Below are 284110 nucleotides of genomic sequence, written 5' to 3'. Positions count from 1 at the left end.
TGAAATTGCCAATAATAATAATAATAAGATTACAGATATGTACAAAAATAATAGCTTCATTTTAAAATCTTCTTTTCTAGGAAGCTTAATTATATCTTCAATTGATGAAGAAGGGGTGGCATTATGTAAGAATATCTAAAACCGTTCAAGAACCAGAATGTAAAACAGAAATCAGCTATCTTATATGTAAATCCCTACTGAAGCAACATAGTACATTCTCCATTTACATTAATGTAGTTGGGTCACATTCACAGCTAGAAAAGCAAACCCAAACACTTCACAAAGCAGGCTGACAAGTCCTAGATTCTGAATTCCCCCAGAAATCTGAGTCTGGCCCTAGAACTTGAATCTCCAAAATCATACATGAGTTGCACTTGCAGGCTAGTTGGAGAGGAGTGCCTCTGAACCTCTGGAGCAGGACCAGCCCAAAACATTTTGCTGTCTGAGGTGAAGGGCAAGTGGCACTTCCCCTTCTACACGGGCAGAGGTGGGAAATTTGAGGTCCTCTAGATGTTGTTTCACTGCATGTCTCACCATTGACTTTGTTGCCTATGGCTTTGTTGCCTATGGCTGATGAAAACTGCAAGCCAAAACATCTGGAGAGCCATAAATTGCCCACCCGACATACAAATCAGACCAGATTGCTGGTTGAATTTTACTTCAACAGTAGCAACAGATCACCCCTTCCAAGGGCACAGAACAGGTTACAAGGGCTAAAATCCAATTACGTTTTTCCTCTGACAGAACTGTTTTCATCAGCGTAACCAGGAAAGAGATCCCCACTGCAGTCCTCTGTGCAAACCCTACTTCAGAAAGTTATGGAGACATTCTAGAGTAGATTTGCGGGGGGCTGTAGGAATGAGGGAAAATGTCCTGTTGTACAGCTTCATTGCACTCCTGTGCCGCCCCATAGCTGAAGCTTTCTGGGCAGTTCACAGAAATTGCAAACCATTAAAACAAATTACAAGTACAAAAAGAAAAGCATTTACATAAAATCATATAAACAGATAACAGAGAGATACAACATATATCTAAAAACAATTTGTTAACCCATCAGCCAAAGACAATCCTAGACTTAATTTATAACTTATTGTATGCTGCCAAATGCCTGAGAAAAGAGGGCAATTTTAACCTGGCACCAAAAAGATAACAATGTTGGTGCCAGGTGAGCCTTGTCAGGAAGATAATTCCATAATTGGGCAACACCACTGAGAAGGCTCTCTCTCTCTTGTTGCCACCCTCTAAGCTTCCCTTCGAGGAGGCACCCAGAGGAGGACCTTGGATGCTGAGCACAATGTATTGGCCGGTTCATGCCAGGAGAGGCCATCCATCAGATATGGTGCTCCCAAGCTATGTAAGGCTTCATACGTCAAAACCAGCACCTAGAATTTGGCTTGGAAACACCCAGACAACCAGTGCAAGCAGGCCAAAGTCAGTCTTACATGTTCAGACCTTCTGGTCCCCCATTATTGATCTGGTTGCCACATTTTGCACAAGCTGCAGCTTCTGAACCGTCTTCTAAGGCAGCCCCACTTGGCGGTTTCCAGAACATAGACAATTGAAGCCAGGCTATCCTGTGGCATAGCTCGGCCACCAACCAAAGTTGATAGAAGGCACTCTGTGCCACTGAGGCTACTTGAGCCTCAAGTGACAAAGATAACTCTAGGAGCCAAGCACCAATTTAGCACATCTACAGCCTCACCTCAGGAAACTGAAAAGAAGAAATAGAACTGTGTGCCATCAGCATACTGAAGACAATGCACTCCAAAACTCCAGGTGACCACACTCAACTGTTTCATGTAGATGTTTGGGGATAAAGTTTGGGGATAAAACCAACCCCGTTGCAGAAACCATACTGGGCCAAGCAATATTCCCCAAGTACCACCTTCTGGAGCCCGTTGGAAATGGGCAATGACACTTGTTAGTTGTTTGGATGGAGTTAACCTGATTAACTTTCCTCTATTTGTCTTTATTGGTTTAATTGGTTCTGCCCCTTCTTCCACTCCTATATCTTGACCACTTCCCTTCCAATCTGGCTCTACTCCCTTTCTTATCTCTCTCCTTTTTGCTCTGCAATGAGGTTTTGTCTTTTTTCATCTCTAGTAGTAGAAGTGACTATGTATGTTTTTTAGTTAGAATAAAGCTATTATCATTGTTGTTTTTACCTTGACCATAAGTCTTAAGAGACTGTTTATTACAACTCCCATCTGCGCACTCATCAAACTATTCTCATATTACCTACAGGTTATGAGCCCAGACTAATTGATATGCAGATTGAGCAAGTTTGCAATTAAACAAAAGGTGGAGAAAGAAATGTTTTTAGAATGGCTTTACAAGTAAATGGTTTTGTGGTTCCAAAACTGGCCCCCAGTGATTTTGACCATTTGCTTTTTCATCTGGAAATACTTTTAAAGCAACAAGGACTTTTACAAGTGACAAAAGAAGATGGCCCCTTTGGACAAGTTGCTACAGAGGATTTTGTGGCAAGAACTCCAAACGATAGAGAAGATAGCCTAACAGCTTCCAGCTCAATAGATGCAACTAAAAGTGAGTGGTACCAAAAGGACTTGAAAGCACAGCTTTATATATTGCAAACTCTACAACCAAAATTAGAGGGAAGCAATCTGCAAGTAGAATGCTTAAAGGGTTAAAGACTCTTTATGGTCAGTCCTCACTTCAAGACAAAATATTGCTTTATAAAAAGCTCTATAGAAAAGACCTTGATGAGATATTGGAAACAATACAGAAGCTTGAAGCATTAGGAGATAAAATCGGTAAGGTGCAAAAATTACCAATTTTATTGTCTTCACTACCACATTCTAGGTCTCCTTTTGTCTCGGCCAAGAGTACCATAGAAAATCCGAGTTTTAATGTTCTGTTGTCATCTTACCATTCTGAGGCAGAAAGAAAGAGAAATGAGTCTGAACTGGAATCTTTTACACAAAGCTCAGGATCAAGTTCAGGAGAAGGCACTGTAGAATCTACATATGGCCAATCAGAAAGATGCAAATTGAATGTTTTGGATGTGGTAGGCATGGCCATCTAAAGCAAGACTGCAGAGAGAGTAATTTGAGTTCTGTTAATTTACAAAAGGCTGGAAAGCCAGAAAGATAGAGAGAGAATCATTTTAAAGGGAACAATTCAAGTTGATCTAAATATAAGGGTATTCTCAGAGCACATAAGGATTTTACTGCTGCACAGGCTAGTCAAAAGTATAATAGTTGGATTGTTGATTCAGGAGCGAGTACTCATACTTCCAGGGATAAGATGATTTTTTTATAACATTGATGAAAATGACAAAGGCCAGATATTTGTGGCAGATGGAAGTTCAGTACAGATTAAAGGATGTGGCAAAGGCAAACTGCAATTTGATGACTATTCTATTGATGTCACAAATGTGAAGTATGTTCCACAGATGGATGGCAATGTGTTAAGTATGTTCAGTTTAAACAAGGGATTTGATGTGTTATTTCATAAGAATGGTGTACTATAACTGCAGATGGACAGACTTATGCAAAAGCCACTGAGAAAGATGGTGTGTTTGTACTGAATAACATAGAACAGCAAGTAAATTCAATTAGATGCTGTGAATCTACTGAATTGTGGCATAGACGTTTGTTGAGTCCGTACTTGACTTGGAAAGGAAAGATCTTGTGAGAAACATTTCTATAAAGCTGTGTAATAACAATACAGACAAATGTGGATGTTGCATTAAAGGAAAAGGCACAAGGCCTTCAGTCCCAAAACAGAAACTACAACTGGTCCACTCTGATCTGTGTGGCCTAATTCAAATGGCAACTAAAGCAGGATACTTGTATTTTTTTTTTACCTTTATTGACGACTATAGCAGGTATGTGGAAATCTATTTGCTTAAGGAAAACAGCCAAACTCTGCAACTATTAAAGCAATATGTGGCAGCTGTAACAAGTTTAATCAAAATATGAAAGTCTAGCAAACAAATAATGGGGTGAATTAATACCCAGTGCTGTTCAAGATTTTTTGAAAGAACAAGGCATAGAGCACAGGAGAACAACACCTTTTTCCAGAACATAATGGGGCAAGTGAGAGGTTTAATAAAACCATCATGCAAATGACTAGATGTTTGCTTTTGGACTCGAATCTTCCCAACAAATACTGGGGAGAAGCTGTGATGACTGCAACTTATTTGCATAATAGATTGCCCACTAAAGACACCCCTTGAACTTTGGCATTTGAGAAAGCCCAACATGGGGCCTGTCAGAGTGTTTATGCTCCTATACCAAAAGAGAAGTGATTGAAACTTGATGATAGAACAGAAGAAGGAATTCTGATTGGGTATGAACCCAGAACCCAAGGTTATAGGATTTTAAATTCTATTACAAGCAAGGTTACAGTGAAGTGTGTTGTCTATTTTGATGAAAGGGAAATAGTCAATTCAATAGGCAATACTGAGTCAGAGCTGTTTACCAATAGATATGAATGCTAAAAGTAAAGAACTACAACCATCTGTAGAGGATCAGAAGGTGATGTGCAGCCAATAAAGGAAAGTTCAGAGCTAAAAGTTGATACACCAGCAGATGGTGCTACTGAACAGGAACCTAGACGTTCAGTTCAAACTAATAAAGGTGACAGTCCATACGACTGTCCTACCTTACAAGAAAGGCAGAAGTGCATAAGCCCTCAACTTGGAGAGAAGTTGAGAACATGCCACCAGTGGAAGCATGTAAATGGAAAGAAGTGATGCAACAAGAGATGGGTGCATTATATCAGAATAAGACATGGACTCTTGCAGTGCTGCCAGAAGGCAAGAATGTTATAGGATGTAAATGGGTCTTTAAGGTCAAGCCAAATGCAGAAGGCAAAATTCAACATTACAAGGCCAGATTAGTTGCCAGAGGGTTCTCCCAGATTCCAGAACAAGATTACAATCAGACTTTTTCGTTAGTAGTGTAACATAATACAATTAAATTATTTCTCAGTATTACTGCATCACGTCAGCTATATGTGGAACATCTGGATGTAAATACTGCCCTTCTTTATGGAGATCTTGAGGAAGAAATATATATGGAACAGCCTCCTGGATTTATAAAACCAGAGAATAAGGGGCTTGTATGCAAGCTGCAGAAGAACTTGTATGGATTGAAGCAAGCTTCCAGAGTGTGGAATGAAAAGTTGAACCAGCTACTTACCAGAGAAGTTTTCACACCAAGCAAACTTGATTCCTGTCTGTACACCTGATGCAAAGATGGAAAATGGACATATATTGTGATTTACGTTGATGACTTGCTTTTGAGTTGTGAGAACAAGGCTGATTGTGAGGAAATTGTGTGTCATTTGAACCAGGAAGTGGAGATAAAGGGACTAGGAGAAGTCACCCGCTACCTTGGAATTCAGATAGAAAGAGAGGAAGAGAGAAGCTATCTCCTCAATCAAAGGCATAAGGTCCAGGAAGTTATTGAATACCTAAAGCTTCAGGAAGCTAAAGAAGTGGCAGCACCTATGAATACAAACTATTTAAAGGAAGATGAGAACAGTGAACCTTTCCCTCATATTGAGCAGTACAAAATAGCTATTGGAAAACTGCTGTATCTAATGTAAGCAGACCAGATATATCTGTTGCAGTTGAAATTTTGAGTGGAAGTATTAATTCGCCCACACAGCGAGATTGCAGTGCTGAGAAAAGAGTGGTCAGATATTTAAAAGGGACTGCACATTTGAAACTAAGATTACAAGCCACTGACTAACCCACTAGTTGCTTATACAGATAGAGTCTGGGCAGGAGATTCGAAAGACAGAAAATCTACTACTGGGAATTTGTTCTTTTATGGAAATGCAGTAATTGGTTGGCTTAGTAAGAAGCAAGATACAGTTGCAGCTTCATCCACTGAAGCAGAGTATGTATCAGCTGCATATGTGTGAAGAAGCAGAATGGCTGTATAAGTCCTTAAAAGATTTTGGAATAGGTGAGCCAACACCAAAACAAGTCATGGAAGACAATCAAAGTTGCATAAAGCAAACAAAGAATTAATGCACACACTAAGTACAGTGCTGTGACCTATCATGTATCGAGAGATCTATATATGAGAGGGCTTATTGAGATGTAGTACTGACCAACAAAAGAGATGATTGCAGATATTCTCACTAAGCCACCTCCTAGAGACCAGATTCAACTTTTACAAGAGAATATTAATCTTGTGGGCTTAACCAAACGTGGTTGAGAAGGGTTGTTGGAAATGGTCAACGACACTTGTTAGGTTTTTGGAAGAGGTTAACCTGATTAACCTTTCTTTATTGGTTTAATAGGTTCTGCCCTTTCTTCCGCTCCTATATCTTGACCACTTCCCTTCCAATCTGGCTCCACTCGTCCCTTTTCTTATCTCTCTCCTTCTTGCTCTGCAATGAGGTTTTGTCTTTTTTCATCTCTAGTAGTAGAAGTGACTATGTATGTTTTTTACTTAGAATAAAGCTATTATCGTTTTCTTTTTTTTTACCTTTGACCATAAGTCTTAAGAGGCTGTTTATTGCAACTCATCAAGCTATTCTCATATTACCTACAGAGCCGACCATCCAAACAGGAGCAAAATCACACCCAGCTTAGGCCACGAAAGGTGCTAAGAGATCAAGGAGAATCAACAAGTTCACACTCCCTGTTTCTCTCCCAACATAAGTCATCATACAGGGTGACCAAGGCTGTTTCTGTGCTAAAACCAGTCCTAATCCCCGACTGAAATGGATCTAGATAATTAGTCTCATCTAAGGGCACATCTACACCAAGCAGGATATTCCACTATGAAAGTGGTATATAAAAGGCAGGAGGCACACTACTGCTTTATAGCGGTATTGAAGTGCACTGACAACTGTTGGGACCCATTGACACAGACTATATACCCCTTTCATACCGCTATATCCTGCTTGGTGTGGCTCCTGCCTTTTATATACTGCTTCCATAGTGCAATATCCTGCATGGTGTAGATGAGCCCTAAGAGTGCCTAGAGTTGGTTGGCCACCACCTGCTTAAGAACCTTGCCCAGGAAAGGAATATTTGCCACTGGCCTAAAATTATTAAGATTTTCTGGGTCCAGGAAGGGTTTCTGCAAAAGCGGTCTCACCACTGCCACTTTGAAGCAGCCCAGGACTATTGACTGGGGCATGATGGGAGTTGTAGCCCATTTTTTCTGTCTAAGCATGCATAGAATTGTGCCCTTGCTCTGTCAACTCCTTAACTGTCGACTATCATTTCCCAGCTGCTCTTTTCCACCTAGCTAGACCCTCTGCTAATCAGTCCAGTGTTTCCCAGACCAATCAAAATTGAATTTACCTGACCCAGGCCTCATCTATAAACATTAAAAGCGATAGTCTCTCCCCCCCCCCCCATTCAGAACTTGTTATCAAAACACTCCTAGGCCTTTGACATATTAACAACGCTACGCTTCAGGCCTACATAGATACATTATAGCCTCAGAGGCCACACAAAGGATCTGAACATTACAAAACATCAACAGTTATTTACGTGGCATTTCTTCACATCCACAAATTGATGTAAAAATAAAAATTAATACACAATAAAGCAGTAACTAACTTTTAAAAAAAAAGCAGCAGCAGCAAAACAGCTACGAGAAAGAGGCAGACGGAAAACCACACATCAATTTAATCACTCCATATAAAATCACTCCATACTGAAGACCTCTCTAAAAACCAAGTGGAAAAGGGCTAGGAATTCCACAGTCTGGTTCCCAGAACCAAGAAAGCCCTGTTCTCCCTATACTTCAGGCAGTGATGGGAAACAGAGCAGGTTCTCCTTGGCACATCTCAATGGGCAAGCAGGAGACTGCAGGAGCAGGCAGGCAGGAGTAGTCAGTCCTTTAAGTCGAAATGTACAAAAAGTAGATCTTCAGATGTTTTTGAACTTCAACTCCCAGCACTCTTGACCATTAGACATGCTGGAAAGGACTTCTAGGAGTTGAAGCCCAAAACACCTGGGGATTTACCATCTGCCCTCCCCCCCGCTTTGACTATCTTGGGCCAAACTTTTTTAAGGCTATAAAAACAGAGACATGCATGATGAATAACAGGCCCTTGGCAGCAGCAGCTGTAGTTTCCAAAAACTTTTTAATAGCTGGCCCATATAGAGCAAGTTGCAGTAATCTAAATGGGGGATTACCAAGCATCATCCAATCAAACAATGGTGGGAGATTGAGGACATATTTCTTCACAAGCGCATAGTTAAAACTATGGAATTTGCTTCAAGATGTAGTGACCAACTTATGCAGCTTTAAGAGGTGATTAGATAAATCCATGGAGAATATGGTTATTAATGACTACCAGTCAACATGGCTATATATTACCTCCAGGAAGAAAGGCCTTTTGAGTGGCAGTTCCTGAGGAACATGAGTTGGAGGATACTATTGCTTGTCGAGTTCCCATAGGCATCTGGTTGGCCTCTGTGGAATACAGGAACCTGGACCTTTTGTTTGACACAGTAGGGCTCTTCTTATGTTCTTCTTAGGGTAAGGCAAGAGTGATGGTAGCCAGTTCTCCAGGCCTAAGCACAGCTGATGCCCCATCTGAAACTGAACAAAGGTATTTCTAACCACCTGAGAATCTAGAATCAAAGCTGGGGAGCACCTCCCAGCTGCAAACCTCATTCTTAAGAGGAAGTTAGTGCCACCTAGAAATATAAAATTTCTGGAAATTTTGAAGACAGTGAGAAAGAAAAGGATTTTGTGGGAAAAGAAGCAATTCTTTTTTTTAGTGCTCTAAAAATCTAAAGTCACTTTGTTGCTTTAGGGCCTTCCCCAACCTGGTGCCCTCCTGATGTTTTAGACTTCAGCTCCCATCAGTCCCAGGCAGCATGGCCAATGGTCAGGAATGCTGGGCGTTGTAGTCTAAAACATTTGAGAATGCTGCTTTAGAAACATAAATTATATCGGTGTACTCATAAAATTATCATTAAAAGCTTTAAAAGTAAACTCAGTAAATTTGTAAGCATTGCCTGAATACTTTTAAATTTAATATACCAAGCATGATAACATTTTGAGCAAAGCAAGTTATGCATATTACATTTGAGGTTACTATTTTATGTCTGACCAGGGTGAACTTCACCAAACTGTTGCTGAAACATATGAATCACCCTAGAAAACAGAAGAAGCAGGGAGAACTGGAGGCAGAGGAAGACATATAGCACCTTTTTCTGTTTCTCAGATGGAATTTAGGGAAAGCTGCAGGTACCTTTCACAATGTTTTTTAACTAAAGATGAGATTTAATTTAGGAGTCACCCATTGTTCGTCAGCCACTAATGGGCTATGAAATAATTAGAAAAAGAAAACTATCTCTCTTCACTTGAAAGAATCATATGGTCCATAAGAGCTGATTTTCATGTACAGAAATTAAGAAGAAATCAAGTAGTGGTATGTTTATCTATAGATCTGCCCCCCTCCTCCATTGTGCACTGCACCATACAGAGCCATATCCGGCATGCCATCAAGAACGAATCTGACCTGCATTTGAAATTCGACTGTGCCCTTAACAATGCTTCCCCTTTTTTTCCTTTGGTGCTATAATCATCCAGCTGGATTGGGCATGCTTATATCATTCTCACAGATGCACAATTAAAAACCCTGGTGTTTGCAACTGAAAAGATGGACCTACAGTAAATTAAAATAAATGCGCACAAGGCTGCACGCATATGTTCAATTTGCTCTTTACTGTGAGAATCTTCATGGCTATATTTAGCATGAATCTTGTCTCATGTGAATTCTGAGATACTGTGATTGGAGCCATGCCCCAGGGTCGTTTCAACCCCAGAGAGAGGAGGTACAGGATGCAGTGTTTGCTCTTCGTTCAACATGCAATAATATGTAGTTTTGTTGATACCATGTGAGAAGACGGAAGATGTTCATCGCACACAAACGTACAGTTTTTAGCCCGCTCGATTGCAGATCAAAAGGTTAAAGAGAGGATTTATTAAGAATGAGTAGTGACAATTTAAATAAATCAGATGTTTTTGCCGAAGATTACGCTGTGATTTTCTCCAATTATTCCTGACATTTCACCCATTCATATCGTGATGAGAGTTAATAATGCAAAGAGGGAAAAAAGACTCTTGTCTCCTTGTTTATTCATTGTTCTCAAGGAGCTAAGCTGTTTATAAAGAGAAGTTATTTGTTATTTAAATCATTTTTACTGAAGTTGTTTATTTCCTTGTTCAAGTTTCTAAAAATATTGTTTCTAACAATTGCAATGCCTTTTTTGAGATGTCTGTTCAATTCATAGTGATTTACACTGGAATTCTTTGTTAAATGGGCCCAGGTGTTGATGCATTCAGCAACCTAGAACGAGTTGAAACCCATAGCAGCTCAAAAAAGGACAGGCAGAAAAAAGGAAATCAATTCTTAAATATCATAAAGAAGTTACTGATATCGTAAAGTGCAATCCTATAGACAGTTACCTGGAATTAAGTCCCATTGAACTCAGAGGGGCTTACTTCTGACTAAACATCCCTAGAATTTTCTGTACATTAAATACATAAAGCACAGCATTTTAAAATGTTTTGAAAGTCACATAGAACAGAATCTCTCCACTCTAAAATATCATTTATATTTTAATGTTTTCAACTATACTTTTTTTTCATTTCCAGGTAAATAAATATTACCAAAAAAACCACAAAGGAAACAACTAAAATCACAAAATTAAGCATTTAAATCCCATTGATTTCAGTGCAATTCTATACATGTCTACACAGAAGTAACTTTCATTGAGTTCAATGGGATTTACTCCCAGATAAACATGTATAGGATTGCAGCCTAAAGAGCTTAATTTTGGAATCATTCCCAGAGAATGCAGTCAAAATGTTTGTCATAAATATTACTTAAATATATATTTATTGATGCAAGGATATTACTTCCTAGTAAAATAATGACACTCAAATGCTACTTGTGTGAGCAGTCTCAATAAAGGAAACAGGTGCACAATACAAAGCAAAGAATAATTTCTTCCCATGCTATGCAGAAATTTACTTCTGAGTTTAAGGGCACAGACCTAAAGGTTTATAACTTCCAGCAAACCCCAGCCAGCTCTACTGATTTTCGCATGCTGGGAGTTGTCAGTCTTCGCTGTCTAAACATGCATAGGATTGCACCTTAAGGATCTTTGGAGCAACAGAAAGAGAGAGGGGAAAGCACTATACTAGCTCTGTCCCAATCTATGCTACAACTTCCAGAGAGATAATCTTGTTAGTCTGTTGCAGTTAAAACAAGTGTTTTGTGTTATCATGACTATTAACAAATCTATGGCAGTAACATAAACTCTTTGCATTTGCTGAAGTGGATTCTAATCCATGAAAGTTTCTGCTACAATAAATTTGGCAGTCTTTAAGATGCCCTAAGACTCTTTGTTGTCTTGCCCCCATCTAATATCTATGACGCAAGATCCCATTGCCACATAATGCACAGTAGAGCACTCGAAAGGGACAGTACAGAGTTTCCAAAGAAGGAAAGAAAGAAAGAACCTGTTCAGACAACATGCTAAGCCATAGTGGTTAAGCATATTGAGCTAAACATTATGGCTTAGCGTGTCATGCGAACCATGACTTAGCTTGTTGTGTGAACCATTCCTAACCATGGTGGCTACCCAACCATGGTTTAAACACAATCTCTAACCATTTGCTGCAAAAGGGTTAGCAGCCTAACCATGGCTTAGCGTGTTGTCTGAACAGGCCCTGTGAAAGGATTCATAGATGAAAAACATACTGTCCTGTCTTATTACAATTTATTTATTTATTTATTTTATTTATTACATTTCTATGCCACCCAATAGCCGGAGCTCTCTGGGCAGTTAACAAAAATTAAAAACATTCAAAGTATAAAACAACAGTATAAAACCATAATATAAAATACAGTATAAAAGCTCAACCAGATAAAAACAGCTCATTCCACAGCCAGAGTGTCACAGCAGAGAAGGCCCTCATCCTGGTAGCCACCTGCCTCACTTCCTTTGGCAGAAGCTCGCAGAGAAGTACCCCTGAAGATGACCTTAGGGTCCGGGCAGGTACATACGGGAGGAGGCGTTCCTTCAGATAGCCTGGCCCCCAAGCCGTTTAGGGCTTTAAATGTTAATACCAGCACTTTGAATCGGGCCCGGACCTGGACTGGCAGCCAATGAAGCTGGAGAAGGACTGGCGTGATGTGGTCTCGCCAGTCCTCTCTCTCTTCAAAAGCCATATTTCCAGAAGACATTCAGGAAAAGTCCATAGCAAAGTGGTCGAGCACATGCAATTACATGCAAAAGGACATTCCCTGGCATCTCCAGGTAGGACTAGGAAATACCTTTGCCTGGAACCCTGGGGAGCTGCTACCAATTAGTATAGGAAAAACTGAGCTAGATGGACCAATGGTCAAACTCAATATAAGGGAAATTCCTGTATTCCTAAGACAAGAGTGCATAACCTGCTCCCTATGCACGCACAAGGCCTTTACCATTGCTGCCCACAGGTTCCCTGACACCCACTGCCATTGAATTCCCTAGCACCACTAATTTCCCTGCCAACTGTACTCTCTTCTGCCTTCCCAAGATCCCCATGCAGACCACTCTTTTCTTGCCGCAGAAAGGACCAATCTATATCAGGACTGCTGGGTTGTGTGGGTGCGCGTGCATGAGCATGTGACTATATATGTGTGTATGTGCTTGTATGTGTGCTGCTATGTGCCCCCTCCCCCTCAGCCCTGCATCACATGTGACTGTAGGCACCAAAGAGGTTCACCCCATCTTAAGGGAATGACATAAAGGAGCCCTCATCAAATTATTCCGCAGTTACCCAGAAAAGTTATTACCACTGAAAAGTCCTGCTTTTAGTGCAAAGTCCGTGGAGTTAAGCATGCTTACGCCCATTGGTTTTAGATCTAGTTAAATTTTGGAAACCACATGCACATAAGGTGGCTTAGGATGACCTAAGGGCCTAGCTGCATATAAGTTGAACTCAGTGGCAAAGAGCACCTTTTATCAGCTTAGGCTGATATACCAACTGCGCCCTTATCTGGACAGAGATAGCCTAGCTACAGTTATCCATGCTCTGATAACCTCTCGTTTGGATTACTGCAATGCGTTATACGTGGGGCTGCCTTTGAAAACAGTCCGGAAACTTCAACTGGTACAAAACAGGGCAGCACGGTTACTAACGCACTGGCCGACGAGACCACATCACGCCAGTCCTTTTCCAGCTTTTTTGGCTGCCAGTCCAGGTCCGGGCCCGATTCAAAGTGCTGGTATTAACATTTAAAGCCCTAAACGGCTTGGGGCCAGGCTATCTGAAGGAACGCCTCCTCCCGTATGTACCTGCCTGGACCCTAAGGTCATCCTCAGGGGTCCTTCTCCGTGAGCCCCTGCCAAAGGAAGTGAGGCAGGTGGCTACCAGGAGGAGGGCCTTCTCTGCTATGGCACCCCGGCTGTGGAATGAGTTCCCTAAGGAGGTTTGCTTGGCACCTACATTACATGCTTTTAGACGCCAGGTGAAGACCTTTTTATTCTCCCAGCATTTTAACAGTCTATAAATAAATTTTAACTTGGTGTTTTAAATTTGTAATTTTGCATTGCTGCTGTTTTTATCTGGTTGAGCTTTTATATTGTATTTTATATTATGGTTTTATACTGTTGTTTTATACTTTGAATGTTTTTCATTTTTGTGAACCGCCCAGAGAGTTCCGGCTATTGGGCGGTATAGAAATGTAATAAATAAATAAAAATAAATAAATAAATGGCTCAGGTCTTAGCAAATTATCAACTAAATATTATCATTGAGTCTGCAATATATCAGCAAACTCTCCATATATCTCTAGTGACTAAGGATGGTCCCTATTTTCTGGTAACACTATTTTTGTCAATGTTTTTTTGAGAATATTGGGGATACCTTTTTTTACGAAAAGTATTCCTCAGGTTTCAGTCCTTCTATAGGTCTGTAGAAATTAAATATTGGAAGCTGGAACTAAAATGCGAACAGCTACTATTCTAGGCAAGCTGAGCACATATCTGCTGCATACATGCAAATGATATGCAAAATACATTGTCTGTAGGCTACTTAAATAATCACATTGCCACTGTTCTGGGCAAAGCAGCTTTAACAGGAGATGCTTCGCAGCAGAAAAGTGAGGACGGAAGGGGATGCTTAGCTTAATCTTTCCCCACTGGTTTACAGGGATAATGGTTGGGTGGGTGGGGACCATGTTTAGAGTTTTCAGCTATGTCTTTCAGGCGGATTTCAGAAAGTACTGCTGGGAGACATCTGCTATACATCATGGCTATTGACCTAACGGACATCCATAGGGTTCCATCTTGTACACTATGCTTTCAAACATCTTCATCAGAGGTGCTGAATCTCTTTCAGTGGAATTCTGTCAAAGCAAATTTGCATAGGATCAGGCTGCACATACTCTTAAATGATGGCATACATACAGGAGTTGTATGTTGTTAATCATTGTATTGTTGTGAGACAAGTGCAAGGTCCAGTCTCTTACATGAAATCTGATGGACATGTTCAATTTACATGGCCTGTTCGAAAAGAACTGGCTTTTTAGTATTTTTACAGTGCAATCTCTTAGTTTACTCAAAAGTAAGTCCCATTAAATTCAATCAGACTTACTTCCAATTAAGTGAGTACAGAAGTGCAGACTAAGGCTGCAATCCTATACCCATTTCCCTGGGAGTAAGCCCCATTAAACTCAATGTTATTTGTTTCTGGGTAGACACGTATATGATTGCACTGTAAGGTTGCAATTCTAAATAGTTAGCTGCGATTAAGCCCCATTGAACTCAGTGGGACTAAGTTTTGAATAGATATGTGTAAGATTGCCGTATTTGATTCTGCTGTTAATGTTTTAAAGTTTTCAACTTGTTTCTAACGTTTTTAAAATTATTTTAAGTTTTAATTGTAAGTCGCCTTGGGGTCCCTATTTGGGCTGGAAGGCGATTCATACATGTAGGGGGGAAATACTTTTAGTACCAACTTTAGTTAGTTTAGTACATCTAACTAAACTTCTACCGCTGACCCTTCGGTTCGGTTCAGCATAGTATAGAAACAGCACTTCCCGGCATGCCTTTACATCCGGCTGCTTTCCATCTACGCGAGTGGAGCGGCGCATTGCATTCTGGACTTCGTAGTCTTTACAAGGGGCGCCTTGCTCAGACTCCGGGTGAAGGTGACTGGGGCTGCCTTGGCTTCGGCGGGAGTCGTTCTTGTAGTGGTCGCTTCGTTTCAATAAGCTATTCTTCAATTACGGGGAGGAGAAGCCCAGGCAAGATGGCGGCGCCCGTGTCGCCCTTGGTTACTGGGCGCTGCTTTTTAAAGGCTGCTGCTCGACACGCCACTCTCCTATTAACCGGCTGGGCTGAGGCCGGCGCCCCGCGGAAAGGTTAGTGGCACTTGGGTTTCGGACCGCGTGGCGCCAGTCAAAAGTCTTTAGGAGGGGTTAGCGGCCACACTGAAGTCTGTGGCTCCCTCTCAAAGTCAGTTGAGGAAAGGCCAGCCTGTCAAAAGTGGGAGTTCCCACGGCTCAGCTCAGGTTCGTGAGGGGCGAGAGCCCCAGCAGCGACTCTTGTTTGGAAACGTTCATTCACTGGGAGCGAAAGATCCTTCACTACTTTCAACCTGAGGAAGGTGTTCTTAAAGGTGTCATGGGGCCCTTTTTGGGGAACTGATGTGTACTCTCCGGGGCTTTTAAGGGTACTTAAAGAAAGTGTTGAAATTGTTTTAGGCGGGCTGTGATGTTTCAGAGTAAAGGGTAATTGATTTAATATGAACAGATTCTGCTGCCCCCCCCCTTTATTTTAAAGGATTCAACCTACAGTGTTGAGGCTTCATGCAACATTGTACCTGATGTTCTAAACCGAAATTATTTGTCATTTGTAACATGACTAAATTTTGACGAAGGGCTATACACAGATTGATCGTCTCAGCCAGAAGGTTTACAAGCGTGCTGTATTCAGGCACAGTGAATTAACTGTGCAGTGTCTCCTTAAATACAGCCCAGTTTTAAGACTCCCTTTCTTTCCTCCTTGCCCTGCCACCCTACCTCTACCCTTCAACTAGGAGAAACCCTGTTTCAGGCCTATCTTTAAGAGCCCTGACAAGGAGCTGCCTATTTGGCTATTGGGCAATATAAAAATGCAATAAATAAATGAATTGCCCTTTTTAAAAATCCAGTTACGTTATCAATATCTGTGTGGAATGACTAATCAGAAGTTTGGTTTTTTTTTAGCACTCTTCAAGTGGCAGTCAGTGGTGGGCAAAAGTTTGTTTTTTTATTTATTTATTTCATTTCATTTCTATACCGCCCAATAGCCGAAGTTCTCTGGGCGGTTCACAAAAATTAAAACCATGAAGAGCATAATAAAACAACCAACAAAGCATGACCAGGATAAAACCACACAGCAAAAAATTGATATAGGTTAAAATATGAAATTAAAACAGCAGAGTTTAAATTTAAGTTAAATTAGGTGTTAAAATACTGAGAAAATAAAAAGGTCTTCAGCTGGCAACGAAAGGAAAACAATGTAGGCGCCAAGCGAACCTCTCTGGGGAGCTCATTCCACAGCCGTGGTGCCACAGCAGAGAAAGCCCTCCTCCTAGCAGCCACCTGCCTCGCTTCCTTCGGCAGGGGCTCACAGAGAAGGACCCCTGTGGATGATCTTAAGGTCCAGGCAGTTTTGGACTTCAACTCCCAGAAGCCCTCCCAGCATTGCCAGAGTGCAGGAATAATTGATGCCCAAAACATCTGGAGAGCACCAGGTTGAGGAAGGATGATCTAGAAATGCATTAAATATACAGTGCATTTTAAAAAAGTGACTTAACCTTATCACTTGGAAATGGCTTCCACTCAGCCCAGTAGCTTTTGTTTTAGTAATATCTCAAGTGATGTGGGTATATTGGAGCAGTTTATGTTGGAGAAGAATGCAAGCTTACAATCCTAAAATGACTCTTCTTGGATGGTCTTCTTGAAGATAAGTGACATCAACTTTTACATGTAGAAGAACAAATTCTTTGTTGATCTAGTCATATAAGATGTTCAAGCCATGTAAAGTTTATGAAATCAATTAAAATCAAATCAATTATTTTCATAGTATGGATGCATCCTGCTGCTATTCTGGTGAACTGTCAAGATGACAATTGTTAGTTTACATTTTATTTATTTATTTATTTATTACATATCTATACCGCCCAATAGCCGGAGCTCTCTGGGCGGTTCACAAAAATTAAAACCATTCAAAATATAAAACAACAGTATAAAACCATAATATAAAATACAATGTAAAAGCTCAACCAGATAAAAACAGCAGCAATGCAAAATTACAAATTTAAAACCATGTTATTTAAAATTTATAGATTGTTAAAATGTTGGGAGAATAAAAAGGTCTTCACCTGGCGTCTAAAAGCATATAATGTAGGTGCCAAGCGAACCTCCTTAGGGAGCTCATTCCACAGCCGGGGTGCCACAGCGGAGAAGGCCCTCCTCCTGGTAGCCACCTGCCTCACTTCCTTTGGCAGGGGCTCACGGAGAAGGACCCCTGAAGATGACCTTAGGGTCCGGGCAGGTACATATGGGAGGAGGCGTTCCTTCAGATAACCTGGCCCCAAGCCGTTTAGGGCTTTAAATGTTAATACCAGCACTTTGAATCGGGCCCGGACCTGGACTGGCAGCCAATGAAGCTGGAAAAGGACTGGCGTAATGTGATCTCACCAGCCAGTCCCTGTTAGTAAGCGTGCTGCCCTGTTTTGCACCAGTTGAAGTTTCCGGACCGTTTTCAAAGGCAGCCCCACGTATAACGCATTGCAGTAATCCAAACGAGAGGTTATCAGAGCATGGATAACTGTAGCTAAGCTATCTCTGTCCAGATAAGGGCGCAGCTGGTATATCAGCCTGAGCTGATAAAAGGTGCTCTTTGCCACTGAGTTCACCTGTGCCTCAAGTGACAGTTCTGGATCCAAAAGCACCCCCAAACTACAGACCTGATCCTTTAGGAGGAGTGCAACCCCGTCCAGGACAGGGCGAACATCACCTCGCCGGACAGAAGAACCACCTGCTAACAATACCTCCGTCTTGTCTGGATTGAGTCTCAGTTAGTTAGTCCTCATCCAGTCCATTACCGTGCCCAGGCACTGGTTCAGAACAGCCACTGCCTCACCTGGGTTTGATGAAAAGGAAAGGTAAAGCTGGGTATCATCCGCATATTGATGACACCTCAGTCCACATCTCCGGATAACCTCCCCCAGCGGCTTCATGTATATGTTGAACAGCATAGGGGATAAGATAGAGCCCTGTGGAACCCCATGGCTTAGGAGCCATGGCACAGAGCAATAATCCCCCAGCACCACCTTCTGGAATCGGCCATCCAAGTAGGAGCGGAACCACTGCAACGCAGTACCTCCAACTCCCAGCTCAGACAACCTATCCAGAAGGATACCATGGTCGATGGTATCGAAGGCCGCTGAGAGGTCTAGGAGAACCAACAGGGTCACACTCCCCCTGTCTCTCTCCCGACAGAGGTCATCCCACAGGACGACCAAGGCAGTTTCCGTTCCAAAACCAGGCCTGAAACCTGAAGATATATGACTGCATCTCCAATATTCTTTGTGTGTGCATTCACACATCTGTGTTATTATTAACATTATTATAAATATTTATATAACCCTTCTCATTATATAACCGCTTTTAAAGAATAAAAACAAACCAGACACACACATTCACCATAACAGTACCATCAGGCTGGTTCAAAGATAGCTCATCGCATCTAGAGTGTCATGTATTGAAGCCTTTTAATTAATTAATCAATTTCTGTTTACTGTAACCTAGCTTCAAGTAGATTAACTTAAGTCTAACATAGTCTGGTTCTTTCTTTTTTAAACTAAGATCCATACACTGATATGTATTAAATTTTGTAGAATTTGTAAAATTTGGTAAGCAAGTGTGTGTTCTCAGGAATTCTTAATACCTAAGGATTAAGAAATCTGTGCTAGTTAATGCAGAATATGCGCTCTTTCCTATGAACATAAGAAATTCCTAAACATTGGTGAACCCCTTTTCTATCAAGGGCTGTATTCCCTCGAGAATAATCCATTGGGGGCCACATGTTGGCCGTAGGTGGGGCCAGAGCCGAGCATGGACACAAGAGCTAAAAGTGGGTGTGGCTACCCATTCTCTCTCTTTCTGCCAATCCCTTCTCTTTCTGCCATCCCCTTTTCTTTCTTTCCCTCTTTCTGCCCATCCAGCAGCCTGCCTTGGAAAGGACAGATTGCTCTTGCCAGAAGTCTGAATGATCACTTGCAGAGGTCGTCTCCATTTCCATGGCTCTGTCCATTTCCCCCTCTTACCTTCCTTCTCTCCCTCTGGGTTCCCTACCAGACTGAGTGGTGCATGTGGTCCTCAGGCCATAGGTTGCCCTCCCCTGATCTACCTAGGCCAACATTTCTTTTTGCCTTTGATCCACTTTCTCCTCAGCCTGACCTAACACACCAATTCTAGTATTCAACATTTTTGCGTGCTTGGCAACTAGGATATGAATCTATCCTATTATAAATTGTTGCTGATTCAGCTATAATGGCAAAGCTTTTCCTTCTGAACATAGGTGTATACATAATACACACAGGCACCATAGCAATTAACTGGGTTAACTACACAATCCTATACATGTCTACTCAGAAGTAAGACACAATGAGTCCCATGTAGCTTATTTTTAGGTAAATGAGTATAGAATTGTGTCCTAATACTGTTGCACTCATATTTGACGTAGTTTAGTTTAGGAACATGGTATAAAATTAAGTGATGAAAATATATCTACTTGAATTGCTAAAAAAGGAAAAGCTAAAAGCTTGAACTTTTCCTAATTCTTGGACTTTTCATAGTGTGAATAGTCAATTGACATGGGATTTGTGAAACCGTAAACATTCAAAAGTTGAGCTGTTTGATGGAAGAGCAGGAAGTATCAACTCAGAAAATTACAGAGCTATTATTTTATCTTCTATCCTAAGCTGTATTATAAAGCAGCTAACAGTGCGGTCCTATATGTCTATTCAGAAGTAAGTCTAATTGTTAATTAGCAGATACTCTTACATAAGTGTTTAGCAGTTACTCTTACATAAATGTGTATGGATTGCAGCAGAGTTTTAGTATGCACATCCTAGATTAAAGAAAATGGTTTTGCTTAGTTTAAAGAGGAAATAAATATAGAGATGGGGAATGTGCTTACAGATCTAAGATATTTTAAAGGGCTTTGGAAAACTGAGAGACAACAGTTGTGTATCTTTACTCTTGAGGAATAGACAGCCTTTCTTAAGCATTCAGGAAGGAAATTTATCTTAAATCTAGGAAGATCTTCCTAACCATAAGAGCTGCTCATCACTAGAACATGATGCTTAGGAAGGTTATAGAGAGCAATTATTATCTCTCATCCTATAATTACAGCTAATTTACACCTTACTCTCCACCTCTTGTTGCCACCAGAAGTGTCTTTTCCATGTGGATGATCCAGTGAAACAGAGCAGTGTTTAAATGCCTTTATTGTATGTGTCAGTCTAAACTCTAAATGAGATCTGCATAACGTTTGACCCACCAAGCTGAATGTAGCATGCCAGCTATGGAATGCAGGGTGCTTGACAACCTCGCTGTTTTGCAGGCCTGTGTAGCAAATAAATAAATTTAAAAAAATGCATGCATGGGTGATTGGCTTCATCCAGTTTGGTGGGTCACCCAAATGTCTGTATTGTATAGCCTGGGGCAACAAAAGCTAATGTGCAATTAAAGCACAGAAACCATGTCTAAGTTATCTCTCTGGCTGCATTCGTATGTCACTTTAAGCCATGATGGGTAAATAAGCTAAGCTACTGTTATCCCCCACACAATCAGACAAATAAGCTACTGTGCATAATCAGAGTCACACACACCCTGCCCTCTGTCCTGCTCCAGTCTTCCCTCCCAAGCAGTGGCACTGTTTCACCGATTGACAACTTCGCAGCAGCCTGTTTTAACCTTCTACAATATCCCAATGAGAGGGGAGAGGTTAATTCAGCACTCCCAGCCTCACCCTCAGAATGGGATGGTGGCTCTAAAGCACTGGAAGTATGCAGGATTGGGACCAAACTTATACACAGCCTCCCCTAGTCAAGAGGCACCCAATGCACCTTCAAAACCCTGCATGATAACACACAAATGAGCGAAAATCCTGGGTGCACCAAAAAGAGGGTGGCACAAATAAACCCTTGGATGTTTGCAGGATCAAGACTAAATTTCATACACAGCCTCCACAGTTTCCTCTAGCAGGGATGCTCACGAGGCCCATTGAAAACCCTGCACATTGACAAAGCCACACAAGCCAAAGTACATTTTCGCCCAAAGGGGGTGGCAGCTATAACTCCATGGAAGTTTGCAGAACCAGGACAAAACTTCATACATAGCATCCTCTGGCAAGGATACACACAAGGAAAAAAGACAGCCTTGCGCAGTTGCTGCCATCTGACCAAGACAGTGTTTGACACTTGGGGAGGTTGCAGAGTGCATTGCCAAGGGAAGGCTTACGGTGGGGTTGGGCTATGAGCACATTCAGTTGCTAAGCAGGTCATGGGAACAGAGATTTGCCAGCTGGAAGAGCACAGTGGCAGCGGTTTTGACATCTCTTTCCACACAACTCAACAGGCAACCAAAATAACCTGCTGTGAGTGCTGCACAACACAATAACCCATGATGGGTGAAATTACCCACTCTGCAGACCATGAGTTATCAGAGTAGGTTATTTTGGCTAAATAACCCGTCGTGGGTTTAAAAAACACCTGACAGATGACACCATGACCCATTGTGGGTTATCGTGACAACTGAATACAGCCTCTCAGTAATAGCAAGGCTTATAAATAAAGCTAGTCTGTTAAGTACATGTTATGGATGAATATGGATGATTCATTGATTTTTTCCCCTCACTGACAGCAAAATAAATGTGTGTGTCCTTTTTTTCAGCTTACACAGTTCAGGCAGCTGAGAAAGCAGCCAGTGGCAGTCTAGGAGATGCTAATTCCAAAGCCTTGTTGGTGTGCAATGGACCTTTAGAACATTATGAGTTTCTAATCAAAACGGAGGATCTGAAAAATGACGAGCAACAGCGAAAAGTCATACAATGCCTGCAGAAACTACATGAAAACCTTAAAGGATACAATATCAGTCCAAAACACATCTTATCAAAGGTGAGTTCCTGTCATCAGGCATTTCTGTAGAATCTTGAATGTTCAACTTGGGTTTCTTTTCCGATTGCAACAATTATGTAAACTGTGTCATTTAATAATCCCAGTTTACATGTAAGAAACTTGGCTTGAAAATAGCACACCCAAAACCACCCAAAAAGGTTGAGCTTGGGTTTCAGACCCTGGTCTCATGAAACAGTAGTGATTACATTCTCTGGCTAAATGAGACTCTTTTTAAAGTTGATTTCCCCACAAATGTAATTTTATAACAGATTTAGATTACCAGTTCAGATACTTATGTCGAAAAGGGTTCTGATCCAAAATCCTCTGCTCTGATGCACACATATACCCCAGGAATGAATGATTTCAGTAGTTGGGACACTCCACAAGTTCACTGTACTTCCTGAAGTTAATGTGGAAGCTCTGGTCAGTATCCTATTCGGCACTATCACTAGCACAATGCCAATAGCATTTGTTGTCACAATAGGTTTTCCTGGTTAACCTGTCACGCCAGCAAATACTATTGGCTTTGCACTAAAGGTAGCTTACATTAGCACAATGTAATTTACATTAGAGCTAGTGCTGAATAGAATACTATACAAAATGTGCTCAATATTGCAACTCTTATGTGCATTGAGCTTTGGTGAAGTTTACCAAAAAGTCTATCCCTCCTCCTTTACTAAGCTTATTCTACCTTTGACTAATCTCATTTTCTTTCTGGTGCATTATGTTGTATTGCTTGGTTTATCCAGGCTGCCAGGATGGCTACCCACCTTGCTTTAAAACATTGAAAAGTACTATCAAGTGACTTACCCCATCCTTAAGTTTAAGCTGAAGGACCAGTGGCAAAAACTGTGGGTAGGCCAGACAAATAATAGGTTTCATGAGTTGAAACTAGTACTTTGATTGTGGTTAGATGTGTCTCTTAGGGCTTAATCCTATGCATGTTTTAGACAGAAAAAAGCCTTAACACCCAGCATGAATCAACCAATCCTACAACTCCTAGCATGCCCTTGCTGGGGAGTTGTAGGACTTTCTTCTGTCTAAACGTGCATAGGATTGCTCCCTGAAAAACCAAGGAATTTGTCTTGACTTGGTTAAGGTTTGCACAGAGTCCCTACCCATTAGCATTTATTGAAAGGTGTATCCCCACTTAGGAACATGTCTTTTAGTTTTTCGTTGTCAAACTTGTCTTGCTGGAGAGTCTGCAATTCTGAAGTGTGTATTTATTTATTTATTTATTTATTACATTTCTATACCGCCCAATAGTCTCAGTTCTGGGTGGTGAAATTGATCTACAAGTTTTATTCAGGCTCCTGAGCTCTAATGGCTAGCTTTCCTGTTTTCATAGTGTTTGAGTTGCTAATGATGAAACAAGTTGCTGCTGATGAAAGAAGACTAGTGTGAGGCGTAATATGACCTAGCTGCCATTGTGTCATAACCTTCAGTACGCATACCTATCTGCTTGGTTTATAAGTGCTTACTGGAATGTGATATTCATCTCTTTATTTCCATGAATGGACAGATTCATCAGAATTGTTGTAGTGCTACATCTTTAATACTGTTAGAAGGTAGTGCCCTCATCCTACAAAGAACTTTTTGCCAGAAGGTGGCGGAGTAGGATTGTAAACAGAAACAAATTATAGATAATTTATATTCTGTTACATCATACTTGTTCTCAGTAGCCTTTGGTACTTCTTCCTGGGACTCTGGAGAGCTTCTTCCAGGTTTTTCAGTACTGGGCTAGAGAGAGGAAAACACCAGGGGCCCTGTGGAAACTAATAGCTAAGTACTGGAAATTAACCATCAGACATGAGTATGGAGTATATGGGAACACTGGGCAAAGTGGTTGACATGAATTGAGTAGACCACAGGGGTTAGGTAGTCAAGGGGCGGTTCAGTGCAAGCCAGATCAATGACCCAAGCCTCCTGGGAATGCAGTTTTGCTCCCCACGCACCTTGTTTCCTTCTCAAATAGCAGGGTTTTTTTTCTGCTGCCACCAATAAATTTGCAAATTCGGTGGTGGTGGCGGCAGTTTCGGTGGTGAATGAGGGATTTGGCCTCCAGTAGGTTTGAGGGGAGGGGGAGCAATGTGGACCTTCGGAAGTTGCCCATCCCTGATTTAGACCAGCAGTGCCCAGCCGCAGCAGCTCTTCAAAATCCCAGGCAGAAGTCTTTCTTATTCGTTACTTTATAGACTGTAATATATATTGCTTTTAAAAAAAAAATGGCAAAAAAGGAGATTTATCGCTACTACTACAAGGGAGCTGTTTGGAGACATTAACTTCAGGAAGCCAACTTCGCTGACATATAGTATATATTTAATACATTGTACTCTATTCGGTTGATCTGCAGTCCAAATAGTATTTGCTAGAAATACAGTAAGATAAGAAGAGCTATGCTGGATCAGATCAAGGGTCCATCCAGTCCAGCACTCTGTTCACACAGTGGCCAACCAGCTATTGACCAGGACATTAATGCAACAGCACCCTCCCACCCATTTTCCCCAGCAACTAGTGTACATAGGCTCACTGCCTATGGTATACGATTAAGTTACCAGTTACCAGATAGGTTTCTTGATCGGTAGTGTGTCTGATTTGCCCAGGATGGAGACAGTTCTGAGTTAACAGCTGGATTTTATATTCTTAGAACCTCCTTGTTTCCAGTGAGCCCAGGGCCACTGAAACCACCACAGCACCATTTAGAGCACAAATTTATGTCTGCAAACTCTCCTCCATCATATCATCTTAAGACTCAGACTTTGCAGATATGATGACTTCAGCATCAAGCCAGCATTTTTTCCTTTCCCCTACACTCATCTCTGTGTCACCAACATACTTTTTGTAATATCTTTCCTGATGAAGAGAACTTGAGATCTAAAAATCTTGCACATTTTTGTGACATTTCAGTTGGCCTAATAAAGGTATTGTACTTATATGGATATCTTTTGTGAACCACATAGAGAGTTTCGGCTATTGGGCGGTATAGAAATGCAATAAATAAATATGGATTATAGTTATCTGTAAACTAGCCTACTCGGAACTGTCGGATTGGGACTACTAGTTGAAAATACAAAATGTAATCTTTGCATTACCCTCTATTACTGTGTGTTCTAGTGCAGATATACTACCTTTATTTTCTTCTTTCATTGTTCAGTGCTGAATGTTAGTAAGCAAGCTGAAACAGACACACTGGAAAAGCAATCCTCAGGTTTATTTTCCTTGCTGTATTTTCAAAGCTTTATTTAATAGCTGCAGCTCACTCTATTACTGGAACAGTTTCAGAACATTTTGAGCCACATTTTAATATAACTCTAAATTAAAGCGTCAAGTGATTTTGCTATAATAATTACCCCATATGGCTTGTTGAATATATTGATATTTTAAGGGCAAAGAAACCTGATATGGGAAAATAGTATTCTTTAATGTATTTTATAATGCAGTTCTTATTTGAAATGCAGTTTAGAAATTGCTCTTCTCCATATGAAAAGAGAAAAGTGTAACTTTAATTTGTTTCTTTTCTTGTTTTGCATTTAAACAATTGTACAAAGACAATATTTCAAAATAACCAAATTATTTTTTTTTAATATTACAAATATTGCATGGATGTCTATGCAATTGCATAAACTGATCAGACCTGGCTTGATACTTTATTTTGATATCCACTTTTTTCCTGCTTGGAATAACATACATACTTAAAAAATAATCCTCCCTAGTTGCTTAGTAAAAAAAATAATGTAAAGGTTGAAAATCTAAAACAGAAATATTTATAAGCATGGATGAGATCCAAAGAGCTACAAAGTGAAACCAAAGGCTTTTACTAACTGGCTTTTGCTTCTTCTTCTTTTTTACTTTGAACAGTGGACTCCCCAGATTCAAAAGTTATTTCTTGTGCAGCTTCTGTTGAAGAAGTGGAGGTCTAAAGCACAAAGATGGTTGTTTGGATACTGGCCCATATGTATCCAAATGAGTCTGTCTGTCTTCTCAGTAGAACAGACCCGACTGGCAGAGCAGATTCCTTCTCCCTCCTGCAGCCCCCTGAGTTCCCCCAAATCTGCTCCAGAAGGTTAGAGGACTCTCTGGAGAAGATTGTGGGAGAGCATGTGCATGGGGGGTGGGGGAGGAAGAGCAAGTGCCATTACACAAGCAGAAGCCTGTTCATGCAAAGTTAGATAGAAGACTATATCTGATTATGAACAGATCTCCTCTACTGACTACATAAGTACATCAGAACAATTTCTGCCCCCAAATATCAGGGTTATAACCTTGTGTTAGAATAGACATATGTATTTTGATGCATTTAAATGTTTTATTTCATCCTGTTCCAAAGGCTCAGGTTGCTTCATTCAAGCCATAAATATAGGGAGACATATTATTTATGTAGTGCCATCCAGAAATATCACCACTACTAAACCTCACCGTCTTAGGAATTATAGATAGATCCCTCATTCACTGATGTTGTTGCTGCTAAGTGAGATTTTTGCTGAACAGATTGGAACAATCAGTTCTGATATCATTGATCATCTGTTAGTGAGGGAAGCAAGTAATCAGATCAGATAGTATAATCCATTTGTTTGCTTCCCCCACCCCCGCAATTTGGCAAGTGTCTGATTAGATGCAGAAGTGCAATTCACATGTAGATGCCCATTTCTATCCATCGACATTCCTTATGTAAACCTTCCCCAACCTGGTGCACTTCAGATGTTTTAGACCAACTCCCATCAGCCTCAGCCAACATAGCCAGTGGTCCGGAATGAATGGAGTTGTAGTCCAAAACATCTGGATGCCACCAATTTGGGGAAAGTTGCCTTATGTGATCTGAGACCTGAATCCATTAATGTCAAAAATAGATTGAAAACTTTGAGAAAATCTGGAGAGGAATTACCTAATTTTCTTTATGTAATTTTAAACAATGCACATGCAGTAAAATCAGGGGCCCTCAACGTATATAAAGAACAGTTACTTTTTGGCTTTCTCATTTCCCTTTACTGTGCATTGTTTCTACCAGAACAGTGTTGTTGGGTTATTTTTCCTGTTTTTCTTATTAAGCTTTTATCGGAGCAGAATAAAATGTAATTATTTTCTTAATTCACAGTTGTTTACAAGACATAAACCTCCACAAGGACTGTATGTCTATGGAGATGTTGGTAAGTTTGAAAGTTTTAACTTAAGTATATCTGAAGGTTTTCCTAGCATGTTTGCTGCTAATCACTTGTATTTGATTGCAAGTCAAATCTAAGTGTTGAGAGACATCGAATAACAAATGGATCAGCGCATATTAACATGCTTGCTTTTGTGATCTTCCATAATTTTCCAAGCTTATGTTAGTTCAGTGGAGCCTCCAAGTTCAAAGGCAATTTCTCGGTTTCATACTGTTGAAACAGCTATTGCCTTGATGCCGTGCTTCCGTGGGCTTTTCAGGAGCATCTGGAAGGCCACTGAAACAAGATCCTAGCCTAGATATACCCAATCATATCTATCCAATTAGTCTAATCAAGCAGGGAGGCACTTATGGTGGATGTATATAAAAAGAAAATAAGAGAAGCATTCACATTTGTTCGTAGTGCACAATGTTGGAGGTATTTCAAATGGAAGCAATAATTGCATTTGCTAGTTCTGATGTTCAGATTCTGGTAATACAAATGATCCTATCCATGTAAGCTGGTCTTGCTTCCCAAAGATAATGATTTTGTACTGTTCAGATCACGATTATGATTTCATTAGCTCAATGCTAATGAACAGTCATTACTGTAATCAGTACATAGTGTTTTAAATTAACAACCTGTTGGGTATGTGTGTTTTTATTTGAAGGCACAGGAAAGACAATGGTGATGGACATATTTTATTCCCATATAGAAGTAGAAAGAAAAAAGAGAGTTCATTTTCATGGCTTCATGCTTGATGTGCACAAAAGTAAGTTTAAATCTCTCTTATACAACACAATATGGTGTAGATCTCTCCAGTGTTCTCTTTGTCATTCCTCTTCTCCTGAAACATTTATCTTGCACTGGTGGGAGAGCTATCGTCTGAAAGCTGAAGGGAAGGGAATTATAATAGGCTGTTTTTGATGAACTTGTGATATTTCAATGGAAATGCTCCTTTTCCCTAGGAACAGATGTGGGTTAAATCACTGTAATTCTTGTTTATGTAGACTTTGCTTTCTCTGTGACATCAGCAGGCAGTAGACCAACTGTCTAACTCTTTCTATATTTTTGCATGGTTAGAAACTCGTAACTTTCACTAGGAAGTGGTGCTGTACATTGCAGTTACATTAATATTCAGAGATGGAGATGTACCCTAAAATGTGTAACATTTTAAGGTAATAATTCAATTCACTTGCAATCTCCTTCTCTGTGAGTATAGTGTCCCTTTGAGTTGTAGATGTTGTTACACTGATTTAGACATTGTGCATTTAAGAACCTGCAACTACTATTTGGTCAACTATTTTGAACCAAAACGTGGACCCCTTACTACTTCACCCCACAGGCTCCTTTTGCCTCCCAGCCTGAAAACATATAGCCCCTACAGGCCCTTGGCCTTATGAAGGTTTCTCCACAGCTCTTCCTTGGCCCTTTCTCCGTGCCTGCACCATTTTGTGAACTTCTTAGAAGTTTATTTTATGACTGTCTTCAAATACTTTTGAGGTTGCCTCTACCCCCAACATGATACAATTTCAAAGCAAAAGCACGGTTTTTTTCTTTATGGTATTTGTGCAGGAAGATCTTGCTGAGTTCTAGGGAGAAGGAATACTGAAGAAAAATAAGATGGACACTAGTTACATCCTTCCGTGCCAGAACCTGCTTTTGAGATAGCCCGCAGATACTCCAAAGCAGCAAAAAGCCACGGAGGAAGGATCTTACATAATCAATTAGCACATGTAGTGAAGGGTATTTTCTTAAAATATAAATAGTAGGATAGCCAGCTATTCACTTAAATTCACATTTGCTTTAATTGTGTTAGTGCTGATTCTACTAATGTGTAAATGTATTGTTATTTTTAGCACTCAAACTAAGTGTCTGTGCATTATGTTCGCTTCAGGAATACATCGCCTTAAACAGAGTTTACCAAAGAGGAAACCTGGATTAATGGCTAAATCATATGATCCAATAGCTCCAATAGCTGCCGAAATAAGTGAAGAGGCTTGTCTCCTGTGTTTTGATGAATTTCAGGTAAGTAACAATACAACGTAAGAGGCATACATTCATCTCTTCTTCTGGAAAAGTGATGGCAACTAGTAAAATAGCTTCCACTAAGCCACCTGAAGGCTTTTCTTTTGATGATATTAACTATCATCAAAAAATATCCAAGGTATTTGGGTGTTGTGTTATTCAGCCCTTTACTTAAAGACAATGGCCTGGTTCAGACAACACGTTAAACCACGCTGCTTAACCACAAAATGGTTAATGGAATGTGTTAAGGTCAATGCATTCCGTTAACCATTTTGTGATTAAGCAGCATGGTTTAGCGTGTTGTCTGAACCAGGCCATTGAAAATCCATACCAATAGGTACTATCGACTTCTATAAAAGATATAAATAGGTGTGAAAGTACAGTCTTTTACTATAAACTATGTCAAACTTTGAATGATATTCTAAGATACAACTAATCACTAAAGATCGATTTATAGTAAAATAGTTGACTTTAATAATTTTTGAAACCTCCATTTTAGTAGTTTGCCATGACACATGATTTTGAAAGCACTTCATAGGATATTTGTCCCACCACCACCATTTCTGCCAAGGCCTGAAGCTGTGAGCTACCTTGTTCCAGATCTAAACTTGCAGTGTAGACAGAGGTGCAAAATGGCATCAAAGCACAGTAGATACACATGTGATAGACCCAGCCTAATCAATCCTTGCTTCCAAGGCCTCAGACTTATATTTATGTGCCTAGATTTGGAATAGTAGGAAGAGAAGTCCCACTGCTAAAGAATCACTCTTACACCTAGAAAGGAGGGTAACCTGATCATCTTTTTCGATTTGTGGGTAGAACTACATGACCTTCATTTATGGGCATTTTATCTTCAGATCCTCATTTTCTGGGTAACAAATGGGATGATGAAGGAAAGCATTGTAGAGATAAGCTGTTGGGTGGGTAGTGATCAGCCTGTCTTGTGCCCCCTCAATTCTTCACTGCCAGTGCTGTTCCAGACCATCCCGCCTCCAGGCTGGGTTTATTTCCAATCTGAGTCCAGGTGAGAAAATAATGGGATTTGTTGGGAAGAATGTATGGGAAGAGTTAAGCATGGAGGTTGACAAAATTTTGTGCTCACTATAAACTCTGCCCCAGGCAAAAGAACTTGCCAGATTTTTAAAAATGTACTCACTAATGGAGAGTACATTTTGTGGGGCCCTACACCAAATTCTTCCATGTAAATTCCACTACCCAGCGCGTTATGAGGACAGCCCAGGGTCCTCTGTTCGTCTCATGTATTGTTAAGTATAGTTTCATTATGAGGTACCCTGGGAATGAGTAAAACAGTCCACTGAACTTCTGGTTGTTCGTAATAACACAGTCAGTGCTGGTGCAATTTTCTGGCCAGTACAATCACTTAATAATGTAGATTACTGTGTTTGCAACAGGACAAAACAAAGAAATAGAGCTGTGGATGCATCTCTAAATTGAATTGGTGTCTTCAATAGGGTATTCTATTCCACTGCAATATTTAGTTGGTTTATTCACCAGAATCCTGTCCTACAATTAGTGCCTTTGGATACCTCTTCATGCTTTAATATTTAAAGCAAGATTATCTGGAGTTTCCTTTTAACAAAGGACCTTATAGAATTGTAGTACAAATTTATTCCAGCTCTATAGTTCAAGAAGCCCAGATCAGAGCTGTCCTTCCTGTTAGTTAGTCCTCGTTGTATGGAATCTTGCCACTCCTTTTTTGCAATATACTAGTATTTTTTTCTCGTTGGCATGTGAAAATTCACAGCTGAGTTAATAGTAATCAAGGTGGCACAAGGCAATCAAGTGTGTTTGTTTCCTGACAGGTGATAAATCTGTTGAGGAGTTCATCATTAAAATACTTGTAATCTCATTGTGTCCCTACCATATCCAGCTACTGAGCTACAGACCATTTGTAAATGACCAGTGGAGAATAGGGAATATGATAAATAGCATGACTTAGCCAAATGCAAATTATACTGGTCTAGCCTAATTTCCTCCTTTGATAGGAAACTGGCATTGTAGACTATGGAGATGTAGTGTATATAATATACCTTGACTTTAAGCCTTAGATACTGCTAAATGAGTGACTGAGGTAAGTGTTGGCTCTGGAGTCATTAGAATATGTATATTAATGGATTCTCCTAAAGATGAAATACAGTGAGATACGGTGTTATGGGGAAATATAGCTGGGCAATAGGTATATGGATAGTGGTGGCAGCTTTGAATTTTGGGTACTAGAACAATAGTTTTGTCAATAGAGAAAAACAGAGAATTACAAAAAGACATCCATGGAAAGGGAACTTATGAGCAAGATACTTAAGCACCATGCACTTACAAGGATACAATTTAATATATTTCAAAGTGCTAAACAAGATACATTGTCTGATTAAAATACCAAGTTCTCCCTTATTTTTGGCTCCCACAACAACTCTGTGGTGTTGATTGCAATTATTCCCATCTGCAAGTGGATACTTGAAATCGGAGATAGTGATTTGCCCAGGGGTCGCCCATTGGAATCTATAGCTTCAGGGAGTTGAGCCCAAATCAAAAGTTCAACGCTGTCCGCTGGACCAGACTGGATCCTGACCTCCAATTTCTTGGCTGCTCAAAGGTGTTTGAACAAAATGCCTATTAATTTGATTTGCATTTCTAAGTGCTAGGGAGGATTTGAAAGAAAGCTAGAAGCTGAGGTTTCTAGAAGACGTCCTTATTTCGTTGTGTCCCTGGGCAGTAGCCTCTCAGACTGAGCTCATAGAAAGTGATAGTAAGGCAGGAATGGCCAGTCTGCTGGGCTTGATCAATGGCACTGTTTGAATTTTCAGGATGCTGATAGAGTAGACCTATAACAAAAAGAGTTATACAGTAATTATACAGTAATTACCCATCCAGTTATAAAAGAATGTAATTAATTGAATTCTAAATGGTTTATTCAATTATTTATTAATTTCATAGCTAAGGATATTAAGCAAATGTAGTACTAACAGTTATAATATATGCTGACAATATTCCAGTGATTGAAGAGTTCCTCTTGGATTTTATTTGGAATCCCAGGATCAGCTCAAACAATTACAAATCATGTTTCAAACCGAATTAAACAAAACTCATGTAGTAACTACAATAAAGGTATTTTAAATATCTTTGTTGCTGTAATATATAAGGCAGTGGTGTGCTTACTCCTTAATGAATGTAAGGATGTGATGCTAAAATCACTGCTAGGATAAGACATTACATTGCTGTTCCTCCATTCCACTCATGCCACACTCCCTGCTTCTCTGCTGAACAGATGCATGGAACAGTACTGCTAATCTTACAGCAGATTAGTCCTTGTGGCACTGTTCTGGCAACTTTTGCTACAGGGCTTCGGCTGTTGGGCAGTGTAAAAATGCAATAAATAAATAAATAAATACATTAGCAAATACAGCAGCTTAGGAGCGAAACAGCCTTTTCTCTTGATTCAGAGGTTGCTGAGTTGCATTCTGGTTTAAGATGAAGCTTTTAAAAGACATTGGTGTATGATGTTGCCAAAAGCTTTCTGAAAATGCATACAAATCATATTGAAAGAACAATCCTTGTTTGCATGCTTTGTCACCATTCCAGAGAATATTGTTAGCTTCCTCTTTATGATGGTGGTTGCTCAAGCAGGGGTTATTTATGCCAGGTTAGATGAGAAAAACCAGGAAGCCAACTGTTTGGACATGCCATGGTTTTGTCTGGTTATGGCGTTCTCTTTAAACCCAAGGGATCTGCCTCACCTTTGCTGAGTCTGGGACCTGATGTTTGCTTGGGGTGAAGACAGATGTGAAACCTCTAGAGCACGGTGGAAGTGCCGCTGCTAATTTTAGTCCAAATATACATGTTGCCCTCTAGGTTCAAGGGGGAAAAGCAGCCCTGCAATTTTGCATCAGAAGTCTTCTGTGCACATAGTTGATTGACTGGTGCTCATGACATCACCAGTTGCCACCAGTTCCCAGAACAGTTATATACTCTTAAAAAACCACTCTTTTTGTCTTTAAAGAATCACACAATCGCATGGATAAATGCATGAACCTTCAGTGGGCACTTTTAAAAATAAGGAAGGTGGACAGCTTATCCTAAGCGGGTGGAGAACAAGTCTGACCGCTGAGCCAGCGTTCAGTTCACTGGTGTGCGCGTCTGTCATTTCAGTTGTGAAGCTATGAGGAAGCCGGGCTCATCCTGTGGCTCATGGACCAGCTGTGAGTGCTTTTTATATTACATCTGTCTTCACCCTTAGTCTTATGTCATGCTCTTAGAAACAAAGCAACAATTAGGTTTTTCAGAAATGAAGTATTCTGAAGTTGATATGAATGGTAAGAAAACATTAGAATGCTTAACTTGTCGAACTCAGAATAACTGAGAAGCAGTAGGTGATACTTTTAATATCATGTGTTTGGTCAAAGGGGGTATATTTTAGACAGTGCTTGTAAACCAACAAAGCTATTAAAAGCATGCAATAAAACCAACTTAGGCTACAATCCTAAATATGTGTCTGGGGTGTAAGCTTCACTAATATACAGTGGGACTTCCTAAGCATGCACTATTAAGCTCTTGTTTTTGTGCTAACACTAATTATTGCCTATACATGCTTATGTTTGTCATTCATTATAAGAAACTGTACCAATCAGAGGATAACTGAGCTTCAAGTACTTAGGAACATACATTATTTAGTGTTTTTTTTACTTAAGGAAAATAAAGCAACTCTAGGTCATAAAAAACCTTTTCTCTTAAATGCTAATGAAATTTCTCCATTCTCTCCATTAGCAGATCCCTCTTATTGGTAATTTGTATCCTTTTCTTTTGTTTCTCTCTATAATGAATACTGGGCTCAGAAAGAACCTGAGCTTTCAGAATGCTTTCACTTTTGTCTTCCCTTCCAAAGCTATACAGGATCAAAAGGACATAAATTGGCACCCAAGTATGCAGAATGACTCTTGCTTTTTAAATTATGTAGCTTAAAAAATAAATCTATTTTGGTAGGCAAATAGATTCAGATTCTGCAACATCAAAACACCAACTGAGAAGGCCTCATTGCATTTTCCCCTGCTCATAAATATTTTATAGTCTAATGTGCCAAAGTGTTATGCCTTGTCAAAGTCTTCTTCTTGTAAATCTAGGTTGTCCTACTCTGTGATACCTTCTGCTTCTAAACTAAAGGAGGACGTCAATTTCTTCTTTTGCTTTCAGTCATCTTATTCTGCCCATATCAATGGTCTTGCTAAGACTGGTAGAGATTTTAGCTGCTCTGTTTTTGTTTGTTTCTTAATGGCAAATCTGAAGAAACCAATTTTCACTTGCTTGTGTATCAGAACTGAATGTCTGCCTTCAGTGCCTCTCCACACGTGCAGCTATCTGCCCTTATTCTATGTGAAAATAAATAATTTGCATCCTGAGAAGTTTCTCCTTTTTTCTGACCTGGCTTGGATGCTCTCCTCCTTTTGTTTTTGGTTTTATCAACTGGTTTAGGCAGAAGTAGAACTGAAAGTTCATGTGTGTGTCACAAGTGATTTTAGAGGAGCCATAGAAGGGCATTATGGGAAAAAGTTACCCTGGTTTCAGAAGTACTACAGTTATTACTATTTTTTAACCCTACTTTCAGTTGTCCTCTTTCTCATGCCCTCTTTTATACTGGTTCTCCTCCATTGTAAGTTTACATATTTAAATGAAATTCTACATATAATGAACTTACTATTTTATGCACAGCTGTAACAATGATGAATAATAAGTAGGGAAGTGAAAATCCTCAGACAAAAGTTTCTTTTCATTATTAATTGGTGCCCCCATTTTTATTGACGAGAGATAATGTGTATAATATATATATATATGAGAGAAAGAAAGAGAGAGAGAATGATTTGTGTCTGTGAAGGTTAGAAGAGGCTGACTGTGCTGGAACTGACTGCAGTGCCTTTTTGATTATTCATGGACAGTAATAGAAGGCACTTAAAAAGAACAATGAAATTGCTTATTTTTTGTGATGGGCCATCTGTTGAATTGTTTTGTGCAACAATCGCACAATAGTGTCTATGTCATATCGTTCTATTTTCAACAGCAGCTGATTATGTATACTTGGCTACTTGTCCTTTTTTCTAAAAGTTCTATGACCATTTAAAGTCACCTCTGTGAACCTTTGCTGGAAAGGTAATAGAAATGTAAAGCAGCTGGTGTATTTTTTCTCTCCTTGATCTTCGGGGGTGGGGTGGGGGTTATGCGTGTGCGTTGGTTCAAATTGATGAGGACTCTTAAATATTTAGATCTGTCTTTCTGTGTTTTCCACCTGTATTTTAAGAATGGAAGTTAACACAGAATTGTTCAACTTTGTTTTTAAAAAATGGGGCTTTAATAAAGAACCAACATGTTTTGAAACGATTGCCACACACTTACTGCTTATTAATTATCCCTTCCTGGAAGTGTTTATTTAGAACCTCCTGCCATTTAACTGAGAAGCCACTTTTCTGACTGTAAAACCCTTTGCACATCTGTTAATGGTGCAAGTTAAACCCAGGCTTTGACAATGGTGGTATTGTCTTAAACAGGTCACGGATATTGCTGATGCCATGATTCTCAAGCAGCTTTTTGAAAACCTGTTCCAAAATGGTGTTGTTGTTGTGGCAACATCCAACAGGCCACCAGAAGGTAAAAACAAACAATATGTTGGTATTGGTCTTTTTAGTAAGTCATAAGTTCCTTAAGCTAGTTTTACATGCATTCATTTTCTAATTAAGATCAATCTCTTTTGCTAAAATTTTGCTCTTTGTGGAATGTTTCCTTGGTGTCCACAAAAAGACATGGAAGTGAGCGACATAGTTATGCTAAGAAGGCTGCATAGTGTATATTGGGTGGGATCCAATGTAGTCATTCCATGAAGGGAAGGAGAGTTGCACTCATGGAAGGGCCCCATGTGTGAGTGCAACTCCTCTGTTAATGGAAACTCCTTCAACTCAGAGTGACTATATTGAATCCCACCCATTCTTTGACTGGATTCAGGAGACGCATAACCAACTGTGTGTTAAATAGTCAACAATGGAATGGTTGGTCATTTGTTGGGGCTTTTTCACACCACAGTTGTTTATTTGGCTGAAATAACCAACTCTGTGCAGAATTAATTATTTGAACAACCATTGGTTATTGTGTCAGCTGTTGGGCACTGTTGACTATTTCGTCACACACAGATGCTTATTTTCTGCAACTATAAAGTTCCCTGGCAAGAGCGACCAAAGTGGCGGCGGCGGCTCTAGTCCAGCTGGCAGAACTCACAATGGCCAATGGGATACCAGCAGGAAGACTGACGGGAGGAGAGAGGGTGGGGGATGTGTCAATCAAACACACTGTTGACTAATAGTCACCTCAACACTGTGCTTAATCCACACCACGGTTGATTATAATTATGTCGTGTGGGGAGTACCCCCTCAATAATCAACCATGGAGTTAACTATTAACCCAGCATTGACTATTGTGTAGAGTTGAAGAGCCAATAACTCTTTCAGGCTAGAACTTAGGAAATAGAATCAGCAGGAGAAAGGATGAGGAAAGCAGGTGACCAGAGTTATGTGTATATAATTGTCCCTGGGTAGTTATATGGTTGGTGTTATTGCTGATATTTGAGAGGGAAAATGGACTGAAAAAAACGAATGCTCACATAAATGTGGTGTCGCAATCGAGTGTCACACTAGATCTGGGGAAAACCCAGGCTCAAATCCCCACTCAGCCATGAAGCTCATTATTTCTCTGCCTAACACATTTCAGATGGCGGTTGTGAGGATAAAACAGGAGTCTGGGAGAACATATGCATTGTCCTGGGCTGCTTTCGTGGGAGTTTGGCATAAAAATGTAATCTAATAACAAATAAATGATAAGAGTAGAAAAAGATAGGTAGTGATGTACACTCTACGTTTTCTCAGCCATAAACCCTTTCTTCAAAGCAAATGTGTAGAGTAATACAGCCAGTATGGCTGCACCAAGAAATGTAATAATGAGTCAGTGTACTGAACTAGAAAAATGGCTGAAGGCTACTGAAAAAAGAAAGAAAATGTTTGAATGGTTTCAAAAAACTTTGAATGAAACCATTAAAATGTGCAAACATTTTTAATATACTGAGATCTGAAAACAAAACTTTTCATATCTTTGTTGCTAAATAAAAGCCTAAAAGGAAGTGAAAGTATTCTTGGAAGTACTTTTTTAAAATTGTTTCTTTTAAAACATTGCTGTGGGGGACAAAAAAAAATCTGCCAGCTGTAGTATTACAGAAACACAATAAAAATGTACACAGCCTTTTGTGTGTGAGAGTGGTGGTTAACTGTAAATATGATACGTCAGTACTGAAATTGCACTTAAATCTGTTTGTATTTGCTCAATACTCTTGCTTTCTACTGCAGTTTTCTACATTATAGTATGGTGATGGTATTTTTGTATCTTTGAGTTTTTGTGGGCAACATTAAATGGCACATGAGCAGACTTCTACTCATGCAAAAGGGTCTTCCTCCCCTCTCCCCTGCATGCCCCAAAAATCTGCTCCAGAGCATCTCCCAATCTTTCAGAGCAGACTTTAGGGGATGCAGGGAACTTCAGGAGGAGGGAGAAATCTGTTCTGCCATTGGTGGTCTTTCTGCTGACTGATGGACACCATTGGATTTCACTCTGAATAATAAACATGTAACGTACATTTATAGTTGTGGGTTCTGTTTAGATACTATGATAAGGCCCTTAACCAGGCTTCCATAGACTTGATTCAAAGCTTATGTGAAATAGCAGGTATGGCACATTTGAGGAAAATTAGGTTTGGGATAAAACTTTTCCTCATAGTCTGCAAAAGGATTCTTAAGTTCAAGCAACTGCCACAGCTCTGGATTCAATCTATTGAAATGATCATGTGCAAACCCTATGCTTGCCCACTTGAAGGAAATCTGGAGAATTCCCTGGTGTAGCCAGGAATTAGTTAGAATGGTGACAATTAAGATTGTCAATTGACTCCTGGCTAGGATCCACTACAAGTAAAGTCTGATGGGAGGAGTGCTGTATATGGTCTGTTATCAGGTTCGCAACCCTGCGACACAGGTGACTGAACAAAGGAGGAACTGGGAACACAAGCAAGATAAACCTCATTGGTAATGTGAAGCTGGGTCTGTGTCTAGTGTTGACCTGAATGACGATAGGGGGCACTTTATGACTCAGCAGCTTAAAGCAGTGTCCTATCTAACAACTGGTTGTTGGAACCAGCTAGCTCCTTTAAACTATCTAAAACTGTCTAGAAGTGGGCTCTTCACTTTGACTGACAGTTTTATGGATCCCTATGGGAACCAACTCCTGCTATTAGATGGGTTTGTGCAGGAAACTCCAGCAACTTCATAGGGATTTCAACAGACCACTGATCAAAAGCAAGTCTTTTTGTTCATAGATAGTCCTCCTGATTTTTGTTTTGATTCTTTCATGTAGTTTTAATATACATTTGTAGTCTGCTCCATCTGAAATTCTTGGGTATATCAATCCAATTTAAAATATATACTCTTAAGACATACAAATAATTTATCATGGGAATCCTGCACATGCCAGGAAACTAGTATAAGAGGAGAGGGAAAGAGTTTGCAACAGTTCTGTGAAAGAAGTTCAGATTTCAGATCTTGCATGTCTCTAGAAAAAAGATCTTACACAGTTTTGGTTCAGTCATTGAAAAACGCTCTCTGCATACACTTAATGAGCAGGTAAAGGATTTTTTTTATTGAGAGTAGATCTTATGATGGGTTGCAGAAAAGGAACATTTCCTCTTAATTGGATGTGTACTACTAAAGAGTTGTAGAGGTAAACACCTACACACTGAATTATGAACTGAAGGTAATGGGGAGTTGAGATAGATACTGAAAAACTGGCAATTCACTTCCAGCAGTCCAGCCATGCCAAGAGGCATGCTGCCAGTTTCTGTGCCAGCTAAAGTTTCTGTACATTAATGAATGCTGCCCTGCATAAAGTACCTTATGGTAAATTTCATTCTGAGCTTATGAAGGTATGAATAATTGTTGGCAGCCTGATAAAAGGGTCCATTCTTCTTCCCAGATGGCATTGGTGAAAGACATTCTTGGATATTGCCAAAACCTGCAGTTATAAGGCATAGCAATAGATCCAGGAAGCATCTGATGACTGCAGTTCTGAATGGGCAGGAAAGGCTGAACCCCAGTGTAATAGGAATTACTGTCTTACGTTCCCGCCCATCACATAGCCAGCCACTCATCACTTCAGTCTACCCTAGGCTCAGAATCAGAATCCGTAGATTTGCCTGCAATGCATTCTCTCCCAACTGTGTCGAGATCAACCTTCCTCAACCTGGTGCCCTCTAGATGTTTTGGATATCAACTCCCATCTGCCCTAGCCAACATGGCCAATGGTCAGGAATACTGGGAGTTGTAGTCCCAAACATTTGGCGGACGTGGGTTGGGGAAGGCTGGTCTAAATGTTGGGTAAGCACTGAGACAGTGAATTTGGGGGCAGAGAAAACGAGGCATCACAATCACCTCCCAGTTCTCTAATTTTTTCCAGCAATCTCACATGCATACTAGTAAAAGAGAGTTTCATTCTGTAATTGTTGGTTTAGGGTATTGGCTTCTGGTGGAAGCATCTGTTCTCCATGTACAAGCATTAGGAAGAACATGAATGCAAAAGCTGCCCCACATGTGACTTGTCTTGCTCTGCACTTTATTATGAGGTAAACATCATGCCTCATGTTTGGACCTTGTTGTAAAAACATCGTATTTTCAGATATTACTGGCAATCAGTATGTTGTGTAACAAATTTCAGGTTTGTCTGTGCTTGGAAGTACTGTAACTATTTAGGACTGAAACCCCTCATTTTGAGGAAAGTGCATTAGAAAAGTAGCATAACAGCTTTGATAGCTGCCATGACTGAGGCACAAAGTGTTTTATAATAAAACATGAAAAGGAACAGACCATTATGAAACTATACAAAAATGGACCCTTAGGAAAGATGAGCAGTCTCCGTTAATACAATTTGCAATCAGTTTCTCAAGAATAAGCAGAACCGTTCAAGAGTGATCACCAAGGTATTTGTCTGGACTGGTAACTTGTCACTAATAGTTCATGATTGATAGTGTCAAAGGTCCCAAATTGTGCCACAAACAGGATTGGGTCGACTCTCAGGAGGATTCCTAGCAATACAGTAAGATTCAGATGCTTTATCAAGCAATATAGGACCAGGACAATGTGGGGCATCTTTGCTGGTCCCAGGCACTACATCTTCCCCATCTGGATTAGGGCCTGAAAAACCAAGGAAATGTGTGGGTGCATGGAGGATAAGTTTGTAACATTGCACAAAATGTCTAACATTGCTCAAAATGATTACTGATCACAGGGCGTGTCTGCTAAGGAAACAGCCTAAGATTCCAATTTTGTGGCTTTGTGGAGCTTAAGCCAACATGAGATAACCTTAATTTTGGTCTTAAAGCACCAGGTTTTTTATTATTAAATTATACTACACTTGAACTAATTTGGTCAGGTTGACTTCTGGAGCATATGCCAGTGCTTAACTATCTTAAAAATTACTTCAAATACTGAGTTTACATTCCTGAGTAATAATGTAGATTGAATATAAATACCTAAAATAAAAACCTTTGCTAGCCATAGAGTCTGGTTTCCATTGAGAACATCTTATTCAGTAAAGTTGTTCAAGATCAGGAATTACTTTAGGTTTTTAAGGATGTTTCCAGACAGCAGTTCCCCATGCTCTATTTGAGCCTTATAGTATACCAATGGGAAGTGTACTAAGTGCCCCAAGAAAAGGCATGTCAATACACCTTTTCTCTGAGATAGTGGGCCCATTCAGAAGACACCTTAAAACATGGCTTTAAAAACAAGCCTTTTTGCTTTATTCACCATGGTTAAAGCCATGGTTTAAGGTGTTTTCTGAACATAGCCTGGCTTTCTGTCTTAACCGCCATGGTTAAAGCCATGGTTTAAGGTGTCTTCTGAATGGGGCCTGTATCTCATATACTGCAGTAGGCCAGCCATGCATGCTGCATGCCTTCCTGTACAGGCAGCCAATGCAAGCAGGCCAGAGTCGTTCTTATATGATCGAACCTTCTTGTTCTGGTTATCAATCTGGCCACTGCATTTTGCACAAGCTGCAGCTTCTGAACCGTCTTCAAAGGCAGCCCCACGTAGAGCATATTGCAGTAATCTAATTTGGAGGTTACCAGAGCGTAGATAATTGAAGCCAGGTTATCCTGTCCAGATAGGGGCGTAGCTGGGCCAACAACCGCAGCTGGTAAAAGGCACTCCTTGCCACAGAGGCCACCTGGGCCTCAAGTGACAGAGATGGTTCTAGGAGAACCCCCAAGCTACGAACCTGCTCCAGGGGGAGTGCAACCCCATCCAGAACAGGTTGAACACCCACTATCCAGTCAGAAGAACCCCCCACTAACAGCATCTCAGTCTTGTCTGGATTGAGTTTCAGTTTAATAGCCCTCATCCAGTCCATTGTCGCAGCCAGGCACTGGTTCAGCACATCCACAGCCTCACCAGTTGAAGATGAAAAGAAGAAATAGAGCTGTGTGTCATCAGCGTACTGATGACAACGCACTCCAAAGCTCCGGATGACCGCACCCAATGGTTTCATGTAAATGTTAAACAGCATGGGGGACAAGACTGACCCTTGCAGAACCCCATACTGGAGAATCCACAGAGCTGAGCAATGTTCCCCAAGCACCACCTTCTGGAGCTGACCAGCCAAGTAGGAGTGGAACCACTGCAATGCAGTACCTCCCACTCCTAACTCAGCCAGACGTTCCAGAAGGATACCATGGTCAATGGTATCAAAAGCCACTGAGAAATCAAGGAGAATCAACAGAGTCACACTCCCTCTGTCTTTCTCCCAACATAGGTCATTATACAGGGCGACCAAGGCTGTTTCCGTGCCAAAACCAGGCCTGAAACTCGACTGAAAGGGATCCAGATAATTGGTCTCATCCAAGAGGGTCTTGAAAGAGTTTTACAAAGTGCTACTATTAGGCGATCATTAGCAAATAAAAGTGAATTTATTAAAATGGTCTTACTCTATCTGCCTTTAGTTCAGTTTAGAAGTTACATGTCAAAATACTTATTAAATATAAAATAAATTGTATGCCGTAGCTTCTTATTTGAAATATGTAACTAGATTTGTATTGGTACATAGTTTTGATACAGTACAGGAGATATCTGATACCAAGGAATTTTAATGGACACTTTTAATAGTGGCTGTTTTTGTAGTTGGTCCATGCTGTGGTAAATGCTGGCATCCCATAGGGAAATGGCGAGAAGCCCTAATGAAGTGAAACTGCCCATCATAAGTAGTACATGATAATTAAGAATTTAAGGAGGAAGTTTCCACAGCAGTGAAAATATTAATGATCTGCCTCTATTACAAAAGACATAAATATAAAATTCAACATTATTGAGAAATTATTCACAAACGTGGCCTTCATTGGCCTAAATATATAGATTTTTAATTTAAATGTTTAGGGTACCTAACCCCAAGGTCTTGGTAGAGATGATAATAATTTCCCATTTAAGTCTTACTAAAATACAAACCTAACATTCATGCTAATATCCATTACCCCTCCAGCTTTCACTCTGACCCCCAAATGCCTAAGCATGCATTACAGTGACTAGGTTGGTGTACTAGCAAAGTGCTCATGCATGCTGCCCAGTTTGTTTAGCATAAGGTGTGAACCCAGGCCTCTGGCTTGTCTCTTGCTTGACAAGCAAAAGAAATAACCCATGGTTTGTGGTTGGGTTATTTCTCCAGCTTGTCAGGGGAGATATAAGCCAGAATTTCAAAGTCATGCTAAACAAACTACTTGCAGCAGGAGCAATTGGGCAGGAATCATCAGCATCCTCTGAACGGGGCCAATCTCTTCCTAGCCATGCCGGTTGAGAGGCAGAGGGAGCATGCAAACCAGAGTGAGACTAGGCTTGCATCCAAATACTGCCTGTATCTCCCTTGCTAAATTCACTTGCTTTTATCAAAGACTCAAATATAACTTGTGATACTTTCCTTTTGTGATACTTTCTGGGGCTGTTTCATTATTTTATTTTCTTATTCATATAATACTGCAACAAAAAGATTATTTCTTCCTTCTTCGTTCCCATTTCTTGATTTGTATAATACCTTCTTAGCAGAAGGATGTGGCAAAGATAATAACAATGTGTTCTTTTTCAGACCTCTATAAAAATGGGCTCCAGAGAGCTAACTTTGTGCCATTCATTGCTATACTTAAGGTAAGGAAAGACATGGTTTGGGGGAAATCCTTTAACTTATAAGGATTAACCTAACTGAGAGGGAGCAGGAGTTAATGTTTCCTTTTCATTAGTAATATGTATGAATCGGGAAGTTCTGCTTTGGGGTTCAGAACAATGGAATAAAAGGGGAATGTTATCAAAATAGAAGGAAATGTTAATTCTAGTCAGCTTGCTGCACACTTCCTGAAGACACAGAAAGTCCCTAGGGAAGTTGAGAAGACCAGTAGCCCACAATTACCTGTTGCTGTCTTTTTCTCTTAGAAAAACAAACAGTTTACAAGATCTACCTGCCCCTGTGATTACGGGATTGTTCATGCCAAAAAATCAAAGTCAAATGTTGTGATCTTTGTTAGATTGAGTTACTATTATTTGGTTCCATAAATGCTGGCTTCCCACTGCTTAGGTACAAGGGGCAAGAAAAATATTCATTTAAGTGAAGCATTTGGATTTGGATCTTAATCTTAAGTGGAGAAGGATTGATTGCATGGTTTGGTGCTGTGGATTGCCAACTTGCATGGGCTACTTATACTTTAAAAGAGTCAGAGAGAGAAAGAGAGCAGGCCCACATGTGAAGTGTGACAAGCACTGCAGCTGCTTAGGCCTAATTCATTCCAGTGGGACTTGCATGGGAGCCCAATGCAAAGAACTGCAGCTGGGTCTAATGGTGGCTGCATAGCGGCTGCACTTCGTTCTTTTAACCATTTTTCTGATTGCTTGTTCCCTTTACGGTAAACTAGTATTTCATTACTTATCAACATTTTAATGGGATAGAGCAGGGCAAAGGGTTCCTTTTTATCTCTGACATTCTAGAACACATATCCCGATACATATTTTGGTTCAGCTTTGATGGAATAGGAGTCGTTAGCTTATCTTTGAAGTAATCCAAATAACTAAACCACTTTGTTGACCAATACCCAATATACCAAAAAAATACTGCTGTATATACATTGGGCACAATCCATCTGAGTTTGTATATAAATCTCTCCCTTTGAAATGAATGGGATTTAAAAGTACTTTACTTTGCTGGATTGTGCCCATATAAAATCAGTATTATGTGAAAGATAATAGTATCGTATTTAAAATAGTATAGGAACTATTTCTGACCTCCATAGGTAGAAATAAATCAGAAGCAAAAATATTCATTGTGGAAGTTATACATGCTTACATTTCTCATTTATTTGTTTTTATATTCTGCTTTTTTTCCTGTTGCAAGGTGCTCAAGGTAGCTTAGAATCCCAAAAGTGCAATCCACAAACTTTTAAGCATTCTTGTATCACTGAAATCAATGGGGACATATCATTAAGACATATCTTAATGATTTTAGTGGAAAGTAAGCACACAACTTTCTCTGTATTAAGTCTGAGTTAACATTTTACTTTTGTTTCTTCCTTCCGTGTGTGTGCAAAGCAGCCAGCCCTGATCATTTGAAATTTTTTTGATTAATTTCATGCTCTTTATCTGACACAACAACCTAATTTCACATGAACAACAGTGTCTACTATTATGTCTCTCTTATAGCAACTTGTTGAGATTTATATTGTGATACAATTGCACATTTCCTTACACATTTCCCTGTATAGTTTGGAGGAAATTGCTTCTAAGTAAGCATGCATAATATTAGGTTATTAGGTTGTTTACAACTGTTCTTTTACCTCCCCGCCCCCAAGAAAGGTCCATTACTTAAACTCACACAGTACTAAAGGTGGTAAGAATGTTCAACTGCCTACTACTACTATATTGAGTCAAGGGGACTTGGCTGCCAGCAGTCAAGAAAATTCAAAGCAATTTTGGAAGGGAAATGTGCATCTTATAGCACTACTTATAGCACTACTTAGGAGATATAAAATGTCTTTGATTATAAGTTCTGCCTTTGTCAAGCCACCTGTGTTAGGGGCACACAGATTTGTCAATTGACAATTTCTTTTTTTAAAAAAAAGTCATCTGGGTGATTAAATTGATTTGTCAGTTAGTTCTATTCTAATGCTGCGATAGCCTCATAGCTTTCAGTACACTGAATAGTTGAAACTTGCTTTTGTGGTCAGTGTCAGCACCCTGACCTCTGCTGAGCTGTCACCTGAGTCAGAATTGCTAGGATTAAGTCTTTGATATTGTGATGTCTTCACTTATCAATTGACTTTTTCATTACTGAAGATGTTAGGGCTTTTGTTTCCCTTCTTAGTAAGTACCCAAGCAAGTCTTAAAAAGAAGACTCTTTCTTTCCCAAGCTGTAGAAGTTGTAGGCTGCCTTTCTCTTTTTTTCTGTATTAATTAAATGGATTACTTTTGGAATTTACAATACAGTTCAGTTTTGAACCAGTGTGCTTAGCATAAGAAAAAGAGGGTGAGTGTGTACATATACACATTAATATAATGCAAGGGTAGACTTTGGCTCATATTCATGTTCACTTTGTGTTTTATGGATGTTTTAATGTGACTGCATCTCAGTCACATTGCATCTCAATTTGAGTTAGAAAGTACCTATGCTTTGATCCACAGAATTAGAACTCTAATACTCAAGACTTCTGTCTGATCCTATGCAAAGGGTCCTATGGTAAGGGGAATCAGTAGCACACTGAACATATGTATATGTTTTGTGTCTTCTATAACAAAAAAATTAAATGTTCAAAAATCAGGCAAGGATTTTAAAAATATTTGGTTTAATAAAGTGCTTTTAAACTATAGCAAGGTGATGAGGAGTGCATATAATAGTACCAATTATTATTTTTAAGAAAAAAATGTCACCTGATGGTAAAATAATTATAGCTAACTCTTCCATTTTCTTCCATCTTGATCTTAATAATAATGGTTCGCTTCTCTTTTTCAGCAAATTAACTCTTTGGTTCAAACAAGTGACTCAAATTCTGTGACAGATATGCAATATTGTCTTCCTCGTGTAATGGATTTGATCATTTAATTAACACATGACAGTTTTCTTTGCTTGTGGTATAATGTGAAATAAGGTTTATCTCTATCTTCATCCATCCCCCACCCCAAAAGTCCAAGCCAATTAATAAAGCTTGTAAGTGCTTTGTCACAGGCCACCATGAAGGTCTGCAGAGAAGAACTTTAATCCAATAAACATTTCATTTAGATCATGAAAAGAAAGCATGAGGAGAAGCTCCGGTAGACGAGGGTGTTACTGGCAATTCTCTCCATGCGGAGATGTTAGGAATTTGCCAAACTAAGCAAAAGGCCTTCATATTTAACACACAAAACGTGTCAAAACTAATAATGGGAATAGTTTAATTTGAGTTGAACCTTACATTGTGAATATTCTAAAAAGCCACAACTGTTTTCTTCAAAGACTCACTGTTGAGCTGGATGGACAGGGCAAGAGGAGGTTGTGAGAAACCCAAATAGCAAATAACGCTGGCCGAAAGTTGGGGTGGGGGGAGGAATAGATAATTAGGTGTAATTAGCGTGTATGAATTGTTGTCTCCCTGCCCTTGGCTTGAATAAATTTGGAAGAAAAAAGCCCAAGTGGCGAAACTGCTTTGATGTAAGAGGAGTCATTGTGGCTTGGCAGCATAAAGGCAGTGTTTTATACTTCTTACATAATGGTTGTGATACAGAAAGACTGAATGGACTCTGCACCCCCCAGTCTGCTTTACAGCAAGGACTTTTGGATTCTCTTGAAACAAAATGCAGCAGAAGTTTTCAGTTGTTGATAATGAGGTGGTGGACCTCATCAGAGTTAGGCGTAAGCCATCCTTAGCTTTTGCTTAGATCTTAATCACATTTTTTTTTAATTCTGAGAATTCTAGTTTCTTAAATCAACACTTCTATCTTTTCTTTCTTTCTTCCCTATTTGGTGCTCTGATAGTAGCGAAGGCAAATGTCGAGGAAAGAAGTACAAATTAGATTTTAAAGAAAGGGAATTTAGTACGCACAAACTTCATCCCAGGTAGAATGGCTTTAAAATAATTTTGTTTATCCTATATATTTGACCCATTGTTGAATAACTGCCACTCTTAGTCTAGCATGTTTCTTTTTTCTGTTTTGCAGAAAGTCAGATATTACTTACTTGTTTAGAATCAGGTGTACATCTATTCTTTAAGTGAAAAATATTTGTTGTGATCCACCCAGAGAGCTTTGGTATTGGGCAGTATGGAAATGTAATAAATAAAAAATATTGTTAGGGATTAATGCAAGGTATCTCATCAAAGACCAAGCTGATGGTTTACATGTAACTTCTGTTTGGGGGTGAGGGGAATTATTATTTTCAAAGTTCTTGAAAAGGGAAGTCTTCGTATATTGCTTTGTTTTATTTTTTCATCAAAAAGTTTATAGTCTTTGTCAGTAGAACTTAATATTTATTATTGCTGGAGGCCGAGATGAGTTAAATGGCTACAACCATGGACTATGTAGATGCAACTGTAATTTGAATTAAGGGACCAAGATATATATTTTCTTTGCTGAAGCTGAAAAACTAAATGTATTATTCTAGCTGACATTCTGAACAATGATACAATACTCGACAATTATTTTATGCATATCTGGAATGTTTTAACAAACATAAGAAAAAATAATAATATTGCAAACTATTTGTGAGACTTTAAGAGTATTAAAGTAAATATTAGTTGATTAATTCACAAGTAACTTAATTGTTAAGTTGCAGTTGTCACCAGTTATGCATTTTAACAGAGGCAGCTATGGTGCATTGTGCATATTTTATATATTTTATTCAACTATAGGATCTGATATACAAATTCCGATGTTAAAATCTGTTTATTTTTTATTGACATTTTTATTTTTAAAAACTTTAAGTATCAGTTTTCATGTATAGGCATACCACTTGCAATTTTGCAGCATGAACAGCAAAGCTTCAAAGATATGCTTGGGAAAAAGAAACTAGCATTTCATTTAACCCTTTGAGGTTTTATTATGTAGAACAAGTAGCCTTTTGTACTTGAAGTTGTACACTCTGAAAAAAGCAACACCTGAATATCTCAGGAGCTTGAATAATTATGCCCGATTGTGTTTTGCTGGTGTAGGTCACAGAAAATTCACTTAGGGTAGAGTCTCTACAAAGCTAAGATATATGCAGATTTTCTGTTGTTGGATTGTGTAAAAATTATTTACTGTTAATACTTGCATAAAGGTTAGAAAGGTTGATGAAGTGATATTTAGTATTGCTTTACTATTCACTGCGTGTCAGGATGTAATTATGACTGATTCATGGAACTGTCTTAGGAACGAACCATCTTTATTAAAATGCTGATCAAGATAAGAGCTGACAGTAATAAAGAATAGAACATTTTAGTCTTGTTGCTTTTCAATGATTGCTAATTACCCCAGAGGTCATGTATAGTGCTTGGGAGGATTCATTGACATTATTTTCTTTTAAGTCTGCTGTTTGAACAACATCTGAACATGAAGACAAAGACTAAGTGCATTCTGAACAATAGTTTGACCAAGTTTTTTTAATTCCACAAAATGCTAGATAATTCCTCTTTTTTCTGTTTTGTTATATAAATGTATGTTCATATGAGAAGGCAAAGATCTTTGTTTTAAGGACCCCTACCCTAATCATATCTATCACTGTCTCCAGAAGGTCAAACGCACAAAGTGGAAACAATATACTGCTATCTCTCGTATTGTTTGTTGTATGTAGAACATAACCCAAGGTAGAGGTAATTAAAAGTCCAATCTCCTTCCTGTGACTTTGCTTATCTCACATATCAGAATCTTAAGTTTCTTTATTAGGTCACAAGATGCATTTAACCTATAGCATACGCTCTTTGCACAATAGGTGCTATGTGTGGATGGTGTTTACAGGCGTAGATGGTGGTTACAGGTCATGATCCAGGAGAAGTTAGTATCCAGAGAGAAGATGAAAGAATCATTCTCGGAGCCTTGAGCAGGGATTTAGATTAATGAACTATGTAAATTGAGGGAGGCAAGTGATGAGTATAAACACTAAGTAGGAGAAGGACTAGCACTTAATTGGAAGGGAAATAGAAGCAAAGGGTTGGTTTCAGTGTTTTATTCAGCCGGTGAGAGCATCCTCAAGCGAAAGGGGGGGGGGGAGGTGATTTTTGCCAGTTCCTCATCCTTCTGCAAACCCCAGTGCCGCCTTCCTCCTACTGCTCCCCAAACATCTAGAACAGATGGGGATGTGCATAGAGGAGTGAAGGAGCAAATCAGCAAAGATCAACTCTGTTCAACCAATGGAGTTCTGCTGGATCAAAAGCCTCCCTTCATTCTGTAGGAGATTTATGTTTGATCCAACCAGTGAGTTCTGGCACAAGTGCATGATGGCACAGAATTCTGGAACTATAATGAGGGATAGCATGACTACGTATAAGTAGGGTGATGAATAATAAGAATCAGTTTATTTATATGGTGCTTTTCTAGACTAAAGCACGCCCACATCACTTCAAAATAACATGAGAATAGAATAACAGTAATACGTTTTGTCCCCTAACAGCCAACCACTCCCAGATGTTTTCAACCAATTGAGAGTGACTGATCGTTGGGACCAATGAGCTTTTGGCAATGTTATGGCCTCAGCCACTTTCCAGGACAAGTAGCATAACTCAAGGCTGATTTGTGCAGGGATCCCTCCTGCCCTAGATGATTAGCTGCTAAAGTATTGCATTTTTTCATAGTCCTGGGTTTTTTTAATTGTTCCCTTGTTTGTTCTGGAATTTCTTGAATGTATGCATTTTTATCTGCATCAAATTCTGCATTTTAGGAGTGCATATTGGCCTATGTAGATATACTTTTCCAGAATAATAGTAAAAGTAAACCACACACAAAAAGTAGCCATTTAGATGTTTACAATTGGGATTTTAATTCAGCTAGAATAAACTAGAAAGAAACAGCCAAGTTCTAAACAGATAATGGAAATTTTGCAAAGAGAGACATCTGTAGAGAGTGTATATCAAGTAAAGATGTACATTTTCTATAAGTTTTAAGACATCTTGTACTCTTTGACAAAAGGAAGAGATGTCCCCACTTCAAATGCTGTTTTTCTATGTGGTCACTACAAAGCAGTGACTATTATCATATCTCTGAGCTTCCTTATCCACTATTACATATTTCTAAGTGTGCCTCATGGCTAGCACAGCACATAGAGCTAATGTAGGATCATCGAGAAGACTAAGATAAGAACAATTTGACTCATGACAGTACCATGAGCACAATCTATATGACTAAGGCTATAGTCTAGAGCAGGAAAGGAACCACTTTCAGCCCAAGGACTGAATTCCACTTTGGAGAACCTCTCAGGGCCCACATTCAAGTTGTGCCCAAGTCCAAAGGGGCAGACCAAAGGCAAAGGGGGGGGCTCCAACTACCAGTAGCTAAGCCTTTAGAGAAGCATTTTAACCTTTTAGATTGGAGAAAACACTGTTCAAAAGCTAGGAAACAACTAAATGGTTAGTGGTTGGGGGAAGGGTTGGGGCCTGGGGGAAGGACGTGTGGTATTCTAGGGTCCACCAGAAGGCCAGATTGGACTCCCCAGGCCTGAGGTTTTCCACTCCTGATCTAGATGATCTTGGGACTTGAAGTAGAGCAGGGGTGCAGAACCTCAAGCCCAGGGGCCAAGTCCAGCGCTCCTTGGGTACCAATCCAGCCCTCTAGGAACATAGGAACCTGCCTTATACTAATCAGACCCTTGGTCCATCTAGCCCAGTAAATGGCTCCCCAGAGTTTCAGGCAGGAGTTACTCCAGCCTTACCTAGACATGTTGAACCTGGGACCTTTAGTCCACAAAGCAGATACTCTACCACCGAGCTACATCCCCTCCCTCTGAGGTCCCACCAAAGGCCCCACCCCTTTTCCCCAACCACCAGCCATTTGGAGGTTTCCTGTTTTTTATACAGTGCCCCCCTCCTAAAAGGTTGAAATGCCTCTCCTAAGGTTTAGTTACTGGCAGTAACAGCTTAAGCTGAAATATGCTGGTATTTTTGCTTTCTCCCCCCACCCAAATACAGCCCCTAGAAGCTTCTCCAAAATTGAATTTGGCCCTCAGGCTGAAAGAAGTTCAATACCCCTTAACAAGGATTTCTCAAACATCAGTCCTTATAGCACAAACTGCATTTAAAACTCCAAGGAGACTGGAATGGTGACAGAGTACTATGATCTTGGGGCGGCAGTGATGTCCAGTGTTTTCTTAGGTTTAGGCAAGCTTCTGGGCGTTAGGCTTTTGCTATCTCTTCAGATTCAAGCAAATTAGCTTTTTTCACTTTCCCCTTCTACATCCCCAAGATATCATGCTATCTGAATGTTTATGTTTTGTATTAACTACTGTAACCATGGTGGTATTCAGTTAATCCCTATCAACGGTGGAACAGCTTCTGTCGACAGAACAGGGAGGGGTGATTCCCCCTCCCAACTGCAGCCCCTGGAGCAGATTTTGGTGGAGGGAGAGGGGAGGACCAATGGGGACAGGCCTGTTGCGAGACCAGCCATCCACTTGCACAATATTGAATTTTATCCATTGTCCTTTCTGTAAATTTGTTTCCCAATATACTACATAAAATGCACTCATCAAACTGATCCAGACATTCTGAATATGTTGAAGAATATGTACCTGCTGTTGTCTATTAGTTTGTTTAACATAACCCCAAAGCTTCATGCTTTATTACTCTGGCCCGTGAAACCAAAATTCAAACAACTCTTGTTGACTTAATGGCCTGGTTTGCATGCATTGACAACCCATGGGTTATTAGGACCTCAAGCAAGGGAACAATCCATGGTTTGTTGTTCTATTAAACTCCAGGTTGTTTAACCTCATAACAACCCAGAATTTCATTCCTGGGTCGTTAATTAAAGCTGATTGGAAGAGGAAGTGCCAGGTGTGTGGCAAGCGTCATGCTCCCTTGTTTGTAGTCTTGTTTGACTTAACCCATGAATTGGCATTAACCAGGTCAATAGGTTTCAGTAACTCCTACTTGTTCCTTGTTCTCACTCTTCTGAATTCCAGGGTTCACCACCTTAGCTAGTGAAATCATGACAAATTTTGTAGCTCATTAATGTAAGAGCAAAGGTCTCCAGAAATATGTGCTGTTCTTACTTCATTTGTTGCTTTACCTGATTTTTTACTACCTTATTCAGAAATCCAGCCTAATTGACAACCAGGTTTTCTCTCTCTCCCTGCCCCCCAATCTTTGTACTGGTTTAGGATTTAAGGTTGTCTGAAAAGCCCTTGAATACATTCTTGGCATTCTGCTCACACTGTGCAAGTGATGTCCTCCCACACTTCAATTTGGAGTGTCCGGTGACCTATTTATCCCCAGGCCCCTGGTATACAGGCTAGTTACAGAAGGAGTATGACTGCACATCATGGCTTGAGAAGGAGTGGGCTACTGTATGCTTTAAACTAAAGTCAGAAGACTTGCTGTGCACAGCCTTGGAGCATCATAGCATTCTAAGATAGCACTGGTATACCTGGTACAGGGACAGAGTTATGCTGCAGTCTGTGAGGAGTGTCTCTGCACCCTGTCGTGTGGCCTTTGTGCCTATATTTACTAGATTATTGTATACTAATATCCCAAAGTACTTAAAATCTGTAATACTTTGAGTTCAAATGTTTCAGCTGATTTATAATGGTTATATGGAGAAAACCGTGCTTGTCCAGTGGCTATATCATTTTAGATGGCATTAGAATTCCGTTCATACATATTTTTTTTTGTTTCTGCCTTATCTAGGCTAAGTTGAAAAGCTTTCTGAGTCTAAAGTTGTTTTCTTTTATGGTAATGTGTGTGTGATAAGTCTGGTGTCATTGTTTTTTACCTTCTTAATTACATTTTCAGAGTGTAATTGTGTTTGTCCTTTGCTATACATAAATACGTAAGTCAATACATAATAATTTGAGTAACTGAATAATTTGAAGCATTAAAATTGAATAGGGTAAAAAGTCACAGTCCTTATGCTGTGTTATTGAATTGTTCCTTTGCCACTACACATAGCTACATTGTTGAACTAGCTTTTACTACTTCAGGGAGAAGGATAGCAGACTTTTAACACTGTCAGATAGAATATGAATAGATAAAGGTTTTAAATGTAAACCAACTGTTAGGATTGTAGCTTTGAAAATTAAGGGCTAAAATTTAAAGACTCCAACTAAAAGTTCTTTAGCTGCTGATTAGATTCCCTGATGGTGATTAGAGAGTGTGGAATGCAATCATGCCTGTAGGCTTTAATCAATCTTATGATGGAGAAGTCAATTCCCAAAGAGAGACCAAATTAATATATGTATTGTTTCCATTGGGATTATTATTATTATTATTATTATTATTATTATTATTATTATTAGGTTAGAAGGTAGTCAAATTTGTAATGAAGTACTTAGGAGTACGTAGAATTCAAACAATCTCGAAGTATCTGAACTTGTCTGGTGTTAAATTTTGTCTGTCTTTACCCTGAGAATGTATTTATTTATTTATTTATTTAGATTGCATAGCACACATTGAGATCCTCTTGTATTCTATAAGCAATTTTTCTTACTTTGTACTGCTGCAGCACCTTTTCAAGTATTGACAAAAACTCAATTTTTATTTATTAATCACCTGTCCAAATGTATATTTTAAATTATGCCATTTCTATTATTCAGATGTTCCAATGAGGTGGAAACTTAGAGAATTCATTGTGATGTGAACAAATCATCTAATACTATTATCAGTATCAACATCACCATTATTAATTTAGTTTATGAATCTCCTTATAGCCAAAGCTCTCAGGGCAACATTCATACATAGTAAAACAATCACAATAAAACCAATAAGAAAAAAACAAATGACTTTTTAAAGCAGCCACAGCTATCATTTTAAAATAATTTTAAAAGGAGAAATAAATGTCAAACAAGCCAAACCATGGAAAAGGATGACTTTAAACACACGGCTTTAAACATATAACTGAAAATAAAACAAGCAGAAGTTGAAGAATTTTTTTTAAAGGCTTGGGAGAGTAAAAAAAGGTCTTTGCCAAAAGGTTATGCCACATTACTGGCATAATATGTTCATAATACCCAGTTTCAGTCAGTACTCTAGCTGCCAGTTTCCAGACTAGCTTCAAGGGCAGCCCCTTATACAATGCATTGCAGTTATCTAAGCAGGAGGTTATCAGGGCATGATCGTTGAATTCAGGCTGTCTCTATAGAGGTAGGGTCATATATGGCAGGGGTCCCCGGGCCACGGACTGGTACCGGTCCATGGCCTGTTAGGAACCGGGCCGCGCAGGTGAGCTGCTTTCACCCCACCCCAGCGTACCTGGGCGCGGAGCGCCATCTCGCCTGCCCAGCTAAAGCGAAGCCAGGATGCTGGGGGGGGGGGCCCTTCAGAACGGCGCACCTGGCCAGAAGCCGCTCTGGGAGAGCGACTTCCGGGCGCGCCGTTCCAAAGCCGCCTGCCTGCCCCAGCGTCCTGGCTTCGCTTCGGCTGGGCGCCCACCCAGCCAAAGCAAAGCCAGGATGCTGGAGTGGGGTGGGGTGGGGGGGCTTCCCAAAACCATTCCCTCAAACCCCTTCCCCCGGTCCGTGGAAAAATTGTCTTCCACAAAACCAGTCCCTGGTGCCAAAAAGGTTGGGGACCGCTGATGTGGTATACAGCCTAATCTGATAAAAGATACTCTGTGCCACAGAAGATGCTTCTGCAGATAGTTACAAAGTTGTATCTAAAAGCTCCCCCAAGTTACAAACTTGATCCTTTAGGATAGGAGTGTACAAAAGCATTGGCCCTGAGAGACATGTGCATTGGACATGTGCACATAGCTCTATCAAGGAAATCCCTTCCTTATCTCTGTTCTCACAGGAGAGATCAGAGGTAGGGAAGGGTATCCCTTGCTAGCTGTAGCACCATCAATGCAAACCCCAGGCAGTGCCACTGCCATTATTTCACCAAGAGCAGATGGCAAGAAGGTATGGTGGGCTCCCAGAAATGGTTTGCCAGACTGCGTGCATACCACAGGCCACATTTTTCCACCCCTGCTTTAGGGGACATGCAACCCCCTCCAGAACAAATTGAACACCTTGACCCTCCCTTACCCATACAAACAATCCAGCCACAAGCAGCCCCTCAAGATTGAGCTTCAGTTCCTCATCCAGTCCATTACCATGGCCAGGCACTGATTAAGCACTTCCATTGCCTCACCTGGATCCAATGAAAAAGAGAGTGCACCGTGTTTCATTTATTTGTTGTTTATTTATTTACTACATTTCTATACCACCCAATAGCTCGAGCTTTCAGAGTGGTTCAGAACAATTAAAATCATAAAATGTGGCATGATAAAATATAATATGTTTTTTTAAAAAGTTTAACATTACAGTATAAACCAAACTAAAAACCACCAGCAATGTAAAGATTTAGAAATACAATAACACATTTTAAAACAACAGAAACTGAAAAAATGATGACATTGCACTCTAAATCCCCAAATCACTCAATAGTTTCATGTAGATATTAAATAGCATGAGAGCAAGATGGAACCTTGTGGGACTTCAAAAGTATAAATGCCATGGGATTGAGTAGAAGTCCCTCACCACCACCACGTTCTGGAAACCACCATCCAAGTATGAGCAGAACCACCACAAAGCTATACCACTCTCATCGAACTCAGACTACCTCTCTAGAAAGATTCTGTGGTCAATTGTATTAAAAGCCATTGAGAAGTCCTGGAGAATCAACAGGGTTGTATTCCCCCTATCTCTCTCCCAGCAAAAGTTATTCCACAGGGCAACCAAGGCTGTTTCTCTGCCAAAATGTGGCCTAAACCCTGATTGAAATGGAACTAGAAAATCTGTTTCATCCAAAAGTGTCTGGCTCTGATTGGCCACTACCCACTCAAACACCTTGCCCAGAAAGGGAATGTTTTGCCATTGGCCTACAATTATCCAGCTCTTTAAGGTCCAAGGATTTCCCCCCCCCCCCCGAAGTGGTCTCACTACTGCCTAATGTAAAGAAGAATTTGTAGCTTCTAAGACCTAGCCAGGCATCTGTTCTCTACTAGGTGTAAGACATGGGAGCCAGGGGGAGCAAACAAGGAAACATTAAGAACCCCTGTCTATGCTAAAGCCAGGTGATCCAGGAGTATAACCATCATTTTGTTGCAGATCCAAGGAATGGAGTCTCAAATGGAATTTAGAACTTCAGTGCAATTATAAGAATGCCAGTTTCCCCCCATAAGGAATGGAAACCCCTTCATGGTTAATTGGAGGTGGGGGGTGGGCACAAAGTTCAGGGAGTTACTACTGATGTTTACGTGAGCATGTTCATATGAACGGTTACTTCCATGTAACAATTGCCATTTTTTTAAGTATTAGTCCATCATAGAACAAGTCTGTCACATTTCGTTACTTTCTGCTTCTCATTTTTGCAGTCTCAAGTTAATTCTATCCTGTCTATGCATCAGCTTATGACTTAAAAAAAAGTCTGCACATTTTCATGAGCATTTTGTAATATATACATTTTTGTATGCAATTTTGCCTATGATACACTTTTTTTTTTCAAGCAGGTTTCTAATACTGTTTTGTATATTTCCCCACAAATACACATTTTTGTGTGCACTTTCCCCTAATATACTTGTTTTTGTGTGTATTTTTGTCTGGAGAACTGCATCGCCAAATTCTGAGATGTACAAATACCAAAAGATAGTTGCAATCTGATTCACATACTGATTTGGGAAGTATAAATTTAGTAAGTTCTTACCAAAATGCAAACTGAACAAAATTCTGCCCCATTCCCTAATGTTTAATGCCCTTTGTTATAACTGTGGTGCAAACTTGCAGCTTGCCTGGCAGCCCGAATGATCATTCCACGCAAAAAAACTTGTCAGGCCCACTGTTCAATTTGCCTTAAGGCGATGCATGAGCAGATGGGTGGATAAAATGTTTTGTACTTACTTGCAACATTCCATAGCGTGTCTTAAGAGAAGTAATGCTGCTGTTCCTTTGTTTCTGTATTCAGAAATATTGCAGCACCATCCAACTGGATTCTGGAATAGACTACAGAAAACGAGCACTACCTGCAGCGGGGAAGCTTTTCTACCTGTAAGTTGAAGTGGAAAGTATGTTTGTTAGTTTATTTCACAAGCCAACAAGTCTTGCCACAGGCAAGTAAAAATGTACGAATGTCAACCTTTAGGTTGGACAGTCAACTATCTTCCATTTTTGCCACAGTGCTAATGCCATCAGACAGCATTTTCAGTAGCCTCATTTTAAAATGTGTGACTGAATCAAAATTAATTAGATTTGGTGGGTGGGGGAGGTGTTGCTGTTTGTAGCAGTGACAGATGGTTATAAAGCAATGAATATCCTCTTGTAAAAGAGTGTGCAATTCCCTGGTAAATAAATGAGCATCCTTATTGTAGTAAAGTAATTATTTATACAAATCCTCTGACAAGGACTCATTTACTGTTGGGTGTTACCATTTGTAGATTCACAAACTTGTCTTATTTTGACAGATGATCTGCTTGTATCTAGGATGTTGATTTACTTCAGCGTTTATTCTGTATTTGAAGATGATAAAAATGATGCCATAATACAGCTATAAGTACAATTTATCTGTATAGCTCTGATTTCTGTTTCCCTAATGATAGTTTACCCTCAGAGCAATTTGAGAATACAAGTATATGTGATGCAAAGTTGTTCCAACATCTAAGAAAAGAAAGTGGTTTTAATCAAGCCAATACAAGTGCGAATCTACTCATAGCTTTATTATAGCATTGTTTTAATATTACTTTTGAAGATTTTAAATAATTACTGGGCTTCCATCTAGCAAAATGAACAGCCCCAGTCCAAGCCTATAATGGCAGTGTGTTCCTTGGTCTTTCTGTACTACTTTGTTTATATTTCAGAGTAATATAGCATCTTACATAGAAATTAACTTTTGTGAGCTTTACAGTTAGGGTTGACAACTCTCTGGGGTTGAAATGAAGTTTCAGGGTTTTAGCCTTCTTCTCAGACTCTCGAGGGAGTTAATTCAATTTCAGAGTGAGGGGTTGACAATTAAAAATTCCTGTGAATGAATACTCAGTGATTCCCTTCTCAAATATACACACAGAAATGACTTCTTGTATTGGATTTGAGGCCATGGCCAGTGTTTGAAATACTAAAAGCTGGTTTTGAAATATTACTCAAATGTCAACATTTCATCTTTTGAGGGACAAACAATTTAATTTTTCATCTTCATATTTGTTAAGAAGCCTGTATGAAAGTATAGGTGCCATGCCATGGATGTGTATTTCTGCAGAACAGTCTGATTTTGCATGTGTACGTACACAGGAATATACAGAAAATAATTCAAAAACATGAAAATCTGCTGCACTGCTCTTGCAATGACATAATCACAAAAAATGAACTTTATTATAGAGGCAAAATGTGAAGTTATTTTCTCTATTATATTTTGAGAAGTTGCTAGAGATAGAATGGAACCCAATTTTCTTAGGCATTTGGTAGTTTCATTATCACATTCATTTCTGTTGGAATAAATTTTCAACTTTTAAAGATAAGTTTCGGAAGGGAAAATATTTTAAGGAAGAGGCTTCCTGCCATTAAAATAGTTAATCATCAAAGGATTAACTATTTAATCATTTGATGATTAACTATTCTAATAGTTAATTGGGATTAATTCTGCATTCGCTGCAGTTTCTGAACCATCTTCAAAGCCAGCCCACATACAATGCATTACAGTAATCTAACCTAGAGGTTACCGGAGTTTAGACCACTGATGCTAGACTATCCCCATCCAGATAGGGTTGCAACTGGGCTACCAGCCGAAGCTCATAGAAGACACTCTGTAGCATGGAGCCCACCAGAGCTCCAATGACAATGATGAATCCTGCACACCAGTTCATTCAGGGGTGTGTGACTCCATTACTTCCCCCATCTGAACAGAGGAACCAGAATCTCAGTCTTGTCTGGATTGAGCATACAGTCCATTACCAAAGACAGGCACCAGTTCAGCACATCCACTGCTACACATGCCCAAGATGAAAAGGAGAAGTAGAGCTGTGCTCTATCAGCATACTCATGACAACACACCCCATAACTCTGGATAACCCCACATACGTGTATGTTAAACAGCTTGGCAGATAAAATTGACCCCTGCGTAACACCATGGTGGAGGATCTATGGAGCCAAGCAATACCCCCCAAGCACCACTCTCTGGAAAGGATAGTCCAGGTAGGAGCGGAACCACTGAAAAGAAGTGCCCCCAACTCCCAATTTGGACAGCCACTTCAAAAGTATACCAAGATCAATGGTACTGAACACTGATGAGAGTTGAAGGAGTATCAACAAGAATATACTCCTCCAATCTCTTTACCTACACAGATAATCATAGAGGGTAACCAAGACAGTCTCATTACCAAAACCTGGCTTGAACCCTGACTGAACTGGATCCAGAAAATTGGTCTCATCCAAGAGTACCTGGATCTAGTGAGTGACCATCTTGCCCAGGAAAAGGATCTGCACAACCGTCCTATAATTGTTCAGATTTTCCAGATCCAGGGAGGACCTCTTAAGGAGTGGTCTTATTGCCACTTCTTCAGGCAACCCAGGACTACTCCCTCTTATAAAGAGGAATTTACCACCTTCCTTACTCAACCAGTTGTCCCCTGCGTGCTGGATTTCACCAGCCCTGAAGGGCAAGGATCCAACATGCAAGTGGTCACAGGAACCCATCCAAGCATCTTGTCCACATCAAACTGTACTGACTGAAACTTATCCAATAATACTGGACAAACTGCGCTTTGGGCAACATAATGAGATCAGTGTGCTAAAACAGTGATGCCAACGTTCTGATGGATGCAAGCAATTTTATCCTCAGATGCCAAACAAATACATCATAGTGGGCTGCTAAGGGTTCAGCCACCTCCTTTAGACCAGTGTGTAATAGGCCTCAAACTAGCCAGAAAAGCTTTGCTGATCGACATAGGGAGGATGCCATGCGGGCAGTGAAGTAGTGCTTCTTCACTGCTTTCACTACCATTAAGTAGGCTCCGTGTTGATCGCACACTACTGTTCAGTTGCATTTGTCAGGAGTCTTTTTCCACTTCCATTCTGGTTGTCTCCCAGCTTGCTTCATTGCCCTAAGCTCTAGAGTATACCATGGAACCATTCAGACTCTGCTAAGTGAGAGAGGATGCTCAGGAGCAACCATGCCAACCACCCTGGCCATCTCCATATTCCACAGGTCAATCAAGGCTTCAACAGCAGCACCAGTCTTGTCAGCTGAAAAAATCCCCCAGAGCTAACTGGAAACCAATTGGATCCATTAGCCTCTGGGGTAGACCATCTTAATGGGCCCCCTGTCTCTGCAGAGGGGAAAAGCCACTGAGAGTTGATCTGAGAAAGGAATGGTAGCAAGTCCTTTCACCCTCTTGCTGTTCTGCTGAGGCTCTTCAGGGGCTTCAGGCATTTGATGGAGCCCTCACTATGGTAGGGGCCAGAGAGCAGCCACTAAGGAAATGAAGACTATTCCAGCAGTCCTGAATCCTCCTGGCAGATACCAGCTCTTCAGGAGCCTCAAGGAGTTGATGGAATTTTTAATTAGAGTTTTCCTGTATTCATTTCCTCACCTGTATCTCCCAAACCACCTCTGTTTAAACTACACTGAAGAGGAAAATAATACCATTTCATGTAACTGGTGCTAAAAAGGAAACACCTCTTGTTAAAAAGCATGGGTGTTGTATTAGAGGCAGTTGTTATGACAAAGCACCATACTAAAAGTTAAGTTGCATGAAAACGTCAGTACAGATAGGGTTGGTATGTGAGAGAGAACGGTCAAGTGAGTAACCTTTTGGATTATGGCCACTAGCCATAATCTAGGTATGGGCATGTAAATAGCGTTGTGCTGTCAATAGGCTCTTCCGAAAAACCTTGCGACTACCAGCAAAGATTCCAGGCCTCATGACTTTAGACGTAATGACTTTAGTGCAGATATAATGTTTTAATATGGTTAATGCCTAATCCTGGTTTTGGATTTTGTACCTTAATTTTGATTGAGATTTCAAATTTACAATGAAACCTAAGAGGATGTGTGTATAAAGAGATACTTGCTTGTCACCTTGCTGAATAGGCAGAGAAACTGCCTCACAGTGCAGATAGATAGATAGATAGATAGATAGATAGATAGATAGATAGATATGGGGTATTGAGCCAATTCCATACTGAAGGCCAAATATAATGCCAGCATATTTTTGTTAAAGCTCATACTGACAGTAACTAAACCTTAGGAGAGGCATTTCAACTTTTTAGAGTTGGGAGGGGGGGCAACTATACAAGAACTAGGAAACTACCAAACAATTGGTGGTGGTTGGGGGGAAAGGGATGGAGCTAGCAGAAAAGGGCATGGCCTTCTGAGGGAACATGGAAGGCCAAATTGGGAGAACAGTGGGGCTGGATTTGGCCTTCAGGCCTGAGGTTCTGCACCTCTGCTATACATGCCTACTTAGAAGTCCCTTCATTTTTCAGTGGGGCTTACTCCCAGTTAATTGCATGTAGAGTTGCAGCCTTAAACATGGGTCATAATGTAATGCTTAACCATGTTCAAAACGAATTATGGTTTGCAACCTACTTCAAACTACAGTTCCACATCCTAGAATGCAGCCAATCTTTAATCATGATATACATGATATACATCACACATAATATTTAACTGTGGTTAAGGAAAGGAAACCATAGTAAAACATTTATATCTGCAGATAGCCAGTACTGAACTTGGCTTGTGCTCGTGAGAAAGCCTGAGATCTAGTCTATGTATGCAGGATAATCAGATGGAATGCACTATTTCAAATGGCAGATAGGGATATCTCATTTATTTCATTAAATTACTTCTACCCCACCCTGTATCAAAACTTCTTGAGGAAGGATACAATCAATAAAAACAATTTGACATCAAATCATAAAACTACAGCAACAATAGTCTAGTATAAAATCAGCTGTAGTGAATCAAACCAAGCTATGGTCCTTTAAACCCAAAAGACTTGGTACCAAAATGAAGCCAGAGTTGGTTCCAGCCAGGCCACTGCATGGGGGGTATTCCATAACTTGGGCATCACAGCGGAGAAGCCCCCCCCCCTTATGTCTCTATGTGATGTATCACCGAGAAGGGTCCTCTTGGCAGAATATGTATGTTTCCCTGTTGTTTTAAAAAAATGTCCATAGAGAACTAACATACCAAGGGAAAAGTTCTAGTCTAGCCCTAACTCCTACTTACACAGAGGTTTGTAGTTTTTGTTTCTTGTGGGGCAAGGAAAATCATAACGACAACTTCAAGACGACCCTGGCCAGGTGTTGAGGGAGGAAGGGAGAGCGAGAGAGGAAGAAACTAATTTAATTTGTTTTAAAGTTACCTCACAGGCCTACCTTGCAGGGTTGTCATGAGGGTAAGAGAGGGGGGGGAAATGAATTTAATTTGTTTAAAGGTTAACTCACAGGCCTAGCACTGGCCTGCTACTTTAAGATGGTGGATCCGCTTCCCTACTATATGTTATTCAGTTATCTGGGCAATGCTGGGTATATTTTAAAAACATTTTTAGGTTTGCATCTTTTTTAGCTGGTAGAAGGGTGTTGTGTGTCCTGATTGTTTTTGAAGTTTAGACGGCTGCACCGGCCAAGGCATGATGGGAGGTGTAGGCTTTTCAGGTAAAACAAAAAATGTGGTTTATCACACAGCTCTAATTTAAAATACAGTTCTTATTAACACAATTTTCCATTTATTCTAACAAAACAATTTACTAACTCAACCAAACTAAAAAAAAAACAATCAACCTAAAGGTGAAAAAGTTGCATAGACACTTATTATATATCAAACAAATGGTGTAAACATTATTCACGGACCAGAGCAACATCAGGCATATCAGCTAGTCGAATATAAAAAGGGCAGGCATTAATATGATCCCCCATTTGGAGCCATATGTGGTGCAGTCCATTCTACCACCTTATTCCATTCTACTTTATGTGTAGCCCAGGGCTATTTGCTACAAGACTGTGTGTTCTTAATATTGTCTTTCCCCAATAAACCACTGAACCTAACATTCCAAGGTCTATATAACACCTGGAATATGGCTTAGTAATTTTAATGGCAGCAGCAATTCGTCTCCCAATTTTGAGGAGCAGCTTACATAGTTGCATTTATATTGTTTAGTATTAACATTTACATGTTAATGCTACATGGTACATGCCCTATTTGCCAAAAAGTCACTTGCTAAAAAGCTGTTAGTTAGTTTTCATTCTTTAATTGTAAATTATATATCTCATTGCATACATATATAGTTGCTGTTGGCCTGGCCTTGCCCACATTGCCTCATTAATGGAAACAGCTTGAAACACAGAAGTCTTTCAATGTATGTAAATAAAACAGAATCATCTACCTGAGAGTTAATGTTCTCTGCTTTTAAGTGTATTCTAAATCTAATGTTTATATTTACAACATAACATCCTGTTCGTTCTCTCTCTCTTTTTATGGGCAAAAAGCTAAGCAAGCTCAGGCAGCTGTTTGATGTTGGCTTCAAGTGTTATTAATTTCATATTCTATTATTCTTTTCACTGTAGCACAAGTGAAGCTGATGTGGAGGCTGTCATGGATAAGTTGTTTGATGAGCTGGCTCAAAAACAAAATGATTGTACGTAAGTTAATTTCTCTTGAAAGAGAATACATTTAGAACACAATGCCCAATCTCCACTGACCAATTAATAAGTTCCACTGCTGTATATGGGTTGATGCCACACTCAAGTGGCAGTCATTGTATCAGCATTTTGTCTAATTTATGTGTTGAATCATGTGCTATTATTCATCAAGCTATGCATTTCCTATCTGTAAGAGATGAGTTTTATAGTAATTATCCAGACAAGATTGAGTCTTTGTTCATGTTCCCATAGTAACTAGACCAAGGATTTTAAAAGTACAAGGCAGAGAGCTGAGAGTGAATAAAGCGTGCGGAACCATTGCAGACTTCACATTTGAAGAGCTATGTGACAGAGTGAGTACCCAGTCAAGCCTAGTTCAGTTGGGCTTTTCAGGCTTTTTCTCCTATGTTTATCATAACCCAGCTCCAAATAAGCCTTCAGATCTCCTTTGAGTCTATTAACAACAACGACAATAAACAACAGTAACAAAACTTGAATTGCAGAGTAGAAAAGGAACACTGAAAGGATGAGAAAGCATAGTACAAGAAGTTTCTTCAAAGTGACATGTGACATATAATTCAAATGGCAAAATAAAATTCTGGAGTTTTCTAACGTATTAATGCCCTAAAGTGATTCATATTTAGTTATTTTTTTTAAAAGTGCTGCTCACTTAAGTAAGGAGCATAGGATATTAGTACTTTTCTGAATCAGACCAAAAATCCACTTAGTACAGTGTTCTGTTTCCAGGAGTTGCTAGCCAAAATACCACTACAACCAGGGCAGGCAACACTATACCCGCGGGCACAAATGCACCCCTAGGCGCAGTATCCTACCCCTCACAGTTTTTTTTAAAAATAAATTAACACAGTTTCCTACCAGAATTTAGAATTGCTGTGAAATACATTTCTGTTGGTGCTGAAAACTTTAGGTTCAAAGAAGTTGTTTAGGGTGTTAGAATTCAGACGCCAACGCCGTCATGTATTCAGACTTTGGGGTAGGTTACTTGTCTTTTGCCACACCTCCCACGTGACCCATTTTGTGGTAGTGCCCAGAACAGCTTCTCAAATTGCCAAATGTGCTCACAGCACAAAAGGGTTGCCTACCCCTAGACTAGAAGCTCAGAAGTAGGACATGAAGAAACACTCATCCCTTGTTGTTTGTCCCAAGCATGTAGAAGTCAAAGGTATTCTGACAGTTTGGGCAAGTTCTGCACAAGCTTTTCCACACCACTGCTATCGTGAATTTGTCATGTTCAGCCTTGGGCTTTTTCTTTTACCCTGCAGTGAGGCTTAGATAAGACTTTCACTTAAATACCTTCTCAGCTAAGGACTTGCAGGCTATCCTTACACTCCAAGGTAATCACTCACAGGTTGATTCCTGTGGGATGTTGTTTGCTCCAAGAGTTTCCCTCTGGACCTGAGCTGAAAATATAGAGATGCCAGCCAGGTAACTTACTAAAGAAGCCTGCAGCCTTTATGTAGGGCCAAAACTGACTGATGTACGTCTGAGCTGCTGAGGTTTTACAGATAAAAATGTTTGACGAGACTCTGGTAGCTAGTTTACTTGATAAGACAAATAAACAGTAAAATACTGCTTTTTATACTGTATTTTGTATTTGTGCTTTTAACCTGTTATTATTATTATTATTATTTATTTATTTATTTATATAGCACCATCAGTGTACATGGTGCTGTACAGAGTAAAACAACAAATAGCAAGACCCTGCCGCATAGGCTTACATTCTAATAAAATCATAATAAAGCAATAAGGAGGGTAAGAGAATGCACCAAACAGGCAGTATAAAAGTCAGAACAATTCAAGTTTTAAAAGCTTTAGGAAAAAGAAAAGTTTTTAGCTGAGCTTTAAAAGCTGCGATTGAACTTGTAGTTCTCAAATGTTCTGGAACAGCGTTCCAGGCGTAAGGGGCAGCCGAAGAAAATGGACGAAGCCGAGCAAGGGAAGTGGAGACCCTTGGGCAGGTGAGAAACATGACATCAGAGGAGCGAAGAGCACGAGCAGGGCAATAGTGTGAGATGAGAGAGGAAAGATAGGAAGGAGTTAGACAGTGAAAAGCTTTGTAGGTCAACAGGAGAAGTTTATATTGGATTCTGAAGTGAATTGGAAGCCAATGAAGAGATTTCAGAAGTGGAGTAACATGGTCAGAGCGGCGAGCCAAGAAGATGATCTTAGCAGCAGAGTGGTGAACAGAAACCAACGAACTGATGTGAGAAGAAGGAAGGCCAGTGAGAAGAAGGTTGCAGTAGTCCAACCGAGAAATAACCAATGCATGAACAAGAGTCTTGGCAGAAGAGACAGACAAAAATGATCGAATCCTGGCAATATTATACAGGAAAAAACGACAGGATTTAGCTACTGCCTCAATATGAGGAATAAAGGAGAGCGAGGAATCAAATATAAAGCCAAGACTACGAGCTTCCTTGACTGGAGTAAGTGTAACATTATTGACAGTAAGAGAGAATGAGAGATGAGGAGAAGGTTTAGGAGGAAAAACAAGCAATTCAGTCTTTGCCATATTAAGTTTCCAACGACGATGAAGCAACCAAGCTGAGATATCTGAGAGACATGCCGAGATACGATCGTGAACATCTGGAGAAAGATCCGGAGATGAAAGATATAATTGTGTATCATCGGCATACAGATGATATTGGAGGCCATGAGATTGAATAAGATTACCCAAGGGCAACATGTATAAAGAAAACAACAACGGGCCAAGCACCGAGCCTTGCGGAACCCCTACTGAAAGGGGAAAAGAAGAAGACGAGCTGCCGTTAGCCAACGCACTGAAAGAGCGACCCGCTAGATAGGAGGCAAACCAGTTATTATGGTTTTAATTTTTGTGAACCGCCCAGAGAGCTTCGGCTATTGGGCGGTATAAAAATGTAATAAATAAAATAAAAGGGTAGCATTAGACATTGCCTTCAGTGGAATCACTATGGCAAAAACACAAAAAGAAACCAACAACTTACTCCTATGCAGTTATATGTGGAGATGAGTACCAATGAATTCAGTGGGGCATACTACTTCGTGCAATTTTAAACTGTACAATATTATCACATAACAAATATTCAGAGCGCAGTATTTAATTGATTATTCTACACTGAAAAGGATGAACATGCACAAAAACTCTGATTCATTTTGAAAATGAAATATAGATCTTTCTTTCTTAAGCCACTCAAAGCCAACCCTACCTTTCAGACTGTGTTTTCAGTTATAACCACCCACATGATTTATACAGAGGTTCAGTCAGGGCATATGGCCCCAACACTCATACATACACACCCAAGTTTTGCACACAAACTGCCAGTACGCATTAATCTACAACCTGGTACATATTTTGCATGTTCCAGCTATACAGTTAGGTAAGTTTGTTGCATGCAGGATTCTGGAGTCACAGCAAAAAGTGTCATGAGTTCTTTCTAACTTAATTGTCTTACAAAAATATAGATCTGTTTAATTAAATTGGGTAGGATCCAACTGTGTCCCAGCACTAGCACTAATAACATTGTGCTGTCATAAACTAATGTTTGTGCAATGTAACTAGCACTTGTTAAGGCAATGGAAAATTGCCACTTTTTGCCGTTGTCCTCGCAAATGCTAGTTACGTTGCACTTGCTTTGGTTTATGCAAGCACAACGTCATTAATGGTAGCACTAGGGCAAAGCTGGATACTACCCATTATGTCCTAAAAGATCATAAAAATCATAAATGTGCTAACCTCAAATAATATACAAAGTGTCATGCCTGATTGAATGTGTGTGTGTGTGTGTGTGTGTGTGTGTGTGTGTGTGTGTGTGTATAATTTCACAACCTATATTTGGTTTAAGGTTCTAGATGCAGCACAGCTAATGGAAGGAGAAGTTCCACTGAATCATGTAGAACAATCGCATTCATTATACAATCACTTTTCATATACTACCCTCATCATATAACATATAAAAAGTAACTTAATTTCTCTGCTTTTTTGTTCAATCCATTTAATCTAATTTCACAATTAGTATCTGTGTATATTGTAAATTAATATTGATCTTATATGTAAATACAGCATAGACCTGTTTTTAATACCTTAATGTATTCTTATTATTTTTCTGACTACTTCTTTAGAAAAAAAAAACTTTCAAACATGTTTATGTATAGCAAATACTGCCCTCTGATGGCAGTATGAACTTTTTAAATGTAATTAAAGCTGAGTACTGATTGTGTCTCTGCAGCAGGGCTGGGAAACTTGTGGCCTTCCAGATGTTTTGGCCTGCATCTCCCATCAGCCCTAGCCAGCATAGCTAATGGTGAGGGATTGTGGGAGTTGTAGGCCAAAACATCTGGAGGACAATTAGTTGCCCACACCTGCTCTACAGCAACAGGACTGACTTTCTCATCCAGCATAAGTAACTAGATGATTGCACAAAATAAAACCACTTTATGGGGGCAAAAGCCTGCCCACTCCATTTACCTAATTGTAGCAGCTTCTTCTAATAGTTGATTCCAGTCCTAAGGAAAACTTGCATTTTTTTTTCTTTTAAAGGGCTACATGAACAAATGTGCATGCCTTAACTTTTGGTGTACTAAAACATGTATTTTTAAAAAAGCCATTTCTGTCCAAATGTGCTTCAGTCATGGACCTGTGGTGGGGTGAGCAGGATATTTATTTGATATCTACCCCTTATTTGCACTGATTTTGGTGTGATCCCCTGCCATCACTATTCCAACACTAGGAGCTGTCTGTAATAATACATGTGGGTGAGTGAATGAATCATCCTATACATTTCTGTGCCCACAATGTCTGAACATTGACTTCCACAGCTGTTGCTCTTGTGGAAATGATGTGTCACTGTGGTTGTACCTTTAGAAAGACTGGCACACTTGTTACATTCTCCATGCAAATGATGATGTTGGATGTTTCTCACAAATCTGTTCTGTATTATGCAGACTGCCCCTTACTCTTCCCATGTCAACAGGGTTTGTTCATTACCAGGTACATCCTACGTAAAATAGGAAAGCCCACAATAACTAAAATCAACTGAGCTGCCTTGAGTATTTTACAGCACAAAAAAGTAGGATATAAATAATCTAAATCAATCAATCACACCAGGCAGATTCAAGAGATAACTCTGTTTTCCTGCTTTCAGTTTCTACTTCCGTGGTCTTTTATGCCCCTGTTACTGCTACTACTACTACTGCTCATAATAATAATAATAATATAATCATAATCATAGGGCTGACTTTGCCTCTTTTCTTTAGATACAAAAATGTTCAAGGCTATCACCATATGTTACTACTAGAAATAAATTATGAACAACAGAGCAATTTCTTAGAATATTACAACATTTAGGCAGCTCTAAATATTTAAATAACTTGAACTGAAATAATGATAGCTGAATATCTGTTAACTTGACAGTTAAATGGAAAATGAAGTGGACAGCTCAATCAAGCAAACTAAAGTAGATTAACAGCTTGGTGAGCCTGAATTGGCATGAATGCATTTTGAGTTAGTGTGACATCGATAAAATCCTACTTCCCAGTATTAAGAATTAGTAATAGAAATCCACAATGGTCTTTCATATCATCAATCATTTATATGACTGCTGTAAGACAGAAAGTCAAATCATTCATCACAAGCGTTAATATTAATATACTTATACAGAAAGAAACGCGTTTGTTTTTCCCTGATAAGATGCTCTGAAAGTTGAAGTGCTGTAAAACAGATATAAGTTTGTTATGTAAATAGGACCTGACTGACCAGCTAAATCCTAAGCTGGTTTTGATCAGAGAACTGCAGGAAAGGGTTGGGAATAAGGATGAGATTGAAACAGTGATGGAGAAAGTGGAGTTTTGGTGGTACCATCTTTTTTTTAAAAAAAAAAAAAGGTAGTAGAAGTGAGGCTAAAGAATACCATCATGAGAAGGTGGAGCTGTACCAGGTAATCTTATTTGAAACTTGAGGTGGAGTAACATGCTCAGAGATGGTGCTCGCTGAAGAGCCATTGAGTATTCAAATCAAGTAAATCAAGTTATTCATAAGGCAAGTTATGTGGCTTCAGAATAATTAGCTCCTGAAAAGTAGGCATTGTATTGAGGCTGCTACTAACTGATACAAAAGCATTAAGCTCTTCAGAAAGATGGCACTTGCACAATAAATTATCCCTACATTACAAGCTTTGTAAGGCCCAGAGTCCTAGAAGTGATGTGCTAATCAATCTTTTATACAAAGCAAAACCTTGAACTCCAGATATGTTCCAGTCTGGCTCATTCGAGGAAATTAAAGAATTACCCAACAAATTTAACTGAAGGATGCTGTTGCAGAGTAACCAGCTATAATAACTGGAGTCTGAATTTATACAGCTTTTTCACTACTAGTTACGAAGGACCTTGTTATGTGTGTTCACCGCACAACAGCTCAGCACATTGTGCATGGAGAGTAGCTGTAGATCAGTGGCAGAGTTCACGATTTGCATTCATAAGGTGGTCCCAGGCTCAATCCTGACACCTGTTTCAAAGGATCTCTGGCTGGGAAGGGCATCTGGCAGAAACCTGGCTTGGTATAATGCAACGTCTGGTGTTCAGAGGATCAAGCTGGATCCCAGACTTCCAGCAAATTTATGGCAGTGTTATTTTTCAAGTTCAAAGTAGGTTGGCTTTATACAAGGCACTTGGATTTGTGTGATATTTAGGGTCTTGTGTTCTTCTTTCAAAAGATTTTTTTTTAAAGGATACAAGTTGTTTTGGCTTATTCACAAGCCCAAGGGGTCCTCTTACTGTTAAAAGCCTTAACATAACAAAAAATCTCTTTGCCTTTGAAGATACACAAACTCCATTGCCAATAAAATGCCCAGTTCTGTATCTCCTCAGCAGATGTGCCCAACACCCTCACAATGCCTGCAAGAGATCATCAGCTGCACGATGGGCAGCTGGCAAGGCTGAAGTGATGCTTTTGAGAAGCTCTTGTGGCAGGGCACATCTTTTCCCATTTAGAGGGTCTAATTCAGTGGCCCTGGAGAATTTCCAAAAAATAATGAAGCAAAGATCTTCTGTCACAATGCTTCTGCTCCTCTGTGCAAAGGCAGCATTATTTGGCCATAGAGCCAGTCCAGTAAAATCAGTAAGTATATTGTATGCAGACAGAGCTTCATTTCAAAACAAAGTTTAGTAAATACCTATAGCTTTTTGCATTTTATTGTTATCATTTGGTGCCCCATGTAGCACACGAGGGTTATAGGTTTCCATCTTTCTTTTCTGTGGAATGTTAGACTAGACTATTGTTTTCTCTCTTTCAAATCCTGTTGAACAGGGGTAGGTGCCCTGGTGCCCTCCAGATGTTCCAGACTACCACTCTATAATCCCTGACCATTGGCCATGCTGGCTAGGGCTGATGGGAGTTGAAGTCCAAAACATCTTGAAGGCATGAGGTGGCTTATGCCTGCTGTATAGTTAGTTCAGCATGCAGTAATTATCTACTGTGAACGGACCATTCCAAACTAACACAACAGATAGAACTTTCATATTTCAGTGCTTTTCAGTGAAGTCTATTCCTACATTCAGCTGCCAGCTATAAAATGTAGAAAAACAAATTATATACATGCGTTTGTGAAGAAATTCATAGCCTTCCTACTTTCTGTGTTTAGGATTTATTATATTATGATATCCATCCTTGAAATTTCTGCTTCATATATAAGGTCTTGTTGTAGTTGATGGCCTGTTTGGGCCTACTTTATTCTAAAGTAAGTATAGCCTAATGAGTATACCCTCAATAGCATAACATGTACCCCCGAATAAACATGTATAAATTTGGCCAGTATGACAGGTGAATATATTTCAGAGTACAGAAATATTCTTTCCCTTAAATTCTGAGTCCGTTCCACACACCCCACGCCACCCCATTCTAGCTATGGAACAGTTTTTAATCATCAAGATTCAGCCTTGGTCTTTTCTATCATTGATATTCTGTAATACTATTTCATTAATTCCCAAATGTGGCATGGCATACTGAGTGATCCATGAACCATCTTCTATTTTGTATCTTGTAGATGCTGTTTTAATTTATAGAAATTATAATCACGTCAATCTGATGTCAGATTTAATTATTTCAGGAATGCATCTACTACTGTCATACATTTCAGATTCATTTATACACAGTATATCTGCAATGTATATTTGCTTGAATGAATTCTTTTTCCCAGTCCTTGGAGCTTCACTAACTGATTTAATTAGAGTTAGTTCACGCATCAGTTACACATCTGATATTATTGCATTGTGCTTATATGCTGCTACTAGATCTGTCCATTTCTTGTAGCCCTTGTGTCATTTTGCTTAAGGACCAGGATTCTTTTCTTTCCAGATGCCATCAGTTAGACAGATTCAGAGGAATTATCATTATTATTATTATTATTATTATTATTATTATTATTATTATTATTATTATTATACCACCCAATAGCCGAAGCTTCCAGGGCGATTCACAAAAACTAAAACAATTCAAAGTGTAAAACAAACAGTATAAAAACATGTTATAAAATACACATTAAAACGAATTAAGACATACCATACATGATTAAAACATCCTGAAAACATTCAAAAATTTCACTGGGTAGGCCTGCCGGAATAGATCAGTCTTTATTGCTTTTTTAAATTCTAAAAGACTGTCAAGTTGATGAATCTCCTCCGGCAGGCCATTCCATAGTCTGGGAGCAGTGGAAGAAAAGGTCCTCTGGGTAACAGTTGTTAATCTAGTTTTTGCTAGCTGAAATAGATTCTTCCCAGAGGACCTGAGTGTGCGGGGCGGATTGTACAGGAGAAGGCGATCCCGCAGGTAGCCTGGACCCAAACCATGTAGGGCTTTAAAGGTAATAACCAACACTTTGTACTTTGCCCGGAAACTAATCGGCAGCCAGCGAAGAGATTTTAAAACTGGTGTAATGTGGTCACCCCTAGGTGTACCAGTGACCAGCCTGGCTGCGATATTTTGGACTAATTGAAGTTTCCGGACTAGGCACAGAGGTAGCCCCATGTAGAGCGCATTACAGAAGTCGAGCCTCAAAGTTACCAGTGCGTGCACTACCGTCTTCAGGTCTTCCAACTCTAGGAAGGGGCTCAGCTGGCGTATCAGCCGAGGCTGATAGTAGGCACTCCTGGCCGTCGCATCTATCTGGGCTGTCATTTGGAGCGACGGATCCAGAAGCACCCCCAAGCTGCAAACACAGTCTTTCAGGGGGAGTGTAACTCCATCCAGAACCGGTTGACACACCTCCAAACCCAGGTTGTGGCTTTTGACAGTGAGCACCTCCGTCTTGTCTGGATTCAGCTTCAGTTTGTTTTTCCTCATCCAGCCCATTACCGCCTCCAAGCATTCATTCAGAGGAGACACACTATCCTTAGCTGGCACTGTTGTCAAAGGCATAGAGAAATATATTTGGGTGTCATCAGCATACTGATAGCACCCTGCCCCATGCCTCTGGATGATGTCTCCCAGCAGTTTCATGAAATATTGAAATATTTCAAGAAAGTGGAAGAGTTGGGACCAAACTAGATGTTACGTTAAATAAATTATTGCATTTGTGTGTTTTTTTCTTTTATTTTCAAAATGGCAGCCATAGTGGGTGGGGAGGTGGGAGGGATCAAGATTGAGACCCATGTGCTGGTCCTGGTGAAAATCCCTAGCCCTGAAGCTGCTATTTGCCACAGGAGGGAAACCTCTGTTTGTGCCAATAGTGCCCTCCTGGAGGAAATACCAACTTTGGATGGGCGGTAATTTCCACTTTTAATGCAGCATTGGGGTAAGAATTAAGTCCCCCTCTCATTGTACACCATACTCCCAGTCTTAATCAGCCTCTCCCCATAGCTGTTATTCTGTCACTTAACATCAAATCTGATTTGGAAATAATTGTCCTAGAATTACTCCTCTTTCTTTTTTTTTTTAACCTTATCCCAAGTGTTGACATTTAGAGGAAAGAAAGTACCTGGTTTAGTCAGTTAGAACAAAACTCACAAGGTCATTCAAATCCTTGGGTTCAGTTGCTCTCTCATTTTGGAGATGCCAATGCAAATTAATTCTCGATTTAATTAGCAGACCATAAACTTAGCCACCAACTTGAGGAACTCATCGCTTACTAAAACAGCCCCTTCACTTGATGCAAAAAAGAAAACATTATAGGGAGGATATTATTCCATTGTATTTAAAGTATGGTGTGCGGCCTTTTGCAGGTTTTCTGATGTGTTTCATTTTTCCTTTTCTGTTTCAGCCACTTGGAGCCAGTGATTATTTGGAAGTAGCCCAAAGTTTTGACCTAGTCTTCCTTCATCACATACCTCTATTCACAATGGCAAAAAGGACCCAAGCTCGACGTTTCATTACTCTTGTTGATACTTTTTATGACAAGAAGGTAAGCATTCAGTTTGTACGTTTTTACAAAATGAATGAATGCATCTTGAGTTCTAAAAATAACCAGGATAAGATTAATGTATTTTGTAATGCAAGTTAGATAATTCTGTGTTCTTTTACACTTGTTTGCTGCTTTGGAAATTAGCTACCATATAAGATGAATGGGAGGTGAACAAATCATAGAACAATTTCATTGGTATATCTAGCAGTACCAAATAATAGCCCTTCTGAAATCACCCACATGTTGGCTACAATCACTCCAGGTGACTGTTCTGTCTTGTTTTTCTATGTTTTCCTCTAATTTCACCTAAATGCACTCATTCCCAGTACCCCAAACATCTATCGGTCATTCTTCCAAAGTGAACAGACGGGTAAAGTGTTAATGGATTTGCCCAAAAGTGATATTAATTTTAGAAGAAACAGCCAGTCTCGGCTTTAGTCTGAGTTGTGGGACCTCTAATGAAATAGTAATGATAAATGCAGCACTTAACTTGGATTTACAAAGGTTTCAATCATGGAAGCAAAATCAGCAATATTAAAACAACTAAAAAGGGCTCTTTGTATTTAAGCTGATGTTTTAAAAAGTAATGGAAGACATTAAGCTTCACCCTATGTGTGATTATAGGCACGCACTTAAATATTTATGCAATCAGGAAATATCGATTGAGATTAAAACCTTTTTCAAGAATGTCCTAGCAAAGAAATTCACCCAAAAATCCTTTGCTCCAGTTCAGCAAGATACATGGGGGCATACCTAGATGATCATTTATAAGTTCCATTTAGATTTTACTCATTTGTTCTGGTTAGGGATGGGGGTGAAATTAATTTAGTTTGCATTTTAATATGAACTGACCCCAAACTAGGATTTGAACCACAAAGCAATTATCCTTCAGTTTTTGCAGTTTTCCCAATTTTGTGATGCAAAATGTATACAAGATGTACATTAGTGATAATTGCATACAAAAAATGCGTATGAATTTTTGTGTGCCCGAAAATATGAATTTATATGCAGATTTTAAAAAATCACAAACTGATGTGGAAACAGAATAGAATGAATTTGTACTTGAAAAAAATGCAAACATAGAAAACAAAACAGACAAATTCGCCCATCTCTAGTTCTGGTGGATTAAGATGACTTTCCTCAATGTAACACTTCCTGGGGATTTTGCAGAACTCAAACAGCAACAGTATGTCACTGGAAGTATGGTGATATACACACAAACACAGACACAGAGCTTAGCACATCTCATCCATAAAGATTGTCTCACAAGTGTCATATGCTGTGTTAGCTATTGGCTGTGACCTTGCAAGATGGGGCCTTCTGGTAGCAGCATCCCATTTATGGAAAGTCTTTCCCAGGGAGGTTACGTTGGCTCTCTCATTTATTGTCCTTTAGATGGCTCATGAAAAACCTTTCCATTGCACAAACGCTTGCACTTTATACATCACAACTGTGCTTCTGCAAACGCTTGCGCAAACATAACTTTAGTTGGATTCTCCTCTTGTGCATAGTTTGGTACCTCGTTTCTGGTAGTGCAATATCATTTGCTCCAGCAGAATGATACAGTTGGATACTCTCTTAAGGAGGCCTGGCATTGCTTTCGGAGCCCTTGGACAGCTGGGCTAAGATGTTTAAGTGGCTAAAAGGAACATGACACTGGTACTGCTGGATGAAGAGATTCTTAAAAGGGCTTAGATCTGCATCTCAAAGAGCTCTTGGGACATCTCTCCACAGTCCCCCTTACCTGCCAGGTGAGAAACTGACAGGAATAGAGAGCTAAAAGACAAGAATAACACACGTCTCCCTCCTCTCTCGGCTCTGTCCTATCACAAGTCCCCACTTGACTTTTTATTCCTTCCAGTCAAATCACTAATATTTTTTTTTTAAATTGAAGACAATAAATCAACTAAATTTTCCAGAACTGAATTTAATTTATTTACTAATGCATAACCAGTCTGATCATTTAGAATGTTGGCCTAATCTATAGATGAAAATACCATTTTGGTTCGTTTCCCCCCACAGATTAAGACAGCGATTAATTTTCAAATGCATTTTCATTTCATTTGTAAGCTAAGTGGTGTTCAAAAGCCTTCAAATGAGATGTGCCCATAATGTTGGCATATGATCTTTAAAAGAAGAAGGAAAAGAAAGAGAAAAGAATGGCCAACTATTTTGAGTTTGAGGATATTTATTGTGGACAACTTTGACAATAAAACACCTGGCCCATGACTGTGTCAAAACCTGGTGAACTAGACCTAGTGGTGATAGTGTTGGTACAGAACATTTATAACTGGGTTGATAGCTAGTAACTGAGGGCTGAAGAATGATGGTACTATTGCACTTAATATTCTACATTGTTATGGAGAGCTACTTATACCAGTGAAAATCAGAAATCATTTCAGCTGTTGTCTGTATCAGTTGCTACTTATACCAGACAAAATGAATACACTTTGGATGCTGCTGTATTTTTTTAAAAAAAGAGAGAGAGAGAGAGAGATTTCTCATAATTCAAATATAGGAATAGGAGTTACAAGTGACAGCACCTTCAGCCATTTGCCTCTCTTCCAGGTGCGTATTGTCTGCTCTGCAGCAGCTCCGCTCCAAAGCATATTTGTTCTAGAACACCATGATAGTGGACTGGACGAAAGCAGGGTGATGATGGATGATTTGGGGTTGAGCCAGGTAAGCACTATGAACATCAGTGCTTTTGTTGCAAGAGAGCACTGGCACTATTGTAAAACAAACCACCCAAAAAGCATTTAATGGGTCATTCTGTAGCTTTCTGGCAGGATCGACATAGCACCTTTTCTTAAATTATAATTTAATGTAATGCTATTCATAAACGCTTAGTACCAATCAATTTTAGCATAATTCTAGAGATTCTTCCCATCCTTATTATGCATTTGTTTCTAATACGTTAGAAATATCTGGTCAGGCTGATGCTTTAATACAAGTCCATCAGATTCACTGGGACTGCACTTAGGTTTGTATATTGCACTTGTTTTATTCAAGACACCATGGTGGGAATCAAATTGTTGTCCAATAAAAGGAGTGCTATACATCAGGATGGGCAAATCAATCAAGTTAGATCCCACTCACTTTCTCATTTTTCCAACATTATGTCTGCTCTGTCCCATTTCTGCATCAGTTTGCGAGGTTTTTTTCTAAAGTCCCAGACAAAAATGTGTATGTATTTTCACGTATATTCCTCCGTATGCAGTTTTCCTAATATATGCATTTTTGCAAGTGATTTCCCGATATATAATGCATTTTTCTGTGCATTTTCCTTTCATATATGCATTTTTGTGCATATTTCTACCTATTATGTGAACTTTTCTACATATTTTTTATTTGTGAACTGCATTACAAATTTCAGAAAAGTGAAGATATCACTGTATAACTGCATTCTGGTTCATGTGAATTAGGAATGTACACATTAAAATGCAAACCAAATGAATTTCTCACCCATTATTAGCTAAACACTCTGGGTTCACACAGGAGGAAGCTGATACAGCTTCCCAAACATGTATACAGAGCAAACAGAATGTTGCAGACATTCATCCACTATAGTTTGTATTTATATTCATATAATATAATGTTTATGAACATGAATCTCTGGTAGGAAAAGTTACATGTGAAATGCTGAGCCCTAAATCATTACTGTCTGTGCCCAGTGGCTACCAATGTTTGTCCAGTAAAAGTAGATTTCCATAATAAGTACTGTGTTTGCTAATAACATCCCTTGCATATTGCGTGAAGGTCAATGCGGTTGCTTATAACCATGTTTGAAATGTAATTAAAGTGTCCCTGAACCTACACAGCTTAGGCCTTGTGTTGCTAATGTTCTAGTGTATGCTACTGACACATTGGGCCCTTTCAGAAGACACCTTAAATCATGGCTTTTACCATAGTGGTTAAGCCAGAAAGCCAGGCTGTGTTCAGAAGACACCTTAAACCACGGCTTTAACCATGGTGAATAAGGCTCTTTGCATTATTCACCATGGTTAAAGCTGTGGTTTAAGGTGTCTTCTGAACACACCCTGGCTTTCTGGCTTAACCACCATGGTTAAAGCCATGGTTTAATGTGTTTTCTGAATGGGCCCACTGTAGGCTCACACAGCCATTCTTTTCCTCCTACAGAATGTCATTCATCCCATGGTAACACCATACTTGTAGCATGAATAGGGCACCATGTTTTCATATGGCAAGCCAACACAAATTTAGAAAGCCTTGTCTTACAAAACTAGCCCTTTCTTCCAGTCCAACCATATTATAGAATTTGTGAAACTGCTCTCGTCTTCGTCTTGCCATGAGTTGGAATGAGGGGGGAAATCATGGGGGTGGGGGGGGAGAATAGTTTTAAGAATCCAGACAGTTCACTTCTGGTGCAGGGATGGGCAACCTCAGGCCCACGGGCCATGTCCTGAGGTTCCCCAGAGAGCCCTCCCCCCAGCCCCACCCTCTTTCCCCCAGCCACTGTTCATGTTGGGGTTTCCTGGCCTTTGTGCAGTTTCCCCTATTCTAAAAGGTTGAAAGGACTCTCCTAAGGCTTACTTGCAGGCAGTCAGAGCTTTAAGCTAAAATAATGTTGGCTTTTGGTTGTGTGGTTTTGCCCCTCTTCTTTTGCCCACCGTTGGAATGGGCCCCCTGAGAGGTGCTCTGAAATGGAATTGAGCCAACCCCCCAGCCAAAAGAAGTTCCCCATCCTTGTAGTAGAGTTCTTTTGTGGGGGGCAGGCAAGTATTTTTGAAAGGATAACACTTTTGACTGTATGTATGTAAAGCACAAATGCCTGTAAAAAATTGCTGGCACCATCTGCCCACCACTATTAGATATTGGATACTGCCCACCACTAATTACATCATTTGCTGGGGAATGTGAGTGGGAGGGTGCTCTTGCACTCATGTCCTGCTTGTGGGTTTCCTGTGGGCAGCTTGTTGGCCACAGTGTGAACAGAATGCTGGACTAGGTGGTCCCTTGGCCTGATCCAGCATGGCTCTTCATATGTTCTTATGAATGTGTGTGGTCTGGGCACTGTGACGGATGTTTCTGTTCCGGCAGGCTTATCCGGTGGAATTTTAGAATGTTTTTAGGATGTTTTAATCATGTATACTATGTTTTTAATCAGTTTTTATGTGTTTTATATTCGCTGTTCTTCCCCGCCTCGATCCAAATGGAGAGGCGGTTAAGAAATATATTATTGTTATTATTATTATTATTATTTATTTATATAGCACCATCAATGTACATGGTGCTGTACAGATAACACAGTAAATAGCAAGACCCTGCCGCATAGGCTTACAATCTAATAAGTTGTAGTAAACAATAAAGAGGGAAGGAGAATGCAAACAGGCACAGGGAAGTGTAAACAGGCACAGGGTAGGGCAAAACCAACAGTGTAAAGTCAGAACAAACTCAATATTTGAAGGCTATAGGGAAGAGAAAAGTTTTGAGCTGAGTCTTAAAAGCAGTGATTGAGTTTGTAGTTCTCAAGTGTTCTGGAAGAGCGTTCCAGGCGTAAGGGGCAGCAGAAGAAAAAGGACGAAGCCGAGTAAGGGAAGTGGAGGTCCTTGGGCAGGCGAGAAGCATGGCATCAGAGGAGCGGAGAGCCCGAGCGGGGCGATAGTGTGAGATGAGAGAGGAGAGATAGGCAGGAGCTAGGCAGTGAAGAGCTTTGAAGGTCAGTAGAAGAAGTTTATATTGGATTCTGAAGTGAATTGGAAGCCAATGAAAAGATTTCAGAAGTGGAGTGACATGGTCAGAGCGGCGGGCCAAGAAGATGATCTTAGCGGCAGAGTGGTGGACAGAGACCAGCGGACTGATGTGAGACGAAGGAAGGCCAGAGAGAAGAAGGTTGCAGTAGTCCAACCGAGAGATAACCAGTGCGTGAACGAGAGTCTTGGCAGAAGAGACAGACAAAAATGGTCGAATCCTGGCAATATTATACAGGAAGAAACGACAGGATTTAGCTACTGCCTCGATGTGAGGAGTAAAGGAGAGCGAGGAGTCAAATATAAAGCCAAGACTACGAGCTTCCTTGACCGGAGTAAGCGTGACATCGTTGACAGTAAGGGAGAATGAGAGGTGAGGAGAAGGTTTAGGAGGAAAAACTAGCAATTCAGTCTTTGCCATGTTAAGTTTCAAACGACGATGAAGCAGCCAGGCTGAGATATCTGAAAGACATGCCGAGATACGATCGTGAACATCTGGAGAAAGTTCCGGAGATGAAAGATATAATTGTGTATCATCGGCATACAGGTGATATTGGAGGCCGTGAGATTGAATGAGCTTGCCCAAGGGCAGCATGTATAGAGAGAACAACAACGGGCCAAGCACCGAGCCTTGCGGAACCCCAACTGAAAGGGGAAAAGAGGAGGACGAGCTGCCGTTAGCCGACACGCTGAAAGAGCGACCCTCTAGATAGGAGGCGAACCAGTTATAGACAGAGCCACAGAGTCCAAGGTCGTGGAGGGAATCTAAGAGAAGATCGTGATCAACCGTGTCAAAGGCTGCGGTTAGATCAAGGAGAATAAGAACAGAATAATGGCCTTTAGACTTGGCAGTAAGAAGATCATTGGTGATCTTGGTAAGGGCTGTTTCAGTGGAATGCAAAGGACGGAAGCCAGATTGAAAGGGATCCAGAGCAGAGTTATTAGAGAGAAAGTCAAGACAACGAGAGTAGACCAGACGTTCCAGGATCTTTGAGACAAAGGGCAAGAGGGAGACAGGTCGGTAGTTAGACAGGGATAGTCGATCAAGAGTGGGTTTTTTGAGAATGGGAGAGACTGTAGCATGTTTAAAAGCAGAAGGAAATGAACCAGAGGACAGAGAAGAATTAATGATGTGAAGCAAGGACGGGAGGATAGCGGGGATAAGATTAATAAAGACGCGAGAGGGAATCGGATTGTTGTTGTTGTTGTTGTTATTATTATTATTATTTCTGGTTTAGGAGATAAGGAAGACGAGTTTGAAAGGGAGTGAGGAAGAGCTAAGAGTGTACCACAGTTAATAAAGAATGGTTTGCCTTCCATATTCATACCATTTCTTGATCAAGGACCCCCTAACAACACAGATGTAGTACATGTACAATATGTCCTTTATTTTCTGTCTCCTTTTTAGCACTTCCTACATCTTTTGTTTTCATCTCTCTCTAGGATTCGGCTAATGCACTTTCTATGTTTACGGGAGAGGAGGAGATTTTTGCCTTTCAGCGTACCATCTCACGACTCACAGAAATGCAGACTGAGCAGTACTGGAAAGATGGGGACAGGAGCAAGAAACCATTGTAGCTGAAAAGCAAATGAAAACAAACACAAATAGTAATTGAGCAGAGGAAAAATTCTAACTCAAGCATAAATTATTTTTGAACAAGCACACTGACCAATATTGCACTTTATTCCTCAAAACGTTTGCATTTTTTTAAAAATAAAATTGTTAAAGAGTAAGGGCTTACTTACTGGAACAGTGGTGGGAATGGATTTGTGCCTGTTTCTTTGTGAATGTTTTCTCCAGCCTAACATGAAGTCTGTAGTGGCCAAAAATCAAAATCCCTTAAATGAAAGATGTAAACCAGGTACATTAAATGCATGTTCTAGCACTTCTCCATCTCCATTCTTTTGATTACAAATAACGTCTAAAATTTCACCTTGAGTAATATTAGTGTAAAATAGTCATGTACTTATGTGCTCCTAGCAGCACAAGGGACAGCAATGCTTGTAGGCATTCCAAGTAACATAGAGCCACTAACAGATATGCTCACAGAGCACCTGAAGAAGGCCCTCTGTTGAAAATGTTATTGTACACTAGTGAAAAAGCCCGTCATACGACAGGTGTATTTATTTTGTTAGGACTTCTTTGAATACAATATTTTTGGTATACACTTTTGTAAGATTTTGAGCCAACTTCTTCCCCTGTTCTTTCCCATCAATAATTTTTAACTTTATGTCCTCAGACCGTCGGACTCTGAACATTGCCACATACAGTTGTCCATGGGTAAATACCGGTTCTGGCAAATAAACGCCTACCTTTTCTAATGTCTGTCCTTGGGCCTTATTGGTCCGTCTGCTAGGCCAGAAGGTCCTGGCAGTTATTTTTCTGGAACTTCCCTAGAAGGCCGCAGTTCCGAGAAACGTCCCTAGACAGCGCCAGAGGGCAAAAACTATAACTGGCTTGGAGGAGCACTGGGCTTTTATAGAGAGAGATGTGGACACAGGTAGCGGCAAGTCGTCCTTCAGAAATCCCCGTCTCGTGCCTCTCCAGCCCATCACCATATCTAGGCATTAGTTCAGCATTTCAACAGCCTCATCTGACACAGATGCCAAGGGGAAATAGAGTATGAAGTGTCATCAATGCATTGACAGCACTTATCTCCAAATAATACATTATTATTATTATTATTATTATTATTATTATTATTATTATTATCATCATCATCATAGCCGAAGCTCTCTGGGCGGTTTACAAAGGTTAAAACACAGAACATTAAAAACAAATATACAAAATTTTAAAACCATGAAAAGCATAAAAACAGATAACATACAATAGCCATCTTTTCTGGGTCAGTTAAAACCTCAACATATGCTGTTAAATGCCTGTGAGAAGAGAAAAGTCTTGACCTGGCACCGAAAAGACAATAATGTAAATGTTACCTGGACTTTTCTGCACAAATATGATCACCAGAGGACATTAATAATGTGCACATCCCATTGAAATCAATGAGAGCTAAGTAGTAGCAAGAAAATAACTTGTCCCATGGGACTTAACCCTAACCTTTTTCTGCATTGGGGGCCCATGTTTACTATGGTTAGTTGCTCCATAGATTTATATACTTGGTGTGTAGCACATATTTCCATTTCTAACCCTCCTATGCATTCTTATGGAGCAATCATTCCAGATCTAGGAATGCACAGCTGCTACAGAAGGCCAACCTGGGCTTGGTGCTTCATGGGGGAAGGCAATTAATTATTTCTATAATTACTGTGATTGCAAATATTGAAACATTAGGCAGGGAAACACCTGTAACTAAATTGTACATGCAGGCTCTATGGCAATTATTTCAAAGAGTTTCTCTATCCCAACATTAAATACAAATAAGAATTCTTATATCACATTATTTGCACAATAGAATTCCACATAAGTCACTTACTCTTGGTTTAATTCTATTGACAACAATGGAATTGCATCAGTGGGAATGGCTTGTAAATCTGATCTTGTTGGTACAGATTTTATGTTCCTTAATGGTAACTAAGTTGCTGTGTAAACATCTGATACTGAGATGTCGACCAAAAAATTTTGGGACACCGCTGAAGGACGTAATTTTATGTAGAGTGAAGATGACTTTCCTTAGATTCTGATACTTTGCAGGCTTCTGGATAGAAAATCAATCTCAATCAATCTTGGTGACTTTTGAGGAATATGGGTGGGAGGGTGCTATTACACTTGTTTCCTGCTTGTGCATTCCTGGTCAACAGCTAGTTAGCAACTGTGTGAACAGAATGCTGGACTAGATGGACCCTTGGTTTGATCCAGCATGGCTCCTCTTAAGTTCTTATGTACACATAGCACTCAGGTTCAGATTGTCTGGAATTTGATAAGAATTGTTTGAGCATATTCTACATTATGTCATTTCTAAAAGCTAAATATAATGTCCAAAATCTTGAAAGGATACCAAACCATTTGTTAGAAAGGAGTGTGATCTAGACAGTGCATAACACTTGAGAATTGAGCATTGGATGATGCAGAGTCACTGAGGCGGCTTCAAAATGAAGATTTCTTGTGGAATCGCCATGGTTCATTCACTCACATTTTACAGTGTCATCCATTTGTTGTCTGTATTTGCCCAATCCTGCTTCCATCTTTTTTTTTTACCAGAGAAAGTTCAATTTGTTTGAGAAGGGTAGAAGATTAACACAATATCCACAGGTGTAGATGTCCAAAGTGCTACTTTTCCGTGTTTTGAAGAAGTGTGTTTTTGATATGGGCAGCAGGTGCACCTATAATAGCTCAGCACACATTCAGTATAACTGGCACTGCACACCATTTTTATCACCCTTTTTTAAAAAAACCAAAATCTTTTAAGAAACACTAAAGCATTTTCCTCTCTCTCTCTCTCTCTCTCTCTCTCTCTCTCTCTGTATATATATATATATATATATTAGCAAAATCCACTTAAATTAGTCTTCTCCAATCTGGAGTGCTTAGTGCTCAGATTATACCATCAAGTCATGGAACGCAGTGAAGGGAAATCCATGGGAGCTATGCCTCCTTAATAGTTTTGTTAGGCCAGCCTTTCCCAATCTGGTGCTCTGCAGATGTGCTGGACTTCAACTCCCATCAACCCCAACCAGCATGGCCAATGGTCAGGAATGCTAGTACAAAGAATCTGCAGGGCAGCAGGTTGGCGAAAGCTGATAAATAGTGTTATTGTTCTAGATTCCTATAATATATACATTTTAAAATGATTGAGAAGGAAGAAACATTTTTCAGTCATAGCCATTTTAGCAAATTGGTTTGTGGGAATAGAGAGAGGGGAGACCCCTTCTCAAATAATGCATAAATTACCAGTAACTGTGCTGGTGATGGATTTGAACCCCCCTTCCAGAATTTCTAACACAGGGCTGGGTGGGTGGGGCTGTAGATGTTGATGGACCTCAACTCCCCATCATCCCTGACCATAGGACATGCTGGCTTGCACTGATGAGATTTGGAGTCCAACAACATCCAGAAGACCACAGGTTGTCCAACCTTGCTCTAATAGAATTGTAAACCTGTGTCTGGAATGTACTCACTTGATCTGAATGTTCCTCCGTACAAAAAAATTTTTTTCAAGAAGAGATTTATCTGCTAGTCTGCGATTAGCAATGTATTCCTGGCTTCAACAGTGTCACTTGAGGCAAAGGTGGACCTTCAGAGGAGTATTTTCTCTCTGTTCCTTTACCAGGGGCAGTTCATTTTGTGGGAACAAGGGAGAAGGCCTTCTCATGGTGGTGACCAGCCTTCCCTATAATACAGCCTCCCCACCCCTGGTGCCTTCCAGATGTATTGGACTATAGCTCCCATCATTCCTGACCATTGGCCGTCTGGTGGGCACCAGAGTGAAAAAGGCTGGTGTTGATGTTACTACCGTTCCAATGCCAGGTTAAAACTTATTCATGTCCCCAGGCATTTCAAAGTTGTAACACTAGTTTATGTGTTTATGCTGAGCTGTTTTTATGCTTCTGGTGCTGTTTCCTTCTATTTGTGGCATGAGCCTCGTGTGGCGCAGAGCGGTAAAGCAGCAGTTGCTGCAGCTGAAACTCTCCCCACAGCCTGAGTTCAATCCCAGCGGAAGCTGGTTTCAGGCAGCTGGCTCGAGTCGACTCAGCCTTCCATCCTCCTGAAGTCGGTAAAATGAGTACCCAGTTAGCTGGGGGAAAGGTAATAACAGCCGGGGAAGGCAACAGCAAACCACCCCGCTATAAGGCCTGCCAAGAAAACGTCAGCGAAAGCTGGCGTCCCTCCAAGAGTCAGTAATGACTCAGCGCTTGCACGAGAGGTTCCTTTCCTTTCCTTTCTTTTAATCTTTTCATGCCTCTTGTATACCACACTGGTATCCATTAGCGGGAAGGGTTATTAAAAATATTTTTAATCAACAAACAAATACGTATGAAGCAGGTTGAGCAAGTTTAATAAACAAGTATGAAGCAGGCTGAGTGGTGTGTGTGTGTGTGTTGGTCTTTTGTGATGAAATAAGACAAATCATTTCCCCTGTAATCCCATTTCTTTGTGACTCCCTATATTCTGTGGAGGTGAACTTTTGATGCCAATTACAATAGCTCTGCTAATTTTGCTTGGATTTCCATATCAATTGCAGTGCTGAGAGCATTGTAAGTTATTTGTCTGAAGTGACAAAGAAGCAAAACATTTCCCTTTCAACTTCCTAAAATGCTTTTATAAAGAAGTTGAAAATGAATGAGCCTGTAATTATGGAATAGGGGACTTACTGAAATTTTAACCTCACCTATTTTGAAATATTTTCCATTTTATATAAAGTACTGAACTGAAATCTACCTAATTTTGCTTTCCCTTCCCCCATTATTATTATTATTATTATTATTATTATTATTATTTATTTATTTATTTATTTATATAGCACCATCAATGTACATGGTGCTGTACAGATAACACAAATATCAAATACTCATGGCCAGGGCCAGGCAAAGCTGGTAATAATAATTCCTACATAGGAAATGTAGGCCCCATTTCAAACTGCTCATTAAGTATTTTTAATCAGTTCTAGATACATATGAACTAGAACAATTTATTAAAAAAGGTAATGGCAAGCACTTTTTTTCAAGATGTATATGAGACATCACTTCTTCACATTCAGAAATGCTTTACGTGCTTTTCTTTGGGCAAATTCATCATCATCAACAACAAAATCAAGCAACTTTGCCCAGGGGGACTTGGAGTAGGCCCCCTTAAAATCACAGGCCCATGCCAACTGCCCCCCCCCCTCTGCCCAGCTCTGCTTATGGCTATTGCATCTAAATCCTCTGCATTTTTAAAGCTTACTAGAGCTAAAAAAAAAAAAAAAAGACGTAAGGGTAGGATCCAGACTTAATGGGACTTGAATTAGTTGTGACAAACTTAAGTCTGATTTATTTCAATGGGTCTACTCAGGTATAGCTAAGTCTGGATCCAACCCTCTTTCTTTAAGCCTTCATGATTTCAGTTTCAACTTCCTTTCTCATAGGGGTAAGTAAGCAACATTTGAATCTTCCTAAATAGTTACTTTCTAAGATTTGCACTTTTAAAAAAATTTAAACCCTTTGTTTCTTTTTTCCTGTGTTATGTGTGGATGTGCAAGTGGACCAGTATCACACTATGAAAGCAAAAGTTCCTTTTGTAGTGCCAAGATCAGCCCCAAACTGCCTTCCATTATTCACACAACCCCCATAGCTGTGTCACTGGCTTGCTGTTCACACATATCATTTTCACCATGGAAATAACTCTGCCCTCCAGTTTTGTAGCCTTTGTGTTAATGTGGCCATGTAATTATGATTCCATGGAAGGTAGGTAGGGTGTAGACACTTCACATGCATACGAACCAGGGAATCAGCATGCACAGCTCCCAGTACTCTGCCTCGCCAACCACCAACCTCTTGGAGCACTGTATACATGAAGCCCCTTTTTCAGACCATGCTGTAGCTATGCCATCTTAATATTCCAGCCTATGGAACAACAAGCCCAGCCCATATCAACGAGTCATTCGAGCAATCCGAGATCACCACCATAGAGACTACTTGCAGAGGAAGCAAGAGAAGCCATAAACCGGTGCCCTCCAGATGCTTTGGACTACAACTCCCACTGGCCTCAGCCAGGATAGCTAACGTTCAGGGATTAGGGGAGCTGAAGTCCAAAGACATCTGGAGAGCACCTGTTGCCTACCCCTGCTCTAAAGCATGAGGATCTGTATCTTCAATGCTTCACCGACAGGTGAGCATGTTGGTGTTCATGGTTCTTTGCAGGACAGACGGTACCTTTATGCTGCCATTGCTGCATTTTAAGGGAGATCAGTAGTGAGGAAAGGACAGCCTGGACACTGTCCTTCCTCCCTAATATGTTTGCCCAAAGTCCTAGCAACAAGTCCTTACCCCAATTTTCTACAAGGTGTTTTTTTTTACTCCCAAAAAACGAGTTTCCTACAAAAAATGAAAAGAAAAAACTAATGGGAGGAAATCAGTAATCAAAGCCTTCCTCCCCACTCCCTGCCCCAAAGAGAAACCAACACTGGGGGAACTTATGCTACTCAAGAGGACATTCAGGGGGTATTTATTAGTAATTGTCCAGCTGTGCTCAACAGGAAGTTATAAAAACCAGCAGGCTCTGCAAATAGGAAACATTTCATTAAAGGCACAGGAGCCCCCAAAAGCCTTAATAACTCTTTACTTGTCTGCATTGTCTCAAGCTGCACTTGAGTTTTATTGCCCCCACCCATCCCAAATCAGATGTGAACAAACAAAGGAAATAGCACACAAAACACTGGCCTGCAATGAATTGACAACACTGTTGTCTGGATTTCCTATAAAAAGCAAATGAACAGAATATGGCAATTCCAGAGAAAAGGGCTACTGTGAAAACAGCCATGCCTGGACAAAAAGAGTTCCAGGAATTCATTTATTTATTTTATTGCATTTATATCCCACCCTTTTTCCTCCAAGGAACCCAAGGCGGCGTACATAATTCTCCTCCTCCGCTCCATTTTATCCTCACAACAACAACCCTCAGAGGTAGGTTGGGCTGAGAGTCTGTGACTGGCCCAAAATCACCCAGTGAGCTTCCATGGCTGAGTGGGGACTAGAACCCGGATCTACCAACTCCCAGTCCAACACTTTAGCCACTACACCACACTGGCTCTCAGGTGCGATTATAGATGCTATCCTATTGCTACCACAACCTGCTTTATCACATGTACTCCATTCCAATCAGATTTATTCACAATAAAAATAATAAATAAATGCAGTTCCACAGCATTGTAACACAGCACTGAAATAATATATTCCCCCAAAACATTTTAAAGTAGAGAGAAGTGATAATAAAAGTCCCATTTGAAATAATAAAGTTATACATTTGAAATAATGCGCAGAAATTTATATTTTGTTATTCCTCTTTGAAAGCTGGAAAAATGTATGCAGTCTCACAGTAAAATTACAAGAAAGCATACAGACATTGAGAGCATTCACATACTATAGCCTTCATATGACAGCATCTAGCACCACCAAGTGTTCAACTCAATTTGTTTGCAATAGCCCAATAAAATACATGTGGCTTTTCCTCTATCCCCCATGGCTGCTGTCACTGTCCTACTCGAGAAACTAACTTTATTTATTGGCCCATTTCAAGGGCAGGAGCCCTCCCATATAATAAAATTCACGTTAAATGCATATAATAAAATTCATAATAAAAAAAACCCAATGTGGTAATACAAGCAGCCTATGCCCCACAAAAATGATCTTTAAGTGTGAAACGCTGATAAGGGTGCAGCGAGACCTTACGGGACTTGATGGCTTTAAAAGTCACACTGGTGACCACTTAATCCACTTAGTGCTAGAACATTTCCATTTTTTTAAAAAAAAATCTGGCTGTTGTTCCATGTGAACTCCATGGGGCATGTCAGTATCGTGGTCAGGGTCAGTGCTATGGTGGCTCAAAAGCCAAGGTTTGCTCCTGCCACCGGCACAATGCTATAAATGATGCACTGCTAGGAACCAAAAACACCCATTTGTATACGCAACTTTGCCCGTGTAGCTTGAAATTGCACCTATGCGGTAGACTTCAGCTAGACATGCTGAGAACAAGTAGAGAGGTGGATGGAAGGAATCTCTCTCTCCTGCTCCCTATTTTTTTCTGGCTTCTCAGTTTGGTTTGTTTGTTACTGGGACAGATGATCTGTCCAGTGTGGGCTGCATCAGGCAAGGACAGAGCGAAAGGCAAGGCAACAGGGGCACCTGCCCACAGGACAGCTCATGGAATTGGTGGAGGTGATACAAAAGCACGGAGGAAGAGAAGCAGGGCTGTTGACTGGCTGTAAGGGAACCTACGTGGCAGGGACCAACCACTCTCAGCCATCTTACTCTCATATTGTCTAAGACAGGTGGGAAATGTGTGGCACTCCAAATGTTCTTAGACTGTACGATGCAACCTGCCCTCAGGCCAGTCTGCCTCCGCTTTGGGTTAGCTGTGCTCAGCTTCAGCCCTGTATTCAACAGGTATAAGAAACACTCAATATGCCCAATTGGTTCCGTTTATCCATACCAGAGAAGTACCCAGGAAATATGAACACTATTGGTAGCACAGAAAAATGAACAACACAATGTATTTTTTTAATAAAAAACCCTAATTATATGTTATTTAATACAAGAGATGTTATGTCTTATGATTAATCACTCAGTTCTTGGTCTCACACTGCCTACTCTAGCCCTTCTAATGCCCACTAACTAGATGTAGCTATATCAATCCCTGAGCCCCTATCTCACCAAATAACTGTCTGCTCCCACCTTCTTTAAACTCAGTCTCAACACACACACACAAGCCCCTCCCACCTTTCACTCACTCTCTGCCATACAATTAATCCTAACTTACCTGGGTTCTATTTGACACAGCAAACACATATAAAAAATAATGCAGATACAACACAGCAAGCATTGTGATTTTGTCACAGGCTGCAACTCTCATCAGCATGGTTTGGGTCCCTCCTGGTCTACTGTAGTGCTGTGTGAAGTGAACATATGTACTTAACTTATTCTGCTCTGTCAGCTGAACATGGCGCTTCCAACATCAGTCCCTGCTTATGTCTCAGCCACGCCAGCTCTCTTGCCCTGTATAGGCTGGCTTTCCCACTTTGCACTTTCCAAGGAAACATCTCCACATTCCATATCTTGACATATTGTGGGGAACAGAAGGCGGACATAAATAAGATGATGGCAAAAAATTTGGTTCTTTGCAGACTAGGGCTGCATTTTAGCACTTATGGCCTAGATAAAGGATGAACTTCTTGTGGCCCTCCAGATGCTTTGGCCTACGATTCCCATCAGCCCCAGCATAGCCCATGGTGTAGGGTGACCCTATGAAAAGGAGGACAGGGCTCCTGTATCTTTAACAGTTGTATTGAAAAGGGGATTTCAGCAAGTGTCATTTGTATGCATACAGCTCCTGGTATCACAACAGTTAAAGCTGCAGGAGTTCTACTAGAGTGACCAGATACAAAAGAGGGAAGGGCTCCTGCAGCTTTAATTGTTGTGATGAATAGGGAATTTCCACAAGCGTTGCATACATACAAATGACACCTGCTGAAATTTCCTTTTCTAAATTACTGGTAAAGATACAGAAGCCCTGTCCTCCTTCTCATATGGTCGCCCTACAAAGGTGATAATGGTGATGGGTGATGCAAATTGTAGGCCAAAACATCTGGAGGGCCACAAGTTGCTCATTCCTGCTCTAGATACTTCCCATCAGAGCTCCTGAAAAAGATGTTGGTCTGTATGCTAGTCTAACCCTTCTGTTCTTGACTAGTAAGTGGCCTTCTCAGGAGCAGCAGCCAGACTGTAGCTCCCTCCTTTAAAAGGCCTTATTTGGCCCTTCTCTGTTAACACTTAGAAAATTAATAAAGATCTTCTGTTGTTGTTGTTGTTGTTGTTGTTGTTGTTGTTGTTGTTGTTGTTGTTTTTATTTCAACAGCCTTTCCATGTCAGTTGGATTGTACTCTAGTCTTGGCCTAATCTACACTAGGGTGACCAACTGTCAGGATTTCCCCGGATTTGTCCTGGTTTTTGTTCTTTCCATGGTGTCAGGGGGGATTTTCTATAATTTCCAATAATGTCCTGGAATGACACACCTTCCTCTTTAAGGCTGCCATTAGCATGGCAGGAGGGAGTGACATGCTTTCTTGAGGCACATCATTCCCCCACCCCGAGCTCCAATTGAGGTCTTAAAGGGGAAAGTGGGTCATTCGTGGACATTATAGAAAAGGCCCCAATTGGAGTGGATGGTGGTGGTGCAGAATGAAATCCTTTCCCCTCCTCCACTCCAATCAGGTTCTTTAAGGTGGTGGGGGAATAACGTACTTTCTGCAGGACTCAGAAAGCTGCTTCCCCACACACACACACTAGGTGTCCTCTTTTTTGGTTTCCCAAATATGGTCACCCTAATCTACACCAAGCAGGATATTGCACTATGAAAGAGGTATATAAAAGGCAGGAGCCACACCAAGCAGGATATAGCGGTATGAAAGCAGTATGGGCCCCAACAGTTGTCAGTGCTCTTCAGTATTGCTGTAAAGCAGTAGTACGACTCCTGCCTCTTATATACCACTTTCACACTGCTTTCATAGAGCAATATCCTGCTTGGTGTAGATTAGGCCTTAGTTTGCTCCTGGGTCTGGGATTTATCTGCCTTTGCTGCTGTGTAATTGTTATCGTTCATTGAACATATTGGATTTTTAAAACAACAACAGTATTTTTAATTTTTGATGTATGCCTCTTTGAGGGCCTACCCCACCCAATGTAACTTATACATTAAAAAAAATACATATACACACAGCACTACAAGGGATGAAAAGAGTAATCTACAAATGTGGTTACCTGTCATAACCCATTTCCCTATCTTGCAAAAACCATGTATCAAAGCAAGGAAGGGAAGATTATTCTAGGATACTGGAAAGGTAGGCCTTGGGCCTTTCACGATAGATTCTCTGTTCTTTCATAAGGTCTGCTCACTGGGGCTGTTCACAAGTAATGGTGGTAAATCGTGGGTTAATTAACCTACAATTTGCTCTGCATGTTCCACAGCCTTTTTTAATATTCAACCCCCAATCAGGGATTGCTACATGTTGTCCAGATCCAAGGAATATAGGTTAACTGTGGGTTAAAGAAGCAACGGTTAATATAACTACAAACTATAGCTTAACTCTGGGTTGTTTAACACACGATTAGCCTATGGCACCTTGGTTTGGGCATCATGTAGCAATGCCCTCTGGCCCTGACCGGGGATTGAATATTCAAAATGTTTGCAGTACATACCCAGCACGCAGCACAGCACAGCAAATTATGTGCTAATTAACCCACAATTTGCCACCATTAAGTATGAAACACCATTTAAAGTTAACCAGCATTGTATAGTCTATAATTTCCTTTTGCATTTACAAAGTTTTAATAAGAATCACAGGCAAGGTAATCCTATCACTCCCAGCAGACCAGAATGGAGGGAGGAGCAGAGATCCTTTCGTTCTGGTCTTACATTTCCCTGCCAGTGGAGCAATGGGCTGGTCTGAGTTTCTCTCCATGTTGGGGGCATGATGGAGGGCTGGGAGGGCATTGGATAATGTATATCCAGAGCTTCTCCTGTTCTGCCCATACCACATCCTCAATCCACCCATTTTCTCCAGTTAGAGATCTCAGGGAAGAGCTAAAGAAAGGGGCACCAAAAGTTGGATTTCCTCCTCCAAGGTTGGAGCTCTGTCTCCATCTTCCAAGGGGAAGATCCGATCTTTCCTAGGGAGAAGAGTCCCGGGAGCTGTACGACTGCGGTCAAAGTGAATATAAGATGACAGTTTATTTATTACATTTATATCTATCTCACCTTCCTTCCCCGGAACCCATGACAATATATAGACATGGGGTTCCCCAGTGGACTTCCATCCAGGCACTGACCAGAGCCAAGGTTGCTGCATGATGTCCTTTCAGACCCTGTCCTGCGATCATTACAGACAGGTATTTTCTAAGAATGCATTAATTAATTAATTAATTAATCTATTTGTTTGGCTTTATAGCCCAGGAGGCCTGTAAGTTTTTTGATGTGAATAATGAATTTACAGGAGACCTATAAATTAATGGGAATAATATATATAGAAAAAACCCTGAAAGTTCAAGATTTCAAACTGAAATTTGTTGCAAGTTTGAGCGTGGCCACAAGGTGGCAGGATCAAATCACTATATTTGGGGAACCTTTTCGTTTTCATTCCATGAGTGGATTTCTTGCATTGTTGTTTAGTGGCCCTAACTAGTACTCTGTGCTGTCTTAAATATTCACAGACATCACCATTCTAGTAAATCTTTTATGTTAAGCATCTCCTAATGTAACGCCCCAGGGCCTCTTCAGCTAGATGGCAGTGGGGGTCACAAAAATTCTCACGAATACAGGGACTGAGGGGAAAACATGTTAGAGTGTTCTGTATTAACAGAAATGCTTACAGCCCCCTCATTTTTAAAGATAAAGAGGTAAAATTTGGCACTGTGGTAGCGCTTAAGGAGAGCTTTAGCCCCACCAAATTTGAATCACATCAGTTCATACTTACATCTGCATAATTTTATAGCTAAAGAGATGAAATACAGTAAAGGGATAGCTCTTAAGGAGGGCAAGCCTTGGCTCCTTTCAGGGTTTTCTGCCTCAGCCAAAGAAGTGTCAGGCGGCAGCGCTATCGCTGCCAAAGGCCTATGAGGGAACAATGTGAGGGCAGCACTTGGAGTACTTTTCGCAGAACACACAATAACCTCACACACCATCCATGTCACTGCCGGTTTTTCACGCCACTCGCAGGCTCCGCGTCCATTGCAGCAGCAGCTTGAAGAATTTGGGAGGAGTTTAGCAAAGACTTTTTGGGCTTCCTTCCAAGTCAAACACAACCCCCCTATCCAGTCATCTAAAACATATACTTAGCGATAGAATAGGAGCCTGAAAACAGATATGGGAGGTAATGGCAAAGGCTGGGAAGCCATTAAAAGCTGGCCGTTGCACAAGTCATGGAAAAAACCAGCCACACGTAGTTGCCAACACCTGGAAAACCTGGCAAGAGGACACTTGCTCAAACAAACCGAGAATCTGAGGTCAGAAGGTTTTGTGTATCATGTGGTTAAGTGTTAACATTTAAATCTAGCTTAGAATGAATGAAAAGGGAAAAACCAGATGTGGGGAGGGTGGATGACTCCCTCCTAGTATAAGTGCACTTTGACACGTAAAGAAAACCATAAAACATCACCACTGGGGCAGGTTTAGCAGCAGCTGCTTAACCAATCCAGAGGAGGGCCAACTTTCTTTACTGACCCCTGCTCCTATGCCTTTAACAAGAATTTGGTTGGCTGACATTGTTAGCAAATAATCATTCAGATCTCCCTGTCACATGGAAAGTGTCACCTGCTGGGAGGTTTTTCAGAACAAGTTGCTGTTAAATGCACAAAAGCAGTTCAGGCCAGTTTTCTTCAAGTCCATTGGCAACCCAAGCTAGCAATGATAGATAAATGAATAAACAATAGGCTGGAAGAGGGCCAATAAACTTAAGTCAATCCTGAGAAGGCAGTGGTGCTAACGGTGGCTGGTTCTTCTGTATGAGAAGGTGCTGTTCAACCTGTTCTAGAAGGGATTGCAGTCTCCCATGAAGGATGGGGTGCTCCTTGACCGGATGTAGATCCTGGAGGACCAAGTGGCTTCCATGGCATGGAAAGCCTTCCACTAGATATGACAGCCTAGCTCTGGAGCCAACTCCAGGGTTGACTACTGTCATGGGTTATACATGAGTTATACCTTTGAAGACTAACCAAAGTAGTGGTTAGATCAAAACAGGACCACTAGGCTACTAACTGGGACAAGATGCTGGCAATATCTCAAACTAGTGCCTTGACTTCCAGAGCTATTTTAGATGAGGCTAAGCCACTATATCTCCTTGTTTTTGTCACAGAATTGAGATCCGAGCACTACACAAAGAGTGTTTCCTTTCTGCTTTTATACTACATAATCTCTAGGTGGCAGTGTGGTATAATGGAACAGCACAATTACACAAGTGAAAAATGGTCATCTTTCACTTTCATAAATAATACCGCTTTTTCTACACTCTAAAAAAACTTGCCAAAAATGCTATTTAAAGCCTGAGAGAACACACGCATACAATAAATGCCTTGTGTAAAAAGCTCCCTGACTGTTTATGTGTTGGTACTTTCTATTAAAGCTCCTTGGAAGGGGCCATACCTCGGTGCAATAGAGCACCTGATTTCCATGCAAAAGGCCCCATGTAGGGGTTAGGAAAGAATCCTACCCGAAACCTTGGAGAGCTGCTTCCAGTCAGTGCAAACAATACTGATGGGATTATTTAGTAGTGATGTCTCCTGCTTACATCCATAAAACAAATCTTGAGTTTGCACACAAACATGTGTGCAAATCTCAAGTTTGCACACAAGACTTGATTGCTTGGGGTTCGTGAAGCCTGGAGGTCGATTCATACACAGTTCCTGTTATCTCTCCATGTTGAAAAGCAGTCTTTATATCTAGGTGCCTTACTCACATTTTTCTGGAGGCTGCTAGACTCAGGAGTACGCCAATAGTGCTGTGTTTCACAACAGGGGCAACTGTTTCATCAAAGTCTTCTCCATACGTCTGTAGAAAACCTTTGGCCACTCGTCTTGCCTTGTAGCATTCCACTTAACCTTCTTCCCTTGCTTTATCTTGAAGACCCATTTGCATCCGATGGTTTTCTTACCCGTCTGTAGTTTGGCTAGGATCCACATCTTGTTCTCGTGCAGGGCTTCTATTTCGTCCTGGGCTGCTTCCCTCCATTGGCTGGTCTCAGACTTTGGCATTTGTTCAATTTTCTCCAAAGTTGATGGTTCGTTGGATGATTCCAACCTTGCGAGGTGGGACAGGTGTCAAGCTGGCATGCCGTTGTTGGGTCATCTGAGAGCTGATCTGCTTTCGCAGTATCTTGCAGCACATCTGTCTTGGCAACTGCATCCCCATCCCCTTCTTCAGCTGTATTGCCCTCAGCCTCTGGTTTGCCTCTTACATCATCTATCTTGTCTTCCTGCTCCATATCTGGTTCAGGTTGTCTATCTGGCAGTGAGAGATCTGACCTCCCTTTCCTCCCCCCGCCCTGCTCACTCTCTCTGACTTCTGCCATTGTTGGGAGAGCATGGTTTGCTCTCTTGCTCCTGCTAGTGTAATGGAACACAAAATGGACTGATGAAACTCTTTTTTAACTCTACACTGCACCTGCATTGTATATGTAAGAACGTTTGTGAGTAAAACTGTTTTCTTTTCTTCAGTAAAGGAAGGTGGTCTCCTTTATTGTTCTAAGAGAGCCTGTGTGCATATGAGACTGTTAAACCATCATTCAGTTTTGCTTTTTTGCTTTTGCTCTGCTAATTGCCTTTCTAACAGGAGGCATCATTACTAAATAATCCCATCAAATACTGGGCTAGATGGACCAACGGTCTGACTCAGAATATGACAGCTTCCTGTGTTCCTATGTACATGGCTTGGAAATTAGGTATCTGAAGAAATGCCTCTTCCCACAATATGTCCATGTGCGAAGGGGAGGCTCAGGAGAGAGCCACTTTGATGGTGATGCCCCATATATGTAACTCCTTCCCCAATAAGGCTTGTCAGGGCACCTACTTTGTTATCTTTTTGGTGCCAGGCAACAACCTATTTTGTTTCTTATTTTGTGTGTGTGTTCTCCCAGGCTTTTTATGTTCTGAAACTGTTTTAATTGCTGCTTTAAACGCTGCTTTTTAATTATAAAATTCCTTTTAATTTGTTTTATTGCATTGATTCTGTTATTGTATTTTGTTGTTATAAACTGTCCTGGGAACAATTTTTAAGCTGAAAGCCAGTGTAGAAATGCATCATACAAACAATGTGATCATGTGGGCACTAGAGTTGCTAGCATTTGTGTATAAATGTTTGGGCACATCCCAATTGCTCCCAAGCATGGACCAAGCTCCATTCACCTTAGTGACATTGCAAAAGTGACATTGCAAATACCCCTGAACGCATACAGATGGCTTTCTTCTGTGAAGAGAATGGCCCTCCCCTGACCAAGCTTGCAATGATATCTGTTCATCTATGACTTGCCCTCAGCTTGCCTGCCTAGAGGATGATAGCCCTATGCAGACCATTGTCTATTATATCTTCTATTTCAAGAGTCCTAGAAAAAAATTGCCATTTTACAGATTGGAAAACAGATTGAAAGGCGGTGATTTACCCAAGGAAGCCCAATGGACTTTTGCTTGGCCAGGGTTTTGTGCAAGACCCAAAGGCCAAGTCCTCGTTCTATTTCAGGGGTGCACAACCAGCAGCCCCCCCCCAGGGCCTTAGTTGTGTCCCTGCCCCCCCCTAATGGCACCTTGACCACCACCCCTGAATTCCCTCCCCCAGTAATCCTGATCCAGATAGCTCTTTCCGTGTTGGTAAAAGAAGCAAGGAAAGAGCAATCTGTGTCAGCATCACTGAGATGTGTGTGCATGCAGCCCTTGGAACCAAAAAGTTTGTGCACCCCTAATCTACCTGAACATGGTAGCTGCTAGTTTATGCTGAACAAGTAGTTGTAGTGCCAAATTACAGTACAGGTTATATGCAAACATGTCCAACTGTAGTCCACCAGCCCTTTTTGAAGAGGAAAAGCAGCTCTTGGAGAAGGAGACAGGTGGCGGAGCACCAGAGAAGCACGGGGTGTTTAAACCTTCCCCTACCCACAATCACCCACTCAACAATCTCTACAGCAACCTATTTCAAAACCCTCAGCGCAGGAAAGTGGCTTGGGGGCCAGCTGGACCAGGAAAATGGTGGATGCGGAAAGGATCCACCACTTCTCAGTCCTGATCACCTGTTCTGGGAGTAGCCTTTTCTTTTTGAAAAGGGGGACATGGTGCTACAATGAAATGTGTTTGTTCTCTGACATGTAATTGTTACTCTAATAATACAGAGACAAAGTTCTAGAAAATACAATAGTGAGGAGTTTGGTCTCTCTCTCTCTCTCTCTCTCTCTCTCATGGCTGATCTTAGCAACATATCAGGCTATCAATCTGGTTACAGCCAATGGCTTCGTGCTTCTATTATAGGGAGAAAAAGAGCCCAACTATAGGCACAAACATAAATTCCATAACAAAGTGGCTAGATTCTCAGGGTAACTGGATTATAGTGATAAAGGAACAGAAAGCACCGATCTGAAAAGAACCTCAGTTGGTAAGCATCCAAATGATAAATGATAAAGGATAATCTTTTTTTTTTTTTAATGGCCATTTCCCCTGGCTACCATGGAAGCACATGAGATATATTCCTGATGATTCTGATCCTTTTATCTACCCTAACAAAGTTATACGAGATGCCATGACCCGGGCAATATGATTGAACCCAAAGCTGTTCCTCGTCCAACAATCAGCCAAAGAATGCTCCAGGTTCCTGATCTCTTTGGTACTGTTAAAAGGTAAACTGAGTCTGTACTGACAGAAACTTTTTTGCACTAGTTTATAGACTTTTACAATACAGATTCACTGGAAGTTGTACACAAGCCCCATATTAGATCGCACCATCTGGCCTGCCACCCTTTTGCAGTTTAACAGTGCAATTTATGTGCGCTTACACAAGTAAGTCCCATTTTGTGTCCCACGGGGCTTACTCCCAGCTAAATGTGCATAGGATCTTATGCATGTCTATTCAGAAGACCCATAGAGATCAATGAGATTTACTCTCGTGGGTGGGTATAAGATTGCAGTCCTGGAGTAAGCCCCATTGGACACTGACTTCAGTATAAACATGCCTAGGATTGCACTCTTCTGTTCCTCATTGCTATTTTCCTTCCCTTTGCATGTTTAAAGTATTTCCTCCTCCTAGAATTGTGGGCTCCTTTAAGCTACATGTTTTAAATAATGCTAAACATTGCCACAGAATAATAACTTTGATGCAATCTGCAAAAACAAAAAAACAAGAACAAAAGGAAGACATTGCCGAAATATAAGAGTCACCAGAACACCAAGGTGAGACTTGGCCCTGAGTTGAATCTATTTCTGACATTGAAATTAACTGTAAAGTATTTAATTTATTTATTTATAATTACACCCTGCCTTATTTAATTATTTTGCATTTCTATACTTCCCAACATTCAAAGCTCTCATTCATAACAACTCTTCAAATACACTGAGCTTCTTCAGACGAGCGTTTTATCGCCCACTCGCGACTGGCCACGCATGGTTCTTCGCGGAGCATTTTGACAAGACGGCATTCCTCCTGCGTGTCTTCTGCTCCTTCTGCTCTTTTTTCCATCAGAAAATAAGCCTCATCAAATCCGACCCTTTTTGACTATAACGAAACTTGTGGGCATTTCCTGCTGCGTGCAGGAGAAGCTGCGCAATAAAAACGCCCACTGAATGGGCCACGTGGTTGTTGTTTGCTTCCTCTTTCTTCCCTGTGTGAAGAGGAAGCTGCTCATCCCTATTGTAGGTCAGAAGCAGGAGACAGAGCGATGGTAGGAAAATGCAACACCCACCCACACATCCCACCGTCTCATGATCCTCAGGGTGGTTTACAATAAAAGATCTAAAAGGCCATAAAATAAGTGAGGGTAAAATCCCCCAATGTTGTTGATTGGTGGAGAGGGTTTTAATCTCATGGAAGTGTCCCTTGGCTGCAAAGAGGCATTCCACATGGAGAGCTCCACAGGCAGAAAGCTACTGTTGGAGGCTCTTCTGCTGAAGTGGGCAAGCAGAAGGCCTGGAAATGGGGCATTGCAGAAGTGGGGCAGAACTGGTGCTGGATCTGCTGGATCCAAAGTCACTCTGTTCCCTGAAAGGGGCCCATTCTGGCATAGAAAAATTCTTCCCTGTTGTAACTGATGGAAGAAAAACTTCAAAACACAGTCACATTTTATTAGGAGGGAAAGGAGGATAAAAACCCACCTTCCACCCTGGCTGGTTTGCAAGCCAGCAGGGCTATGGATGTAAATCTGCCCCATGGATCCCCACCCCACATAGTATTGCCCTGCCCTCTGTTCAAATAAGCCCAAAACATCCACTCTGTACAAGCAACATCCAAATAAAAAAGATCAACACAAGTCAAAGCTAAAAAGCCTTAGAAAAATGTTAAAAGGTCTTTGTCTGCCACAAAGAATAATTTCCCTTCCTTGTTGCTGCCATGAGGAAATTCTGGCAATGAAAGGTTGAGGCTCCATATAGTTCTTAAACTAGCAGCAATTTGATTATGGTATGTGCAAAGTACTCAATCTATTTTGCCCTAAATGCAGCGAGATCCTGCATTCAATGATGGGATACAGTCTACTTTCAGAGCTTCCCTTCTCACCCACTTTAAAGAGGTTCTCAAGTTTACAGAACTTTTAATTTTAAGTCGAGTGCATTGAGAAACAGTTGAGAAAGCTGGAAATGAAACTTAAGAGTTGGAAGGGACCTTGAAGACCATCTAGTTCAATGCAGGCCCTGCCCTGCAGGGTGCAGCTACAGGATCCCTGAAAGATGACCACCCAGCCTCTGCTTAAATATCTCCAGCAAAGGAGAGCCCACCACCTTTCAAGGCAAACTGCTCCACTGCTGATCAGCTCTCCCTATTAGGAAATTTCTCCTAATGTTAAGACAAAATCTGCTTTCCTGCAATTTCCACCCATTGGTTCTAGTCCTGCCCATTCAGATTCCAGAAAGAACCATCCTAAATTGTAAGGGGTTTCAGGCAGGGAGAGGGAGTCTTTAGGAACTGCATAGGAAGCTGCCTCATATCAGGTCAGATTAAGAGATGAATTTGTAAAGTCTACTCCTAGCATAGTAGCATTGGAAAATACTTAAATAAAAGGTAAGAAGTAGGATTTTAAACCCATATTTAAATGATACTGCTTAATACTGTCCACAGCACTCTCTGGCCTAGAAAGACAATTGCTTTATGACAAATAATAAGAATTGTCTTCACTTGTATGTAAACACTCAAGAACCTTCCTGCTAGATAAGCCACAAGCAGGGCCATTGAGGCGAGCTACTTGCACACACACACACACACACACACACACACACACACACTGCCAACTTCAGTTCAGCTGTTCAAGAAGAGTTTCTGAACTATTATATTTTCCTTTTATTATGTTCTTTTTCCTTAAAACAGCTAATTTGTATAAAACTGTGACCCTTAAAGGGCAGTAATGGGCCCCTCTGAGGTCTGCCCTAGACGGCTGCCTAATTGGCCTAATGGTTGCACCGGCCCTGGCCACAAGGATCTACCAATTGAGGCTGACACCTGGATTTGAGGCTGATGTTACTCCCTCTTTTTAAATAAGATTTCTCTAATGTTGCTTTGTGCTGCTCTGCTCACTGTCCCTACGTTTTCTAGCAATTAATGGCTGCAATCCTAAACACACCAGGAGTCAGTCCCAATGAGCACAGTTCCAAGTAAACATACATAGGATTGTGCACTTTAAGTATCCAGACAGAGTGGCCCCGTTCAGACAACACACTAAACCATGCTGCTTAACCACAAAATGGTTAACCGAATGCATTAACCTTTATGCATTCCGTTAACCATTTTGTGGTTAAGCAGCATGGTTTAGCATGTTGTCTGAACAAGGCCAGTGTCATGCCTCCCCCAGACGACTCCTCATCAGAGGATGAAGGGCATGCTCCAGGAGATCCTGGGGAAGGGACTAGCACCAACATAGGACAAGACCCCTTACTTTCAGGGGACAGGCAAGGCCTGGCTGAAGCCCCTCTAACAGAGTCTGTCAGGATGAAGAGGATCGCAAGGCTCCTCCAACCCCAGCTGAGCACAGGTTCATGAGAGAGCGGGATCAGCGTTGGCTTGCTGCCAGGGCTCGGAAGCTACAGGGTGGATTGCCAGCACCTGGTGTCTAAGATGACCATATGGAAAGGAGGATAAGGCTCCTGTAACTTTAGCAGTTTAGCAAGGAATTTCAGCAGGTTGTAGGCATGCAGCGCCTGGTGAAATTTCCTCTTCACTCTAGACTGACCAGATACAAAAGAGGCTCCTGCAGCTTTAACTGTTGTGATGAAGAGGGAGTTTCACCAGGTGCTGCATGCATACAAAGGACACCTGCTGAAATTCCCTTTTCGATACAACTGTTAAAGATACAGGAGCCCAGTCCTCCTTTCCATATGGTCACCCTACTGGTGTCAGGCTGTTAAGGGTTCAAAGGTCCTGAGCAGCCCAGGGATGATGCTGGAAACAACATGCACTCCCCAGTGTTCAGCTCATCCAGGTCTCCCTGTGTTTGGACTCCCTGATGAACCAACACCCCTTGGACTGTGACCCCAACTCTGCCTGCATTGAGAAGTCCTACTCTAGATGCAGGCGTTATTCAGTTCTGCCGACATCCTAGCTAATGGAGCAAACCCAGGTGTGGTTTCTCTGGCTTGGCCTCCACACATGGACAACCTCTGTGCTTAGCTGGCAAATGCTGAAAGAGAGCCCCTCTCCCTTTTGCCTGACCATCGATCCTTCAGTGGTTTCCTAGGTTTTGCGCAGTTTCTCCGATGTTCTAAAAGGTTGAAATGTCTCTCCTCTGGCTTAATTACTGGCAGTAAGAGCCTTAAGTTAAATTATGCTGGTACTTTGGCTCTGCCCCTTTTGCCCCTCCCACCACTGGAATGTGGCCCCTGAGCACTGCTCCAAAATGGAATTTGTCCCTTGGAATGAAAGAGGTTCAGCACCCGTGTTCAAGCCACTCCACCTCTGCTCAGTTTTAGCCTGTCGTAATTGATTCATTGCCAGTAATGCAAGAAAGCATTGCCTAGATTAGAATGTTCGAACAGAGCATCACAATATTGTTCAGACTTCAGTATAAAGCCATTTAATGTTGGTGGTTATACTGTGTAGTTTTGAATAAGACTTGAATGAATATAAATGTTCATAGGGGACGTATCTACATTTTAAAATCATCAATTAATGACCCACTCTATTTATTCTGTCTCCACTTTTAGAGAAAAGACAAGGTGAGTAGAACATCTTTTATTAGATGCTCTGTTATTATTTGTCTTTTCTAGGCCAGAGAATACTATGTACCATATACAACTATATCATCATTCAGAGATGGAATGAATCCTGAAATCGCTTAAAGCGGCAATTGGCAAGTGATTTCTCTTGATTCTTTGTTGCAGCTATGTGTTGACATAGATCTCTTTTTGAAGATGTCAAACACCTTTCATTCTGACTTAGATGAGCAATTGGGTGAATTTAATGGGATGGTGCTGGAGGAAGAGGTTACAGGTGCTCAGTTCTATTGTCACTTTTAGCTTTTGAAAATGTGCTGCTTATCAGTATCAAAAAATGCCAAATACAATTCTAAATCTCATTGTATGTATTTATTCCATCCTCTGTCCTGCCTCTTTCCAAGGTTTGGTGGTTTAGAAATGTTACAAACAACTATGATCCAAGGCAATTAAGAAAGAGTAATAAAACAGTATATGCTGTCAAAGGTATGTGCATTTTGGATATAGGGTAGCATCAAATGGTGGCACAGCGCTAGTTCTAATGATATTACACTAGTGTAAACCAATATTTGCATAATGTCATTAGCACTTTTGCACTGGTGTTGGTTTGCACTAGCATAATGTCATTACTAGCTAGAGAGATCCACAAGTGGAGACAGTCTCTCTATACATACTATAGCTGTTCAAACCTGATGTATTAACAGTAGAATCAAGAAGGCACTATCAAGCAATATTCATAGAATCATAGAATAGTAGAGTTGGAAGGGGCCTACAAGGCCATCGAGTCCAACCCTCTGCTCAAGGCAGGAATCCACCTTAAGCGCCATGATGATACAAAGCAGTTAAAGTGGACTCTGAGCTATGAGCCGAAGCCATTATCAGTCAAAAACAGCACCTTGAACTGTGCCTGGAAAGCAATGGGAAGTCACTGATGTTGGAACACATGGGTAATGCGCAGTTGGTGAGCTACAATAGGTAGGCTACCATACTTCCAGACAGTGATCAAGGGCAACCCTACACCAAGCACATTGTACGGCAGGGTTGTATACTCTCACCTTATCTATTTAACTTGTATGCAGAACACATCATGCGATGTGCTGGGCTTGACGAATCCAAGGCTGGAGTTAAAATTGAAACATTAACAACCTCAGATGTGCAGATGACACCACTTTGATGGCTGAAAGCGAGGAGGAGCTGAGGAGCCTTATGACAAAGGTGAAAGAAGAACGTGCAAAAGCTGGGTTGCAGTTAAACCTAAAAAAAACCAAGATTATGGCAACTAGCTTGATTGATAACTGGCAAATAGAGGGAGAAAACGTGGAGGCAGTGACAGACTTTGTATTTCTGGGCACAAAGATTACTGCAGACGCTGACTGCAGCCAGGAAATCAGAAGACGTTTACTTCTTGGGAGGAGAGCAATGACAAATCTTGATAAAATAGTTAAGAGCAGAGACACCACAGTGACAACAAAGGTCCGCATAGTTAAAGCAATGGTATTCCCCGTAGTAACCTACGGCTGCGAGAGCAGGACCATAAGGAAGGCTGAGCGAAGGAAGATAGATGCTTTTGAACTGTGGTGTTGGAGGAAAATTCTGAGAGTGCCGTGGACTGCAAGAAGATCAAACCAGTCCATACTCCAGGAGATAAAGCCAGACTGCTCACTTGAGGGAATGGTATTAAAGGCAAAACTGAAGTACTTTGGCCACATAATGAGAAGACAGGATACCCTGGAGAAGAGGCTGATGCTAGGGAAAGTGGAAGGCAAAAGGAAGAGGGGCCGACCAAGGGCAAGATGGATGGATGATATTCTGGAGGTGACAGACTTGACCTTGGGGAAGCTGGGGGTGGCAACAGCCGACAGAAAGCTCTGGCGTGGGCTGGTCCATGAAGTCACGAAGAGTCGGAAACGACTGAACGAATAAACAACAAAAAGCCTTGAAATAACAAAGCTGTGAATGGTGGATGCTAGGTCCTGATGAGATAGAATGGGTTGAAGTCTTCCCACAAGATGGACCTCATAGAAGGCAGATCTGGCTCCCACTGCAGCCTGTGCTTCCAAGCACAACCACGAATCCAAAGCAGTGAAATGGTATGCAATTACCACATTTCCTGCCCTATTTCTTTCATCAAGCCTTTTCATTAGATAATTATGTATAATATTTTTATGTTTTATGAACAAATGTTGACTGATCATTGGGACTATGGAGATGACAGCAAAAGAGCAAAAAGAAGAGGGTGTTGGGGAGGGGGTGGGATACCATCACCAGGCCTTTTTTATATAGGGAGAGGACAGAATATGTTGTTAAATATTATCTCACATTCTTTCTGAACCGTCCAGAAGTAAGGAAGTGGGGCCTGCCCACAACTAGAAATGTCACCATAACCTAGCTTTAGATTTCCATTGGATCTGTTGTGTTGAATTGCTTCTCTTTGTAAACTGCCCAGAAAGCAGGCTATGGGGCGGTATATAAATGTTAATAATAATAATAATAACAACAACAACAACAACAACAACAACAACAAGAAGTAAAGAAAATGGGCTCATTTCCTGGTAGAGTCCCAAAAATAAGAGTGAAATAAGCTCACACTTGTGGCCTTTGATGAAGCAGAAGCTACCAGTTATGGACAGAAGATGTGTAGGTCTTCAGGTGAAAAGTTTTCCTCTCCCTACTCCATTTCCTGAGCAGATGAGACATATTGAAGGGCAACTCATCCAGCCTTCATTGGACAAGAAAGGTCACTTCAACATGTAACCTCAACCAAAAAAAGTGCATTAAGGATTGAAAGGAAACACCTCTCTCCTGACAACAACAAAAGAAGTTCTACAGCAAAGTTAAACTAGGCTCTCTTCAGTTACGTTCTTGGAAAAGAGATACATCAGCTGTCACCAACCTGGTGTCTTTCAGATGTCTTGAACTACCACCATCCCCAGCCAGCAGGCGGGTGATGGAAGATGTAGTTCAACAGACCTAGAGGGAAGCAGGTTGGAAACAGCTGCAATACATAGATGGAAAAATAAGTGCAGCTTGCATGCAGTACAAAAGAACTCCCATCACCCCAGCATGGTCAATTGTCAGGGATTATGGGACATGTAGTTAAAACATCTGGAGGGCATCAGGGGATTGCTTAACCATGCCCTGCTGCATGCACACACATACACCATGCATAAATCTGCTTTATCCATTTGAACATGGAGGGCTTAAAAACATGTTTAGCTACAGTGATTACACATGCATGGCTTCCACCATCTGAAGTCGTCTCTTAAACCCCGTCAGACCAAATCAACCACTGTTTTTAGCAGCAAATGCCTTTGTCAGTCATAGTTTCCATTTACTTTAAAAGCCTTTTGCTCAATGCTCACTTGTAGGCTCTATGAATAGTTGATTTAAGAATATTTTTGGTTTGGGTTGGGTTTTTGTTACACTAGTTTCAAAGCTTTCCAGATTTATTGGCCTCTCTTTTGGTTGTCACAGTTTCACTGTCTCAGGGACATCCCTTATTTTAGAGCAGCCTAATGTAGGCAGTAATCTAAAACAGATTTGGTGACCCTGCAACATTAAATCACACATTGTGGTGCTTTGTTCCTCCTCCAGAAGACTTTCTGCATTAGTGGGTACATAAAATTACACCAGAAAAGATTGAATACACCCTGCAAAGTAATAAATGACACCATATGGTCTTTATTTTTCAAAGCAATGCACCACTGTTTTAAAGCAATTTGTGTTTAATTTTCCAATTAAAAGGCTTGAAATAGATTTCCTAACACAGGGACACAGAAAACACTCACTTCAGGAGATCTCTCCAGCTAAGAGATCAGGTGAATTAACAGCTTTCACAATCAAATGTTGCCCTTGGTCAGGTAGCTACCAGGAGTACCATAAACCTGGGTAGTTCATTTCCTCCCTCTACTACTACAAAACGACTTGTGTCACCATTACAACAAAGAGATGGGATATGATGCCTCCATCAACAAATTGAACAGAGTACGTGCTTCCTTAAGCTTCTTGGGTTTGAACATATGTCGGCCCTGAACCACAACCCTACCCCCACTTCCCCACGCAATTTGTAATGAAGGAAAATCTATTTTAAAAGAACAGATCCTTGCAGTGCTCCACAGAAAGCAGATAACGGGGTTGCACTCTCCCTAAAGGATTGGGTCTGTAGTTTGGGGGTGCTCTTGGATCCAGAACTATCACTTGAGGCACAGGTGAACTCAGTGGCAAAGAGCACCTTTTATCAGCTTAGGTTGATATACCAACTACGCCCTTATCTGGACAGAGATAGCCTAGCTACAGTTATCCATGCTCTGATAACCTCTCGTTTGGATTAGTGCAATGCGTTATATGTTGGGCTGCCTTTGAAAACGGTCCGGAAGCTTCAGCTGGTACAAAACAGGGCAGCCCGTTTACTAACAGGGACTGGCTGGCGAGATCACATTACGCCAGTCCTTTTACAACTTCATTGGCTGCCAGTCCAGGTCCGGCCCGATTCAAAGTGCTGGCATTGACATTTAAAGCCCTAAATGGTTTGGGGCCAGGTTATTTGAAGGAATGCCTCCTCCCATATGTACCTACCCGGACCTTAAGATCATCTTCAGAGGCCCTTCTCCGTGAGCCCCTGCCAAAGGAAGTGAGGCAGGTGGCTACTAGGAGGAGGGCTTTCTCCGCTGTGGCACCCCGGTTGTGGAACGAGCTCCCCAGAGAGGTCCGCCTGGCACCTACACTGTACTCCTTTCGTCACCAGCTGAAGACCTTTTTATTCACTCAGTATTTTAACACTTAATTTTAACTTAAATTTAAATTTTACTGTTTTAACTCTGTATTTTAATCTTATATCAATTTTGCTGCGTGGTTTTATCCTTGTTGCGCTTTTTATACTGTATTTTGTATTTGTGCTTTTAACCTGTTGGTTGTTTATTATGGTTTTAATGTTTGTGAACCGCCCAGAGAGCTTCGGCTATTGGGCGGTATAAAAATGTAATAAATAAATAAATAAATAAACGTTTTCTTCCACAATAGATCTTTCCTTTCTGAGTTTCTTTTTCAGTGTGTAGAGAAGGGGGAGTTGTTTTTACAACTCGGTTGTGAACCGCCCAGAGAGCTTCGGCTATTGGGAGGTATAGAAATGTAATAAATAAATAAATAAATAAATTTACAGTTATGTCATTGACAACAATCAACTTTGACGGTATTATTTCTCTACTGCAAGAAAGATGCAAGGAAAAGAGAGATCAAGAAGTCTAGAAAACTTTCATGCCTTTCTCATTTCTGAACTGAGTGTTTGGGAAGCCAGAGATTCTAATCTTTTATTATTAAATAAAAACTGCCCATACTCAAAGAGCAACAGTGGCTGATTGTAGAGATATGATTGCATTCAGAAGGGGGAAACGGGAGGTGTGTATCTGGATGAAAGAAAGGAAAAGCAGGCCTCTTGTGTGATAGAATGAAGCTTCAATCATATGCACACTACTTGGCAGCAAGTGTCATTGAAATCAGGGGGACTTGTTTCCAATTAAACTAGCACACGATTGGGTTGCACAGGTGTTTTTGTAGTTGAAGCTTAAATCAGCTTGAACTTAAAACCTTCATTGGCTAGAATGTACAGTCTCCCTTCCATATTTATCTCACATTTACATGACACAAATAATGCAAAAAAAATAATAATCCTCCAAGTGCACTTAAAATATTTAGACTCCACCTTTCAAGATGTAGATTCACAAGGCAACTAACATTAAAAAAAAAACTCAGAGCACTAAGAAAAACAAAAATCAATAGACATCAATAAGAACACCCACAAAAACCAATGGATAGCAGAATTAAAACAGCAGCAGCAATAATCATTCAACAAACCCCAAAGCTCTCTAAAAAAGAACTGCCTTTGCCTGGCACCTGCGAGCCTTAGTGACATGGAACTCCTTAGTAAGGGCCTTATTCTACATGGCCACCACAGCAGTAGCACATGCAGCAGGGCAACCAAGGATAATTTTCATGTACTGAGACTTACACACAATGGCATCATGGACCTAGATTGTATACGACAGAGGTGACCAACCTGCAGCCCTCAGCCTAATTTCAAAAGCCCTCTGGCAAGATTGATCTGCCTCACTCTGGCAGTCTGTTGGGTGGGGGAATAAAAGTGAATGAGAGAGAGAAAAGGGGTGACCCTGCCCACTTCGGGCTCCGGCCCTGCCTACCATCAGCAGGGAGCTCTTGACAGAAAAATCCAACATGGAATGCGGCCTTCAACAGAGAAAAGGTTCTCCATCTCTGGTTTAGGCCTTGAAGAGGTTAGCCCCAGCACTTTGAATTGGAACCAGAAACCAATTGGAAACTTGTGAAGTGTCATAAAACTGGCAGGATAAACTTCATGCAGCCCACTTCAGTCAGATCCCTGGTGGCCTCATTCTGAACAAGCTGTAGTTTCTGAGCACTCCTACGTGACAGTCCTACTAGAACATTCCACAGAAGCATCTTTAGAACCATGTCTGAAAATGAAGAATGTGCACAAATCTTGTATATGCCTCAGTACTATTCTTTTTAAAAAAATTAAATTTTTTATTGAAGTACATCACAGCACAAAAGACAAATGTGGATAAAAGACTTTATAACACATATTAATTGAGCCATAGCTCAAAAGACGTATAAAGCAGATTACAACATAATTACTATCATAATAGTATGATAGTAACTCTATAGTATGATAGTAACTCAGCGGCTTTCAATACCATTGACCATGGTATCCTTCTGGATAGGTTGTCTGAGCTGGGAGTTGGAGGTACTGCGTTGCAGTGGTTCCGCTCCTATTTGGATGGCCGATTCCAGAAGGTGGTGCTGGGGGATTATTGCTCTGTGCCGTGGCTTCTAAGCCATGGGGTTCCGCAGGGCTCTATCTTATCCCCTATGTTGCTTAACATATACATGAAGCCGCTGGGGGAGGTTATCCAGAGATGTGGACTGAGGTGTCATCAATATGCGGATGATACCCAGCTTTACCTTTCCTTTTCATCAAACCCAGGTGAGGCAGTGGCTGTTCTGAACCAGTGTCTGGGCACAGTAATGGACTGGATGAGGGCTAACAAACTGAGACTCAATCCAGACAAGACGGAGGTACTGTTAGTGGGTGGTTCATCTGTCCGGAGAGATGATGTTTGCCCTGTCTTGGACGGGGTTGCACTCTCCCTAAAGGATCAGGTCCGTAGTTTGGGGGTGCTCTTGGATCCAGAACTGTCACTTGAGGCACAGGTGAACTCAGTGGCAAAGAGCACCTTTTATCAGCTTAGGCTGATATACCAACTGTGCCTTTATCTGGACAGAGATAGCCTAGTTACAGTTATCCATGCTCTGATAACCTCTCGTTTGGATTACTGCAATGCGTTATACGTGGGGCTGCCTTTGAAAACAGTCTGGAAACTTCAACTGGTACAAAACAGGGCAGCATGGTTACTAACAGGGACTGGCCGATGAGACCACATCACGCCAGTCCTTTTCCAGCTTTATTGGCTGCCAGTCCAGGTCCAGGCCCGATTCAAAGTGCTGGTATTAACATTTAAAGCCCTAAATGGCTTGGGGCCTGGCTATCTGAAGGAACGCCTCCTCCCGTATGTACCTGCTTGGACCCTAAGGTCATCCTCAGGGGTCCTTCTCCACGAGCCCCTGCCAAAGGAAGTGAGGCAGGTGGCTACCAGGACGAGTGCCTTCTCTGCTGTGGCACCCCGGCTTTGGAATGAGCTCCCTAAGGAGGTTTGCTTGGCACCTACATTATATGCTTTTAGACGCCAAGTGAAGACCTTTTTATTCTCCCAGCATTTTAACAGTCTATAAATAAATTTTAACTTGGTGTTCTAAATTTGTAATTTTGCATTGCTGCTGTTTTTATCTGGTTGAGTTTTTATATTGTATTTTATATTATGGTTTTATACTGTTGTTTTATACTTTGGATGTTTTTAATTTTTGTGAACCGCCCAGAGAGCTCTGGCTATTGGGCGGTATAGAAATGTAATTAATAAATAAATAATAAATAAATAAATCATTAAGTCAGGTAAGCACATCTTTCCAAAAGGATAAATAAGCTGACAAAAGACGTATCCCTGACACCCCTTTGTTGATATAAGAGATGAAGGAAAAACACTGTTTCAAAGAAAGATGTCTCTGTTCTGTCGTACAGAACACAACAACCAATAGTACCATAACATCTTTGCTAGCTTCTCTCTGCTATATTTCCTGGAAAATCTTTTGCACAATTCTCCCATCACTAGGACAAACTGAGAAAAAGACAATAATATAATTAGTTAAATTTTGGTTCATGTTTGCCTCAGACATCACTGTAAGACATCATTTCATTGTAAGTGGCCTTGGCAGCCCTAATTTAGACCAAAAGGCAACTCAGACATTTATAAACAAACAAAAACATTGTAGATATATTCAACTTCTAGCCTTTTCAGCCACAGATCTCAGATCATGCATGGTCAGTGCACTGTTTTTAATCACATACACTGGACCGCCCATCTCTCTTCCTGTTCACCCTTTATGTTTCCCATCTGATCTAAGGCCTGGTGTAAGTATGTTCATGGTCTACAGCCATTCTCTCAAGCCTGTATAGACTCTGAACAGGGGTTCCAGTCCATCTTTCATGCAACCCTGGCATCTTACATCATGCAATTCTCTTCTCTTCTGTAGATCAGGCAAAGGGGGTTCTTTGCGCCACAATTGCTCCATCCTCTCCTCCTGCTGAGCTTGCTCCATGGATGGCCTTGTCTCACCTCCATTTCCACCACCTGCAAGTACTATGTTCTTTAGCCATGTGCATGATCTTGTTCAAGATATTTCACTTGTCTTTCTCTTGGGTAAAAACTTGCCCCTGTTTGACCTATGACACTGCTCTCTTGCATCCTCCTTTTCCTCTCCTTTACAACCCCGTGGGCAGGCACCTTCCAGTCAAGCCTCCTCCCCATTCGCATGCCACCTTGTGCTACATTCCGTTGGCCCAGCCAAAGGCAGAGATGTTGCGAGCGAGCGAGCTCCCCTCCCTCCTTGCTTGCTAGTGGCAGGTGCCTGACGGCGAAAGCCAACCGCAATGGATTCAGGATAGGGACCAGAGCACAAAACGGGCGCATCCCTTGCAGAAGGGCGCAGTGAAGGGTGCACAGCGGAGGGATGCATGCCAGAGGCTCACTCAGCCCCACACGACCCCCCGCCTTGGTCCTCTGGCTGAATTTTACTAGATTGTTTATTATTTTGAAGTGGGCGGGAGCGGACTGAGCAGCTCGACCAATCACTGGCTTCGCGGCCGAGACGGACGGCACCTTCCGAGCAATGCGAAAAGAGGGCGGGCCCCCGTGGTCACGCGCTTATTTAGAGAATGACATCATCGCTTTGCGGCGCCAACCTAGCTTGATGGGGAGGGGAGGGGCCTGCGGCGAGCGAAGGGAGGAGCCTGGCGCTGGGGAAGGGCAGGGGCGGGGCTTGAGGGAACAGCTCGGCTGGCCCGCGACGGGGAGCGTCTATTGTAGTGTGTTGGTACTGCTGCGCTGTGGCATGCGAGGCGCCTGGGCAAAGCACCCCCGCCTCGCCCGCTCTCCGAGTCGCTAACCTAGAGAGGGGACGCGACATTTGGAGGAGCCACGTCAAATGCATACGAAGCATCCACCCTGGGCTGGAGGGAGAGGAAGGGACCGAGCGGGGGTTCCTCCATAAATCCCGCATGGGACCCTTTTGAGGTGGAGAGGGCTCCCGAGAAGGTCCTCGCCCTTTGCGCCTCTTCCTCCACATGGGCGCCGGCAGGCGCGCACAGCAATGCCCACAGAGGCCCCGTCGTCTCGTAGCGCACCCACCCCACTCCACCCCCTGCTTTGCTCCAGTGTTTTGAACCAGCGGAAGAAAGTTAGAGGCTAGTAACAGGAGGAGGCGCAGACAGAGCGAGATTGGTCCTTCAAATTATTGCTCCGCCAATGATCGTTTCCACAAGCCCTTAGAAATACGGGGTGACCTATACGCGAGGAGTTGTGCGTATCCCTCCCTTTGCTGTGGCTTTTATCTGTCGTACGGTGGGCTCGTGCGAGTCGGTCCCTGCCCGCCTGTCTTTGCAAACGCCGCTTTGCTTACCGTGCGAGACCCGCTGTAATTTGCTGCTATTTTATAGTACTAGGCAAAAGCAGACTGGTTTAAAGCTCTTTACAATATCTGTAGCAAATGCTTTCATTACTCAGGGTTCTAATAACTCTAATATTGCTAATGGCTAATAATCGTGCTCTGCTTAAGCATTCATATGTGTCATTATCCCTATTTATATGGGCAAGCTGAAGCAGAAACCGTTTATGTCACTTCTGCAAGGAAACGTGCAAGGCCAGTAACGATATGATTTCCTCATTCTCAGACTGCTTCCAGGTGGACAATTCCTAGTGCTACTAGTCAAAAGACAAGGGGCAGCTCTTCCATATTTTCCCACTTTCTCGGGTAAGAAAAAAGATGAAAGAAGTGGTGGGAAAACAAGGGAGGGCTACCAATGGAAAGAAATATAATCTGGACAGTCCTCCACTCCACCCCACCCTACAATTCCATGAATAAGGCAGGGATTGTATACTTTGCCTGGAAGCATCCTTGGTTTCTAGACACCAGAATGTTTGGGGCGGCACACCCCATCAGATCATTTACTTTCAGGAGTGAGATTCTAACTCAAACAGGAAGGCCCCTACAGATGATGTGACGCCACTGTTATCGATCTATCTTAATCTGGACCAGTACAGTATTCCACAAACACAAAAGAAGAGAATGAGGAAATAATATTGTTTCTGGCCTTTGCTGGTTTCCTGGCAGAAGTGACATAAATGGTTTCTGCTTCAGTTCGCCCATACATAAATAGAGGTAATGACACATATGAATGCCTAAATAGAGCATGATTATTAGAAATATGTGCAGAACAAATAGCTCAAGCACACAGTCTCATCCATATATGACAATCAAGTCACAGTACCTATAACAGATAGCATACTCTTAAGGAATTGACCCATTAAAAATATTTACAAAATATCTAGCATTAGATATCCAACAACAACCAGACATTGAATGTCATTTTGCATCAATACTGAATTCTGTTTGGCTACCAACAAACACCACTGCACACTGCTATTTTGGGGGCAATGATTTCTACAATTCCATGTTGAAGGGTGGGCAGATGGAGAGACATTTCCTCATTTAATGTCTTTCATTAAATGCTGGTGCTTCAGATTCATTGTCTACCCAAATGTTTTTGTAGTAATGAAGAGTGAATAGAGGTTTCCTGACTTATCTTTTTGATCCTATTCATTATTTGTGTACGCATGACATGTATCCTCTTACTCATCTTTGTTCGAAGGTCAATCGGCCCAGTCTCTTCATTCTCTTCTAGTGTGGATAGTTTTATTGAAACCATTTTTGTTCAGTCACTCTCAATCTTCTTTACATGTAGATCTCCCATGTCTTACTGGGTTTTGTTCAGTATTTAACCCAGTTTCAGGGGGAAACTGAGGGTGACATGGCTCTGAAATGAACCAACTTACTTAATTCTCCTTCTAGATGCTAAGGACATAACTTACCACATAACTTAGGGCCGTTTCACATGATCAAACAAGCCACAGCGCATGTTGGAGGAGGAAACAACCATTAAATAATCCATGGGCTGTTGTTATCTTAGTTGTTGTCTTAGTTCTAAGAACTGTAGTTTTGTGATGTGGGGCTAGAGATTCTCTGCTGTTCCTCGAAACTACAATTCCCAGGATCTTCGGGAGACATGGCCACACTAAAACATGTGCACAATACCAAAGCCAGCCAAGCTCTTTTCCAGGAAGCATTCCTCAGCTGACCAGTGACTGTTTTTATTGGTATTCTGTTTTAAATTGAATAATTTCAATATGCTATTTTAATCTTTTTATGTTTTTTACGCTTTTATTTCTTATGTTTACCCCTCCAGAATCTACTTTAGATATGAAGTAGTATATAAATATTGTAAATCAATAAATATATTTTGGCACATGAGGCAGAAAATCCCATAAGCACATCTCCACATCCCTGGCAGTAAAACAACCCCAAACCAATATTAACAAATTAAATAACTAACAATTAAGTGCCATAGGCATGCACAAGGGGTGTGCCAGGTGTGCCCAGGCACACCCTAATGTCTCAAACAATAAGCATGAATTGAGGGAGCCATTGAGTAAGTATCCAGAGGGGGATCCAGATGCAGCAGGAACATTCCTTCAGCTGCCTTCCAGCTGCTCCACCACCATGCGAAGAACTGCTGCCACTGAAATAGCACCATTGCTCCCACCAGCAGGATCAAAAAAGAATCACTCTGCTGGGAGCCTCTCTGCTGGGAGCTGTGCTTCAAAGAGGCCAGGAGGAGGCCCCCCCGAAGGCTAATATCACCTCGTAAGGTAAGCCCTTCCTCTGGCCAGTGTCACTACAAAGCCCCACTAATGCTGGGGCTTGAGGAGCATCTCCTCATCCCATCCCCTCACATGTAATGGCCCTCCCGTTATTGGGCAAGCCGAACATGGAGTAGGGCATCAGTGTCTACAGTGTTTCATAAATAAATGAATAAAAACAATATCCTTTATGACTGAGTATTCAAAGATGTCCGCCTATAAAAAAAATAATCCTCTGGTGCACACCCTAATGAAATTTGCTACACACCCCTATGTTTATTGCCCTATCATGACACCCAATACCTGCTGCCTGCGGCAATCGCCTTACTCTGCCTAATGGTAAGGACCATCCCTGTTGGGAGGAGCTATGGCAGATGAACAAACCAATATATGTTTACTTCTAGAGAATTCCCTCTCACAGCTTTGAAAGGGAAAGCAGTGCTAATTCTTTAAAATCTTCACAATTCTTGCTCAATTAATCTTTAGTGGCAGGCATCCTGTGGCCCTCCATGTTTTGGCCTACAACTTGCATCAGCCTTAGCCAGCATAGACAATCATGAGGGATCATGGGAATTGTAGGCCAAAATATCTGGAGGGCAATGGATTGCCCACCCTTGAATAAAAGAATGAGTGATTCACATGATATCTCCAGTATTTGAGGCAGTAAGCCTGTGTACACCAGTTGCTGGGGAACATGGGTGGGAAGGTGCTGTTGCACCATGTCCTGCTTTGTTGGGCCCTGGCCGACAGCTGGTTGGCCGCTGTGTGAACAGAGTGCTGGACTAGGCAGACCCTTGGTCTAATCCAGCATGGCGCTTCTTCTGTTCTTATATCCCATTCCTTTAAAAGTCAGGGTGAGCCAGGCCTGTTCACTATAAAAAGATAAACTTGATATGGATTATTTATTTAAATAGTGCTTGTATAAACAGCACAGTAGCCGTTGATGGTAAAAGACTGCTTTTTCTGCCTAAAGAAATTGGAATCTTGGGGAGCCAAGTATAACTACGGTAATGTGTGTTACTAGAATTGCCGTGACTATTTTAAAACCATCCTGGCTGTTTTTGTTTTGTTTTTAAACTCGTTTTCAGTGTCAGACAAGTACTTCAGGGATTAGATTGGTGGGCACATGTTGTACAGGTTTGCCCTGCATGCGACACATAAACAAAAAGATCTGGCAATTCTGTATTTGGTATTTGCCAGGTTAGTTCCACAATGAACAAGTATGTTCATGCTCTGAGAGGGAAATGGAGACGTTGAGGTGAAAGGACCAAATTCTAACTACAGAAAATCAAAGAACTTAAAGAGGCCAAAAGACTTCCCATCCACTACTTAGTGCAACTCAGGACTTTACACAAATTAGGCTTCAGAGGTCAACTTAGAGCACAATGTGCCACCATTTTTAGAGATATGTATGCCTGCCTAAAGCAGTAGGAGAGCAAATAGCTTCAGATGGCTCTAGCAAGTGACCACAGGGGAAAGAAGCGGAAAAACCTGACCCAGAGCTAGTCAATAGCCAATATGACCTTGTTTAAAAAATCCTTCTTAGACCAAAATACAATAGCCATATGAGGTTCTAAACTTTAGCAAATGCACTATGTCATTACAAAGGACATTACATTGGAGTGAAAGCCTTTGTCACCCATATAAATGTGCTCCCCTAGGAGAAAAGCCATAGGTTCTCCTATGGAAAATCTTTCTTGGCTTCTATGGCTCATAACTGAACCCTGAAATAGAAATAAGAAATCCTTCCTAAATGTAATGAAATGTAGTCTTGAAACTAGGCAGACACAAATAAAAATATGTGCAACTTGTAGGTAATTTGAAAGGAAAGCATGAAGTGGGGTGGGGAGATGGGATCTTGAGCTAGATTTTGCTTATATTTCCCTTTTGATGTCACTTCGAACATAAGCAGTTAGCAATGGGCCCATGTACACAACTTTTCCAATACAGAGAGTATTTTTTAGTAAATACGAAGAGCCCTGCTGGATCAAATCAGAGGCCTATTTTGTCTAGTATTCTGTTTCCCACAGTAGCCAACCAGATGCCTATGGGATATCCAAAACATTCATAGTGTACTAATGGAATTAATTCTTACAAATGTTAGCTCTGATATGAACATGAAGCTCATCCACCTGCATGAGCTTAATCTCAGTAAAGGGGACAGATCCAGCATGGCCTTCAGATCAGGAGCAGTTTTGTTTTGTTTTTAATGGCATTAGTTTTGGGGCACTTTATGAGTTAATAGTTTGGGACATACTGATTTAATGGGAACAACGAGAAACCATGTCATGTTTGAAAGTTGATATAGTACTAGCTAATGAAATATGAAGAGATTCACTGTCAGTTAAAATTGGGGTCCACATGGGAATTTAGTGAAAAGTCATTCTCAGTAGTCAATTAAGGACATGGTGTGTCTTAATGGAAGGCTGAATAAAATGAACCCTTTATATATTTGAATGAAATGTTGACTCTTTCACAGCCTTGCCACTATTTAAACAAAGTACCATTTAAACAGAGAACTCTAAAAAAAAGAAAAGAAAAGAAACATCCTTTTTATGGTGGTGGGAATCCAATCCTTTAAAAAAAACCTGTTAAATTAAAATAGATACTGTACACTGTAAGAAAGCCTAGTGGAATCAGGTATCAGGTTTATACCGCTGTGCTTTTTTCATCTTAAGTGTTTGATTTGTCTCAAACATTTTAGGAAAATGAAATATTTGAAATCATTGCAAACTGCTTGTATGGATTAATTCTTCAGCGACCACTTCCTCTGAATAATATATTGAAGCCACGATAATTCACAATAAGATGATACCTAAACTACACTGAAAATATTCAGCCCAGTCCTATGAATGTATATTCAGAAGTAAGTCCTGTTATATTCAATGGAAAACATTTATCTCTTCAGTACATATGCATAGGATTGTTTTTATCTATTGTTTGTCCACATTACTTTAGTGTTACCCATTCCACTTGGATAACTGAGCATTGCATATATATTATCCAAGAGCTTGGAATCAATGTCTCAGATTGCTGACGTTTCGTTATCTAGAATAAATAGTGGTGAAAGGTTCTTTATGGAAGTTACTCTGTTTTGAAACTGGGCCAAAATACACTCACAATGTTGTAACCTGATGGTGTTATTTAAAGATCCCAGTAAAGAAAGCCCAAGGCTCAGCTCTTACTGGTTATAGCCAATGAAAAATCACAACAGATGATAATCAAAATAAGGAATTTTTACATCCCATCTAGTTCAATGAAAGAACCAAGCACATGCATAACTATTTCCCACTGAAATTGGTATATATTTATTTTCAGCATTTTTACCCTGTTCTTCAGCCCCAAAAAATGTTCCCAGAGTGGCTTACAGGGACTAATATTAAGACAGTGATAGAATCATAGAGTAGTAGAGTTGGAGAGTTGGAAGGGGCCTATAAGGCCATCAGCCCAACCCCCTGTTCAATGCAGGAATCTACCTTAAAGCATCCCTGACAGATGGCTGTCCAGCTGCCTCTTGAATGCCTCTAGGGTAGGAGAGCACATGACCTCCCTAGGTAATTGGTTCCATTGTCATACTGTTCTAACAGTCAGGAAGTTTTTCCTGATGTCCAGCCGGAATCTGGCTTCCTATAACTTGAGCCCGTTAGTCCATGTCCTGGACTCTGGGATGATCAAGAAGAGATACTGGCCCTCCTCTGTGTGACCTTTCAAGTATTTGAAGAGTGCTATCATGTCTCCCCTCAGTTGTAAATTCTCAAGGCTAAACATGCCCAGTTCTTTCAGTCTCTCCTCATAGGGCTTTGTTTCCAGACCCCTGATCATCCTCATTGCCCTCCTTTGAACCCCCTCCAGCTTGTCTGCATCCTTCTTGAAGTGTGGTGCCCAGAACTGGTCACAATACTCAAGATGAGGCCTAACCAGTCCTGAACAGAGGGGAACCAGTACGTCACGCGATTTGGAAGGTATACTTCTATTAATGCAGCCCGAAATAGCACTTGCTTTTTTTTGCAGCCACATCACACTGTTGGCTCTATTCATCTTGTGATCTACAACAATCCCAAGTTCCTTCTCGCTTGTAGTACTGCTGAGCCAAGTGTCCCCCATCTTTTTCCTAGGTGAAGAACTTGGCATTTATCCCTATTAAATTTCATTCTGTTGTTTTCAGCCGAGCGCTCCAGCCTATCAAGATCACTTTGAAGTTTGTTTCTGTCTTCCAGAGTATTAGCTATCCCACCCAATTTTGTGTCATCTGCAAATCTGGTAAGTCCCTACACTCATGCTTACAATCTAAAAGACATGACACAAAAGAAAAAAGGCATTGGGAGGAAAGAGGTGAGCAAAACTCAGGCACTAATTCTTATAACGATTATTTTAAACATAATTGTTTAACCAAACATATTTATATAGATGGCATGACAATATGCTGGTTTTCCCCTTTCCTTTCTGATTTTGTAATCACCTGATACTTGGATGCATTTAACACACACATTGTAATTCCAGGCACTGTAATTCTTACTTGGGGGTAAACCCCATTTAATTTGGTGTGACTTACTTCTTAATAAATAGGCATAGGAAAATGGGCCTTGCATCCATTTTCTGTAAGAGGTACTTATAGACCTTGGAGATAAATGATGCCTTGTTATGAATTTACATACTCACAGTTTTGTGAATAGTTCAGCATCTGGTAAACTTTGGAGTCTGGATTCACATTTGTTAAGCAGTTCTCTGGAACTTTCCTTTAAACCCCTATCAAAACCAGATCTATCTATCTATTATTACAGGACTTTTTCCAAAGAAAGTGGAGGTGGAAAAGACATAGCTAAACATGTCTGAACTTGTTTTCTTAATTAACAAGTGTGAAAACTAAAAGACCTTTCCAAGCTAAATTTCACCAATCTTTTTGAATTCTCTTAAGCATAAGCCTTAGCAGAATTTGCGGACACGGGAGTTATCTCAGTGGCGTTACTACAAGAGAAAGATCCAACTGTTATTGCTTTGAAAAAGCAAAGGCATTGTTCTATTTCCAACCCACATGTTTTGTAGTGGAACAACAACAGAGAACTGCAAAGACTGACCCTGATGTTCTAGTACATAAGCAAGTGTTTCAGCATGTGCCATCATTTCTGCCCATTCTAAACTCTTGGTAAGGTGTGTGTGGGGGGGGGGCACCGTGAAAGAAAGGGGGGGGGGAACACTGAACGAAGGACAGAGGCAGGACATAAGAAGAAAATAATTTGTTCAGTTTTTAAATAGCTTTGATGACGTGTAACAAAACACAGATCTTTTTAGGGTTTTTTTTTATTAATGCCATTGTTTCTTTAAATCTCTATTCCTGCTCGCATTGTTTTACATGTGGATCCGGTTTTAATAGTGATGTTGTGCTTTTGGGGACGGGGGGAGGGGGGGCTTAAAGGCAGGCTGCAAAGAGCGCCGGTTGGCTGATGATGACAGAGACAGATCCCACCGATAACTGGGCTTTCTGTAGTACTAGCAGCTTTGAGCGCTCGCCCCTTAGCTGACAGCGTAGCCCGGCCCACTTTGTGGGCGGGCATGAGGCTGCGACGGGGTTAGGTTGAGGCTCGCTGCGTGTGTCTATAACTTTGTGTTGCCGCTCCTGGTTGTTAGGAGAAGGAATGTGGAAGTCAGCAGAGTGGAGGGTGACAGGCTGCTCGAGCGAACTGCAGCGACGGCAGCAGCGATTCTCCCTGGCCGATCCTTCGCCTTTTGCTTTCTCTTTGCAGAGGGATCGCGCGCGTTGGATCGCGATTTTATTTTTGTAACATTTTGCTATAACGCTGCTGCTGCTGCTTCTAAAGTGAAACGAGCTAGAGACGGCTCCAGAAGCGAGGACCATGCAGCGGCGCTGCGTTTTCCTCCCGTGCATGTCGATCTGGATTTTCTCGCGTTTCCACTGAGCCATTCTTACAAATCCTTCCTGGAAGCTGCCGCTTGTTGTTGCTGTTCCTGCGTCCTCTTCCTCCCTTCGCCTGCGTGACCTCTCGCGCTGCCTTCTTTTTCTTCTTCTTTTTTTCTTTTTGCCGATGCTTTTTTAAATGACTTGAGTGAAAGGGGGGTGGGGGGAAACTGTCAAGATGGCAGCAGCAGCAGCAGCAGGAGCGAGGAGGTTATGAATGTGGTAGTGTTGATGCTGGAACAAAACCTTGGCAGCCCTGCGGAGGACTTGGGGCTTCTGAACCTGTTGGAAGATCGGCGATTGGACTTGCTTGGATTCTGAGCTCCTCTGGTTTTCTCTCCCACATAGAACAGGAATATATATATAATATTTTAAGGCAACAGCAACCTGAATTTCCTCCTCTTCTTAAAAAAGATTTGTTTTTCTCTCTCCCTCTTTTGGGGGAAAGGGAGTATTTCTTTCCTTTTTGCCGGGGAGAGGAGTTGACCTCCCCAAATGTACCAGGCGTGATCGGATGCGTTTTCAGACTTTTGAGTGTTGTGAAGTCAGCGGGAGGGGAGAGTCTTAAAAGCGTGAAGAAAACGTCCGCCAAAGCAACAAGCAAGAGACTCGTGGCTTTTTTTTTCTTTAGGCGGGGGCAGCAGGAAGGGGGGTCTCTTTAATGGATACAGCGCGATGCTATTGGAGGAATCCTGCACGGAGTGAAAGATAAACAAACACACGGGCGCACTGCCGCGAAGATTGGCTTCCAACTCTGCGGCGCTGGGGGCTTCTTCCCGAATCGGTCGTCCTCGCGATCCAAAGGAAGGGATCGCGCACCTGGCGCCCACCGGATTGTTTATCGATCTCCTTGTGATTCTTTTTTTGGGGAGGGGCGAGGGCGGAGAGGTGGCGGGGTGAAAAGGAGGCGGCCGGACCTTTAATGGAGAGTGGCATGTTCGCTCAGCCTCGCTGATCGCTGCTAGGAGGTGCGAGGAGAGGAGGAGGGACCGGGCAGTGGATCGGGCTGACATCCCCCACCCCCAGGAAGGCAGATCAGCATCAAGAGTGGGGGAGAGGCCAAGATGGCAGAGGCGTCTCCCCCCGCCCCGCTGTCCCCGCTGGATGTGGAACTGGACCCCGAGTTCGAGCCCCAGAGCCGCCCTCGCTCCTGTACGTGGCCCCTGCAGAGGCCTGAGCTGCAGGCGAGCCCGGCCAAGCCCGCAGGGGAAGCGGCGGCTGACGACGCCTCCATGATCCCGGAGGAGGACGACGACGCCGACGACGAGGAGCAAGGGGGCAGCTCGGCCATGACCATCGCCGTCTCTGGTGGCGGCGCCGGCGGCGAGTCTCTAGCCCCGGAGGACACGGCTCGCCTGCTGGCTCCTTTCTCCGGGCTGCCTGGCGAAGGATGCGGCCAGGGCGCCAACGCGCTGAGCGGCGGGCAGCAGCAGCAGCAGCCAGGGGCGGCGGCGCCCCGAAAATGTTCGTCGCGGAGAAACGCGTGGGGCAACTTGTCCTACGCGGACCTGATCACCCGAGCCATCGAGAGCTCCCCGGAGAAGCGCCTCACCCTGTCCCAGATCTACGAGTGGATGGTGCGCTGCGTGCCCTACTTCAAGGATAAGGGCGACAGCAACAGCTCGGCCGGCTGGAAGGTAAACGCCGAGAGGAAAGTTGGTAGGGGGGCGGCGCGGGAGGAGGGCTGTGGGCGGCTGCAGCTTTCCGACGCGAAGGGAGCTGACGGAGACATGTGGATCCTCCTGCCTCGCGTCCCCTTTTACTAGGTAGGGAGAGCTGGAGTGGATCTGAGGACCACCTATTCCCGTTCCCCCGTTGCAGGATGCACACGGCACGCTTAATCCGCATGTGCGCGATCTCCGTGTTAATTAGTGCAGAATAACGATCACCCTCTGGTTGTTTCCTAGATAACAATCGCTAACACATTCCAAAGAGAACGCATTGAAAGGGCGGGAAAAAGTCCAGGCTTCTAAAGCACACACCTCCCCCCAAGCCCGCACACATACACGCCATTTCTCTTTTTAATCAGCCTGATTTCAACGGGGGGGGGGGAGGGAAGTGGCTCTAGAGTGTGAAGAAGAGAGCATGGAACATATAGGGCGCCCTTTAACTCCTTTTAAAGTCGCGATAAGGACGGGCTTTATACTCTTGTACCATTGTTTTTCATTGTCCGTATCAGGACACAGAAAGCTTTAACAGCCTGGATTTCCCCCTCACATCTCTCTCTCTCTCTCTCTCTCACACACACACACACACACATACACACTCTCTCTCTCACACACACACACACAATCCATACCATCTAGATTATTAGAAGATAGCATTCCTCAGGCTGGAGTTGAAGCGAGGTTTCCTATGACTATGTGACCGATGATTCTGGTGATGATGTGCAGCTGGGACTGGGGCATGTCTCCGTGGCATGCAACACTGTGGGTCTGCTGGTGCCAGTCATGTCCCGTCCACGGAGTGTGGTGGGGCAATTGCGGGACCAGGATGGACTGTGCATTCTTCACAACCAGTTCACTGCTGTGGGCACAGGGGTGTCCTTAAAGGCGCAGGGTGCTGTGGCTTTTCTAGTGTGCTGTACTACATCACCCCCTCCCCCCATCTCACCCCCTCCCCCGCAGCAGCTGCCATGTGGACATGCCCAGACAGTACATTCTTAACTGTAGGCTTGACTCTTCTCGACTTCCCAAGAAGGAAATCAAAGTGATCACATTTCGCCTTACACCTCCCCTTAAAGATTAAATGGTGGTGGTGTGGTGAAGGAGGGGTGCTGCTGCTGGTGGTATGGAGAATGAGCAGAGTCCAGAGGGGTTCTTTAAAAAGCACTGATGCAGTTCCCTCTGTTCCTTGCTGTCCTCTTTGGCCTCACCACCTGCAGCTGCCTAAACCAGCCAGTCTGAGATGTTCTAAGTTAAACATGACCTGTGCTTGCTGCCACACTGTTAGTGAAGCAGGAAACTTCGGGCTTGCGCAAACAGTGAGCAGGAATATGTCAGTGGGTTGTCTGTTTAGATAGTGATATGCGCACGTGCTTTGCTAGCCATTTATTTATTTATTTATTTATTTATTTTATTTAAGTATTTTTATGCCGCCATTTAGCCAAAAAAGGCTCTCATGGCGGCTTACAAAAGTATTTCTTGACAGAAATTTTCCATTTTCTAGTAGCCAGGGCATGTGGTGGAAAGGAAACTGTGGAATAACCTATTGAATCTGTACTGTGCCACAGACAGGGAGCCAAAACAAACCCTTGTTTAAATCTAGCTGCTGCTGCTGTATGAGAGGCTACTCTTTGTTTGATAGGATTATAATGTGTACAATCAACCTTAGGACCTATTGATATAAGGAATCTAAAAAAAACAAGTAAGGACTTCAGCTGCTTTTGTTACTTTTCTCTCAGTGTTTGTGACTTTAGATAACCCTATCTCAGTACTTTATTTTAATTTTTTAAATTTTAAAGGCAAGACATGGAAATGCGACACTTTTTAAATAGCAAGCAGTGAAAATAAGTGCACCTAGAGTGTTGCAAGAGTATACGATTTAAAAAAGTAAAGTCTCAGGAAGTTAAATACTGAACTATTACAGAAAGCAATATCTACTACTGGCATTGAGAAGTAAAGAGATTCTCTTTTACATGATATAGTCACATATTACATCACATATCCTGGTTCTGTCAGAAAAAAAATGTGGAACTAACCCTACAACCTTTTAAATGACTTTGTACAAGAAGTTGAATTTGGAATGTGATTTTGTAAAGAAGAAGCACTCCCATTGGTGCGTGTATGGTGTCTTTTGTTGGTGGTGATATTTTAAAACATAAATGGAACACTATGGATGGACACTGGTGCTTCTTTGTGTGTGTGTGTGTGTGTAGGGTGGGAAATCATTTCTGTATGCTACTAGCACAAATTGGCAGTTGAGTTTGGTAATAGTCTGCCACAAATGGCTACAAATAGTCTTCCAAGCTTGTACACACAAATGCCAGTGAACCCTGTGGCTTTACATATTTACTTGGGAGTAAGCCCCATTGGGTATGGTAGGTCTTGCGTTCCATTGAATATGCGTTGAAGGAGGCTCATAGTGTGTTAAAGATCAGGCTATAGTTGAAGTTTATATAATAATAAATAATAATAATAATAATAAATAATAACCCACCTCTCCCTCTGGATTGAGGCAGGGAACAACACCAAACACAATATGATACATAAAATTAGTTAAAAGAGCATATAAAACTAGTATAATATTAAAATAATAATCACAGCATCTTAACATTCTTAAGTTTAAAATTCATGCTGGAATTTGCTAGGTGGGATGGGCTACACATTATGTGCAAATACTTCAGATTTGCCACCCCTTCCTCTGTAGGGTTCCAAATTATTGTTTGCAAGGGTAAAGGTGGCTCTGATGTCCTGTGGAGGAGAAGCAGCTTGGGAATGATTTAGATGGATAGATAAAATGTTAAGTGCCTCCTCTGCTTGTGCCAGTTCTTATGCTCAAAATACCAACCTCCCAAAGCTACTTTTCTCAAGGAAAAAGAAGAACTACTGTTTCAGGTTACCATTGCATATAACATACTGTATAGGAAATACCCCTCACTCAACCATGAAACTCACTACTTGATATTGGGCCAGCCCCACTCCTTTTTGTGAAGATAAAATGGGCGGAGGGAGAACCGTGTTGGTGCCTGTCATTTTGTCCATCCTTCTTCCTGCCATCCAACCACTGTTCCTCCATGTTTATTTGGTCTATTGCCATGTTGGGGTGGGGGGACATACAAGGAGCTCAGAGTGTCTATGGGCAGGATAGAAACTGAATCTATGAATAAATATGGGAAACCCATGCCCACGCTGTACCTTCTCTGATGAGGTCATGGTGCTTTATTTGGGGGAAACAAAATGCTAAGCCAGGGAAACAAAATGTCACCATTTACATTGGAGATGACCAATCTTGTTTTCAGAGAGTTGAAAGATGGCGTGACAGAGGCATCGATGCTCATGGAGTGTGCACTGCTGTCATTGTTATTCACAGGTTTTGCAAGCTTTTGTAGAGCTTCAAAAGCCACCAAAACCTGTTTGGCCAGAGCTGTTAGTAGGGCAAAAGAAATGCATGTGTACACCACACAAGCAATTATGCCTCTGCCATACCACTTTCAACTCCCTTAAAAAAAAAAAAAGTCTGACTCCATTGCCATGACATATTTAGTAGTAAAGAAAGCAAGAACCACTTAACGTATTGCAAAATTCCTATACAGAAAGCATTCCAACACAGAATGCTCTTCCATGTAGTTAGTAACATGCATCTCATGTGTAGTAGGAAAGCGTTCACACATGTGGGCTATTTTGCTGTGTTTGTATGGCTACTGCTCCTGGCCAAAATCCCATGTGAGATTATTACATGTGAAAAATCTGAATGTAGTTAGAATGTAGGTTTCCTATCTGAACAGGCCTTCAGTGTGAGACTTTTGTAATTTATGGTGAAGTGGCCTTGAATTTTTCACACAATTGTAGAAGATCAATACAATCATTTCCTTTCATGTTTTATCTGCATTAGTCGTGAGTTTATGTTATGTGTGAGGATACTGGAGAGAATCAGTTAAAAACAACAACAACACATAGCAATATAAAGGGCCGAACTGAACTTACTGGCAAAATGTTCATTGATTTCCATTGAAGTAGGATCTAGGCCATATGGCAATGTGCTCACATTAATTAAATGGCTAAGCATAGTTGAAATTTTCTGATAATTTATAGTTTTAATTTGATATTGATTTCATTTCTAAGCAGCCTCAACTGGTGCTCCAAGCTAATTAAAATGTTACATACTTGGATCCCTGGATGTGTGGTGATACAAGTTAGTCAGAAATTACTCCGTGAGGTCTAACATGACCTCATTGGAAGATGAAACCAAACTGGAAATGCAAGGTCTTGTTTACTTTTAAGGTACTTGGGCAGGCTAAAATTGTTCTGAAGCCATTTTTTCTGTTGGGCGTTTTCACGCTAATAGAAATGAATGTGGGTTCTCCATTATTATTATTATTGTTGTTTATTTATATAGCACCATTAATGTACATGGTGCTGTACAGAGTAAAACAATAAATAGGAAGACCCTGCCGCATAGGCTTACATTCTAATAAAATCATAATAAAGCAATAAGGAGGGGAAGAGAATGCACCAAGCAGGCAGTATAAAAGTCAGAACAAAATCAAGTTTTAAAAGCTTTAGGAAAAAGAAAAGTTTTTAGCTGAGCTTTAAAAGCTGCAATTGAACTTGTAGTTCTCAAATGCTCTAGAAGAGCGTTCCAGGCGTAAGGGGCAGCCGAAGAAAATGGACGAAGCCGAGCAAGGGAAGTGGAGACCCTTGGGCAGGTGAGAAACATGACATCAGAGGAGTGAAGAGCACGAGCGGGGCAATAGTGTGAGATGAGAGAGGAGAGATAGGAAGGAGCTAGACAGTGAAAAGCTTTGTAGGTCAACAGGAGAAGTTTATATTGGATTCTGAAGTGAATTGGAAGCCAATGAAGAGATTTCAGAAGTGGAGTAACATGGTCAGAGCGGCGAGCCAAGAAGATGATCTTAGCAGCAGAGTGGTGAACAGAAACCAACGGACTGAAAGCATTACTTCCTAGTAGCCCACTGGTTTCTGTAAAACAATGGTGAGGCAAATATTTCCAGTCATTAGACTTGTACCTCCATGAGCTCACCCAAATACTTAAAACAACAGGACTGATGGGAGTATACTTTGCTCTCCCCTCCTCCTCAAAGCAATCTCTCCAGCCCCTGAAAATGCTACATGGAGGGCTAGGGGACCCTGGCCAATCACTTAGGCAACATGTGGCCCTCCAAGTGTTGTGCAGCTTCTAGCAGTGAGTTTTGTTATAGCCAAAAAATCCTGGATTTGATGAGGCTCATCTTGTGATAGAAAAACGAGCAGGAGACGAGCAGGAGGAATGCTGTGTCATCAAAATGTCCACAAAGAACTGTGAGTAGCCAGTTGAGAGCATGCGATAAAATGCTTGTCTGAAGAAGCTCTGAGTCAGACCATTGGTCCTTCTAGTATTCCAGTATTCTCAACACTGATTGGTAGTGGCTCTCCATTTTTTCAGGCACGATTCTTTCCCAGTCCTACCTGGAGATACTGGGCATCAAACTGGGGACCTTCTGAATGCAAAGTATGTGCTCTACCATGGAGCCACCTCCCTTCTGCCTATACAAGGTATCTTTGCCTGATTTTCAGGCATTTCCACACACATCCTCCAGTTCAGCCTTGTGCAGCTCAGCTTACCCCATTTGGCATGATCACTCAGTCCCCTGAATAGCATTTGGGGGGGCTGGAGGGGCTATTGTGGGGAGGAGGGGTAGAATGTCTGCTTCCACAGCCTGCTGTACCCACCTAAATTTGAATCAAACCAATATACGTGTGTATGTTTGTGTGTGTAGCTATGGCAAAGGAAAAGGAACCACCTTGACTAGGTTTTACTGCATTCTGTGTTCTTAATTTGACCTTAAAAGGAAATTATCAAATACATACATTGGAGTGAGATGTTTTAATGTGCTACTTCAGAAGTATACCACTTCTGAGTTTTCAGTTTTGAAGCGAGCTCTCCTTCATTTGGTACATTATTTTACTTGGGATATTTGAGATATTACTGTTAAACAACAAGGACAGTTTTGCTTTTGAAATGGATACTTTAGTTTGGCTTTTAAAAAGATATTGTATTTTGAGGCATTTTCAGATGCTACATCTGTCATGTGGCAGACTGGGTAAATATAAATTTACTGTCTGATCCATGTGTAAACTTACAGTGCATCAGGCCACTTGTTGATCAATTGTTCAAAAGAATTGCCACACCTCTGGTTTAACCTGTATGTGGTTGTTATATAAATTCTGACTATTTACAGTAGTTATTAGCAGTAGGTGTAACACAGAAGATTATATCATGCAAAGTGGGGAAACAGCACGTGTAACCCTAATGAGTTCTGGTTACATGTGTGATATATACATCTTGTATTAACTCTGTGGGCTATTTCAAAAGTTACATCCCTCACATGGTAATCATAACATTTGTAGGCTGCTTACTGTGTGGACCATCTTATTGTATGAAGACTGTTCATGCTATTCTACATTCTTGTTCGGCTTTGTCATGTATAAGTCTTCATACTCATCTCACAAATATTTTTGCCACTGTGAGGTGTTATTGCATTATGGAGGAGTTTTTGTTTGGCTCTACATCAGGGGTGGACAGAAAGAAGATCTCCAAATGTTTTGGACTTCAACTCCCAGAATTCTTGAGCATTGGCCATGCTGGTAGAGACTTCTGGGAGTTGAAGTCAAAAACTTCTGGCCACCCCTGTTCTACATGGGGCCTTTAGAATGAGTGTGTCAAGAACTAGTAACACTATTGCTAGAATATAATTAGAGGTGATAGGTCTAGAGTTACCATTGCTCCCATTTATTTATTACTTCAGGAAAGAATACCTTTGGTGCTTATTGGTTATTGTGCAAAGAGTATATGGCTGCAAATATGGGACCAGAAAGCGTGTGTATACATATACAGGCCTTATTTGTGACAGATAGCACCTCTCTTCATACTGGAGTGAAAACTAATATAAATGATGAATACATTAAACCAAGTGATGGTGGGTTTTGGTGCATACATAAGAAGAAGAAGAAGAAGAAGAAGAAGAAGAAGAAGAAGAAGAAGAAGAAGAAGAAAGTTGTTCCTATGGGATCCTTGGAAAATCATATACAGCACAATTAGCTTTTACAATAGAAGCACACTTCACGTGTATTATGGAATCATGGGATTGAAAAGTTAGTCAGAACACCTTTAGAAGTTGATAATCTGTGCAAATAGAAGTGTATACAAGTACACCCAAAGCTGCTCTCCCTGGGTAATGTAGCCTGCTTTTTACCCTGGGACTATATATCCCATGCATCAAACAACCCCAATAGATACCGTGTTTCATTATTGATAATCATGTAGCACCGGGTGGAATGTCACTGTTGCCTCTTCAAATAAATGCTTAGGATAAGGGGTTGACTTGCTACTTTGCTAGTGGCATGAAGCATAGTTATGCTGGTGTTAAAGGCAAGGATTCAAAACACTAGGCCTGGCACAATACCCAGCTATTATTTGTTGAGACCAACACTCATCCTTCCCCTCCACAAGTCATCAGCGCATGCTAGAGCTCTGAGAAGATGTGTGTTTCATACCACACTGGACTTTGTTTAGCTCCAAAGTGTTAAGAGATTCCCCCAGTCATCTCCACATTCCAGAAGACTCAGGAGAATGAGGTTTCTCTCAAAGAAGGGGACATCTCAAGATTACGCTGAGCATTGTATCAAGCAGAAGTTGGTCTACTCCAAAACTTGGCCCATCATAAAAGATATTTCCCAAGTTCTTGCAATTTGTGGAGACCTGTGCTGCATGTCCTGTCTTAGCAGAGGGCTCAGAACACTTTTGGCTGAAGAAAAGATTTATGTTGGGGTGAGCAGGTTACAGGGATGCAATACTGATGTTGCTAGAACCACACTGGCATCAGCGTTTGAGGAACATAGCTTAAACCATCCACTATTTTTACAGGATAAAATGGGTTTGCACCATCATATTGGTAATAAGATCTCCTCAGTGGATTTTATTAATTACATATGGCAGAGATTGGGGATGTTTAGCTCTCCAGATGGTGTTGGATTTGAGTTTCTATCAGCCCTCACCATTGGCTATGTTGGCTAAGGCTAATGGGGGTTGCAGTCCAACAACAACTGGAGGACTACATGTTCTCCATTCCATAGATGTGTGGGCTTTTAAATTTGCTTAGACCATTAATGGCGAACAGACTATTCCACTGTGGTTGGTAAGACAAACATTACATTTCCTTCTAACGTTGGTAAGATTTTGCCCAGTTTATTCAAAAACACACCAGTTTGTTCTTTCTGTTCTCACATCTGATAGAATGTTAAGCTAATCCAATATTAGTTGATGGCTAAGCACAGCAAAACTGTACAATAAATCTCTCAAAATCTGTCATGCCATCTACATTCTAATAAACATATGTGCAAACTATTTTAACACTCACCTACACATTTCCAAGGCTCTGCACGGTGATTTATTTATATGACTCAGTATCTGCACACTCCTTTGAATAGCTGATGAGGGTGAAGGGAGAATGCTTTAGCTTCCTAAAGCTAAAGGTTTGAGAAAGGAAGGATTGTATATTCTTGCTTTGTGTAGAAGCCAGTGTTCTGGCAATCTGCTTTCTCATTTTGGTAATTTTGTCTACTTGCCTTATTTATGGTGGTTCTTGAACTTATTTCCATACAAGTCTTCATTTGCCATTCTCATGGCTGTTTCATTAACCAAGGTTTCTCAAAGTTTAATTGTTCATAATGAACTGCTGTAAGGAAAACAAACTCCAATTCCTGTGTGAATTATTCCAAAAATAGCTAAGATTAGAAAAAAGATGGACATAACTCTTGCCTAGTAATTAGAAACAAGCAGGAATTTTAAAAGTTGAAAGTAAGGCAACAGTTGCTTGAAAGGTTGGGAAAAGCACTCTCTTGGACAAATACATACAGCTAAAAAAAAAAATCAGGATAAGTGGGAGGAGCTTAAACTTTCTCTAGAGCCCATCATTTTCTTCAAATGGTCCACATCACACTTTGAGAATGGGTACTAAAGTGAAACATTCAACGACTTTTAGCAGACCACAATATATGTATATAAACAAACCATTAAATAAGCACATCTGTAGTTGCATTTGTTAACTCAGGGGTAGGAAGCCTTTTTGGGCTATGGGCACATTTGGCAATTCGAGGAACTGTCCTGGGCATCACCACAAAATGGCTTCCATGAGTGGGATGGCAAAGGACAAATAACCTGCCTGAAGGATTGCGTGGAGTCTGAGCCTCAAAACACTAAGCAACTCCTTTGAAACCACAGTTTCCAGAACAAAAGAAATTAGGGTGATCATATGAAAAGGAGGACAGGGCTCCTGTATCTTTAACAGTAATGTAGAAAAGGGAATTGCAGCAGGTGTCAATTGAAGTGGGTGAAATTCCCTCTTCATCACAACAGTTAAAGCTACACTAGCTATAGTAGAGTGGCCAGATACAAAAGAGGGCAGGGTTTCTGCAGCTTTAACTGTATTGATGAAGAGAGAATTTCACCGTCTTCAATTGACACCTGCTGAAATTCCCTTTTCTACATTACAGTTAAAGATACAGGAGTCCTGTCCTCCTTTTCATATGGTCACCCTAAAAGAAATCTATTTCACAGCAATCCCAGTTGCCAGTAAGAGGATGTGTTTGTTTAAAAAAGGGGGGGAGGAGAAGGGCAGCTTGATGAACTCCAAGAAAGGTGTCGGGTGGCACATTGGTACCCATGGGCAGCACATTTACTACCTTTGTGTTAAGATGATTAAAATAGTCAGGATGCAGTATCTATTCTTCATTACCCAATATTGATTACTTTTCTTCTGCTGAGAGTGCCAGTCACTTTCACATGACACTGGGCTTGGAATATTGCGTAGTGATGTGATGCCTTTGTAGGTACTGTGTACATCACCTGGGTAATTGAATTTTGCCGTCTCTGACTTGATGGAACAAAATATTTGCCCTTTCCAACATGGAAGAGGGCACCAGACTGAGAGTTTTTCTTATGTATATCCTAAGCTGGAGAAATTAGTAGGGGTTCTCCCTTCCCCTCTCCCAAATACAGCTATATCAATAATTCCAGAACATAGAAACAGATAATTTGCTTTATTTTATGTCAGAAGCCTAATTATTCTACACCTGGTATGTTTTATCTCCCTTGTGAGAGATAAAGACCAGCTGTTGGTATGTTTAGTTGTTTATAAAGATTTAATTTTTAAAAAAAAAAGGGGTGGGGTGGGGGGTCCATGCAAAGATATTTTGTAATTCAATTTTTATTTTATGCTCTGCAATAAATATCTCAGTGGCTTTGGGTGTTGCCCCATTTGTCAAGAAAGATAAAAATGTTAAGCATGAGGGGATGCCAGAAACACATCGTATCGTATAGGCTTGTAATTAACTACTTGTCTGGTCATTTGTAGTGAAGAATTGCCTTTAGGTAATTAAATAAGGAACCATTATACACTTTTCTTTTTCTTTTGAGCCATAGATGAGCAACATATTGTAAGCGGACAAGCTGGAAACATTTAGGGGTGGGGTTAGTAACTTCTGTGAACATATTTGCGGGAATCACATGACTGATGACTGCAACCTGGTCCTAAAGAGTTTCCTTTGCAGTAAACCACCCTAAGCATTACAACATGTGATAATGTGCTGCTACAGTGATGGTTACACTACATCCTACAGCTTCAAGTTTAGGTTATAGTCTTGCTAAGTAAATGCTATTATGTAAGATCCACTGACATCTCAGGGTTAATCATAATGGGGAGCCTAATGGATAAGAAGCAGCGATGCATCTTTCCATGTTATTTCTCTTCTGGTAAGAATTGCGCTTTGTTTAAGTGCATTTCCATCCTAAGCACATTCGCTTGGAAATAAGTCCTACAGATGTCAATGGGACATGTTTTCAAGAAATAATGCTTAGAGTAGAGCCATTTCCTGGGAAGTAAAGATAATTTCTTTTAACAGAATTAAGTCTATTAATATGGCTAATTCAGCATGTTGAGAATGTGGGCTTGCCACAGTTAAAGCTGCAGGAGCAATACTAGAGTGACCAGATTTAAAAGAGGGCAGGGCACCTGCAGCTTTAACTGTTGTGATGAAGAGGGAATTTCACCAGGTTCTCCATATATACAAATGACACCTGCTGAAATTCCCTTTTCAATACAACTGTTAAAGATACAGGAGCCCTGTCCTCCTATCTAGGTCACCCTAGATAAACCGAACTCATGTGAATGGCCTATGGCCCAAGCAAGAATAAGGGGTGGGGGAGATAAACTGAATTGTATGACTCCGGGCGCTTTTGATATGGTTTTAGCTTTGTGTTGGAAGTGTCTTGTAACAAAAGTTTTAAAAACTGATGATTTTGAAGATCCCTTTCCCTGCTTCTTAACTGTTTGCTTGCTGTTTAAATGTCCTCTTCCTGTGATCTCCCATCCATGCTGCTCAGCGGAGACAGAGTGGTGTGTGTGTGCATTAATGCGGCATGCGTGCCTGTGACTTTGGACTTTGCTCGCACCCACTTTTGGCATTTTGGGCAAATGTGACCCTTGAGGGGAGAGAAAGTTCCCTACCCTCTATTTTAGGGGCATTTTTTCTTAATTGTGAGCACAACAAAATGTTATGTATATTCCATAATAAGCTTTTCTTCCCATTTTCTCCTTTTGTCAATTTAAGCTGTTTTGTTTGTGTAGACTTGCCTGACTGTTACCACATGCTACGCTTCCTAACCTCTTGTCTAGACTAGGAAATGAGGTGTGATTAGCAATTTCGATAAGTAGTGCATGTTGACTTGACACATTTTCAAACATTACTTAGCAGCAAGGGTAAACAGAAGGTGCACCCTTCTTATATCTTACAAGGCTCCTTTGGCGAATGCCAATGGTATAAGTAGATCTTGCTGTTGAAGACAGACCTCTTTTAGGACCAAAGATCCGGGGGGCTGGCAGGCAAGAGAGGTAGGGACATACATGAAAGGATGGATGTGAGGGCAAACGCCATACATGCACACACAAGCTTTTAAAGTGCCTTGAAAAATGCATATGTTATATTGTTTATAAAGAAGCCAGTTGCTAACTAATATCCGTTCGTTACACAAAGCATGTGCTGCCTTTTATGAAGTAAGCTTTATTTATTTTCTCTCTCATCTCAAACTATTGCCCCGCTCGTGCTCTTCGCTCCTCTGATGCCATGTTTCTCGCCTGCCCAAGGGTCTCCACTTCCCTTGCTCGGCTTCGTTCATTCTCTTCTGCTGCCCCTTACGCCTGGAATGCTCTCCCAGAACATTTGAGATCTACAACTTCATTCACAGCTTTTAAAGCTCAGCTAAAAACTTTTCTTTTTCCTAAAGCTTTTAAAACTTGATGTTGCTCAGACTTTAGACTGTTAGTTATACTGTTATACTGTTAGCTTTACCCTACCCTGTGCCTGTTTACCCTACCCAGTGCCTGTTTCCATTCTCTTCCCCTCCTTATTGCTTTACTATGATTTTATTAGAATGAAAGCCTATGCGGCAGGGCCTTGCTGTTTACTGTTTTACTCTGTACAGCACCATTTGCATTGATGGTGCTATATAAATAAATAAATAAATAATAATAATAATAATATTTATACTAATTTTATTCCACTTAACTAAGTGGTTTGCATTAAAAAATATAATAAGATAATATAAAAACAATATTAAATATTAAATCATTAAAAACAGTGCAACAAAATAACAATAAAACATAGCAGTAACATAATAACCCATTGCAGGTCAGGGAAAGCCTGTGTGAACAAATGTTTTGAAGAGGTGTTTAAAACTTTCCACCATGTCTGCCTCCTGAACTACACATAGGAGAGTGTTCCCAAAAGGGAGTGCCACCATTGAGAAGGCCCACTTTTGTGCCATTACCTGGTGCCATTCCAATGGTCGCAGAACAACCAGGAAGGGCACCTCAGGAGCTAACTGGGTGTATATAAGGGAAGGTGGTCAGCTTGATATCCTGGTCCAGAGTTGTTTAGGACTTTCGTATGTTAACAACAAAACCTTGAACATGGCTTGGTAGTTTAAAGGCAGCCAGTGCAGTTCTTTTAACACAGGTGTAATAATATGTGTATATCTAGCTGCTCCACTAGCACCTCCATTCTGCGCTAGCTGCAGCTTCCAAACCAGGCACAAGAGCAGCCCCACATAGAGTGCATCTAATCATAGATCACCAGTAATCTATGCAGTGATAATCACTAGTGATCCATGGATCACTAATCCTTGGTAACCACCAGTGCATGGATCACAGTGATTAGACTATCCCTGTCCAATATACGAATATCAAAGCCTATTCTAAGCAGGGGAGTTGCAAGGTATATCCTATCTCTATATTATGCATACTGAGATAGCTTAGTGTTTCTCAGAAGAAACACCGCTCATGCATTCACAGAACACATGAAGAAGGAAGTAGAGTTATAAACACTAGTACTGCCTCAGCTTCTGATGTGCCTGCTCAGATGCCTCAATCAAAAGTAGAGGCAAACCTCTTGTCTCCAAGGAGGGACAAGCCAAACTGTGCTGGCTTGCCTCAGATGAAGGAGGTTGGAGGAATAGATAGCAGTGCTGACACCTGGAAGGGAGGACAATGGGACAAGTAACTAAGGGCACAAACCTATGCATTTTTAGGATATGCTTAGGATTGTGCCTTAAGATGATGATTTAAAAATGGATAAACGGGTGATTTAAAAAGATAATTTTGGCAGTTGTCATTCTGTGCTTATAACTTGAGTCTCTAGAGCTTGACTGGCTTTCTTTCTGAGCCAAGAATTGTGGCCTGTGGTTTGATTTCTGTATTCAGACATTGAAATAACAGGCACTGTTTATCACTGTCAATCCAAAGCACCTGCCTGGAGTTGCTAATTTGGTGTATACATAATATAATTTCTCAGTACCCTACCCTGTCATTTATTAACAATTTGTCAAAAAAATGAAAAAAATTCACAATGGTTACCAGAAGCAAGTTCATGAGTCTCTCAAGCCCCATGATGAATCTACATTGCTTAATATATTTTTTATTTAAAAATCTCCACATTGAAGGTAGAGGATTCATGTTTCTCACTGGTACAGTGCAAACTAGATCTTCTAGGGGATCTCCTTCAGATATCAATTACTTGTTTTTTTAATGTGAAGGAAAGTATTTTTTTCATTTAACAGTTGTTGGTTTTGCAGAAACATGTCATTGAGATCTGCCTGCATGGTTTCTACATTTGCTTTTGTTAGTCCAAACTACCACTTCTAGCTAAGTGACAAAAGAAAGCACCTTACATTGGATTTTGGAAGTAATTCAGGATAACAATGTCTGTCTCAACATGAACAAGATAACTTATCCTGGATGATATTCATCAGCCAGCTATTAAAATTCTGTTTTCAAATACAATCGATTGAATGCCCGGTTTTGTCCAGGATTTGATTTTTCAAAACATTCATCTTTTACAAATCCAGGTAAATCAGTTATAAAACAATTGCATGCCCAAAATCAAGGGTAGTTGGACATTTAAAAACAACAACACACAAATAGTAAAATCTCTTATAAAAATTGTTGTTGAATTGCAAGCAGATGTGTGCCATTTGTTGAAGTGATGTTTGTGGATTAGACAAATAACATAACATAGGAATATTAGTTATTTAGCAAGATGGGTATGCATCATTCCACATTAGGTGACTCTAAATCATTTATTTCCATTAGCTGGAAATGATGGACTATGAATGGATTATTCTGTTAGATGATATGCCTTTAAGCATTAGTTTCTTTTGATGACCAATGGTTTATGCTAAATGCTAAACTATGGCTTAACATTATATGAATGAAGCTTGGGCTGGTGCATTCATTGGGGTGGTGTGCTTCTATTTTTAACTAACTATAGTTTATTGTTATGTCTCAACCTGGACAAACTGTGATTAGTATTAACTATGGTTTAGGATAACGATTCAATTTCAAACTGTGGTTTACAATCTTGGGTTATTTCCTTAAACCTACAACTCCCACCATCCTTCACCATTGGTTATGGTGCTAGAGCTGATGGGAGTTGTAGGCCAAAACATCTGGAGGGCCACAAGATGCCCACCTCTGTCTTAAACCATAATTAAGATTAACCACAGTTTCAGGTTTGGACATGACCATGAACCACACTTAACTAAAAATGGAAGTGAACACTTACAATCTCCTCTTCACAATCATGCTGGAAGAGCAGAGGGGAGTAAGGACATCATGTTCATGTAATGCTAAATCATAGTTTAGTCCAAACCAGATCATTCTTTCTGAAATATCAACAGCTGATCTCTGCCAAATCAGACAGGTCTAATTTTGGGTGGGGGAGAAAGAAAACTGATCACCACAGTCAAATATGCAGGCACAAACACTTCAATTGTTCTGTTCTAACTTTTATTGATTCTTTTTCTTATATTTATTTATTTATTATTTATTACATTTATATACTGCCCCATAGCTGAAGCTCTCTAGGAAGTTCTTCATTTATATTCTGATTCTTTTTAACCAACTTTTTGGTTCCATAGCAATTTCTAGTTATTACTGAACCTAGCTTCCCCCATTCAGATCTCAGCCAGACATTCCTTGTCTTTCCTCGGAGAATGGCGTGATCTGCTATCCCTCCTGCCCTCAGGCACCATGACTCTTTCCCTCCCAATCCTCCCCCACTCCTTAATTTCTCCATACCAATAATCCAGTCTGATGTTCTCTCTTTTAATCTTGGATTGGTTTATACTGGCAAACCCACCAATTCTATTTCATAAAGCATACGTAGATTAAAGTGGCTGTATCCACCATTCCAGACATTTTATGATGGGGCAGAGGAGACTTGCCTTCCATCAGCAATAGAAGAGCAAATGGTCTTGTCAGCTCCACCCTCTGCTAGGAACTATTGGAGAGAATAAAACTGGAACAGACATAAATCCTGTCCCGTCCCCCCACCTAGAACCCTGCCACCAGAGCTCTTCTATTATTATTATTATTATTATTATTATTATTATTATTATTATTATTATTATTATTAATTAAATTTATATACTGCCCCATAGCCGGCCCATCTATTCTTTTCAGGAGTGTGTTTAATTGAAAGTGGTTTGCCAAATCAGGGAATTTGGGAACATGCAGGAACATGCATCATGAAAATAGTATTCTTGAATTACCTTTTGTTTGGATGTATTTAGGGCTTGTCAAATTGTGTTTTTCTAAAAGCCTGTGGATATAGCCGCTAGTTTCCCCCGTGAAGAAGACTATGGTAACTACATGTGGCAATGTGTTCTGATGAGAGGTAAAAGATTTTCCTTAATTTTTCCTAATAAAATTGCAAGTTGTCAAGAGGTGGGAATAAACCTCTCAGGGTTTCCCCTATTAGTTATATTTTGTACTTGGGAACATAACTGGAGCATAGACTCTATTCATAAATGACACTGTATGCATAAATTTCCACCCACCTTCTACAAAAAAATATACTTCAATGGCAGTCAGGAAAAGATCCATCTCCCCTCCCCCACTAAGTAATTTTATAATAAAAAGCTGCTTGTAATTTATACACATGGGCACCATTCAGTAATAACAATATGTGCACACGTGCATTTTGTATTCGAGAATCAGTTTCCAAGTACCAAAGATTGGAGTTCAGAATTATTTGCTTAGACCATAGGTCATAACAATAATAAAATTTAAAATAAAAGCTTTGAAGAGCACAAATTTCAAGATTCAGCAAATATAAAAACCATCAACCACATCTGCAGTAATAAAATGAAATAAAAAATTTCCATACATTGTTGGCAAGACACGAAATCCAAACTACCGAATTTTGACCAGTGGTCCTTTCCAGCTAGCGAGTGTTTGAAATATTTAAATTGTTATATAATGGACATTTAAATAGATAACGCAGAAGGTTTTTAACAACTCCACCTCCACGGTGTGCCAAAGTAGGTAGTGTTTTCCTATAATGGCCGTCTTGGGTAGCGGTGGGCATTTGTTGCAACTGCAAAAGAGTCATATAGCTATCCTAATTGGATATTTAGTAAGAGCAGATAAGTAGCTTTCAAACCCATGAGAACATTTACTCATATAATGACAGGGGGGAATGTATGAAGCGGCCCTCGGGGCCTGTACCTGGTAGTCCTATTGCCAAATCTAATGCCTTAATCGTGTTTTATAATATTAGGAGCTCCAAGACCATGAAATGAGCTTCCTACCTCTTGGGTAAGCAGCTTGAATGAGCCAATTATTGAAAATATAGGAAAAGTTTAAAATTGCACTACTTACTAATTTAAAAGTCCAAACTAGGCATGCAGGGGCAACCGTATCTATATTAAACATGTGTTGTCCCCCCTTCACATATACACACATGTAAGTTGGGGGAAGAAGAGACTGGGGCCAGATCTACACCAAGCAGGATATAGCACTATGAAAGCGGTATATGGTATGTGTCATGGACCCCAACAGTTGTTGGTGCACTTCAATACTGCTATAGAGCAGTAGTGTTACTCCTGCCTCTTACATACTGCTTTCATACCGCTTTATAGTGCCATATCCTGCTTGTTGTAGAACTTGCCCTACTCTTTACACAGAAAGGAGCACATGGGGAAGGGGAGCGTAATCTCTTACGTCCCCCAACTTACCCCATTGTGCTTTGCAGCTCAGTGGTAGAGCACATGCTTTACATGCAGAAAGTCCCAGGTTCAATCTATGGCACCTCTAGATCAGGCTGGAAAAACTTCAGCCTAAAACCCAGGAGAGCTGCTGCTGGTCAGTGTGGACAATACTAGGCTAGATGGGCCAAGGGTCTGTCTCAGAATAAGGCAGCTTCCTTTGTTCCTATTTTATGTGTAAACAAGGCAAACACACGCTTAACATACTTGCAGTTGCCCTTCCCTCATGTCTAGTTTGGCCTTAAGGATAAGTTTAGAAATAATAATTAGGAGACACCTCTATTCTGAAATTGCTAGGCTCTCAAGTTCATGTTTGATTTTAAAAGAATGTTTCTAGCATTTACGGATGTGACTGTAGAATGTGTCCTTAGTCTGCAAGAGGTGAAGTCAAGTACTGTGAGGATGAGTGCATTTATGCAGAGGTTTAGGTTGTGTTACGGTTGCCAATGACTAACTAGAACTCTGTAACTGTTAGCTTTACTTTTTTCCAAGCTGATAACCATCTGAACCGTCAAATGAGATAAACATTTCTTCCGTATCTCCTTACGGACAAATAGGCAAGTAGTAAATGTATGTAAGAACAGGCAGTGGCAGGAAGGAAAAATGATGGATACCCAGTATATTGTTCTAGTCCTAAACATGTGACCAGGGAGGGATGTGCATGGAAGGTCTCAGTGATTGTACAAAGACCTCCTTGCCACTGTGTTTCGGAACTGGAAGCCAGTCTTCTGTTCTGCAGTATGGAACTGTGGAGGAGTAACAGCAGCCATCAGTCCTGTCAAAGAGTTCCTATGTGGTGTAAAAGCATCTAGCAAGGGTCATTTTAGGGATGGTCAGGTAGGAGCTGGAGAGGTAGCTTTGGACTCATCTCTGCTATTGCTGAATCCTACGCACTATAAGATTGGTCCCATCCACAGTTTGACAGTGACATGTTATGCTGGTAAAAATGTGCATCAAATGGAGTGGTTGTAGAGGTTCGGTGGAAATATACTTATGTGTTTATAACTGTCTTAAGGTGACCTTCCACTGTTGGATATTCTTAACCAATTTGAGGTCATGTTGGAGAGCCTTTCCAGTTGATAGAGTTGTTGACTCTTGCCAGAATAATGCCATGTAAAGGTCCTGCAGCATGGTCATATAATAAAATATAGTGCAGAACCTCTTTCAGCCCTGTGATAATATTCCATTTTGGAGAAGCTCTTGGGAGCTGCATTCCAGTGATGGGCAGGATCAAAGGCTTAAGGGGCAAGGTCATAACCCCAAGGTCATAATGCATTTAACCCATCATGGGTTATCATGTCATCTGGCGGGATTTTTTTTAACCAACAATGGGTTATTTTGCTAACCCACACAAATAACCAACAATGTGCAAAGTGGGTTATTTAAACCATCAGTGGTAATCATACTGTGTGGAGGGCACCGTTAGTCATTTTTGTCGGCTACGGAGTCGCTAGGCAAGAATGGTCGAAGTGATGGCTACCGCTCTACTTGAGCCAGCAGGACTCTATTTTCTGCAGCAAGGGATGGTGGAATATTTAGAGGAGGAGAGAGGGCAGGGAACAAATTAGTCAACACACCATGGATTAATAATCCACTCACAGTTGTTTATAACCAACTAATGGATGGTTATTTCTCAGATCGTATGGGGAGTACCCGCAAAATAACCAACTAGGAGTTGACTATCGGGACGTCCGAATGCAGCCAATCAGTGCTTGGAGGAAAGGGGGTAGAGCCAGGGAGGGGGCATGGCCATTTGGGGAATCCTGGAGGACAGCATTGGGACCCTCAGAGGGCTGGATTTGGCCCCAAGACCTGAGCAACCCTGTGTTAAGGAAACAGTACTTATTAATGTATTTCTTGTTGATGAAATTTAGAAAGTAAAAAGCAAAAGAAACAAACAAAAATCCTCAAGAGTACTGGACAAAATATCAGTCCCTAATGGTCTCGCACTAAGCACCATCAGCAAGATGCTAACTACAGATAGTTAAGATTAAGGACGAGAATAATTAAAAACAAGTTCAGAAGATTTGACAGCATGATCTTTGGAGGTTTAGGACACCGTGACCTACGGTATCAGTCGCAGCTGGGCAATCCAAGAATATAAATAGTGAAAAGAACATTGAATTGGCTGGGAGAAAAAGTTCACTTTAGGTTTTTCCAACAGCTGCTTCCAGGCTGCAACTCTGATTGAAGCTTACTAGATGGATTGAATTAACTTGTGAGTGAACCTGGAATGTTATACTTGTATATTTAAAAATAGTAAAATACTTTAGGGCATTCTTACTATTTAAAAATAGTAAGAATACCCTAAAGTATTCTCTACTTAGACTTAGTTCTAGTTCTAACTCATTTCTAAAACTATTGTTTCGACGACAGGATTAAGGTTTTAATCATTTCTTTACAGTTACTAATATGTTCCAACCAAATTGGGTTTGTTTGTTTTATGGATAATGTACATCCATAAACTTAATATTTTAGCACCTTACCTTTGAACAGATCTTGCACAGGGCAAAGACAAACATACATACAGGAGACACAATGAATTTCGTTTTGTTTTTTTCTTAGTAGAATAAACTGTAAAACGTTGCCACAGCTGAATCATCCATGATGCAACAAAAATTCTGAATTACCTTCTCTCTTCAAGAGAAATGTGTTTTTCTTTTTCTCTCCTAGCACCCTCCTCTTCCACAGCTGTAATATTCAACAGGCCTAAGATCATACTTATTTCAAGGAGTTCTCTATTGCCCTGGACTTATGTTAACAACTGTGAGGGGCTTTTCTGAGTGATCATAACCTTGAGGTTTTTAACCTTGGAAAGGAATTAGGCTGGATGTAATGTTTCCAAGAATTGGAGACACCCTGCCCTATTGAGCTGGTACAGATCTCTGGATCAATTATTAGCATTGGCTCAATATTGCTGTAAGGGCATCTTGCAGCTGGACCATAAGCTTGTTATTAGTGGATAGTTAATTGGGGTGTATCAGAGCATGATGGAGACAGACGTGTTAAAGGGAACTGGGGGTGGAGTGGAGGAATGAAACAGCAACAAGTTTTGCTAAATAACTTTCCTACACAGACTGTTGAAGCAGACACTTCAAGTATCATTTAAATTTGAGACACAGCTGATTGATGGATTTTCTTTCATGTAACCTTTGCTTTTTATATATAGTCTTTTCATGCAAGCCTTTGAATCACACAATTTTAAATCAGTCACACAGAGCTTCTAATCAGGAAGGATAGATAAGGTAGCTAATAATCGGAGAGGGGTGCATGTGTTTTGTGTGTGAATTCATATGAAGCAGAATTGATTACAACTCAGTGTCAGTCACCAGATATATAGTGACCTAATCACAACATGTTTTGCATTTCAAACACATTGTCTGTCAATTATTTTAGTGGACTTGTTGATTGGGAATTCTTTTCTTAAAAGTTTGGGCCAGTTAGAAATCAAATTTAAAATCCTAAATATTATGGGCTGTATCCAGTTGTATCATTCTGCTTATGGAAGCGTTTTTGATCTAGTAGAGCTTCCATGAACAGAAGGGGAAGGGAGGTGATTGTTGCTGATTCTTCCTTCCGTTTATGGCTCTCAGTGCTCCCGCCCGCACCCCAGATCTGCTCCAGAAGGTTGGCGAAGCCCTCTGAACAGTGTTGGAGGTGGCACTGTGGGCTGCAGAAAAAAGGGGGAATTTCTTAAAATGGCTTCTCTCTGACTTCCATTCATGGAAGGCTCTGTTGTATCAAAGAGCCCTCTGTGAGCAAAAGAACACAGTTGTATGCATACAGCCCTATATTTTGAGGGGGAAAGATACACTTGGCTTCCCTAGGCATATCCAATTTCACTCCAACACATTTAGTTTTGCTGCTAAAATTAAGATTATTGCCAATTAGTGTTTTTATGATCTTGAACCTCCCTTGTTTGAACTCAAGCCACAGGGAAAACAAAGGTTAAGAAGAGTTGTACTGCATTCTCTAAAATTTTATTTTATGGCATTGGCTTTAAAGTTATAAAATCAAATCTCAGTGAAGTTACTTAATATTTTCTGTAGTTTGTGGTGGTAGTAATAGGCAATAAAAGCAGATATTGCCTTTTTGTCATATAGGAGCATTTCAAACATCTAATAATATTCCAATAAAGCTTGGTATTGCAACCATTTTCCCCATAAGCAGCTTCCAAAAGATCTAGTTCAGTCTGTAATATCACCTTTCATCTGACCTGGTCTCTCCTCAGTGTACTGCTAGTCTTATGATCCAGAGTGTTGCTTCTTCTTTTTAATATGTTTTGTCTGCCAGATACCATTGAGTTAAATTATTTATTAATTTATTTATTTATTAATTACATTTCTATACCACCCAATAGCTGGAGCTCTCTGAGTGGTTCACAAAAATTAAAAACATTCGAAGTATAAAACAACAGTATAAAACCATACTATAAAATACAATATAAAAGCTCAACCAGATAAAAAACAGCAGCAATGCAAAATTACAAATTTAAAACACCGAGTTAAAATTTATTTATAGACTCTTAAAATACTGGGAGAATAAAAAAATAAATATGCTTATGACCTAATACATTTTGAATGCACTTCTTCAGTTCTTGATTGTATCTGCATGGACTTAATTATTCAAGTGTATGTTGACAATTGTCTGGTTTGCACTTGTGTCTGAACCCCACAAATAAACCATAGCCAGCTATAAACCACAATTAGAATCCATATTTTGTTGTTGGCTTACAAAGCCTGGCTTCTTTAAACCATGGCATGTTGTAATGTCTGAACCCAGAACTGTGGCTTATCCCCCACTTGTTTGCACTGCTGTCTACCCTGAAATAGAGGCAACAGCAGCCTGAAAATGAAACGGCTCTGAAGGTTGTCAAAATGGATAGGAGAAAAGCAAACCAGAAATTTGCAAGCCAATTTATGGGTAAAGCAACATACCACGGTTAACATATACCATGGCCTAGCATTATATGTAAACACAGCTATTCTGTTTGTTTGTTTGTTGTGATGTTCGTTTTCTCTTCTTTTTGTTAGGAGAGAGTATATTGTAGTTGGTTTTGGATTCGGTGTTTTTGCTTTTTTACCATTCACCTAAGATAAGAAATACTTTACTTCTTGATTTTGATGCCTCAGAGGTCATAAAAACCTCTATGGACTTCTAGTTCTGTACATTATCATTGGTTATTTGCATGTAAGCAAATGTCAAAACAGAATACTCAATTGAATTTCCTATGAAGGCATGCCATAAGGAATTGCTGCACCAAAGAATGAAAAATAAACTTGGGATTCTGATGCTAAAAATCAAGTGGAATGTAGGAATCTCCATATTGGATCAGTCCAATCCTAGGATAATTCCCCCTAGTATTCTGCTTAAAATAGTTTCCAGTTAGATGGAAGGTAACAAGCAAGGCATTAAAGCTAAGCCATCCTGTGTTGTCTCCAGCATCTAGTGCTCCAAGATATACTGTCTCTGAACATTAAACAGTATCACAGCTAATACTGCCAATAAACCTTTGCTTGTACCTGGACGAAGGCATTGACATGAAAGTTTCATTTGTTGATGTCAGCCAATCTTAAATGTGTTTAAGGCTCTGGTGTTGCAAATGTGTTCACACAGATATCAAACAAAATATGAGGCAGTGTTTCTTAAATACCAACAGCATTTGGGGTTTATGCTAAGATATCACTTGACTACTTTGTAAGCAGAACTCAGGAAGCTTGAGACAAATTCTTGAGACATTTTTGTTTTCTAGTGTATTGCAATGGTGGTGGGCTTGCAGAGTTACCATTGCACTGACAATAAAGTTAGCAAGGTTCTAAGGAAAGTTTTCTGTATTTTGGGAAGAAAAGTTTATATTTTCAAGTAGGGCCTTAGCTAGACCTAAGGTTTATTCCGGGATCGTCCTGGGGTCATCCCTGTTCATGTAAATGACACACAGGGGATCCCGGGAGCAGGTAGGGACGACCCCGGGACGACCCCGGGATAAACCTTAGGTCTAGCTAAGGCCTAGTAAAGATGAACTATGTCATTGTGCAGCAAATCAAACTCTTAAGTCATGTCTATAGATTTTATGAGGTATGTATGAATAAAGTACGTGGACTGAAACCCTGTACACACTTTAGAGTAAGCCCCACTAATCTCAGTGGGATTTACTTCTGGGTCAGGATGCTTCTAGACAAGACTTTTATCCTGCAATTGCCCTTCTTAATTCTTAGTATTTTATGGGATGGGTGGGGGGAGAAGGGTTCCAAACCAAATGACATCTTCCACTTGTAATCCTCATATGTTTCCCAACTGCTTCTTCCATCTTTTTGCTTTCCACCTTAAATAAATAAATAAAATGCATTAAAGAGGGATATTGCTGCACAATGTCTTGATTGGTAGTGTTAGGAGCCATGCGCTTAGAAGCACCCACAATGTGCATGGAAGGATTTGGTTTCATAGTTTTAAATGTAAAGTGTCTCTTCTTTAAAGCTTTCCACCTCAGGCAGTGGCATTGTAGTTAACAACTGGGAGACCTCTGACGTATGTGTTTCATAACTCAAAGTTGGAGATTCTTTACAGGCTATCATATTTAGTGCTGTGTGCATACATATACACAGAGAGAACATTGTTTACTTCCTCTGTAAGTGCTGGGACATTCAGTACTATGAAGTATGATACGCTTGCATAAACACTGGGGCCAGATTTATCTCTCACTCCTATCTTTCCTTTCCAGTCTTGGAAAGTGATTAATCTGCGACACACATTTTGTTCTTGGATTGCACTGCATTATTTGCTAATCGTTTCCAGTTTTGCTGAACTCTGGTGCTGTCTTGAAAGAGTGTCTGTGCCAGTTGAAATGGAGCACGTGGGCAGAGCCAAGTCTTTTCCTCGTTCCATATTTTAAAGAGTTCAGACTTTTTGCCAAAGTGAGTTTTGTGCCTGGTGTCTGTCCTCACCAGTGGCTGTTATTCCACAGCTGTGCCTGTGTCCAGACCTTTCTGTCTTTTGATTTGTTTCCAACCTGTGTGCCAAAATTACATTTTTTAAAAACCTCAGTCTTCTTAGATGAATTTATTCCGTACAGTAAGCCATTATTTGACATTTCTTCTGACTGCATAATGTGAATTTCCTTGGTATAGAATTTGTACCACAAAGCCCACCGTGACTCCTGAGGCACAGTATAGTATGTCCTTGATAAATTTGATTCCTTCCCCCCAACTCTGTAATGCCCATGTATACCTACGTACTATACATGGGCATTATATCAATGTAAATATTATATCAATATTGTAAACCACCCAAAGAGTTTTATGCTATTGGACGGTATAGACATGAAATAAATAAAAAAATAAACTGCCTTCTCTTTTTATGTGTAAATTCCCCACATTTTGATGTGGGGTAAATTTCAAACAAGCAATATTTGAAAGGATCTTGAAGAGATCCCAGCATAAGTGAGGGATATATGCAACAAGGAGTTAAGATGAGGAAGGAATAGGAGTACAGATCCCTCCTTCAAGATGAGTCATATGCTGACTCCTGCATGGTTTGCTCTTTTGAAAGTTACAGGAGTCTGGCACGTTCTTCCCCTTTACCAGTGTTCCCTGTCCACTGCCATGTGATTTCACTGAGTGAAATCCTCCTGCAGGGAAATTAACACCATATGTTCTCCTGTTTTTAAGATATGCATGGGAATGTGCAGTTGTAAGACAGCTTCCTGGGTAAGCCTTGCACAGTTTGTTTATATCCATGTGAACATGGCTTAGGATGTTTGCAAGTTTCTGCCTGCAGAGCTATCAGATCCAGGCTTCAGCTGTTTGGGGCCAGATCTACACCAAGCAGGATGCCACACTTTGAAAACTGTATGTGGAACGTGTCCTGGGCCCCAACAGTTGGCACTACTGCTATAAAGCAGTAGTGTAGATCCTGCCTGGGTGGTACCTCACAGAAGGTGTTTTCTTAGAAAGGCTATTTCTGATCAGGTGTTTAGTAACCCAAAACTTATAAGCTATTCATAGCTTGTGGGGCTTACCCCTATATGTGTATGGCAGGTTTAGGAGTTCTGGCCATGCACAGGGAGAATTATTATTATTATTATTATTATTATTATTATTATTATTATTAAAATAATATGGCTCGGGTCCAGGTTATTTGAAAGACCGTATTCTCTCTTATGAGCCTGCCCGTGCTTTGAGATCTTCTGGAGAAGCCCTTCTTTCAGTCCCACCATCTTCACAGGCACGCTTGGTGGGAACATGGGAGAGGGCCTTCTCGGTGGCTGCTCCAGTGCTTTGGAACTCTCTTCCCGGGGAAGCTAGACTGGCTCCCTCCTTGAGGGGCTTTCGGAAGCAGTCTAAAACTTGTTTGTTCCAGCAGGCTTTTGGAGAATAATCTGCCCCCCCATGTATGTTAATGACTTATAATTTTATTGTGTTTTTTAAACTTTTTTTATTATTATTTTTATACAATGCATGTTTTAAACTTTGTAAGGCTGCCTTGAGGCCCAGTATTGGGCAAAAGGCGGGATACAAATAAATATAATAATAATAATAATAATAATAATAATAATAATTTATATAGTGCCATCAATGTTCATGGTGCTATACAGAACAAAATAAATCAGAATACAAAACACCCTGCCATATGGCTTACATTCTAAAATCACAATCACAAACAAACAGGGAGGGACGAGAGACAATGGCTTAGTTCTCTCATGTACCAAATGAATCGGTTAAGCTTATATCTCAACTAGGCCATGTCAGAGTGCAGGTGAAGAACACAGAAAGCTAGCAGACCATTGGTCAGTATAGCTCAGTCTTGTCTATACTGACAGATAGCAGCTCTCTAGGATTTTAGACAGGGGCCTTTCGCAGTCCTACCTGATATTTATTTATTTATTTATTTATTTATTACATTTATATACCACCCCACAGCCAAAGCTCTCTGGGCGATTCACAAAAGTTAAAACAGTAAACATTAAAAAGTATACAAAATTTAAAAACCACCAGAAACATTAAAAAAAACAGTATAAAAACAACAGTATCCATTTAAAAAAGAACAGTTCTGGGGTCCGTTAGAAAACAACTGATAAATGCCTGGGAGAAGAGAAAAGTCTTGACCTGGAGCCTGAAAGATAACAGTGTTGGCATCAGGCGAGCCTCATCGGGGAGATCATTCCACAGTCGGGGGGCCACCACCGAAAAGGCCCTCTCCCTTGTTGCCATCCTCCGAGCTTCCCTCGGAGTAGGCACTCGGAGGAGGACCTTAGATGTTGAGCGCAGTGCACAGGTAGGTTCATGTCAGGAGAGGGGTTCCATCAGGTATTGCGGTCCCAAGCCATGTAGGGCTTTATAGGTTAAAACCAGCACCTTGAATTGTGCTCGGAAACATATAGCCAGAATCGGTGTTATATGCTCAAACCTCAGGGATTGTACCCGGGACATTTTGCATGCAAACGATACCAGGGCTCAGTAGAATGTACTTCAATTTTTTTAAAAATAAAAATCCCAGGGAGGAGGCTAAATTAGAACCTTGCTCCTGGCATCTAGTTTTCTATGTAGTGATAAATTCCTGGAGGAGAAGGCTATCAATGGCTACTAGCCCTGATGGTTGTGTGCTATCTCCAGTATTTGAGGCAGAAACCTGTGTGCACTAGTTGCTGGGGAACATGGGTGGGAGGGTGCTGTTGCACCATGTCCTCTTTTGTTGGTACCTGGTCGACAATGGTTGGCCACTGTGTGAACAGAGTGCTTGACTAGGGCTGTTGCTAGATGAGGCCTTAGTGCGGTGTGAGGCCCGGTCTCCCTTCTGTCCATCCAGATGACGGACAGGGGATTCCGGGGTCAGGCCGGGCTAAGACTTCGCTTGAACTGGCATAAGCGGATTCGCTTATGGCCCGGTTTTTCCTGAGGCCGGGGCTGCGGAAAGTCTAGCGACTTCCGTGGCTTTTCCCAGCTGCTCACTTACTCGCGAGTAGCCGGGAGAAGCCACAGACTGGGCACAGCACTCCATAGGACCGCTGTGCCCATCAGGCCGGGGGGGGGAATCATGGGGGGGGGAAGAAAGGGGCCGGGGGAAAGACCGACCTGGCAGGAGAGGGGGGGGAGAAGAGCGGGCACGGGCATTGGGGGCGGGGGAAGAAGAGCGGGCATGGGCCTGGCAAGCGGGGGGAGGACGAGCGGGCAGGGGGGTATCAGGCATTGTGGGGGGGAATCAGGGGCAGGGGGAGCGGGGGACCTTTATTTTTTTTAAAAGCACTTACCTTCCCTGCGGTGCGCTCCTGCGCACATGGCCCTTTAAGGGGGGGGGAATGGCAGACACGACGGGGCTTCCGCTTGCCCCGTCGCGTGTTGACGTGTGGAAAAGGGCGACGGCGTGCGCTAGTTGCAGCGCGCCGTCGCCCCGACTCCCAGCCGGATTATCAGGTAGGTCTAGCAAGGCCCTGGATGGCCCCTTGGTCTGATCCAGCATAGCACTTCTTATGTTATGTTCAGGGATTTATTTATTTTAATGGAGTGGCATTCAGCCATTTGAGCCCTCCCTTGCAGTCTGAAGTGGTACAGGCTCACCACCTCATCTGTGGCTTGTGAGAACTAGGCCGAAATACTACACCCAGCCTCCCACTTCTCCTGGGATTGCTTATCATGTTCTGGTTATATGCAGAAGCAGGAAGAACAAAGAGAGCAGCAGGCTTCCTTGTTAGAAGTGCCATTCTGATGGTGCTCAGGAATTTACTAGAAAGTGTGCTTTATGGCTGCATTATTATAGCAACAGTAATACTTGTGGGGGTGGGGAATGTTTTTTGTTTTGTAAAGAGCAACTGGGAACGGGCATGAAATGTGGCTTCTGTTACAGTGATTATTTTAGGTAGACAACTGTTACCAGAAAGACGTCAGCTGTGCCTGCCACTTCCCATTTAGTTGTGTCCACCCTAATCATAATGAAGTTAGATCTTTATTTCAGTTTAGCCACTTTGCATGCTTAGCAGCATTCCCAGTTGAACAGGAAATATGCAGCTGTATCAGAACTAATAGTACATACATCCCACTGTACAAGAACTACTTTATTAAAGGTATATAGACTGTTAGTGGAGTATCAGGTCATGTACGATGATGTCTCGGTTTCAGAAATTATTATGTGTTACACAAATCTGTAAGAATTAGGATTGTGACCCAATTAATGTCATTTTAGTCAATGAATCATATGAGTTTATTGATTAATCTATGAATTTAAATTTGAAAATAGCTAAACACAATATTACTGAAGCAAGAAGCATACTTTCTTTGTTTGATGTGAACTCTTGAACCAGCATCCGGAATCAGTTTTAGGATGGTGGAGGGCAAACATGCTGAGACTTATCTAAACAATACAGAGGTGCTGTGGGTAGAGAAACTGAGGATGGAGGTTTACAAGTAGCCTTAGATGAGCAAGGGCTGAGCGTACAAGTGATAGGTTGAACTTGTTCAAGCACCTTGTCTGCATCCTCACTCCTCAACAATTGAAACTCATCCAATACAGCTGGACTAGACAGTACTCTGGAAACTTGCACTTACTTCTGAGTAGACATGCGTAGGATTGCACAGGGGAAAATTCTATTGATTGATTGATTGATTAAATGCTGCAGCCAGCCCTAGTAAACTGCAAACTTCTATTTAAACATGTTTTATTTCTTGAGTCTTCTTTCATCATTACAAACCTACATTTTTCATTTTGTCAAGTCGTTTCCAGTAGAGTTGTTTTCAAAACCTTTAAATGCAGGACAAGAGGTTAGATCACAAACGTATGTTGCCCTTTTCTGAGACTTAATTATTGCTTTTGCCCCAAACCTCCCCCCCCCCCGTCTTTTGTCCCATATTGTTCTCCCCAATGGCTGCCAACAACCTGATTATCTAAAAAGATCTCAACCAGACAATTAGAAATCACTCTTTTAGGAGTCTTTGCTGGTCAATTTAAAAACCTTTCATTGTACTAATTACAATGTATTTTTATCCATAAAAAGCACCTTCTGAAAGAAACAGATTAAAGAGGTTGGTGCAGAAGTAAGTGGTCAGAAATGAAGAAAGGTTAGCTTTTTCTGTAAATAGCTGTGGTAGGAAAATAGGTGTGAGTGTGCATTTGCTCACCAATTGTTCATATTTTAAGAGTCCTAAGAATATTGTAAGAAAATAGACATGAGAATATTAGCTACACTGAATTACTCAACAGTGAAACCACCATATAATCTAAAATAGGCATTCTTGTACTCAGTGAAATTGTAATCCGACGACACTACAGTGTTATCTAGAGCATGTAGCACAAAACATTGTCACTCCACTTCTGAAATCTCTTCATTGGCTTCCAGTTCACTCCAGAATCCAATATAAACTTCTCCTGTTGACCTTCAAAGCTTTTCACGGTCTAGCTCCTGCCTATCTCTCCTCTCTCATCTCACACTATTGCCCCGCTCGTGCCCTTCGCTCCTCTGATGCCATGTTTCTCGCCTGTCCAAGGGCCTCTACTTCCCTCACTCGGCTTCGTCCTTTTTCTTCTGCTGCCCCTTACGCCTGGAACGCTCTTCCAGAACACTTGAGAACTACAAACTCAATCACAGCTTTTAAAACTCAGCTAAAAACTTTTCTTTTCCCTATAGCTTTTAAATATTGAGTTTGTTCTGACCCTATACTGTCAGCTTCACCCTACCCTGTGCCTGTTTACACTTCCCTGTGCCTGTTTGCATTCTCTTTCCCTCCTTATTGTTTACTACAACTTTACTAGATTGTAAGCCTATGCGGCAGGGTCTTGCTATTTACTGTGTAATCTGTACAGCACCATGTACATTGATGGTGCTATATAAATAAATAAATAAATAAATAAATAAATAAATAAATAAATAAATAATAATAGTGATTTACAAGCAAGCCTGCAATGTTCCAGTAACAGGATACTTCTCATTCATGTGGCTCTTGGATTGTGCAGTTCTAAGTAATCCTCCTCCTCCCCACTCCACCCCCCCTGCCCCACAAAATAACCCCAACTCAAAAAAAAAAAAACCCTACAGAAACAGCAGAAAATGTGTCTGTTCTATTTTGTCTTTACACAAATAAGGCTTTCCTTCTAATGAACCTTTTTGCCAATGAAACACTGTTTGTGCAGTGGGAAAATCTGGGTGGAGTTGTGAACGTTGTCGTTTTAAATGTAGCGCAACAGCATGCATTCTAAACTTGGTGGTTGTCTCTTGTTGTTGCACCAGGTTCACTTATGGAAAGCCAAGTTTGTTTGAAAGCCTGTGCAAGCTGAAGGATTTATTTATTTATTTAAACAAAATTACACCACATTTTACCATTTATAACATTTTCAAAGTGCCTTTACAAATCTTCACTTACGACAATAAATGCAAACATCAACATTAAAAATGCAGTCCATAAAATACCATCCAAAAGCTACCAACACCTGCACTAAAATAATAAAAACTAATCAGATTTTATAAAACTATAAGATTGTTCAAAGCCTAGGCAAATTAAAAAAAATATCTTAGACTACACCTGAAATTCATGAGACCAGACATCAGGGCATCATCTACACCAAGCAGGATATTGCACTATGAAAGTGGTATGAAAGCCATATATAAAAGGCAGGAGCCACACTACTACTTTATAGCAGTATTGAAGTGCACTGACAACTGTTGGGGCCCTTTGACACATACCATATACCATACCATATATTTGACACATACATACACATACCATATACATATATAGCACTCTCATAGTGCTATATCCTGCTTGGTGTGGCTCCTGCCTTTTATGTACCACTTTCCTTTTGCTTTCATAGTGCAAAATCCTGCTTGGTGTAGATTAGGCCCAGGTGAACAACTGCAGGGAGAACATTTCCGAGCTGGTGTATCACCACCAAGAAGGCCCTTTCCCAAGTCAATTCTAGCCTGACCTCCAAAGTTGGGACACTAGGAGAATAGCCTCCAAGGATGACCATAATCAGCAGTCTTGGATTTACAGTAGATGAGGAAAATTCTATTCCTCTTTATTTTTTGTGAATCTTTATGCTAATGATATTTTTGTTCGTTTTTAAAAGACGACTTGGCTAGTTCAATAAGAGTCTTCATACAATTTTATCTTTTTGAGGGGTTGGTCTCTGCCAACATGAAAAGGAGATCATGGGCTTCTATTGTGATACAGCTGGGTCCTCTGAGCCAAATTCACCATTTGTTGTGGATTTGAAAGGCTCATCTGGGAAGCCATTTAAGCAGCCCAATTCCAGGGAGAGAGCTGATAATGGTCAGTGAAAACAATAATCTCAAAGGCCTAGAGAGATAAAAGCTGTGAACCTTTAAACTTAATCATGACATCCTTAACATTGACAGGAGGTTATTTTTCCAAATCTGTCGATAGCGGGCATTAGATAGGAGGCTTGATGAAAACTAAGCATTGGAATGAAGCTGTGGCAGACGTGCCATATGGAATGTGATGTTCGATTAAGATAAATATGTCATAAGAAATGTGTTTTCCTTGAAATTATGCATCCCTAAAGTGGTTTTATTGTTTCACAGGACTTTTTCGGCTTGCCTAATATACTGTACCATTCCCCAAACCAGTAAGGAATTAGATGTGATAATTAGTTAGGACTCCCAGATTACAACTTGAGATTCTTCCTTTACTTTTAAGTCCACAGCCTTGAGTGCAAAGACAAGGGCAGCCATGAGTGCAGAAGTTTCGAGCATGATCAACTGTCAGGATTTCCCCAGATTTGTCCTGGATTTTGGTCTATCCTAGCTGTCAGGGGAAATTTTCTGTAATTATCTATAATGTCCTGGAATGACACACTTTCCCCTTTAAGGCTGCCATTAGCAAAGCGGGGGGGGGGGGGTGATGACATGCTTTCTGTTGGTGCATCATTTCCCCACTGCTCCAAAGGGGGCCTTAAAGGGGAAAGCATCTCATTCCCAGACATTATAGAAAAGGCCCTGATTGGAGCAGTGAGAGAGGGATGACACTCTTTCCCCTCCAACTGGGGAAAGCATGCTTTCCAGAGGCCACCATTAGATTGACAGGGGGAATGGCGCACTTTCTGGAGGCCCCAATTGGAGCGTGTGGGCAGGAATGACACACTTTCCCCTCTTCCACTCCAATCAGGGCCTTTAAGGTGGTGGTAGTGGGGAATGACACATTTTCTGGAGGCCCTGAAAAGCCGCTTTCCCACCCCCACTGGGTGTCCTCTTTTTTTGGTTTCCTAAATATGGTCACCCTATGTGTACCAGCAAAGGGACTCAATATTAAGTTGTGAGCATGGGAGCAACTAGCTACATGTATTAGGAGTTAGGGCTGTCAGGTGTCAATCCACAGATTTGCCTAGCCCATTAAAATGTCCATTAAAAGTAATGAGAGAACATGCAGCCACTAAGTTTCCCAACCTATTCCACACTGGTTTCTTGTCCTCCTCCTCTCCTCACCCCACCCCACCCCGCCCCCGTCAGCTACTATGATGCAACACCAAAAGCCTTGTTTGCTGTAGCAGGTAGAAAAGGAGGGTGGGCACAGGACTAGTGGGAAAAGAACGTGAGAGGTTCAGCGGCTGCATCTTCTCTTGCTATTTCAGACCTTTTAAAGCAGAGAAACCTCAGGCCCGAGAGCCAAACCCCAACCTGGCCCTCCAAGGTGCTCCAGAAAGCCATGCCCTGTTCCCCACATCACCAGGTGGTCCCCGCTTTCCCCCACCCCATTTACCTGTTGTTTGGAAGAGTCGCAGCTTTTCCACAATTTCTTCCGCATTATAAAGGTTCAAAATGCTTCTCCCAAGGCTTAGGTACTGGCAGTAAGAGCTTTAAGCTAAAATAGGGGTTTTTGGGGAGGGCGTTTTGGCCCTTTCCCCTTTTTGCTTTTGATCCCACCCACCATTGGCATGCACCACCATCCCAAAGAACTTCTCCCAACTTGAATTTCGCCCTTGGACTAAAAGAGGTTTGGCATCTTTGTTTTAAAGGGACAGTCATGATTGCAGGTGACCTCTGCTAATCCTAACCAAAAAGCTGTACACACTCAAAACAGACAGTAGAGCAGGATCTACACTACTGCTTTAAAACTGTTTATAATAGTAGTGACTACTGTTAGGCCCCAAGATGCGCTCCATATACAGTTTTCAAAATTATTTCAAAGTGTTTTATCCTGCTTGGTGTAGGTCTGGCCTTGGACAGTCAGTAGAAAGGTAATTTCAGTATGTTTCACCCTAAACTGCTGCATAACCACACGTTCTTCATGTAATCCCCAACTGAAGCAACGTGTCGCCACTTTTTAGTGCAGACTGTTAAACATTCATTGAATGCCAACATGTTGATAATCTGGGTGGGAGATTTTGTCTACTCAAAAACAATATCCAGTCTTGTTCCCTAATTTTGCAGTGGGCTTTTAAAAACCCAAACCTAAACAAAACAGAAAGACTCTCATGGACTAGCCATCTATATTTATGCTCATTCATTCTCGTGGATGACTGTTCAGTCTGGCTTGGGACTAACCTCCTGCACACCAGAGAGTTAATACCTTATTTGTGTATTCCTGGAGGCTTGAAGCACATTGCTTTTGTTCTTGCTGTTCCATCTACCTCCACCATTACCTCTAACAGCATAGATAGCAAGCAAACCTGACTGAGCGGTGCTGCGTTGTTGGCTGCTTTCCCATAGGCTTTTATTGGTTCCCTCCCCCTCGCCTCATTGGCCAACAGCTTTCAGCTTGGCTCAGCTGACAGGGAGTTGATATAGGTCAGTATAGCAATGTGGAATTGACTTGTTGTTCTCATTCCCGAATCCAGCTTTGTTTAATCTGGCATCTTGCCAGCTTTATAAAGTCTCTACATTTCACTCCTATGCAACCACAGGGCAGAACAGGGCACAGCAACCCTGATCGGCAGCATTCAGTTCATTTTTTCTTTTCTTTTTTCTGAGGAAAAACTGGAACAACTTAAAAGATACATAATATTTAAACTGTCTCCATCACATGACAAAAATGTAAAGACTTGCTGCTGACTAAAGGGAAGGAATCCCTGTCACAATTCTTTCTAAATATGGCACAAGGAAGATTTTAATAGCTGGCAGATCAGTGTGTGAAGGTTTGAGGCACTGGCAGATTCTATTGACCTGAGGGATATGAGCTACTCTCTCACACACACCCAAACATACATACACACCAAAATCAGGTCACTAGCTCAAAAGTTCACTTTGGTGCATTGAGATATCAAGGCTTGACAGTTCTATTTGCTGTCAGCAAATGCCCTGCGATTTAAGGGCTGCATCTCACTTGAAAAGGTTGTGCTTTCTTGCAGTCCATCACAACACCAAATCCACAGAATGTATATACATAGTTTTCTAGCCATATTGTTCTTTGAAATATTGATTTTGCCCCTAAAACTAATTTTTGGCCAGAATATACAGTTGCTATAGAATAGAAATCTTTTCACGTTAAAAAAATAACTTTAGCTGCTTTTGTACAGGAGAAAAACATCAGATTTAATATTTTGAATTTTCTAGTGAGCAATCTATCATGTGTGCATGGTGGATCTTGGGGGTAAGGGGAGAGGTTGCTAGGAGAACAAGAATGGAAACACATTATCTGAGGAGGGGATGAGTAAAGAGTAGGTATAAAGTGGCAGTTTAGATGGATAAGGAAGAAGCATTGAGGGTTCAGTGGATGGATAGAAACAAGGCAGTGTAAAGAGCCAGTGTGATGTAGCAGTTAGAGTGTTGGACTGGGAGATCTGGGTTCTAGACCCCACTCAGCCGTGAAGCTCACTTGATGACTTTGGGCTAATCACTGACTCTAGTCTAACCTACCTCACAGGGTTGTTGTAAGGATAAAATGAAGAGGAGGAGGATCATGTAAGCTACCTAGGGTTCCCTGTAGGACGAAAAAGGCGGTTTAAATGCACACCATACACACAAACCAGAATGTGTATAAAATGTAAATCGAGAGTTCATGTAGACAAACAAACTTTTCCTGGTGTGAGCTCTCACACTGGGGCAAGTTGGTTGCCTGTGTCATTCTACGAAGTGGTCAGAAGAATTTTACCACACATCAAGTACAGATGTCTGCTAAAATGATTGTCTGTATCCACGCAGGCAACCAGTATACCCTGTGTACACTGTGGTTAGTTACCGCAGTCATAGAAGAACAGAGATGCTGGCCCTGTGGTCATGCAGATGTTGCTGGATTCCCAATTCTCATCATCCCTGACCATTGGCCATGCTTGCTGGGGCTGATTGGCATTGGAGTCCAACGCCATCTGCAAGGTCACAGGTTCCCCATTCCTGCTCTAGAGATTTGTGGGGGTGGCTAAATCCATCTCATCCATGTCTGTTGTGTTTGTAATGTACACATTTTTTGAAAAGAGCTTTCAAGGTCTGTCTCCACATGCCCAAATAGATTTTTCTCAGCCTAAACTGTGGCTGTGTTAAACCGACAAAATACACTTCTGCAAGGTGGCTTGACCAAATTGTCAGACAAGGGAAAGGTTCAAATGATATCCTTTTAAACCAGTGTCTTTTGCCTCCCCCCTTCTTTCTATTTAGTGGGTTTTTGTCAGCTTTTTGGCTCTGGCTGTTCCTTGGTGCTGCCTTTCTATGTTGTGCAATTAAAATGACCTGTTCATCCACGTTGTTATCTAATCTAACTCAGGCCATTTCTAGAGTCCCTGTTCTGTCATCACCGTCTTTTGTTTGGACCCATTTACAGAGAGTGTACTTTACTCGGCAGATAATTGGCTCATGCTGTGTCTGATAAAAGTATTTTCTTCTGCTTTGGATCAAGTGACCTGGACAAAAGTCATAATTCATGGATATTTCTGTCTCACAGCATAGGGAGGGGCTGAGTTTGTTTGTTTTTCTCCTTTGCATTGAAGGCATTGTCCAAACCAGGTGTTTTTCTTAATGTTTTCAATCACTGTAACCAGCTGTGTGTCTCCACAAGTTAGAGCAATCCCCAGCATTGTAAACAGAGTGTCTAGGTTTTGTTTTCCCTCAGAAAATGTTGTCCTGTTTCTAGGATAGCTTTGGCCATCCATGATAGGGAATTATGATAAAATCTACTATAGAATTTGCAGAAGAAAAGAAGTCTACCTACAGACATATTTGATAGATACCTTTTTCTCCCCTGCCCCACCATATATTTATTCATTTAACAGATTTAATACCCATCCTTTAGGATGACTTCCCTCACAGAATGAGGGAGAATTACCTAGGGTAATTATCTAGGGAATTACTTAGGGAGAATTACCTAGGGAGGTTGTGAGCTCTCCCACACTAGAGGCCTTCAAGAGGCAGATGGACAACCATCTGTCAGGGATGCTTTAGGGTGGATTCCTGTATTGAGCAGGGGGTTGGACTCGATGGCCTTGTAGGCCCTTTCTAACTCTGCTATTCTATGATTCTATGACTTACAACAACCGATACCAATAAAATACGCAGGGTGCAATCCTATGCATGTTTAGACAGAAAAAAATTACTACAATTGCCATCATTCCCCAGCCAGTCATAGGACTTTTTTTCTGTCTAAATGTGCATAGGATTGCACCCTAAAATAACCACAGCTAAAATATATAACCATATAAAATATAAAATAACACCAGCAGGTAAAATAGTTATAAAACAAAACCTTACATCATCCAAAAGCTAACCAAAAGAAAAGTCTCCTAAATATAAGGGACATTGTTGACCCTTACTCAGTATAACAACTGGCTGGCTACTCAACTGTAAAAATGAAATCTCTCCCACGAGTTACTGGATTTTTTCTCTCTCCATCTGCTGCAACGGGGAAACCCATGTGCCCCTGATCATGGCTCCGAGGGCACATCAATATGAGCAAAAGAACAGTCGAGAACTTTTCAAAAGGCAAGACAAAAGACAGGAGACACACAACTACAAGAAAGGAAATTAAGAGCTATAAATAAAGAGCTGTCACTGAGGAAGTGATACCTTTATTTTATGAATGTTTTTAAAAGAGCAAAATACTAACCATATCTGTTTATTTTTTAGGATACTGTGACACAATCTTTTGAATCTTACTATAAGTTTTTGTTTTCATAAGATATATTTAAGGCTGTTATATTTCCCTCCAATGAAGATTTTCTTTTGCATAGCTAATAAGAGTAAACCATAAAAATATTAGAGCATTTTATATCGCCATGCAATATCTGTATTTCTTGTGTTGTGCATGGATAAACAACACAAATATTGCTGATATAGTTTCTTTCCTTCTTTTCTTTCTAGAAAGAAGTACTATTGTATGTCAAGGTGCTATCAATAGGTAGTTAAAAGTTTGGAGAATGACACAGCCAAAGTTAAGAATTTTGGTTTTGTTAAACACTTCAATTTCCCATTGATTTCACTGGAGGAGTTAAACACATGCTAACTCCTATTATTATTATTATTATTATTATTATTATTATTATTATTATTATTATTATTGGCCTATTTTATAGTTGTAATACAAACAAAGGAAGAGATATAATTTCTCCATGTGTATTTCCATTGTTTGAAGGAGATTTCCCTAGTTAAATATTTCCCACCATCCCAAGTAAAGGCTGAGTCTGTCTCTAACAGCATAATCCTATGCATGTATAGACATAAAAAGTCCTACAACTCTGTCTAAACATGCATAGGATGGCACCCTAAGTGAACTTTCCATAGTCGAGCTATATTTGAGACATTGGATCCTTGGTTTCCTTTTATCTATTAATGTCTGACATCTGGTTTAGCCATGTCTTCTGGCATTTACACAAAGCTTAATTTTTCTAAATATTTGAAAGCAAGCAGTCTTGGAATATTAGGAGTATCTCTGAATTGGTTCTCCTAATACAATGTGAACTTATGCACACTGTGGGGTGGGGGTGGGGTTGATCACTAGTAAATTCCACTTAATCAGTGGAAGAAGAAGCTAGTGTCCCAAAATATTTTGCTACCTGAAATGAGGAGGGAAATGGAGGTCCACCTTTCTGCATACAGAAGCTGACTAAATTCTCAACTCAATCTTAGTTCGATAACGGCCACAGAACAGTGTCCTCCACCACACCTGGGAGCAGCAGCATAGCTTAGGGGCCGCAAACAGGTCTCCAACCCGTCTGCCACTCGCTCACAGCTCTACCTGGCACCAGCTTGCTGCCTGCTGCCCAGCCAAATACTGCATGGGTGCTTAACGTAAGCATTGCAACACATGTGCAGGCACAATGCCTGCTGAAGTGCATGGCCTGGCCTGGCTGACTCTACCCACTCATTTGATTAGGGTCCTTTCTCGACTGCAATGTCTGTGATGCATGGAGAAACTGACTAGGTGAGACACCCTGCAAGCAACAAGCAAGCATCACCCCTACTGGATGATGGGAACAGCCAGGGAACTCAGGAGGGATGTCCGCTGTCCCACAATATCTGCTGCCTGAGGCACACTGCCTTAATTGTAGGGCTGACCAGTGGGACATTGAAAATGTGGGGACATGGTGGGAAGGCGTCAGGCTTAGTTCAGGTCTGATGATGGTTCTTCCCCGGCTACAATGTAATGTTAAAAACATACTATTAACTGGAATTAATGGAGATTATTAGATAACTATTCCTTAACAAACAACAACCCTGTTCTTTCAGCCACACTGAAGAATGGGATTCAGATTAAAATGCAAACTTCCATGTTGATAGGACAGTAATCATTGTATGTGAAGCAAGTGGGGTCTTGATCCACAAACCATCAGGAAAACACACATCACTGGAATGGGGATTCAGCCTATTTGGATCCCTGACCATAATAACATTACATTGTATTTTATGTAAAGCAGATTTGGGGAAAAACTAATTTTCTTTTTATGGCTTCCTGCATTGTGTTCCCTCTCTCTCTCTCTCTCTGGTATTGTGTAATATCATGTAAGATGCTTCTAAAGAAAAGTGTTAGACAAGTTGACAAGCAAAGGACAAATGAACATTTTAATTCCGACCATATTCTTAACTCCTATTGTTATTCAGAAGGCTTCCACAGAAGAACAACAAGTTACAGCTCTTCAAGACAAATCATATACATTCTATTAAGGTTGCAAAACAGCCTTATGCATTATGAAAGGAAATTCAATCTAATTTTAGGGGCCAAGTGGTGCAAAGGACATGTAAGAAGATACAAAACTTTTTATTGCTTGCATTAGCATAAATCCTAAGTAAGGCTGCAATCCTACGCACATTTACCTGGGAATAAATTCCACTGAACCCAATGGGACTTACCTCTGATTAGGCATGTATAGGATTGTAGTACAATTAATGACCTTGCTCTACATTTACTTGCTTTACTTGGATAACTCTGGCACAGGATAGGAATTGCACTAGAGCATCACAATAAAGCAATATTTTAAGAAGTTGTAATGTAAGCTTCCTAAGAACTGTTTCTGCTGGAATTCCTGGAATAACCATGGACCATTCACAGAAGCAGTGCTGGGGAATCCTGAATTTTCAACTGCTGCTGGAAGTGTGATGGCCCATCCAATGTAGGAGGACTGATCTTTTCACAGATACTTTGAAGATGTTTTACAATCAGCTTCTTAAAAATCATTATAAGTTTCCAAATGACAATAAATATTTGAATAAATGAAGAGCATACAACTGCAATAGATCTGCACAACGACTGATTTACAGACCAAACACACATCACCAGCCATATATTGTGGCTGGGGAAGCTTGAAGAATGCCTGGATGGGCAATGAGAAGACTGTGGCAAAGAGGCCAATACACCTCCACCCCTCTCCTACACAGGGCCTGTTCAGACAATACACTAAGCCATGGTTAGGATGCTAACCCTTTAGCAAATGGCTAGTGAGCATGTTTAAACGATGGTTATATAACCACCATAGTTAGGAGTGGTTCACATGACATGCTATGCCATAATGCTTAACCACCATGGCTTAGCGTGTTGTCTGAAGAGAGTCATAGTGTGGCTACGTTATCCTATGACTCAATAACTAGAGCAGTCTTCAACTTGGTGCCCTCCAATTGCTTTGAACAACAATTCCCATCAACTTTGGCCATCCTAGTTGGGGCTGATGGGAGTTGTAGCCCAAAACATGTAGAGAGCTGGTCATATTTTAAATTACATATATGGCCCTAGTTTATATATTTGAAGTGATGAACGCACTTAAAAACCCAATTAAAGTTAAAATGAATTTGGAGTTGTTCCTTCTGATTGTATGTTTTAAACAACCTGACAAAATGTTTACTGTTTCCAGGGGCAGGTCACATTATATTTGTTAATTTAAATTCACAATTTCCCAATATTTGGCAATCTTATTACAGTCCTGCCAAACATTCTTGAAATCTACTCCAGTAAATTAACTGACGTCCTCATTCATAAACAGTAAACAAAACTAAAGCCAACAGAAAACAAATTCTGGGCATCACTCCTTTGCACATGCTAATTTATTACAATATATACAATTTCAGAATAATCCACTACCACCATTAAAGCTGATATTCAAACCGCAACAAGCCACCATCACCTCAGCCGAGAGGAAACCTACCTCCATCTGAGGACATAGTAGCTCTTATTAATCATATTTTCAGTGGACTAATAGTATGGTGCTATTTTCAGTTCTCACACAGTGAATTTCCCATAGACCTGTTTCTGGAAGAAGCTCAACACATGATGGACTATGTGGTCCCTATGGGTTGTATCCAATGTTAGTCCTACTTAGAGTGGACAAACTGAAATGAATGGGGCTTAAGTTAGATTCATGTTGGGTACAAGCCTATTACTCCCACTGAATTTTTTCGCAGCTGATCCAAAGTACGGTGGCCACAAACTGCTTTATATACTTCATAGAGATCTCATAATACCATAGGAAGCAACCTTATACCGAGTCAGACCACTGGACCTCTAGCCCAGTATTGTCAACACTGGCAGCAGCACCCCAGGGTTTCAAGCAGGAGTTTTTCCTGTCCTACCTGGAGATGCTGGGAATTGAACCTGGGACCTTCTGCATGCAAAGCAGATGCTCCACTACTGAGCTATGGTCATCAGTACATGATGACCTAATCATGGTAGTCTAGAGACACTCCACCTGTTACTTATAGCATTTCAACTAACCACACTGGATGTTGAAACCACGACTTTCGTAGAAAATATAATCCTGTTTTACTTGGGGAGCTAGTTTTATTTCCCCCTCCTCTCTAGGATTTTGCCTTTGGAAAGGTTTTGAAGTATTGCAAAAATTCTGTACCTTCCTCCTCTTCCCCAACCCAGCCTTGATGTTAGGGATGGTTTTCTCACAGGTTTGGGGCATTTTAAGTGAGTTGATTGGCAGTTGCAATTTCACTTCCCCCTTTGGATTATCTCAAAAGGCTAGAGTAGGCGTTTCAAAAAGCTCAAAACAACTAGGCCAACTTGTCCTAATGATGGTTTTTAATATTAATTTCTATAGCACTTGTATGTGCAAAAACAGCTTCAGGAAACTGCCTTATACTAGTCAGACTATTTTCCCATCTTGCCCAGTATTGTCTGCTTTGACTAACAGCAACTTCCCAAGGACTCAAACAGAGCTCTTCCACATCACCTGCTATCTGATTTTTTTTTTTAATCAGGAGATGCCAAGCATTGAACCCAGGAACCTTCTGCATGCAAAGCATGAACTCTACCACTAAGCTGTGTTCCGTTCCCTTTACGGTCCCTTCCCCATAGTCCATCCCCTTTATAAACCTTATGGCATCAGTTCTCACAAAAGCGACTTACCAAAGGCCAGCACGCTTTACTTTTTGACTTGCCTCTTCCCTGTAATGTATGAAGTGAAAACATGCATTTATTGCACTGCTTCTATACTGCAACACACTACACTGTATTGCACACAACACACTACACTGCAACACACTACACTTTTTCTAATGATAAAAAGGTCTGGGTACCCTGGTAGATCCTGCTCTTGTGTGTGTTCATGTGTGTGGATATAGCCTCTCTTGATCTTTGGGCCTTTCCTGGCCCTACATGGTGGCACATGGAAAGGTGCACTAAATGTGGGGCTTCCTAACCTACTCTAAACAAAAGATCAATCCAGTACATGTTTATGGTTAGTGGGCCTGCTGATTTGGGATGAGATGGGAAACTCCAAGTGGGATCATCTTGCCCCTAAAGGCACAGGATCACCACGTGGGGAGCCCTCCTTGATCTGACATTGCTACTTGATACTCCGGTGGTAGCTGTTGCACAGAGTGCTTTTATCAGCTACGCTCACGCTCCAGCTCCGTCCTCTCCTACAAGATAAGCACCTGGCCTTTGTCATTCATATCTTTGTAAACTCTAAATTAGATTAGTCTAATATGTTCTACATGGAGCTGCTTTTGAATAATATTTGAACATTACTGCTGATACAGAATGCAGCCACCAAGCTGAGTGGGACTAGGAATCCAGGGATAAGCCAGGTCTTTTAAGTTCCAAAAACACTTTGCACGCAGAATCATATTTATTAGCCTATTTGCCCTGTTAATCCTTAAAAACTGTTTGAAAACTTAAATTCACAGGAAAGTTCCACTAAAGGGAAGGAATTTCTTTTAGTGATGACCCAGATGTATCCACCAGAATAGCCTTTAGTCCTGCTTTTTATTTTGCTTCTTTCCATCCTAACCCTGAAAAATGTAATCACGAGAGTCTATATATCTTCCATGCTCACAGACAAGCATCCATATGTAATTCAGTTATATGAACTAATGAGCACTGCCTTTGTGACTTTTTCTTAAACACATGACTACACTACCTTTAAAGGAATACCGCATTGTCTTCAGAGTAGCTTACCTTCTTGCTTTTGGGAGGGAAGCAGAATTCCTCTTAACCAACAACATTTGGGGAAATGTATACTCTGAGCAAGGTTTCTTCCTGCTAATAATTGAGGAGGATCAGTGGCATGCATGTCCAATATGGAAACTCAAACATGAAAGAGACCTCCAGCAAACCTCTCCCTCTACTAACCAGGGGGAACTGGCTGTTTCTGGTAACAAGTCTTTGCTCTGCTTTTTGAGAACAAATGGCGTGTGCTTCCAGATGAGGTTTTATTGTCCAAACTGCCTCATGCACAGAATTATACAGGGGGTCCAGACAGTGCTGGCTCCATGTTTTTGAGGGTCCTTAATAGGTCCCCACCCTCAGTAAGTCTACCTTCTCACCACTATGGTCACCAGCTGCTATTGCTCTTCATCCTCTCTCTCATCATTGCTACCACTTGCTTGACAGGCAGAGAGCCAATGAGTAAGTAGAGAGTGGCATTTACTGCTCTTCCTTCTGAGACAACATTGCCTGAGCCAGACTCAGAGGCAGTTGAGCAAGCAGACAAGATTGAGGAGGAGGAGCTGGTGGTTCAGGGGCCTCTTCTCAGTGAGCCCCTGCTGGGGTGTAGGCCCTCGGCAGGTGCTTGACTGTACCTACCAGTGACGCCAACTCTGGGTCCAGACACCACCATCTTCAATTTGTAGTGGTCCTGTATTTTCCTATATCTCCTATCAGTTAAGGAAGAAAAGATAGAATAGCTTGACAATGCCTTTGGGTTGTTAGTGCCTGAAGCCCTCCGTCTAGCAGTTTTTATCCCTGTGAGTAACTCCAGAATCCAGAGCTGATGATGACTGATGTGTCTAAAGTTTTCTATGTACTGTGCAAAGATGTAAAGACACAGTCCTTGCCTGCAGTCTTAGTGATAGTCTTAACAGATGTGATACCAAAAAAAAAAAAAAAAGAGCGACGAGGAGGGGACAGAATAAAACACAAGCAAATTCAGGCACTAATTCTTCATGAAGTTACATATATGTTTAAGGGCCAGGTGCAATTGTCACAGAGGGCAATGGTTTTGGGAGAGGGGAGTGAAATGGCAGTTGGACTCTCAGCTGAGCCAGTGGGATTATGCTGTGCCATCCTGCCTCTTCCTTTGCTGCAGCTAGTTGAAACAGGAGGAGCCAAATGGTCTCAGCCAAGCCAATGGAGTAGCTGACACTGTCCTGTGTCCTATCTCTCCTTCTGCTGAAATGAGGTGGAATGGCTACTAATAGGGTTAGCATTCTGGGAGAAGAGGAGAGAAACGGCAGTTAGTCCAAACTGAGTGGATGGAGTGGGCTGTGCTGTGCTGTCTCGCTGCTCTCCCTGATCTCCTCATCCCATGGAGGTAGTGGAAATCCTCAATAGATGCTTGAGAGCAGTTTTGGGGTAGAGGAGGGCAAAGAAGTAGAAACCTAATCCAGACAAGACAGAAGTGTTGTGGGCTGGGAAATCTGCTGATCTGGCCAGTGGTGGTGCACAGCTGGTTCTGTATGGGGTTGCACTTCTAAAGGGGCAGGTACACAGCTTGGGAGTGGACCTGGATTCTGCACTTTCTGCGGAAACATGGCCTTATCCAGGGAATGCGAACCTTGCTTCTATAACACAAGACTTTCAGGCAAGATTGTTGTAATGCACTCAACATGGGGCTGCCCTTAGACAGTCTGGAAACTTCATTTGGTTTAGAACGTGACACCAGTAATGCTTGCAGGAGCTTGGTGTTCTGTTCATATTATACCTATTCTGCACCAGCTACATTGGCTGCCTGTTCTTTTCCAAGCCCAGTTTAAGGTGCCTGTTTTAGCCTTTAAAGCCCTAAATGGCTTGGGATCAGCTTATCTAAACTGCCTGCACTCATACCAATCCTGTAGTCCGCTATGGAGTTACTGCTGTCTGGTCCTTCAGCAAGAACCACTATACTGGCAAGTACCAGGAACAAGGCCTTCTCTGTGATGGCTCCGTCATTTTGGAACTCTCTTCCTAAGAGATACATATTCCCCACCCCACCCCACCCCACTGGATTTTACAGTTGAGTAACCAGCCAGTTGTTACACTTAGTAGTTGACTAAGGGTCAACAACGTCCCTTATATTTAAACAAGAAGCAAAAAATAAAATAAAATGTAGTGCTCTAGAGAAAATCATGTTGATAATTTGGCGAATCATCAAGTTGTTCCGAAAAGCCCTTTATCCAATATAATAATGTTTTTGAGGATTAAAAAAGAGCTCAATAGGAAGAAAGTAGCAAGGAACTGAGCAACTTAAGATTTGGAATCTTAAGGACCAGCTGGGGAATTGAAAATGCTGTAGCTGCAGTACTTGTGGTTAAGTATTTCCATGCTTTATTCTGAAATGGCTGAGAGCAACTTGGCAATGCCACACTGGCCACAAACTTTTTGATCGGAGGGCAAGTTACGTTGTGTATTCTTAAGCTCTCGGGCACGGCACTTTCTGTCTATCCCTGTCAACCACAAGGGGTTAACTGTACTGTTGTGTTTTGAAGGGATGAACCCATGTTTAATTTTGTTTTTAATTCTTATGTTTAGATTTTTTAAAAAACATTAATGAAACTGATAGCTGGAAAGTTTAATTTCTGTAGAGTTAGCTGACCTTGTACTATAAATTGTGAGCTCCTTCCACCCACCATCAAGCACTTTCATGTTTAATGAATCATCATGAATTTCTACAGTAGAGTTAAGCATTTGCTTAAGACTCTTCCAGTGGAATAAACAGGATTTTAAAGTGCTTAACTTTAACCAATTCAGGCCCTATATTTAGCTGTTATTTAGTTGAATGGGAATTATTCCCTTTTGTCTTTTTTTTGCAGAGGGAGCTTGATCTGGGAAGTACTGGCTATGGTTATCTTTTTCTCTACCATGCCCCAAATCCTAGAAGAAAATAGAATGCAACTTGGTGGATTGTACCCAATATAGTGTATGTTAGTAACAATTCCTTGTTCATTTTATATGTGTGTATTGAGGATACTTAATTTTTTTTTCACCCTTAGAACTCTTCTACCTTTAATAGTTGTGGAGATAAGGGTATTTTGGCAAGTGCATCGACAAGAAAAGATGTAATTGCTGAAATTCCCTCTTTAAATTCTGAAATTAGATACTGGAGTACTAATGTTGAAATGTTGGCCATCCATGAGTCTGTGTGTTTTATATTTAAATGATCTTTAGGCCTTTGCTAGACCAGGCTATATCCTGGGCTGATACCTGGGTTCGTCCCTGTGCGTCCAGATGACACACAGGGAATCCCAGGCTCAGGCAGCGATCAACCCTGCCTGGCCCTGGGATATTAGCCTACCCTTTGGCCCCGGTTTTCCCCACAGTCTCGCCTGAGACCGCGAGTGTGTGGCCCGTTCCGCGGCTTTTCCCAGCTCTGCGCAATTACTCGTGCGTAGCTGGGAGAAGCTGTGCCCATCGGGGGCAGCGTGGGGGGAGCGGGAAAATCAAGTTAATTTTTTTTTAAAAAAAAAACCTTACCTGAGCACACGAGCATTCGTGCGTATCGCCCCTTTAAGAAAAAAATGGCGGACGCGATGGCTCTCTTCTTGAGCTCATTGCGTGTGACGCCTGGACTACCGCGACAGCCCACGATAGTTGCATTGCGGGCTCTCCCCTCCTCCGTCACGGATTTAACAGTAGGTCTAGCAAAGGCCTTATATTTGTAGTTTTCAAATTTCACAGCCTTAAAACTTGCTGAGCCAAGCACATAAGTGTTACCATCATGCAGCGTCATAAAGAGTTGTAGACAATGTTAGTCCCCCAATGTTAATCCTACTTAGAGTAGACCTGTTGAAATAAATGGGATTTAAGATTGATTGGCACTGGATACAATCCAAAATATGTCATCACATGGGTATTGTATACAACATTCAAGATGCCAGTTGTGGGGGGGAAACATCTTCTGCCTTCTGTGTTCTAAAACTGGCTAGTTGCATAAAAATGCAACATAATGGTCACAATCCAATGAGATTACCTTATGCATGATGCAAGCAGGGCTTTCTTATCACTGGCTGAGGCAGGGAAGAGTGTATGCTCAGAGGAGCTTGGGCACCATAACCAGAAGTAGGTAGCCTCAAGCTAGTAATGGTGATCTATTCTATAGCCATAATATAGAGAGTCAATATAGAGTCGCCTTTCAGATGCCATTATTAAATGAAAACCATGCTTTCACTCTACAGTGGAAGGGTTGGCCTGAGAAAGTCTTTTAATTAGCGCTGCAACTTATTTTAATTCCCTCCCATCCCAATTACTTACAGAAGGAAACTATAAAAGATCTCATTCACATCATCCAAGCTTGAATAATTAGTTCTGAAAGATTAAACTTTTGTTCTAGGGATTTGCTGCCAAGATACAGTTGTTCAGCCAAAAAACAAAACAAAAATCCCTTAGATACTCATTTAAGTATTATTTTAAGGATATACAAGGGTTGCTCTCCGCACCTCCCCCATTTCTTACATACAAAACAAAATGTGCATGCAACTGTGAAGAAAACAAGACAGGGACGGCTAAAATTTAGCAACTTTCCAGCATGCTTTTTACAGCTACCATTTTCATAATTCAGCCCTTTGGAGCCACCCGTTGTACTTTCAGAAATAGTCATCCAGTTAACAGCCTGATCCAGAACCCATAGAATACAGAGTGCTTTACTTCAAGTATGCTTCCAGGTGAGGCTTTTATAGCACCATTGCCTTGCATCATTCACAGCATTTTACGGGGGCCAGGCATGGTTGTCTTCCATTTGTAACCCACCCATGTTCCCCTCACCTCTTCTTCCATCTCTTTCCTTACTGCAGAAAATCCGTTAAGGAAAAAAAGACAGAATTATTGCACAGTGCCTTCTGATTGCTAGCACTAGGAGCCCAACATCTGGAAGCACCCAAAGCCTGTATACACCAGTTGCTGGGGAACATGGATGGGAGGGTGTTGTTGCACTCATGTCTTGCTTGTGGGTTCCTTGTCGACAGCTGGTTGGCCACTGTGTGAACAGAGTGCTGGACTAGATGGACACTTGGCCTGATCTAGCATGGCTCTTCTGATGTTCTTTTGTTCTTAAAGATAGTTGTCCCATTCTAGCTCTTTATACGCTTCAAAAAGGTACTTGTGTGTGACTAGTTGTGCCAAAGTGTAGATGAAGACGCACATTAAAATCCTTGTTAAGATTAATTTCCAATTGAAAGCAACGCAGTGCAGATAGGTAGTGTCTATACTGCGATGCACATTCCAATGTGCATTCAAATTACACCTATGTGAATGATCTGCCCTGATCATGCAAGGGATATGCACACCTGCATGTGGCTCTCCTTAACTGGATTGGGGCAAGTCTCACCCCATTTGATTGTTTCTGTTTAGTCCTACAAATGGGATGAGCAAAGTGTCTCATCCCCACCCCAATGTAAGCATCAGCTCAGGCGCACATTTCGTGGGACAAATGTTCTGTGTTAACTATGTGCCATAGAATCGATGAGTCAGCAAAGATTGTGCAGACTTCACATGGGTTGGGTCTGTTTTGTGTTTTTTACTGGAATCCTAAGGTCCACCAGCCAGAGCCAGGTGAAAAATAGCAGTGTAGAGCCAGTTACTACATAGCAACCTGGGGCTCTTCCACACGTCATACTGAAAGTGCTTCCATCCGCCCCCAGTGCACCCCAAAAATGATCGTGTAGCTTGCCTGTAAAAGAGACGAGGAAGAGGCGTCCTTGCCGCCGCCGCTGCCACCCACCTCCCTCCTCGCCCGCCGGGACGGAGAGCTCGGCAGAAGAAGGCAGGGTGGAGAGCTTCTTCCGCTCCCTCACAGCCTAAAGCTCCCTATCTACATCAGCAGTCAAACACCCGCCTTCTTCTGCTGAGCTCTCCGTCCCGGCGGGCGAGGAGGGAGGTGGGTGCCGGCGCCGGCATGGACGCGTCTTCCTCGTCTCTTTTACAGGCAAGCTACACGATCGTTTTCGGGGTGCACTGGGGGCGGATGGAAGCGCTTTCAGTACGACGTCTGGAAGAGCCCCTGCATTATACTGAATCAGCCCATTGGTCCATCTTACTCAGTGCTGTGTAAGTATCTCTCCTACTGACTGGCAGTATCTCTCCAGGGTTTCAGACAGGACTCTTTCCTAGCCATACCTGGAGAGTTCAGGGATTGAACCAGGGAACTTCTGCAGGCAAAGCATGGGCTCTGTCACTGAGCTACAGCCCTCTCCACAAAATATTCATGGGGTACTTGTACTCCATGAACCAAATGCTCGGATGACTGCTCTCACACTTCTTCCACACAAAACCCACGGTGTCTCTCTTTGTCCCTCCTTGCTCGAGCTTTCTTCTTTTAGTAGCCTAGTTTAGGCCAGGACTTCTTTTGATATTACTATATAAGGCTGTATTCTCTCATGGGTAACCTGTTGGGAGCCACATGCCAGTGTTGGGTGGGACCCTTTTCTCCCTCTCTGCCCAGCCCTTCCCACTTCTGGGAATGTTGATCCACCACACGCATCTTTTCTCAAGAGCTGGCCAGCCAACCCCCATCAGACTAAGCTTCGTAAGAGCCCCACCAGGGACCAGACCTCCCCTTTCCTCCTTATCCATCTCTCCCTTTCATCCAAGTTTTCTCTGTCTATGGTTGACTCTATGGTCCATAGTTGTCTTTCTCTGCCTTTTCCATTCCTCCTCCTGCCCCCCCCCCACCAGCCAGTGATTAAGAGAGCCTGCAGTGTCTGGAGAGCAGCACAATGCTGTAAGCTGCATGAAATTAGGCTGAGGGCCATATGCCGCCCATGGGCTGTTAGTTCATCACTCCATTGCGAAACATTGGGAGTCAGAAATCCTTGCCAAATTGATTACAAATCATCGAACAATCTAGTTCCCTATCTATCTTCTTCTTCTTGCACCTGTCTATACCTCAAAGATCCTTGACAGGTGCTCTCCAAGGAAAATCTACAAGGAAGTAAATTCCATAATCTCCCATTTTGAATTTAAGGCATTCCCACACTTGAGACTTGAATACTTTTTCCTAAACTTCTCTGGAATGTGAATCCTATATTGAAAAGAATATACATTAGACTTCTCTTACATCCTCTGTCCCACATATTCTACATTCACGCATGCTATAGGTGGCATGAGAAAAACTTAACGAAAATTTTGGATACCTGGTATGGAAGCACTCATACACCATTGCAGAGCTATTTAAGGAAATCTGTGATCCTATGCTGTAAAACTATCATTTCTTGTCACACAATCCCCTTCTTCTTTCTGAATTACTTTCAAACATATGAAAATAACCATTATATCCTCCCTTCATCTGTCACCATTTCTGCAGGGCAGGGAGAATAGAATTCCATTCAGAATAGAATTCCATCCAGGGAAAGATGGAATTCTGGGATAATGGGGTCTCCGTTCTATATCCTTAAATCCAGTACTACTGGGTCCCAAGGCATAAAGTTCCTCCAGTGAGTACATATCAGGCAGCAACAAAGCTGTATTGAATTTCAGAAGGAAGACAATTAATGCAAACTGACTAAAGCCACCAATAGTTTTTCCACTACGGTAGTATATTAGGCATCTTGGGAACCAAGCTTTGAAAGCACTAGACGGCTTGTTTGACAGGAAAAGGCAGGGCAGGAAGAAAGGAAGTAATAAGGAGGAACGTTTTTCTCACATTGAGCTGTTGCGGATTTTCCTGCAGAAATGATGTGTAGTTTTGAGTTCAGTGGGAAGGGAGAGCAAAGAGTAATATATGTGGACAAAAAATATGGCAGAAGCATTGTGTTGTGTGTTTTTTAGGCAAAAAGCAACTGTTTGTTTGAAATTGTTCGTCAGAAGGAGTGTAATAAACAACGCCATCACAATGAATCTTCTCTTTCTTTGCGTGCAGTTGTCACTAGAGATTTGTAACTCTTTTCTTGGTTCATTGTTCCCTGGCCAGTGTGTACTCTACATTCAGTGGTGCCAGAATTAAGATGAAGCCTGCCTGTTTCAATAAGGCTGCTTTGTTGTAAAAATGGCAATACTTGTATAGAAATTGGATTGACTCCAACAGGGCTTGCACGATACACAGCAATACTATTGTCATGTGATCCCCTCTATAACTTTCAAATAGCCCTTTCTCAAAAGAGGTCCTTTTTCTCAGCCCTCCTCCCCCCCCCACCCTGCCACACCACAAAAACCACCAGAAAGTTAATTCTGTGTATAACTTACTGTGAGTTTTAACACGAAGCCTGATCATTGAGTACAGTAACAGGATCAGATTCTGTTGAAGCTAGAGACAGCTATGATAGAATTGGGTCCGTTTCATTTTACTGAAATTTTGATTAAATTGAATCAGATTGCCCATGTGTTCTATCTGGGCCTGCACATGAAGACACTGTGGAATAGGAGAGCACAAGGAAGAGGAGTGTATTGAATTCTTGTCTGTCAATAAAAATGGAATTTATTATTTATTTATTTGCGGTATTTATATTATGGCTAAATGTAATGGCCTCTCTAAACAGCTCACATAAAAATATTAAAATGATATTTAGAATATTAAAAACACAACATTAAAAACAATTCCAATTCCAATAAAAGCAATACAAAGAGCAGCACAGTTAATTTAATTACAGCCCGGGAAAAGCCTGGATGAACAAGTGTGTTTGCAGGAGGTGTTTGAAAGATGCCATATTTTCTGTCTCCGGAACTATATGAGGAAGGGTTTCCCAAAAGATGGGTGCCACTACTGAGCAGGCCTGCCGTCAGGGTGTTGCATGGTTACATTCCTTTAGTAGGGATGAAAACGTAAAGGCACCACAAAACACTGGCAAAAAAAAGAGGCAAACTCCAGTGCTCAAAAGAGAAAAGAAAAAATTCTTGTGCTTGATGCATTTCAGAGATGCCTCGTCCTTTAGGAGCTGTATGTAGCTATTCACTTTCTTGATTCCAAAACCAGCAAAAATTCGGCAAAATTTCCTTCTTTTAGGTGCTTGTACATGCTGCCCATGTGACTTGGAATGAGTACCCGGAGTTGTTCTCTTGTATTCCATTCATGTTGTTATCATATCTAACCATGTATGAAGTGACCTGACTCCTATTCCATGTATATTTTTCTTCTATCCATGTACCGTGAAAGTGGTAAAAAGACCGATTCAACTTAGATGCCCCTTTCCCCCCAACCACTGGTCTTTAAGTGGTTTCCTGGCTTTTGTGCCATTCCCCCCCTCCTCTCCTGAGGCTTTGATACTGGCATTAAGAGCTTTAAGCTAAAATAGGCGGGTATTTTTGTATAACTGGCCCTGCCCCCTTTGCCTACCACTGAAATGCGGCCCCTGAGAGTTTCTCTGAAATGAAACTTCGCGCTCGGACTGAAAGAGGTTTAAAAATGCTGCCAGAACTGGCTTCAAGGGTAGGCACAGTGAGGCACCTGACAAGGGCCCATAACCCAGCAGGGGGCCCCTGACGAGAGCCCCCTGGCCTTGTTCCCCCCTTTCCGTCATGGCAGTCTGCTGGTTCACCTGCCTCTCGCTCTAGCCAAGACAGCACTGGTGGTGAGAAGGAGGAGCAGGAGATGCCACTGCCCACTTGCTCAGAGGATGAGGAGCAATTGCAGGTGGTGACAGTGATAGGGTGACCATATGAAAGGGAGAGTAGGGCTCCTGCAGCTTTAACTGTTGTGATGAAGAGGGAATTTCACCAGGTGCTACATGCATACAACCTGCTGAAATTCCCTTTTCTATACAACTGTTAAAGATACAGGAGCCCTGTCCTCCTTTCCATATGGTCACCCTATGTGACAGTGGGATCATCTACACCAAGCAAGATATTCCACTATGAAAGCAGGATGAAAGTGGTATATAAAAGGCAGGAGCCACACTACTGCTTTATAGCGGTATTGAAGTGCACTGATAACTGTTGGGGCCCATTGACACATACCATATAGTGCTTTCATACCACCTTCATAACGTTATATCCTGCTTGGTGGAGATGTGTCATGGGTGTAGATCCTGCAATGCACTTCAATACTGCTATAAAGCAATAGCGTGGCTCTGGCCTTTTATATACCGCTTTCATACCGCTTTCATAGTGGAATATCCTGCTTGGTGTAGATGAGCCCAGTGACAAGGAGAAAGTGGACTTATTGAGGGAGGGAACCCAACAAGGGTATCTTGCCTAAGAGCCCTCAAAAACCTGGAGCCAACACTGACGGAGACTCGATTGCTAAAAAGACACTTGCCTTTTCCATGTCTCTGAGAAGCCTGGCTTCTCGGCACATATGCATGAATATTTAAAGCCCATGGTATGAAAGTCTTATGTTTGGTATAGGAAACACAGCTGTAACACTGGTCTGCATTTGACGGTCATGTGTAGCAGTGACACATGTAAAAAGCAATATCAACATCATCAACCATGAATCACAGTCATTGGGAGTCTGCAGTCCACTTCTGTGGTGTTTTTTTAAATATTTTGAAAGTTGTTGTTATTAACATTTTTATTCCATTCTTCAGCTGAAAAATATTTCCACAGTGGCTTACAGTGGGAAGAAAGTTCCAGCCCTCAGGGACCCAAAAGGAAAAGAGATTGGGAGAGAGGAGGAAAGCATGTGCTCATAGATTTGGGAAGCAACCAAAGTTATTGAAAGGGGAAACTCTAATGCAATTTTACCTCCCTTCAGTTGAGCATGGCATCAAATGCTGAATCCATGTGAATTTTTGCAAATAAAAATATTAGTATTTTGTTTCTGGATCTCAAAATCCATTTGATTTTGCATTCCAAGGCAAGCTTTTTCAAGTCGTTACACCCACAAGTAGACTTCCATTAAGATAAAATGTTACTTTGGAGTCTGTCCAAATCTAGAAAGAAGGACAAAGCTAAGTGAAAAAATCTGCATTCTCTTGCCTCTTGAACACATTTTTTAAACATTAGCATATAACTAGCCTTGAATTGTTGAAATTAGGAGGATGGGCTCAATAATTGGTGTTAGATATCTTAATGACATGTACTGTAAGCAACAGTCCGTATAAGACTGCAATCCCAGGCATGCTTTATGAAGGAATAATTTCGATTGGGCAGAGCAGGATTTATTTTCCAGTAAGCGTGCATGAATTTATGCTGCAAGTGCTACACTTACACTTTTTAGCTGGCATAAACCCACTGAAATCAATAAACCAGTGTGGGTTGCAGTGGTTAAAAAAAAAGAGTGTGTTAACCTTTTGTGTGACCATGGGAAATGGAATTTGGATTTGCTCATCATTGTTGGCAGTTATATACATGAACATAAGAAAGGGCCTTCTCGGTGGCTGCTCCCAGACTTTGAAACTCCCTGGCAAGGGTGGCCACAATAGGTCCATCTTGATGGTTCTTCCACTAGGAAGCAAAGACGTTGTCTTTCAGACACACTTTTGAGTTGACTTGTTTGCTGACGTAGGTTTTAAACTAAAAACAACATGTGTTTGGTTCAGTAATTTGTATCGTGAGTGTTTCAGTGTTGCCAGATCATAAACACACTACTGAACGTTTTTCAGAGTGGCTGCTTTGTGTAAAATATTTTTCAAGCCTTTTTCAAAGTGTGCTTTCTTATTTTGTTTTCACACAATAATTGCACAGCAGTAGAGGCTCACAACTGTTTTCTACAACGTTTTCACTTAAGAGTGAGTAGTCTAAGAATAAACAGTACATTATAAGGAAATCCTGAGCTCTGTGATCTGTCTTTTTATTTTTATGGAACAAAAAATGCTGATGGTAAACTCACTAGCTTTTGTTTTGAGCATGAGAAAAGCTATGCTCTTGCTAATGTTTTGTTATAATCTAGCAGAGGCCCATACCCATAATTATTCACGCACAAAATCCTGTTTTGATAGGAGAAGGGGCTAATAATAGGGCAAGTGGCTAGCTTCTAAGAATATCTGTTGTGCCACCATTGCACATATTTTCAGCCCAAATCCCTTTCCACATCCATCATCGAAAAATCTTCATATTTGCCACCTCACCCTCCAAAATCCCTTCAGAAGCCAAAACAAGTCCTCCCCCCAAATTTCACTGATCTAGACATCATCTGAGTCTTTTTTCCACTGACCCAAGATCAGCGCCACCCATTCATTCCACACCCTCCTTCCTGAATTTTTTATTGAACATTTATTCTGAATTTAATGCAAAGCAAATTCCACATTCCTACTCTGCAAAATTAAATAGAATCAGCTGATGTTGAGAAAGCTGTCGCAAATCATAGAACTAAGAGAGTGATCTGTTTTGGGGGTCAATGCATATTATTTTGGCCTTTCAAATGTACCTAATTTCTGACTAATACCTTGATTGACTAACTGAGATTGAGAGATGCAGTCACAATAGCGGTTGATCACTTCTTTTGCTTTTATGAAGGATTTTGACTTCTCACCTATGAAAATGACCCAGGGCTCATCTACACCAAGAAGGATATAGCACTATGAAAGCAGTATATAAAAGGCAGGAGCCACACCAAGCAAGATATAGCGGTATGAAAGTGGTATATCGTATGTGTCAATGGGCCCCCACAGTTGTCAGTGCACTTCAATGCTGCTAAAAAGCAGCAGTGTGGCTCCTGCCTTTTATTTACCAATTTCATACTGCTTTCATAGTGGAATATCCTGCTTGATGTAGATGAGCCCCCAGTTTGCATGGAGTTTTGCATCAGGACCCCAAAGAGGGTAACAAGGCCCTGTGGGGAAGAAGAAGGACCGAGGGGACAGGAGCAGGCAGAAGTAACATCGGGGCCTGCTCCTGCTGGACTCTTCCCCCCCCCACAGGGCAAACTGCCATCTTGGCCCTGTGGGGAAGAAGAAGGACCGAGGGGACAGGAGTAGGCAGAAGTAACATCGGGGCCTGCTCCTGCTGGACTCTTCCCCCCCCCCACACACAGGGCAAACTGCCATCTTGGCCCTGTGGGGAAGAAGAAGGACCGAGGGGACAGGAGCAGGCCGAGGAAACATTGGGGCCTGCTCCTGCTGGACTCTTCCCCCCCCCCCACAGGGCAAACTGCCATCTTGGCCCTGTGGGGAAGAAGAAGGACCGAGGGGACAGGAGCAGGCAGAAGTAACATCGGGGCCTGCTCCTGCTGGACTCTCTCTCTCTCTCTTTCTCTCTCCTCCCTTCCTCCCTCCTTGACTCCTTTTCCTTGTGTGTCATGTCTTTATTAGACTGTAAGCCTGAGGGCAGGGACTGTCTTTTTTGCTAAGTGTAAGCCGCTCCGAGAGCCTTTTTTGGCTGAGGAGCGGGGTATAAGTATGATAAATAAATAAATAAATAAATAAATAAATAAACAAGGTCTTTAACGATGTTTGACTGGCCTTGAGCCATTCAATAGTACAACCACCTGGGACTTTTCCAATGTCTTGGACTACAACTCCCATCATTGATCCATTGGCTGGGGATGGTGAGAATTGTAGTCCAACACTACAGTTGTTGGGGAAGGTTGAGGAAAACTGCAGTAGGGCAACACTGGAGTTTGTCAGTGTACTTTTGGCACAGTTTTCGGTTGTGGGTTCTCAGCTCCCTGCTAAAACTGTAAGAAGCTTCTGATCAAATGTCAAGAGTGGTAGGAATGGGAAACACTGATCTTTCCCTGGCATTCCCCATCCCTCCTTTGCCCCTGATTAACTTGTTTTGGTGTTTTTTTTAGAGGTTTCACTGGGAAGATCCTTGCACTGTTCAAAGTCCTTGCAGAAGTGTGTGTGAGAAAAGGGGATCAGACTCTTTATGTCTTGAACCCCACTGGAGAAAGAAGCAGTGCTGTAAGAGAGTTCCGCTTTCTGGCCCGAACTGTTCTGTGAGAACAGGAGCAGACCAGCAGGCAGGTGCAAGGGTTTCTTGTTTCATTTACACTGGCTTATTCACTGGCAAATGGTGCACACCAGTATGTGCTGTGTGGTGTATAAAGGCTTGCAGAGGTCTGGGGTGATGACTTTACCATCTGCCCAATGATCTTTCATCTCAAAAGCGCCCCCATGTTGAATTTGTGCACACTGACTGTTGCAACACAAAAATGGCCTTAGTCACTGCATAATCATTGTTAATTTGATTGCTGCGGTATTGATAGTTTTCTGTGTAGGTATTTAATTGTTTGAAAGTATTTAATATTCCATGCAGAAGATCCCAAGTTCAATACCCAAAATCTCCAGGTAGGGCTGGAAAAAATCTGGAGAGCCATTGCTGCCAATCCATGTTGACAATACTGGGCTAGTTGGACCAAGGGTCTGACTCCGTATAAGGCAATTTTCCGTGGTTAGTATCCAGTGGTGACCAACCAGACATGGCTGGTCCCACAGATCCTGTTGTGCAACTTAGCACCTCCAGGGGCAACCTAAAATGATCAGAAATGCTCATTTCTGGAATGGGGCGGGGCGGTGACACTGGCATCACGGAGCTCCATTGACCATCCTCCTTCCAGAAATTAGTCTTAACTGTCCCAAAGACTGGGCCAATCTAATCTCCCTTTGGAGGGATTTTCAAGATTGGGGTGCCACCACTAAAAATGCCGTGTCTTGTAACTTTCTTGTGGCAGAATGCTGAGCAGAGTTTTCTGGAGGTGAGCTCAATTGATTTATAGGGAGAGGAGTTCCTTCAGATATCCTGGTCCCAGACTATTTAGGGAATAACAAACGCCTTGCATTGGACCCAGAAAAAAAGTGAAGCCAGCCTAAATAAAACAAGGCCACAGTGCTATGGTCAAAAAGGTGTTACAACAAATATACTGGTTCAAAACAAAGCTTAGGTGAGAACTCGGTGTTATGGGAGACATATGGCTGCCCACAAATGCAGCAGCCCCACAGCTTCACCTCCTTTCTTCCTCCTGGTAATGTCTAATAGTAACTGCTTGGAGATTCTTTTAAATAGGTTCAGTCTAGATGATGATGATGATGATGATGATGATGATGATGATGATGATAATAATAATAATAATAATGGCTGTCTGTTCCGACTTCATTGACTTCTGCTTGTGCAGGTTGGGGAACATGGAGGACTGTGATGCCACATCATCCATTCTCTGTTAGTAGAAGAAACAGGTTGAGAATGGGGAAGAAAACATGGGACTGTTTGTTTTCAGCAGCAGCTACACATTTTTCATGCCGTTTAGTCCTAACCTTGGGATGCCAGACCTGATGGAATAGTCTGGACTGGAGGGAAATGCCTAATGTAAAGTCAAACTCAAACATTTATAACGAGTCAAACTAGCCAACCTTGTGCTTGCTTAGAACAGGGCCCTGCTGCAGGGATCATTAATGTGCCTGGACGCATGGAGCTCGCTCACCAAGTGCTTGCACATTCTTCTTGGTGCAAGGAGATCATCTCCAGATGCCTTCTTTATTTATTTATTTATTGCACTTATATGCCGCTCCCATAGCCAGGGCTCTCTGGGCGGTTTACAGTGCTGGGATCTCCAATGTGGTGCCTGTTGGACACCTCTCTTAACAACTGCTTGGCTCCTTCAATTTTATTTCTTAATATTTTCAAAATAATAATAATAATGATGATGATGATGATGAAACTGGCATGCTGTAAAGCAAAGTGCTGCCACCAGGACCACCTTTATTTGGACACAAAAGCCTGTTTTGTCTTTTAGCACTCATATTCCCCCTTTGCCTTGTACTTAGGTTCTTGGTTAAGTTACTTTTCCTATAGGCTAGCCAGTTTGCCTTATAGGAAATGACTGGCCATGCCCACCATGGCAGCCATTTTATAAATGGGCAAGCCCCCTATGGCAGCCATTTTGTGAAAGCACCCACAACACTTTCTCAAAATTCTAGATGTGTCCACCAACCCAAAATGATTTTGGGAGGCCTGCTTTAGCGTATGTAGATTATGCTCCCTGCATGGAAGTGAATGTAGAATCCCACTTGGCAAGGAGTGGTGTGTATGTGGGTCAGAACGAACTCTGGACTGGGTTGCATGACATACTGACATAACACCTCTGTGACACTTAAGACTGACAAGCCAGCACACATCTTCAAGAATGAACAGGTTTAACCATGAGATGTGTGTCCCTTTAATTGCAGTGGCATATTTATTGTTTGTTTGCACTGCTGTACAACTGATCTAGTTACTGTCTGTCAGGGTACTTGTGCTATGTATTTATGTACCAAGAAGGTCATCGAAGCTTGTAGTTAATCAGTTCTTGCCAGAGTCAATTCAGCCAGACCTTTCGACGGTCTATTCCTGGGCTCCTGACGTCTTGCTTGTAGTTTAAAAGCACAGCAACAACGATGACTTACTCAGATAAAGCCACTAAGGAAATATTGCTGAAGCTCTTCAAGAAAAAAGAGGAACACGAGGTTGGCAGCCTCTGCCTGAAGTGGGGGTTGATTCCACTTGTAGTAAGAGCTGTTGTGTGTAGTAGCTAAGGGTGTGAGTGGTGTGGTGGAGCCAAGGCTTACAGAGATGCATTGTCAGCACTTTTTTTTTTTAGCAGGGATGTTGAGGTCATCTGCCCACCCCCTACTTTCCTGTTCCCTCTGAGCTTAGCTGAAGTCCTCACAGCTCAAAGGAAATGAAGTTCCCCAGCAACAAGATGCAGTTCTTCCTTGTAATGCAAAGTGTTTTGGGGTGGCTTCATCTTGAATGGGCAATTCAAGCCCATTCGCTTAACAGGAGAACTGCTCCAGCTGGAGATGAAAACTTCTAGATCTTGTTTATTCATATGGATCAACACAGCTGCCTGCATTTTTGACTGTCCTTGTGTCCTAGCAGTGATGAGCCACCTACACTTCAAAATTTTCCACTACACCACTGATGGTGAGATGAGAATTCTGAGTTCAAATCTCACCTAGGTCATGAATCATCATCATCATCATCAATAACAACAACAGCAGCAGCAGCAGCAGCAGCAGCAGCAGCGTCTGCCTAGAAAAACCTCCATGAGCGAGAAAGAGACAACAACAATAATAATTTATTTCTTACTCGCCTCTCCCTCTAGATCGAGGCGAGGAACAACATAGAATACAAAAATATTATAAAATACATAAAACTGATTAAAACATATAAAACTAATACATTATAAAATAACAGCCAGACATCTGAACTTATCAGGCAGCCATAAGCAAGGCACTGGTTGGGTTCGGACAATCAGCGGAGGAAAAGAAGCCATGGTGGCTTCTTTCACCCGCCCTGTGGGTGCCGCTCGCGTGCCCATCAATTTCCTAATTACCCTCACCATGGTATGGGTGGTCATGTTGTTCTAACCCAACAAAAACAGTGAGGTGCACAGTTGGGGTGGCTTCCAAACCACTCCAAAACCTGCACATTGGTTTGGAAACCACCCCAGCCACACACTCGCCAGGTTCCATGGCGAGGGTGACTAGGGGAATTACGGCCATGAACAGGGCAGGGACCTGTAGATCGTAAGGCAAAATGAGCTGTGATAATAAGTGATCAGATAGCAATTTTATATACCAAACCAATTAAATTAACTATAGTTTCAGTATTCGCAGATTTCTTACCACTGGCCTTCACACACTCTTCAAAAGTGGTGGGTCTGGGGAGCCACTGTTTAATAGGAATTCAGCATCACAAAGCACATTTCTCTTTTAACCATGGAGATCGTTTTGCTGCTCTTCTATTTCTTTAATTTTCACAAAGAGGAATTTAGACATACTTCCTGCTACTGTTCTTTGGTAGGAGAAATCACAAGGACAAGGCAGATCACAAACTTTAATTCCATAACCTAACACTGTTCTATAGCACTAAAGATTCTTCAGGGTTTACCCAACCATTAAGGCAGCTCATTTAATAAAAGTGGATTATTGACTGTTCAGATTGCATTGCGTAGCATAGATAGTTTTAGTCCAGGAAAAGAAAAGGCTCTGCGTTTCCTCTGTTCCAGTGCATTAGAAATTTCATGCGCTTTGTACAAGAATGTGCTGCCATCTCCATTGGTTTGCTGTTGTCTTAATAACCCATATTTACAGCTTTATCTAGATCATGGGTGGGGATCTTCGGGCCTCCAAATGTTGTTGGACTCCCAATATCCTATCAGCCCAGCCAGCATGGCCAGTGGTTAGGGATGATGGAGTTCATCCAACAACATTGGGAGAGCTGCAACTTCCCCACCCCTAACTGATCTAGATGGAAAGAATTACAGTCCATCCCACTGAAACGCTCATGCTGAGTAATTGAATGGGAGCCCCAAAGGCCAGCCCATAGAGGCAGATCTTACAGCATTTCCAAAACTTTCCGGGTGGCTCTGTAGTGGGAAGACTTAGACACACATATGGTATCATTAAGAGGGTTTGCTAATAGATCTCAGAGATTGTAACAGGTCAGAATGGAGGTCTCACAGTATGCCAGGGCCAGATCTACATCAAGCAGGATATAGCACCATGAAAGCAGTAGGTAAGCGTCAGGGGCCACAGTACTGCTTTATAGCAGTATTGAAGTGCACTGACAACTGTTGGGGCCCATTGATACATACCATATACTGCTTTCATACCACTTTCATACCGCTATATCCTGCTTGGTGTGGCTCTTGCCTCTTATATACTGCTTTCATACTGCTTTCATAGAGCCAAATCCTGCTTGGTGTAGATCTGGCCTGGGTCTTAGCCATTTAGGGCTTTGTAGGTTGTAACCAGTGTGAGGTGGAACCCACTTTTTTGGCTGTATTTTGGTTTCATACCAATTCATAAACAATTAAGAACTGGCCCCAAGATTTTTCAAGAGAGCGAACGAATGAGTCACTACAGAAAGCAGCAGGGCCTAAGACACCCATTGTCCCTTCAATCACAATACATTTCCTTCCAGAGATAAATGCCCAGCTAAGTGGTGATAATTAAGGAACATCTCTATCTTGAGAGATCATTAATCCTCTTGCCCCATTTGCCTTGCACAATTAATGAAACACCTGGAAGAACCAGCTTGAAAGCTAAAAGTCCCCATCCAGCTCGTCTCAAATCTGCCTTACCTGCCCTTGCTGCCACCCGCCCTCTGTTCCCTGCCTGATTGTCCAAGAATCCGAATGGAATGTTCTGCCATTGGAAAAAGTTTCCTTTAGAAAAGAAGTTGTTGGGGTGGGGGGTTGCATTGAGGGTGGGGTCAGAATTTGCCAATCCAGAGGAATTGTGGTCCATCTTGGTCCTGATCTTGGTCCTGATCCAGATGCAGGCTTTTTAAAAACAAGACACTGTTGCTTTTTCTTTGGTTATTTTGCTAATTTTCCTGTGGCTATGGATGCTTTTATCCTTCTGTGTTTATTAATGAAAATGCCATTTTTAGTTTAAATGTTCTAACTGGTATAGTTTTACACATGCCAATAATACCCCCTTTGCCTACACACAAGTAGTATTTCTGGATTAAAGAGAGAGCCAGTGTGGTATAGTGGTTAGAGTATTGGACTAGGACTTGAGAGACTCCTGTTCAATTCCACATTTGGTCATGAAGCTCACTGGGTGACTTTGGGCCAGTCACTAATTCTCAGCCTAACCTACCTCACAGGGAGGTTGTGAGGATAAAATGGAGAGGAAGAGGAGGAGGAGGATCATGTACACCTCTTTTCAGGAAAAGGTAGGATACAATGTAACAAATACACAAAAAATTAAAGAGGGTAATGTTGGAAAGACTAAGCACTCTCTCCCATGGCAATCCCTCATGGAGCAGAAAAAAATCAGTAGGGGATCCGGTGGAAGGATCCCACACGAGGAGATCTTCTCTTTGAACTTGAGGAATCTTATATAAGTAAAATTGGTCAAGCCCTTGCTGGCTCATGACAACCAGCACCTTGAATTGTTTTTCCTGAATATATGTCAGCCAAGGTGACCACAGGGCAATCTGAAGTGGCCTTTAAACTTACGGTGCACAAGGGCCTGAATAAGGATGTTGTACAAAGGGAGTTTGTGTTGTTAGCATGGTCTGGAAATGGAATGCAGAGAACAAAGTGGTTTCTCGCCATGCTCCGCTTTTCACTTTCTGATGAGAGACGAGCAGCCGAAAAAGGATGGCTTTTGTTGAAGTAATTCTTTCAGGAAACGGCATGCCAAATCCTTAATGGCTATGGGCACTCAGGGCACAATGTTCAGCCATCATACCAGTTCCAAGAAATCAGAGGGAGAAGCATTAAAACAAGTGTATCTCTGTTGATCTGTCTGAATGCTTTTCAGATGTTGTGGACAAATGATTCCTTGCAGGCATATGGTGCAACTATCTCTGTTTAGGGCCTCTGTGCAGTGAAAGATTTACCTTTAGCTATTTTTAGTGTGCAGAGTAGTCTTTGCTCGAGGGGGAGTTTCATGGAGAAGGTCATTTAGGAGAACGCCTTTGCATTTTATTAGGAGATTTCTTGGGGCAAGGTAATCTCTTTTCTCACGAGAACGCTAATGCTGCTGATAATGTAATGATCACATTTGCAGAGATAACAGAAACTACATGCAAGATTTCCCCAGTAGGGCTACGCGGTATTAGCCCATGTATGCAGCTGTCCTAGGGGCAGCAGTAGTGAGTGGCAATGCTGTTTACTTAATTGACTTGGAGTCAGTTGGGGGAACACTGGGGGAAATCAGGGAAACATAGGATTTGGATAACCGGGCTTCATATAAAGAAAATGTCTGCTACACATTCTTCCGCCACAGTCAAATATGGCTTGGGGAATGTACTAGGAGAGAATGCCTGTGGTGAATTGAATCCTGTTTGTGGAAGCATTGTGTGTGCTTAAGGAAGGTTGTGCTGAATGTCCGATATTTCCATGGATGTTTTCTTGAATATTTTGTTACGGATATTATGTCATGGCATTGAAAGGGATTAGAGCAGACATCCCCGACCTGGTGCCATCCAGATGCCTTGGACTTCAATTCCCAGCATCCCCAGCCATCCAACCCACATCTGACTCGAGAGTTGTAGTTCAACACATCTGGAAGGTATAAGGTTGAAAAAGGCTGGATTAGGGAATAGTTAGAATAGAGTGTTCACAACTGCTTTAGTACAATATATTCCTTTCCCTTTGAAGCCTGGATTCTTTGCCAAAGCGTTGATCTGGGCTGGCCCACATCTGACTTGTACTCAAGCAAGTGCTTTATTTGGGTTTTACTAGATCCTGTAACAGAGATGAACAGCTTGTGTCTTCTCTAAGGCCCCTCTATACTCCACACAATGGTCTGGGGGCTGGAATTATATTTTTGCCACCAAATCCCCCTAATGGGTGATCAGACTCCATTAAAATAACATCAGTGCTACCTAGCTCTGGGTTGGTGTTGGTGTTTTGCTACACATCAACTCAATCACGGTTAGGGAGCTGCATACAAAACCGTAAGAGAGGTGACTTTGAATTCTCTCACATTTTCTCAAGCACTCTTCACGTATTGAAAGGGGTTGCAGAATGATACCCATGACTCTGCCCACAAAGTCATGTGACTCTTTGCCCACACACCGCAACTTCCATAGAATTCCATGCATGTAGGCTTTCCAAGTATTGTGGAAGCCTTGAGAGGCCTCCACGTAGAGAGGCCTGCATGTATAGGCTTTTCCCTTTAGCTGTCCTTGTCCCTACAGCTCCTTTCTACCTTTGATGCCCCTTTGGGTGATTCATGCAGGAAGTGGGCTTATTAGGTCTCAAAATATTTGAAAACAAAATTATTTTCTTTAGCAGACAAACTGTCAGCTTACGGCAGGGACTACAACAGGAAACAAGCATTGAGGTCCCTCATGAATATTCAGTCAGCTTCGCTCCAGCCAACTCAAGACAAAGGTTTTCTTAAAACAAAACTTAAATATATGAAGATGTGTGAAACTCAAGATGGCCAGATAATGATCAACTGTTCTGTGTTAGATTGTCTCGATCAAAGAGATTTTGGTGCTAGAGGCAGAAAAACTAAATGACAGTTCCCATGGTGATAAAAATATTTGTTGCCCTTTAGTGGTACCACTTCACCTTGCCTAATGGTAGGGCCAGCCCTGGCCCTATGAACATAAATCTGAAATGGTAGGAAGCAACAAGTATGAAAGACTTTAATATAGGATGAAAAGAAAGATCATGCCCGTAGCCAAACTTTACTGCTTGTGTCCTTCTTCATGACTCAGATCACATGTAGCCCACTGAGGTTGCCAATGTGGCTCACTGCAGGTGCCCCTCAGCCTGTTCAGGATTGCTGGGAGGAGGACAAGGTTAAAGCCACTCCCTCCTCCCAACAGTCTGGATCAGGATTGAGTAAGGTGCAGAAAGCGTATGTGTGGGCACATGTACATGTGTGTACCCCCCCCCCAAGCCTTTGGGATCAAAACGATTGCCCATGCCTGATCTAGATGGACACGATAACTGAAGAATTTACTAGGGCCTAGTGAATGATCCATCTGTACCTGAAGCTCTAGCATAGAATAATTTACTGAACCTAATAGTTTTGGCTATTGGGCGGTATAAAAATAAATAAATAAATAAATGTCACACAGATTAATTTGCAAGGCCATCTTTTTCTATCTTGTTGGCTAACATTTGAACAACTGCTACAAGTACTGGATGCCTGACCCAATGATATAATTAATTAACTCACAAATTGCCGTAAATGAGTAGGAACAAGCAAGCACATTGCCTCCAGTGTATTTGTTGCTTCTGCTTTCAATTAACAACCTATGACTGCCCTGTTAATAGGCTGTTATAGTGATGTCCAAACACAGATACTCTTGGATTGTTTAGGGGTTGAATAACCCAGAGTTAACCTACAGCTTGTTGTTGAGTAAATTATAGGTTGTTTAACCCCTGAACAACCCAAAGTGTCCCAGTTCAGATGTCACACTAACAACCTACGAACATGATGATTGTAGGTTGTTAACTGAAAGCAGAGGGGACGAGCATGCCAGAGGCAGCATGTTTGCTCACTTCCACCCATGCATATCAATTCGTGGATTAATTAATCTACAATTGCCCATTACATACAAAACTCTGTCATTACACAACTTAAGCAGTGATGCACAAGCTTTTTCCTACAATGAATTATGCATATTAAGTTCTCTGTCTGAACTACTGGGCCAGATATATTAATTTTATAAAGGGACAGGTAAACCTCATAGTGCCCTGAATTGAAGGGCAATTTTAGTTGTACAAAGCTTGCATACTCAGGAATTAAAAGAAGAGACACCTTCCTTCTGCTTCACTAATGACCTGGGGGCAACTCATGTAAACACCATTTATAATAAACCACAAACAAATAGGACACTCAAATAATAGAAATTTTAGAAACAGTCTCAGGTAGTACTTACTGCTGCCATTTTCAAACTTAGAATTCAGAGATTTTAAGGATCACGAGAATTAACTAATGGTACATAGGCCAGAGTTGAAAAAGTCACTTAAGCAAGGTTAGACCAAATATTCACTGCTAAGCAATATCAAGAGGAAAGGGAGAATGTGGGAGCCCATAACGTCCCCCTATATTCCAGCTCTTCTTCTTAGCCCCAATTGTCTGCTGCTTTGGGTTCTTCTTTCTTTGATACTGGGTCTTTTTCCTAGTAACAAGCTACTTTGTGGGAATATTTCTGATAAGACTTCTGATGAGATAAAGAGAAAAGAAAGAGGAGAAACACGCTGTAGTAACTATAGATAGAACTACTACATAATGCGTAGCCATTGGTTCATTCATTTACTGCTTTTCTATCCCACCCAATAACCAAAGCTTTCTGGGCAGTTTACAAAGATTACAAACTTTAAAAATATATTATTGTACATAATATAAACATATTTATATACAAACATCAGCACGCACACACATCTACCAATATTAACAATCAGCTATAAGAAATGCAGGACCCACATTAGACACCTTGGCCTAATCTATACCTGGGGGCCTTCTGGGAGTGGGGAGGAATGATCATGGGTTTTTGCACTTCCGGGATTGTCCTTCGGGCCACATGCCAGTGAGGTTTCCCGGAGGTAAAGGAGGGCCGTTCCAGGGCACCACATTTTTTTTACAAGTGGAGTTGCGCAACAATGTGGGCACAATTCTGCACAAAGGTGCTTTTTTTAAAAAAAAAGAACTCTGCGCTGGAAGGCGCCGAGACCCATCACAAACATGGTGAAAATGCTCTTCCCCAATGCCCAAGGACTCTCCCCGCAGAGCTCCTTGTCCATTTCCTGAGCCACGCTATTTGTGGGGAAGAGCCACACTGCCCGCAGACATTGGAATTGTCCTGAGACCAGAGAAAACAACGGGACAAAAGCAGCCCCAGATATCCCAGGAGAACTAAGTGGTCATCCCGAGTTCACCCCGGGAGCAGTGCATCATTTGGATCCTGATCTGCTTGCTCCACCTTCAGCCATGCACTTGTCTCAGCACCCAGCAATGAGGACTACATCCCAGGATAAATGGCAGGTGTACCACACTACCAAATGCTTGGGAGTATAGTACGGAGGCATATGAGCTCTACTCCAGAGAGGGCGCTCAGGAGCAATTATGTCAAACGCCCGGGTCATTTCTGCATTCCACAGATTGACCAGGGTTTTCACAGGAGAGCCATCCATAGAAGCCGGAACCCCCACCGAAAGACCTCTGGAAACCATCTGGATCCATTAGCTTCCAGGGCAGACCATCCTAGTAAGTTCTCCCAACTTTGCAGAGGGGAAAAGCCACCATAAGATTAAACCTCAGCAGGTAATGACCATGACAAAGGGACCAGTTAAAAAAAAACATCTTCAGATTGCCATCCCCATGTCCAGCTGAAAAGACCAAGTCTGGAATATAGTCCACTACATGTGTTGGGCTGATGACATTTTGGGACAGTACCATGGTTGTCATGGAGACCATGAAGTCTTTAGCCACCCCAGACAAGGTACCCTTGGCAGGAATGTTGACATTCCCCAGAACCAACAGTTGGGGAACCTCAACAGCACACCCTAGACCATCTCCATCAGCTCAGGTAGGAAGTGTTGAGCAGCAAAGTGGGCAGTACACCAATCAGATCTAGCCCTCTGGCCCAATTCAAGGTGCAAACACTCCAGACCAGTATTCAGATGGACAGGGAGCCTGCAGAGAGAGACAGAATTCCTACAGACCACAGCAACCCCACCAGGCCCTGTATGAAGCCCTCTCTTTTGAAACACAAACACAGACACCTGCACATTGCTTTATGATCCAAGCCATGGCGATATTTAACATCTTCTAGTGCAGCCTTCATTTATCTGTGGATTGAATGAAAAGAACAATTATCAGATCATTTTGTTCCGTTGACAAATGGTTGACTACAGAACACGGTGACTCTGCAGCGACCCCTTTGGACTCCTGCTGCTAGCAGTGCCATTGAGTAGGGAATTGTGACATAAATTTTGGCTTCACTTTTATGTAGAGGATTGATGAGTCTCTTTTCATGAATGTTAATCAGCCCATTTGTGTTCAGGTATTAAGTTATTTCTTACATAACTGTAGTTTAATGCGAATCCTTTGCCTGTCCCACTTTGCTTCTGTCACCGTTTTACTACAGCACCTCATGCAGCATGTTTTCCACTGAGAGGTAATACCTCTTGATTATGGCTAAAGGCAAAGGCCTACATGAGCATATGCTCCACATTATCTGCAGTCATGAAAGTGTGATTATTAGCCAAACTACTTTAATCATGCTCTTTTACTGTAAAAGAAAGTCTCTATTTACTCAAAATGATAACTACTTTGGTGTTGAAAATGTAACGCTTTGGCGTCTCCCCTGTTTCCTTGAAATTTACACACGGTCCCTCTCTCTACAGAACTTCATATTTATGTGGTGACTTTATAGCCCCATAAATTCGAAGTTCTGCATAATTATTTACCTTGGAAAGAACACACAGACATTGCAGTACTTCATGTTAGGCAACCAGGTGCTTTTGGTTTGGGATATAGCACCATACATATCTTTAGAATTATGGATTTAATTTGGGTTTCTGCAAAGCTGGAGTTAGGTAGAACGAGGCAAACTAGTGGTGCATGTTGCTTGAGTTACAAAGTCAGCATCTGTTTTGTTGGTTGTGTTTGTTTGTTTGTTTGCTTGCTTGTTCATTTGTTTGGCTTGATTTCTGCACTGTAGCAGCACAGGCGTAGTTCGTGTGTGCTTCTTCCAGTAGGCAAATTGGAGGGCCTGGCATGAAATGAGCATTAATGAACAAGTGAGAAAGGATAAATGCTGCACATACACAGACTTGTGTAATAAGAGTTTATGAAACAGGATTGGGAAAATACACTGTAATTGGGCACATCCTGTACTCAGTGAATCACCCATCTTTAGTGTAATAAACATTGCTCCGTTCAGGAGAGTTCATTCCCTGTTCTATCTGGAGTGCAGGGCATTGCTTAGGAAGAGGAATGTATTAAGAGCTCACCTACCAGCATGTATGTTGCACAAAGCTCTCATTCTTTTTGCATCTCATGCATTGGGTTATTTCAAGATGCAGATTAAGGGTACAGGCAACTATCCAATTGAGTGATTTAGGATTCAGGCACCTATCCAAATGGGTGAAATCTTCCTTATGTGTCTGTTAATAAAAGCCCAGCAGAATACACAGACCAATTAGCGGCTGATACAGCTTGCCTGTATAAGGCAACTGAAATAAGACAAAAATGTCTAGGCAGTAGGTGAATATACTATGCATGGCATTGGAAAATATTATTTTAGCAATCCTGAAAACTTAACATCTTGTACTGATGGTCTGAGCTGAACTAGTATTCCTCACGTTACTTCCCAGATCAGTGGTTATTACAGGCCATTAGCTGTCACTGCAGTGAAACCACAAAAGATACAAGGTGACTATAGGTATGGCCATACTTCAAGCCATAGCCAGGGTCTGCTCCTCATTGCTGGGTGCTGAGACAAGTGCATGGCTGAAGGTGGAGCAAGCAGATCAGGGTCCAAGGAGCCAGATGAAGGGGCATAGTCAGAGCTGGGCCACAGCTCAGGTTCCAGGAAGGTAGATTAGGCTCCGAGGGATCAGAGGAAGGGTATAGTCAGGACTGGACTGAGGACAGGTTCAGCATCAAGGGCAGTCATGGTTGGGCACCAGCTGAGTAGGTGTAAACTGCAGCAGGGGCCCACTATCAAGAGCCGTCAGGACTTGCTCTTCCACCATTACAACTTCCTTGTTCATCTGCCTCTCATTCGGGTGGTGAGAAGGAGAAGCAGTAGATGCCACTGACTACTTGCTCATTGGCTATTGCTTGTGAAGCAAGCAAGCAATGCTGAGAAAGAGGAGGAGGAAGAGCAATAGTGACAATGGTGGTGACAAAGTAGACTTAAAGAAGGAGGGGGAGCCTTGCCCAAGGGCTCTCGAAAACCTGGAGCTGGCACTGGCTGAAGGCCAAGCTCCAGAGAAGACAGTGGGGCAGATCAGGACACAGCCCCAGGTGACATCCTCATCTGCTGATACTCATAGTGACAGGTTGCTCAAACTGATGAGACATCACAGAGGTAACCAGAACTTGATAGGTCTAGTCGAGCAGGGATTAGCCTATGAATATCAATCACTGCAGCCTACATGGATCTCTTGTACAGTTATGGTTAATTAGCCAGGTTTTCAGCCGCAGCAGAGGGTCCTGACTGTTGGGTGGTCCATTTTGAGACCTACGTAACCCCACTCTTTACACCACAGGAATACCAAAGCCATAGAATTTAACAGCTTAAGCTGGTGCTACATCAACAGTCTCTGATGGCTGTATTGGTGTGATCACGTTTAAGAGAGTATTGTCAAATAGTTTAAAAAATGTGGCATGCATGGTTGTGACCCATAACTGGTTTATACTCCAGTCCAAAGTGGGTCACACTAGCGGTATTTTAAGCTTTTCTTTTCTTTTTGATTTTGGATGGGAAAGAGAGAGGAAGAGAAACGGAAGCCAAATCTACTCCGAGCAGGATATAGCACTATGAAAGTGGTATGAAAGCAGTAGATAAGAGGCAGGAGCCACACTACTGCTTTATAGCAGTATTGAAGTGCACTGACTACTGTTGGGGCCCAATGACACATACCATATATTACTTTCATGCCTCTTTCATAGTGCTATATCTTGCTTGCTGTGGCTCCTGCCTCTTTCATACTGCTTTCATAGTGCTATATCCTGCTGGTGTAGATCTGGCCAGAGAAAGACAAACAAAGATTGTCATTTACAGTCGTGGATTAAAAGTAGTTCTCATAATTTGGGTTTGGGTTGAAGTGGGTCTTGACTTGAGTTTCAAAAGGCTGAAGACTTCTACCCATCAGTTTCCTTCGTCCAGCTTACTTATCACAATCAAAGTAGGTGCCATGTAGCAAGTGACTCCTTGGGCTCATCTACACCAAGCAGGATATTCCACTATGAAAGTGGTATGAAAGTATATAACAGGCAGGATCTACACTACTACTTTATAGCGGTATTGAAGTGCACTGACAACTGTTGGGGCCCATTGACAGATCTACACCAAGCAAGATATAACACTATGAAAGCAGTTTGAAAGCAGCATATGACATGTGTCGTGGGCCCCAACAGTTGTTAGTGCACTTCAATGCCACTATAAAGCAGTAGTGTAGATCCTGTCTTTTATACACCACTTTCATACTGGAATATCCTACTTGGTGTAGATGAGCCCCTTGAGAGCAATGGAACTCTGATGTGCCTCATCGGCTTTCCCCAACCTGCTGCTCTCTAGCTGTACTTAGACTACAACTCCCATCAGTCTCCAACACAGCCATTTCAAATTTAGTTCATAGACATCTGGAAAGTAAGGCTGTGCAACATCTTTAATTCAGACAGTTTGTCATCTTGGTTCTTTGTCCTTGAATAATGAAGAAGGCTGTGTTGCTCCAGCACGTATCCACAGGTGGGTTTGGGGATTCATCTGTAGCATAGGTATTGCTGGTATACAACCATAGGGACATGACATTAACCTCAGCCATGTCTTATCCTTGCCAATCTGCTCTGGAGGTGGCAGCAGCTGTAGGACCAGTCTTGGATTTGCAGTCTCTATAGCAGGAGCCACCCTTTGCCAGGAGCTAAAGCAATTGCTTTTTATTCCTAGGGTGCTTGATTTCCCTTCTTCACACACACACACACACACACACACCACTCCCCCTCTACTTCCTGCACTTTTAATTGCACTTCAGTGGGAGAACCACTGAACCAAAAGTATGGGAAGCTGCCAGGGCTGTGTATATTCTGTGCTTTCAATAAATAAATAAATAAATTAGAAATTAAAATTGTAACCCTGTTTATCTCGTAAGCTAGATACCTCAGTCTGTATGAGAGCTGAAAAGTAAGCAAATGTTGCATGTATTCACTTATTTAATTCTGGATATTTTCTTTTGCTTCTTCCAGTAAGGAGCTCTGCTACTTTTAAATTAAAGCTAAGATTCTCCATATACTGAATTCTGTACAGAATGCTCATTTCTTATATAGAATGTGCATCACAGAACCACAGGGTACACATGGCATATGATACAGCGTATCTAAACAGTTCAGGACATAACATATCTAGACAGTTCAGGCACTTATCTGGTTTGAAGATCCTGTTCACTTCGTGGGGGAGATGACATTCCTCTTCCCCTACACTCAGATGTGAGATGTGAAGCAGGCACTCTATGCAGACGCCTATGTGCACGCATGCTCAAATTATGTGGTTCATTCCCCTAAAAACAGGAGAGAGAGAGAGAGATGATTTGCCCTTTTTGTGCATGGCTGCCTACTAGTAGATAACAAGACTTCTGCTCTGGCTGGCCACGATCCTAGATTAATGTATTCTGTGATGCACAGAATTCAACATAATTCATCTGAGAAATGTTGGCAAAACCTTCCAAAGTTTGGGAAAGAGAGAGATGGTAACAGGACATGGAAGGTCTACACCTGAACTTGGATAGGATTTTGTAGAAGCAGCATAGAGTCCTCTTGTAACAGTAGTCCAATAGACACTCTTGTCCTCCTCCTTGGCACATGGAAGCATTTGAAGATTTCTTAACGCAAGCATATTCAAACACAGCTGTGACAAAGAAAATGGATGCAGGGCAGTCTGACACTCATATATTTTATTAATGTAAACGCAGTGCAATTAATCTCCTGTCCATATGGCAGGTGGTGTTTTCACTAAGAAGCGAATAGTCTAAGCTATAGGCTGTGGGGAAGGCGGGGTAGAGGGGAGATTCAGGTCATTTACTCTGAGTTCATAAACAGAAAGCATGGAACCCTTTTCTCCCTTCTGCATCCCAAGCAAATCTATAGCCCTCGTTGTTGAAGGTCGTCTTTTAAATTTACAAGCTATTTTCAACAATTTGAATTAAGCTCTTCTTTCAAAAATGCAGTTTGTTGTGATGCTGTGTAACAGGGGGTACGTAATATCTCCTGTAGCCCAATGTAGCTGAGAATCTATAAATCAAAAGTGTGAACAATACATGTAGGATAGAGCTGCAAAGAATCATCCTGATAGCTAGCATTACTACTTTTAGAAGTTACATATCTCTTTTATTTTCTGATTTTTTAAAAACATAAAAATGAGTACCATATTTGCTAAAATGTGTTTATTGCCTGCACAGATAAAATCATAATATCAGATATTCTCGTATATATTCTTTAGCATCACCAGTTAGCCTGTCCCAGTTGATGTATTGACATATTTGCTTAGCCATTAACTGCATTACATTAGAATAGTGGAGCCTTTCCCAACCTGGCACCGTCCAAATGTGTTGGACTTCAACTCCCAGCAGCTAGCTGGGGGATACTGGGAGTTGTAGTCCAACACATCTGGAGGGTGCTACATTGGGAAAGGCTGGTGAGAATTTACCAGTATAAATGTCCAGTGAATCTTCCCCTTTATTTGACTCTCTCTTTTTGTGCCACTTTCTGTTTTCTTGCAAAGGTTTCTGATGTCCACATAGAAAACCGGTATCCTTTTCTCTCTTTCTGAGGCCTATTAATGCAGTACTTGACACAAACCAACAGCAGGGTGTTCTAGCTTTGGTCTGTGATGGATAGATACACAAGTTCTGGCCTAGTTCTATGAGTGTTTCTTGAAGGATAAGGTTTGGGGAAACCCTATCTAATTCACCCAGCATGGGTGTGTTTTCTTAGGTTAAGAAAATAGTAAACATATACATTGTAGTTTACTGGAGCAGAACATTCCTATTTAATTTTCTTGTTCATGTGACAAAGTGAAGTATCAATACCTACAGTGTTATAACAAAAATATTAATTCATATATGTTTTTCTTAATCACTCTAACACATTGTTGTGTGGAAAATTGTGAGTTCCATTCAGTTTTGGTTCTTGGGACAAATTCCTGGGCTCAGAAGTCTTTAATTCTAAGTGCATGTCTTTGACACCATGCTTTAGTTAGTGAATTTTGGGGGTTTAGTAAAAAAACAAAAACAAAGTAGATCGTGCAGTGAAATATGTCCATTCCTGATATATGGTCTCTTCCCCACTTCCACCAAACTCAACAATTGCTTATTAATCAAATTTCACTATTTAAATGGATTACAAATTAAGTCAAAGTGTTTCTGGAAAAACTTGGAAGCTTATCAGGGGTTCTTTAATGAGAAGACCATTAATGTTGGGCAAGCTTCCTTGGGCTTCGCCTATATCAGATGGTTGGAAGAAACAGAGCTTAGTGAAATCTGCATACTGATGGCACCTCTCTCCAAATCTCCATATGACATAGAGATGTAAAGGTATGGGGCCCAAAATGGACCACTGTGGGACCCTGTAGCACACCTGCCATGGGGTCAAGCAGCAATTCCCCAGTACTATCACCTGGTAGTAGCAGAAGCACCTTATCACCATGTCTCCAATTCCCAACTCACAGAGTCATTCCAGAAAGAGACCATGAATGCTGATATAAAAAGCAACTGAATGATCAAGGAGGCCTAGCAGAGTCACAACCCTCATGTCTCTTTCCCAACAGAGGCCATCCATCAAGGTTACCAAGGTTGTTTTGCTGCTTAAACCAGACCAGAAGCCAGCTTGAAATGGGTCCTGGTTAATGTGGGAAGGGTTTCCAGAAAGTCTATTTTGAAAACCATTGGAAAAGAACAAAAAGGGATGAGATAGAGGGATTACACAAGAAAATACAAGGTTTAGCATTTTTAATATAGGCGTAAATGAAGCATCCCAATGGACTCTCACTCACATCCCAAGGGGTTTCATCAAGCCAAGCTACACATTCAACTGATTCGTGTGGTATAGCTTTTGGTGTAATGCAGAATTTGGAATGTAGGTGGAGGTTTTCCCTCCTACCTTATTTTAAAAACAAACAAACAATGCATCTCCCTGAGCATAGAAAATTAGGATGTCAGGACCACATAATAGTTCTTCAGTCTCTATTTTTTTTAAAAAAAAAAATCTTGAATATTGAGCTCCACCATAGTAGGATTGAGTATAAGCTATAACCAAAGCTAGGCTGATTTCAGTGAGATTTAACTTTGCATAGGATTGCAGTCTTGGTATTTTGGGAGTCAGATGCTTTTTGGCAAAACAAATTTCTGGCATCAGTGTGTGTGTGTGTGTGTGTGTGTGTGTTGGGGTAGGGGAGACACTTCCTGTGGTTGTAAGTAAATATAGATTTTGGCATTTTTCTTTTTGCGTTCCTGAGTCAGGGCATGTCCCCACACTTCTACTGTCATAGAAGTCATTCTGGTTTGATACAGAGCCCAGATTTGGTAATAAGTGACCTTGGGCATGTCTGTGCTTCTCAGCTTGGCCCACCTCACAGCACAGCTTGCTGGAATCAATATTAAAAAGTTTCCATGAATCCAGCACTAGGACAAAGGAAACCCTGTCCTAGTAGATATATTTCCAGTAGACATTCTAGCAGTAAGGCTACATTAAACAACTAAAATGAACACAACTAGATCTCATAAAGAAGTTTCTGACATGTTGGCTAAAACTAAGAGAGGTTTTATTTGCCATCTTCAGTCCCTCAGGGTGACTCTGTGACTTAGGGCCTGCCCTATCTCAGAGATAAGCAGACATAATTCACAGCAGTCAGGTCATTCATCGTTTCAGTTAGCAAGCAACTACAGGCTATAGTGAACAGGAGATAAAGATACTATATACATCAGCACTAGCAGTTCAAGGTTTTGCACCTCCCTGTCTCCTGCCCTGACCTAGGCAACGTTTGAAGTTGATTAGTCAGCTATTTGCATTTTTCTGGGTAAAATGCCTTTGGAGCAGATGGTTTTAAGAATGCCTTGCCAATTCTTGCCATGATTTCTCCATGCAATTTGAAGTGTGTGTGTGTGTGTGTGTGTGTGTGTGTGTGTGTGTGTTTAAAAAAAGCAGTTGAAATTATTATGTAGTAACTGCAGGTGATCTGTGGTAATGAGAACCTAATAGTGAAAAGACAGGAATAGTCTAACTTTAGCAAGACTGCAAGGAACGTGTGAGTTAATAGCAGCACACATAGTTCTTTCCCCTTTGTTCATTTGCCAGAGTGTTCTTTTATTGACTCAGAAATTACTTTCCCCCCTCTCCTTTCTCTCTTCTTTTGTCTACCCACCAAATTTAACAATTTAAAAGCCATATATTATATGGCTACTGCAGTGAACCCCAGAAATAGCTGAGAATTCTAATGGAGATTCCTAGTCCTCTTGCAAAACTACAGTTCCTAGAGTTCCTTCTTAAAACTGCACATGTGAAGCAAGTTGTCATTTGTATCCTTCCTTGTCCTGCCCCCTCTCTCTTCCTCATTTACCTACCACAGACGGAATTTGGAACTGAGATCCAATGCACACTTCCTTTTTAAAATTCCCGTATGAACAGTACTTTTCAATAATTAGAACATTTATGGATTTTTTTTTTAAAAAAAATGCTTTCCATGTCAGAATGGATGGAACAGAGCATTTTACAAGCACAGTACTCTTAATATAATCATATAAAGTCTACTCAGAAGTAAATAATATTGTGTTTAGTGGGACTTACTCCTAGGTAAGTTTGTATAGGATTGCACTGCCAGTGAAATTAATATTAGCACTACACACTCAAGTTCAAGATTATAAACAGGGCTTGTTCTTGCACAAAAGTATTGAAACGGACGATGGGTTTTTTGAGATGACTAAATCCACGGTGAGATATTTTTATCTTGTCTGTCTGCATACAGAAGGAAACAAAGAACAAGGCTTGGGATTTTGCCATGAAGAAGAAGCCCATGTTCTCTGTGGCATGTTTCACAATTTGTGATGTGGTTTTACTATGCAGCAGGTGCGAAGTTCTGTGACTGTGGTTCACCCACCACCCCTTTCTTCATTTTAATTGCTTGGACTCCTTTTGCTTTGACTCAGCAATTCTGAAGTGTACAAACTGTGCTACCCTGTTTGTGAAACGGGAAGTTTAAACGATGGGGGTGATCAAAAGCAAATATCCTGCCTTCTCAAAAGGGGATTAGCAGGAGGTGGAAACACTGTCCCTCTTAGGTTAGGTTAGGTTTGTTTGTTTGTTTTTTAAATATATATCTAGGCTTATACAGGTTACAGCTCTAGTGCTTATACAGGTTACTGTGATTTTTTTTAGAATCCCCCCCCCCCCTTTCTGCAGAAGAAGTCTGGAAAAAGACTGCATGTAGGAAATAAAGGAAAATATTTTATATGGTCATCACTATTATGGGGAAATAGGGGGGAAACGCCCTCCAAAATCCTGGAGATTTTGTGTAGACAACCTGAAAGCTGTTCTCTTCAGAAGATCAGATGGAAATGTGAAAAGGAGGTGAATACAAGCAATGTATCTGTTACATCAGGCCTGCACTGTTTGTGTGACCCAGTAAACAATGTGCCCAGTGCTTGACAATCCTCTGTTTTTGGCAGTTCCAGACAGGCAGCAAAACTAAGAAGTTCACTGAGTCCCTTGTGAGCGACCAGACTTGGCTGGTTGGCTGTGTTCAGCTTTCTAGATCACATGTTGTGCTACACAGTAATTCAGGATTCTAATAGCATATTGCATATCTGTTCCTAAATTTTTGCATGTTAAGATTATCAGAAACTTTATATCTTCAGGACAATCTAATAGCTGAAGTTCCCAACTGCCTTGCTTCAAGAATGTACCAAAGGAGCAATATCTTTGTTCAAAACACATTTCTTTGTCTGTCTCTCTTAGTACTACGCTTTTAACCTAATGCTGTCTGGTAGCGATTCTAACTTATCAGTCAGAACTGCTATGACCTTTGAACCATGTCCACCATTTTGGAATCTATCTTTCAAAAGACATTGCTGGGTACAGTGGCTGCATTTGCACATAATAACAAGCCAGGAATCCTGGCTTGTTAACCCAAACATGCAAAAGCTTCATGCTGGTACACTCAGCTCTTCCCCCCCCCCCTTCCGCTCATGTAAACAGATAAACAAAGCAGGTAGCTAAGCATTATATCTGAACTCGGGATTATCATTTTTTGTGCCCGAACAAGCCAGAATTATAAACCAGCTTTAAAATCCTGGCTTGTTCGGGCACAATAAATCATAATCCCAGGTTTGGTTGAAACACTAAGCTATCCATGCCTACTGTTGTCCTGCTCATGTAGCCACTGAGGAACGGGTTTTCTTTCCCCGTGCAACGCCCTGTGTGTCTCCATATCTCCTGTAAAAAGAGTTGGGGGATCCTCTGGAGCAGATTTGGGCTGCTGCAGGGGAGAGGAGAGCAAGGGAAAGACCTATTGTGCAAACAGAAGTCCACTTGCATGATGTTGGATTTAACCCATTCTATTTTGCTTCTAAAGTTTGTTTGGCTCCATCGAGAGAGTCTTGTATATCCTTACTATTTCAATCAGTCTTTTCCCCACGTTCCTTTTTATTAGTTTAATTTTTTGTATCCCACTTTCCACATGATTTAATTTGTATGCCACTTTCCACTGAATTGTGCCTAAAGCAGCTCACAATATAAGAACAGCAATACAAGAACAGGCACAAGAGTGTCATGGATATAAACAGTCTACCACCAGTACCTTTCAAAACATAATGTAAAATCTAAATAAACAGCTCCTTTTAATAATACTAGCAGTATACCATTTTAATTTAATTACCAAGTAGGCAGTATCAATCACTAAAGCATCATATCAATTGATATTATATCTTGGCTGTTAGACTACAGAAGCCAAAGTGCAGTCATTCTGCACTTTCTAGTGCAGCCAGGTATTAATAAATAATATAATCAGCAGCCTGTTCTTCAAAAGTGCCACGTGCATGAGATTGGAAGCAATTTTTTTTACAGCTGTCAGTATAAAGAAGTGCTACATTCAGAGGTGTCAAAACAATCTTAGAGGGCCCATCTACACAGAGACCGGGAGTGTCCAAAACCAATGCACACAGTTGGGTAGGGTCTTATAAACCACCAAGCCTCCCACTCTCCAAAATCACATTGCACCTCCAACTGACTAAATTGACTCCCCCTCTCTCAACCAGGGGAGTTACTACTATATCCCCACTTCAACTGAAGATAACATAGCAGCCCTTCCTTCTCTCCACACCATGGCACTGTTAAGTGAGCAGGGGCTGCTGGGTGGTGCAAAGTCTCTCCCTGCTGCCCTGGCTGCTGGGGATGACTCTGCTGCTGCTGCCGCCGCCGCCGCCTCACATGCCCTCCTCTTGCTCAACCTGATGCTGCTCCTAAAGGCTCCTAGAGCAACCAGGAGATGGGGGGTGGGGGAGATTGCTGTTCAGTCTATTCCCCTGAGACCTGGCTGTTCCTTCTGCTTCTCCTCCCTTCCCCCAAATTTTGAGTTGCAAAAACCCTCCACCTCATGTTGCAGTTGCACAAGGCCAGTATCTTGTTTTATTGTCAGCCGAAAGCTGTACTAGAAGGATTATGGAGGAATCTTGCTGACTAGAATTTTTATTTTACTTTTTAAGCTCAGTGCTACCTCTGATAACATTTTTGAAGGTTTTGTTTTTCCAGGTTATTTTAGATTTCCAAGGACCCTCATAGTAGACAGCAAAGCCATAGCTGGCAATGCCAAGGAGTTAACTTCCCACCCCCTATTTCGCTTACACAACAGCGCTACTGTCTGAAGCCTTAGTTTGCTTCAACCTTTTCTTGTGGCTGGCTAAATGGAGGGGTTTCATAAATTGCCATCTCAGTTCAGAAAACTCCAGTTCAGTATTGCAATTTGTATACTTCTGTTGACCTGCCCGGATAAACGTTTGTGTTAAAAGAGACATGCTGCAATCCAGCTGTTTCTGTCTTCACTACCTCTACTTTTTTTTTTTTTTAAGTCACTGTCTAAAGGCCCATCAAGTTTGATGGACAAGGGAGGCGGGGGCAGATCCAGAGTCCCATTCCACTACACCTTATATATCTGCTCTCCAGACCTGGGTTGGCCCTACCCTCAAAGGCTGCATTCTCGAAGGCTGTTATTCAATACTAACCAAATGTCTGTTATTATGACAGATAGGATGTATGCAAGGGTGAGCCTATATCATATACATCCAAAGAACATGTCATGCATAAGATGGAGCAGACTTGTTCTCTATTTCAAGGCAGGACTAGAACCAATGGATGCAAATTGCAGGGAAACAGATTTCAGATTAACATTAGAGGAGAAATTTCCTAACTAGAGTTGTTTAGCATTGAACTCCTTTGCTGGAGGTATTTAAGTAGAGGCTAGATGGCCATCTGGCAGGGATGCATTGAGCAGGGGGTTGGACTAGATAGTCTAATTTCCCTGCAGGGCTTCACGTTGCAGTGGCAGCCGCCATTTTGAACATTCGAGCACTGGCAGGGGCTGTGCAAACCGAGCAAGTGTGGATAGTTGGGGCGGTTGACAAGCCACCCAGAATCCATGGGCTGTTTTAGGGTTGGAGGTGGCTTGTCAGCCACCCCAACAACCCACCCTCGCTGGGTTTGCACGTAACAACCAATCATTCCCTAATGGGAAAAGCAAAGTCACCACACAAGAACATCAATAAAGTGAGAACTGAAACTGCACCCTGTCCCTGGTGAGTCCGGCCATTAAGAAGGCAGAGTGCGCCTGTTTACATTCTGGGTTTTGATTCTTGGTCCTGATAGAGTGGAACAGAATGTTTGGAGTGTGAGTGTGAATATGTGAGTCCATTTATAGTTATATGCATGTGTATCTGCATTTATATGTGTATTCAATACACACACACACACACTATATGAGATATAGATATTATGTCATAGTGTGTGTGTATTGAATTGGCAGTCTCTGCCAAAAACAAAGCTTATAGTTTACACTAGTTGTACAGGGGAGGGGAGAGGTAAGAGATTGACAATGAGGATGAGATAGTAGAGTATCATATGGTGATGAACGTAATATGAGCTGACGCAAGAGGTTAATTCTTCTATACTTTTAATAAGGAGTGTAGAAGAAGGTTTTTTGTTGTTGTTTTAGTAAGCACAATGTGTCATGCAGGGGTGGGGAAAGCTACACCTTCTGAAATGACCAGCCTTCCTTTGCTTCCGGCTACTGTAGGGAGAGGCAGACAGCTAGTTATTCTAACACCACACCGGTGTTGTAGCATTTATGCCCAATGCATCATGGCCTAGGACACTAACCAGGTTAATACCCCTTCTGAAATACAGCCTTGGAACACACCTGCTTGACAACTGGACTTCTTTTGAACTCCCGAGGTGAACTTTTTAAAATCCCCTGTTAACGCAGTGTGTGATGTATGTTCCTGTACCATGTGAAATGGAGGCTGTGGAAAAGTTCAGACTATAAGCTCCATCACACTGGGGGTTAACACGCTCCCTACCTTCGTGTTTTCCTTCCTCGGTTATTTCCTCTTTTCAAAAGAGGAAGTACACCACGAGCACGAGGCCCATTGAGTCTGCTGTTCTGATGGCGCTGCTTCTCCTCCACACAACAGGAGAGAGCAGCAATTCCGAGTTTAAAAAAAATTGGACTTTAAGAGGGGGGCTTTTTTGTCATGCAAGGAAGGCCAGAAAGGGTGGAAGGCGCGCGGGAGGCAGACGACGTCATGTGAGGGACCTGAGCAAACTCCATGAGAGCCCAGTAACAAGCAAGCAGTAAAACGCTGGTCGGAGGAGCTTTAAGTTTATGCCTAAGTTTTTAGAGCCTAGCCTTGAATTTAATAACTATTTATGGTTTAATAGCAAAATTATCAGCACCAGGTGAAAACCTTTTTATTTTCCCAGTATTTTAGCATTTTTGAATCCTAGTCTTTTAACTCTGCTGTTTTAAATCTGTATCTTAAATCTGTATTTAAATCTCTGCATTGCTGCTAGGTTTTATTCTGGTTGTGCTTTTAGATTGTGCTTTTAAGCTTTCATATTTTATGCTGTACCTTGTGGTTTTAATTTTTGTCAACTGCCCAGAGAGCTTCAGCTATTGGGCAGTATAGAAATGAAATGAAATAAATAAATACATAAATGGCAGCTCAGGAAGCTGTTCTATACTGAGTCAAGCCATTGGTCTATTTAGCTCAGAATTGTCTACAATGACTTGCAGGAGCCTAGAGGCTGAACCTGGGACCATTTTCATGCAAAACACCTCCTGTACCACTGAGCTACCATCCTTTCCCCTCTGGCAGAGCAGACTGGGGGAAGTCCAGCCCCATAACTCTTCAAGGTTATGTAAGTTGTGTCTCTTGCTGACGTCTCTCTGCTATACTGCTATTACAGGCATAGTAACACCATTCCAGGTGAGACATTGGAAACCTAATTGGTATTCTTCACTGCATAAAGAGTGGAATGACCAAGCATGCTATTATTGGCCTCAGTGGACACCCAGTGTCATCTCCGGAATCAGTGTAGAATTCGTGGGGATACATTGAGCTAGGCAAGTCTCACGCAGAAGGTGTGCCACATGCATCCTAGACAATCCTAGACGTTTGCACACTAAGGAACTGAGGCACACCTCTTAGTCGAAGGCAGTGTTTTTTTAAAAAAATTCACTATGCGTACAGCTTTTTTTTATAATTCAAGTAAAGTGTTGATGGTTAGCACCGATGGAAAGCAGACTGTACATTGAAAACGACGCCTAATTTTTATATGGAACATTTGGAAAGGAGACTTTTTTAAAAGACTGGACTACTAGAGACGGTATATTCTTATCCCCCACCCCCCTTGCATTTTCCTGTTGCTACAATTCAGTTTTTAGGGCTCTTTAGCATGAAGCTCATACCAATTTACCGATGTATACTTTAATGGGTCACGTCTGATGATGTCCATATTTGGGACATACTGGTTCAGCAAAGGCCTTTATTGACTGTGCATTCTATTACCTACTGTATATTTTTAAAGGCTTTTGCAGCAATGCATTCACTAATGAACTTTTGCTTTTCTCATTCCCATTCTTTCCATCCCTTTGACGGGTTTTGAAGTAGAAATGAATGAACTAGGAAAGTGTGGTACACTTCTTGTTTCCCAAAGATGTGAAACCTGCCTCTGTGCAGCAGGCAGGAAGCAACACTGAAAGAACGAGTGATGCGTAAAAGGTATATTTTAAACAAATGATAATAATAAATATAACTCTACCTTGCTTTTTTCCACCTCATGAAAATGTTTCCAACCACATTAAGAAAGCATAGCTGAGTGGGTGTATGGTGAGTTACCGCACAAAGATTAGATTTAGTTCAACTAGGTGTTTGTTTCAGCTCCTGTCAACTAGTTCTGAAAATAAGAATAAGAATTGGAAGGGTGATATCATTTATTGAACCAACATGTTTGTATACTCCTACATCAACCTACACATCAATCTTAAATACATTTATTTAATTTCACAGATCTTTCTTGCAAGGAAGTATGCTTAGGATTGTGGACTTATATTGGGGCCATAAAAGATTCCCTAACAATTGTGCATGTCAATTTCTCTGAGTTCAACACAGTGACAACTACCTATGCCCCAAAGTCGCACAACTCAAATAATTTTGAGGGCCACTTTTACACAATTATTAAGTCAAGAGGCTGCTGCATTGAAGTAACGAATGTTTTCGTCACATTTTTACCCAGTACTTTTGTTCTCTTAACCCTGTTTTTCTCTACTCTCTTCTCTGTTTGCACTATTTGCACTATTTTCTTGTTTTCCCCTTTCCTCTTTGTTCCCCATTGTTACCTTATCCTCCTTGCATCCCAAGTTCTGCTTCTCCATTTTGTTTCTTCTTTTTCACACAAGGCTTACATTCGCCTAGCAATTCATACGTTCTTTGTGGCAGCAAACCTGGACTTGCAGTTTTGTATACACTTGACAAAGAACCGGAACTCTTTTGAGTGTACTTTTGTGATACAAATCTTTCCTGACATATGTGTTTACATTTTTACTTGTACACCTGAGATTTTGGAAGTGTACATCTAACAAAAGTAGTGTGAAATGGCCCTGAGGAAGTCTCAGATATAAGCACGTTCTGCAGTGTGGTTGGATAACTACAGTAAGCTGGCAAAACTTCCACCAGCAACACTGCATGCACGTGAATCCGTGAAAAAGAAGAGCAACACAGAATCTAGAGTGGGTGTTCTCCATACTCATTGTTGATAGGTCTGCAGAGGTCTGGCAATTCACCAATGGGCTGGGCACCTTCCTGCTGCTCCCCTGCCACAAAGATGGCTGCTAGGAAGTGACATCATCCATGAGTGTGGAATGGCAGTGTGATAAGCCAACACTAAAAAAGAGGGAATGGAGGAGAAGCCAGTATGAGCAGGGAGAGGAAGCAGCAAGCCAAGACGGGCTAAAAAGAATCCTTGCAAGAGAGCACTTGGCAGGGAAGTCAGCCACGGTAAGGGAATCTTAGATTGTACTTCCACATGGAGAGCTTCTAACACTACAAATCAAAGAGCAACGTGCACCTATTCTGTCTCTAGGATGAGGCGATTGCTGGGGCCCAAGCTGTGAATAGAACCTAAATACTCTGCAGATTATGGAAAACGCAGGACTAGGAGAGAACAATGAAGTGCACATTGCATGAACTATTTTCTTTTAAAAAAAACCACATTAGCAATAATAATAATAATAATAATAATAATAATAATAATAATAATAATAATAATAGTGTTGCCAGCCACAGCACAGAGATTTCATGTGGAGAGTAGCTATAACAAGGAAAATACAAGACAGTTTAACATGGAATGTTGCAAGTGAATGGGCAGCCCTTAAGTATCCCACCCTTAAATTTGAGGGAGTTTGAGATTGGTAGAGAGATTTCAGCAGGCTGTAAGAACAAATTGAAGTTCTATATAGGGGAAGTAATTACAACACGATTAAGGATTTCAGGAGAGGCAGAGTAAGTTATGGACCAGTTCTGGCAATGTTTCACAGCTGCTGAAAGGCGGACAATTATAGAGCAGTAAGATAGAGGGTTTGGGGATCAAGGATTAGTGCAAGGTTTCAGCGGGTAAAATTAAGGCTGAAGTAAGGATAATTCTAATGGATATGGAGGCATGGAGAACAACTTTTTATTGGCTAGGAGGGTTTTATTTAGTCGCTGAACCTTTCATTTACAGGATGTTAGGGTGTAGCCATAAGCTGGCAAGCAAATTGGTAGGAAATGGGTTGGATCAGAGTGTGAGTCAACTTGCCCCTAGAATTGGGAGTCATCCACATACAAAGTAAGCAATTCTAACATTCTCTCTCTCTCTCTCTCTCTCTCTCTCTCTCGGCAATGGAGAGAGAGAGAGAGTTACTCTTTCTGAACAGATTCCAGAGGTAATAATATTTTGATGCAATACTGCTTTTTCATATTCCCAAGCATGCTCCTTTACATCTATACAACACAAGTAGTTTTTTTCTTTTCCTATCAGCACCCATCCGCACCCCCACCCGCCTTCCCCAGATGAGTTTCTCTGGTCACTAACTGGTGGGAATCAACAGGAAGAAGGGTCTGAAGTGAACCTTGTCTGAAGGGTTGAAATACTTCTGGATTCTACACTTAATTTGTTACAGAAGCAAGGAACACAGAGGCTGTGGAGATCGTTGCTCACTGGATTATTTTGGACAATCTAGTCCCACTTGATTCACACCAATAAACAACTGCAAAAATAAATGCTCATTGGGGAATAAATGGGTTTATTATGTAACAGGTATACTATTTTTATTTTTTTATTTATTTTATTTACAATATTTATATACTGCTCCCCAATGAAAATTCCGGAGCAGTGTACAAGATAAAATAAAATAAAAACAGAATAAAACACTTTAAAATAGATTTTAAAAGAAGCAAAATATAAAGTGAACCGTGGCTGGTCATTAAGGAAAGGCTTCCTGGAATAATGACGTTTTCAGGAGGCACTGAAAGGAATACAAAGTTGGCGCCTGCCTGACTTCCAGAGGCAGGGAATTCCATATTTCTGTATGGAATGATTATTCCACTTTATGGAATGATTATTCTCTTCAAGGAATGTAGGTAAGATTTACTCAGTGTCCAAAGTATGACCCTCGTTTACACTTTTGCTGCCTGTGATCTCATTCACATCCAGAATACACACACTCACACACACACACACACACACACAATCACAATTTCTGTTCTTCTATTGCATGCAATATTTCAAATATGCTAAGGATTGAAGAACAATTGTCATAACTTGATTATAACTAGAGATGACTTCAAGTCTGCTGAACTTCAACATTACTATATCCTGTATTAAAAGGGGTGTGTGTTAAAGCTGCAGTAATGTTTGTGAAAGCCATGCAGGGGGAAAATGGATTTTTGTATTCTGTTCCTTAAGAAAGAAAAGCATAAGTGTTCTTGCAGGCTGGAAAAGAGAGGTTTGTTTGTGTGTGTTGAGGCAGGGGTGAGTGGGTTGATTGGTACCAACTTTGTTGCTGCTGTTTGTCTTTTTGTGTCTGGGGCCTTAGCTAGACCTAAGGTTTATCCTGGGATCGTCCCGGATTCATCCCTGTTCACGTAAATGACACACAGGGGATCCCGGGAGCAGGCAGGGACGACCCTGGGACAATTCCAGGATAGATCTAGCTAAGACCTAAATATTCACTAGAAAGATCATGAGGAATCACATAAACATCCTCACCCTAAATCTGAATAATTTATTTATATTTTGGCTTGTAGAATAACTTGATAACTTGAAGAATTTTGTAACACAATTTAGAATACTGACTGCATAACACAACGCTCTGTAGTACCGTATTTCTTCGATTGTAAGACGCCATCGATTGTAAGACGCACACTAATTTCAGTACCACCAACAGAAAAAAACAACCCTAAGACACACCTGCGATTCTAAGACGCACCCCATTTTTAGAGATGTTTTTATGGGGGGGAAAGTGCGTCTTAGAATCGAAGAAATAAGGTAGTAATTTATTGATAATACATTTTTTTAAAAGATAGTTTGGAATAATCACTTCTTCAATCTCCATCCGAAGTGTTCCTGTCATGAATGAGTTGTGGTGTTTCTTCTGTGATTGCCTGTTTTTCCAAAGAGAAGGCAAAAACAGATCAGCTTCTTTTGTAGTGATAGTCAGGGTCGGTCCTACCGGTAGTCAGGGTTGAGTGGGGCAGAAGGTAAAGATGAGTGGGGAAGGGACAGCAGTGACAGCAGACTGAACCCACTTTGAACCCACTTTGCCATTTTGTTCAATTGGAGGACAAAGCTGTGTGTGCTAGATGGCCTCTCCCTGTGCCCCCCGCTCTTGCTCCCCTTAAGCTAGCCTGCGGTCCCCTGGTCTGGAAGAAGCTGACCTGTGTTGAAGTGTTATTCATTCGCCAGTCCGGTCAGCTTCTTTATGTGGAATGGGGAGCCATCTTGTTCTTCACATCAGGCAGCAAAATGTCTTTGGGCAGCCCTAGTGGTAGTATCTCCATTGCTTTGACATTTGTTTCATTTCAGTTCTTGATTTGTTTGTTTGTTTTATTAATGTTTGATGTTGTTGACATAGCTGTTCTTTATTTCCCCGCCACTTAGTCCTGTGAGCAAATCAAAACATAAAAGCAATTTATGTTCTATTTAAATACAGGCTTTACTTTTCTAAGAAATAGCTAGATGGAATGGGTGAAATGATGCTTGTTGTTGATTGTTGTGAACTCTGATTCCTAATACATTTAATAGGAGCAATATCCCACTGTGTGTATATATAAGAAATGTGTTTAAATATGTTACTGGTGTTCATATTCCCTAGAACATAAACTCTCCTGGCCTTTACGGACACATGAATATCCCCTTATTCGCCAGATAGATAGATAAATAGATGGCATTTTCAGCTGTTTCCTTTCCCTCTTCACCCTTCTCCAATTTTCAGATTTGTTTTTTTTAAAATGGTTTTTTTTTTTGTCATATTGTTTTGAATTGCATTTTGTTATTCTTAATATGCATTTCAAGTACTCAGAGGTTAGTATCCCAAAACATTTCGACATGCTTAAGCCTGTTGATCTCACTGAGCTTAAGTGCACAAAGCTTTGTTGGATTATGGTCAGTACATTTCACATGCATCCAATAGCCATATAAATGCCAACATTATATAAAATTATTACACATAGGATGTGGGGGGCTTGTGAAAAGTTGTTTGCCTAAAGCTACCTAGTGAGTTTATATTTGTTTGTTTGTTGTTGTTGTTATTGTTGTTCCTATTGTTTAATCAATTTATACCCCACCTATCTCCAAAATTCCATAGTTTGTTTGTTATACTTTTAATTAGCCTAATAACAGATCATTGCAGTGTTGCAATGATCAGACTGCAACACTGAAAGAACAAAATACAATATAAACCCCTACCAGATAAAATAAAAAACTACAATAGAAAACAGCACAGGAGTAAATATAAAATACATAAAAAATAGACATAAAAACTAAAAAATGAACTCTGAAATGCCTGGGAGAAAAGAATGGTGTTTGCCTGGCTCTGAAAAGGTAATTGTATAGTCTCCTTGGGGAGGGCATTCCATAAACAGGGTGCCACAACTGAGAAGGCCCTCTCTCTTGGAGGCACCCACATGACTTCCTTCAGTGGGGGCACCTAGAAGAGGGACACCAAAGATGATCTAAGTGTCCAAGCGCCTATATGTGGGAGTTTATAGCTGAGGTGAGATTTGAATTAGGAACTTTTCAGTTCACCTTCTTAAACACTACGGTCTATTAAATTTTAGTTTAGAAAACTGAAATTCTCCTCTGTGTTAAACCACCTTGGGTGACAGTGCTATATTTTTTTCTATTATTTTTAATAGTGCTCTGAACACCAAGGATGATATATAAATTGTTTGTTGATATTATTGATTATGATTATATTACAACATTTCAAAATGGGTAATTTGGACCAATAAAATGTGTAAGTTCTCCTGTTCTATACTGTGACTATGATTTAAGAAACAGTGCAGATGTATTGCTAATTTTTATGTCAAGTTCTAGCTTTGCAACCTATAATATTACTAGCAAACATAAACAGATGACTTGTGCCCTATATATAATAGAGCTTCCATTTTCTATGGGACGCCTTGATGAACTCAATTCTATCCCTTTACATTGATATCAGTGTAACCCTATATAGCTTCCCCAGACCAAAAATACTTAATGCAATAAGGCACAAAGGCTATTCCAACACCTCTGAACTTTACATAGGCTGCATACCTCTTTATATATATATATATAGTGTGTGTTTATTGAAATTTTTGAGATGTCACCCATCTAAATGTTGTGTGCTTTGTCCTCCTAAAGCCATTAGTGTCATTGATCCTGGCTGTGGGATGTGCTACCAGTCACAACCCATAATTTGTCACCCAGAAAAAAAGGAGTTGCTAAACTCAAACATGTTGGCAGGCTTCAATTGCTTATGTCAGTCATGGTTATTACTCTCACAATAATATGCATAATAGCAGGCTTTGTTACGATGCACTGTTTCTTGTTAGTATAGATTATGAAGCCTGTATGTAATGAAGGGGTGGCAAATCACCTTAATTTACATCCTGCAGTCCTGTTCCATCCAAGCATGCATGTCCTGTCATTTAGGGCAAGGCTGCCCTTCTTACGTAGACAAAAGAGAGTTGCATCATGGGACTGTGAAGAACGAGGGAGATGACCATCCCATTATGGAGCCTCACTTATTCAGTGACTTGCTAATTTGTATTCCTAAACTAACAAAATACCTATCATTATGACTATGTGTAAAAATAAATAAAAGAAAAAAGGCCTTGTTCCTGCAGATTCTAGACTACCCAGTCTCTGGGATTGGATTTAACCATGCATCCTGTTGACTGGGGATGATGGGGTCATAATTCAGCCTTCTCCCAACCTGGTGCTCTCCAGATGTGATGGATGCAACTCCCATAATTCCCAGCCAGAAATGTGGGAACAGCAGTCCAACACATCTGGTGGGCACCAGGTTGGGAAAGGATGATATAAGGATATAGCAGCATTTCTTTCACTATGTGGGGTATGCATATTTCCTCACTCATTAAAAAAAGAGGGTTTCTAGACAGCATAGTAGCAGTGAAAAGGTTGGTGGATTGTTTCTCTGGGGAGGACTTGCTGGAAGAGAAAGACCTTTCAAGCAAAATTGCATACATATTTGTTTGGAAGCAATTCCCACTGAACTCAATGGGATTTGCTCCTGAGTAAGTTTGCATAGGATTGCAGGCTAGTATCTTGCATCACTGGAAAATCCAGTTATGGGTGGAAGTTCCACCCAATAATCTTTATATGCACCAGGTGCCAGCCATCTGCATATGCACCAAGGCTCCTTACACATAAGGAGAGGTAGGCACAACATAGCTCGGTTTATCCCAAGCTTGCTGCACCAATTTCCCATGTCTGGAGGCCTCTGGTTGGCAGAGGGAATCCTGATATTGCCATCACTACAGACACACACAGGAGGCCTTAGAGCAGAGAAGTACATTCCCATTGCAGCCCAAGATACTTCCCTGAGCTGTGCAAGGCCTGCTTTCATCTGCTCCCAAGGCCACAGGCTTGGCACACCTGAATTCTTGGGGAAACAAGATGTAGGCAGGATCTATACTACTGCTTTAAAATGATTTATAACGGTATTGACAACTGTTGGGACCCAGGACAAATTACATATACAATTTTCAAACTGTTTTCAAAATGTCATATCCTGCCTGGTGCAGATCTGGCCAAAGCCTACTTGGCCCAGAGTAAGACCTCAAGATATTTCTTTTGTCTGATATGATGTCTCTAGCCTCTCCCTCTCAGCAAGCTGGAAGCAGTGGATCATGTGCAGAGAGGCCAAAACCATTCCAAATATCACAGTCAACTCCAGAGTTTTGGCAGAGTTGAATCTATCTAACCATTTGGAGTGAAACATAATCTCCTGGATTGTTTCTTTCCTTCTCTTTCAAATATTTAATTTTTTCCCAAGTCTATGTGCTACTTTGGGCAAGTTGAGGAGTAGATTCTGTTCTGTATAAACATGCTCAGCCCTATTCATACGTTCAGTAATTGGAACTTTTATTACTCCTTCAACTTCAGTGATTTATTGCCAGATAAAAATTAGTTTGTGTACCTTGTAAGCCGTTCCAGATCATGATTTGCATATGTGACTGGAAAGACTATATTGACCAGCTCAGCTCCCCATGGGATTCGTGGAGTAGACGAAAAGCAATTTGCCCTGTGGAGTGGATTGGGGAGAAGCTGGATTAGATTGTCTTCAAACATGTAGCACTAAAAAGAGAGGAAAATTTTAATTCCTCACAGCTGTTTTGGTGAAACAAATTCATTTCCGTCTGCCCAGTTAGTGTGTTGGGTTAAATCAGTGATTCCCAAACTCTGTGCTGCAATAGAACTGGTGTGCCACAAGAATTAAAAGAGTTTCTTAAAAAGAAGAAGAAGAAAGAATTAAGTTTCCATTTAAGAAGGATATCGACAAACTGAAACATCTTCAGAGGAGGGCGACAAAAATGGCAGGATGCCTGGAGACCAAGGCCACAGCTAGACCTAAGGTTTATCCTGGGGTCATCCAGGTTTCGCCCCTGCTTGAGCCCTGGATCTCCTGTGTGTCACCTAGATGAACAGGTTTGACCCCTGGACGATCCAGGGATAAACCTTAGGTCTAGCTATGGCCCAAGTCTTATGAGGAAAGGAACTGGGTATGTTTAGCTCAGAGAAGAGACAATTAATAGGCAATATGATACCCATCTTCAAATATTTGAGGGGTTGTGACAAAGATGATGGAGCATAGATGAGGGTTGCTCCAGAAGGTAGGACCCGAATCATTGGTTTCAAGTTGCAGGAAAGGGGGTTTCGACTAAACGTTAGGATGAACGTCCTGATGGTACAAGCTGTTTGCCAGAGACTGCCTTGGAAGGTGGTGGACTCTCCTTTGTTAGACATTTTTAAACAGAGGCTGGATGGCTGCCTATCAAGGATGCTGTAGCAGTGAATTTCCTGCAAATGGTTGGGCTATGTGACCTCTGCGATCCCTTGCAGCTCTGTGAGGCCAAAGAATCCACATACAGAAAGGAGGCTATCTTCTCTGTCCCTGCATGATTTACCACGCTTCCAATATGCTGCCATTGGGCCATATCTCTGCATCAGGTGTGACTGAATTGTTCACTTCCAATGCAGAGATTTTAGCAAGGGGATGTAGCCCAGTGGTAAAGTTCATGGTTTGCAGTCAGAAGGTCCCAGTTCAAACCCTGGCATCTCCAGTCAGGGAAGAGAAAGACTTTTGTCTGAAATCTTGAAGACCTGCTGCCCATCAGTGTAGACAATACTGAGCTACATGGGCCAATGATCGGACTCAGTAGGAGGCAGGTTCCTATGTACTTTCTGAGTATGGCAAATCACTACAACAATGATTTGCATAGAAACAGAGGTGGGCTCTTACACATTCCCCCCCCAAAATTTTTGGGGTATAAGAGAGAAGTTTTAACTTTGGGAAAAGGCATAGCAGCCTTTAGAAGTTTGCTGAACTCTGGTGCTAAAGGGATCCTGGAAGCACTTCCCAGCTTATGACTTTTTAACATTTTATTTTATTCTATTTTAGCTTCTCAATAACCACTGTGTACTTTTGGGAGTGCATGAATCAAAAATAATTTTAGCCTTTTTGGCAGGTCAGCTAGTCTGTGTGCATTTGAAAGAAAGTAATGGATTACTTACTGTTTCCCCCCTTGTTGCCTGCCATTAACACACACACACACACACACACACACACACACACACTCACTCACTTTTTGCCACAGTTGTAATCCAAATATGCAAACTCCAGCTCTGTGTTTCCTTTGAGCAGAGCTGCTGTGCTTTATCACAGCAAGACTGAGAAATGATCCTGTTGCCCTACGGTAGCTCTGTTTTTTGTCATGTGTTACCACAACCAGCATCCTATCAAATTAAAATAACGTCCTGATTCAGAGGGCAGGGAGCTAAAGAAAGATCTTTGTGTTCACCAGCCAAGATGCCACACAGGGCGAGGGAAGCTGTACTGCTGAGCCATTTTACGGCATTCTAATTGTCAATGATTCTTTCTCACAGTATAGATTATGTTGGCGCATGGTCAGCAATCCCGTATTTACAGCTATTTGACATGCAGCTACACCCCGACCGTGAAGTGAAATAAGTTGTTCCCTGCGAGATATGTAGAAATTCATGAAACCCACAGCGTAATGCCAAAAAAGATATCTACTTGGAATTAGTTTCTATAATTAGTTTCTATAATAAGTGTGCAGATGATCCTTCCTGCAAGACCTTTGGATTTTGAACCACAGGGCCTTCCTGGCAGATTCTGAGTAACAGTAGCCCCTTTTCTTCCTCCCTTCCTTTTGTAAATACTCTTGAATCCTAAAAGCTTACACAATCTGGTTTTTCTTCCCAGGTGAAAGCTGTGCAAGTAAAGGCGACCATAGTATGTTTAATGCAAATGCCCAGGGCAGGGTTATTCCATGCAGACCCCCCTCCAAACATTCATTTTATGCATGAAGGGGGTCATGTGTTACCACCACCACCACCACCCCATTATCTGGATGGAAGGGGGGAAGGGGGATGTCCTTGTAATAATTATTCATCACACCACCTTCCGTTCTGGTCCTTCCAGTTCAACTGCAATTCAAGGTGATTTTGCCTCACAATATAATTCTTTAGCATTTGGACCTCATCTAATAAATAAAAAAGCTACATTTTTCCTGAAGGTACTTTGTGTATCTCCTAGGAGTTACTCTGGCAGCTACTCACAGAGGACCTTATTTTTACTTTTTTTTTTTCATGTATATTCCGCATTTTTTCCTCCAAGGAACCCAAGGGAGTGTACATAACCCTCCTCCTCGTCTCCATTTTATCCTCACAACAACAACCCTGTGAGGTAGGTTGGGCTGAGAGTCTGTGACTGGCCCAAAGTCATCTGGTGACCGAATGGGGACTAGAAATCTGGGCCTCCCGAGTCCCAGTCCAACGGTCCAACCACTACACCACACTGGCTCTATGACCCTTTGCCCTCTGAGTGCAGTTCGGATTGCTTTTGCTGTTGGTGAAGTCAGCAAAATGTGGTGAAGTAAAGTTGGTTGATATGGGAGCTTCTTACTGGAGGTGGTGGGATAGAGATTGAAATACACATCTAAAAGGAAATAATGGAAAGCAAGAGGAAATAAAGGAAAAGTTTGATGTGAGACTCAGAGCCAAAAGGTTTATACACCTCTGCTTTAGCGATACAATAGGCATTAAATCTAAATAATTCAGTGACTAAGCAGTTCCTTACCTCTCATTGACACTTCCCCAGCATTATTTCATAAATGGTAGTTTTTGCTGTAAATGCGAGCCTACTCAGAATAACGTATGTATTCCGGCATTAGCATGCCTGGATAGAAGCATAGTATTAGTAGAAGCATTAGAGGCTGTGCAGCCTAAAACGTCCACTGAGGGAGAGACCACCACCATCCATTTTCTGCCATCAAGAAATTTCTACTAGTGTTCCACTGAAATGAGCCCTCCCTGTAACTTAAGCCCATTAAATTTAGTTCTGCCCTTGGGGGCAGAAGAAAACGAGCCTTTGTCCCCTTCTATGTGATAGTCCTTCTGTTCTTTGAATAATTTTGGCCAGTTTCTTGAAAAGATTCTTGTATTGCTAGAAGCTATGGACCTAATTCAGAACTTTGCAACAAAAGTCCGAGAGAGAATATATCAGGAAAATCAACTGATTTGGGATTAGGAGTAGGGGGATAAATAGATCAAAGGAAGACTCTTCCCGGCGCATGCCCATGCATATTTAGCCACTCCTATGCTGGCTGGGCATGCTGGGAGTTATAGGACTTTTTCTGTCTAAACATACATAGGATTGTGCCTATATTAAGTTGTATGTTGCCATCTTTACCATTTGATGCTTCCAAATATTAATAACTGTTAATTGTGGGCAGATGTTTGTGTGGTATAATTAGAAAGTTTGAAAAATTGAAAACATAATGAAGATCAAGTTAAAAACAATTGGCACTTTGTTTGTTCTAACATAAAGTTTGAATTTTAGATGAGGACATTTTCCACTCGGTAATTTCTGTAAAACAAACGTTTCACAATATGCAAAAGAACCATAATAAAAAGGCAGAGGGGGGGGGGAACAAATGCTAGAAATTTTTTCCCTTACAGAGGGATACAAACTATTGTTTTGTCTGTTGTCAACTGGAATGTATCATATTTGAAATTCCAGGTGGTTTTAAAAAAATCAGATTATCTGCTCTGTGCAATGATAAACTAATTACATGTTTTAAATAGCATGGAACAGGGGTTCCTGTTTCAGATTAGTATTCATAATAGAAAGATCCAAGGCAATCCAGAAGGTGGCCTAAAGCCTCTGGCTAGAAGGACTATTATGTCATGCAAATCGTTGAAGGGCCTGTACAGACCTGTGAAAACCTGGTTGTTCTACAATATTGTGAGTGGAGAAGGAAGCATAGAATAAAGACACGGAAGACAGAGTTTGGGATAAGCTAGGGCCTCTTTATTTAAACAATAAGGGATATTCAACCCCTCCTGGATCTGCGTGTGAAAAGTGTGGGAATCTATATGCCCTTACTTCAGGCAACTTGCCTGGCATTATGGGCAAGCCACTCTCATAAGCCAGGAGTCAGGTAAACCTGGCCCCTCTCTTATACAACACTTTGAAAGTTTGGGAAGACCACCCCACATCAGCCCCACTCAAAACCGTAGAACTCTGAGTAGATGAGGCAGGAGGATCTCCAAAGGCATACCAAATCCTGGCACGGGAGCCATAAAACTTGCGAGGAGCAGAACTCCGGACATGCCAATCACCAAAAGGTGCCAGAGCAGTCACCGCCCCTATTCTGATATAGCAAATTCCCACATGTCCCACCACCAGAGAGTGCCAAGTCTCAGCTTAGACACCCTATCCCCACAAATTCTGGATGGAGTCCACCCAACCCACATGCAGATTGTGCAGGAAAATATCCTTCATACACCAGTACAAATCACATTTTTCCTTGTCTCCATCATGAGTACGAAAAATAGACAGATTACCTTTTTATTAATTAGTGGTTCTGAAAAGGTTTCTAAGGGATCCCATATGGAATTTTGGTTTTGCTTTAGATCCACTTACTTTCCTTTTCCTAACTTGGAAGCCATCTTCCCTGTTGTATCAACTGTAATGTATCCATTGTTGTATCCATTGTCTTGATCACTTTTTTCACAGTATGATGAAAAGCTCAGTCAGAAGGCCTCTGCAATCTGCTCCTGTAGCCTTACTCATTATTTGGGAACACTGATAAAAATATGTCAGGAGAGATTGGGAGGGCCTTGCTTAAAGGCGCAAGGGAGGGACACCCTATGCAGGCTTTGAGTCCCTGAAGTTTAGGGTGACACATGTAACATTTTGCTTACATGGACTGGGTTCACGCAACCATCTAATCTTGAGTGTGGGTTATTGTTGAGCCATGGGTTATTTGTTGAACTGTGAGTTAGAACCCAGGACATTCCCCACAAGGTGGCTTTTTAACCATGCAATCTGGGTTATTTTTCTTGAAAAAGCCATCTTGCTTTGTTCTTGGGTTGTTCAGGGTGGTTAACAAGCTACCCTGTGGAAAATGTCCTGGGTTCAGACAACACACTAACCCATGGTTCAACAACAACCTACACTCAACCACTAAGTTTGGGTTAGTGTGTTGTGTGAACAGCCCCTCTGATTCCCAGCTGGGCAATCCCAATTCACTATTTGATACCAATGCCTCTGAGATTAATCATAACCAGTTCTATGCACCCTTTCTTGGGAGTAAGCACGATTGAACTAGGCAACCTGGTGACCTCCAGACATTTGGGACTACAACTCCCACAAGCTCCAGGCAACGTAGCCAATAGTTAGTGATAATGGGAGTTGTAATCCAGAACATCTTGGAGGGCACCAGGTTGCCTAGCCCTGGTTTACACCAACCTTCATGGTGCTATTGACCATGCTTGCTTGGGATGCTGAGTGTTTTAGTCCAACACATCTAGAAGGCAGCAGATTGGGGAAGGCTGGAATACATATACAGGAAAATGAAGTGGCAGAATGCTAAAGTGTATAAAGGGATTTAAGGGGCTAATAGCTGTTTGGGGACAGGGGATCGGGAAGTACCCAGCACTTCAATAAGGCAATCATTTCTTACAGCAGTTATGACTGGCGAATTCTGGGAGTTGCAATCCAACACATCTGGAGGGCTCCATGTTGGGGAAGGATGCCTTACCCTATGTTTCCCCAACCTGCCATCATTCAGATGTGTTTGACTACAATTCCCATCATCCCAAGCCTGCATGGTCATCTGGAGGCACGAGGGTGGGCACCAGGAAGACTGCCTTACACCCACTCTTCCCACATGCTGTCTTTGGGAGGGTCCTTTGAAGCATTTTTATTGTGAAAACCAATAAAACATGTTGCTTTAAATGTGTAAAGCAGTCTCATATCCATGGAGAAACACAGTATTTTCAGCTGTTTTGCTGTTAGATTCTTAGGAAAAGCCTGTTCCTGTGCTGTCATCACATTACAAGACCCAATGTGTAGCTATGTATAAAATAGCTCACACTGATATGGCTGATGCAGCACATGAACAAGAGGAAAATTCAGGATCAGGCTCTTTGAAATTTTGCTGTCACACTGATTTGATTAGTTTTAGTGTTTGTTCCCTTCCCGCTAATATAAGCATTTCCTGTTACGGAGTAGCTAGTTTAGTCACAATTTCCAAAGCTTACTGAACTCAATAAAATGGGTAGATTTCATAACAGGAGAGCTAGCACTGACTCACCCTTGTAATCTTTCACATAAAACTAACATTGAGGGCTTGAAAGGGACAAACATTAAAGGGGGAATGTGGGAACTGGTGGGACAAACATTGAAGGGGGAATGTGGGATATTCCGATATTGCTTTGGTGAACCTGAGCATTATCGCTAGGGAAAAGTGGGCTATGAGCTTCTCTATATAAACATTGTGTGTGGACATGTAGAACAAGTGAACTCATCCAGAGAACTAACAGTGAGGATACTTTTAGCTGTGGTGAACGTTTTAACATTTAATTGCTGTACTTTTCATTTTTAACACACAGCCCTTTACTGTAATTTCCATAGTTGTATCAATTTATATATCCAGTTAATGCATTGCTCCTGCTTTATTATACTCCACAGCTAGACTGCCCATTCCCTTCTCACAACTGAAGCAACTCTGCTCTATGAGATGCTTCTTTAAAAAGCAAGCTGGTCTGATGCTGGGGGAGCTGTGAAATGTGGCCCATTATCACTCTGTGGTCACAGGTGTTTAAACATATTCCAGGGATGCCATCAGAGGGACCCACAGAAAAGCAGTTCCCTGTGTCATGTAAAGGGGACCAGTTTAACAACAGAAGATGTCAAAGTTCACTAAAGTTTTGTTGAGACTAAAGAACAGGGCTCCACAACACCTATCACTCTGCTTGCCATTCCACCTAGCATGGGAATGGATGACCACGTTTTCCTTTGCAGCTTTAAAATGTTCCACACGAAGGTCTAATCATGACATCTTGAGGGTAGGGTTGGGAAAACTGTGGCCCTCAAGATATTTATTTATTTATTTATTTATTTATTTATTGCATTTATATCCTGCCTTTTTTCCTCCATGGAACTGAAGGCGGCATACATAATCCTCCTCCTCTCCTTTTTATCCTCACAACAACAACCCTGTAAAGTAGGTTGGGCTGAGAGTCTGTGACTGGCCCAAAGTCACCCAGTGAGCTTCCATGGCCGAGTAGGGACTAGAACCCGGATCTCCTAACTCCCAGTCCAACACTTTAGCCACTAAACCACACATGAAGCTCCTGTGTGCTCAAGGGCTTCCTCATTCCCTGCAATACTAGGGAGGGTTCCTTGCAGGGCTGTGTATATAGGGCAGTCACTGATGCTACAGTACAAGAAGAAGCTGCATGACAGAAGCGCTGTACGTGTGCTGGAACATCCACAGGCGTTCGTACTGGAATCACAGATGTGCACATGCAGCCTAGTGCTAACAGGAATTGTTGGTGCTCTTGGTCAAAAGGCAGTGTACGGGCCAGGGGGTGGGGGTGGGGAATGTGTCTGTGAGAGCCGCTTCCAATGTCCAATGTGTGCCGGAAGTGCAGGTTTGCGGAGTGGAATGGAATGTTCTCTGTAGTTTTCCAAGAACAAATACAGCTGGGCAAGAAGCTACTGAGACAGTTTCTAAATTTGAAAAATAAACGCCACACAGCCATTTAACCGTTGCCATCTCTCTTCGTGAAGTTCCTCATAAACGGAGCACAATTGGCATGTTTCCTCAGAATGAGCGGTTGGGCCTGATTTCCCCCCTGTTTAATCCTTAGACTCCCCCACCCCTTCTCGGTCAAACTTTTGAAAATTGCAGCATTTGGATTATCGACAGTGACGTTTCTCCCTGTATTCACCCCCTCCATTCCAGTGGGGAAAAAGTAAACTGCAAGCAGCAGGCTCTCTGCACGCAAAACAAATGTTACTTATTAGAAGTCTCCTGTGGTCAGTGGAAGGCTGTCTATAGGATAACTGGAAATGGTGTTGCTAACTGAAAGTCTGATGTGTTCAGCCAATTCCCAGATGCTATATTTTCAGCCAGGGTGGGTTTGTTTACTGTAGCAGTTTAAAATGTCATAGGAGAGAGAGAGAGAGAGAGAGAGAGAGAGAGAGAGAGAGAGAGAGAGAGAGAGAGAGAGAGAGACGGTCTCAGATATTCTAGCTCTGAATCAGTTGTAGTTGTACACAATTAGTTCCATGTGCAGGTAGTTGTCCTGTATGCAACTAAAGATGATGAATATCATCTGCAACTAAACTCTGATCCAACCACTTCAATGAGGGACAGATCAGGATTCAGATACAGAAGTACATTCATTCATTCATTTGAATTCTAAACCACATCTCAAACTTCAAAAGTAGTTTTCAATCATCATCATGATCATCATCATTGTTACCGTCCAATAAAAAAACTAGCAACAATTACATTAAAATCAGTAAAATAACGATGCAAAAGACCTTTGAAAAGTTCCAAGGCAGCAGTCTTAAAAACAGTGAAGTTCAGCTAAAACTGATTCTGAATTAAACTTAAAGTTCAAGTGCTCTCTGAAAAAGAACCCATCCTGACCATTTGTTTATTTACTTATTCTGAAGATAAGAGAAAGCTAGCTAGGCAAGTCTCCTGGGGCAGGAAGTTGCACAACTGGAGCACACACACCCTTCACCAGGCAGCTCCTCCGTTTACAGCCTCTTGCAGTACTTCCAAAAGCAGGCACATTCAGCAGGGGCCCACTGAGGGCATCCTCAGAGGATCTCAGTGTATGGGAAGGGTCTCGTACTGAGTCAAGCCATGGGTCCATCTAGCTCAGTACTGCTTTCTCCAACCTGGGTCCTTCCAGGTATTTTTGACTACAGGTCCCTTCAGCCCTAGCCAACATGGCCAGTGGTCAAGGTGTTGAGTGTCTCCTATCCCTTTTGCTGTTCAGTGTAGATCAGGTCTCACAACCTGGGTCCCTCCAGATGTTTTGGACTACAACTCCCATCAGTCCTAGCCAGCATAGCCAGTGGTGATGGATGATGGGACTTGTAGGTTGAAAAAGCTGGAGGGCCTAACGTTTTCCAACCCTGCTCTCTGGGATTTCAGACAGGTGTCTTCTCTAGTCCTATGTGGAAATTGTACTTGGGATTGTGTGCATGCAAAGTGTATGCTCCACCACTGAGCTATATCCCTTCTCTGGTATTGTGCATATTTATCTGTATTGGCTGCAGGCATAAAGTACTGGTTGCACACACAGAACTCTTTTCCTGGATCAGAGCTTGAATAACAGATAATGAACCCATCATTGCCACTTAAGCAGTAATCATGCACAACTGCCTGTAAAACAGTGCCACGACATTTAAAAGATGGTTATAGCTGACACTGAATAAAAACCAGGAAACCAAAGCAAAGCTCATAATCCCTCAGTACTACTCCTTTTAAAATAGGCAGTGAAACAACTTTTATAACATACCATTTTCTAGGCCTAAAATTACTTTCAGTAATTGGCCACATCAAAACCACCTTGTCTGGATCAACAGGTTATGGCAGGGTCCAGATATTTTGGATGACAACTCCCATAATCCCTGATGATTAGCCGCGCAGGCTGGGGCTTATGGGAGTTATAGTCTAAAACATCTGGAGGGCACCTAGTTGCCTACCCGTGGGTTGCAGCCACTACGTGGAGGCTGCTTGAAGTAGCTGCCATGTGGCAGCTATTTCCCATGATAGCTGTTAAATGTAGAGGACTGCCCCCATTACAAGGAGATTCTTCACATGACTACCAGGCATTCCTGGGCAAGAGCATGGAGACAGTCCCGGCAGTAGGATGATCACCACCACATGGAGCATTTGCCATGCGTAGGCTGTTTTTCAGGTGGTTTTCATCAAATGATTTCCCAACTTGAATTGTTTATAAATCTCACCAAGAAGGGACTGCAGGGAGAGGGGGGAAATGCGGAAATGCGTACTTGTAGTACTTTTGGACTAACTTTGTGCAAAGGCTGGAATGCTAAGCGAAAATCACTGGCTGTGATCCAGAGGGCTGAAAGCCCAAGAGGTTTTTCATTGTCACCCTGGGATGGAGAAACAGCTGAGTGCCATGTATAAACATGGGTCTTTTGTTCCTTAGATAACTCAGTTTTTTCAGGTTTAAGACCATGCATATAGACATCATTACAGGGTTTTTTTACGCACACGTATTTTAAGTATGACCATCTTTGTCCTGACAAAAAATGGTTATGTTAGGTAAATTCACAGAGTGAAAACAATAAGTCTCCAAATATGTTTGTTAACAATAGAAGGATTTTCTGACAGAAGTTCAGGTAGAAAAGAAGTTGTCAGTGGGGCTGAATTTAAGCGAGAACTCCCTAGGATTTATCCCCACAATCTGTTTTCTGGGCAGGGCTGAATCCTAAAATATGTAAAATGATAAAAGTGCTGTTGAACATGTGTAGACAGCCTTTACTTACCAAGGAAGCCACAGTTAACCTCCACAACCTAAAATGTTGAGGCCAGGACATGCAAGATGGAGCACATAGGCTTAAAACCTAAGAAAGCAGCTTGAGGTGGTGTCCAGGCCCAGTGCCAGCAGACTGTGCATGGTCGGGCAATGCTGGGGCCCACCGCAGCTGATGCTGAGAAAAGAAGTGCTGGGCGAGATGGATGCAGCTGCCGCCATCTACATTACCTCCAGTGCCTCTGGGCCCTGTCTCCAATGTGCACTGCATCAGCTCCCAGAGGCGTTCTTGGGAAATTAGGATAGCTGCTGTAGTCCACTCACCCATCCCACCCACAAGCACTTCTCAGCAGAAGTGGACATTGTATTGCCCACTCGGCAGGTGGCCAATACAAGGTCTGTTCTCACTGTTGCCTACCACCCATCCCCATCTATCCCTGCTACTGCCACCCACCTTTCTGCTTCCTGGTATGTTCACTTTTGGCAGGTGGCACTAAGGTGGTGTGAGGGAGGAGCTATTGAGCTTCATGGTGGACGAGGGATTTGAGTTCTGGGCCTTTCTGTTCCAGGTTCAACACTCTTATTTTTATAACTTCTCCTCTCCCCCTTAATTTTTTTTAGAGAGGGAGGTATACAAATAGAGTGTTGAATTTGGACAAGAGAGACCCAGGTTCAAATCCAACATCAACCATGAAGCTCACTCGGTGACCTTGATTCAATCACTTGTTCGCTCTCTCTGCCTAAACTACCTCATAGGATTCTAGTGAGAATAAAGTGGAATAAACTCCCATGGAATACCATCCTTCACTGCTGTGAAGAAAGATCAGATACAGATGTATTAATAGGGTTCACACAACACGCATACCCACACTCAGGGCCTTGCTAGACCAGGGTTTAGCCCGGTGCAAGCCCCGGCCCAGCCCCTGTGCATCCAGATGATGCACAGGGGATCCTGAGTTCAGGCAGGGGTAACCCTCCCTTGGTCCAGGATAACTGGCACCAGTTGTGGCCCGGTATTTCTCACGGTCTCGAGCTGAGCCCGAGACCACGGGCGTGTAGCCTGTCCCGCTGCTTTTCCCAGCTACCGCATTTACTCGTGAGTAGCTGAGAAAAGAGGAGTGCTGCAACTATCAGGGCAGGGTGGGTAGATGGGGGGGGAACTGGAGCCAGGGGGATGGGGGGGGAATCAGATCATGGGGGATGGGAGGGATCATAGATTGCGGGGGATGGGAGATCGTGGGCGGGCGGGGGGGATTGTGGCTGGGGGTGGAAATTGGGGGCAGGGGGAGCGGCGAACCCTTTATTTTTTTAAAAAAAAACCCAGCTACCTTTGCTGATGGTGCGCTCCTGCGCACCCAGCCCTTTAAAGAATAAACAAAATGGAGGACTTGACGGGGCTTTCCTGCAGCCTGTCATGCCTGACATCTGGTCTGGAGTGACGGCCCGCGCTACTTGTAGCGTGGGCTCGCTGCTCCTCCAGCACGGATTCCCAGGTAGGTCTAGCAACACCCTCAGTGGTTGAGTGTGGGTTGTTGAACCGTAATTTTTTGTTGAACCATGGGTTAACATGCTGTCTGAACACAGACAGCGTTTTCCACAGGGTGGCTTGTTAAACATGCAGTGTGGCTTATTTTTCTCAAACAAACCACCTTGAGAACCCATGATTTGTTGTTGGGTTGTTCAGGGTTGTTAACAAGCCACACTGCATGATTAACAAGCCATCCTGCAAAAAATGCACTGCATTCAGACAACACGATAACCCACGTCTCAACAATATTCCACACTCAATCACTGAGTGTAGGTTAACATACTATGACAATCCGGCCAGTGTCTAACACAACTTCCCCCAATCTGGCATCCTCCAGTTATGTCGTACAACTCCCAGTATCCCCAGCCACAATGGTCATGCTGGCTGGGATGATGGGAGTTGTAGCCAAATACATCTGTAGGATGGCAGGTTGGAGAAGGTTAGTCACCCACAGCTTGTAAATAAAAGGGCTTTTACCTTGACCCCAGTAAACCACATGGGATTCCCTTCATGCTGCAGGGCTGGTAAAAATAAGCAAGTACAGACCTAATCAATAACCTAGATGGGAGAATACTGGGAATCGCTGGTAAAAGCAGGATGCGAATATAAAGCATACTTCTCTACCCCTAACCCCCACAAATTCACATTTCAATAATAAGAGTGTACAGCATTCCATAAGGCTTTAGAATATGATAACAGCCCTCCTAATGGAATATGATCAATGTTTGTAGGCTAGTGAGATGGTACTGCTGACTTATAATTCATCACTTCCAAATGACCCTCTCGTGAAAATAAACTCCTGCTTTAATCTACAAAAGGTCATTGCTGTAGCTGGATGTAGTGCTATACATTAGTAGCTTTCTCTGGGACAGCAAATGAACTGGTATATAAATGTGAACTAAACTCACCCAGCCAGACAGTCATGTAATAAGGATTCCATATCCACCAGCTGTATCTCATCTTGCTAATCTGTGTGTGTGTGTGTGTATGTGTGTGTGTATATATATATATATATGGGGTGGCTTTTAAGAATTAAATCACACAGCTCTTTTTATTTTTAAAGTGAGTGGATTTCTTGTGGCGTTGTTGGGAATGATAAATTGATACCACATGTTGATCCTAGACAAAAAAGCCTCTGTGTTCCAGTGGAGGCGCTTGCAGCTGGTGTCTGAATTAATGGGCAAGCTCCATAAGGTAAACACGGAATGGAAGAGACTGAAACAGACACTGAGCTAGGAGGAGCAAGGAAATTCTTCCAGGATGGGGTTTGCCCATTTTTCCTCAACTCCAGGAGAAGAAAGCAAATGAAACGCTTTCCAATGCCATCCTGAAATCGGAAGGGCAATTAGTGGTCCAGATCAAATCAGGAAACAGTGTAAACAGCCTTGAGAGAACATCCTCCATGGTCCTTCCACCCTACTTAGGAAATCTGTGAATGAACAACACAATTGAGATATAATTCATGCGCGTTGATACTTGTCCCTTGAAAGGTAATCCTACTTTTTTCAAAGTGGGTTTATCTGGGGGTTGAAGAGAGGGCTAATCTTCTACGGCTAAACTAGACATGTTGTTCACTGTATGAATGCAATGAACACGTATGTCTTTCTCTCCTTGCCACTCTCAAGTTTTTATATGCATTTCAAGGGAAGGCTCCATTAATGCCAATGGGAACTTCCCTTGAAATACAAAGAGCAGCTTCAGAGAAGAGATTTTTTTTGTCAGAGCCATGGCAGGGGCAAAGAGAGAGATGGTTTGAATGACACAACAGCCCATCGCTGGTTAATTAACCCTAGCGGTGGGGCAGGGTGGGGCGGGCCACCCACCATTATGAATATGGTACAAGTCCCAGCCTGTCATGCAAACCTGGGCAGCAGGGCTTATCTGAGGGTTAAAAAACATTTGCATAACCCACCGTTTGTTTAACCCTCAAATAACCCTAGCCATCTGAGTTTACATGACAATCTCAGGACAAGGCTTGCACACTCAAAATGACAGCTGGCACACACAGCAGCTCCTCACTGGTAAATTAACCCACAGTGGGTTGTCATATAATGCAACCTGGTGCTTACAAAGAAAGAAAAGCAGCTGGTGTGGAGTTTTGTTTTCTTAAAGTGATAGTCCTTGTCCTCCCACAATGGGCCCAATGTTGTTCAGGTTTCCCTGCAGGTTCCTTTTACATAACATAAAACATGCGTGTGAATTGCGTCCATGCAATTAACATCACATCTAGTTTGGTCCCTGGAGGATGCAGCAGATGTACAGTGGCTGAACCCCTGAAATGGGGAACAGGGATTTAAGATGAGAAGATGGCTGTTGGGATTCATTAAATTTGGCTAAGCCTGGTTTCTAATGGTCTGTAAATGCTCAGGACAAGAATGACACTGCAAGGGATACGTTAGTCCTGGGTAAACTAACTTCATTCAGTAATCACCCAAAGAAACTTCATTGCAGCATCCACAGTAGTATCAACTGGAGTAAGAAATTGAAATTACTTAGCATAGGCCTGACCCCCTACTCCTTTGTTACAATTTACAAGTGACCCTTGTGGATTCAACAGGGTCATATTTGCAGGAATACTCTATAATTCAGGACGCAATCATATGCATGTTTGGACAGAAACAAGCCCTACAACTCCCAGCACTCCGCAACCAGCATATGTGTTATTTTTTCTAGCTCAAAAATAAGTGCAGGGGACCTAATCTGGATTGGGAACTTCAGTCTTTTCTCATTGGATCTGAACTCTAGCAGGGGGAAAAGGCAAGGAGTGCTTTAACCCTTTGCCTCCCTCTATGGTCCCAATCCTGGTCAAACCACCCATACACGTCTTCAGTTTGTTTGCTTGCGGTGGGGGAACTTGAAGTGGTTGGAGGCTTCTTTTTCCCTGTGCAAATTGCAAGCATCCAGATTGGAACCACAGTGGAGGTGGTCCTGATTTGGATTAGGTCCCCCCACATTTGCTTTTGAGCAAGAAAAAAGAACAGATATAGCTGTAACATATTTATTAAAAGTAATATTAAATTTGACCCTTAGGAGAGTTGGAGACTGGGGGAGAGTTCTGGCGCAATCCACAGACGAGTTGAAGATTGGAAAGAGTTCAGAAAGATTTAAGAGGTTACAGAGAGGCGGGGGGTACAAAGGGAGGACTGTGGAGAAGAGAACCACCACCTTCTTCCTTGACACCACAGCATTTATTCAGCAGTGCTCCTTGGCCAGTGTATGTGACAAAGCCTGAGGCCTACACCTGCCAGAAACAGGACCAAGAGACCCTGAATGTGTTCACCAATGTCTAGTTACATTACTAGACTCCATCCACTCCTACTTAGTTGCTTAGAGACTTAATTTAAATGGCATACCATGTGTTCCTCTTGCTTTCTTCCCCCTCCCCATTAAATAAATCCTATCTATTTGATTGATTGATTGATTGTATTCCATCTCTCTACCATGCTGTGATTCTGTTGTGAGTGTGGGAGCTCCAGGGCCGACATGGAGCTCTCCTTCCCCAAATAGCTTGCCCATTCACTTCAATGAAGGAGACAGTGCTATGCTTACAGAGGAATGCAGGCTCAGAGCGGATCCCTCCAGTTAAGTGAACGGAGAAGCTAACTCACATAGAAACTCTGTGTACCCATCAGAGTGTTCACAGGGCTCTGAAGCAGAGCCATTAGCTGGCAAAGTGAAAAAGAAAACACTCCAGAGCCTTTTTTATTGGAGCCGTGCATTTTTGCTTACAAAGAAAGAAAAGCAGCTGGTGTGGATTTTTGTTTTCTTAAAGTGATAGTCCAATATATGTCTGCTGTGCATAGAAGCGTGAAGAACTTGGGTTTGGGTTTGGCTTTTTTTCTTTAATAGACCTGGCTTCAGACAAAACTACTTTTTTTTTTAATGTACTGACAACCTAATGAAAAAAGCACTGACTACATTTCTTCACACGCCCCAGATGTTTCCCATTTACTTAATGTCGTTTGCCCCCTTTATGTCAATGGTATAGATGCCAGTGTGAATCATCCACCTTCAATGACAATCCCTATGGTATAGTGTTTTTTTTTTTTAAGAAAGCAATTTGTGAGCTGCTGTTGCCATTCTGTTTTCAAAATATGCTGGCAGAAGACATGTATTTGTCTTTTCTACATAGCTACAAGTGACATTTGTCAATGTTTTTAAAACTTCTTTATCTTCACAGTTAAGCATACAGCATCATACAGGAGTTTTGCCAAGAACAGCATGCCTTCAAAATTCTATAACATTATTTATCAAATTCAAAAACACTGTCTTGGCTATATTTCAATCTACAGCCAATTCTTTCTCTTCCCCACTTCCTGTCTCTTTTTCCAACTAGTGTAAACGTAAGGCACTTCTCAATAGAGTTGATAGAAATGGCTTTTTTTAATCTAGTAGCCCATTGTTACTTTCATGAGGTCAGTCCACCCTAGCATGACATAAAAGGCATAGAATTTCTGGGCAATGGGTATATTTTTTCCATTTAACGGAGGCAGTTATAATTACATCTATGGTGGATCCTATATTTCTCATGGCCATTGGCTGGAACTTGACATTACTGGGCCTTTTACAGGTTCACTAGTTCTCTGTAACTTAACAGGTGGCTGTGCTGCATATAGTACAGTCTTCTTTGGAAATGTACCAGAATGCGCTGGGTAGCAGAGTATCAAGCCAGTAAAGGAAAGGGCAAGAGGAGGAAAATAAATAATGAATATGGTTACCATGGGATAAATAAGTGCAATTGGTGCTGTTTGCAGAAGACCATTGATCAAACATGTTTTACACACTGATCTTGAACACACTGACTTGGAAATATGTTGTTTGAAAAACTGCTTTTTAAATACAGGTGCTTGAAAACACAGCATATCTTTGTTAACTATCTTGGTTTCTAGCAATGTACTGATACATCAATAAACATCAGACGATCTCAGGATTTTAATGGGAAGTTTTATTTCATAAAGGAAAGTGGGGAGTTCTCCCTTAGTGATGGAATAGAGAATTTGGGAGGTGGGGAGAAGTCAAAGTAAAGTTGTATAGAAAGTCATATTGAATCTCATAAGCAAGGCACTTAGTACCATGCTGTCAGTGCGGAACACTCTTTTCCAGGGAACCCTGCTCCTCTAGAGACGCATGATGGGCACGGGCCACATTCATTCTGTGTTCAGTACAATGCGTACCACGCTGTTAGCACTAAGTAAATGCTAGAATAGTCATAGCATTTGTCATTATTGTGGTAGAAGAAGGAAAAGCAGTGTTTTTTTTCTAACAGTTTTTACATGTTGACTGTTGTTGAGCTGAACAAAGGAAACATGGCCCTATCTAAATGTTGTCTTTTTTTTTCTTGTCTTTCCCCCCTCTTTTTTGTGGTTCTTGCAGAACTCGATCAGGCACAACTTATCCCTCCATAGTCGTTTTATCAGGGTACAGAATGAAGGAACTGGAAAAAGCTCGTGGTGGATGATCAACCCAGATGGTGGGAAAGGTGGGAAAGCACCACGGAGACGTGCGGTTTCGATGGACAACAGCAACAAGTACACAAAGAGCCGGGGAAGAGCAGCTAAGAAGAAAGCAGCCCTACAAGCTGCGCAGGAGACGACTGAAGACAGCCCCTCCCAGATTTCCAAGTGGCCAGGTAGCCCAACCTCCCGCAGCAGCGATGAGCTGGACGCATGGACAGATTTCCGGTCCCGGACAAACTCAAATGCCAGTACGATAAGTGGCCGCTTGTCACCCATCTTGGCAAGTACTGAGCTGGATGAGGTCCAAGATGATGACGCTCCACTTTCCCCCATGCTGTACAGTAGTCCACCCAGTATGTCCCCATCAGTAGCCAAGCCCTGTAATGTCGAGCTGCCGAGGTTGACTGATATGGCAGGCACCATGAACTTGAACGATGGCCTGACAGATAACCTTATGGATGACCTTCTGGACAATATAACTCTTCCCTCTTCCCAGCAGTCACCCACAGGGGGACTCATGCAAAGAAGCTCGAGTTTTCCATATGGCTCCAAAGGTTCAGGTCTTGGTTCTCCCTCGAGCACTTTCAATAATGCTGTGTTTGGACCATCCTCTTTGAATTCCCTCCGCCAGTCTCCCATGCAAACCATCCAAGAGAACAAGCAAGCTACATTTTCTTCCATTTCGCACTACAATAACCAAACGCTGCAGGATCTACTGGCGTCAGATTCACATAGCCACAGTGACGTCATGATGACTCAATCCGATCCGCTCATGTCGCAGGCTAGCACAGCCGTGTCTGCCCAAAATGTACGCAGGAATATTATGCTCCGGAACGATCCAATGATGTCATTTGCTGCTCAACCAAGCCAGGGCAGTTTGGTCAACCAGAATCTGCTTCACCACCAGCATCAGTCCCAGAATTCCTCTCTCAGTGGCAGTCGTGCCTTGTCGAATTCCGTCGGTACTATGGGCTTAAGTGACACAAACAGCATTGGATCGGCAAAACACCAGCAACCGTCACCTGCCAACCAGTCTATGCAATCACTTTCTGACTCACTTTCAGGCTCTTCTTTGTATTCCAACAGTGTGAGCCTTCCAGTCATGGGGCATGATAAATTCCCCAGTGATTTGGATCTGGATATTTTCAATGGGAGCTTGGAGTGCGACATGGAGTCCATTATCCGCAGCGAACTCATGGATGCAGACGGGTTGGATTTTAACTTTGATTCCCTCATCTCAGCCCAGAATGTTGTCACTCTGAATGTGGGAAACTTCACTGGTGCTAAGCAAGCGTCGTCACAGAGTTGGGTTCCAGGCTGAAGGATTTATGCAAAGGAGGGGAAAATGGGCAAAGCAGGTTAGCAATGTTTAGTCTGATGGCATTCAGTAGACTGTACTTTGCTATATGTAAATATGGTTTTTAGAAATGACAAGTACAGCCTTTACAACAAACATCTCAGACCAAATTTGGGGGGGGGGGTATATTATGCACTCCAATTATACGGTAAAGATTTATCATAGCAGTAACTAACAGCTGATTCAATTTCACTCTTCTGTAAGGTGATTTCTATAGCTACATCTTAAAGATGTACAGTGGTCTTATTCATGAACTCTACACATGATCATTTCCCTAGTGCATGCTGATGGGGAACATAGCCTGTTTGGAGTGGATTCTGAAATACAGATATTCAAGCATGGTAGATTTATGGCTTTTGTTAATCACCCAACCATATTCACCAAACCTTTGAACCTGCCTCTCATATTGGGCATGATTACTACCATAACAATTCATCTTCAGATGGTGAAACTAATCAGTCTCACACATTGAACCTCTTCAAAAGACTGGTTTCCATATGGTTCTTCCCACTTGTGATTGTTAAACTATGGAATTCACTACCACAGGATGTAGTGATGGCCACCAATTTGGATGGCTTTAAAGGGGAATTGGATAAATTTCTGGAGGAGAAGGCTACCCATGGCTACTAGTCCTGATGACTATGTGCTACCCCCAGTATCACAGGCAGTAAGCCTACATACACCAGCTGCTGGGGAAGATGGTAGGTGCTGTTGCACCATATCCTGCTTGTGGGTCCCTAGTTGACAGCTGGTTAGCCACTGTGCCAACAGACTGCTGGTCTAGATGGACCCTTGGTCTAATCTAGCATGGCTTTTCTTATGTCCCTCCCCCCACTGCTGGCGATGACAGCCTAACTGCACAACTGGGTCAGGGCCTACCTTCACACCACACTGATTGGCTGAGCAGGTCTGTCCATCATCCCACGGGCAGAGGGGCTGCCCTGCCTGTTTAATATGGAGGAACACCAATTCATAGCAATTCAAGCTTGAGCTTTGAACTTTTTCAAAGTATCAAAATTTTCTGCAAATCTATACTGCTCATGCTTCAATTTAAAAGAAAAATGAGCAAAATTGGTCTGGTAAATCTCTAGTAATAAGCCTCACACTACCATATTCTTATATAAGATGTCATCTGTAGCACAACAGAGACTTTATGAATAATTGGCAGTTGAGAGCCAAATCAGATGTTATCTCAGAGTCAGACCGGGTTTTTGGGTCAACATTGCCTCCCACAAACTACTTTTCAGCCATGGAAGAAAATTTATCAGTATCCCACAAAAAGGATATCAATACTGTCTCATGTGACTCAAAAACAAACGAAAAAAGAAAGGGAAGGTAGCAATGTTGATCATAAGTATAATTCCAAAACCCATATTAGTGTAATACTTTTATTAGGCCAACCAAAAGATCACAAAAAATGAGCAAGTTTTCAAGATCTCAAAATCTCTTAATCAGGCAAGATGTTATCAAAAGCAGGTTTGGGGCAGGGGTGGGGGGAGAGAAGGGGGGAAATCTGATTTGATGGTAAAGTCATAGTGGGGCTGTTTGCACAACACAACAGCCTACCATGGTTTGTTTAAGCTACACTGAGGCTATGGCACGTGCAGGGTGCATGTGGGCACCATTTTGAACGTACAAACCCTGCTCAGGAGTTGTGTTGAGTTAAACAATCCTCACATAACCCATGCTTGCCAGCTTTGCATAACACGTGGGGGTTGAATATGCAACGTGGTGCCTGTGGGCACTGCAACTCATCAACACTGTTGTGATGTGTCCTCCAAATCCGGCTGGTCTCTTCATGAGACCCCGTTATTCTGGAATAATAAGGAACACTTTGCAAGAAGAGGAAAACCTTCACAGACAGGACATTTCATGCTAGAGATCCATGATTGGGATCTCCCACAGTTTTGACAAAAAAAAAATTAAAAGCAGCCGTGGGGCCCCTGAATTATTATTATTATTATTATTATTATTATTATTATTATTATTATAAGCATTTTTATAGCGTCGCCTCACCATTTCTGCCATCGAGGCGCTTTACAATAACATATAAAACAATTCCATTAAAACTTGGCATCAGGAACTTGGCATGGTGGAGTGGGAGGTTAATCCTTTCTCTCTGGCATTCACCCCTCCTTTTTCCAGAGTCTTTTGATGTACATAGAAGGCTTGGAAGAGAGGCGGAGCCTTCTTTCATTGGCAGTGGGGCATGCCAGTGAAAGGTAAGATAAGATCAGCAGGAGTCTCCCTCATTGGTTCAAAGGGACTCCTGATGTTTCTTACCTTCTCCAATGGAGAGCTTTGGAGAGGGGATCTATGTGCTGCTGGACAACTTGCTCACCAGAGGACCAGAGACATTTGTCCCTGGCAAGCTGGAGAGTGGATTTGTGGATGCCTGATATAATACAATATAACAATGTAATATAATAATAGGCCATCCGTTATTTGAGATTTTCCGTATGCGTTTTAAGGGCCATTATGCTATTCATGTGATTCAGCAAAGATAATTGGAAACTTGCTGTTCCAACCAATGCCAGAATTATGGGATAGCACACTCTAGCAAGATGACAGCATTGCTTGGTATTTTTAGAACAAGCAGAGCAGCATCAGGTGGACTTCCTAGAGCATTACTTCTTGTATCAATAGTATCAGGATCATATTGTAGAATCTTACTTTCTCAATTCCTTTCACCCCTTTCTATGAATGATTTTTCTCTCTGAGCATTTATTGCAGTTTAACCTTGGATCCTGAAGTTCTCATGCCCGATTGCCTTTTGATTTGCAAAGTTTAATGGATAGTTTGCCTTTTTATAGTAATCGTGGGGTGGGGGGTGGGGGGATGTTCTTGAACAATTAAGCCTGCAGGAACACAGCATAGTGCAGCTAATCAGGGACCCAGACTGGAGTTCACGGGAGATGATTTCTCTATATGTTTAATTGCTCCAAGGTGCTGAAAGAGGAGAAAAACGCGGTGCTTATTGCCACATTCCTTCATACAGGACTACACTTATGGGTGGAGAGCTCTTGTTTGGTAGAGAAACAAGGGTAAGAAGCGCAGAGCTTCATCCTCTCTTGGGGCCTTGCTGTATTTAAAGGGATAAGCACAGTCTCTGGATGAGTACTTAACAACCCTAACCCAGAATGTTTTATCAAAATAAGGGCTTCATTGAATGCAGTTCTCAGTTCAGATTAATTGAGTTTGATGCCTTTGGGCCATTGGATTCACAGACATGCATGGAACATGTACAAAAACCAAGAACTGGCTACTCTGTGGTATTTTATTGATCCTTGCTGTATAGTATTTCAGTGAGAAATTGCCCACAAAAGCATTGACATATTCACACCCTCTACCTTAGCACAGAGGAATTTTTAAATGTCACAGATTGTCTCAGCCCAAAGTGATCTAGGGTTCATTCATCGTAAGTTCCGTGAATGAGCTGAGCTATAATGCAGAACAGGCTTCCCATACGGTGCCCTCCAGATGTTATTGCACTACCATTTCCATCAGTCCCAGCCAGCATTGCCAATGGTCAGAGATAGTGTTGGCCCCAGCCTCCACAAGAATATGGAACATTTCTTCAGATTGATCTTTAGATTGTAGAGATAAGATGGCTTGAATTCAGATTCCAAAAAAGGGAAGGTCTTTTCTGCAGGGGATTTGAATTCTGTTGCTTGCCTTTTCCCAGGGCTCATGTACACCAAGCAGGATATTCCACTATGAAAGTGGTATGAAAGCAGTATATAAAAGGTAGGAGCCACACTACTGCTTTATAGCGGTATTGAAGTGCACTGACAACTGTCGGGGCCCATTGAACACATACCGTATTTCTTCGATTCTAAGACACACTTTTTTCCCTAAATAAACAGCTCTAAAAATGGACTGTGTCTTAGAATCGATGGCGTCTTAGAATCGAAGCAATACGGTACCATATACCACTTTCATACCACTTTCATAGTGCTATATCCTGCTTGATGTAGATGTGTCATGGGCCCCAACAGTTGTCAGTGCACTTCAGTACAATTATAAAGCAATAATGTAGATCCTACAGTGCAGTTCTATACCGCTATAAAGCTGTAGTGTGGCTCCTGCCTTCTATATACCGCTTTCATACCACTTTCATAGTGGAATATCCAGCTTGGTGTAGATGAGCCCCCAGTCTTTTTGCTTGTTTTGATTTAAACTTCTCTTTTCATTATCTTCAAGGAGAAGTAATTTAACTCAAGGAAGAGTGAAGGCACTTGATTTATAAGGGTGTCTTTTATTACACTTTCCCTTTTGAGCTGTGTATTATTGTTAACAATCGATGATGATGATGATGATGATGGCGGCCTTTCTGCTGGCACATCACCTTGGTCTTCCCTCCTTTTAAATGCTTTGTCTTGGCTTTCTGACCTGTCAGATTCATTTAACAATATTAGTAAATGAGAAGTCTCAATTGCAGGAAGGGTTGTTTTAATCATAATCATAATAAAGAGATAATACTCCCACAGTATAATAAAGAGCAACAATTCTGTGGATGCTCGTAGCGAATAGCAGAGTTTGGGTTTCCTGTGGAATGACAAATTAGAACTCATCAAGGCTAATTCTGTAGTCTGTTCTTCATGAATATTTGTGCATTTTGTATGGGTCACGTCAAGTGAAATGCTCTCCCTCCATTGCAAAAATTCACTTGCGGATTTGCCCAATCTATATCTGTTAGCAAACAGTACTACCATTCAGACCTATTACACCTCTACAGACAAATATGCAGTCCACTTTAACTACGCTTTTAGAGGGTTTGCTTCTGTTTTCCCTTTGACTAAAAGCCATCTAGACTGGGTTATGAATTGGGAAGTTGTGCAAAGTGGTTTGCAGTCATCATTCATGTTTGCAACATCCCTAGAACATACGTTATTAACGTTTCATTTTTTTTAAAAAAAATGGATGGGCAGCTGCAGCTCAAGAGATTGACTGAGCACCACGTTGTTCGCTAACTACGACAGCTTATGGACCCAGTTCTCTCAGTAGTACACTATACTTCAGCAAGCCTCATTCAGCTGAACCTGTTCATGACTCTTATACCTAAGTCATGATTCTTTTCAAGTTGGAAAATTAGCATTAGGTTCTTTTTAACTTGGAAAATTAGCAATGGCTTTATACATTTGAGGTTATAAAATATTACTGGGAAACTAATCCACCAGGTTATCTTGAATAAGTGGGGCTGATTTGGAGTAATAATTGGCAAGGGTATTGCGACCTTCCCGTTTGAGCCATGCATCAGATATACCAACAGATAAGTAAATTTACATTATTTGTGAATCACACAGTACTGGAACATCCCTCGTCGGACATTTCTTAAGTTTTCTGCCATAAGAAATACTGTGTATCGTATTGGAGTGCTCCATATGCACCAATATTCTCCTTTTTCTGATGTTGACATTGGATGGAGTGTTATGGCTTTCCTTTTGATGAGCTCAAATCCAGTTTCACCAGCAGCACATTTACTGTACCTTGTACTTGGGGAAACATTAGTGCGTCACCTTTCCATTCTGGACAAATTTCCAGTACAGCATAATTAGCACCTGTGGGAACCAAATGGGTGCAGTAATCTGCATTAGGTAATACTTTAAGGCTTCTCTCTTGCCATTTCAGCTGAGATCAGAGTTTGGGGAATTTAATTCTAAGCTTACAGTGGTGGAATGAGGTTAGACAGAGGCAAATGAAATGGCTTTCCAGTTCAAGCAATATAAACAAGGAATAACCAGAGCAGTTGTTTTGGGGCAAAGTGGACTGGGCTGGAGGTAAAGTGAGGTGAGTGCCCACTGTTTGCTATGTGCTTCCATGTTTGCAAGGTTGCTGTTGTTTTAAACTTTATTTATTTATACATACATACAATTGTATCCTGCCCTTTATCACTGGGAGCTCAGGTCAAATCATACAAACAGTAAATATACACAGCTAAAAACAAATTAAACTATTAATCAAGCTAAAACTAGTATAGAATGGTTTTATAAACTATTGTAATCAAGTTAACATAGTTTTTCATTTATTGAAAAAATCAGTGAATTCATCACCTAGCAACATAATGTGTTGCTTATTTTAAAGCGTGATAGAAAGCAAACATCTCAAACACTCTACAGCCAGTTCACATGACCTCTGGTCAAGTGTTACTGACTGGTCATATGAATCAGCCCTTAATCTGTATGGATGGCAAAGGGAATTCTTTCTCTTGTTCACCAACATCTCTACCTGTTTTAGCTTTACAATAGACAGAAAGCAACACTAGAGATGATTTTTCCTAGCATTGATAAATTGTCTAAGGCTCTCAGATTCAGGGAAAGAGCCTGGGAGATAAGGGGTGGCACCTGGTAGCTTCAGGAGGGACTCTGGTGAGGTGGGTAGAGCCAGGGAACTACACCTGGTGGATCAGATACTGGCAGTAATTTGTGGCACAACAGTGTAGAGACTGTTGGACATGGAAGCAGAGCAAATATCAAAACCTCTTATCAAACCAAGTAAAAAATAGCCTGGCACTGGGTGCCGACCCTTCACCCTGAGATTATGCTCCTTTTAGAAATCCTGAGAAGGCTAGAACTTCAGTCCAAACATCATACTTGCTCCCACCTTGTGCAGTTGGATCAAAATCACACTTACAAACATGAAGTTGCATCTTCTCTCCTTGTCTGTGAATATGTTTGTAGCCAAGTTGGTAAACCTGTTCTCTATCTACAGAGATTTGCGGCAAGCTAAAAACACACAATATTGTTGTCATTCTCCGAACTCTGAATGAAACCCTTCCATGATGGGATTCAGAGTGGCTGACACAACGTGTGCATGTTTCCCTGGAATCTTGTAGCAAAAGCAGGATTCCATACAAGTGTCTGAAGCTATGTGTTAAATGTATGTGCACACCAAGAAACATAATATAGAGAGGGAATGACATTGAAAATGTTTGTTTATTTCTATTCTGCCCAATAGCCCATGCACTCTGGGCAGTTCACAGCAATTCACATTTCACCTTTCCGGTGCCTTATATGTATTTCAGCCACAAGCTGTGCCAGCACAATGTTATACACCTAACAATCAGCATTTACCTTTAACACAGATTTTAGATTCTTTCCCCTTATAAATGTATGAGCCACCTTTCAGCCCAAATAAGGCTCCTGAGGCAAATTATAGGAATTGCAGCGGAATAGGCAGCTTCGACTGGGCCAGGGGGGGAGAGGGACTTGCCTCTTCACCTTGGGATGGCCTAGGCCCTTCTTTGTGCCAATGCAGTAGCGTACCTTTCAGATAAAGGTGTTTGTAGAGTTTTTGGATGTACACTGACAAGGTTTTGTCTTGACTTTTTCCCCCCAGGCCCTTCATCTGACACGAGTCCTAAAGAAGAAAAAAATCCTTTGCCAAAATCAACTGTCAGCAAGGACAGGGATACCGTTTACAGCTTATAACCTTTGTGAACCCTGCATTATTTTCCTAATGAAATAGAGACTGTTAATGACCCCCAGAACCTGAGTGATGAACCTCCATGTCTGGAATTGAACTCATCCTGAAGTATGCAAAATCTTCCTATTATGGGGTGGTCCAGCACCAACTCGAGGATGCATTGGTTCAGCCCCCATCCTATTTCAGAACACACTGTGTAGCCTTTAAGATTGTTTATTTGTCAATCAGTATATGGTATTCCAGTATGTTAAAGGGTTGCAGGATATTTTCAGTTGGCTTTTATTTTTCAGGGTTTCCCCCACCCCACCCATCTAAGGTGTGAGTAATTTTCTCTCTCTCTCTCTCTCTCTGAAATGCTTTAATTGTTCCTCATGAATATGGAATGCAGAATAATATATGCACAATGAAAAGCTGAATCCATTTTGTCTTGAAATACCAACAGCACTTGAATATTACTGTCTTTAATAGCACCTACCAACTAATTGGATTTAAGAGGTGGTTTATAAGGGGATTTAATGTTTGGTTTTGGTTTTTATTTTTATTTTTATTTGGGTTGATTAGTTAATTGGTTGGTTCTGATCCAGTCCTTACAACCCCAAAAGTATTTTCCTAAATTAAAGGTACGTTTTCTTTTCTATTTTCAGCACCTAGAGGGTGGATTTTACCTCACAAAATTAGCCACCACCATTGCTGCAACCTAACCAGTGTTCAAAAGGTGCAAAGGAGAAGGGCATTTCATAACATTTCGTGAGTCAGGAGCTGACTTGCGGTCAGTCAGATCCACTTTAGCTTAGTGTGTTAGCTATCCGTTCTGCCCAAACAACTGCAATGGATTTGAGTTTGGGTATGAAAATGAGTAAGTAAGCAGCACTGTTTGCCACCTTGCCAAACAATTTGTCCATAACCACCTAGAAGGCAACAGCTTGCTTTCAAATTATTGTTATTATTATTATTAATAATAATAATAATAACAAAACAAAAAACTAAATAAAAAATTACTATATTGCATGAAAACAGAGTTTTATGTATATGCATCATCCAGGTCTTGGGTGATTTATTACACTGATAATTATTTTTTACATCCTTTCCTTGACTATTCTTTCCTTCTTGTGATGTATCATTGAGACTGGGAGGAAAGACTGAGGGAGGGCAGCAAGAAGAGACAGGGAGGGAAAAACCATACAGGTAGCTTTTCATAGGAGCGTAGATTGTAATTGGATAAATTCCACTGAAAAAGTAGTTTTTATATATTTTGCTTATATGAGTTTCTTTTGTAAATTTATATAGTAATAATGACTGACAGTTATGGTGCTGTGCAGGTCGTGTTTTGACTACCTTTTATTGGTATCTTTTGGGGGAGCGGGGAGGAGAGAAACACAGAGAAAACCCAATGGTACGTTAAAAAAGTGTTTGTTTTTTAAAGTGGTATGAAGACACTTTGGCTAGGACAATGCATACAAATTTCTCCAAAGTGATACATGAAAAACGTTTTCGGGCGTAAAGACGTAATGCATATAAATATATAAAAATATTTTATTATGTACAGAAACGGATCATTATGCATGAATGTTAGTTAGAAGAACAAACTAGCATTTTAACCCAAAGTTTCAGTGCATGAGTTTCCACTGGCACATGAACCATGTACTCCGTGGTGTGACTCCCTTCAGCCACCACACATTAGTGCACGTGCATATGTAAGGCACGCAAGCACACACACGTACATACACACATCTGTAGGCCCCATATTGCTCCTTCTTTTCCAACCCTCTGAGGTAATGTTGGTGAAATAACCGCTCCTCGTGTGATGGAAGTTTTGTTTTGTACTGTAGCCTCCTCATGATTGTGCTGCGCTATTCTATAGATGAACATGTGAACTCCATCATGCAGTTCATAACTGAATTATGAAACTCTGTGCTGTCGTGGTTCTAAATAGGTCATAGAATATAAACTTTCCAAATACTTAAGATTTTTTATCATTTAAAAAAATACAGACTATTTTTTTAATAATCAAGGTGGTATATTTGTCAATGGCAGGGTTAATTTATCATATTTCTTTAATCAGCGATAACCAATGTGTGTGTTTCTTCGCCACATTGGAAAGGGCTTCCCCGAGAGGAAAACACTATAAAATTGTCATCCGTTCCAGGGGCTTAAGAAAGATGTCAGTTTATTTAGAGAGACTCAGTTATAGGTACCTATTACCAAAGCTAGTTAAGAATTTGTTCACATGCCTTCAATATACAAGAGTATCTGGTACATCATTAAATGTGAATTCAGCTGATGATGATGTTTTGAGGTGTTTGTTGTTTTCTTCTCTGATATAGCAATGTATTTGGTGATTGACAATTTCTTTTATTTCTAAGTTTCTGTCTTCTCAACAGGAAGTCTGTGCATAAAAAAAATCTGGTACCCACCAAGTTTATGGTTTCCTCCTTTGACTTCTCCTGTTGAGTTTCCTTTATCCACTTGAGAGTATAATATTTCAGGGAGCTCATGTAGAGCAGGAGTGGGCAGAAGGTACCCAGATGTTTTGGATTTCAACTCCCAAAAGTCCCTACCAAAATGGTGAGTGACCAGGAATTCTGGAAATTGAAGTCTAAAACATCTGAAGATCTAGTTTCTGCCCAACCCTGATGTAGCGGAACAAGTAGGTTCTCCCATTGGCAAGTTCTTAATTTTATTCCCGTGATTAATTTGCATCAAGCATAGAAACTACGGGTGCAAAGTTAAACATGTTTTAACCCATTGTTTTCAATGGGAGAGAATTAAACACCTGCCATAGACATCAGTGGGACGTTAAGGCTGCCATCTGATGTGTATTTTTGGGAGTAAACAAAAAGGGGGACTTCCTTGTAAATATGCATAGAATCAGGTGGTATACCTGCAATCCACACCTGCTGGAGATAACATGATTTCCACTGCCTCACACCACGGCTGCTCCCTTATAATTTTTGTGGGGGAAAATACACCCACATGGTTAGGGGTTGCATGCAGAAGGTCCCAGGTTCAATCTCCAGTAAGGCAGAGAAAAACACATACCTGAAAACGTGGAGAGCCACTACCCCAGTCAGTGTAAACAAGCCAGAGATGGTCTGACTCTGTTCCCACCTTCCTGAATTTTCAGTACTTTCTTGGGAGAGCTTTTGGGCGGGGGGGGGGGGGAGGCATTTCATCTGTGCAAAGGATGCATGAACCAAGGAACCCTTCTGAGTAAACAAACATCCTAATCACAAACCAGCTAAGCCATGGTACTGAGGCTGCAGACTACTTTGCTCCGTTGACTTTGATAGGATAACAATCAGCAAATAGGACACACACACACACACACACACACACACACTTAGATTGCAAGGAGTCTGTATTTCTTTGAAAAGGCTATTTATTTATTTATTTATTGTAAAATTCAGCCACTAAAGGCTTACTGTCATTACATTGGACATGATCAAGTTGAATGCAAGCACTTCGCAGCCTGGTTCGGTGCATGTTTACTCAGAAGAAAGTCTCACTGCTTGTCTAGTGCACTCTGTTCTCAGTCATAGAATTGTTAATCAGAAGGGAGTCTATGGGACCTGCCAGTGGCTCAGTTTTCTTCCTCCTCTATAGCTGGACCCCAAAGCTGCACACAACACATAGTTCCAGATATTTGGATTCAGTCCTCAACTGGGAGCCCAATCAAGAAACTGCTCTTCAGTCAACCTCCCAGCATCTGCACTCCAGCTTACAAGCTTAAGTAGCTTATGGGCTTTCTGTGTCAATCTTTTACCTGGAGCATGTCCACAGCATCCACAATTATTTGTCCAACTTGCTTCCCTGAGCCAGTCCCTATAATTATGGTAATTTATATGGACCTAAAAGAGTTAAGTGCTAGATGAAAGCAAGCACCTGGGAAATCCTGAGTTAGATACTGGCCCAGTTCAGATGTAACACTAACCCATGGTTTTGTTACAAGAATGAGCAGCTGTAGCCTCAGCTCACATTCTCCACACTTCCCTCTCCCTCCATCCACAAGGGGAGAAGATTGAAAGCTCCCACTTTCCATTTTGAATAAACCAGTTTCCTGGCACATTTCTAAACTCTAGAAGTTGATCTATTCTGACTGCAGTTAGTTAAACCAGGATCTGAAACCTGGTTTGTCTGAACTAGCCACAGTTAGACGAAACTACAGTTTCCTGAGCTGAGATGTAACAGGATCCAATGGGTTGGGGGTTTGTTTTGGGTTTTTGTACATTTATATCCCACCTTTCAAATCAATCTGAAGGTAGTCATGACTACAAATATACAAAAATGAAAGTGAAAGCTTTCAATCTCCTCCCTTTGCATCTGAAAGCGGAGTTGCGGGGAAAGTGCAAGTCCCGGGATCACTGCCACTCATTCTCATATCACTAAAACCTGGTTTATTGTTATCTGAACCAGGCCTTTATGCCAAATGGTCTTTCTACATTCAAAGTCTGATACAGTTACTGGGATGCTTTGGCACTTAATCTATATTTTTGGGATGCAAACTTCAAACCACAGAACTTGAAGTAGTCCTGAAGTAGTTGCGTTGACTCCGCATAAGTGTTTTAAATTTCCCAGCCATCTACCATCCAACATGCAAGTACTCCAACCTGTTTAAGCTCCATTTAAGCATATGAGATGGCATTCTTGATCTATATAATACTACAGTACACGTGACAAGACTCAGTTACTCCAATGGGTCTGTGGACAACTTTTCAGACTTGTTGAATTATGTGGGATTGTATTTATACAATTAGGGTCAATCCAGTCACCCTAATTTTTGAATTATGAGTCCACTAAAAATTGAAATTATGTCCATTAAATAAGGATTTACCACAGAAGCATAAGAAATTCCTTTAACTGTCTATTGAACAGTTCACAGCATTCTGTTTTTCAACCACTTCATATTTCTTCTTTGATTTCACGCTAGCTGAAATAATTTCTCCAATAATAGGTTACCAGGCTACTGCCTATCATATCAATGTCTTCAAAAACTAAATGTTGGAACACTTATCTTTTGGAATTGGCATCATGGCTTGGCGACTAACTTCCATTCACTATTTTCCAAACGTTATGTATATCGGAAATACCAGCAAATGTGAAGGGGGACCAGATATAATTTAACTTGCTATACAGAGGGGTGGGGAATGTATTGTACATTATGGCTTCACGTGTGAAACTTTTTTTTAACCAAAAAAAGTTGCATGAATGGACAAAATATGTATACAGTATCTGTAAAACTGTCTTATCTGGGTTATTTCTTTCACTGTCAAACCACATACTTTGGAAGAATATTCCATCCACTGCCTTAGTGCATGGCCGTCTTTCCTAAAAGGTGCACAATTTTTACTTTTCGTATGAGCTACGTTGCAGTTTCGTTTGAAAGCTGGCACTGTTGGAAACTCAACGGTGGCTTTTGTGAAACCAAATGCTGACATGGGTGAATATACTACCTTACTACATAATGATTGGATGTCAGTTTGATTTGAAAATCTTCCCCCTTTGCAAATGAAATAGCGGTGCAGAGCTTAACTCCACTTGATGTTAGTAGATATTGCCTTGTGTATCACATTCTCAATTGTAATCTAGTTTGTAAAAGAAATTGTGACGCATGTAAATAAAGCATAATGATCTCTATGCTGAATGTAAAGGCTCATTTTTCCTTCATTGGTTTTTCTTCATAGAAACTAGATTTTATTTATTTATTTATTTATTTATTTATTTATTGCATTTTTATACTGCCAAAGCTGTCTGGGCAGTTTACAAAAATTAAAACCATGGAAACCATTCAAAATATAAAACAAACAGTATAAAAGCATAATATAAAATACAATATAAAAACACAACCAGGATAAAATTGAGCAACAATGCAGAATTTAATACAGATTTAAAATACAAATTTAAAACATCAAAGTTAAAATTAAGTTAATAGACTGTTAAAATGCTGAAAAAAATAAAAAGGTCTTCACCTGGTGTCTAAAACAGCATAGTGTAGATGCCAGGTGAACCTCTTTAGGGAGCTCATTCCACAGCCGGGGTGCCACAGCAGATAAGGCCCTCCTCCTGGTGGTTGTCTTCTGGGGGGAAATAAGCCCTCCTCCATGCATGAGTTTTTTCCACCTATGAAATGTAAAAAATGCTTATTTTAGATGAACATTGTTATTCCTTCACCCTCTGGAGAACTAGAGCTAATCTACACAGTGTATGTAGGGGGGAGGGGGACACACCAGACTATGGCCACCTTGAGGCCCAGTATTGAGCAAAATGTGTAGTAGTAGTAGTAGTAGTAGTAGTAATAATTAATAATAATAATAATAATAATAATAATAATGGTGATGGCTGTACCACTTCAGGATCATGTGGGGTGGGGGATTGCACATTTCAGAACTTCCCTTTATTAAGCACTTCCTGCATGTGGAGAGCTCAAGGGTCAGGCAAGAACGTATCATTGATACGCTCATTTTCTGCATGAAGGAAGTTTGTTGTTGTTTTAATGAGGAACTATGTATTTGTTTGCAGTATCTGAATGTGAGTGCACCCTACTCAGCCATTATGATCCAATGGGTAGAAATGTTGAGTTTGAACCTGGATTCAGATCCCAGCATGGTCACTCAGCTAGCTGGGTGGCTCTGGACCAAGTGTCTCTTCCACAACCTCATTCCCTCTCTAGGAGTATCAGAATTCCACCTCACAAGCAGATGAATGAGATTAGGAAATGTTACTGATCCTGAGTCTGGCTAATGCAACAGCATGTGTGGGTGCATGTGTGTCCTCGTACACTATTCCATCTCATTCTCCTTAGTGGATTTTCTGCAGTAAGAAAAACAGTGGAAGAAACAGTTGAAAAACCTAAGAAGGTCATGAGTGGAAGATGATGTTATCTGGACCCCCATAAAATTCCATGAATGAGGCAGGGCAATGGTGTGATAAAAGCATCACCTGGAATTCTTGTGTGTGTGTGTGTGTGTAGATCTACATGCACAGTCACAAAGTTGCTTTAGTTCTCTTGATTGACATAGCAGATGGAAAGTTGAACTTTGGAATAGACATGTAGTCCCAAGACACCCGAAATCAGACACAATACCAGGACTCTTACATGCACTGCCATTTATCACTGGCTGCAGGCTTGATTCATGTGAGCTGCATTACTCTACAGTAACAATGACCTGCGTGACTAAACTGCATGATCTATACCGCAGCGTGATGCAACTGCTGGCCTAAAGTTAGAATTGGCCCTGGCCCTGTTCCTATCCCACACTAGGCTGCCTCTGATTTCAAAGATGCCTGCCTATTTTATTATTTCTTTCCCTTCTGCTCATGCTCTCTTGGACTAGAAGCCACTGAAGATCCTGACATGGCCCTTAGGCATCAAGGCCTGGGAATCTTTCAGCTGAAGATGGTAAAAAGCGAATTGCCAAAGTATCATTGCTAAAAAAATAAAAGGGGGAAGAAAGACAAAGGTCTTCAATATCACATAATGCTAAGCACAATTCATTCATATTTGAATGCTATTATTATGATTATTATGATTACTATTATTATTATTATTATTATCATTCTCACTTGTGGTGGTTTTTCTAGACTGACATGATGGGCTTTGCCAAGTCATGCTATCTTTTAATTATCTAGAAATTTCCTGACTTTTGAACATGTTTTAAGTATGACTGCTTTCTGGATGTTGGTGTGAATGTATTTTGGCACAGTTTCTGAAGGTTTTCTGTAAAAAAAGATGATGATGATGATGATGATGATGATGATGATGATCATCTCTCTTCTTGCTCATGGCGATTTTTCTAGATGGACATGACGGGCTTTGTCAAGTCATGCGATGATGATGATGATGATGATGATGATGATGATGATTTCTGTACCGCTTCATAGTCAAACGCTTTGAGCAGTGTACAACAATTAACAAAAACATTTCAGTTTAACCTGTTGTGATAATGGTTTGTTCATGTTCACTCAAGCTTCAAAATGCTGGGAAATTACAGCTGTTAAGGGACAAGGCCATATGATATAGTATGGTATCCTTTGCCATGGCTTGTTCCAGCTTCACCACTACCCAGGATTTGGATGTGTGCCAGTGGCAGAGTGGTGCACGTAAGCCCTCCACGTAAGCCATGGAGTCCATGCAACTGAAGCTATCATGCAATTGAAGCTACCAATCCACTGTACAAGTACCTTACTGACAACTAGTACCATCCAAATAGAAAGGGAGCTTGAAGATCATCTAGTCTAACTCCCTGCCAAAGGGAAAGCATTTTGATACATCTTTTCTTTTAGCCATTTAAGTGAAAGGACAGACAGGATGGAGACTGTCTGCTAGTGCTTGCCCAATAATGAGCATGGAGGTAGCGTGATGTGCAGCTCAGTTTCGAAGCCTCCCTGTGGCAATCATTTTCTGTGCTAGGGCCAAGTGGTGGTGGTGGTGGTGATGATGATGATAAATGAAGAAGATCTCTATGGAAATGTGGGACAGTTCTAAAACTGAAAAAGAGATCTAGATCAATGCAAACTCACACACCTCATGGTAAGAATGGGTTTGGTCCCACTGCTAAGAAAGTTGTCCAACTGCACCTTGAATATGTTCTTTGTGAGTGCTCCGTGCATAACTTGGGAGTAGGGGAGAGATTAACTTTCAATTTTGCAGACACCATCAGTGTATTCAAAGTTATCTTCACAATAAAGGCAAACAACAACGGTTAGACTTACCAGCCAAGCCAGATTTAACGGCAGCAGCTTATGCTGCTGCAAACACACAATAATATTATTTTTCTTTAAGAGCTGTTAAAGACTCCCAAGCCAGCATTGGGTCAAAAGCATTTATTTTTGTGAGGAGAGCAAGGGAAATTTACATTTTAAAATAAAATTCTACTGTTCTGGTAACTTAAAGCCTTGGTTATCTTCTTGTTTCCAGTTTTTCCATAATGAGTTGTCCACAGCATTCTTTTTTCATGATTTTGAAATTGTGCTGATGGGTTGCACAGTTTCATACATGTATATGTCATGATGCCTGCCACCCATACCGAAACCTGAGGGCTTCGGGCATGGCAAACATCCTTTAGAATTGCTTCCAACAATATTACAGAAACTGTCTTGCACAAGCAAGCACTCATGCAAACAGGCAACTCATGTGAGCAGTCACAGTGGCCCCGTTCAGACAACATGTTAAACCATTCTGCTTAACCACAAAATGGTTAGCAGAATGCATGAATCCACCCTGGGTTTCAGTCACAAGCAATGTGTGAAGCATCTTGGAAATCTGGAGTGGATTCGCCACACCCCACTGGCATTGGAGCCACCAGCCTCCACTGCATCCTTTGTGTGCTGTGATTTGTCCCCAAACTGCTCATACCAGCAATCTATTTGCACAAAGAGTACAACATCCTGAGAATGCAGCTCTATTTCCAGATTTATTTGTTTTTTTTAAAAAAGAACTTGGAAAGTTTCTTTTTCAGTGGAACACCTCAAAGCAGACACTGTAATGTGTACTGAGGTGACATCGATACAAAAACTGCATCCATATTGCCATTGCTGAGTAAGTGCTTGTGTGTGAAAACTCTCTTCACAGGAGAAGAGCAACAGCATCTTGACTTTTCTTCTGGCCATGGACAATGCACTGCCGACCACTCAGTAAAGATTATACGTGCGAACAATCTGATCCTGTGCAGTTTTACTCAGATGTAACTCCTGAGGCCATTAGGCCTTTTCCCCAAAGGCATGTGCATAGCATTGTGGCTTGTCTCAAACACTTTATCCAGTTCACACATGCAATCTGGCCTGACCCCCCTCTACACACACACACACACACACACACACACACACACAGACCTACCATACTCACAATTCCTCCAGTTTACATGTTTACAAGTGTGAATTGGCCCTCATTTGCCAACTATCAAATGCAATAATGACGGTGTTGTATTCTGCCTTAGTAACAGGTCAACAATCATGAAAAGCCGGCCCCTCTGCTTTGTAAAGATGACCTCTGTCAACCACAGACTTGTTGCAAAATCTGTAGATTGATGAGTCATGAGTTCACTTGAGGACTTTGACTTTTCATTCAGAGAGTGACAATGCTAATCTTTTGTGCATTTTTGTCACTGCATTTCCTCATTGCCATGTAAGTTGAGACAACATTCAAAGAACAATCCAGTCCACAGTTTTTGGATTTTTAAACTGATTTAGTCTTTACAAATGCCAAAAATCTCTTCATCCAAAACAGAAGATGGGTTGCTATTTTTTTAAAAATAGTTCTACTTCAGATTACAAGACTTCCAAATATATTTATTATGGACAAGTTCCAGTCTTCAACACACAAGCAACTTAAGCCTGCATATTTTGATATAAGATTATCGTGGTTATAGTCCAGAAACTAGTTAAACCAGAGCACTTGGATTTAAGCCAGGTTTACACCCATTTACGTCAATGGAACTAATTTGATTTAAATCTGGGCATTCCAGCATAATTGATTTGTGAATCACTTTGTTACTCATAGAAGTCAGTAGGACAAAAGTACTTAAATCCTAATAGTGCAACTCAACGAAGTTTATTGACTTGGCTGTCCAAACCAATTGTATATTCATTTGTTTAAACTAAACAAAAACTTCAGATTTGAAAAGTTTCTAGTCCTCTTTATCGTGCAAAAAAATGAAGACTGTCCCTGAAGAATGCTTTCATGAGCCAGACACCACCTTATTTTTAAATATACATATATTTTTAAGCTCAATCTAATTGCTATAAGGAGTGGGACTAATTTTTAATTAATGCTGCTTGCCAATAATGGTTACACTCCTAAATTCTTTATGCAATATAGATACTTTTGGTTGGATCTTTCTCCGTTGGCCTTTTGGTTTAGCCTAGTGCAGGAGACACCAGGCCACATCTATAGATAAGTGTTTTATCACACGCTCATTACTGGGCACTCATGGATTTTCACAGGTCCCTCTCACGACGTCGTCTGCCAACTTTACACCTCCCACCCTTTCTAGCCTTCTTTGCACCACAAAAAAACCCCAGTAAGTTCGACTTACTTTTAAAGATGGAAGTTGCTGCTATCTCTTGCTGTGTGCAGGAGAAGCAGCACAATCAAAACGGCCCACTGAATGGGCCACGTGCAGGTTGTTTACTTCCTCTTTCAAAAGAGGAAGTAATGTGGGACAAATGCATGGGCAGAGAAGCAACGGTAAGCAAACATGATTTTCCTGTGTGATGACGCTCCTACACTGGCTTTACATCGATCATAACAATCCCAAGTACTGACAGCATAACGCAAAATAGCACTAGAAAAAAGAAAAGATAGCCACACTGACAGATACCTCCTCAGCAATCATAGCAACTCCACCTCCAACTAATAATCAAAATGTGGCACACCGACAATGCTCCCACATTACTCATGCAGGCCCGAAACATAACTATCTAAATACAGCAACAACAGAACACTCCCTTAGTATCAAGGAAGTCAGGGCACACCCCTGTGATAAAGAATATGCAAATGCTACTGTTGGTGAATTGAGAGTTAATGTTTGGAGGAGATAAGTGTCCATATGAGAATTGCCAAAAAAGATCGCACCTGTTAGCATAATATTTGCATATGATCATTTTATATATAGATACAAATTTAGAAATTATTATAATAATTTAAATAGAAATACAGTACATCTCACTATTTTGTGGACATCTGCTGACATCAGGTTCTTGCTCACTCGGCTCTCCAAGTGCTCTTGATAGGCAACTTATAGGGGATGTTCACACTCCACGCTTACCCACACTTAGTGTTTTGAACTATGTGGTGTTTGTTGAATCATGTGTTATCATGATGTCTGAATCCAGCACGTTTTCCATAGGGTGGCTTGTTAAACCTGCAGTGTGGCTTATTTTTCTCAAATAAGCCATCTTGAGAACCCATGGTCTGTTGTTGGGTTTTTCAGGGTGGTTAACAAACCACTAAGGCTGTGTTCAGACAACACAATAACCCATTCTGCAGAAAACTTTCAGACAACACATTAAACCACAGTTCAACAAACAACCTACGGTTCAAAACAACCCACACTCAACCATTGAATGTAGGTTAGTGTGTTGTGTGAACAGCCCCTAGGACTTAGTTCTTCCTTCTGATGGTTCTTTTATCTTTATGCCAGGTATGGATTGGATAGCCTTTTAAATAGAGAATGCTTTCAAAATATAGGACAATCCTCTGTAAAAGAGGACACAAGGCCACCCTAGCAGGAGGGGCCATCTGCCTCCTAGTGGAGTATGGCAAAAATTCGCCCCATGTTATTCTTAAGGTGGCTGCTGGAGTTTCAACATAGTTAGAGGTGTTGGGTGTTAGTTGTCTCAGATCCAATAATAAACTGTTTGGATTTCCATCCGAAGAAGCTGTGTCTGTCTTCTGGTGGAAACTAGAGGACGCTTCTGAGATTCTATTACAACAAAGCCTACCCAGTCATAGAGGCAGGTAGCAGCTAGAGAGTTACCCAAGGTCAAACATAAGAGATAATTTTCATGCCCAATTAAAATCAAAGAAAGATAAAAGATCAGGGGGAAAAACTGCCAATTTTATGCAGGAGATCAGCACTATACCATTAAAATAATTTATAAAACATAGTTAAAATTCACATCAAAAGGCACAAGCAGAGGTAAATTTGTAAACAAAAAAGAAACCAGTTTCAAAATTGACAATAATATACACATGATACAGGTGTCCACAATTATGCATTGTGTGGAGAATGTGGATAGGGAGACATTTTTCTCCCTCTCTCCAGTGTCATCCCCTGAATCTGATTGGTGGGAGATTCAGGACATATAAAAGGAAGTACTTCTTCACACAGTGCATAGTTAAACTATGGAACTTGCTGCCACACTATGTAGTGATGGCCACCAATTTGGATGGCTTTAAAGAGGTTTAGGTAAATTTTTGGAGTAGAAGGCTGTCAATGGCTACGAATCCTGATGGCTAGTTGCTACCTCCAGTAGCAGACGCAGTGAGACTATATGTACACCAGTTGCTGGGGAATGTGTGGGTGGGAGGGAGCTATTGCACTCAGCTCCTGCTTTTACATGAGATTGTAAAATGGCCAGGCAGGTGAGGGGGGGAAACACAGACAAAAGCAGACAAATGTGAAATGAGTATCTCTTAGTGAAAATGTGTGATTAGGGCAGACACTCAAACAATCAGCTAAAACCCACAATGAAAAAAGGAAAGATGATCATGATAAAGATGGAAGAGGATCCAAAATCAGAACAATGGCCAAGATAGGAGGTGTTGGTGCATTTATGCATTCCATGTTCATCCTGCCCTTCCTCTCTCTTTATTATCCCTGTTCAGATGACACACTAAGCCATGATGGTTAAGCACTTTGAGCTAAATGTTATGGTTTATCGTGTTGTATGAACCATGACTTGGCATGTTGTGTGAACCATTCCTAACCATGGTGGCTACATAACCATGGGTTAAACATGCTCAGTAATTTTTTGCTGCCAAAGGGTTAATGGCCTAACCATGGCTTAGTGTGTTGTCTGAACAGGCCCATTTTCACAACAACCCTGTGAGGTAGATTAGGCTAAGAGAGAGTTACCAGTCCAAGATTTCTTCGTGAGCTTTATAGCTGTGTGGATGTGAACTTGAGTCTTCCCAGTCCACATCTCACACTGTATATCCACTGAACTGGTTTCTCTGGGGGTAGTACCTGTATTATGATGTACAACTTTTGTATTTAAAGGAACCAGCAATAGCAAATCAAAGGAGAACATGGAATGAATTGTGGACTGCACCAGCTAGTGGTAGATGCTAGGACAAATCAGGCAAAAATTGACTGGTGCAAAATACTTCAACTCATTCCAGATTACTCAAGATATTCTCTCTCTCAGTCTCTCTCTCCCCCTCCCCTTTCAGATTATTTGAATAGTGTTGAATCAGCACATCTGATTTCCAAAGAAACCTTTGTAACGATGCAGCCTATATTTGCAGTGTTGGAACTTGTCCTACGAGAGCAAAGACACCTTTTGTGTTGCCCAGATACTGCTGTGAAAAGCAGTGATGAAATTCCCACTTGCTTTAATGTGGCAGGGCTGCATCCTAAAGCTGGGGATCCTTCTGGGCTGAGAAGCAGCAGTACGTACGCACACACACACACGCACGTGTGTGCGTGCACACACACACACACACACACACTATTCGGTTGTCAGCTTGAAGGCAGCAACACATACCTTTACAAAACCCTGACGAATAATTATTGACTTTCCTTCTGTTCCACCATCCCTTTCCTGTTGCTACCCTTAGATGCCCTTGGGAGATGGTACTAATGAGATGACCTGCTGCCACCAATATCTCTCTCTTCAGGATTATGAAATTGAGCTGTTCAAGTGGATAAAGTACAGAATTAGAAATGGTACGTCACCTGCCCATTCTAGCTACGTGCTTCCTTTAGATTTGGCTGGTGATACACCTGTTTTGAATAAACATACTTGCCCATTGCTACGCCTTAGGAAAGAATCTCTTGCTGTTAATGATGTTTTTCCAGTAATTCAAGAAGTGACCCATCAATCTTCTCCCTCTCCCCAATAAAAGCATATTAAGGAAGCAATTATCCTGTATTTGGATGAGAATTATTTCCCTTCCTTCCTTTCTTCTGCACCCGCCCTCTTCCTCTCCTGCCGGTTTGACAATAAAACAGGCAAATGGAGGGAGACTGTAACCTAATTTTTGGACCTCATTCTGCAGGTGTAGAGTGTAAGCTTTGGAAAGTCACATATCCTAGTCATGACTGCTGAAGAGTATTGCAATACTCAAAAGCCTGCACACACTCGCCAGTTGGAGCCAAGCCAATCAAATATGTAAGCATGCCTCTCTTTCTTTTGGGCTGGCATGAGAAATGGAATGCAGTCCTGATGTCTGAACAATTCTGACTCAATTGGATGACCACTGATTCAAGCGTCCCTTGAGAAATTAACTCAGTGCAATAAGCAGAAGAATCCTCTAAAAGGCCTGCCTCTTCCTTCTGTATGCTGCAGCTCTGGTACAAGTGCTAATGTTCTATGCACAAGTGATACTGCTAAGCAATAAAAGATGTGGGCATGTGATCAAACCAGATCCGCATTCCTGTACATTGATGAAAAGGGCTGTGTAGGTGTACGTGTGTTGCCTGACACAATGTGGTACAGCCTATCCTTTGGGAGTGGTTGCTATCAGTGCCTGTGACATACTTTCCTCCAACTGCGGTCTATTAAGAAGTGTGGACCACAGATGATATCAGCTTCTTCCTGCTACCTCAGCTAATGGAGGTGGGGTATGGGGAAGAACTAACTGGATTGGTTACCTTGATACACTGCCCCAAGAGCTCCATCACTGGGCACTGTATCCCTGGGGTGAAATGAGGGAATGTCAGTATAGGAAATGGCCTTATACTGAGTCAGACCCTTGGTCCATCTAGCCCAGTATTGTTGACACTGGCTTTCTAGGGTTCCAGGATGGAGTTTTTCCTGCCTCACCTGGAGATGCTGGGGATCAAACCTGTCACTGAACTCTGGGCTCTCCTGCGCCTGGTGTGTCAGATCTGAAAGCTATGAAGAACGTTTACACTAGGGAAATAGGCTGCAGGATGAGATAATTGCCTAATGCTATAAATGGCTTCCTGCTTGGGCAAAGACTTTTCCAAGTAACAACAGCCTTCTGGGCTCTGGTGTTTTCCATTATGTCCTTTGACTCAGATACTTGGCTTCTCTCTGTCTGCAGCCTACAGGTCAGCCCAGATATTTAGTATTGATGGTAGATGGTAAGGGCAAAGATGTTTGGGCGAAGGTGAGAGTAGGTTGTACATGTGATCAGGAATCTTGATGTGCTAGGGTTCTCAGCTATGAGTATACACCCTGTGTACTTGCCCATTGTCAGCTTTAGCCAAATGCTGGAGGCTGGGGTGGGGACAGCTGGCACACTCCCAATCCTCCTCCACATGTTCCCTGGAAGTGTGAATATGATGGTTCTAAGAACGCTTGCGCAGAGACTTGGAGATGACGTTCTAGCATTGCTGTTGCCTGAAGCTACAGACATCAGCTTTTTGTCATCTCTGGTCAAACAAGTTTTACATGTTTTTGCATCCAAAACTAGGCCCTAGAAATAGCAGTAGCAGTGGTGCAATAGGCATGCATGTATGTTTCTGTAAATACTGTATGTGCCTACTGGATAGTGTCCATAATTAGTAGAACTGTTTCTAAAGCTTTTTATAGCTTGCTTTTTCAGTCTGTAAAAAGATGTGCTCATATCCATATTTGCCCTCACATAGCCTTTTCTTTAACAAAGAGCCACATTTTTGTGGTTTGAAATTGACTAGACCAGAGGCTGCTTGCTTTGACTTAGTAAATAAATACCATTGCCTCACAGATTTATATGGGAAATGGTTGCAATTAGGAGCATGCTGTTTACAGATACACCAGTCTCATTTTCCTGTTTCTCTCTGCAAACATGATGGGAAGACACTTGATTTTTAAATTAAAGTTTTGTCCCTCAGGGGTAATTTCTCCAGTGGGTAATTTCTCCAGTCCCACTTCCTTGATATTAAGATTTGGGATCATACTTCAGAAGACAAGCATATCAAACACAACACAGCCTTCCCCAACCTAGTGCCTTTCAGATACTTTGGACTACAACTCCCAGCATTCCTAAACATTGACCAAGCAGCATCGTATAGCTGAGAGCCCTGGCTGGAGTTGTCTGTAAAATGGCTCTAAAATGAGTTTTTATAAGGAGTTCTAAAAGGAGTGTAAAAAAGGTTTTTTAATAGCCACTTTCTCCCTATTTATTTATAGGTTAAGGCTACATTACTCCACACTTGCCAATTGAACTCAATAGGCCTCAGTGTATAGGCTTCCACTGGGGGATGTTCAAAATATTTTCTGTTGCTAGAAGAAGCAAGGGCCAATAGAAAAGAATCACTTTCTATTATGTGAAATTGTTTATAATCAGGGCAGGCAACAAGGATAAGTGTGGTTGGGCACCTGGAGAGTGCCCACACCCCAGTATGGCCTCACTGAAAAGGCTATCCCCTGGAGTTGCTCCTCTTGACCAATGCAACTGGCTTGTTCACTTGCCTCTCACTCTGGTCCAGACTGCAAAAGTGGGAAGAAGAAGGAGCAGTAAATGCCTCTGCCTTCTTTCGCATTAGCCCTCTGCCTGTCAAGCAAGCAAGTGGTAGCAATGATGAGAAAGAAGATGAGCACTAACAACAGCTAATCACAATCATGGTGAGGTGATACAGCCAGTGTGGTGTAGTGGCAAAGTTGTTGGACTGGGAGTCGGGAGATCCAGGTTCTAGTCCCCATTCGGCCATGGAAATCCACTGGGTGACTTTGGGCCAGTCACATACTCTCAGCCCAACCTACCTCACAGGGTTGTTGTTGTTGTGAGGATAACAAGGAGAGGAGGATTATGTACACTGCCTTGGGTTCCTTGGAGGAAAAAAAGGCAAGATATAAATGTAATAAATAAATAAAAAAAGAAAGAAGGGGCCCCAACTTCAAAAACCTGGAGTTGGCACTGGTTATAATGTGCCCAGATTCAACTAAAATATAGTCCATGCTACTTTCTCTTTCTTTTTTAACAAAAGTTTATTTTCCTAGAACATCAGGCCACTTTCTCAGATCACAACTAAAATTCTGAAGTTTTTGGTAAATGAGATATGGATGTCTCTACCAAAGACTAAACTGTTCCTGCTCTTCTAAAATTGGATCATGGTGTTTCTATCCCTAAGCAAGAGGTGAAATAGACTTTCAGTATATGTGCCAGACCTCTTAAGAGTATTTTGTACTTAACTGTGCTGTACATACATGCTAAAAATAGGTTACATCCACATAGGTTACATCCACTGGCCTTTCATAAACTTGCCAGAAGAGACATGGCTGGAATTCGGAGGTATCAGTAGGGATATCCCAAGAAAATTCAGCTTCTCATTCCAGATAGCTCTGCTGTATTGTCCACTATAGTGTTCATGCACAAATGGGACAGAACAAATACATGTGGAATAAATGTAATGGTTTGAAAAAGTTTCCATGTTCCATTATTCAGTCATTAAAAGTCCATGGTTGTCAATCGTAATGGATAAGAGATCTCTGAAGTGGCATCTCTTTCATGCTGTTTTGCAGAGGGTTATAATTTGTAGTGCTAACGGCTTTTTATAGAGCAGTTCAGCTAAAAGGAAGTTACTAATCCAAGATACACAGCCATTTACCTGGAGCCAATATACATAAACCTTTTAGCAAGTCACCTAAACTTGTTCCATATTTGCTTGTTTTTTGTTTGTTGGATATTAAGAGAATCACTTGGTCTGTATCTTGGTTTTGGTTCTGGCAAAACCAGAACACATTTCTGTACTGTATTCTGCGAATTCAATATTTCTAGTAATTGTCTGCAGAAATCTTCTAATTCTAGTTTTCAAGATCTTTCCTGAATAGTCTGTCAAATGGACCAATTTGAGGAGTTATTTTCTCTCCTCTCTTTCTCTCTCTCTCTCTCATTCACATTCACACACACACACTTAATATATAGCATAAGGAGGAAAATGATAAACTCATTTTCCTTGTGGCCCAAGGAGATTTTACTAACCTGTACCTCTGGCAGTGAATGATGAGTAGGTGAATTCAAACATATTTTCTGTATCTATCAGCTGCAACGATCTTTTATCTCATCCTTGCCCCTTCTTTCAGAGCGCAAAGAGCCCACAATTTCACACCATTTTCAAGGGTAATGATTCCTGCTATTGAATGCTCAGGAAATGAAATATCTTTAGGGGCCACCAATGTTTATGCCAATAATATTTGATTAGGCCTAATTGGTGCAATGATTACCAAATAGCTCACTAAAGACGAAAACCATCGGAAATGTGTTTTGGGGCCCATTTTCTCATTTGGAAGTTGCCGTTCTCTTTGTCTACAGCAGGACATGCGTTCCTACCCCCAAAATATAACAACTGGTGTTCATGAGCAACAGAAACACATATACCATGGTGCTTATGTAAAGGAAAAGATCTTGCTGTCAGTTGCTTAGGGCAGCATAAGTGCTGCCTTTTACTAACATGCCATCCTATATTATTTCCTTGTGATAAGCATAAGCACAGCCCTGTAGACTCAGTATGTTATCTATGTTATTTATTTAGAAAGCTTTAATGTGCCTTTCAGTACTTCTTGCCCTCAAGATGGTGTACAGTATGCAGCCCACTTCAAAAACAGAGAGAACTACTGAAGAAAAGAATAATTAAGTTTTTAGTATTTTATTATTACACTTCATTTTGCAGGTGTACATCTCAATCCATATTTATACAACAAAAAGGCAAAAACTTATTATACAATCCTATGGTCTTTAAATATTTCTCCACCTACACACACACACACACACACACAGAGAGAGAGAGAGAGAGAGAGAGAGAGAGAGAGAGAGAGAGAGAGAGAGAGAGAGAGAGAGAGAGAGAAACCCATCATTATCACAGACCAAAACAAATGTTCCATTGGACTATTATAGCTTTGTTTTTGTGCCAACATTAACTCTATTCAAGTTACATTGAAAGTTTGTTTTGGGCAGGGGAGTTTGTCTGTCCTCACAAATTTATGAACCTGTCTGGGTATTAAGATCTGAAGGAGATGATTTTTTGAGGGGGGCATTACCCGGAGAGTCCAGTTTGTGGGCCATGCATGAAAGGGTTCACTCCTGTGTTGCCCCAAATTATGGAATGCATTCCTGCAAGAACTATGATTGCCCCCCATTTGTTTGGTCCTTAGAAAGAGTCTAAATACACATCTTTTCAATTTAGACTTTTAAAATGTTTCAATATTTTCTTATTGTTTTTAATGTTCTTGTTTTTATTAAGATTTTATTTTTTACCTTGTTGAACACTGCCTTCATTGCTTGCTCACAGATAAAGCAGGTTTATAAATGTTAATAATAAGCAAATAAGCCTAATATAACTGGAAATGTTTGCCATTTCAGCAGTATCCCATAATTTGTATGTCCATTCATTTCCTACATCTCATTTCCCTGCACCATCTGAATTCAGACTCCTTTGCTATGGTTTTAAAATGCAGGAGAACTTATGTGCTAGTTCTGATTTCAGTACAGATCATAAAGAGATCAGGGAAGAGTCTACGCTAGAGCCCGTTTTGTTTCCAAGGTATCGTTGTGTCTCAACTCTCACATTTTTCCTCCCCTTTTCTGAAAAGCCTATAAACCTTTGGTTGACCAATTCAGAGGGACGCTCCACATTTAGAAAAAATCCTGCAGCCTTACTGAGGCTTTGGCTTCCAGCGTCTTTGCAGGTTTAACAATCAGTGCAATACATGCACTTCCCCCCTTGTTTTTGTCACTTCCTTCCATATGCTTCATTTATACTGTCAGCATGGTGGTGCATTATTATGCAATTTCAATTTATTACAGCATTTTCAGAGTTTTATAAAATGGTGGATTCTTGCTTTAAAATAGTGGGAGAGGTTTCAGAGGTTGACGATGTCATGAAAAGGACCCACAAACTTCCGTGAGTGACCAACCACAAGTGTGCAATAAATCATTCATGTAGAGAAGCTCAAAGACTCCCTTTGGATCTAACAACAATCCCTGATGCAGCCAATATTTATATGGAAGATTCCATCACCTGTTGGAACTGACATAGCCCTATATCTCTGGGGAGCTTGATCGTTATTGTTTTCCCTGATGCCTCTGAGAAGACTCAAAGGTGTGTGGAGCTGAAGTTTTTCCTGTTTGGTGCCATTCAGTGCAGAAAGGGGTAGAAGTGACCTTCAGGAATGAGGAATGCAAGCTCTGGTGCTACAAGCAGTAGGGCTAGTAAACACTGCATCACAATATTGATATGTGAAAAAAATAAAATAAAGCACAGCTCATATAAAATTTGGATTGGCTTAGGGCAACCTAGTAAATTTTTAAATGCATCATGGTAATGGAGTTTCGATTAATTTTATGCACAATACACAATTTTTGCCTTAAAGTTAATCTGTAAGCTAAAATTAATGTGCCGGATGGGAAATAGATGGTTTTAATCATTAAACTGGCTACAATGGAGCAAATTACTGCTCCACCAAAATGGTTGTACATTTACATCTAAAAGTGGCTTAGATCCATCATTTTGTAGAGGAACAGAGGCTACAACCTTATGAGCTCTTACGCTGAATTCCATGGATATCTGCTGAGCAAATTCGAGCTGAATACTGGCATTAAGATCAACATAATTTATATATAATTTGTGCTTTGTCAAGTGAAGGTGATACACCTTCTTGGTTCTCAGTCCTTAATCTACTTTGATATTGTAGTATTATTCTTTAATATATCTGCAAGCTAGGTTAGTAAATCCTTCCAGAACCTTCTGAAATGATTACTAAAGAATAGCATCCCTCGTTCTGGGGCTTAATAACTAACTTTATTGTCCCATAATTGTAAATTCTGTTAATAATAATAGCACATGTATTCTGCTTTTCTTAATATGGGTTAACTTGGAACTTGATACTTTGTTCCTTTCTTTAGTTTAATGCTTTACTTGGATTTTACATGTGGACAATAACTATTCAATAGAAATTGAGAAAATAAGCTTTAAATGTGTCCACTTGTTCCTTTTTCATATTGAAAGCATCACCTAACTCGACATCTTACAAAGTGCAAGAGAAAACTGTCATTTTTATACTTGTAGTTAGCGGATCTTCAAAATTAGTTCCATTTAGATCTAGTCTATTTTCAGCCTGTTAGAAATTGAACATTACTTCAGAGACCCTCAGGGTGTTAAAATGCTATTAAAATTGGATATTGGATCTCTTGCTCTTCGGTTGCTTTTCCAGACCCATCTCTAAGGGTATACAAAGTGCATTAAGTCCTTCAGAAGAAAGGACCCTCCAGTTTTTCCCCTAAGGGTACACTCCTATGCATGTTTAGACAGAAAAAGTTCCTACAACTCACAGCATTCCCCAGCCGGCTATATTGGGTGAGGAATGCTGTGAGTTGTAGAATTTCTTTCTATTTAAATATGCATAGGATTGTACAATTAACGGTAAAAATAAATCACATTTCTTTTTAGAAGGTGTGTGTGTGTGTGTGTGTGTACATAAGCATGTTTCACAATATCTCTGTTTGAGAATCAGACATGGGCCTGTTCAGACAACACACTAAGCCAAGTTTAGGCCACTAACCCTTTTGCAGAAAATGGTTAGTGAGTATGTTGAAACCATGGTTATATAGCCACTATGGTTAGGAATAGTTCAGACGACATGCTAAGTCATACTGGCCCTGTCCAGATGGCACCTTAAACCATGGCAATTAAAGCTTTTTTTTTTTTTTTTGGCTAACCAAAAAGCCTTAACCACTGTGGTTTAAGGTGACTTCTGAACAGGGCCAATGTTTAGCTCAAGATGCTTAACCACCATGGTTTGGTGTGTCATATGAACAGGGTCATACTAATGTATACTAACATTTAAAGTTTCCAATAAATAAATAAATTCACTTAACTATGTGTCAGCATATTTCCAGGATACAAAACAATTACAATTGTAAACAAGAATTAACAATATTGTAGTGTTAGTCTTCCAAGATTCATAATATGCAATTGCTTAATTAAACTGTTTTATCAACCTCTGTAATACACACTGAGATTTTATATTCTACTGTCCGTGCCTTGATTGACATAATCTTCTGTCTACATGATTAATTTCCTTTCTCTTTATAAAATAGAATTCTAACAGAGTTATAAAACAGAATTCTGACTAACAAGTTGAGGAGCTTTGCTATACAAAATAGTAGTAGTAGGAAGATTTTAACCCTGTCAATTACATGTCTTAGACCATTCTTTCAGAAGGTGTGAGTAGAAGGAGTTCAGCCAAGTTGGTTCTAATCCATCGCCTCTGCCCCATTTTTGCTCTGACCTCACTCTTTGACTGGGTTTGCATGCCATGACAACCCACACTGCAGAATAAGCCACATAAGTGTGGTTGTCTTTGTCACCCTCCTTCCCCTCAGTTCTCCAGGTGATTCTGCCTCCTATCCCAGGGGACATGACAGCGGAAGCCATCTTTTGTGCAGCCATGTCCCCCGTTCCCCACACTGCTTGCAACCCTGGTCACAGTCAGAGTCTTTTTTCTCTTTTATTTGCACAAAATGGGGCCAAACTATTTTTTCCTCATTTACTGGCCCCAGAGAATGTGCACAAATAGCCTTTTTATTATTCTTTAATTATTGGGTTTTTGCTATCACTGTCAGAAATGTACAGACTAGACTGTATACAGGCTGGTTTGACAGTCTTCGACAGGTGGGGAAACTGGGTGTAGATCACCACTTAACAAGGTTATCCCAAGTGTTCAAAGGCTTGCCCTAAACTTTGGGGATGCCCTGCTTCAAATCCCCACTTTACTGAGTCCGCAGAAACTATTTTTCATAAAAAAGGACACCTCCATTCTTCTTTTTTTGCTCCAAATCACCGTAACCACATCTAGTTTGACAGCTAGGGGTGGCATGCACTTTTCTATGAAAAAGAGTTGCTGCTGATTCAGGGAGAGGTGAACTATGAGGAGGGCACCCCCAAAGTTCAGGGAAAATTTTAAATCCTGGCAATCTCCTTGCTACTGGGAAGATTGAGCACTTTCCCCCACCTGTCAAGTGCTCAACATCATCCACTTAGCAAGGAGATTCCCAGGATTTAAATGGTTGCTGCCTGATGCCCACAACCTATGATGGGTAGGCAGGTGCATCTGACACACAACCCACCTTGGGTACAACAACCCCAAGAACAAACCACCCTGTGGGTTGCTGGGGTAGCTTGTTGTCCATGCACAAGCCACCCTGTGGGAATTGGCTGGGTTTGGAAGACACAGCAGCCCACCATAGCTTGTCACCCATGATGAGTTGTGTCATGCGAACCCAGACTTCAATTGTTTCTGCAAAGAAAACGAAGACTTTGATCAGGACTGTAAAGGCTGCTCGATGTTTCCCGTCACTGAGGCAAGGGGGAATACAAAACAAATTCTTTAAACAAGGAGAAAAGGAAAAAGTAATTTGTTTCTAGAGTTTCTTTAGGCAAGCGGGTGAGGAAGAGGTTTGTAAACAATTCAAATTGCAGCAATAACCTGCCTTCTGTCTACATTATCATTTAGAAGGTGGTAGTAATATATTTAGTAGGAAATGCATATGTCAACTAATCTGTCCTCTTAGGAGAAATCCTAATTAGGATAAAGTACATTTGACCTACTCCAATTTACTATAAGTACTGTTCTGCAACACTGTATATTAAGCGTTTACTCATTCTAGAAAATAAAGTCAAGACAAAACTTGATGTACAACCTTGAGTTTCTTAAACCACACATATAACAATTCAGTATTCCATTTCACTTTCTGTTCAAGTCTAGGTATCTGGGTCCTTTGTTTCTATTTTCCTTCAGGTTATCATACCTACAGCATGGGCCAGTTCTCCCTTTATCATACATACCTGAGTATTAAACAATAATCGAGATACCCTATTTTACAAACTGATCTCTGTGTTGTTTATTTCTTACATTTTTAAAAAAATATTCAGCTTAATTGCCCCTTTTATTTACCTATTTTCGGTTGAAGCCAACATAACGTTCATTTCATTTGCTAACCCATGTTACTTTAAAAAAAAGAAGTACAAGAGGTGATGGTATTCCATTAGCAGCTGCATGTTCTTCTAGTGATTATACAAGTACATATGGCACAACTAGCACTCCTAAACCAGCAACACCCTGCCTAATGAAACTGTAAATTCTGAAAGTGCAAACTGAATCCAAGTATTGAATTAAACACATGTGCAATGGGCAGGGCTTCTGCAAGTGGAAAAACTTTGTGTTAGCAGAATAACACTGTTGGATGCAACCCTTCCTTTTTACTAATAGATTGTGACATGGTTTGCACATCATGCCAAGCCATGGTGGATTGTCACCATGAGTGATTTCAGGGTGGCTTATTCTCAGGGTGGCTTGTTGTGATACCCAAACCTGGCAGTGTCACTTCAGCATAGGTTGTTTAAAATGGCTACAGAACTGCCTGGTAGGAGTGGTGAAAACCCCTGCCAGCAACTCCTCACAATCTGGCTAACAAATGACAATAGTCAATGTACTTCTCCACTTCATCTCCTCCCTAGACAGCAACACCTTTCCCACCCCCCACCTTCATGGAAATTTTTGCAACTTGAACATTATTTTTCCCCACCTTTGGGGAAATTTGAGCAAATGTAACTTTAATTATTTCTTTTAATATTCAGGGAGATTTATGCAAATCTGCTAAAATGGAGTAGTTACTGTGTCTTAGCAAATATGCACCTAATCTCCCTGAAAGTTAAAATCATTATCCTCCTCATCCTCCTCAAAGTGTGTGTGTGTGGGGGGGGGGGGACACACATTAAGGATGTGCAAATTTCCCTGAAGGTTGGGAGGAAAAAATGTGAAATTTGCACAAATCTGCCTGAAGGTGAAAATAATTATAAATTTGCACAACTCTCTCTGTAAGTGGGAAAAAAATCTACCCAAAAACTTGTACTCCACTAATGAGTGCAAACACCACAGAGCAGCTAATTGTATGTCAGGAATATCATGGGTTAGCAAATGAACAACCAACCTACTGTAGTTTATTTTCAGGGTGGTTTATTGTGATGTGCAAACTCACTCAGTGTATTATTTTTTCCATCCTAGAACAAAGGCTGAACAACTAAAACACTCCTGAATAGATAAAAGCCAAGAAGGCAAAGAGGAGGAAGAAATGCAGATATGTTGAATATTTATGAAAGAAAAGAAAATAATAGTCACTAAAGAATGAAAGGGAGAGAAAGTCACCCCAATCTCTTTGGGGAGCTTTCAATATTTTGCCAGAAAGCACACTCACCTTTGCAATGAAAGTCATTTCAGAATAGGTTCGATACAGACCTGTACTCAGAAGAGCTCCACTAGCAGGAGAAAAAGGGTAAGGCAGTGATTTCCCCCCCTTCCCCTTCCACCTGTTCTGGGTGCCATCCAGATAGGGTGACCACTTAAGCATTGGCAAAAAAAGAGGACATGCATTGCACAAATGAGGAAGAAAAGAGGACACCAATTAGTATAATGTTTGCATGTGCACATTTATATGTATAGTTGCAAATTTGGAAATAACTATTATTTAAATAGAACTACAAGGCATCTCATCATAGTGGAGAGACTGACTATGTGAACTGTAGGCCTGCTCAGTTTGCTATCCAGGTGCTAACTGTTGATGGGCAACTGCAAGTACCATGCTCCCCAGTTCTTATGGTTCATTAGCTTTAAACCAGACTTGGACTGGACAGGTCATTTGTCACCTCTCCAAAGTAGATAACTGTCCTTTGAAAAGTAAGACACCTGGGCACCATAGGATGGGAGATGGTGCTGGGAGTTGAAGGGGGAATTAGAGAAAATTTCTTTCCCACCCCTTTCCTCTAGTGGGAAATCTACACTAGATCCCATTTCACCTTGTGAGCAGAAGTCCTTCCCTTTGCAGAAGGGCAAGTCCAGATCCATAAGCAGACTGATCAAGCATAATCAAAATATTTATTTATTATTGAATGTATATTTTTTATCCGCACTTCATTCTAGGATATTACAGTAGCATTTCAGAGGCATATAAACCAAAATACACCATATTGTAATACAATAAAATCATGAAACAGCATAATACAAACAAATCAAAAGCATAGGAACAGTAGAACAAAATAAACAAAACAGCACTCTACCTGTGGTGGAGTTAGGTAGTTTTAGACCCTGGACTTAATAGTCCTCCCCAGGGATTGAGGGCGGGGGTAGGGTTAGACAGCCATGTCGTATTACTTCAGTTGTGAAGAACACACTTGTCTCTTCTCCCTAGCCCCCAACCATCATTCCATGCTCTCCAACTACTTCCACAATCCTAATACATTGGAGCAATCCCCATCCTAACTTTTTTTTTTTGTCAAACCCGATAAAACAAGAAATGCTCTGTATAATGGCTACAGGAATAAAATGGAGTTTGCTTCCACTACCCTGATGCTATCCACATTTCTGGAAAAAGAACCATCTTGTATAATGGATAATATATATTATATGTATAAAAAGTAAAAATAAAAAAACTACCCCCTAACTACAACACATTTTTTTAAAAATAAAACAGAAGAATGCTGTGGCGAATATTGTTGGCCCCAGGTGGTCCCCAAATGCTCATGGTGTGCTGAGGAAGGGCCTGTTCTACATTGAGCCCATTACCTCCTGCTCTGGGGGGCAGGGCGGGGCATCAGGGGAAGGAAGTGACTTTTTTTATTGTAAATGGAAATTAGCCTCATTTATTTAAAAAATTGTAATTGTATAGATTCAGATGTTATGGCTTTGATCCATAATATACTGTGAATGAGGTATTCTCCCCATGATATCTGTTTTCCATGAGGTAACTAGCAAAGGGTCTCGCACTGCATTCAACGCACAGCTCCCATTTCAGAAATGCCCTTGTGCCTTGGTATAATCTATTTTAGGCCTTTTGGTAGTGCCCACAGCTTGAATTAAAAGCGCTGTAGCAGGATGTACTTAAGGAAAGCTTTTCTGAACCTGCTGGCACCACCTCTCTCTTTGGTGTGAGGCCATCTTTCCCCCTTGCCATGTAGCTAAATTCTCATGCTTGTTCCCACCAATGCTGAATTCATCACTGTGGCAAAGTCCTTTCAGAATCTTCCAGTAGCCCCCTTTTGCCTGTTTCTGATGAACTTGTGCACAGAGGCAGCCTTTGTTAGTGTGGGTTTGCTCATGAAATGGATGGCTTCATGCACCAGTGTGGGAGAATTCTCATCTATTCAAGACCATGTGCCAGGTGCATCCACTTAACCAACTCAGAGGAGCTAGTACTGCCTCGTCTTCTGCTGCCAAGAAAAGTATTTACTCTTGAGCCATGGGCCAAAAGGCAGAACAATAATTTTTAACTTTGAGGGAAAAGAGCGGAGGAGAGCAAACTGTCTCTCTCACACCAATGCTTGCACAAACCTCTTTGCTCTCAGTGGCCTATAACACTGAAGGCATTAAGTCAAAAAGAATGCAGGCACATGCACGTGCACAAGCCTGCTACAAAGCAAAGGTTCTTCTATACTGCATCACTGCCTTGGGACATAGTAAGAGTGATAAAGGGAAACAAAGGCCTAAATGGAGAAAGTAGCATTTATTTTTGCCTGGCCCACAATGACTACATTTGTACATGAACAAAATTGCTGGACCAAGATGACAGGCCTGCCTGATGAGAAGCCTGTCTATATCCCGTACATTAAAGAGGCATTGGGGTATTTTTGTTTTGTTTTTTCAAAGTTCATTCTTTCGTAAATATTGCCCATGTATTGATGCCAAGGTTACTGTCAGTTTAGGTTATCTGCTGAATAAATAAAAGTTGTGCATGTGCTGCCTGAGGGAAACGTTAACGTGTACCAGTTTTAAAAGGGGACTAATGTCCTTTCAGGGATCCTTCTGTTCATTGCTGCCTAATATCCTCTAGCTCGCGTTCACTTTTAACTTCTTTTCACATTAACTCCATTTGCTGGTATTTATGGTCAGGTTTGTAACTGCAGGGTATATAAAATCAGTCACCCACTCCCAATAATAAATTTAGATATTTTATGGGTTGTTTCCCCGCCTGAGTTTTACTAGAAAACTTTAACACTTATATTTATTTATTTAAAAAAAATCCTAAAAACTTAAGCTTTTGTCAAATTGAACAAACAGATCAGGAATTGGAACATCTAAACAGACTCCCACATGAATTGCAGTTTCTGAACATCATTTCTCTTGTCTGAATCCTCGTGTTGATGTCATGGCTAAAGAACTGGGTATTGTCATACCTACAGAAAGTTGACTTGTTAAAAAGATCATTCTGACACTTTTTCATGTAGTTATGCAACACTTACTCATGAAGTTATTAATGCCATTCCAGCTTGACTGCAGTTGTCCCTGTCTCCTTAGCTATTTTAGACAGAAACTGAACCCCCTTTGTTTCTGAAAGCTTTTAATGGTGGATTGAATAATCATGCTGCTGCCTCAGTTTCTACGCTTGTTGTCCTATAGTGTAGCAACCCCTTAGCACTGGGTTGTGGAGAGACCAAATTGTTTACTGCAAATCAAAGGGAAATAAGAGTTCTTTCAACAAATAAAAAGCATTATGATAGGAAGAACTGCACAACTTCCTTCCCATTATGCAGTACTTGCAGTACCATTGATATGAGCTTTGTGTGGTCGCATCTATGACTGGGAATAGATAAGTTGACTCTCAGGTGTTCCCCAAAAGTGAGTCCTGAGGATGACAATAACAGTAACTAGGAATAATGCTAGCCTTTTGCACTCAGGTTGATAATTTGACAAGTCAAAATGAGATTTGAATGGAAGGCTGCCCCTAATAAAGTATTACTTGTATTTTTCTACTTAAATTAAGTATTCATTTTAATAAATTTTGGTAAAATTCTCTTATTGTTCCTCATTCACCTCCTTTTCTCTTGAGTCTTGTCATTGAGAGTCTAAACATTAAGGCAAGGAATTCTTGGTTTTAAAGCAAAAGTATTGCAATTTCAAATGGTCTAAAAATGATTTAAAAAGAAATACAAATTTGTAGCAAATTTAATAGTCTGGACATGGTACCACCATCTGTAGAATCTGCTTATTATAGGTCTTTGTGTTTTGGTTGTAATCTTTGACAGGACTGTACTTGGATTGATTTCTCGTGCTCTGTCAAGAAAAGAAAGGGGGGGAAACCCTCAGAATCTTATTGGTGACCAATCTTATTGGTGAGATATCTTCACCAATATGCTTTACAAAAACCCAACAAAAGAGGCATAATCACTTACCAACATACTTGCCTGAATAGCCAAATGATTTTTCTCTTCTCAGGCTAGTCCTGTGATTTTTTTTAAAAAAATAGTACAAAGCTCATAGAACCAAATATTTTTGTGAGAAACAAATTCTATTAAATGAATAAATACAGTGTACAGAGTGCCACACATTCCAAATAAACATGAGAATAAACATGCTGGATAATAAGAGAGTGTGTATGTACCATCTTACACAATGACCCAACTCACTGAGCCACATTTTATCCATACTGTGAAACACCCCTACCGACAGATCATTTTAGCACTCCATCATATCTTAACATGTCTCTCTGCCTATAAAGAGTATGGAGAACATGGTGCATACAGACCATATGATAAGGAATGTATTCCAAAAATATATTAAAGCAGTATTTTGAATTATGCCTGGATGCCAGTGAGAAGAATCCTAGAACTACTACTACATTAGGAACCAGGTTTGAGCATTCTGAACCAATACAGTTGCTCCAGGAAGAGCAAATAAATAATCCAGCCTTTTGCAGAGATCATGCACAAACAAGAGTGATGTGTGAAACCATTCTACGATATTTATTTATTATTAAAATCATTTGTATCCTGCCCTATATCACAAGGATCTCAAGGCAGCATACAGGTAAAATCATACAAACAATATAAAACAATAAATATACACAGCTTAAACCATCAATAAGCTAAAACCAGTATAGAATTTAAAAACAATAAAACCAATTAAAACAATTAAAACTATGTATAGGCTTGGTGAATTTAGCGATCAAAGGCTTTGTTAACAAGCCATGTCTTAGCTTAGTGCCGAAATGAAGCCAGTGCTGGCACCAGTTGGGCTTCCAAGGGGAGGGCATTCCACAGCCGGGGTGCCACAACAGAAAAAACCGTCTCCTACGTCCCACCATAGTGTATATCTCGCATTGGTAGGACATGGATGAGGACTCCTCCAACAGATGTTAAGTCTCAGGCAGGCATATATAGGGAGAGGCTTCATTTGGTATGTGATATTTGGCTTCATTTGGTCTTTTCCAGCAACTGGCAGTCATGAAACACCTGATGTGATATTGATTCTGTTGACCATCTTGGCTAATGGGTTGCGTAGCTGTATCCTATATCACAAATGTTGTCCATATGACTGAATGAAGGCAGTTGAACACATAAATTTGCTCCGTTGCTTCCAAAATGCTCTAGTACGTTTATTGCTATCTTTAGGCCTTATGTTTAACACTATTATTGTACCTTACTCTTAAACACTGTGAAGGAAAGCAATAATATAACAGGGGAAAATTCAAAGAGGTAGCTATGTTTGTCAGTTATGGCAAAGACAAAAAGGACTCTTGTGCTTTAAGGAACCACAAAACAGTTGAATGATCCTGGCCCATCCAGTCTTCATAGGGCAAGTTTAGTGAGAAAATTATCCTGGTATGCTTAAGTATTTTCTAATAAAATCTCTAAGAGCATAGTCTTATTTTTTATAATAGTCACCCAATGAATTAAATCTTAGCAATTACTCATATGAGTTTTAATCAAGTAATCAATAAAATCTGCATAAATTTTCACAGGAATACAACAATAATTTTGATGCAAAAAAGAATGTATCTGTTGTTTGCAGATAATGCATATATGAATATATGAAAGAAAAGAGGATACCCCTGTTCTGCTGCCTGCAGTTTTTATAAGTACTTAAATTAAAAAATTATTCGCATATTATAAAATGTCTTCCCTGATTAATCAATACATTTTAATCGATGAATGTGAGCTAATATTGCAACCCTAATGTTATTATTCTCAATATTAATTTTATATCTTGCCTTTCAACCAAAAAATGGTGTTTTGTGTTACAAAGGCAGAACATATCTTAGTATACATGATGCACGTCTATACATTTTTGTAGACTGGATCCAAAAAAAATATTATTTCATTTTATTTGTGACCAGTATTCGTGCTATGGCTTTTCTTTATAGCTTCCTCAAAAACCACTGCCAATTTGAAAACAGCAGTATGATTGGAATGACACCATTATAAAAAGAATCTTCTTTCAATTTGATTTGTTACAGTACTACTAAGAATACTACTTCTCAAGGTGACCATGGTTTATGGAACATATTAATTCATTTGCATGTATGTAAATTTTAAATCACCCATTGCCTAGTACCAAAAAGTATTTTTTTAAAAGGGCAACTACAACAAGAACAGAAGAGCTTGCTAAAAGGATGAATAAAGAAGGAACAACTCCACATATTACCTACTTAGTTAAAAGTACCAGAAAGAAACATTAAAATTGAGATTTTATGTCTTCACCTGGTATAATTCTGAGAAAGAAATCAATATAACCTTTATTGAATATGCAAATTACAAGCCCTTGAAGGGTCTCCATTTGATTTATTATATCAGGTGAATATAATTATCCTTAAGTGCAAGGTGCTGAAGCAAAATGAGTCACTAAAGATGTTCTCAAATAAAAAAAAAATATCTGCAGGAAACAATCAATTACATTGGTTCAGCCATCCAATAACTATTGCACTTCAAAGAAAAATAGGTCATTGCCCCAAAAGATCTACAGTTTAAGGCAATCAACAATGGAGGACATTATGAAGTATCTAAGAATGTTTGGAATAATAATGCTGGCTGGGATACCTATGTGGCAAGTTCTGCATCCCCAAGGGGGCTTTGAACATGGAATATGACGGAACTCACTTGAAACTGTTGGGAGTTTCAAAAGCTCTCTGTGATATGGCATAAGGTTTTTGTCATTTAATGGGAGAATGGCAAAGGATATATTGGTCATATCCAAACGCATGGACACACCTAAAGTAGGCCTCTGGAGAATATAGCCCTTTCGGTATTGCAAATTTATTTCCTTAAAATATTTATATTCTATCCTTCAGTATTAAATCCATATTTACTAGCTTGCCCATAATCACAGCTATATACCAGACCTCACTACTACACTATAGTTTGATTATGTATTAGTCTGTGTTTTAATGCAAACTTAACATTCATAAAGTATAATTGGGTAAGTAGATTGGAATGAGAATGTTATTTAGATGTTGCTACCATATGAATTAGTGCAAAACAGTTTCCAAGATTTTGCAACAAACATATGTATTATAGTAAACTGTAAAAATAATTTAAAGACTAATTGTTGTTGTTTTTTTAAAAAATCTGCTATCAAACACTACCGGGAAATGTAAAGAGGAGTAAAGCAAGGACAGCATTATGTAAGTGTGGAGTTATCCAAACAGTCACTGTAGGAGTTAAGGGCAGGGAGTTGATTAAAAAAACAAGCATGCTGGATACAAGTGTGTCTTTTTTGCTTTTTTTTTTAATATAGTTTTGTTGCAGTCAGGCTGTCACATCAAAATTTGAAAAGCACAGCAGATTGCCAAACTAAAGTATCTGGAAGTTCCATCTTCGCAAATAAGGGGAGTAGATGCTCATTATGTTTATAGAGTTGTAATATTCTAGAATGAGGAACAATCCTTTAAAATAAGGAAAGTCCTTTAAAGTAAAAGACATCTGGCAATCTTAAATTACACAGTATATATGTAGTCTTGTCCTTGTTTCAACTTTCTGGTGGGCAAGGAGGCGATTTTTCTATATTTATCTGATGACGTGTGATTTAGCTCGGGCAGTCTTCAGTGAAAGAGTTGTTTAAAAGCACTTCAAAAAGATAAGATCAATAGTTATTTTTAAGCTCTATTTTACTCCTTTTGCTGGCTAAACATTTCAGACTATAATTTAATCAATTAATTAATAATAATAATTTTGTTTTTAAATCAATACTTCGTTAGCTGTTTAAAACATACACTATTGTCACCACTTCTCAAACAGTATGAACCAAACATCCTTAAAATGACAAATAAAACAAGTATTACTTATTGTTTATTTTAGTCTATCTGTAAGTATCTGCCCAGTAGTAATACTGTGCTTATATTTGATGGATATGGATGGCACCTGACATTTCATCAGATCTGTCATTGTTTTCCCTGTGATCAGAATTTCCAAAAATCTTCTGTTTCCACTTTGATTAAACAGAATTTAACAGAGAGTTAAAGGTGATGATTCTGTAGAAAGTTTGACATTTTCCCAAGCTACCACATGACACTAAATGTACAATGTGAAATAAGCATACCTGGAAATACCTTACCTTTACAGGATTCCTCTAATTTAGGTAAAAATCATTAATCTATTAGTTGGCATGAGCAACTGATTAATTCAGAGGTGGGAAACCTTTGGCTTTCCAGATGTTGTTGGACTTTAATTCCCTTCAGCCCCAGCCAGCATGACCAATGATCAGGGATGATGGGAGTAGCAGTCCAACAAATTTGGAGGAACATAGGTTCCCCACCCCTGTATTTATTCATTAATCAGATTTTTAGGATGTGGATTTTGAATCCAGTTGCAATCAAAGCTATAATTTTAGTGATGATAATCTATGAACATCTGATGATTCTGCTAAGATTGGTTTCCCAAACAATAAAAACAACTTGTATAATAAGAAATTTATATACTTATAAAATAACTTCAAGTATTAGATGTTTTGAGGTACTGTTGTCGTTTTTTAAAAAAAATCTTCATTAAACTTTGTAACATAACAATAAATAGAATAAACACCAACAACAGTACAATCTGTTCAGAGACATATGACAAATGAGAACATATTTACTAAGATATGGGGAAACCCTGTCGTACATTAGGTTCTACCATACTCAGATTAAACTTTTTCTCCAAAAACAACAACTGTGACATCAATGGCTGAAGATCATGAATCCCTCCATTCAGATGTGACAAAAAAGGAAACTGTAATACTATGAAATTCCTGTTAGTAGTGGTCTATTATGTGTGAATTTTCCAATAGCCCAATTTGCCAGATTTTGAGCCCTGAATTGTATATCCAGCATGGATTTTCTTTTCCAATGTTTAGCAATCTCCATATGGGCATCAGCTAACAAAATAATATATTTTTCTTCGGCTCAGAAAGGAGTGGTGGTAGTAAATACAAAGAAAAGCACTAATGGTAAATCTGGCATTATTATTTGTTGGACTACGTCTACATTTTTCTGAATATTTCAGACCAAAATCGTAGAAACAGGCAACTCTATCACATATGAATCAGAGAGCCTACAATCTCTCCAGCACAGGTTGATACATTTTTCAGTTCATATGGTATTGTTTCATCAGTATCTTGGTTACCTTAAATTAATAGATTTAGAAATCAGCTATTAAAACAAGACAACTGTTTGACTTTAATACGTCTTTATTTTAAAAGTGGATTAGATCTCAATGGGATTCTATATCATGCTACTTCAGGATTCTCGGTGTAAGAATAACTTGCACGGTGATGGTATCAACACAATACAACAATGAAAATACACTGATACAGGGTTAAATAGTCAAGAAAGATGATTTATACTGTGCAGCCACATTCTATAGAACTTAATAATCTTCAACTGCAAAAAAAATGTTTCTTTTATCTCTGAAGAACAGGGAAATAATGTCAAGGAGCAGAAGGCTAGGTCAACCTAGCAAAAGATCTATTGTCTAATAGCTTCTTTATTATAAATATTTGGAATTCATCCCTTGCAACCATTCAATATGAAGTGTGAGTAACTCCTTGAAAAGGTAAAACTCATCTTCCAAATATTCTACCTAAGCAGGCATAAGATGAAAAGAAAATCCAAGAAATAAAACACGTGAGTTTCAAGGATCAGTAGGCTTTCTATGGCATATGAACAGTACAAATACATACACACATAGTAAAATTAGGGCCAGCTCCATTACGTTAACCTGAAACATAGCAAAATTTACATTAATTCATCATTTAGCCAATGCGTTTTACTTAAGTTGCAAGCTCAATAACATGGGCCTTTTATTTTTATATAATGCCTACTACAATTATTAATGCTAGTATTCCTTGTGGCACAGTCGTATGTATATTTATGCAGACATAAATCCACTGCCTTCTAAGTATGTTTAGAATTGTAACTCAAAGTAGAAAAATAGTAAAGAGAATTAGATACATAACTAGATCTCTAAACATGCATGAAACTATTTTACAAACAATAAGATGCTTCATTTTATTATTTATTTATTACGTTTTTATACCGCCCAATAGCCGAAGCTCTCTGGGCGGTTCACAAAATTAATGTGTACATTAACATTCTATAAAACGAATCTACCTTCTACTGACAAAAATGTCTCTTTTATCTTTGAAGTAATGGAAAGTGGTGTCAACTAGCATAAGGAAAAAGGTTATTGCATGCTTATTGCATTCATCAGATTTCTCTTGACTGGCATGCTCTGCAGTTGTTTTAACAGCCTGTGCAAATTAATCAAAGAATTTGGACTGGGGTGGAGGGCATTTAAAAATCAAGCAAATGCTAAAATATCATTCTGTTTATATCTAGAGTTTTTAAGAATTAAGTTAATAAGGAAGAAAATAATTAACTATGCAACTTGCCATTTTTTTTTTTAAAAAAAGCTGATCTTCATATTACTGGATCCGTTTTATCCACAGTTCAGTTGTACTGCCTGGCTCTGGGCATTGGCTCCAAATGCTTTTCTGTCCTTCTGCCTGCAGATAAGCCTACTAGTAGTGAGAAGTGGCACAATTTGTCCACTTAAATAATTACTTTTAAGATTTAATTTTCTCAATAAGGTCTATGTGACCTCAACAGGACACACATGCAGTTTTAGGAATATTGACTGAATAGCTTTCTCCTGTACGTCCAGTTTTGGTGGCTCTTATTATTTCATCTCTACTTATGCTGCAAAAGTAAAACCCCATGAAAATCTTATTTTAAAACTCTTAGGAAAGTATGAGTATCCTCCCCTACCACTGCCACGACCCCTTGCCAATAATGTCTTCTTACAACCATCAGTTATTTTAAACATTTATTTATCTGAAATTTATTTTAAAGTTGTAACTCACTCTTTAAAAGACCAACCCCCTAAAATTAAATGTTTACACTTGGGTATTGTCCTTAGCATGTTTGCTAGGAATGTACTTAATGGAATTGTAGCACTCCTATGTTAGAATACTGCTGTGATGGTGGGGATGTTTCCTCTCGTTATATCATCATTATCTTCTGTTTAACTGGATGCCTGCCACTTTATGTGTAACTTATTTATGAAGTGCTTCCCCCACAAAAAAATTGGGGCAGATAAAGCACAAAACAGGCCATGAAACATATGGGCCTCTGCATGGAGCACCCTTCTGACATATTACATTATGTACATGGTGGAGGGGAGCCCACTGAACTTCTACTATGTAAAGCTGTGCACTGGCAAGGTACACGTATGAAGTGGGCCTCTCTGGTCAAATTCTTGTGGCTTGTGTTCAAAAAGATGTGATATACCAGCATTTGGGGAGATGTCTGATACAGTGATATTAAAAGCTGACATTATTTTGGTTATTTTAATTAAATATAATATTTTATCACCATTTTATTGTTTTACCTATTGGTTTTATTGTATTTTATCATGATTTTATCTTGTAACTGATTTGGAAATTAAAAAAATGAAAGCAGTAGAGACATCCCCTGAAATAAATAAATAAATTTTTTAGTGCTAGTCATGATCCTTTCCAGGCCTGCCTAGAGTAAGAAAGAGGCCATCACTGTATGATCTGCTGCTATACCAAGTAAATGTTTAGCAGCAGCACTAATTTGAGTATTACATTAGCCTTTAAGGACATTACAGACTGAAATGTTGAAATGGTGCAATATTTTATAATACAAATGAAGTTTGGATCATAGAAGTCCCATTATATAGTGTCAGCAAAATGAGTTTAGTTATACAAACTGTAGGAAGCTGGCAACAGTTCCTAATACTCCAAATATATAAATTTAATTGTGTATAACTGTTGGGCTATTTCCATTTATAATATTGTATCAACTCTATTAATATGTTATTAATTCCTGAGTAGCCACTAACTTAAAGCAAAACCCACAACAAATCTTCGGCCCTTTCTACACCTAAGGATTATCCCAGGAAAATGGAGGGAACGTCCCTGCCTGCTCCTGGGATCCCCTGTGTGTCATTTGCACGCACAGGGATGATCCTGGGACAATCCAGGGGAAAAAGGCAGGTGTAGAAACGACCTTAGAGAATCACATTTCATCTTCACTCATTTGTGAAATAACTTTAAACTATTAACAATCTGCCCAAATTTCTTCTTGGATGTTTCATAAGGATAGACCGTTTTCGTCCTCCTTCTCTCCAAACACATGCATGCATGCACATCACCAGTATAATTTCCATACACAAGTTTTGTACACAGTGAAGTCAAGTCCAACATCTCTATAGTGAAAGCAGACTGCCACCTATAGGTATAAGTAGGTCTTCACACACAAGTTGAGCATTAGAGTAACAGTCCCTTTTTACATACTGTGATGAATTCATTTTATAAGTACAATAGGGTACAATCCTCATATTTATATAAATACATATAATACTCAGTTTATATGTGCTTTGCTCTTCTATCCACTACAGAAATTAAATCTTTTAGGTAATTTTTTCACCTTCAAGATGAATAGAAAAGCAAGACGATTTAACAGAAACTTGTAATGTTCACTTTAAGAAGCAACCAAAAAAATATTTGTTCAGTATCTAGGCAAGATATTGATAATTGTCTATTTAATAAACAGTGTCTTAAAATTAGATAGACTATTACTTGATATCATACTCATTTGTTGACATGTTGCCTATTTATCACTTACATAACCATAATTTTAGTTACACAGTAAATATGTTTCCATGAAATCTGATATATGATCAAAGTATAACAATAATGGATAAAGGATAAATGGCTGCATTCCTTTGTCTGATTTTATATTAAATCTAGGGGTAAGTGGGGATCAAAGTGGTACATAACGCAAGTTTTGGTTATGTAAGTCTTGAGTATCGCATAACCAACCTATCAGCATATACTTTGCAAATGGAAATAGACATTACTATCCTGATTTATGACATTCTAGATGTTGATGAGGAAGATGTCAACATATTTCTTAATTATCTTGATGGATCACGGAACAATAAAATGTAAATGCAAATTACCCCCTTATTTTTTTACTGTACAGCCAATGAACTGGTCTATGCTACATGTGGCATTAACACGAACATCACTGGAGAATTTCCAAAAATTAAATCAAATAGCAAAAAGTGGCTATAAAATGCCAGGGCAATGTATTTGAATTTGTTTTGTGTGTTGTTGTTGTTTTTAAAAAATCAGCGTTGAGGAAGATTTTCATCTACTTTCTTCTTTACGATAAGTGCTACTGTGGGAATGCTGACAAGGAAGTCAGATTTAATAAAGTTTCAAAATTGTCCAGTGGTTATTTAAAAATATTTTAAAATATGCTGCCTTGAAAATGCCACTTTTATTTTTCACTTTCTTAATTTAGCTTTTTAAGCAACATAATATCTATAAAAATTGGTGAGTTTGTGCCGTGTGTGTGTGCGTGCGTGCTGCTCCCTGATCTACACCACCTTATTCAAAATTACATTATGTGCTATAACTTGCCTCAGGTGCAACTACACAATCTGTGCTGTAAAATGTGGGCATCATGTGTCAAATAATGACACAGAATTGGAATATAGCACTACCTATTTTAGTCAGTTTTCCCCACTGCTTTCTAGTCACTCAATTCTCATTTTCACAGTTGTTCTTCTTAATGGGGCAAAGCATTTCAGTTAATATTTGAGCAAAATTTTCCAGCTACACCATTTTCATAAATGTGTTCTGAAAGAATTCCACCTAGTTCTAATATTTATGTTTGAATCTGGCCCACCATCTTGCTGCTATGGAAAAAAAATTGAACGTTACGGATTCCATTTATTCTGTAATGTATCAACTTTAGAGAAAAAGTGACCAAATATGATGAAAAATAACATCCTTGACCATTATAGTCCTTATTTGTTTTTATATCTATGCAGCAAATGGCCTTCTTGGTGAATTAGTATAATCTACTAGAACAATTAGCAACACTTGCACAATACATTTGTTATACGCCAGAGCAAAATCCATACATTATATAACAGAGAACTATTTTCTGGAACAGAAGGAAAAAGTCCCCCAAATATTGACTAAATTACAAGTTAAAAGCCACAATAATACTTAAAAATGAACGCAAACTTTACTACAGTATGTTTTAATGAAGAAACATTTGTATTAGATTCAGAAAGAGAGTCAATGTGTGGAAAAGAGAGAACAGAATTTGGCCTTATATCTCCATGTGATACCATTAATAATCCAACTATAGAGCCTTCATTCTGAAGGCCGGTTCAAGAATAAGAGGGGGATATCCAAAACGTAGGCTACATTACCACAGAGAAAACCGATACTTGTTTCTGCCATGAGTCATTTTAAATGTAAATATTAAATAATCTTCCGAACTGTTTCTTGTGGGGTTTTTGTTTGTTTGGTTTGATATTTTCATCATTTAACGAAGGTGAAAGGTAACGGCCTCCTTTTTCTAGCAAATGTGGAGACACTGAATTGTATAGCATTTTTAAGTGGTGCAGATTCAATTCACGGTCTGACCCTAGGCTGCTATTAAGAACTATTTAAAAACAAGTGTTATTTTATGGTAACAGAATTTGTTATATGATATATCGTAGGAATCCAGTACCTTAAGATAAAGCTTAATGCTTCCTCAAATGCTAATAGTCGAGTGGTATATTAAAGTTTGGTACAACATGCTTTGTTGTGCTACTCCTCTGGAAACTGGCATTCTGTAGCAACATTTGTACTTTTATATTAACATCTGATTGTCATAAGCTAGATATGGTAAATCCATTTACTGAAGCAAGACTCTTTCATGCTTTCAAGTGTCACAGAATTCATCCGGCAAACATCTATATAAGGGTTCACATTTTAGAACCATCAGAACAGTACAGTGAAACAACCTATACATGTAACATCCGATAAATTAGTCATTTGAGCTTAACATCTGGCTTACTTTTCCTTGTTTATCAGGGCTACTAATTGTTCAAATGGTTTCTCTTTCACCAACAATATTTCTTGGTGGGGGGGGAGTTATTCTGGATGGATCTGTTATATAAGGTGAGTGGAACAGGCATGGGAGCAACTGTATGTACTCCCCATGAATTCCTGAAATTAAATATATTTAAACAATCTTCAAGGCCCTCATGTTTTATTTGTTCAGCAATATTATTTATTTATTGTTATAGCATTTTATATAGCAATCAGTGGGGAAATTAAGCCAAGAATTCCACAACGATAGCCAGAAAAGAAGTCAGTTGCATCACATAAATGACGGTTGGTGTAGCTACTAACACCGAGATTGATCAGAGGATTGCGATTCCACACTTGATTGCAAGTTTAATAATTATGAGACAAAGATATATAGATACAGAGATCTGGTATGAGGGCTTGGGTTCTTCTCAAGTACAATAATAATTTAACCTTCCATTTAAACATGATCTTAATTGCTGTACTCTTTAGATTATATGCATTTTAAAACACAGTATATTTTACTTCCAGTTTTATACCAGCTTTTCTAATGAATAATCTAAAAAAGGCCAAAATAATTTGGATCATTCCTCACTAAGACTAGATCTGATTTTATTAATACAGAGAAAATAATGCCCCTATTTAACCAATGCATTTATGGATTACCAAGCTCCAGTGAAGATCTGTTAGCCATGTCAGTTTTGTAGTAATTTTATAAGATGGATAAAGGGGAAATGAGAGTTATATCATGGTTTACTCAGCCTTAAAAGGAAACTATTAGCTGTTATATAATTATACATATTCCCTCTTTTTAGAAAATGTTTATGCTTGACATTTAAGGTATAACATAATGATGTTAAAATGTTCTTGATAGGAAAAAGATATAGGAACGTACTTTCTTACTTCCTCTTACATGCCATAAACAGAATCCAGATACATGTTTCAGAAAGGGCTGGATTTCCTCTTTTTTACATCAGTACTAAAGAACTAGATTGACAAACTGAAATGTGTCTGAAAGGGGACAGATTTGTTTAAACCAGCTAAAATTACTGGAAGCATTTTCCAAAATGAAGAGAAACAATTACAGTGCTCTTCCACACTAATATTTTCATATGCAGCAGGAGCGGTTTGCAA

The 284110-nt window shown here is 41.0% G+C and overlaps 2 protein-coding genes and 1 long non-coding RNA gene across 4 annotated transcripts; 2 read left to right on the top strand and 1 right to left on the bottom strand.

Annotated features, from left to right (window-relative positions):
- The first annotated feature begins 15186 nt into the window (after nucleotides 1-15186).
- AFG1L (AFG1 like ATPase) lies at nucleotides 15187-82381 on the top strand. 2 transcript variants are annotated; one of them, XM_063125753.1, is made up of 13 exons: nucleotides 15187-15378; nucleotides 21967-22190; nucleotides 27283-27334; nucleotides 27999-28100; nucleotides 29226-29356; nucleotides 35905-36004; nucleotides 43568-43626; nucleotides 57555-57637; nucleotides 64145-64215; nucleotides 64472-64572; nucleotides 74470-74610; nucleotides 77179-77292; nucleotides 81765-82381. In XM_063125753.1, the coding sequence occupies exons 1-13, from the start codon at nucleotides 15267-15269 to the stop codon at nucleotides 81897-81899; spliced, it is 1425 nt and encodes a 474-aa protein (XP_062981823.1). In that variant the 5' UTR covers nucleotides 15187-15266; the 3' UTR covers nucleotides 81900-82381. The 2 variants fall into 2 exon arrangements, with proteins under 2 accessions (XP_062981823.1, XP_062981824.1); XM_063125754.1 differs by lacking the exon at nucleotides 77179-77292.
- A 39463-nt stretch (nucleotides 82382-121844) lies between these two features.
- FOXO3 (forkhead box O3) lies at nucleotides 121845-247805 on the top strand. Its single transcript, XM_063124810.1, has 3 exons — nucleotides 121845-123796; nucleotides 233300-234740; nucleotides 242078-247805. Exons 1-2 carry the CDS (start codon nucleotides 123224-123226, stop codon nucleotides 234701-234703), a joined length of 1977 nt encoding a protein of 658 aa, XP_062980880.1. The 5' UTR covers nucleotides 121845-123223; the 3' UTR covers nucleotides 234704-234740; nucleotides 242078-247805.
- On the bottom strand, nucleotides 190319-196156 carry LOC134397833 (uncharacterized). The gene is made up of 3 exons (XR_010025384.1): nucleotides 193489-196156; nucleotides 192252-192317; nucleotides 190319-190690 (listed from the first exon to the last, which is right to left on the bottom strand). It is a non-coding gene; the product is annotated as an uncharacterized LOC134397833 (long non-coding RNA).
- Nucleotides 247806-284110: the final 36305 nt, after the last annotated feature.

The sequence above is a fragment of the Elgaria multicarinata genome, chromosome 4 (genome assembly GCF_023053635.1).
Source record: "Elgaria multicarinata webbii isolate HBS135686 ecotype San Diego chromosome 4, rElgMul1.1.pri, whole genome shotgun sequence".
Classification (NCBI taxonomy): Eukaryota; Metazoa; Chordata; class Lepidosauria; order Squamata; family Anguidae; genus Elgaria; species Elgaria multicarinata.
The sequence above is the reverse complement of the archived record's forward strand: the minus strand, read 5'-3'. Positions and strand labels throughout refer to the sequence as shown.

Excerpts from the sequence above, each read along its gene's own strand:
- AFG1L (XM_063125753.1), top strand. The coding sequence starts at position 15,267 with ATGGCGGCGCCCGTGTCGCCCTTGGTTACTGGGCGCTGCTTTTTAAAG. Across the intron at positions 64,573-74,469 it reads TTGAAGAGCTATGTGACAGA|CCACTTGGAGCCAGTGATTA; the intron begins GTGAGTACCCAG and ends TTTCTGTTTCAG. Across the intron at positions 74,611-77,178 it reads ATACTTTTTATGACAAGAAG|GTGCGTATTGTCTGCTCTGC; the intron begins GTAAGCATTCAG and ends CCTCTCTTCCAG.
- FOXO3 (XM_063124810.1), top strand. The coding sequence starts at position 123,224 with ATGGCAGAGGCGTCTCCCCCCGCCCCGCTGTCCCCGCTGGATGTGGAA. Across the intron at positions 123,797-233,299 it reads ACAGCTCGGCCGGCTGGAAG|AACTCGATCAGGCACAACTT; the intron begins GTAAACGCCGAG and ends TGGTTCTTGCAG.